The 239,632-nt window shown below is 48.0% G+C and overlaps 3 protein-coding genes across 3 annotated transcripts; 2 read left to right on the top strand and 1 right to left on the bottom strand.

The window, feature by feature from the left end:
* Positions 1–43,667: 43,667 nt before the first annotated feature.
* LOC142295896 (uncharacterized) lies at positions 43,668–96,577 on the bottom strand. The gene is given in 8 exon segments (XM_075339014.1): positions 43,668–48,183; positions 48,185–48,834; positions 69,960–70,043; positions 72,219–72,276; positions 87,680–87,786; positions 87,906–87,968; positions 89,986–90,156; positions 96,521–96,577. Coding segments are annotated over 6 exon segments (1,284 nt in total). The 5' UTR covers positions 87,940–87,968; positions 89,986–90,156; positions 96,521–96,577; the 3' UTR covers positions 43,668–47,832.
* Positions 96,578–96,696: 119 nt separating this feature from the next.
* Positions 96,697–185,269, top strand: LOC142297141 (uncharacterized). Its single transcript, XM_075341417.1, has 21 exons — positions 96,697–96,782; positions 97,056–97,187; positions 97,300–97,467; positions 97,554–97,677; positions 97,797–97,903; positions 98,308–98,359; positions 102,996–104,117; positions 133,570–134,770; positions 136,106–136,199; positions 155,001–155,111; positions 155,224–155,391; positions 155,478–155,601; positions 155,721–155,827; positions 156,234–156,285; positions 167,090–168,228; positions 177,821–177,931; positions 178,044–178,211; positions 178,298–178,421; positions 178,541–178,647; positions 179,049–179,100; positions 183,466–185,269. The coding sequence occupies exons 2-21, from the start codon at positions 97,110–97,112 to the stop codon at positions 184,692–184,694; spliced, it is 6,438 nt and encodes a 2,145-aa protein (XP_075197532.1). The 5' UTR covers positions 96,697–96,782; positions 97,056–97,109; the 3' UTR covers positions 184,695–185,269.
* LOC142295895 (uncharacterized) lies at positions 178,665–209,257 on the top strand. The gene is made up of 2 exons (XM_075339013.1): positions 178,665–179,100; positions 206,073–209,257. Exon 2 carries the CDS (start codon positions 206,081–206,083, stop codon positions 207,386–207,388), a length of 1,308 nt encoding a protein of 435 aa, XP_075195128.1. The 5' UTR covers positions 178,665–179,100; positions 206,073–206,080; the 3' UTR covers positions 207,389–209,257.
* Positions 209,258–239,632: the final 30,375 nt, after the last annotated feature.

Below are 239,632 nucleotides of genomic sequence, written 5' to 3'. Positions count from 1 at the left end.
CCCACATCACATCTTCCCCCCCCCTCCTCTTCCCCCCCCCTCCTCTTCCCCCCCCCTCCTCTGTCCCCCCCCCTCCTCTTCCCCCCCTCCTCTTCCCCCCCCTCTCTCTTCCCCCCCCCTCCTCTTCCCCCCCCCTCCTCTTCTCCCCCCCTCCTCCTCTTCCCCCCCCCCCCCCTCCTCTTCCCCCCCCCCCTCCTCTCCCCCCCCCCCCTCCTCTTCCCCCCCCCCCCCTCCTCTTCCCCCCCCCTCCTCTTCCCCCCCCCCCCTCCTCTTCGCCCCCCCCCCTCCTCTTCCCCCCCCCCCCCCCTCCTCTTCCACCCCCCCCCTCCTCTCCCCCCCTCTTCCCCTCCCCCCCCTCCTCTTCCCCCCCCCCCTCCTCTTCCCCCCCTCCCCTCCTCTTCCCCCCCCCCCTCCTCTTTCCCCCCCCCTCCCTCCCCCCCCCCCCCCCTCCTCTCTCCCCCCCCCCCCCTCCTCTTCCCCCCCCCCCCCTTCCTCTTCCCCCCCCACCCCCCCTCCTCTTCCCCCCCCCCCTCCTCCTCTTCCCACCCCCCCCCCCCTCCTCTTCCCCCCCCCCCCCTCCTCTTCCCCCCCCCCCCCCCTCCTCTTCCCCCCCCCTCCTCTTCCCCCCCCTCCTCTTCCCCCCCCCCCTCCTCTTCCCCCCCCCTCCTCTCTCCCCCCCCTCCTCCTCTTCCCCCCCCTCCTCCTCTTCCCCCCCCCTCCTCCTCTTCCCCCCTCCTCCTCTTCCCCCCCCCTCCTCTTCCCCCCCCCTCCTCCTTCCCCCCCCCCTCCTCTTCCCCCCCCCCCTCCTCTCCCCCCTCCTCTTCCCCCCCCCTCCTCCTCTTCCCCCCCCTCCTCTCCCCCCCCCTCCTCTTCCCCCCCCTCCTCTTCCCCCGCCTCCTCCCCCCTCCCTCTCCCTTCCCCCCCCCCTCCTCTTCCCCCCCCCTCCTCTTCCCCCCCCCCTCCTCTTTCCCCCCCCTCCTCTTCCTCCCCCCCCCCTCCCTCTTCCCCCCACTCCTCTTCCCCCCCTCCTCTCTCCCCCCCCTCCCTCCTCTTCCCCCCCCCCCTCCTCTTCCCCCCCCCTCCCCTCCTCTCCCCCCCTCCACTTCCCCCTCCCCCTCCTCTCTCCCCCCCCCCCTCCTCTTCCCCCCCCCCTCCTCTCCCCTCCCCCCCCTCTTCCCCCCCCCTCCTCTTCCCCCCCCTCCTCTTCCCCCCCCCCCTCCTCTTCCCCCCCCCCTCCTCTTCCCCCCCCCCCCCCCTCCTCTTCCCCCCCCCCACCTCCTCTTCCCCCCCCCCACCTCTCCCCCCCCCCACCTCTCTTCCCCCCCCCTCCACTACCCCCCCCCCTCCACTACCCCCCCCCTCCTCACCCCCCCCCCCTCCCTCTCCCCCCCCCCCCCTCACATCCCCCCCCCCCCCCCTCCACTTCCCCCCCCCCTCCTCTTCCCCCCCCCCTCCCTCTTCCCCCCCCACCCCCCTCCTCTTCCACCCCCCCCCCTCTCATACCCCCCCCCCCCCCCCACCTCTCTTCCCCCCCCCCTCCACTTCCCCCCCCCCTCCTCTTTCCCCCCCCCCTCCTCTTTCCCCCCCCCCTCCTCTTCCCCCCCCCTCCTCTTTCCCCCCCCCCCTCCTCTACCCCCCCCTCCTCTTCCCCCCCCCTCCTCCTCCCCCCCCCCTCCTCCCCCCCCTCCCATCCTCCCCCCCCCCCCTCCTCCCCCCACCCTCCCCCCCTCCTCACCCCCCCCCTCCTCTTCCCCCCCACCCTCCTTCCCCCCCCCCATCCCCCCCCCCTCCTCTTCCCCCCCCCCACACTCCCCCCCCCTCCATCTCCCCCCCCCCCTCCTCTCCCCCCCCCTCCTCTTCCCCCCCCCTCCTCACTCCCCCCCCCTCCTCTTCCCCCCCCCTCCTCTCCCCCCCCTCCTCTTCCCCCCCCCCCTCCTCCCCTCCCCACCCCCCCCCCTCCTCTTCCCCCCCCCTCCTCATCCCCCCCCCTCCTCTCCTCCCCCCTCTTCCCCCCCCCCAACACCCCCCCCCTCCTCTTCCCCCCCCCCTCCTCTTCCCCCCCCCTCCTCATCCCCCCCCTCCTCTCCCCCCCCCCCTCCTCTCCCCCCCCCCCTCCTCTCCCCCCCCCCTCCTCTTCCCCCCCCCCTCCTCTTCCCCCCCCCCTCCTCTCCCCCCCCCCCCTCCTCTTCCCCCCCCCCCCTCCTCATCCCCCCCCCCTCCTCTTCCCCCCCCCACCACTTCCCCCCCCCCCCTCCACTTCCCCCCCCCCCTCCTCTTCCCCCCCCCCCCCCTCCTCTTCCCCCCCCCCCCCTCCTCTTCCCCCCCCCCCCCTCCTCATCCCCCCCCCCTACCTCTTCCCCCCCCCTCCACTTCCCCCCCCACCACACTCCCCCCCCCCTCCTCTTCCCCCCCCCCTCCTCTTCCCCCCCCCCTCCTCATCCCCCCCGCCTCCACTTCCCCCCCCCCTCCTCTTCCCCCCCCCCCTCCTCCTTCCCCCCCCTCCCTCATCTTCCCCCCCCTCCACTCTTCCCCCTCCACACTTCCCCTCCTTCTCTTCCCCCTCCTTCTCTTCCCCCCTCCTCCTTCCCCCCCCCTCTCTTCCCCCTCCTTCTCTTCCCCCCCCCTTCTCTTCCCCCCCCCCCTCCACTTCCCCCCCCCTCCTCTTCCCCCCCCTCCTCTTCCCCCCCCCCCCCCCACCCCCTCCCTCTTCCCCCCCCCCCCCCTCCTCTTACCCCCCCCCCCCTCCTCTTCCCCCCCCCACCTCCTCTTCCCCCCCTCCCTCCTCTTCCCCCCTCCACCTCATTCCCCCCCCCCCTCCTCCTCTCTCCCCCCCCCCCTCCTCCTCTTCCCCCCCCCTCCTCCTCTTCCCCCCCCTCCTCCTCTTCACCCCCCCTCCTCCTCTTCCCCCCCCTCCTCCTCTTCCCCCCCCCTCCTCCTCTTCCCCCCCTCCTCCTCTTCCCCCCCTCCCTCCTCTTCCCCCCCTCCTCCTCTTCCCCCCCCCCTCCTCCTCTTCCCCCCCCCTCCTCCTCTTCCCCCCCCCCCCTCCTCTTCCCCCCCCCCCCCCCCTCCTCTTCCCCCCCCCCCTCCTCTTCCCCCCCCCCCTCCTCTTCCCCCCCCCCCCCTCCTCTTCCCCCCCCCCCCCCCCCCCTCCTCTCCTCCCCCCCCCCCCTCCTCTTCCTCTTCCCCCCCCCCCCTCCTCTTCCCCCCCCACCTCTTCCCCCCCCCCCCTCCTCTTCCCCCCCCCCCTCCTCCTTCCCCCCCCCCCCCTCCTCTTCCCCCCCCCCTCCTCTTCCCCCCCCCCTCCTCTTCCACCCCCCTCCTCTTCCCCCCCCCCCTCCTCTTCCCCCCCCCCCCCCCCTCCTCTTCCCCCCCTCCTCTTCCCCCCCCCCCCCCTCCTCTTCCCCCCCCCCCCCCCTCCTCTTCCCCCCCCCCCCCCCTCCTCTTCCCCCCCCCCCCCCCCTCCTCTTCCCCCCCCCCCTCCTCTTCCCCCCCCCCTCCTCTTCCCCCCCCCCCTCCTCTTCCCCCCCCTCCTCTCTTCCCCCCCCTCCTCTTCCCCCCCCCCCCCTCCTCTTCCCCCCCCCCCTCCCTCTTCCCCCCCCCTCCTCTTCCCCCCCCCCTCCCTCCTCCCCCCCCCCTCCTCTTCCCCCCCCCTCCCTCCTCTTCCCCCCCCCCCTCCCTCCTCTTCTCCCCCCCCCCCTCCCTCCTCTCCCCCCCCCCCCCCCCCTCCTTCTTCCCCCCCCCTCCTCTTCCCCCCCCCTCCTCTTCCCCCCCCTCCTCTTCCCCCCCTCCTCTTCCCCCCCCCCCCCTCCTCTTCCCCCCCCCCCCCCCCCCTCCTCTTCCCCCCCCCCCCTCCTCTTCCCCCCCCCCTCCTCTTCCCCCCCCCCCCCCTCCTCTTCCCCCCCCCCCCCCCTCCTCTTCCCCCCCCCCCCCCTCCTCTTCCCCCCCCCCCCCCCCTCCTCTTCCCCCCCCCCCCCCTCCTCTTCCCCCTCCTCTTCCCCCCCCCCCTCCTCTTCCCCCCCCCTCCTCTTCCCCCCCCCCTCCTCTTCCCCCCCCCCCCCTCCTCTTCCCCCCCCCCTCCCCTCCTTCCCCCCCCCCTCCTCTTCCCCCCCCACCTCCTCTTCCCCCCCCCTCCTCTTCCCCCCCCCCTCCTCTTCCCCCCCCTCCTCTTCCCCCCCCCTCCTCTTCCCCCCCCTCCTCTTCCCCCCTCTCCTCTTCCCCCCCCCTCCTCTTCCCCCCCCCTCCTCTTCCCCCCCCCTCCTCTTCCCCCCCCTCCTCTTCCCCCCCCCTCCTCTTCCCCCCCCCCTCCTCTTCCCCCCCCCTCCCTCCTCCCCCCCCCCCCTCCTCTTCCCCCCCCCCTCCTCTTCCCCCCCCCCTCCTCTTCCCCCCCCCCTCCTCTTCCCCCCCCCTCCTCTTCCCCCCCCTCCTCTTCCCCCCCCCTCCTCTTCCCCCCCCTCCTCTTCCCCCCCCTCCTCTTCCCCCCCCTCCTCTTCCCCCCCCCCCCCTCCTCTTCCCCCCCCCCCCCCTCCTCTTCCTCTTCCCCCCCCTCCTCTTCCTCTTCCCCCCCCCCCTCCTCTTCCTCTTCCCCCCCCCCTCCTCTTCCCCCCCCCCCCCCTCCTCTTCCCCCCCCCCCCCAACCAACAGGACATGACAGACAGATGAGGATGAGATGTAGGGTGGGGCAGCACTGGTAGATGATGTAGGGCGGTGCAGATCTGTGGAGAGGATGGGTGGGTGATGGACAGAGATGGGGAGGGGATGTAGGTGGTGCAGATCTGTGGATTGCTTTATGGTTGAGAGAGAACTTTAGATTGTACTCTGTAGTGGATGGGCAGCAGCTGGCACAGGGTAGAGGCATGGGTTTAGCGTTTTGAGTGAGCTATGTTGCTGACTGCTGCATTCAACAGATTTCAGAGGTTTATTGGGGGGTTAAATTAATTTTTTCTTTGTCGCTCTATTGGGAGACCCAGACAATTGGGTGTATAGCTACTGCCTCCGGAGGGCCACACAAAGTATTACACTCAAAAGTGTAAGGCCCCTCCCCTTCTGCCTATACACCCCACCGTGGGATCACGGGCTCCTCAGTTTTCATGCTTTGTGCGAAGGAGGTCAGACATCCACGCATAGCTCCACTGTTTAGTCAGCAGCAGCTGCTGACTATGTCGGATGGAAGAAAAGAGGACCCATACTAGGGTCCCCAGCATGCTCCCTTCTCACCCCACTTTTGTCGGCGGTGTTTGTTAAGGTTGAGGTACCCATTGCGGGTACGGAGGCTGGAGCCCACATGCTGCTTTCCTTCCCCATCCCCTTAGGGCTCTGGGTGAAGTGGGATCTTATCGGTCTCCAGGCACTGAGGCCGTGCTCCATCCACAGCCCCTGGGAATCTGCTGGACATGGAGCGGAGTATCCTCAGGGACATGGCCCTGCTACATTGAGGTACTCTGTGTCCCCCGTGGGGACCTGCGCACAGACACACGGCAGCATTGCTGGGTGTGTTAGTGTGCCAGGGATGGCGGCGCTGCCCGCACTGGTGCCATCGCACACTACAGCGTGCTGGGTGTGTTAGAGTATTGGGGGACTGCCGCGCTAACCCGCCGCTGCCATTTTTATCTCAGGCGCGGCTGGGACTTGTGGTGCGCCGGGGACTTCCGCGCCGACCAGGGCTTATATGCCGGGCCGCGCTTATCACTCTAGTCCCCCGGCTTTTGCGGCCTACTCTCACTTCGTTACCGCCCCACTTGGCTTGCCAGTCAGGGTAGGGGCGTAACGCTGCACAGCACGGCAGCGCTGAGAGATGGAGCATGCTTTGCATACTCCACCCCTCTCACTGTACACAGTGTGAAACCGGATTCCCGCACTTTCTGGGGCACGCCCACGGCCTCCTCCTCTACACAGGACGCCGGCAGCCATTCATGTCAGTTTTTTCTGTGACTGAGAAAAGAGACAAGTTTGGGAAGACCCTGGCAGGGATTCGGGTGGTCACACAACCGCTGTGTGCGGGCGGTAAGCAGCACCTGTGGTGCTGACCCCACTAGTGCCGAAATGCACAATATAGATATATGCTTGTACGCTATACATTGCACTGTTCGAGTTCGCACTTTGGCTATATACCCTCCTTGATTGTTCGGAGGGAGATAACAGCATATCGTCTGTGAAAAACAAGAGTGCAGAAGCACAGGTTTTCTATGCAGCCTGTACAGCATGTACGGCTATACTGCCCGCAGGTTCCCACGGACCCCAATTGTATGCAATGCACGGCCCTTGTGGAACTTACTCAGCCGGAGTCTCGGCTAATGGTCCAGGTGATGGGGACGGAGTTTGCAGTATCTACTTCAGACTTTCTGAGACTATGGCTAAGATACTAGAAGCCTTGCAGTCCAGACCGGTCCCTCAGACCATGGGCTCTGTTGATTCATTGCCCCTGGTCCCCCCCCCCCCCCCCCCCAGTTGGTACAACAAGGTGCTCCTGGAGTGTCTCAGGGATCCCAGGGTGAGGGGTCTGACTCGGACCGCAGTCCCAGACCCCCTAAGCGACCTCGCTGGGAGCATCCCCTCGACGTCACCAGCCATCATTCAGGGTCTCAGCATGGGGACTCTCTCTATGATAAGGCGGGAGGTATCTGATCAGGATTCTGATCCTGAGAACGTTCTCTACCTGGATACACCTGACTGTGACACCGTAGTGAACGATCTTACGGCGTCCATCAATCATATGTTGGTTATTTTCTCCCTCAGCTCCTACGCCTGAGGAGTCAGCTTCTCAGCAGGAGAAGTTCCGTTTCAGGTTCCCCAAGCGTACATTGAGTACGCTTTCTGGATCACTCTGACTTCAGGGAGGCAGTCCAGAACCACCAGGCTTCTCCAGATATCGTTTTTGCCTTAAGGATACACGTTATCTCTTCCCTTTTGACGTTGTCAAGGGCTGGGTTCAGTGTTCCAATGTGGTCCTCCTATCTCCAGCGGCTAAATCCTTAGTTGCAGTGGAAGATATGGCTTCACTCAAAGATGCCACTGACAGATGGAGCTCTGGTTGGAATCCATCTATGAAGCTATTGCCGTGTCCTTGCTCCAGCTTTCGCAGCCGTCTGGGCGCTCCAAGCGGTCTCAGCGGCTCAAGCGCAAATTGAGGCAGTCACACGTATGTCTGCGTCGCAGGGCTGCGTCTTTAACATCTCAAACGTCAGCGTTTGCGTCATACGCCATTAATGCTGTCCTGGACTCGGCGAGCCGGAAGGCGGTTGCGTCCAACAAGTCAGTGGTAATACGCAGAGCCTTGTGGTTGCGGGAATGGAAGGCAGATTCTGCTTCCAAAAAGTGCCTAACCAGTTTGCCATTCTCTGGCGACCGCTTGTTTGGTGAGCGACTGGATGAAATCATCAAACAATCCAAGGGAAAGGATACATCCTTTCCTCAGGCTAAACCGATCATACCCCAACAGAGGAGGGGACAGTCGAGGTTTCGGTCCTTGCGGGGCGCAGACAGGTCCAATTCTCCTCGTCCAAAAGGCCTCAGAAGGATCAGAGGAACTCCGACGCGTGGCGGTCTAAATCAACTAAAAAGACCGCCGGAGGCGCCGCTACCAAGGCGGCTTCCTCATGACTTACGGCCTCCTCACACCGCATCCTCGGTCGGTGGCAGGCTCTCCCGCTTTTGCGACACCTGGCCTGCCACAAGTAAAAGGACCGTTGGGTGAGAGACATTTTGTCTCACGGTTACAGGATAGAGTTCAGCTCTCGTCCTCCGACTCGATTCTTCAGAACATCTCCGCCTCCCCGAGCGAGCCAAGGCTCTGCTGCAGGCGGTGGGCATTCTGAAGGCAGAAGGAGTGGTGGTCCCGGTTCCTCTTCAGCAACAGGGTCACGGTTTCTACTCCAACCTGTTTGTGGTTCCAAAGAAGGACGGGTCCTTCTGTCCTGTTTTGGACCTAAAACTGTTCAACAAACACGTAAGGACCAGGCGGTTCCGGATGGAATCCCTCCGCTCCGTCATCGCCTCAATGTTCCAAGGAGATTTCCTAGCATCGATCGATATCAGGATGCTTATCTCCACGTACCAATTGCTCCAGAGCATCAGCGCTTCCTGCGCTTTCGCCATAGGAGACGAACACCTTCAGTTCGCGGCACTGCCGTTCGAGCCTGGCGACAGACCCAAGGGTTTTCACCAAGGTCATGGCTACAGTAGTTGCGGTCCTCCACTCTCAGGGTCACTCAGTGATACCCTACTTAGACGATCTGCTGGTCAAGGCACCCTCTCAAGAGGCATGCCAACACAGCCTCAACGTTACTCTGGAGATTCTCCAGAGTTTCGGGTGGATCATCAATTTTCCAAAGTCAAATCTGACACCGGTCCAATCGCTGACATATCTTGGCATGGAGTTTCTTACTCTTCCAGCGATAGTGAAGCTTCCGCTGGACAAACAGCGGTCACTACATACAGGGGTACAATCACTCCTTCAAGGTCGGTCACACCCCTTGAGGCGCCTCATGCACTTCCTGGGGAAGATGGTGGCAGCAATAGAAGCCGTCCCTTTCGCGCAGTTTCTCCTGCGTCCTCTTCAATGGGACATCCTACACAAGTGGGACAGGATGCCGACGTCCATAGACAGGAACGTCTCCCTCTCTCAAGCAACCAAAGCTTCCCTTCGGTGGTGGCTTCTTCCCACCTCATTATCGAAAGGGAAATCTTGCCTAACCCCATCCTGGGCGGTGGTCACGACGGACGCGAGTCTGTCAGGGTGGGGAGCGATCTTTCTCCACCACAGGGCTCAGGATACGTGGACTCAGTAAGAGTCCTCACTTCAGATCAATGTTCTGGAGATCAGGGCAGTGTATCTTGCCCTAAAAGCGTTCCAACAGTGGCTGGAAGGCAGGCAGATCCGAATTCAGTCGGACAACTCCACAGCGGTGGCTTACATCAACCACCAAGGTGGGTCACGCAGTCGGCAAGCCTTCCAGGAAGTCCGGCGGATTCTGCTGTGGGTGGAAGCCACAGCACCCACCATATCCGCAGTTCACATCCCGAGCGTAGAAAACTGGGAAGCAGACTTTCTCAGTCGCCAGGGCATGGATGCAGGGGAATGGTCCCTTCACCCGGACGTGTTTCAGGAGATCTGTTGCCGCTGGGGGATGCCGGACGTCGACCTAATGGCGTCTCAGCACAACAACAAGGTCCCGGCATTCATGGCGCGGTCTCACGATCACAGAGCTTTGGCGGCAGACGCCTTCGTTCAGGATTGGTCGCAGTTTCAACTCCCTTATGCGTTCCCACCTCTGGCACTGTTGCCCAGAGTGTTACGCAAGATCAGGTCCGACTGCCGCCGCGCCATCCTCGTCGCTCCAAAATGGCCAACGAGGTCGTGGTACCCGGATCTGTGGCATTTCACGGTAGGCCAACCGGGGGAACTATCAGACCGACCAGACTTGCTGTCTCAAGGGTCGTTTTTTCCTTCAGAATTCTGCGACCCTCAACCTGATGGAGTGGCCATTGAGTCCTGGATCCTAGCATCTGCAGGGTTATCTCAAGGGGTCATTACCACTATGAGACAGGCCAGAAAACACACATCTGCCAAGATCTACCACAGAACGTGGAAGATATTCTTATCTTGGTCCTCTGCTCAGGGAGTTTCTCCCTGGCCAATTGCCTTGCCTACTTTCTTTCCTTCCTGCAATTCGGTTGGAAAAAGGTTGTCGCTCGGTTCCCTTAACGGACAAATCTCAGCGCTCTCTGTATTTTTTTCAGAAGCGCCTAGCAAGACTACCTCAGGTACGCACGTTCCTGCAGGGGGTTTGCCGCTTAGTCCTTCCTTACAAACGACTGTTAGAACCCTGTGATTTGAACAGGGTGCTGATGGTTCTGCAGAAACCACCATTCGAGCCTATGAGGGATTTTTCTCTCTCACGCCTTTCGCAGAAAGTGGTTTTCCTAGGAGCAGTCACTTCACTTCGGAGAGTGTCTGTCGGGGCAGCATTGTCGTGCAAAGTCCCCTTCCCGGTGTCTCACCAGGTCAAGGGGTTCTGCGTCCGGTTCCGGAATTTCTCCCTAAGGTGGAATCCCCCCCCTTTCATCTCAATCAGGGTATCCGTACCCTCTGTTTGTCTTCATCCAGTTCACCAATGTGAAAAGGATTTGCACTTGATTAGATCTGGTGAGAGCACTCAGACTCTTCATCGATCGTACGGCGTCCCTGCGCCGCTCGGAAGCACTCTTGTCCTTGTCGCTAGCCAGCGTAAAGGGTTACAGGTTTCCAAATCAAGACTGGCTCGGTGGTTCAAGGAACCAATTCTCTAGCTTATCGTTCTGCTGGGCTTATGGTTCCCTCAGGGCTGCAGGTCCATTCTACCAGAGCGGTGGATGCGTCCTGGGCTTGAGGCACCAGGCTACGGCTCAGCTTGTGTGTCAGGCGGATACCTGGTCCAGCCTCCACACTTTCACGAAACACTGTCAGGTGCATACCTATGCTTCGGCGGATGCCAGCATAGGCAGACGAGTCCTTCAGGCGGCGGTTGCCCACCTGTAGAAAGGGGCCGTTTTACGGCTCTATTACGAGGTATTATTTTACCCACCCAGGGATTGCTTTTGGACATCCCAATTGTCTGGGTCTCCCAATGGAGCGACAAAGAAGAAGGGAATTTTGTTTACTTACCGTAAATTCCTTTTCTTCTAGCTCTAATTGGGAGACCCAGCACCCGCCCCTGTTTTTTTGTATACACATGTTGTTCATGTTGAATGGTTTCAGTTCTCCGATATTCCTTCGGATTGAATTTGCTTAAACCAGTTTATTGGCTTTCCTCCTTCTTGCTTTTGCACTAAAACTGAGGAGCCCGTGATCCCACGGGGGGTGTATAGGCAGAAGGGGAGGGGCCTTACACTTTTGAGTGTAATACTTTGTGTGGCCTCCGGAGGCAGTAGCTATACACCCAATTGTCTGGGTCTCCCAATTAGAGCTAGAAGAAAAGGAATTTACGGTAAGTAAACAAAATTCCCTTCTTTGGTTATAAGTTGCTTCATAATACAACTTTTTTTTTTTTTTTTTTTTTTTCCTTTCTGCACTTCTAATCATTTTAATTATTTTATTTTTTTTCAGGTTTTGACACAGACCTGCTGCAGAATTGATGATGGAATTGCCGTACTCCTTGCTTTGTGTGGATGACGTGTCCTACATGGGGGGGGGGCTGTACATATTTTTATCCTTTCAGTTGCCTTTATCCTGAGTTTGTTGCTCTATTGCTTTGTAATTAATGAATTTTGGAGGGGGGGGGGGGTTATAAAGTTTCACTCTTCAGGAAAAAAGTTTATTTTAAAAAGAGATTCTGTTTTTGTGTCATTAATATCTGAAGTTGAAGTAAGTTTTAAATGCATCAGAAATAAGAAACATAAAACAGTAAAGTCTACAGTTTACAATGTAAAAAAAATGTATTTTTGTACAAAAGTTTAATTTGTGATAAATATAATAAAATTGTATTTGTACAATATTTAGTTCTGTTTGTATTTAAATCTGTTTATTTTATTTAAATATTTCTGTGAAAATGTTTATGCCAAATTTATCTTTTAAAGTAAAATTACTACATTTCGATGAGTGATGGAAATGTTTGGGTTTTTTTTTCTTCCCCTTTAACACATTCAGTATGTAGCTATAAAATTGGTCAGTGTCAGTTTCCATATTGAAATTTACATTTTAGTTACATGCATATGCAGGAAAAGTTTGATGCATCTGTGTAAAGCCTAAGGTCCTTATAAGAACATGAAGTGGACAAGAAAAATACTTTTGTAACAATGATGTTCACTTGCAAAAACTGCGTGGAGGAAAATATCCTTAAGGCCGGTGTCACGTTTGCCTCTCGTGTATCTCGAGCGAGTCTCGCGGTGCATTACCTTTCACGGACTCACACTTTCCTCACAGGAGTGTCTGAGCTGCATAGAGATACATGCAACCGACCCGCTCCTGTGAGGAGAGTGCGAGTCCGTGACAGGTGATGCACCTCGAGATACACGCGAGGCAATCACAAGTGACACCGACGTAAGGACTGTTTCACACGTCAGTGAAAAACAGATGTTTTTCAGACGTGTAAAAAAAAAAACCGCACATGTCCCTCCGTGTGCTGTGATTCACGGCACACATGGGTTGTCCATTAGAAATCCGCCATGCGTGCTTTGTTATACATGATTGCACATGGACAAACTCACCTCTCCCGTTCCTGCTGTCCGTGGTGCTGAAGAGTCCTGCGATGCAGCATCCGGCCGCTCTCACCTCTACAGCCACTTTCACAGCATATTAAAAATGTTGTTCTTTAAATTTTTTAAAAGCAGATTAATTATATAGTACATTTTAAAATCTACATGGTCAAAATTGTTGGTACCCCTCATTTAAAGTAAAACCCACAATGGTCACAGAAATAACTTGAACCTAACAAAAATAATCTATGAAAATGAGCAAATGACAGTCAGACATTACTACTTTTCTGCTTCCACAGAATTATTTTAAAAAATGAAACTCTTGATAAACGCCTGGACAAATGATGATCCCGTAACTTAATATTTTGCTGCACAACCTTTCGAGGCATCAAACCATACCTGTAACTGTTAATGAGACTTCTGCGCCTCTCGACAGGTATTTTGGCCGCCCCTCAAGAGACCTCATAACAACCACCAGGTCACCAGCCTATGGAAATCCTCTCGGACCATGACAAGCATGGATTGAGGGGCTTGTCATTGAGGAACTCGGATATAATAATTTTCAAATCAGAAGCATTGCTATTAGGGATGATCGAATACCTCAAATATTCGGCTTCGCGTATATTTTCCGAATACCTCGCCACTATTCGATGCACAATGTAAGTCTATGGGAAGCCCGAATAGTAGTGAATAGTTATTCGGGTTTCCCATTGACTTACATTGTGCATCGAATACTCACAAATGGTCGACTAGCGGAGAGGTATTTGGAAAATATTTGCAAAGGCGAATAATCGAAGTATTCGATCATCCCTAATTGCTATACATTATATCAGAAATGAGCGTAATAAAAGTTAAAGTCCCACTTAGTTAAAAAAAAGTGAAATCTTTTTTATAAATATTGTCACTAAATAGGTACATTTATGTAAATAAAGTAGATATATTCAGCAAACATCAGAAACAAGCAGACAATAAAACTGAAAAAATATTTAACCCCTTCAGTGAACACAGCAAAAATTACATTATACTGTTTACTCAAAGCATCAAACAAAAATTGGACTACAACATGATCGAAAAAACGAGTGTAAATTAAAAGGTATCCTAGAAATGTAATTGTCCTGCAAAACTAAAGATGCCAAACAACTCTATCATGAGAAAAAAAACTAAATATACAGCTCATAAAAATAATTTTGTTATATTCTATATTAGTATGTTATTCAGTCACTAAAAACAATACAAATCCGGTATCCCTGTAATTATGAGAATAAACCCATCTTCTCACTTGTAACACACGCGGAACTGTGTGAAAAAGTCCTGAATTAATGTTTTTGTGGGTTTTTTTATATTTCTTTATTTGTTCATTCTGCCTACTAAAAATCTTAATATAAAGCAATTAAAAAATGGTATGTGCATGTAAATGTTAACAATAAAAATGTAAACTAGTGCTGCAGAAAACACAATCTTAGATGACTCTTTTAATAGACATAAAGAAAAAAGAAAGCTCTCAAAATAGTTTGATGCAAAAAGGGGTTTTTTTTTGTTTTTTTTTTTGAAAAGGAGTTCTCACCCAAATCTAAAGACACACAATATAAATCTGAAACTGGTGTAATTGCAACGTCTAATCATGTATACCGCACAGTGAACTGTGTAAAAACTAAAAGAAATTGACCACCTGTGGATTTGTTCATTGTTCCTCCCAAAGATCGCAAAAGGGCTCTGCACACATTTATCCTGAACTCAGAGCTGAGCTCTTAAACAGGAGAATCTGTGAAAATCTCTGAAACACGGGCTTCAGACAGAACCCCTGACTGAAAATTCACTATGAGGCAGATGGAGACTGAGCCGCCCCCACGTCAGCAGCCGGGCTGCTCGGATCCGCAGTGGCACGAGGGGCGTCCGGACCTGGGGGTCGCGCGGCCACTCGAATACAGGGGGTATTTACAGGGGATGGTGTATTTAAAGTTTGTGACACCACCCGTGGTGTGTGGTAAGGTGGAGTACCACCACTGCAGCTGGGAGTACTCGGTGGCGATGGAGTGGGCAGCCAGGTGTTTAACCCCCTCCACGGGTGGGAGAATGCCCCGGGACTCTGATGGTGGCGGGACGTGCCGTTGGGGAGGTAGGGGGTCGCTTGCGTACTCACTCAGGCCATAAAGCGTACACCGACAACTTTGTAAACCAAAGTTCTGGACGCTGCTGCCGCTGACTGGGAGCACGTTTGGGTCCTGTTTCTGCTGGTGTTGCCTGATGATCTGTGACCTTTCCCTTGGCACCATGTTCTCTTCTAGCTGGCCCCTATAGCTTGAAACTAATCGGGTCCGGCTCCCCAGTGTGACCGAGGGAGCTTGCTCTCGGGGTTCACGCTTGAGATTTCCTGGACCGGTTTAGTGGAAAGTCCTATCCCCCTCGTTGCGCTAGTACCCCAATTTTGGAGCGGGTGGAGAGCGGATCTTGAAGGTTCCGTTCTCGTCGGGTGAAATATCAGGTTGCCTGAAGCTACTCCCTAACCTAGGGTCCACGTACCCGTCTTGCCCTGGTCCCAGCACGGTAATGGTAAGAGACCGCCGACTGTCCTCCACGACAATACTGTGCCCCTTGTCATGCTGTCCACTGGTGGGTGTGGTGCAGAGTGTTCCTAGGATTTTGATTAGCTGGTTTTGGCAACACCATTGGTTAGGGACCCATAACCAAGGAGGAGGTGGATATTGCACCGAAGGGCAGATTGCACAATAACCTGTGATGACCTGATAGGCCAGGGCGTCACATTCCCCCTTCGTTAAATGTAGCACGTCCCCGAGCTACAGTACATCAGAGGTTATTTATTTATTTTTTTAAAACTGAAGTAGAAAAAAAAACATTTTTATTTACACAATACATCCTTCATTAGTGAGGCTGGTTACTTAAACGTTACGGGAAACTTTGTGAGTTAATCTCTCCAACGGTGGAACGCTACCGGTTTCAGTAGTAGAGGAGGCTCAACCTGCCCCGTTGCAGCCTCTTCCTGCAACAGTCCAGTCCCAATGTCCCGAATCCCATTAACTCGCCACCCAAACAACCTGACCCCCTGCAAACTTATTATGGGTCCGTGACCAGGTTACGGTCATGGGCGTTGTAATAGACAACTCTGGTGGGCACAGGAGGTGCAACTATTTACAAAAACACAAGTTCATATTGGTCACAACCAGTCCTTTGACCATGGTCCATTTTTACTATATATAATTAACAAAGTCCATGTACCGAGTGTACACATTATAGCCAATCTGCTCGCAAATCAGGTAACTTTCACTCTTTTCATTTAGACCCTGTTGATTAGACACTCATTTTCTAAAAATCTCTACATGAAAAATAACAAACTTAGTAAAATAACAAACGAAACACCGATACCTAGCAATTTCTGTTACAACAGTAAACATTACTGGTACCTCTAGCATTCTTCACGATAGCTCCGTGGGGGCTGACCAAAGTTAGCACGGATTGACCTCAACTCTAGACCCTCATCCCCCCCTGGTGGCATGACAATACTCCTCTACAGGTTCCTCACCCTCAGTGTTGGGTGTAGCTGGTAGGACCCTACGTGTGCGTGGTAAGGGTACAGGCGCTACTCTAGGTGCTGGAGTGGGTGCAGTGTCAGTAAGCCTTTCCTGTTCTAGTTCTTCCATGGGTTGTGGGAATGTTAACACAGGGACTATTACTGCTCCATTCTGCATAGGCCAATCTTCCGGAAAGTCACCTAGGATGGTATGGATCATCCTCTTCTTTCCTTCCACCACTTGAGGCTGAGGTTCATCTGCCACCCTTAAGGGTTCTGGGCACTTCTTCAGATGGTCTCGGGATACCGTAGATGTGGTCCTTCCTTGATCTTTGCTGATTAGGCAGGTCTTCTGGTTATCAAAGTTGGATGGCTCTACCACATATGGCTCCTTTTCCCACTGATCATCTAGTTTGTGCAGCTTTCTGTTCCTTTTTAATACAATCTCGCCGCGGGCGAAGGTGGTTGCTTTTGCTTGCTTGTTAAAGTTTCTTTCTTGTCGTTCCCGGGTTTGATTCAAACTCTCTTCAACGGACTTCTGAATCTGTTTGTACTGGATATGGCGACGCGAGTCCCAATCCGCTCCGGGCACGTGGGTTTCGGGCAATTCGACCTCCGTCTCCAAATCAACGGGAAGTCTTCCAGGTCTAGGTCTCATCAGATAAGCTGGGGTACACTTGGTGGATCCCACCGGGATGTTGTTATAGATGTCCACAAGGTCTGGTAGCTTTTTAGGCCACTGGTTCCGCTGCTCAAGAGGAAGGGTTTTCAACAGATTGATCACTAGGTGGTTCATCTTCTCACACATCCCATTCGTCTGCGCATGATAGGGTGTGGTGCGTATCTTTTTGCACTCATACAGACTGCAGATCTCATGGAAGATTTCAGCCTCGAATGCAAGGCCTTGATCCGTAAGGACTCGATCGGGGTACCCATGCGGCCTACAGAAGTGTGCCTGGAACGCGGTGCTGGCAGTCAAATCTTTAACGGGTACCACCACCAAGAACCATGTGCAATGGTCGACTATCGTGAGTGCATACATATATCCACTCCTGCTGGGGGTCAATTTGACATGGTCCAGAGCCACAATCCCCAGGGGCTGCTTGGTGACAATTGGCTAAAGTGGTGCTCGCTCCCAGTAGGGGGCATCAGCGTCCGGCCTTGGCTCCTTAGCTGGCTCTGGCTTCAGGTGCACTCTTGCGGCCCCAACAGCCGTAGAGATGTCGCGCGGCGGTGGAACCGGTAGCTCTCTAGGCTCCACTTCCGCCTTGTTAAACAGAAGAACCCACTGCTCTGCAGCCGAGGTTGCAGAGTCCGGGTGCTCCACCTCTGAGGACGGGCCCGGTAATGCGGCCGGGTCTGGTCTGGCCGGTGTCGGGGTGACCACTGTCGTGACTGGGTCAAGGGACAGAACCGGGGTTCCCGCAGCTGGAGTTTCGTATATAGAAGCTGATGGTACCACTGCCGGGGTGGAAGTAGGTAGCTCGGCGTCCACCGAGGACGGGGTTGGGGGTGGTCCGGATCCCACAGCTGCATTGGCCGGATTAGGGTAATCAACAGGGACTGGGTAACTACTTACCCTCTCTTCACGTAGGATCTCAATCGCACGGGCTCGCACCGCCATCGCCAGGCTCCTCATCTCTTCTCTCAAGTGGTCCAGTATAAACAGGAACTGCATCCGCATTCTCCTGCACAGCTGCTCCATCTCTTCTTCGATTCAGGTCACGGTCCCGGGAACAGCATGTTCCAGGAACGTTATGGCAGAGTACTGGAGTCCCTGCTTCTCTTCCGCTGCTGCTACATGCCGTCACGCCCCCTCGGTTTTCACTTAGCACTCTTCTCGATGATGTAGCCCTCTGGGAACTTCCGGTTCCGGCCTCACACTCAGGACGAAGGGCGGGGCTTCTGCTTTGCGCGCTTTTGCGGGGAAGATGGCATTTTGGCGCGGAAGATGGCGGAATTGGCAGGAAACTCGCGGTTTTCGGTCTTCAAGGCGCATGTCACCCAGGTAAGTGGGTCCTGCTCATATCCTGTTCGTGACGCCAGGAATTTTGAAGTCCCACTGTTAAAAAAAGACATATACTGAAGTGGGCTGTGGAATGGGTCACGGGTGCCTTCCGCACTCCCCGCGGTACCCTGGAATTCCCTTTCTTTCCTAAGAACCCAGGTTGAGCCTCTAGCTCCAGACCACGGGCCCCTGTCTGTTCGTGTCTTTGCTTCCTGGCTTGTCTGCTTCTGAGTGTGACCTCACACGGACAGTGTCTGGTGCTGACTGCCTATTGTGTGTTGGATGGCTCCTCGCTTCCCCTGTGGTTGCCTTGACTCCCGGGTCCCAGAACTAGTGGGCATGAGTTCCCATACCTCGCTATGGCTACCCCAGCACCTACCATAGTCCGGTCCCAGTGGCAGTACTCCCGTGTATATGTGTTGGTTGAATGTGATGGTGGTTGTTACTGGTGACGAACTCCTCCGTATCCATGATGAACACTGGACCTTAAGTGAAGTGCAGTACACTGTGGTGCCTGAAGCCGCAGGGGCGCCACATCAGAATTTGGTGACTATGCAACATAGATGTGAAGCAGTTCTAAAAAAATGGTCATGTAGCTAAATATTACGTTAGTGATTCACAGTAAATGCCCGGGTTAATAACTGCTGTTAACAAAATAGAATGTATTAACATTCCCGGGATAGAATGTATAAATAGAATATATTAACGCCTGGGATAGTAACTGTCTCTCTGTTTCTCACCCATTCTCTGTCTGTCTCAACCTCTGATATATCTCTCTGTCTCTCTCTCTCTATCTCTTTGTCTGTCTGTCTCTTTCCCTGTCTGTCTCGGTCTCTTTCTCAGTCTGTCTCAATCTCTGTCCCTGCCTGTCTGTCTATCTCTTTCCTTGTCTGTCTATCTATCTCTGTCACTTTTCCTGTCTGTCTCTTTCCCTCTCTTTCCCTGTCTGTCTGTTTCCCTGTGTCTGTCTGTCTCTTTGTCTGTGTCTGTCTCTTTACCTGTCTGTGTCTGTCTCTGAACCTGTCTTTCTCTTTCCCTCTCTTTCCCTGTCTGTCTCTTTCCCTGTCAGTCTGTCTCTTTGTCTGTGTCTGTCTCTTTGTGTCTGTCTCTTACCCTGTCTATGTCTGTTTCTTACCCTGTCTGTGTCTGCCTCTTTCCCTGTCTGTGTCTGTCTCTTTCCCTGGCTGCATTGTGACACGCCAACATTCCATATAAAGGCGTGGCTGCGCATTCTTCTGAAGTTATGGCTGCACTGTGGCTCCCAGCTCCATTTGCTTTAATGGAGGCAGGTTTTTTGGTGAATAACTGTAAAGAGCGGGGTTGAAATTTCCCCTCAAAACATAGCCTATGACGCTCTCGGGGTCCAGAAGTGTGAGTGAGGAAAATTTTGTGGCTGTAGCTGCGACGGTGCGGATGCCAATCCCGGACATACATACATACACACACATACACACATTCAGCTTTATATATTAGATATAGGCTCTTTGGAAGCTGCTAGTGAGTGACCTCATGCGCTCAGCAGAATAACCCTATATGGTTTGGACAGCTGCATATATAACATGACACATGGGAGGAGGGGGGGGGTCACTCTTGCACATGTCAAAGCTGAGCCAGAATCTATCCAGCCCATGCAAGATGAAGTAACACATGCTGTCAGGCCTACAGTATCTAAGGCTTTCCTAACCATTCAGGAACCAAGGAAAGATGAATGAAGATTTCTATTGATTTTGTAAGAATTGGACTATTATTGAACTCTTTACGTAAGCTAAGAAAGAATACTATTTTTTTTCCTTTCTGTAACTGAACTGTAACTTTATTTTTTTGGCTAACTTTTTACTAAATATAAAATACATCTATTTATTTTTACATTTTTTTATGTTCGTCTTTCATGCACCTTATCACGTATTTGAAGAAAAATATATTTAAGCGATATATTTTAACACACTGGTATTTTTTTTTAACTGCCAATGTTCATTTTTTTATATTTTCTGTAAAGTAGTTAAACAATCTATAAATTTCTCGGCATGTTTTCATTTAGAAAACAGTGTGCAACATTCCCAATGCATGGAAATAAAAACTATTATAACAATTTTGGCCTTAAATCATGTTTTTAAACACATTATTATTTTGAGCACAACTGTACCTGGAAGGAGCACATACATTCTAGTGTATTCAGTAGTGAATTAGCTGGAATGTACAGGCTGCAGTCAGGACCTGGAAGGAGCCCGTATATCTGAAATCCTCACTAATATACACCAGGAAGGAGTCCGTACATTCTAGTGTCTTCAATAGTGAATTAGCTAGAATGTACAGGCTGCAGTCAGGCCAAGGAAGGAGCCCGTACATTCTAGCTTCTTCAGTAGTGAGGCAGCTAGAATGTACAGGCTGCAGTCAGGACCTGGAAGGAGCCCGTATATCTGAAATCCTCAGTAATTAGACTGTGAATCCTCGCAGGCAGGGTGCTCTCTCCTCCTGTACCTGTCTGTGTCTGGTACTGTTCATGATTATTGTACTTGTTTTTTATGTATACCTCTTTCACATGTAAATCGCCATGGAATAAATGGTGCTATAATAATAAATAATAATAATATACACCTGGAAGGAGCCTGTACACTTTAGTTTTTTCAGTAAGGTATTAAATTTGATTAGGAGATGCATCAAGGTCGTTGAACATAGATGGCATGCCTCTTCCCATTTTTTAATAAATTCATCATCTTCGATAATAAAAGTAGGGGTCACTCGGACTCGGAGACCCCGTGGTATAATTTGCTTTGCAATATATCTCTCTAGCAATGCTTTGCTCCACCATAAGCGTGTGCGCTTGAGCAGATGAAATTGTATATCAGAGAATAAATCCTCAATTTCTTGATCACCGCTTTTACCAATACAATCTAGAGTGCCACCATACACTTGTTCCATCTGGTTGAGCCAGGCAGTTTCCTTGGCTCGGTAATCCATGATAGAAATCACACAACCTGTGCAGAACACAGTAACAAGAGACAATAATGAAAAGTGTGAAATATGCATATTAGTTAATACCTAATCAAGATATTCATGGATATATTATTTTATTAAGGACATTCGCTAAGACAAGAAGTTAGAGAAAGGAAAAAGAGGCGAACAACGTCCAATTACATCAAAAGATAATTTATTAGATAATATTTTATATGTCTGAAATGAATTACAAACGGAACAGTGAATGGATACACATAGTATAGAAAAGATAGCGGTGAATAATAAATATGTCCAGCTGAACACTGCACATAACACCTGGCACAAGATAAAGGTACATAAGTTTGCATATAAGAAAAGGCCAAAGCAGAATTACATCCTCAATGTATAGAGATACTGGCCCGGTGGTATCATAGTCTCAAAAATGTCATAAAGCTCACCTCCAGTATATCAATAGTGGCAAAAGAAGGGGAGGTTTTTTGGGTACATAGGAGGTTCCCGTGGCTACAAACAATGGGATATATACATATATCTCACAATTTTATGTAATCAAAATAGTTTAATAAATATAATAACCAACTATCCTTCTAAGTGTACTAGCCAATTATAACAGAACAATCTCCCAAGGCTAATCAATGGAAATCTACAGGAAATTTAATATGTCACTGCAGTTAGGTTGCATTGATAAATAATCCCCAATTGCAAATCATAGATGCTGTAAATCGCTGAATAGGATCACCACTATATAAAGGGGTATCATAATCAATGCAACAATACAAGCCACAGCGGTATAGCAATTTCAGAAAACCTCATATGTAACTCTCCTTCAATGTGCGAATGATGACATAAGGTCACATTAGTATAGGGAAAATCCCATAGCCACCAATATGGGGTATATATATCTCACAATTAATATAATTAAATAAATAAATCAGACATGATAGTCAACTACCCCTCTTGGTGTACTAGCCAAAAAAGGACAGCCACCCAAGATAAATCACAGCCACAGTAGCTAAGTTATATCAATAGGTAATCCCCAACTATAACCAATTTGTAAGCAAAGAAAAGCTATGTACTAAGGGACTTAAAGACTAAAGGGTATTAGATCACTCAATCCCATAGATCCTATTGCTATGTAAATTTAGACACGAAAAAATCACCATGTCAGATAACCAGCTAAATAAACACATATAAATAGACAAGTCACAGCAGTCAATCATACGGCAAAGGTAAACAGGTGATGATTACCATACCTGATCATTAGCTGAATAACGTGCAATAAGACAGCAGTAAACTGCTCAACATATAACTGTAACAACAATCGCTACGTCCCATTAGTACTAGTATTGTATTAGAACACCTAATTAGTATCCGCCATACCTGGTAGATGAAGTAAATGAAATAGGAGACACGTGCAGTAGCCAGCAGGAAGCGGCCCGACGGCCGTTTCGAGTACTTTCGTCACGGGGTGGTAATGACGTCAGGAAGTGCCGGGTATATAACCACAGCGGCGGCCTATCGGAGGCGAGATGCGTGGTGACGCTCGCGCTGACAGGCCATCACGGGACGCAGAGCGGCGGCCGCGTCAGAGTCACATGACCGGGAAACCCCAGTCAGGTGACCTGTGGTGACGCGACAGGCCAGTCAGCGGCCCGCAGGCATGAAGGCGCGAGCGTACAGCAATCGCCACAAGATAGGCGCCATTATCCTGCCATATATTGGTCAGGTAAATCAATTATAAGAGAATATAACGAAAATATATAAGAAACCACATGTGGAATGATTAGATTCCTAAGAGCAGTGGATATATATGTCATCAAAGCATAACATCATAGTACATAGCATATATTAATATACATGTCATCACAACATAACATACACACCAGTACAATTGCACAAATAGTATTTTTGAATGATATTCAATACAGAACAAATATAAAAGATATACACATAACTCTTCATTTTGGTACTGCAATAATCCATGACGAAAAAAGCTCCAAAGTTGAAAAGGAATCATAATCATAGATCCAGATGATGATTTCCACATATCAGGAGTAAACCACATGCAGGGAAAAACGTTGTGAAAAAATTCTAAGAAGAAAAAAATAAAAAGTTAAAACCATAACAAAACTCCCTAACTAAAAATGTACGGGCTGCAGTAAGGTTGTGAAGCCCCGCAAGTGCAGTGTCGGTGCATTACCTTCAGGGACTCCACTCGGCTGGATCTCCGTCACTGGTAGGAAATCTTCTTGTTTGATCGTGACGCCACTCTCAGTATTGCGGTCAGTGGGGACCGCCACTGCAGGTTAGGGGACGCCTGGGGCTGATGGTGGGTGTAGTCGGATGAAGTAGCCTCCTGAGAGTGAGGCAAGCCCCAGGGCCCGGTGTAGGTTTGTAGTACTACAAGTCGCAGAATGACCACACAGGCAGAGTGTCCTTCAGGGTTTTTACTCACATTTGATGGCAGGGTGAGTCACCCGGGCGTAGCTGGGACGAACCGGGTGGAACCAGGTATCCTTCAGGCTGACTTTATGAGGGTGACTACTGACTCGCCTTCCTTAGCCCTTGGTGGTTTGGGGTAACCCCGACTTTGAGTCCCTATGGGGGTCACCCAGGGAAGATGCTCCAAGCCTCTCTCCCCTTCTTGTTTCGCCGTGTGCTTGTTCCCCGGACCAGGCCACTCCAGCCTCTTGCCTCCTATGACCTATGGGCCCTAACTTGTGGTTACGTGGCTGCGGCTTTTGTAGTGTTGTGGTGTGGGCTTTAAGAGCCCCACACCGGCAGGTTTAGCAGAAGAAAGCTGGATCTATCTTCGCTTCGGGATCTGCCGCCCGGTTGGGCCTGGTGCTCTCTAGCAGTCTCCTTACTTCCCACTCCGTGCACTCTCTAGCTGAAGCTGGCTTTCAGGCAGCACTCCTAGTTGACCGTTCTCCCCCGTCTGTAGCCACTGCGCGGGCGCTGTTAGACAGCAACAGCCCCACAGGTCTGCTCCTCACTGAGCCCTATGGAGTTCTGCTCTAACCGACTCACTGCTCCTCCTCTCCTGTTCTTGCCTACGCCACCTAGCAACCAGACTCTCTTACCACACCCCTTGAGAGGAGATGGAGGCTCTACCCCCTCCACTATTCCAGTGAAGGTGAAGGCTTGCCCCCTCCTGGGATCCCCAGGGGTCCTCTCATGGGTACATGTGTGAGACCTGATCACTATGCGCCTGTGTTCCACACCCCAGTCAGCCTTCTGGATTACCTGTATTGTACTGTCCCCAGCATGGGTGCAGTACTCAGTGGTGCCTGACCAGGTCAGGGGCGCCACATTCCCCCTTAGTTATCACCAGCACGTCCTCGGGCTGCAAGACAACATTTTAAAATGCATAAAACATTAAAACATGTAAAACATTTAAAAGCACCAGGTATCAGACATCACCACCCTCCACCCACAAGTCCGTTAACCCACCCAAAACCCTCTCAGGAGGCAGGTCACCGGTCCTTTTGGTAACCAGATCTGGGCCATCTACTTCCAGAGACCTTTCCTCCAATCTTCCTCTCCCGTTGGCCGCGACTTCAGCCACTTCTGGCAGGATGTAGAGGCGGCTTTCATGGGCTGGTGGTTTCAGGGTATACCTGGCCTGGTGGATCCGCGCCGTCAACCTCTTCTGGCAGGATGCAGAGGCGGCCTCCACAGTTGGTGCTGACCAGGTACCCTCTTTGTGGTGGTGAGCCAAGGCCCCATAAACAGGCGTGCTCTCTGGTCGCAGGTGAGCCAAGGCCCTTTTCTACGACGGGCCCCCCCGGTTGCAGACGAGCCAAGCCCCTAAACAGGCTGGCCCTGGTAGTGGTGCCACTGGTGTAACTATTTACACTGCGAGAGTTTGTGGCTATAGCAAGTTCATAGCCTTAAAGTTTATTTCTCACAATAGTTTTTGTGGGCGCATTTCTTAAACGTTGCAAACAAAACTTGTCAAAACTTGTCAAAACAGTAACTTCTTACTTTCCTTTACTTTACTCCTCTTGTTCACCAGGGCGTGGGCATGTAGGGCACTGGCACCTGTGACTTTCTTGCTCTCCGTCGTCGTCCGTGGTTGTTTCATCTGTAGGATCTTTGTCTATGGTTGTTTCATCTGTAGGATCTTTATCTTTCCGTTCTTGGTCTTCGTCTGTTTCTTTTTCTGTATCTGTTTCTTTATCTGTCTTGTCTTTCTTGTCTTTCTTGTCTTTCTTGTCTTTCTTGTCTTTCTTGTCTTTCTTGTCTTGGACATGGTGCTACGTCTAAGGCATAATAGCCCCTTTCTCCTTGATGTAAGGTGAACTGTACCAAGTCCCCAACTTTCAGATTTCTGCCTGAATGTCCTCTGGGCAGGTGGGCTTGAACATCTCTCCGATTTACGAATATGCCCTCTTTTATTCCTTTCACGACAATGAAGCCGTATCCGCTTTTCAGGTTGAAGTCCTCTACTATCCCTCTGTAAAGGGGTCCTCTAGCCTGGGCTTCGGACCTTCTTAGGCACCTCTTCTCCTGCAGGTCTCTGGCTGTGACCTCCCTCTGCTCTGGAGACTGTGGTGTTGGAGGATGCTTTGCTCTGCTGCGCCTTGTCTTGCGGGCTGGGTTCATGCTTGCAGGCTTCCAGGTGAGGTCTTTAGGTTGATCTTCATCTGCTGACGGTGTCAAGTCTTCCTCCTCCCAGCGGGAATAGGGCAGCATCTCCGGCTCTGGGTAGGGGTCTGCTGCGGTTGGCGTCAGAGTCAGCCCTTCTGCTTCCTGGCCTCCTCTCCCCCTTAGTTCTTCGCTGCACTCCTTTGGTGGCAGTGCTGGGGATGGGCTCTCTTCAGCTGGTCTGGGCGGTGGACTCTCTGGCGCGGCTGCAGGGGTTGCTGGAATTCTCTTGGGGGTATGCGGAGGGAGCATGTACCGGTCCACTAACCATTGTGGAAACTTGGCCTCCATGTCAGCCTTCAGCCGCCAGTATTCGGGGTCCTCCCCCAGCGTGGGCTTTCCAGCAGGGACCTCTTCTGACTGGGGAGCGGTGTCTGCTCTGGCCTTGCAGGCCGGGGAAAATGATGAGGTAGTCTTCTCTTCTTGGCGGGCCGCGCCCTGTATGGCGGCGGCCTGGTCTTGGCGGGCCGCGCCCTGTATGGCGGCGGCCTGGTCTTGGCGGGCCGCGCCCTGTATGGCGGCGGCCTGGTCTTGGCGGGCCGCGCCTGGCATGGCGGCGGCCTGGATCAGTGTCGCTGTTGCAGGGGGCTCTGTGCAGGCTGGGCTGGACGTCGCTGCGGCGATCGGAGCTTGGCGGGCCGCACCTGGCGGGGCTGCGGCCTGGTTCAGCATCTCACTTGCGGCGCGGACGAGCGTCGCTGCTGCGGTGGGGTCTTGGCGGACCGGGTTCAGCAGGGTGGCAGCCTGGGTCAGCGTCACACCTGCAGCACGGATGAGCACTGCCGTGGTGGTCGGAGCCCTGCGGGACAGGCGGGGCATCGCTGCGGCGGCCTGGATTTGGCGGGCCGCTTCCAGCGTGGCTGCGGCCTGGTCCAGCGTCGCCGCGCCGGGCGCCTCTTCTGGGACCGCGGGCGTGGCAGCAGGGGCCGGGGCACTTGCGCTGGCCGGGGCATCACTCGACTCACCCATCTGTGGCAGCATCGGGGTCTGCGTCGTCGCCGCTCGGTCTGGCAGGCGTCGCGCGGCTCCCTCCTCGTAGGTCCGCACCGCCGCAGCCATCTCCAGGAGCTCCGTGCGTTCTTCCCTGAGCTGTCGCACAATCCTAGCCTCCAGCTGGTCACAGAAAATAGCAAGCTCCCGGCACCACCAGGCAGCGGAGCCTGGCTCTGGATCTCTGCTCTCAGACGCCATCTTCATTAGCAAGCTGCTGGCTTCTCTTCTGCTCCGCCGTTTCTGGACGCTTCCGCTTTCATAGCTGGCAAGGTCAGGACTCTGCAGGGGATCTCTGGGTAGCCACACCTCTTCGTGGGCGGTAACTTCTTCCAGCGCGGGCTGCTGTTGTTTTTCAGCGCGCTTTTCATGGTGGCAATATGGCGGCGCTTCCAATTTTTCAAGCGGACCGCCTAGGCACATGGTCACCTGTCTGAACAGGTCTAGTCCTTATCCTGTTCGTGACGCCAGATGTGAAGCCCCGCAAGTGCAGTGTCGGTGCATTACCTTCAGGGACTCCACTCGGCTGGATCTCCGTCACTGGTAGGAAATCTTCTTGTTTGATCGTGACGCCACTCTCAGTATTGCGGTCAGTGGGGACCGCCACTGCAGGTTAGGGGACGCCTGGGGCTGATGGTGGGTGCAGTCGGATGTAGTAGCCTCCTGAGAGTGAGGCAAGCCCCAGGGCCCGGTGTAGGTTTGTAGTACTACAAGTCGCAGAATGACCACACAGGCAGAGTGTCCTTCAGGGTTTTTACTCACATTTGATGGCAGGGTGAGTCACCCGGGCGTAGCTGGGACGAACCGGGTGGAACCAGGTATCCTTCAGGCTGACTTTATGAGGGTGACTACTGACTCGCCTTCCTTAGCCCTTGGTGGTTTGGGGTAACCCCGACTTTGAGTCCCTATGGGGGTCACCCAGGGAAGATGCTCCAAGCCTCTCTCCCCTTCTTGTTTCGCCGTGTGCTTGTTCCCCGGACCAGGCCACTCCAGCCTCTTGCCTCCTATGACCTATGGGCCCTAACTTGTGGTTACGTGGCTGCGGCTTTTGTAGTGTTGTGGTGTGGGCTTTAAGAGCCCCACACCGGCAGGTTTAGCAGAAGAAAGCTGGATCTATCTTCGCTTCGGGATCTGCCGCCCGGTTGGGCCTGGTGCTCTCTAGCAGTCTCCTTACTTCCCACTCCGTGCACTCTCTAGCTGAAGCTGGCTTTCAGGCAGCACTCCTAGTTGACCGTTCTCCCCCGTCTGTAGCCACTGCGCGGGCGCTGTTAGACAGCAACAGCCCCACAGGTCTGCTCCTCACTGAGCCCTATGGAGTTCTGCTCTAACCGACTCACTGCTCCTCCTCTCCTGTTCTTGCCTACGCCACCTAGCAACCAGACTCTCTTACCACACCCCTTGAGAGGAGATGGAGGCTCTACCCCCTCCACTATTCCAGTGAAGGTGAAGGCTTGCCCCCTCCTGGGATCCCCAGGGGTCCTCTCATGGGTACATGTGTGAGACCTGATCACTATGCGCCTGTGTTCCACACCCCAGTCAGCCTTCTGGATTACCTGTATTGTACTGTCCCCAGCATGGGTGCAGTACTCAGTGGTGCCTGACCAGGTCAGGGGCGCCACAAGGTCAGGGAAGGAGCCTGTATATCTGAAATCCTCAGTAATATACACCTGGAAGGAGCCTGTACATTCTAGCGTCTTCAGTAGTAAAACAGCTAGAATGTACAGGCTGCAGTCAGGACCTGGAAGGAGTCCGTACATTCTAGCTTCTTCAGTAGTGAGTCAGCTAGAATGTACAGGCTGCAGTCAGGACCTGGAAGGAGTCCGTACATTCTAGCTTCTTCAGTAGTGAGTCAGCTAGAATGTACGGGCTGCAGTCAGGACCTGGAAGGAGCCCATATATCTGAAATTCTCAGTAATTAGACTGTGAACCCTCGCAGGCAGGGTGCTCTCTCCTCCTGTACCAGTCTGTGTCTTGTAATGTTCATGATTATAGTGCTTGTTTTTATGTATACCCTTTCCACATGTAAATGGCCATGGAATAAATGGTACTATAATAATAAATAATAATAATATACACCTGGACGGAGCCTGTACATTTTAGTTTCTTCAGTAAAGAGCGTATTATAATGTACGGGCTGCAGTAAGGTCCGGGAAGGAGCCTGTATATCTGAGATCCTCAGTAATATACACCTGGAAGGAGCCTGTACATTCTAGCGTCTTCAGTAGTGAAACAGCAAGAATATACAGGCTGCAGTCAGGCCCTGGAAGGAGCCCGTATATCTGAAATCCTCAGTAATTAGACTGTGAGCCCTCGCAGGCAGGGTGCTCTCTCCTCCTGTACCAGTCTGTGTCTTGTAATGTTCATGATTATAGTGCTTGTTTTTATGTATACTCTTTCCACATGTAAATGGCCATGGAATAAATGGTGCTATAATAATAAATAATAATAATATACACCTGGAAGGAGCCTGTACATTTTAGTTTCTTCAGTAAAGAGTGTATTACAATGTACGGGCTGCAGTCAGGTCCGGGAAGGAGGCTGTATATCTGAAATCCTCAGTAATATACACCTGGAAGGAGCCCATATATTCTAGTTTCTTCAGTAAAGAGTGTATTACAATGTACGGGTTGCAGTCAGGTCCGGGAAGGAGCCTGTATATCTGAAATCCTCAGTAATATACACCTGGAAGGAGCCCGTACGTTCTAGTGTCTTCAGTAGTGAAACAGCTAGAATATACAGGCTACAGTCAGGCCCAGGAAGGAGCCCGTACATTCTAGCTTCTTCAGTAGTGAGTCAGCTAGAATGTACGGGCTCCTTCCAGATCATGACTGCAGCCTGTACATTCTAGCTGCTTCACTACTGAAGTAGCTAGAATGTACAGGCTCCTTCCTGGGCATGACTACAGCCTGTACATTCTAGGCTCAACCGTGGCTGATTCCCTGTGCGGCGCAGTCTCCCCCTTTCTTTCCCGCACGCACAGGTGTGATCCCGGGGCCTCCCCTGTATGTGATATATGAAGGGGGCGCTTCTGCCCCTCCATGCTACCTCCACACTTCCTTCCGCTCCGGGCAATCTCCCATCTTTCCGCTCCGTCATTTTTCCTCATGTTGCAGGGGCCATGATGACTTTCTCTCCCCCTCAGGTGTATGAGGATTGGTTTTGTGCTTTTTGTTGGATGATTATAGTTGTGAATGAGGAGATTCATTTTGTTAGCATCGGAATGTTGATATTTTATACAACCCTTCTGTTTTCCACGCGGTTATGACCTGGACATTGTTTAACCCCTTCAGCCCCCGGCCACTTTCCGTTTTTCCGGGGTCCCCCCCCCCCTTCTTCTGAGAGCCGTGACTTTTTCATTTTTCCGTCAATCTTGCCATATAAGAGCTTGTTTTTTTGCGGAACGAGCTGTACTTTTAAACGAAACCATAAGTTTTACCATACATTGTACTGGAAAGCAGCAACAAAATTCCAAGTGTGGAAAAACTGCAAAAAAAGTGCGATGGTACAATAGTTTTTGGGATATTTTATTCACCGTGTTCACTATAAGGTAAAACTGATGCATCGCTGTGATGCCTGAGGCTGGTGCGAGTTTGTAGACACCAAATATGTATCTAAGGGGTTAAAAAGATTCCCAAGTTTGTTAAAAAAAAAGTGGCGCACGTTTTGCGCCATTTTCTGAAACCCGTAGCGCTCTCATTTTTCAGGATCTATGGCTCAGTGATGGCTTATTTTTTTACGTCTCAGGCTGACATTTTTAATAGAACCATTTTTACGCAAATGCTACGTTTTGATCGTCTGATTTTGCATTTTGCGCAAAACTTGCGGCAACCAAAAAACATAATTTTGGCGTTTGGAATATTTTTGCCGTTACACAGTTTACCAATCAGATTAATTGATTTTATATTTTGATAGATCGGGCATTTCGGAACACAGCGATACCAAATATGTGTATATTTTTAATTTTTTTAACTCTTTAATTTTCAATGGGGCGAAGGGGGGGGGGTAGTTTGAACTTTTAGATTTTTTGTTTTGTTTTATTTTTCCTTTTTTTTTTTCCACTTTACTAGTTTCCCTAGGGGACTATATGGATCAACAATCCGATCGCTCTGCCATATCTGTACATCTCAGCTAGTGACTCATGTTAGCTACAGGCGTCATCACATGACCCTGTGCTACCATGGCAACCACCGGAAGTCACATGATCACACACGTCACTTCCGGTGGGGGCGGCAGTAAGTAAAAGTAATGGCCGCACGCATATACATCTCGCTGTGAGATTTTGGCAGCGAGATGTAAGGGGTTAAAAGTTGCAGGTGGAAAGCGATTCCACTCATAACTTGCGGGCGCACATGTCAGCTGTTGAAATCAGCTATGTGTGCGGATCGCCGCAGCAATGATAGCGACACGATCCATAAAGTACCCAGTACGTCATGAGTTGTACGAGAATACCTCAGGGTACACCCGTATATTTTGACTTTACAAATGGCAGGTACATATGAATGCTCCCCCATCCAGAGAGCAGGTGGGAAAGTTGTTTGGGATTTCATACACCCCTGACTAGACCAGAGTTTTCAACTATAAATTGATATCTTTTAAACCAGCTTCCTACTCATGAAGTCCTCTGTGACATCCGTTTTTAACACGAATGCCACACGTACCCATGTTTTTATATGCTGTTTACTCACACATCTGTGTTGTCACACGGACCGTGTAGCCCCGCATGCACACACGCAGACATGTCCATTTTTTCTCCGGCAGAACGGGTGTGACATGGACCGCACACTGATGTGATGTATGTGACATCAGTGTGACACGTACCGGAGAAAATACGGGTCTTTTCAATAAAAATATTTTCTATATTTACCTGTATCCATCTCTGCTGCCTCCCACTCCTGACCCCCGCCCATTATACTCACTGAATATTCAGTGCCCTGTGGAGCTGGAAGCAGGAGCAGTGCTGCAACTTCAGTGCCGAGGACCGCAACGCTGGGTGATTATACAGCAGAGAGAGTTTCTGTGTGTGTGTTCAGTGAATACATGCATGTGCGCTATGTGTCTGTATGTGCTCGGTGTATCCATGTGTGTCTGCTATGTGTGTATACATATGTGTATATGTGCTCAATGTATACGTGTCTGTGTGTGTGTGGTGAGAACCTGGAAGCCGGAACATCGCGGGTACAGCATCGGGGACTCATCACAGTTCCCAATGAACTCTGATGAACCCACGAAGCTGTAGTGCGGGGGTCATCAGGATGTCATCAAAGTTCATTGGGATCTCCAATGACCTCTTGGATGTCACTGTGCTGGAAGAACACTCACCTGTCCCCACAGTGCTGTCCTCGGCAGTGCTGTCCTCGGCGGTGCTGTCCTCGGCGGTGCTGTACCTAGCGCTGTTGCTCCGGCTTCCAGGTCCTAAGTGCGGTGAATAATCGATGAATATAATGAGCGGGGGTCAGGAGCGGGAGGCAGCAGAACTGGATACAGCAGGTAAATATGGAAAATCTTTTTATTTCACAGACCCGTGTTTTCTCCGGTACCTGTCACGTATGCTAACACGGATGTCACACGTGTGACACACGTATGACCATGACCATGCGTGTGACTGGTACCTGATTAAACATGGATGTCTGAAGCCGGTCTTAGTTGGTGAAAGTTTTCTCCAGAACTAATGGACTGTAATCTGTTCAGATGAACCGCACTGACATATACAAGTCCATCTCAATAAATTAGAATATCATAAAAAAGTTAATTTATTTCAGTAATTCATAATAAAAAGGGAAACACATATTATATAGAGTCATTACACACAGAGGGATCTATTCCTATATATTATATAGAGTCAGTACACACAGAGGGATCTATTCCTATATATTATATAGTCATTACACACAGAGGGATCTATTCCCATATATTATATAGAGTCATTACACACAGAGGGATCTATTCCTATACATTATATAGAGTCATTACACACAGAAGGATCTATTCCCATATATTATATAGAGTCATTACACACAGAGGGATCTATTCCTATATATTATTTAGAGTCATTACACACAGAGGGATCTATTCCTATATATTTATATAGAGTCATTACACACAGAGGGATCTATTCCCATATATTATATAGAGTCATTACACACAGAGGGATCTATTCCTATACATTATATAGTCATTACACACAGAAGGATCTATTCCCATATATTATATAGAGTCATTACACACAAAGGGATCTATTCCAATATATTATACAGAGTCATTAAACACAGAGGGATCTATTCCTATACATTATATATAGTCATTACACACAGAGGGATCTATTCGTATATATTATATAATCATTACACACAGAGGGATCTATTCCTATATATTATAGAGTCATTAGGCACAGAGGGATCTATTCCTATATATTATATAGAGTCATTAGACACAGAAGGATCTATTCCCATATATTATATAGAGTCATTACACACAGAGGGATCTATTCCAATATATTGTATAGAGTCATTACACACAGAGGGATCTATTCCTATATATTATATAGAGTCATTATACACAGAGTTATCTATTCCTATATATTATATAGAGTCATTACACACAGAGGGATCTATTCCTATATATTATATAGAGTCAGTACACACAGAGGGATCTATTCCTATATATTATATAGTCATTACACACAGAGGGATCTATTCCTATATATTATATAGAGTCATTAGACACAGAGGGATCTATTCCTATATATCATATAGTCATGTGTTGCCCATCTACTGTCTCTTATCTATCCCTCTATCTTATTCATCCATCCATCCATGTATAATGTCCCACCCCCCTGCATAATGTAATTTTGCACCCTTTGCCTTTCATGTGGCACTAAAGGGTGTTTAGCTTTGTCTTTAGCCCCAAATTCAATACATTTTATTAAAAATAATGATTTGGGGTCCCCCCTATTTTTGGTGGGCAGCTGAGGTGAAGCAGACGGCTGCAGCTTTCCCTTGACTGGAAATCCAAAACAGAGGTCGCCCCACGCTGTTGTTTTAAGTTATGTATTTAAAACTAAATAAATAATTAAAAAAAAAAAACAAAAACAAACAAACCATGGTGTATTCAAGGGTTTATTAATAGTGACATCTTTCAGGTCGGGGTCATTACAAAGAACATGGCAAGTTTTATTCAGAACATTTCTGACCTTCATATCTATTGCTCCAAAATAAAAACTGAAAATAGTAAACCCATGATCACCTGTCGTAGAGGTAACAATATTCCATACTAGAATTTCTCGTCTTTCTTCTTGGTTAGATTGCGCTTGCCCTTGGAGATCTTTCGTCAACCATAATGCATGAGACTCGTATAATCCCACCCTATATTTCTCATTATAACTATGGTATTAAAATGTTGGAGCAACGTCTGCATCCTCCCTTCCCCCTCCTCTTCTTTCTTCTCTTTTCTCTTCCGTCCTTTAATATTAGTTTGTTGATTTCCGGTAATTATAGTTTTTGTTCTCAAATACCTCTAGATATAAACACACTACAATTGAATTACTTAATATTTGTTAAACCAAGTTGATTAAAATGTGATTGGATGTGATTGTCTTCCCCTATCCCCGCCCTACCTTCGCTCACCATTTTACCTCTTTTGTTCCTTTTTTTACCCCCAATAAAATTATATTCTGACCCCCTATTAATCCTCTCTGACGTTTCCCACACCCATCCCTTCATAAATTGTTAATAATATAATTAGTTCTATTACCATAAACCTAAGTATATTCAAAAATTTAAGAAACAAACTAATACTACTTGATTTTTTATTAGCGATTAATAACTTTTGAAAACAAAACCTATACATGCGAGCTGACAACTAAAGGTATGTATATAATCAGCCTGATAGTGCCAGTATAGCACTGTATGTATAAAATCAGCCTGATAGTGTCAGTATAGCACTGTATGTATAGAATCAGCCTGATAGTGCCGGTATAGCACTGTATGTATAGAATCAGCCTGATAGTGCCGGTATAGCACTGTATGTATAGAATCAGCCTGATAGTGCCAGTATAGCACTGCATGTATAGAATCAGCCTGATAGTGCCAGTATAGCATTGTATGTATAGAATCAGCCTGATAGTGCCGGTATAGCACTGTATGTATAGAATCAGCCTGATAGTGCCGGTATAGCACTGTATGTATAGAATCAGCCTGATAGTGCCGGTATAGCACTGTATGTATAGAATCAGCCTGATAGTGCCGGTATAGCACTGTATGTATAGAATCAGCCTGATAGTGCCGGTATAGCACTGTATGTATAGAATCAGCCTGATAGTGCCAGTATAGCACTGTATGTATAGAATCAGCCTGATAGTGCCAGTATAGCACTGCATGTATAGAATCAGCCTGATAGTGCCAGTCTAGCACTGCATGTATAGAATCAGCCTGATAGTGCCAGTATAGCACTGTATGTATAGAATCAGCCTGATAGTGCCGGTATAGCACTGTATGTATAGAATCAGCCTGATAGTGCCGGTATAGCACTGTATGTATAGAATCAGCCTGATAGTGCCAGTATAGCACTGTATGTATAGAATCAGCCTGATAGTGCCAGTATAGCACTGCATGTATAGAATCAGCCTGATAGTGCCAGTATAGCACTGTATGTATAGAATCAGCCTGATAGTGCCAGTATAGCACTGTATGTATAGAATCAGCCTGATAGTGCCAGTATAGCACTGCATGTATAGAATCAGCCTGATAGTGCCAGTATAGCACTGTATGTATAGAATCAGCCTGATACTGCCAGTATAGCACTGTATGTATAGAATCAGCCTGATAGTGCCGGTATAGCACTGTATGTATAGAATCAGCCTGATAGTGCCGGTATAGCACTGTATGTATAGAATCAGCCTGATAGTGCCAGTATAGCACTGTATGTATAGAATCAGCCTGATAGTGCCAGTATAGCACTGCATGTATAGAATCAGCCTGATAGTGCCAGTATAGCACTGTATGTATAGAATCAGCCTGATACTGCCAGTATAGCACTGTATGTATAGAATCAGCCTGATAGTGCCAGTATAGCACTGTATGTATAGAATCAGCCTGATAGTGCCAGTATAGCACTGTATGTATAGAATCAGCCTGATAGTGCCAGTATAGCACTGTATGTATAGACTCGGCCTGATAGTGCCAGTGTAGCCCTGGCTTTAGGTTATATAGGAAAATCCTGGTGATTGGTGCGCTTTAATTGCAATGACGCAGACTGGATGCTTCTCTTAAAGAGGAGGTGGACTTACGTTACCTGTGTTCCCAGGACCCGTAGAAGCACGATAGCGTGAAATGGCAGTTGTCCTCCGGAGTGCCAGCATCTGGTCTCGGACCCGCTCACCTTTTATGTACCCACGATAAATTAAGGACCTTTTAGACTGGTTTCCCTTCAGTGAGCACCGCTGTACAGAAGCCTTAGTGGATTTCGGTTGATCCTCCTTCTACTCTGAGTACTGAACTATGTAACATGGCGGTGCAGTATCGCAACTGTTTGCTTCTGCATTTATTACTGTATCTAGTGGCTTTTATCACCCTTATCTAATTCATGTGACTATGTTTAATGAGAAGTTACCTGTACTATTTATTTTAGAGGCATTATTGGTGTTTGATCTTATCCCGTCCTCTGGAGGACATGTATTTTAATCGCTAATTTTTATTTTAATCTTGTAAAGTATTACTATTTTATTATACTCTTAGGTTCTATGCACCTTTAATATTCCTTTTGGATAATGAGTTGTTGGAACCTAAATCGAAGTCTTATACTCACCCTCCGCATCTTCCTCTGATTTCACCGCTGCTCCGGTCGGTCTCCGTTAGTTTGTAACCTGCTGTCTGCTCCAGTGTGTCATGGAGGCACCGCAGGTCACTTTTCAATGCAAGTCTATAAGAGCCTTGCTCTGGCTTTCAAAGACTTACACAGAGTGCTTGTGACATAACTTCCGGGCAGTCACAAGATGACGCGGCGGGACCGGAGCAGGGTGGGTAAAAAGTGAAGACGCTAGCAGGCAAGTATATTACTAGGGACCCTAGTTTAAAAGCACCAGTCCAGTGATTTAATGCTCCTGCTTCAGAAGACCTGAGAATAACCCCGGTTCATCCAACAATGCCGCGTTCTGCAGTGATTCGTGCTTCTAGTTAGGCCCCCTTCACAGATCAGTGATTTCGGTCCGTATGTTGCCGTTTTTATACATACCGGAATCACGGACATACACAGATGCATTAAAATCAACTGGGCGGCGCACACATCAAGGACCGTGCGCCCAAGGACCGTGTGTCTGTATGAAGCACATGCGTATCTGTGTGTTCCGCACGGAGACAATTCAGTTTTTCTCCTTCATCACTGATGTCACAGGGACCGCACAGTGATGTGATCCGTGTGACATTGTGATACATACCAGAGAAAACACGTGTCTTTGAAATAAAATGAATTTCTATACTCGGTCTCCAGCGCTGCTGTCTTTGGCGCTGCTGTCACTTGCTTCACGGCCCGCTCATTGCATATTCACTGTAGCACGGACCCGAAAGCAGCAGCACCTGAGACATTAGCACCACAGACAGCAGCGCCGCGGACAGGTGAATAAAAAGTTGCTGATCTCTGTATGTGAAAAAAGTGTGTTTCTTTGTCGCTCCATTGGGAGACCCAGACAATTGGGTGTATAGCTTCTGCCTCCGGAGGCCACACAAAGTACTACACTTTAAAAGTGTAACCCCTCCCCTCTGCCTATACACCCTCCCGTGCATCACGGGCTCCTCAGTTTTATGCTTTGTGTGGAAGGAGGCACACATCCACTCATGCATTCTCAGATTAGTTATATCGGTTGGAAGAAAAGAGGACCCCCACGGGGCCCCCGGCATGTTCCCTTCTCACCCCACTATGTCGGCGGTGCTGTTAAGGTTGAGGTACCCATTGCGGGTACAAAGGCCGGAGCCTCATGCCGTTTTCCTTCACCATCCCTTAGCGGCTCTGGGAGAAGTGGGATCCTGACCGGTCATCCATTCACTGGGACCGGGCTCCCTCCGCAGCCCCTGTGGGAATCTGCTGGACAGGAGTCTATTTATCCTCAGGGACCGGGCCCTGCATCTATAAGGTACTCTGTGTCCCCATGGGGACTGTGCATGGAGCACCTGCTTCCCGGACGCTGCAGCAGCTGCTGATTTGTGAAGACCGGGGGACTTCCGCGCCGACCGCGCCTGCTTGTCGGCCTCGGTTTTAAATTTAGTCCCCGGCTTCATCGCGGCCTAGTGGCAAAAATCCCGCCCCCGGACCTCCCTGTCAGGGGTAAGGGCGGGACGGCCGGCCTGATGTCGGCTGTGAGGGCAGGAGCATCCTGGGTGTGTCCTCCCCCCTCACTGATCACTGTGGGGACCCCAGATTCCCGCACTTTTCTAGCACCGCCCACGGCTCCACTCCTCCCCTGAGAGCTCCGGCAGCCATGTTTTTTGGCATTCTGCCGGTGGAGGATTATCTGAGAAGAGCTCTGCAGCTCTGGGAGACCGAGGGCAGGGAATCTGGAGGACACACACCCCGCTTTTTAGCGGTCGGTAAGCCACACCGGTCACCCGGTGCTGGTCCCCCCCCAGGGTGCCTGAATAGATACGTCTTTATATGCATATTTCTGTTTGGTCGGGCTGTATACCCCTTCCCATATACCCTCAGTGATCACTCTCCTAGGACACAACAGCATGTCGTCCACAAGGAGCAAAGGTGCTAAGGCACAGGGTTTTTTTTGCGACCTGTACCTCTTGTAGGGCTATGTTACCACCTACCCTCACTGTGAGCAATGCTCGACCCCTGTTTCGCTTGCTCAGCCGGAGCCTAGGTCACTAGTGAATGTAGACCCACCTGCTCCCCCTGTCCAGGCGGCAGGGACAGAGTTTGCTACGTTTGCTGAGAAACTCTCTGAGTCACTTTCACAATCCATGGCTCAGTCTATGGACAAATGGTCTGCCAAGCTGCTGGAAGCTTTGCAGTCCAGACCGGTCCTTACACAGGCCCCGGGCCCCGTTAGCTCGTCGCCTCCAGGCCCCTCTCGCTCCGCGCCGCAGCGCGCTCCCAGGTTGGGCCCTAGGTCCTACGCGGAGGAATCCTGCCCGGAACACAGTCTCAGACAGACTAAGCGGGCCCGCTGGGAATCTTCCCCGACCTCTTCACGCTGCTCGGGTTCCCAGCTCGAGGACTCTCTGGAGGACGAGGCGGACGTCGCAGCTCAGGGCTCTGAACCTGACGTTGCACTCAATCTTGATACACCTGAAGGGGACGCCTTAGTAAATGATCTTATCTCGTCCATCAACCAGGTGTTAGATCTGTCTCCCCCGCCTCCACCTGTAGAGGAGTCGGCTTCTCAGCAGGAGACACACCAGTTTCGGTTCCCCAAACGTACACGCAGTGCGTTTTTCGATCACTCTAACTTCAGAGATGCTGTCCAGAAGCCTAGAGCGGTTCCGGACAAGCGCTTTACTAAGCGCCTTACTGACACACGTTACCCCTTCCCCTCTGACGTAGTTAAGGGTTGGGCTCAGTGTCCCAAGGTGGATCCTCCAGTCTCTAGATTAGCGGCTAGATCTGTGGTATCGGTTGCAGATGGCTCATCGCTAAAGGATGCCACTGACAGGCAGATAGAGCTCCTGGTGAAATCCATCTATGAAGCCACGGGTGCGGCTTTTGCCCCGGCCTTTGCAGCTGTGTGGGCACTACAAGCTATCTCAGCTTGTCTGGCTGAGATTAATGCTGTCACACGTAATTCTGCTCCGCAGGTTGCGTCTCTGACTTCTCAAGCGTCAGCTTTTTCTTCCTACGCCATGAACGCAGTCCTAGACTCTGCTAGCCGTACAGTGGTGGCATCCGCTAATTCTGTGGCAGTCCACAGGGCCATGTGGCTGCGCGAATGGAAGGCCTCCAAGAGGTTCTTAACCGGTTTGCCGTTTTCTGGCGACCGATTGTTTGGCGAACGATTGGATGAGATTATTAAGGAATCCAAGGGAAAGGACTCTTCCTTACCCCAGTCCAAACCTAAGAGACCTCAGCAACGGAAAGTCCAATCGAGGTTTCGGTCCTTTCGTCTCTCCGCCAAGCCCCAATCCTCTTCATCCAGCAGGCCGGAGAAAGGCCAGAGGAACTCCTATGGGTGGCGGTCTAAGTCACGCCCCCAAAAGGCCGCCGGAGGCGCTGCCTTCAAGGCGGCCTCCTCATGACTCTCGGCATCCCCGAACCGCATCCTCGGTCGGTGGCAGGCTCTCCCGCTTTTGCGACGCCTGGTAGCCACACGTTCAAGACCGATGGGTGAGAGACATTCTGTCTCACGGTTACAGGATAGAGTTCAGCTCTCGTCCTCAGACTCGGTTCTTCAGAACCTCTCCGCCCCCCGCTCGGGCCGAAGCACTTTTTCAGGCAGTGGACACTCTGAAGACAGAGGGAGTTGTGATCCCTGTTCCCCCTCAGGAACAAGGTCGCGGCTTTTACTCCAACTTGTTCGTGGTGCCAAAGAAGGACGGATCTTTCCGCCCCGTCCTGGACCTCAAACTGCTCAACAGACATGTGAGCACCAGACGGTTTCGGATGGAATCTCTCCGCTCGGTCATCGCCTCGATGTCACAAGGAGACTTCCTAGCATCGATCGACATCAAGGATGCTTATCTCCATGTGCCGATCGCACCCGAACATCAACGCTTCTTGCGTTTCGCCATCGGGGACGAACACCTTCAGTTCGTGGCATTGCCATTCGGCCTGGCGACAGCCCCACGGGTGGTCACCAAAGTTATGGCATCCGTTGTGGCGGTCCTTCACTCTCAGGGCCACTCGGTGATTCCCTACTTAGACGATCTCCTAGTCAGGGCACCTTCTCGGGTGGCGTGTCAAGACAGCCTTACAGTCGCTCTGGCGACTCTCCAGCGGTTCGGGTGGATAATCAACTTCCCCAAATCCCAGTTGACACCGACCCAATCACTGACTTACCTCGGGATGGAGTTTCATACTCAGTCAGCGGTAGTCAAGCTACCGCGGGACAAACAGCTTTCTCTACAAACAGGGGTGCAATCTCTTCTTCGGAGTCACTCATACCCCTTGAGGCACCTCATGCACTTCCTGGGGAAGATGGTGGCAGCGATGGAGGCAGTGCCGTTCGCGCAATTCCATCTGCGGCCACTCCAATGGGACATTCTCCGCAAATGGGACAGGAGGTTGACTTCCCTAGACAGGAACGTCTCTCTGTCCCTTGCAACCAAGACGTCTCTTCAGTGGTGGCTCCTTCCCAATTCTCTATCGCAAGGAAAATCCTTCCTACCCCCAACCTGGGCTGTGGTCACCACGGACGCGAGCCTGTCACGGTGGGGAGCGGTTTTCCTCCACCACAGGGCTCAGGGAACCTGGACTCCGGTAGAGTCCTCCCTTCAGATCAATGTTCTGGAGATAAGGGCAGTGTATCTAGCCTTATTGGCCTTCCATCGGTGGCTGGAGGGCAGACAGACTGTCGTCGCGCCATTCTCGTCGCTCCAGATTGGCCGAGGCGATCGTGGTACCCGGATCTTTGGCATCTCACGGTGGGTCAACCGTGGGCGCTTCCAGACCGCCCAGACTTGCTGTCACAAGGGCCGTTTTTCCATCTGAATTCCGTGGCCCTCAACCTGTGTGGCCATTGAGTCCTGGCTCCTAGCGTCTTCAGGATTATCTCAGGATGTCATTGCCACTATGAGACAGGCCAGGAAACCAACGTCCGCCAAGATCTATTACAGATCTTGGCGGATCTTCTTATCCTGGTGCTCTGATAATGGTTTTTCTCCCTGGCCATTTGCCTTACCCACTTTTCTTTCCTTCCTCCAATCCGGAATGGACAAGGGTTTGTCACTCGGCTCTCTCAAGGGACAAGTATCGGCGCTCTCCGTATTTTTTCAAAAGCGCCTGGCCAAGCTTCCGCAGCTCCGCACGTTCCTGCAGGGAGTTTGCCACATAGTCCCACCTTACAAGCGTCCGCTGGAATCCTGGGACGTTAATAGGGTGCTAACGGCTCTTCAGAAACCACCTTTCGAACCGCTGCGGGATGTCTCTTTATCACGTCTTTCGCAGAAGGTGGCATTTCTAGTGGCAGTTACATCACTCCGAAGAGTGTCGGAGCTTGCAGCACTGTCATGCAAAGCCCCCTTCCTGGTTTTTCACCAGGATAAGGTGGTTCTGCGTCCTGTCCTGGAATTTCTCCCTAAGGTGGTATCCCCTTTTCATCTCAATCAGGATATCTCCTTACCTTCATTTTGCCCTAATCCAATTCACCAATGTGAAAAGGATTTGCACTTTTTGGATCTGGTGAGAGCACTCCATTTCTACATGTCTCGCACGGCGCCCCTGCGTCGTTCAGATGCGCTCTTTGTCCTTGTCGCTGGCCAGCGTAAGGGTTCCCAGGCTTCCAAGTCAACCTTGGCTCGGTGGATCAAGGAACCGATTCTTGAAGCCTACCGTTCTTCTGGGCTTCCGCTTCCTTCAGGGCTGAAAGCCCATTCTACCAGAGCCGTGGGTGCGTCCTGGGCATTGCGGCACCGGGCTACGGCTCAGCAGGTGTGTCAGGCTGCTACCTGGTCTAGTCTGCACACTTTCACGAAACACTATCAAGTGCATACCTATGCTTCGGCAGATGCCAGTCTAGGTAGGCGAGTCCTGCAGGCGGCGGTTGCCCACCTGTAAGAGGGGGCCATTTCGGCTCTTTTTATCGAGGTATTCTTTTACCCACCCAGGGACTGCTTTTGGACGTCCCAATTGTCTGGGTCTCCCAATGGAGCGAAAAGAAGAAGGGAATTTTGTTTACTTACCGTAAATTCCTTTTCTTCTAGCTCCTATTGGGAGACCCAGCACCCGCCCCTGTTCCCTTCGGGCTGTTGTTCTTTTGTGTACACAGGTTGTTCATGTTGAATTGTTCTTTTGGTTCATGTTTCAGTTCTCCGAACATCCTTCGGATTGCATTTACCCTAGACCAATTTATGTTTCCTCCTTCCTGCTTTTGCACCAAAACTGAGGAGCCCGTGATGCACGGGAGGGTGTATAGGCAGAGGGGAGGGGTTACACTTTTAAAGTGTAGTACTTTGTGTGGCCTCCGGAGGCAGAAGCTATACACCCCAATTGTCTGGGTCTCCCAATAGGAGCTAGAAGAAAAGGAATTTACGGTAAGTAAACAAAATTCCCTTCTTTATACATGGACATGTGAAAGAGGCATAATGCACATCAGCATATGTCACACACGTGCAATACAAATTGCAGAAAAATCTACAATTAATTGCAAACGCCAGAAAAAAAAATAGCACAGTTTTTTTTACAGACTGTCTGTGGACGATTGGCAACCCAGCTCTTCACAACCTTATCCAGACCAACCCCTGTCCTGTAATGGCTTGTTAGATTGTAAAATAAATGTGTCTGTAGCATTGATGGCTTATTTACAATATACTCGGTTTTTAAAAATCCACCACATGACCTGACTCCAGTTGTATGTCGCCAAGGTTCACAACTACGGCTGCTTTCACAATTGTGTTGTTTTGTATCAGTCACAATCCATCGCCTTAAGGAATTACGGTATCCGTCAAAATATTTTGCAGGAATCAGTTTGTTACTCATAGACTTCTATTAGCGACCGACTGTGACTGAAGGCCTTGTGCTGCAACCGTGTAATGGATCAGTCATTTACTGACTGTCAGGCAGGAGCAATGCTGAATGTAACGTTTTTTTGAGCGGCAAGAAAACGCACTCCGCAGGTGTCTGTCGCCATCCGTCAAAAGTTATAATGGCTACCTATGGTGCTGGATTCCACCGTAATCCGTCACATGACCGAATCCAGTGCTGGGTTCAGTCATGCTCTACTGAGCATGCCCAGCATGTTTGGCACACCCATTGGGCTGTCCCAAACACAAACGTATCACGACAAATCCGTAAAAAACAAACAAAAAACCGGTCGCTACGGATCAGTTTTTTCACAGGATTCCTGTGAACAAAATCCTGTGAAATTACACATCCGTTGCGTCAGTTGACATCTAAAAAAACGACAGATCTGTTGTTGCGTCGCAATGGCGGATATGACGGACAACGGAAGTGTGAATGTAACCTAATATATTGTCCTGAAACCAACGGCAGATGACTGCGATCCTGTGTCCGGGTCTATTGTAAGAGCCCGTCTGTCTCGCCTCAGTCTGTCTCGCCTCAGTCTGTCTTGCCTCCGTCTGTCTCGCCTCCGTCTGTCTCGCCTCCGTCTGTCTCGCCTCCGTCTGTCTGGCCTCCGTCTGTCTGGCCTCCGTCTGTCTGGCCTCCGTCTGTCTGGCCTCCGTCTGTCTCGCCTCCGTCTTTTGCAATCATGCTACAAGTTACCAGTTGTAAGGAAACTTCCTTTATTAATAATGTCTTGAAAGGATCTGACCACAAGATGTACATTACATATAAAATAAAAACATAATGAATAACACAGATTATAAGTTAATAGGTCATAAAATAATATCTTCATCCTACATGAACACAACAGGATGATCGCGGCCGAGGAACACGGAGTACATTGTTATAAACCTCTCAAAGCATAAAAACAGGAGCTTGCATCTGGAGAACCACAAACACTTTACTTAAAGGGGTGGTCCGGTCCCGAGAAATATCCTTTCCAAATATCTGTTTTTTTACATGCTAATCATTTAGCAGTTAACTGTCTAATAAAATACCCTCCATTTCTGAATATCCTGCTAATGTGTAAATGTGCTTGTGTTGACGTCACTTCCTGTGTCCGCCCCTCCAGGAATAGGACGTGATCAGTGATACAGTTACACACTACAGTTTCTTACATTTTTCGACCTCTGAAGATGTCCTGGATCCATGGTGACAGACTTTGTGGTAGAGGCGAGTGCAGCGCCCGCACTGTGCTTCTGTCCCTGCCGCCACAGCTTCTGTGAAACAGGATGTCATCGGAGGCGAAGACAGGAGCGGGGAATGACGTCAGCTGCAAGCTAAAGCTTATATCACTGGCCTCTTACAAATCATCATCGGCAGGCGGCGCTGGCATCAGACACAGCTTCTATAACTGCACCCGATGGTGATTCGCTTGAGGGTGGTGATAAAAGCTGTGAGGCGGCGCTGCTGTCACTCATTGCATCTATTACCGCAACCTAATGGTGACTCGCTTGAGGGCAGTACTAGAAGCTGTGGAGCGGCGCTGCTATCACTTACTGATTAAATTACCATGCCCTAATGGCAATTTGTTTGAGGACAGTGCGATAAGCTGTGGGGTGGTGCTGCTGTCACACATTCTGTCTGTAATGGAGGGGCAGCCCAGTCACCAGATCTCAACCCTATAGAGCTGTTGTGGGAGCAGCTTGACCGTATAGTGCATAAAGTGCCCACAAGCCTATCCAACGGAGTGGGGGGGAATATCTCCAGATTACCTCCGCAAATTAACCCCTAGAATGCCAAAGGTCTGCAAAGCTGGAATTGCTGCAAAGGAGCATTCTGTGCCGAAAGCAAAAGTGTGAAGAGAAAATTATTATTTCCAGTAATAATCATTATTTCTTACCTCATCAATGTATGGACGATATTATCTATTCATTATGCAGCTCATCATAGTTTTTAAGGTTGAAGGGAGACTCTAAGTCCATCTAGTTCAACCCGTAGCCTAACATATTGATCCAGAGGAAGGCAAAAAAAAAAACAATGTGTCAAATAAGCTCCAATGGGGAAAAACTTCCTTCCTGACTCCACATCCGGCAATCAGACTAGTTCCCTGGATCAGCACCCTGTCCTAAAATCTAATATACATAACTGGTAATATTACATTTTTCAAGAAAGGCGTCCAGGCTCTGCTTAAATGTTAGTAGTGAATCACTCATTACAACCTCATGCGGCAGAGAGTTCCATAGTCTCACTGCTCGTACAGTAAAGAATCCTCGTCTGTGGTTATGATTAAACCTTCTTTCCTCAAGACGTAGCGGATGCCCCCGTGTTCCAGTCGCAGGCCTAGGTGTAAAGAGATCTTTGGAAAGGTCTCTGTACTGTCCCCTCATATATTTATACATTGTGATTAGATCCCCCCCTAAGCCTTCATTTTTCCTGTCTTGGTATTGCAGCCCCCCCATTCCTCTAATAATCTTGGTGGTCTTCTCTGCACCCTCTCCAGTTCAGCTATGTCCTTCTTATATATCGGTGAGCAGAATTGTACACAGTATATAAGTGCGGTCGCACTAGTGACTTGTACAGAGGTAGAACTAGATTTTTTTCATGAACACTTCTACCTCTTTTAATACATCCCATTATTTTATTAGCCCTGGCAGCAGCTGCCTGACACTGTCCACTAAAGTGAAGTTTACCATCCACCCATACACCCAAGTCTTTTTCTGTGTCTGTTTTACCCAGTGTTCTACAATTAAGTACATAATCATAAATGTTATTTCTTCTACCCAAGTGCATGACCTTACATTTATCTACATTAAACTTCAATTGCCACTTCTCAGCCCAATCCTCCAATTTACATAAATCTCCCTGTAATATAAAATTATCCTCCTCTGTATTGATTACCCTGCAGAGTTTAGTATCATCTGCAAATATTGAAATTCTACTCCGCATGCCCCCAACAAGGTCATTAATAAATGTTGAAAAGAAGCGGGCCCAATACTGACCCCTGTGGTACCCCACTATGAACGGAGACCCAGTCCGAGTACGTACCATTAATAACCACCCTTTGTTTCCTATCACTGAGCCAGTTTTTAACCCAGTTACACATATTTTCCCCTATCCCCATTATTCTCATTTTATGTACCAACCTTTTGTGTGGCACCGTATCAAAAGCTTTTGAAAAGTCCATATACACAACATCCACTGCATTTCCCTGGTCCAGGCTTGAACTTACCTCTTCATAGAAGCTGATCAAATTAGTTTGATAGGATCGATCCCTCATAAACCCATGTTGATGCTCTGTCATAAGGTTATTTTTCTTGAGATACTCCAGTATAGCATCTCTCAAGAAACCCTCAAGGATTTTACCAACCGTAGAGGTTAAACTTACCGGCCTATAATTTCCCGGCTCAGTTTTTGTCCCCTTTTTGAATATTGGCACCACATTTGCTATGCGCCAGTCCTGCGGGTACCGACCCTGTTATTAAGGAATCTGTGAAGATTAAAAATAATGGTCTATCTATCACAGAACTCAATTCCTGTAGTACTCTGGGGTGTATGCCATCCGGGCCCGGAGATTTGTCAACCTTAGTGATTTCGAGGCGGCGGCGTACTTCCTGCTGGGTTAAGCAGGTAATATTCAAGGGTGAATTTATGGTATCACTGGTCATGTCATCTGCCATGGCATTTTCTTGTATAAAAACCGTAGCAAAAAATTCATTCAGCAGGTTGGCTTTACCCTCACCCCCCTCCACCATTTCACCAAGACTATTTTTTAGAGGGCCAACACTATCGCTTTTCAGTTTTTTACTGTTTATGTAGTTAAAGAATCTTATAGGATTATTTTTACTTTCTCTCGCAATGAGTCTCTCTGTCTCAAACTTAGCTAAGTTAATTTGCTTTTTACATATTTTATTTAATTTTCTATAATTATATAATGCCTCATCACTACCTACCCTCTTTAATTCTTTTAAGGCTTTCTGTTTTTCTTTTATTGCTTCCCTTACAGCTCTATTTAGCCATAGGGGTTTTCCTCCTATTTCTAGCATGTTTGTTCCCATAGGGTATATTTTCTGCACAAGCCCTATTCAGGATGCTCATAAAAGTCTCCCATTTGCTTTGTGTACTTTTATTATTTAGTACATCATCCCAGTTTCTTGCGCTAAGATCATCTCTCAACCGTTTAAAATTTGCTTTCCTGAAGTTTAGTGTCCTTGCAGCCCCTCTACTATACATCTTACTAAAGAATACATGAAAACTTATTATTTTGTGATCACTATTCCCTAAGTAACCCCCAACTTGTATATTTGATATGCATCTGATAAATAAAAGTAGGATTTTTCATGGAAAAAACAAAATTGTCTGGGTGACCCAAAATTTGTGAACTGTAGTGTATTTAGAAAGGCCATTTTAGGTATAGGACCACTCCTTTAAAAGGATACACACATTAAATTAAATACATGTATTTTGTGTTAAAAAAAATCTATTTTGTTCAGACAAAAATTTTACACCGTTTGACTTTTACAGTTTTTTTCTTTCAATAGACATTGCCGGCTTATTATCCTGACATCAATTTTGTAACCCTTTTTTATTTTTTTAGCTCCTTTTCACTGATTTATTTCAACACCGTGGAACATGAGAGACAGCTCATTTGTCTAAAGAGATGGCACTGCAGGAACTGTACATTGTGACTATACACTGCCGAGATATGCGAGCCGCCTGTTACCTCCCATCCAATTCCAAAGCCTCAAAGACAGGAAGATTGGACAGAGCAGACATTAAAAGGAAAAAAGGACAGAGGTTCATGCAACTTGACTGCGATGTGGGCACAGTAGCAGTGCAAGCAATCAAAGTATATATATAACTGCTAGTCCTTAGGTAGTGGACAACCCCTTTAAACTGATTTCTCCTCTTTGTGAGTTCTCTTATGTCTAACAAGATTGGATTTGTTGGCGAAACTCTTGTCACATTTATTACACGAGAATGGCTTCTCCCCTGTGTGAATTCTCTGATGTTTAATAAAACCTGATTTGAAGGGAAAACGTTTCCCACATTCTGAACATACAAATGGCTTGTCATTCGTGTGAATTCTTAGATGTTCTACAATATGTGATTTATGACTAAAACACTTCCCACATTCAGGACATGAAAATGGTTTCTCCCCTGTGTGAGCTCTCTGTTGGTGTTGAATAAGACCAGTTTTTTGGCTAAAACATTTCCCACACTCTGGACATGGATATGGTTTTCTCCCCTGTGTGAGTTCTTAGATGTTTCACAAGATATGATTTGTTACCAAAAAACTTTCCACATTCAGTACATGAATATGGTGTCTCCGCCCTGTGAGTTATGCGAAAATGTTTAACAAGACATGATTTGTCTCTAAAACTTTTTCCACAATCAGGACATGAAAATGGCTTCTCACCTGTATGAATTCTCTGATGTATAACAAACCCCGATCTGTGACCAAAACTTTTCCCACATTCTTCACAGTTGTACGGTTTTTCCCCTGTGTGACTTCTTAGATGCTCCACAAGGTTTGATTTGTGACTAAAATACTTCCCACATTCAGAACATAAAAACGGCTTCTCCCCTGTGTGAAGTCTTTCATGTTTCACAAGATGAGGTTTCTGACTAAAACATTTTCTACAAATAGGACAAGAATACGGCTTCTCCCCTGTGTGACTCCTCTGATGTTTAACAAGACTCGATTTGTGGCAAAAACATTTTTTACATTGTGAACATGAATATGGCCTTTCACTTGTAGGAGTCGCCTCATTTGAAGAAATATTAGACTTCTTTTTAAAATGTTTTCCACTTGGAAAAAATCCCCCTCGTTTATGTTTAGGTTTTTGTTTCAGATTAGATGAAGCCATCTTGGAGTCTACAATGTCGTCACCTGGAAAAGAAATTATAAAAATATCCTATTTTTACAAATATATTAGTTTTCTTTTTATTAACCAAAAACCCTTATTGACAAAATGAAAGCCATGTCTGACAGGATATCAGGACTTTTCAGACCTACAGATGACTACCCATTCCTGCTAATACATGTGTGGACAAATGACACAGCAAGAAAGGAGCTGGAAACCATATACAGCGACTTTAAAAGACTTAGGCAAGAAAGTGAAAAAAACGGGAGAGTAGGTGGTCTTCTCACCCATATTCCCAGAGGATGGCCATGGGACAAGAACGTGGAACAAGATTCTACAGGTGAACAACTGGCTACGTCAATGCTGTCGTCAGCAAGGATTTCAATTTCTGGATCACGGAGCAAATTACCTATACGATGGACTACTTGCTAGATATGGGCTGCACCTTACCAAAACTTGAAAACACAGTTTTGAAGTCACCTTGCTACATTCAACGGGGGAGCTTTGAACTAGAACAATGTGGGAAGGGAAGCAAAAGGCCAGGGAAAGCCATACAGCTGACAAGTAATATTGAGAACTCTGATATTTCCTTTCTGCCACACATGGAATTTAAATACCATATTTTTTGGATTATAAGATGCACTTTTTTTCTCCAAGACTTGGGGTATAATGGGGGTGCATCTTATAATCAGGATATGGCTTACAAAGCGGCTGTGGTGGGGTGGGGGTCACAAGAGGCAGGGTCGGCAATACCGAGAGCTCAGAGGAGGAAGTGTCACTGCAGTGGAGTGGCTCAGGAGGGTAACAGGATGGAGGGTCGGCGATACTGCAGGCAACATTAATCTGATAGCGGGCTCTGGGCTCTATTGTTGGTTGACGTGATGATTTTTAAGAAAATGTTCACGGAGGAGGTGCGTGCGCAGATTGAAGCGATGAACTTAAAGAAAATGGCCACAGAGTCCTATCTGAGCCTCGGCGGCCATTTTCTTGAAGTCAATCTCATCAAACGTGGATGATTCAATGCAGCCCGCAGTCCCTGGCAGAAGAATGGTGCCTGCCGCCGCGATACCCCCGAGCCCGAAGTATCCCCAACCCTCCTGAGCCGTGATACCCCCTCCTCCGAGCCTGCAGCAATCGCTGACTCTGCCTCCTGTGGCCCTCCTGAGCCGCTCCACCACTGCTGCTCCCCCTGGTGAGATATTATAAGACGCAGTAGAATTATAAGACGGACCCTCATTTTAACATTAAAAAGGTCAAACATGGTTGCATATCCAATTTGAAGAATATCTCAAGTGGGTACCACAGGGCTCTGTCTTGGCCTCAGTGTTGTTCATCATCGTTATAAGTGATCTAGATAAGGCTGTAGGTAAACTAATCAAATTTGGTCGAAGATGCAAAGTGTAGAGGGATAATTAACACTAGAGAATACAGAGAACTGATTCAGAAGGATCTAGATAAGCTGGATCAATCGGCAGCGACTGATAGAATGGTATTTAGCAGGGAGAAATACAAATTCTACATCTGGGCAAGAAAACCAAAAATAATATCTACAGAATAGTAGGATTAGAACTAAGCAATAGCACATGTGAAAAAGATTTCCGTATACTAATCGATCAGACTGCACAGGAGTTAACAGTGTGATGCAGCAGCAAAAAAAGACAAGTTTGTAAATTATTAACAGAAGCATAAACTCTAGAAATATTTATCCCCCTCTACTCCTATTTGGTCAGACCGTCTGGAATACGGTGGTCAGATCTGGGCACCACAGTTTAAGAAAAGACATCAACAAACTGCAGCAAGTTCAGAGAAAAGCGACCAGAATGGTGACCAGTCTGCAAACCATGGCCTACGAGGAACGGTTACAGGATCTGGGAATGTTTCGCTTGCAAAAAAAGAGTGAAAGGAGACTTAATAGCTGTCTACAAATATCTCAAGGGCCTTCACACTATAGAGGGATCAGCCATATTGTCATTTGCACAAGGAAAGATGAGAAAGAAACAGAAAGGGAGATTGAGATTGGATATTAGAAGAAATGTAACAGTGAGGGTGATCAACGAGTAGAAAAGGCGGTCACAAGAAGTGGCGAATTCCCTTTCTATGGAAGTCTTCAAAAAGAGACTGGACAGACATCTGTGTGGGATGATATAGTGAATCCTGCTGTGAGCCGGGGGGTTGGACACGATGACCTGGAGGTCTCTTCTAAAGGCCCCGTTACACGCAACGACTAACGATATATCGCCGGGGTCACGGATTCCGTGACGCACATCCGGCATCGTTAGCGACGTCGTTGCATGTGACACCAACGAACGGTCGTTAACGATCAAAAATACTTACCTTATCGTTGATACGTCGTTCATTTTCAAAAAATCGTTGATTGTTGCAGGACGGAGGTTGTTCGTCGTTCCCGAGGCAGCACACATCGCTACGTGTGACACCTCGGGAACGACGAACTACAGCTTACCTGCGGCCGCCGGCAATGCGGAAGGAAGGAGGTGGGCAGGATGTTATGGCCGCTTATCTCCGCCCCTCCGCTTCTATTGGGCAACCGCTTAGTGACGCCGCACAAACTGCCCCCTTAGAAAGGAGGCGGTTCGCAGGCAACAGCGACGTCGCTAGGCAGGTAAGTTCGTGTGACGGCTCCTAACGATTTTGTGCTCCATGGGCAGCGATTTGCCCGTGATGCATAAACGACGGGGGCGGGTGCTTTCACCAGCAACATCGCTAGCGATATTGCTGCGTGTAAAGCCCCCTTAACTCTAATCATTCTATTACTATGACTATCAAGAAATTAAGGAAGAAAAACTAGCAATGCTGTAGTCAAGATAGTGTATAGTTCCCATAAGTATATCACGAATAGAAGTAAGAAAGTAAAGATCGACATCTTCATGTTTAGAGATGAGCGAATTCAGATTCCCCTGTTCATGTGGATTTTCTCATAAAATTTAATTTGCAAAAATATTATACACCACAAATATAATGTCCCTCCAGAACCCAGAGGATAAAAAATGAAAAAAAAAAACAAACAAAAAAACAAAATCCTTCTACTCATATATGTCAGCGCTCTGGCCCTCCCACTCTTCAATGTGACCGGTCCGGTCTCCCCTACATCTTGAGATTTTCGCTGCTTGTGCTGAAGGTCAAGGCATCATGATGTGCGCCGTCACCTTGTGCGTGCATGCACAGAACCATCCCTGCACCCACACATTTGGCCAGAACCTTCGGATTTATCTGGGCCTATTGCAGCACAGGGAGTTCAGCATGGCCAGTGGTGATCTGTAGATGTAGCTAGGATTGGATAGGTGACAAGGAGGAGCGGAGGGTTCGGAGAAGTGAGCAGTACGGCGAGTATATGTAGAGATATATACAATATTTTTAACATTTTGGTAGCCTTTTATAGTTCAGAGAAATGGCACTCAGCAGCTGTCATTTTCCTGAATCTGTGCAGAAGCAAATTACAAAAACAACAAATCCATATTTTGGTAAATGCAGATTTTTGTACAATTTGAGTAGAATTCGATTCTGCTGGAATATTTTTGCTCATCTCTTTTCATGACTTGTTTGTATCCAAAGCTCCGATTCCTAAACTACAATCTTTTGTTGAAACCACAGCAGGTGATTATATACGGATCATATTATTGTTCCAAATGCCGAGGGTGAGAGTAGCAAGAACTAAACACGGAAAATTAATAATGTCTGGATTAGAGTTGAGCGAGTAGTTGACTATCCGTACTGGCTATGCTGTTAGCGAGTACTGTCCGCTAACTCGCATATTCGTTACGAGTAGTGGGCGCAATGTAAGTCAATGGGAAATACTCGCTAACTAGCAAGTAATCCGAAAGCCGCACTTTTCGTACAAGTAGCGAATAGTACGGCTTTAGGGTTAAGCGGGCTTTACATGCTACGACATTGCTAGCAATTGCTAGCGATATCGATCGTGTACGCACCCGCCCCCGTCGTGTGTTTGCTATATCGTGTGTTCGCTGCTGTAGCGAACATTATCGCTACGGCAGCGTGACACGCACTTACCTGGTCGTCGTCGTCGCTGTGACTGCCCAACAATCCCTCCCTCAAGGGGGAGGGACGTTCGGCGTCAAAGCGACGTCACTAAGCGGCCGGCCAATCAAAGCGGAGGGGCGGATATGAGCGGGATGTAACATCCCGCCCACCTCCTTCCTTCCGCATTGCGGCCGGCGGCAGGTAAGGAGACGTTCCTCACTCCTGCGGTGTCACACACAGCGATGTGTGCTGCCGCAGGAGCGACGAACAACATCGATAATCAACCATTACCGATTTTTGGTTTTGGGACGACCTCTCCGTGGTGAACGATTTTCACCATTTTTGAGGTCGCTGGTAAGGGTCACACACTGCGATATCGTTAATGACGCCGGATGTGCGTCACTAACAACGTGACCCTGACGATAAAACATTAACGATATTGTAGCGTGTAAAGCCCCCTTTACTCGCTACTTACCGAGTATTTCCCATTGACTTACATTGTGCCCGCTACTAGTAACGAATATGCGAGTAGTGGACTGTACTCGCTAACAGCATAACCAGTACGGATAGTCAACTACTCGCTCAACACTAGTCTGGATCTGTGCATCGATAGGTAATTGAAGTATCATAGTATCATAGTTTTAAGGTTGAAGGGAGACTCTAAGTCCATCTAGTTCAACCCGTAGCCTAACATGTTGATCCAGAGGAAGGCAAAAAAAAACCCAATGTGGCAAACAAGTTCCAATGGGGAAAAAATTTCCTTCCTGACTCCACATCCGGCAATCAGACTAGTTCCCTGGATCAATACCCTGTCATAAAATCTAATATACATAACTGGTAATATTAAATTTTTCAAGAAAGGCGTCCAGGCTCTGGTAAATGTTAGCAGTGAATCACTCATTACAACATCATGCGGCAGAGAATTCCACAGTCTCACTGCTCGTACAGTAAAGAATCCTCGTCTGTGATTATGATTAAACCTTCTTTCCTCGAGACGTAGCGGATGCCCCCGTGTTCCAGTCGCAGGCCTAGGTGTAAAGAGATCTTTGGAAAGGTCTCTGTACTGTCCCCTCATATATTTATACATTGTGATTAGATCCCCTCGTTTTTCCTGTCTTGGTGTTGCAGCCCACCCATTCCTCTAATAATCTTGGTCGCTCTTCTCTGCACCCTCTCCAGTTCAGCTATGTCCTTCTTATATAAGCACTTGAACCTTGCCTCTCCCCCCATCTCATTGTAGATTGTAAGCTCTCACGAGCAGGGTTGTATTTTTTTTTCCCCTCTAAATATTGTATTTCTATAACTGTTACTTGTTTGTATATGATCCTCCTGAATTGTAAAGCGCTACGGAATATGTTGGCGCTATAGAAATAAAGATTATTATTATTATTATTATATATCGGTGACCAGAATTGTACACAGTATATAAGTGCGGTCGCACTAGTGACTTGTACAGAGGTAGAACTATATTTTTTTCATGAACACTTATACCTCTTTTAATACATCCCATTATTTTATTAGCCCTGGCAGCAGCTGCCTGACACTGTCCACTAAAGTGAAGTTTACCATCCACCCATACACCCAAGTCTTTTTCTGTGTCTGTTTTACCCAGTGTTCTACAATTAAGTACATAATCATAAATGTTATTTCCTCTACCCAAGTGCATGACCTTACATTTATCTACATTAAACTTCAATTGCCACTTCTCAGCCCAATCCTCCAATTTACATAAATCTCCCTGTAATATAAAATTATCTTCCTCTGTATTGATTACCCTGCAGAGTTTAGTATCATCTGCAAATATTGAAATTCTACTCCGCATGCCCCCAACAAGGTCGTTTATAAATATGTTGAAAAGAAGCTGGCCCAATACTGACCCCTGTGGTACCCCACTATGAACTGAGACCCAGTCGGAGAACGTACCATTAATAACCACCCTTTGTTTCCTATCACTGAGCCAGTTTTTAACCCAGTTACACATATTTTCCCCTATCCCCATTATTCTCATTTTATGTACCAACCTTTTGTGTGGCACCGTATCAAAAGCTTTTGAAAAGTCCATATACACAACATCCACTGCATTTCCCTGGTCCAGGCTTGAACTTACCTCTTCATAGAAGCTGATCAAATTAGTTTGACAGGATCGATCCCTCATAAACCCATGTTGATACTCTGTCATAAAGGTATTTTTCTTGAGATACTCCAGTATAGCATCTCTCAAGAAACCCTCAAGGATTTTACCAACCGTAGAGGTTAAACTTACCGGCCTATAATTTCCCGGCTCAGTTTTTGTCCCCTTTTTGAATATTGGCACCACATTTGCTATGCGCCAGTCCTGCGGTACCGACCCTGTTATTAAGGAATCTGAGAAGATTAAAAATAATGGTCTATCTATCACAGAACTCAATTCCTGTAGTACTCTGGGGTGTATGCCATCCGGGCCCGGAGATTTGTCAACCTTAGTGATTTCGAGGCTGCTAGGTTAAGCAGGTAATATTCAAGGGTGAATTTATGGTATCACTGGTCATGTCATCTGCCATGGCATTTTCTTGTATAAAAACCGTAGAAAAAAAAGAATTTTGTTTACTTACCGTAAATTCTTTTTCTTATAGTTCCGACATGGGAGACCCAAACCATGGGTGTATAGCTTCTGCCTCCGGAGGACACACAAAGTACTACACTCAAATGTGTAGCTCCTCCCTCCGGGCTATATACACCCCCTGGATGACAATCTACCCAGTTCAGTGCAAAAGCTGAAGGAGGACATCCACCCATAAGTAGAGATAGAGTAAACTCGGAATAACCGTAACTCTGACTACTAACAACAGCCGGTGAAACACACGGAACAAAAAAACTGCCAACAGGCAACAGGGAGGGTGCTGGGTCTCCCATGTCGGAACTATAAGAAAAAGAATTTACGGTAAGTAAACAAAGAAGGGAATTTTGTTTACTTACCGTAAATTCCTTTTCTTCTAGCTCCAATTGGGAGACCCAGACAATTGGGTGTATAGCTATGCCTCCGGAGGCCACACAAAGTATTACACTTAAAAGTGTAATGCCCCTCCCCTTCTGCCTATACACCCCCCGTGCATCACGGGCTCCTCAGTTTTGGTGCAAAAGCAAGAAGGAGGAAAAGTTATAAATTGGTTTAAAGTAAATTCAATCCGAAGGAATTTTCGGAGAACTGAAACCATTCAACATGAACAACATGTGTACACAAAGAACAACAGCCCGAAGGGAACAGGGGCGGGTGCTGGGTCTCCCAATTGGAGCTAGAAGAAAAGGAATTTACGGTAAGTAAACAAAATTCCCTTCTTCTTTGTCGCTCCATTGGGAGACCCAGACAATTGGGACGTCCAAAAGCAGTCCCTGGGTGGGTAAAATAATACCTCGTAATACAGCCGTAAAACGGCCCGTTCCTACAGGTGGGCAACCGCCGCCTGAAGGACTTGCCTACCTAGGCTGGCATCCGCCGAAGCATAGGTATTCACCTGATAGTGTTTCGTGAAAGTGTGCAGGCTCGACCAGGTAGCCGCCTGACACACCTGCTGAGCCGTAGCCTGGTGCCGCAAAGCCCAGGACGCACCCACGGCTCTGGTAGAATGGGCTTTCAGCCCTGAGGGAACCGGAAGCCCAGAAGATCGGTAAGCTTCAAGAATAGGTTCCTTGATCCACCGAGCCAGGGTTGATTTGGAAGCCTGTGACCCTTTACGCTGGCCAGCGACAAGGACAAAGAGTGCATCCGAGCGGCGCAGGGGCGCCGTACGAGAAATGTAGAGTCTGAGTGCTCTCACCAGATCTAACGAGTGCAAATCCTTTTCACACTGATGAACTGGATGAGGACAAAAAGAGGGTAAGGAGATATCCTGATTGAGATGAAAGGGGGATACCACCTTAGGGAGAAATTCCGGTACCGGACGCAGAACCACCTTGTCCTGGTGAAACACCAGGAAAGGGGCTTTGCATGACAGCGCTGCTAGCTCAGACACTCTCCGAAGTGAAGTGACTGCCACTAGGAAGGTCACTTTCTGCGAAAGGCGTGAGAGAGAAATATCTCTCATTGGCTCGAAAGGTGGCTTCTGAAGAGCCATCAGCACCCTGTTCAGATCCCAGGGTTCTAACGGCCGCTTGTAAGGAGGGACTATGTGACAAACCCCCTGCAGGAACGTGCGTACCTGTGGAAGTCTGGCTAGGCGCTTCTGAAAAAACACAGAGAGCGCTGAGACTTGTCCCTTAAGAGAGCCGAGCGACAACCCTTTTTCCAATCCGGATTGAAGGAAGGAAAGAAAAGTGGGCAGGGCAAATGGCCAGGGAGAAACACCCTGATCAGAGCACCAAGATAGGAATATCCTCCACGTCCTGTGGTAGATCTTGGCGGACGTTGGTTTCCTAGCCTGTCTCATAGTGGCAATGACCTCTTGAGATAATCCTGAAGACGCTAGGATCCAGGACTCAATGGCCACACAGTCAGGTTGAGGGCCGCAGAATTCAGATGGAAAAACGGCCCTTGAGACAGCAAGTCTGGTCGGTCTGGTAGTGCCCACGGTTGGCCCACCGTGAGATGCCACAGATTCGGGTACCCCGACCTCCTCGGCCAGTCTGGCGCGACGAGGATGGCGCGGCGGCAGTCGGACCTGATCTTGCGTAACACTCTGGGCAACAGTGCCAGAGGAGGAAACACATAAGGAAGTTGAAACTGCGACCAATCCTGAACTAAGGCGTCTGCCGCCAAAGCTCTGTGATCTAGAGACCGTGCCATGAATGTTGGGACCTTGTTGTTGTGCCGGGATGCCATTAGGTCGACGTCCGGCATCCCCCAGCGGCAACAGATCTCCTGAAACACGTCCGGGTGAAGGGACCATTCCCCTGCGTCCATGCCCTGGCGACTGAGAAAGTCTGCTTCCCAGTTTTCTACGCCCGGGATGTGAACTGCGGATATGGTGGAGGCCGTGGCTTCCACCCACATCAGAATCCGCCGGACTTCCTGGAAGGCTTGCCGACTGCGTGTTCCCCCTTGGTGGTTGATGTATGCCACCGCTGTGGAGTTGTCCGACTGAATTCGGATCTGCTTGCCTTCCAGCCACGGCTGGAACGCCTTTAGGGCCAGATACACTGCCCTTATCTCCAGGACATTGATCTGAAGAGAGGACTCTGTCGGAGTCCAGGTCCCCTGAGCCCTGTGGTGGAGAAAGACCGCTCCCCACCCTGACAGGCTCGCGTCCGTCGTGACCACAGCCCATGATGGGGGAAGGAAGGATTTCCCCTTCGACAGAGAAGTGGGGAGAAGCCACCACTGAAGGGAAGCCTTGGCTGCCCGTGAAAGGGAGACGTTCCTGTCGAGGGACGTCGACTTCCTGTCCCATTTGCGGAGAATGTCCCATTGAAGTGGACGCAGGTGAAACTGCGCAAAAGGAACTGCCTCCATTGCTGCTACCATCTTCCCTAGGAAGTGCATGAGGCGCCTCAGGGGGTGTGACTGGCCTTGAAGGAGAGATTGCACCCCTGTTTGTAGTGAACGCTGCTTGTCCAGTGGAAGCTTCACTATCGCTGAGAGAGTATGAAACTCCATGCCAAGATATGTCAGTGATTGGGCCGGTGTCAGATTTGACTTTGAAAAATTGATGATCCACCCGAAACTCTGGAGAGTCTCCAGAGCGACGTCCAGGCTGCGTTGGCATGCCACTTGAGTGGGTGCCTTGACCAGCAGATCGTCTAAGTAAGGGATCACCGAGTGTCCCTGAGAGTGAAGGACTGCTACCACTGCTGCCATGACCTTGGTGAAGACCCGTGGTGCTGTCGCCAGGCCGAAAGGCAGTGCCACGAACTGAAGGTGTTCGTCCCCTATGGCGAAACGCAGGAAGCGCTGATGCTCTGGTGCAATCGGTACGTGGAGATAAGCATCTTTGATGTCGATTGATGCCAGAAAGTCTCCTTGGGACATTGAGGCGATGACGGAGCGGAGGGATTCCATCCGGAACCGCCTGGTTTTTACGTGTTTGTTGAGCAGTTTTAGGTCCAGAACAGGCCGGAAGGATCCGTCCTTTTTCGGTACCACAAACAGGTTGGAGTAAAAACCGTGACCCTGTTGCTGAAGAGGAACAGGGATCACCACTCCTTCCGCCTTCAGAGTGCACACCGCCTGAAGAAGAGCATCGGCTCTCTCGGGGGCGGAGATGTTCTGAAAAATCGAGTCGGAGGACGAGAGCTGAACTCTATCCTGTAACCGTGAGACAAAATGTCTCTCACCCAACGGTCTTTGACCTGTGGCAGCCAGGTGTCGCAAAAGCGGGAAAGCCTGCCACCGACCGAGGATGCGGTGTGAGGAGGCCGAAAGTCATGAGGAGGCCGCCTTGGGAGCGGTTCCTCCGGCGGTCTTTTTAGGACGTGACTTAGACCGCCATGAATCGGAATTCCTCTGATCCTTTTGAGGCCTTTTGGACGAGGAGAACTGAGACCTTCCCGTGGGCCGAAAGGACCGAAACCTCGATTGTGCCTTCCGTGGTTGAGGTCTGTTTGGTTTGGACTGGGGTAAGGAAGAGTCCTTTCCCTTGGATTGTTTAATGATTTCGTCCAATCGTTCACCAAACAGGCGGTCGCCAGAAAATGGCAAACCGGTTAAGAACTTTTTGGAAGCGGAGTCTGCCTTCCATTCACGTAACCACATGGCCCTGCGGACTGCCACCGAATTGGCGGATGCTACCGCCGTACGGCTCGCAGAGTCCAGGACAGCATTAATGGCGTAGGACGCAAACGCCGACGCCTGAGAGGTTAAGGACACCACTTGCGGAGCAGATGTACGTGTGACTGCATTAATCTGCGCATGACAAGCTGAGATAGCTTGGAGTGCCCATACGGCTGCGAATGCTGGAGCAAACGACGCGCCGATAGCTTCATAGATGGATTTCAACCAGAGCTCCATCTGTCTGTCAGTGGCATCCTTGAGTGAAGCCCCATCTTCCACTGCAACTATGGATCTAGCCGCCAGTCTGGAGACAGGAGGATCCACCTTAGGACACTGCGCCCAGCCCTTGACAACGTCAGGGGGGAAGGGATAACGTGTATCCTTAAGGCGCTTGGAAAAACGCTTATCAGGACAAGCATGGTGTTTCTGGACTGCCTCTCTGAAGTCAGAGTGATCCAGAAACATACTCAATGGACGCTTGGGAGACCTGAAACGGAATTTCTCCTGCTGAGAAGCTGACTCCTCAATTGTAGGAGCTGGTGGAGAAATATCCAACACCTGATTGATGGTTGCTATAAGGTCATTCACTATGGCGTCACCATCAGGTGTATCCAGGTTGAGCGCGGTCTCAGGGTCACAATCCTGATCTGCTACCTCCGCATCATCATCCAGAGAGTCCTCCTGCTGAGACCCTGAACAATGTGAAGAAGTCGAGGGAAATTCCCAGCGCTCCCGCTTAGGTGGCCTGGGACTGCGGTCCACGTCAGAGACCTCACCCTGGGACCCATGGTTCACCCCAGGAGCACTTTGCAGGTCCAAATGCGGGGGGCCTGGGGTCAATGATTGAACAGTGCCCTGGGCCTGAGTTACCGGTCTGGACTGTAAGGCTTCTAGTATCCTAGCAGACCATTTATCCATAGTCTCAGACAGTTTGTCAGCAAATACTGCAAACTCCGTCCCTGTCACCTGGACAGTGGAAGCAGGTGGTTCCACCTGGGCCACCAGTAGCAGAGGCTCCGGCTGAGTAAGTGCCACAGGGGCCGAGCATTGCACACAATGAGGGTCAGTGGAACCTGCCGGTAGTATAGCCGCACATGAGGTACAGGTTGCAAAGTAAGCCTGTGCCTTGGCACCCTTGCTATTTGCGAACGACATGCTGTTGTCTCCTCTGAGTACAATCCAGGAGGGTATATAGCCAAAAATCAACAGTGCGACCGTACAGTGTAGATGTATAGCATATAAGTATATATATATATCTATATGAACACTCCGGCACTCAGTGGGGCCAGCACCTCAGGTGCTGCTTACCGACCGCTCAAAGCGGTTGTGTGATCACCAGCTTCCCTGCCTGGGTCTCCCAGAGCTTTCTCTCCTCTCCAGCGTCAGAAGAGCTGACAGGAATGGCTGCCGGCGTTCTGTGGGGAGGAGGGGGCCGTGGGCGTGCCCTAGAAAGTGCGGGAAGCTGGAGTCCCACTGAGCTGAATGAGGGGGGAGGAGGATACAGAGTATGCTCCAGCCCTCAGCGCTGACGTTCTGTGGAGCGTCCCGCCCTTCCCCTGACTGACAGGCCTGGGGGCGGGAATCTGCGCTACTAGGCCGCAAAAGCCGGGGACTAAAGTTATAAGCGCGGCCGGCGTATAAGCGCGGCCGGCGCGGTCGTCCCCGTCGCACTAATACACCCAGCAGTGCTGCAGTGTAAATGGCACAAGCGCTCCATGCGCGGTCCCCCAGGGGGGCACAGAGTACCTTACAGTAGCAGGGCCTTGTCCCTGACGATACTCGGCTCCTGTCCAGCAGATTCCCCAGGGGCTGCGGAGGGAGCACGGCCTCAGTGCCTGGAGACCGAATAGGATCCCACTTCGCCCAGAGCCCATTAAGGGATGGGGAAGGAAAACAGCATGTGGCTCCTGCCTGTGTACCCGCAATGGGTACCTCAACCTTAACAGCACCGCCGACCAGAGTGGGGTGAGAAGGGAGCATGCTGGGGGCCCTATATGGGCCCTCTTTTCTTCCATCCGACATAGTCAGCAGCTGCTGCTGACTAAATTGTGGAGCTATGCGTGCATGTGTGCCTCCTTCGCACAAAGCATAAAAACTGAGGAGCCCGTGATGCACGGGGGGTGTATAGGCAGAAGGGGAGGGGCATTACACTTTTAAGTGTAATACTTTGTGTGGCCTCCGGAGGCAGAAGCTATACACCCAATTGTCTGGGTCTCCCAATGGAGCGACAAAGAAATTCTCTTTTTCTTTATCGTTCCTTATGGGAGACCCAAACCATGGGACGTTCCAAAGCAGTCCATGGGTGGGAATAAACCAACTGAGAAGTAGGCAAAACCTAACTTCACAAATGGGCGACAGCCGCCTGAAGAATGCGTCTGCCCAAGCTCGCATCTGCCGAAGCATGAGCATGCACTTGGTAGTGCTTCGAAAAAGTGTGCAGACTGGACCACGTGGCAGCCTGACAAACCTGCTGAGCCGTAGCCTGGTGCCTGAAAGCCCAGGAGGCACCGACAGCTCTGGTCGAGTGCGCCTTAATCCCTGGCGGGGGAGGCACCTGAGAACACTGGTAGGCATCGGTGATAGCCGACCTGATCCAACGAGCTAGGGTCGGTTTAGAAGCAGCGAGACCCTTGCGCTGACCAGTGGTTAGCACAAAAAGTGAGGTGCACCGCCTAAAAACGGCGGTGCGTGACACATAGATTCGGAGCGCTCGCACCAAATCCAAGGTATGCAACGCCTTTTCAAAGCGATGCACAGGGGCCGGACAAAGAGAAGGCAATGAAATGTCCTGGTTAAGGTGGAAAGGAGACACCACCTTAGGGAGAAAGTCCGGAGACGGACGAAGAACCACCTTGTCTTGGTGAAACACCAAAAAGGGGGATTCCGAAGAGAGCGCAGCCAAATCAGAGACTCTCCTGAGAGAAGTTATGGCTACTAGAAAAACAACTTTCTGTGAAAGTCGAAACAAGGGAACCTCCCTGAGGGGCTCAAAGGGGGGTTTCTGTAAGGCCGTGAGGACCAGATTAAGGTCCCAGGGATCCAAGGGCCGCCGGTAAGGAGGAAAGATGTGAGATGCGCCCTGCATGAAAGTGCGCACCTGAGCCAGTCGGGCGATACGCCGCTGGAACAATACCGACAGAGCCGACACCTGTCCCTTGAGGGAATTGAGGGACAGTCCTAGCTGTAGACCGGACTGTAGAAAAGACAGGATGGTCGGCAGGGAGAACGGCCAAGGAGCATGGTCGGAAGAGCGACACCAGGACAGGAAAATCCTCCAAGTCCTGTGGTAAATCTTGGCCGAGGAAGACTTCCGAGCCTGAGTCATGGTGGAGATGACCTCAGAGGGAATGCCTGAAGCCGCTAGGATCCAGGACTCAAGAGCCACGCCGTCAATCTGAGAGCCGCAGAATTCTGGCGGAAGAACGGACCTTGAGAGAGAAGGTCTGGGCGATCCGGGAGATGCCACGGCACCTCTACGGACAGACGGAGCAGGTCTGGGTACCAAGCTCGCCTGGGCCAGTCCGGAGCAATGAGTATGACTCGACGGCCCTCCATTCTGATCTTGCGCAGAACCCTGGGCAAGAGCGCTAGAGGGGGAAACACATAGGCCAGACGGAACTGAGACCAATCTTGAACCAGTGCGTCTGCTGCGAAGGCTTGAGGATCGTGGGAGCGAGCCACGTAAACCGGAACCTTGTTGTTGTGCCGTGATGCCATTAGGTCCACTTCCGGAGTGCCCCACTTGCGGCAGATTGATCTGAACACTGACGGGTGCAGGGTCCACTCCCTGCTGTCCACGGTTTGACGGCTGAGGTAATCGGCCTCCCAGTTTTCCACGCCTGGGTTGTGGACTGCAGACATGGTGGACTTGGAGTCCTCCGTCCACTGGAGGATTCGTTGAACCTCCAACATCGCCAGACGGCTGTGAGTCCCGCCCTGGTGATTGATGTAGGCAACCGCTGTCGCGTTGTCCGACTGAACTCGAATGTGCTTGCCCGCCAACAGGTGGTGAAAGGCTAGGAGAGCTAGAAACACAGCTCTGATCTCCAGCACATTGATCGAGAGGGCTGATTCGGACGGAGTCCAAGTGCCCTGTGCTCGGTGATGGAGAAATACTGCTCCCCAACCGGAGAGGCTGGCATCCGTGGTGAGGATCACCCAGGACGGAGTCAGGAAGGAGCGTCCCTGAGACAGAGAGAGGGGCCGAAGCCACCACTGAAGGGAGCTCCTGGTCTGTGACGACAGAGCCACCTGCTTGTGCAAGGAAGAGATCCGCTTGTCCCAATAGCGGAGAATGTCCAGCTGCAGGGGACGCAGATGGAACTGAGCAAAGGGAACCGCTTCCATGGACGCCACCATCTGACCCAGCACCTGCATGAGGTGTCTGATGGAATGACGGCGGTGCCTCAGCAGAGAGCGCACCGCCAGACGAAGGGACTGCTGTTTGACTAAGGGCAACTTGACAAGTGCCGGCAGAGTCTCGAATTGCATCCCTAGGTACAAAAGCACCTGGGTCGGGGTCAGAGTGGACTTGGGCAGGTTGACAAGCCACCCGAACTGAACTAGCGTGGCGAGAGTGAGAGAGACACTCCGCTGGCAGTCTGCACTGGATGAGGCCTTGACTAGAAGGTCGTCCAGGTAAGGAATCACTGCCAACCCCTGGAGGTGCAGGACCGCAACCACTGCTGCCATGACCTTGGTGAATACTCGAGGGGCCGTGGCTAAGCCGAAGGGGAGAGCCACGAATTGGAAATGTTCCTCTCCGATCGCAAAGCGTAGCCAACGCTGGTGTGAAACCGCAATAGGCACATGCAGATAGGCATCTCTGATGTCGATGGATGCCAGAAAATCTCCTTGGGTCATTGAGGCAATGACCGATCTCAGAGATTCCATGCGAAAGTGCCGCACCTGAACATGCTTGTTGAGAAGCTTGAGATCCAGGATGGGTCGGAAGGAACCGTCCTTTTTGGGGACTAGAAAGAGGTTTGAGTAGAAACCGCTGAACAGTTCCCGGGCGGGAACCGGAACAATTACACCGTTGGCCTGCAGGGATGCCACGGCCTGAGAGAAGGCGGCGGCTTTGGAGCAGGGGGGGTGGACAGAAAAAATCTGTTTGGCGGGCTGGAAGAAAATTCTATCCTGTAGCCGTGGGAGATGATATCCCGCACCCACTGATCGGAGACGTGTTGCAACCACACGTCGCCAAAGTGGGAGAGCCTGCCACCGACCAAGGACGTTGCTGGCGCGGCTAGATAGTCACGAGGAAGCTGCCTTAGTGGCAGCGGCTCCTCCGGTCTTTTGAGGACGCGGCTTTGCGCGCCAGTTGGGTTTACGATCCTTGGCTGCGGTAGTGGACGAGGCCGAGGGCTTAGAGGACGACCAGTTAGAGGAACGAAAGGAACAAAACCTCGATTGGTTCCTGCCCTGGACAGGTTTCTTGGGTTTAGCTTGTGGCAGGGAAGTACTCTTCCCGCCAGTAGCTTCCTTAATTATGTCATCCAGCTGTTCCCCAAACAGCCGGGACCCAGCAAAAGGGAGACTCGCAAGGTACTTCTTAGAGGAAGCGTCTGCTTTCCACTCTCGAAGCCACAAGATCCTGCGGATCGCGAGGGAGTTAGCGGAGGCCACCGCAGTGCGGTGAGAAGCCTCCAGGATGGCAGACATGGCGTAGGATGCAAAAGCCGAAGCTTGAGAAGTTAAGGCATCCGTCTCAGGAATAGAGTCCCTGGAGAGGGAATGAATCTCCGCCAGAGAGGCAGAGACTGCCTTAAGAGCCCACACTGCCGCAAAAGACGGGGAGAACGAGGCTCCTGCCGCCTCATATACAGACTTGGCCAGAAGGTCAACCTGGCGGTCAGTGGGATCCTTAAGAGAACTGCCATCAGCCACAGCTACGACTGTGCGGGCTGAGATTCTGGACACCGGAGGGTCTACCTTTGGGGACTGGGCCCAGTCCTTAACCACCTCCGGTGGAAAAGGAAAACGGTCATCTGAGCTACGCTTCGGAAAACGTTTGTCAGGACAGGCCCTGGGCTTGTTAACAGTGGTCTGAAAGCTGGAGTGGTTAAAAAACATACTCCTAGGTTTCTTAGCAGAGGTAAACTGGTGTACCTCTACCAGAGAGGGTTGTTCCTCTGACTCTTGTGGGTTGAGGTTCAGTACGGAGTTAATGGACGCAATCAAGTCACTAACATCCGCATCACCCTCAGACAAGTCAATGGGGTACATAGAGGCAGCGTCTGAGCCCACAGTAAACGAATCTTCCTCGCCCTGCACCTCGGCCAGTGAATCAGAGCCGTGGGACGAGGAAGGAGAAGGTTCCCTGCGTCTCCATTTAGGGGGACGGGGTCCTAGGACATGCTCTGAGTGCTCTGCAGAGCTCGGAGCCGCAGAGGCACCCTAAGAAGGGGGCTGATGCATGGACAGCAGTGTCCGGGACAGCTGCCCCATGGAGTCGGCAAAAGACTGGGAAATAGCTTGTGAAAAGGAAGCTACCCAAGCCGGGGGTTCAGCCACCTGGGCCGGAGCAGCCAGAGGGACCCCTGAGGCGGCTCCAGGCTGAGACACAAACATGTTAGCACAGGCATCACAATGTGGGTATGTGCTAGGCTCTGGCAGAATGAGCTTACACGCAGTGCATATAGCGTACATGTTTGCAGCCTTGCTCCTAGTGACAGACATGCTGCTGAGGTGGAAGCTCTGCAGCCAGAATACACTCCTGTAGAATGCCTGAGAGTGTAATAAAAGTGCACAACCAGAGGTTGTGGCTTACCAGCCCTGCTCTCTGTGTGCCCTCCGGATTCCACCGCTCTCCTATGAAGCGTCAGCCTTCCTAACAGCATGCAGCTGCAGCATCCAGCGCCCTCCAGTGAAAGAACGCTGAGAAAATGGCGCTGGGAGAAAGGGAGGGGGCGTGTATAAGCCCACGAGCGGGAAAAACGGAGGGCAGAGAGATACAGGAAGAAATACAGGGGAGGGAACATCTCCCCAGAGAGGAGTGCCCTCCCCTCTGCTGGTCGGGCGGTGGGCGGCGCTGTATGCAAAACATGCAGAGAAACCAAAACCGAAACTAGGCCCAAACTGAAGCCGGGGCCTAGATTTTAAAATGCGGCCGACGAGCAGGCACCCTCGGCGCGGTTCTCAGGGGAAACCCCCAGAACCGGCCGGAATTTACAGTAACGCTAAAGCACATACTGTCCCCCTAATAAAAGTACCCGGGACCCCTGAAAAACGTCTCAATACTTAGCTTTTTGAGACGCAGGGCCATGTCCCTGAGTGGGGGTTAACGCTCCTTCCAGCAGGGACCAGACAGGGCTGCGGATGGAGACCGGTCTTCTGCAAGCAGAGAGGACCGTGGAGGCTCCCACTTCAAACAGAGCCTCGACAGAGGATGTGAAGGAGCGCGGCATGTGAAGGCTCCAGCCTTATAAAGTCAACCTTAACAGCACCCGACAGAGTGGGGTGTGAAGGGACATGCCGGGAGTCCAGACTGGACCCGCTTTTCTTCCAAATCTTTAAAATTAAAATAAAAAAATATCAGAGAATGCAAGTGTGTGTACCTCCTGAAACACAAAGCATTGAACTGGGTAGATTGTCATCCAGGGGGTGTATATAGCCCGGAGGGAGGAGCTACACGTTTGAGTGTAGTACTTTGTGTGTCCTCCGGAGGCAGAAGCTATACACCCATGGTTTGGGTCTCCCATAAGGAACGATAAAGAAAAGTCATTCAGCAGGTTGGCTTTACCCTCATCTCCTTCCACCATTTCACCAAGACTATTTTTAAGGGGGCCAACACTATCGCTTTTCAGTTTTTTACTGTTTATGTAGTTAAAGAATATTTTAGGATTATTTTTACTTTCTCTCGCAATGAGTCTCTCTGTCTCAAACTTAGCTAACTTAATTTGCTTTTTACATATTTTATTTAATTTTCTATAATTATATAATGCCTCATCACTACCTACCCTCTTTAATTCTTTTAAGGCTTTCTGTTTTTCTTTTATTGCTTCCCTTACAGCTCTATTTAGCCATAGGGGTTTCCTCCTATTTCTAGCATGTTTGTTCCCATAGGGTATATTTTCTGCACAAGCCCTATTCAGGATGCTCATAAAAGTCTCCCATTTGCTTTGTGTACTTTTATTACTTAGTACATCATCCCAGTTTATTGCACTAAGATCATCTCTCAACCGTTTAAAATTTGCTTTCCTGAAGTTTAGTGTCCTTGTAGCCCCTCTACTAGACATCTTACTAAAGAATACATGAAAACTTATTATTTTGTGATCACTATTCCCCAAGTAACCCCCAACTTGTATATTTGATATGCGGTCTGGCCTATTGGTTAGTACAAGGTCTAGTAGTGCTCCCCCTCTTGTGGGGTCCTGTACCATTTGTGAAAGGTAATTATCTTTCATTGTAATCAAAAATCTATTTCCTTTGCTGGAACTGCAAGTTTCTGTTCCCCAATTTATATCAGGATAGTTAAAGTCCCCCATAATAATTACCTCTCCGAGACTCGCTGCTTTATGAGGAGATTCTCTACCTCTTCCATAATATTCGGCGTCTTATAACACACCCCTATCAGTATTTTATTATTCATTCTCCCCCCCCTTATCTCCACCCATAGGGACTCTACATTCTCAGTACCCTCACATATGTTGTCACGCAGGATGGGTTTTAAGGATGATTTTACATATAGACACACACCTCCCCCTCGCTTATTTGTACGGTCATTCCTGAATAGGCTATAACCCTGTAAATTAACAGCCCAGTCATAGCTCTCATCCAGCCATGTCTCTGATATCCCCACTATATCATAATTTTCTTCCAACAATATTAATTCTAATTCCTCCACCTTATTTGTGAGGCTTCGGGCATTAGTGTACATGCACGTTACGTATGACTCTGTACCTGTATTCCTGCTTACTGTATTAACTGTCCTAACCCTTCACCCCGTACCACCCCCAATTTCATTACTTGTGCCCTGGTCACTATCTGCATTACATTCCCCTTCTATAAAGTGAATACCCTCGCCCCCCATTCCTAGTTTAAACACTCCTCCAACCTTCTAGCCATTTTCTGCCCCAGCAGAAGTGGATCACAAGACTTAGAAACAGCAACTTCAATGGGGCCGATATATCCAGACAGTGTGCAAGTTTTGACCCAACCGATGGCTAACCCATATTGATCCTATAGGGCCTGAAGGATATAGGTATATGACTTGCTCTAGCATAGGGGGTTACACTGAAGTTCTTGATTACTGGCTTTTACCTATGGGTGCATATAATCTGACTGATTATCGTGTACGATTGTTTCTAGGAATGCTTGTTCCTTGCCACCAGTGTAAAAAGGCCGCCAGTCGAAACTGCAACCAATCACCTATCAAAACCCTCGTTCATCAAGCAAAATTATTTCTGAGCTTCTTTGAAAATCATCAGTGGCAATACCCTATCCTGTGCAAACAATGACAGCCTATGCGTACAGAACGATCAATGTGTGCACATAAAAGTGCTGACAGGCTATGAAATGATCATAGCCGAGGAGCATTAATTCATGGGCAGTAATCATATTGTCTAATAGCACAATAAGCCAAACTAAGAAAAAAAAAGGGACCATTGAGGAGGTGTCATGCAGTGTTCAGGTCCACCTCGGCGGCGGCGGACTGTGTTCACATTGCAGGCAACCTCAGGTCTCCTAGTTGCTCAGCCTGAGCCGGGTGTTGGCTGAGTCTTTTCTACCGCTTTCCAGTCCTGCAGGAGTTAATTCCTGTGTAGGGGTGTGTGGTTATTGGAGACTCAGGTTGCTAATTCCTATTCAGCCGTCTCCTCCCTATTTAAGGCTGGGGAGTCTGTTTGCTGCTGATAATAGCTTCAGCTTACGCTCCTGCGATTCCAGTCTTGGTGGTGAACATATTTGTGGTGACCTGTGGTTTGTGGGGTGTGGAAGTTTTCCCGTTGTGCGTTTACTTCCTGTCTTATACTTTATTTCCTCTCGTACACGTATTGTGTGTACGAGTTTTGTTTTTTGTCCCTGTCCGTGTTGTTTGTGGGGCTTGTTACGGTATGTCCAGCCCACCCCAAGGGTGTGGGAGAGGGGGTAGTAAGAACAGGGCTTGGACAGGAGTTAGGGTCATGCAGGGGGCTAAGACCTTGCTACTATCAAGCCTAACTCCGAGATAAGGGACAGCACAGGGACCCCAGTCTGAGGGCCAGTATAGGTGTCCCTAGTCATTTTGTACCCCGTGATACTAGGAATTTGTGAGTGAAGAGCCATAAGGGTTGCTGGGGAAATGATAGGTTTTAACAGTTAGGGTGAAACACAGGGATAGTAATGAGAAGAAGTGAGTAGAGATGGCTACAAGGAGTGAAGCTGGGGGCAGGGGGTGTATGAAACGAGAGTTGATGGGGGTGACAATAGGTGGGTTGAGGTGAATAGGAGGAGGGATGGTGAGGGGTTTCAGTCACTTTAAATTCAACTCACCTGAAATGATGAAAGTAGTCCACTCTTCTTCAGGTTCCTCCTTGATCTTGACATCTGCAGCCAACGTCAAGGCACCTTCTGTATCTGCAAGAGAAGAGGAGACAACACTGTGCCAGATAGAAGATGTATTCTGATGCAGAGAAGCCAAGGGGGAAAAGTCGTTGTGAGCTGGAGACACGGGGATTCTGCTGATCGTGGTAAAAATAATCTCTTTAATCTTAAAATCATGTTCTGAGGTCCCCAAACTTCCTATGGGTCTGCCTAATAACGCCCCTGCAAAATTCACCAGCGTGTCCACCAGACATAGGTGTCATCATAAAGGGTCTTTAGTAGTGATAGGCGGACCCGGACTGTAAAAGTCTAGATCCGCGCGGTTTCAAAAAGGTGCCCAGGTGCCGGACCCGGGCCCGTGATTCTGGGTGTATAATCTAGAGAAATTTAAAAAACAAAAAATAAAAGTAAATAAGAATGAAGCGAGTGCTTCATACATACCGAGGCTCCGTCACAGCTGTAAACTGGTCACACGCTGCTATACGCTGCTCCTGTGGCCTCCCTGGGCTGCTCATCACATATGCACTTCTTTCCCCACCCCCCCGCCAGCCTGGCCTCTGTAATTGGTTGCAGTCAGATGCGCCCCCAGCCTATGTGACAGCGAGCATCTGCCTGCAACCAGTCATCTCTCATCGTGGCTCATTCATTCTCTCCCTGGATCTCATAGCGGCAGTCATGCTCTATGGCGCTCACTGTGACTGAGATGTAGCAGAGCTGCAATTGCCGTGGGACCTTGTGTTGATTACGTCGGACCTGCAGGGGTGTTTAGGGGGTTAACAAAGTGGTGAAAGAGGGTGATTTTTGTATTTTACTCTAAAGGATTTTTCAGTGTCTGTGTTTATTTACTGTCACTTACAGTTTAGTGATGGGGGGGGGGGGCTCAGACACCTGCCATCATTAATCTTGGGCTTTGTAACAGCTGTGGGCTGTTATTAACCCCATAATACACCGATTGACACCACACCTGGGCAATGGGAAGAGTCGGGTAAAGCACCTGGCTTGTCACATCTAATGGTTGCGACAATCCTGGGCAGTTGCAGGTTGCTATTTTTAGGCTGGGTGGGCAGCTAATAACCATGGCCCTCCCCAGTCTGAGAATACCTGCCCCAGCTGTCGGGTTTTATCTTAGGTATCAAAATTGGGGGGGAAGCATACTGTTTTTCTTTTATTTAAATAATAAAAAAAAAAAAAAAAAAAAAGTGTATGTGTATGTGTATATATATATATATATATATATATATATAAAAATATATGTATGTATGTATGTATGTATGTATATATACACACACACATATACATATATTATATATATATATATATATATATATATATATATATATATAGATACACATACACTATACACACACACACACACACATATATATATTTATATAATGGTGCACGGTGCCGCACAAAAAAAGGGTCAGGTTAAGGACCCACTCAAGAGGTTTGCCGTGACGTGGCAGTGGGCTTAATACAATCTGATCAGAATGGTAACAAAAGAACCTCATGTTCTATTTAATTTTTTGCCTAGCGGCTTTAGATCATTGTATTTTTGGGATGTGCGATCCATGTCTTTTTCTTCATAGCTTGTTATATAATAAAAGCCGCATGCGGTTCCTCTTATTTTGATATACGGCCAAAATAAGCGCAGGAGTGGGGCTGCAGTCTGTGGCCGTGTGCTTTGTATGTGCTCGTATCATAATATGGGGTGACCCTACGCCAATGTTATTTATTTATTTTTATTGTACGGATAGTGTTACCCTTATGTATGACTTGCACGAGTGCAGTGCAAAAATCTCGCATTGCACTCGTCCTATGGAAGGCAATGCTGCAGCTTACATCTGTGAGATTTTCCTCAGCCCTGATTGGGCAGAAGAAAAAAATGGCATCATGCTGTGATTGCCTGTGAGAATCAGATCACTCGCACCCATACAAGTCTATGGGTGCGAGAGAAACATCAGACTGCACTCAGATGTCATCCAAGTGCAGTGCGATATACGCCCAGGCTGACAATTGAGGAGATTGGGGGGGGAGTAAACCCTTCCTCTCCTCTGCACCTGTGATCCGATCGCAGGATCGGGTCACAATCACATGACGCTCGGACCACGCTCACAGCAGAGCCTGAGCCAAGGATCATTAGCATATCGAATCCGATGCCATACGCCAGTGTGACTCCGGCCTAGAAGATGTATGAGCGTCTCTTACCGGCCGCTGACACGGACGTGGGTTTTTCTGGTTCACTCGCCGTTCCATCAGAACTTTCCTGCAATAATCCAATATTATAGATATGAGAAAAAGGAAAAAAAAATAAAAATAAAAAAAAAAAGGAAGACCTGGTTTTGCGTATATCCAGGCATGCACCAATCAGCCCTAAAAGAAGGATCACTCTACTTTATTCTGAAAAGCTGCCCAAAAAAATTCTTAGATTTATACAGTGCCTTAAAAAAATATTCATACCACAATAAATTTTCCACATTTTTTTACATAACACCCAAATGTATATTATTAAGATTTGATGTGACACCAAAACTTAAGGGTGCTTTACACGCTGCGACATCGCTAGCGATTGCTAGCGATGTTGAGCGCGATAGCACCCGCCCCCGTCGTTCGTGCGACATTTGGTGCTCGCTGCTGTAGCGAACATTATCGCTACGGCAGCGTCACACGCACATACCTTGTCAGCGACGTCGCTGTGACCGCCGAACAATCCGTCCCTCAAGGGGGAGGTGCGTTCGGCGTCATAGCGGCGTCACTAAGCGGCCGGCTAATAGAAGCGGAGGGGCGGAGATGAGCGGCCGGGACATCCCGCCAACCTCATTCCTTCCTAATTGCCGGTGGACGCAGGTAAGGAGATGTTCGTCGTTCCTGCGGTGTCACACATAGCGATGTGTGGTGCCACAGGAAAGAGGAACAACATCGTACCTTTGGCAGCAGCGATATTAAGGAAAGGAACGACGTGTCAACGATCACCGTTTTTGAACGATTTTTCGATCGTTGATCGTCGCTCCTTGGTGTCACACGCTGTGATGTCGCTACCAGCGCCGGATGTGCGTCACTAACGACGTGACCCCAACGATATATCTCATATCAGTAGCAATGTCGCAGCGTGTAAAGCACCCTTACGTACAAGTATTTCTGAATTGTAAAGGAAATCATTCCTGGTTTTCTAAATAAATATATATATATATATATATATATATATATATATATAAAAAAAGAAGGGAATTTTGTTTACTTACCGTAAATTCCTTTTCTTCTAGCTCCTATTGGGAGACCCAGACAATTGGGTGTATAGCTTCTGCCTCCGGAGGCCACACAAAGTATTACACCTTAAAAAGTGTAACCCCTCCCCTCTGCTATACACCCTCCCATGCATCACGGGCTCATCATTTTTGGTGCCAAAGCAGGAAGGAGGAAACTTATAAATTGGTCTAAGGTAAATTCAATCCGAAGGATGTTCGGAGAACTGAAACCATGAACCAAAAGAACAATTCAACATGAACAACATGTGTACACAAAAGAACAACAGCCCGAAGGGAACAGGGGCGGGTGCTGGGTCTCCCAATAGGAGCTAGAAGAAAAGGAATTTACGGTAAGTAAACAAAATTCCCTTCTTCTTTGTCGCTCCATTGGGAGACCCAGACAATTGGGATGTCCAAAAGCAATCCCTGGGTGGGTAAAAGAATACCTCGATAAAAAGAGCCGAAAAACGGCCCCCTCTTACAGGTGGGCAACTGCCGCCTGAAGGAGTCGCCTACCTAGGCTGGCATCTGCCGAATCATCGGCATGCGCCTGATAGTGTTTCGTGAGAGTGTGCAGACTCGACCAGGTAGCCGCCTGACACACCTGCCGAGCCGTAGCCTGGTGTCGCAATGCCCAGGACACCGACGGCTCTGGTAGAATGGGCCTTCAGCCCTGCAGGAATCGGAAGCCTAAAAGAACGGTAGGCTTCAAGAATCTGTTCCTTGATCCACCGAGCCAAGGTTGACTTGAAAACCTGAAATCCCTTACTCTGGCCCGCGATAAGGACAAGAGCGCATCAGACCGGCGCAGGGGCGTCGTGCGAGAAATGTAGAGCCGGAGTGCTCTCACCAGATCTAATAAATGCAAATCCTTTTCACATTGGTGAACTGGATGCGGACCCAAAGAGGGTAAGACGATATCCTGATTGAGATGAAACGGGGATACCTTAGGGAGAAAGTCCGGGACCGGACGTAGAACCACCCTATCCTGGTGAAACACCAGGAAGGGGGCTTTGCATGGCAGCGCTGCTAGCTGAGACACTCTTCTGAGTGATGTGACTGCCACTAGGAAGGCCACCCTTTGCGAAAGGCGAGATAGAGAGATCCCGCATCGGCTCGCAAAGTGGCTTCTGAAGAGTCGTCAGCACCCTGTTAAGATCCGAGGGTGTTAACAGACGCCTGTAAGGTGGGACCGGAGAGCGCCGATACTTGTCCCTTGAGAGAGCCGAGAGACAAGCCCTTGTCCATTCCGGATTGAAGGAAAGAAAGAAAAGTGGGCAAGGCAAACGGCCAGGGAGTAAAACCCTGATCAGAGCACCAGGATAAGAAGATCCTCCAAGTCCTGTGATAGATCTTGGCGGACGTTGGTTTCCTGGCCTGTCTCATGGTGGCAATGACCTCTGGAGATATCCCTGATGACGCTAGGAGCCAGGACTCAATGGCCACACAGTCAGGTTTAGAGCCGCAGAATTCCGAAGGAAATATGGCCCTTGAGGCAGCAAGTCTGGTCGGTCTGGGAGTGCCCACGGTTGACCCACCGTGAGGTGCCACAGATCCGGGTACCACGATCACCTCGGCCAGTCTGGAGCGACGAGGATGGCGCGGCAACAGTCTGACCTGATCTTGCGTAACACTCTGGGCAGTATTGCCAGAGGAGGAAAAACATAAGGCAGTCGAAACTGCGACCAGTCGTGAACTAGCGCGTCTGCCGCCAGAGTTCTGTGATCCTTGGACCGAGCCATGAATGCCGGGACTTTGTTGTTGTGCCGAGACGCCATTAGATCGACGTCCGGCGTTCCCCAACGGCAACAGATCTCTAGAACACGTCCGGGTGAAGAGACCATTCCCCTGCGTCCATGCCCTGGCGACTGAGAAAATCTGCTTCCCAGTTTTCTACGCCCGGGATGTGAACTGCGGAGATGGTGGAGGCTGTCCGCCCACAGCCGAATCCGCCGAACTGCTCGGAAGGCTTGACGACTGCGCGTGTGCCGCCCTGGTGGTTGATGTACGCAACCGCCGTGGCGTTGTCCGACTGAATTCGGATCTGCCTGCCCTCCAGCCACCGCTGGAACACCTTTAGGGCTAGATCCACTGCTCTTATCTCCAGAACATTGATCTGAAGGGAGGACTCTGTCGGAGTCCAGGTTCCCTGAGCCGAGTGGTGGAGGAAGACCGCTCCCCACCCTGACAGACACGCGTCCGTCGTGACCACAGCCTCAGCTGGGGGCCGGAAGGATTTTTCTTTCGCCCAGGAAGTGGAAAGAAGACACCACTGAAGAGAGGTTTTGCTGCAAGGGAAAGAGAGACATTCTTGTCTAGGGACGTCGACCTCCTGTCTCATTTGCGGTGTCCGATAGAATCGGACGCAGACGAAACTGCGCAAGGGAACTGCCTCCCTTGCTGCCACCATCATCCTTAGAAAGTGCATTAGGCGCCTCAAGGGGTGACTGGGCCCGAAGGAGAGATTGCACCCCTGTCTGTAGGGAACGCTGACTATGCAGCGGAAGCTTCACTATCGCTGAGAGAGTATGAAACTCCATCCCGAGGCAAGTCAGTGAATGGGTCGGTGTCAGTTTTGACCTTGGAAATTTGATGATCCACCCGAACCCCTGGAGAGTCTCCAGAGCAATGGTCAGGTTGTGTTGACATGCCACCCAGGAGGGTGTCTTGACTAGAAGATCGTCTAGGTAAGTGATCACCGAGTGGCCCTGAGAGTGTAGGACCACCACCACTGCTGCCATGACCTTGGTGAAGACCCGTGGGGCTGTCGCCAGGCCGAATGGCAGTGCCACGAACTGAAGTGTTCGTCCCCGATGGCGAAACGCAGAAAGCGTTGAAGCTCGGGTGCGATCGGCACATGGAGATAAGCATCCTTGATGTCAATTGATGCTAGGAAGTCTCCTTGTGACATCGAGGCTTCAGAGTGTTCACCGCCTGAAAAAGTGCATCGGCTCGCTCGGGGGGCGGAGATGTTTTGAAGAAAAGAGTCGGAGGACGAGAGCAGAGCTCTATCCTGTGACCGTGAGACAGAATGTCTCTCACCCATCGGTCTTGGACATGTGGCCACCAGGCGTCGCAAAAGCGGGAGAGCCTGCCACCGACCGAGGACGCGGTCTTGGTGAGGCCGAAGTCATGAGGAAGCCGCCTTGTGACTTAGACCGCCATGCAGAAGAGTTCCTCTAGCCCTCCTCTGACCTGTTGGACGTGGAGGAACGGAACTTTGCTGAGGACCGAAATGACCGAAACCTTTGGACTGGGGCAAGGACGATACCTTTCCCTTGGACTGTCTAGGAACTTCATCCAATTGCTCGCCAAACAAACGGTCGCCAGAAAATGGCAAACCGGTTAAGAACTTCTTGGAAGCAGAGCCTGCCTTCCATTCACGTAGCCACATGGCCCTGCAGACTGCCACCGAATTGGTGGATGCTACCGCTATACGGCTCGCAGAGTCCAGGAACGGCGTTCATGGCGTAGAACGAAAAAACCTACGCCTGAGAAGTGAAGGACACAACCTGCGGGGCAGAGGTATGTGCAACCGCAATAATCTCAGCCAGAGAAGCTGAGATAGCTTGGAGTGCCCTCACGGCTGCGAAGGCTGGAGCAAAAGATGCGACTATGGCTTCATAGATGGATTTCATCATAAGCTTTATTTGCCTGTCAGTGGCATTCGTGAGAGATGGCATCTGCCACTAATACTACGGATCTAGCCGCCAGCCTAGAGCTGGAGAATTCACCCTGTGACACTGAGCCCAACCCTTAACAACGTCAGGGGGGAAAAGGGTAACGCGTGTCAATAAGGCGCTTAGTAAGCGCTTGTCCGTAAAGTTCTGTGCTTCTGGACGGCCCCTCTGGAGTTAGAGTGATCGAAACACGCACTCCTGATGAAGTCGGGGAAGGTTCCCAGCGGGCCCGCTTAGCCTATCAGAGGCCGCGGTCCGTGACGGAGTTCTCACCATGGGATCTGGGTGTTACCCCAGGAGCCCCTTGTTGTACCGACCCAGAGGAACCCGGGAGCGACGAACTCACAGCTCCCTGGCCCTGTGTTATCGGTCTGGACTGCAAGGTTTCCAGTATCTTAGCAGACCCTCTGTCCATAGACTGAGTCCTGGAATGTGAAAGCTACTCAGAGATTTGCTGATTCCAACATGCAAACTCTGTCCCTGTCATCTGTGCAGTGGAAACCGGCGGTACCACCTGGCCGAGGGTCCCACCAGTGCCGGAGGCTGCGGCTGAGTGAGTGCCCTCGGGGCCAAGCATTGTACACAATGAGGGTATGTGGACCCTGCCTGTAATATAGCCGCACAAGAGGTACAGGTTGTAAAATAAGCCAGTGCCTTGGCACCCTTATTCTTTAAGAGCAGACAACAGCATGTCGTCCGCAGAGTAATCAGTGAGGGTATACAGCCAAAAGCAAATAATGCTGCCGAACAGTGAGATCATATACCATATAAATAAACATATATATATATACACTGCGGCACCAAGGGGGGTCAGCACCTGAAAACTGGTGCCCCACAGTGCTCAGTGAGGGGGAAGGAGGATACCAACGTATGCTCCAGCCCTCCCTGCCGACGTCCAGTCGGCCGTCCCGTCGTTACCCCTGACTGGCAGGCCCGAGAACGGGTATATGGTACTAGGCCGCAAGAGCCGGGGACTAAATTTAAAAACGCGGCCGACAAACATGGCGCGGTCGGCGCGGTAGTCCCAGTCTCACAAACCACTCAGCAACCGCTGCGGCATTTGTAACACAGATGCTGCATGCACCGTCCCTCAGGGGACACAGGGTACCTTATGATGCAGGGCTCTGTCCCTGATGATGTCCAGTCTCCTGTCCGTCAGATTCCCCAGGGGCTGCGGATGGAGCCCGGTCCCAGTGCATGGCGACCGGTTAGGATCCCCCTCTCCCAGAGCTGTGGAGCAGATTCTGAGATCCTCCACCGGCAGAATTATAACAATGGCTGCCGGCGTTCCGAGGGGAGGAGGGAGCCGTGGGCGGAACCGCAAAAGTGCGGGAACCTGGTGGCTCATAGTGATCAGTGAGGGGGGCGGAGGACAGCGAAGTGTGCTCCCGCCCTCACTGTCGGCATCATACCGACCGTCCCGCCTTTCTCCCTGACTGGCAGGCTCAGGGGCGGGAGTTTAACCCACTAGGCCGCAAAAGCCGGGGACTAAAGTAAAAAACCGCGGCCGACAAACAGGCACGGTCGGCGCGGTAGTCCCAGAGAAAAAATCCACACCGCAATCGCAGCTGCGTCTGAGGCCAAGGTGCTTCATGCACCGTCCCAACGGGGACACAGAGTACCTGTAGATGCAGGGCCATGTCCCTGACGATACTCCGTCTCCTGTCCGGCAGATTCCCCCAGGGGCTGCGGAGGGAGCCCGGTCCCAGTGGCTGGATGACCGGTTAGGATCCCACTTCCCCAGAGCCCCTAAGGGATGGGGAAGGAAAACGGCATGTGGCTCCTGCCTGTGTACCCGCAATGGGTACCTCAACCTTAACAACACCGCCGACCTGAGTGGGGTGAGAAGGGAGCATGCCGGGGGCCCTGTTAGGGGCCCTCTTTTCTTCCATCCGATATAATCAGCAGCTGCTGCTGACTAAAATGTGGAGCATTGTGTGCATGTGTGCCTCCTTCAACACAAAGCATAAAAACTGATGAGCCCGTGATGCACGGGAGGGTGTATAGCAGAGGGGAGGGGTTACACTTTTTAAAGTGTAATACTTTGTGTGGCCTCCGGAGGCAGAAGCTATACACCCAATTGTCTGGGTCTCCCAATGGAGCGACAAAGAAATATAAATCTGAAAATTGTGCCGTGCATTTGTATTCAACCCCCCAAATCAATACTTTGTAGGATCACCTTTCTCTGTCTTGCATTAGTATTCAGCCCCGGAGTCAGTACTTTGTAGGACCACCTGTCATACATTTGTATTCACCACCCCCCATAGTCAGCACATTGTAGGACCACCTTTCTCAGTCTTTTGGGGTCTGTCTCTCCAGCTCTGCACATCTAGAGGTGACAATTTCCTCTTCTTTGCACACTCGCTCTCGCTCAGTGAGATGGAGACGTCTGTGAACAGAAATTTTCCCGTCTTGTCACAGATTCTCGGTGGATTTGGTCTGGACTGTGACTTGGCCGCTCACACACAGGAATATGCTCTGATCTGAATCCTCCAATGTAGCACTGCGGGAAGTTGAGGGTTGTTGTCCTGCTGGAAAGTGAACCTACGCCCCAGTCTGAAGTCTTCTGCAGCCTTGAGCAGGTTTTCCTCCAGGATTGTCCTGTATTTACCTCCATCCATCTTCTCATCAACTCTGACCAGCTTCCCTGCCCCTGCTGAAGAAAAGCCTCTCCAAAGCAGGATGTTGCCTCCACCATGTGTTACAGTGGGGATGGGATTTTCTGGATGAAGTGCACAGTTTTCCACCACACAGTGTTTTGTATTTAGCCCAAAAGGTTTTCCTTTTGGTCTCATCTGACCAGAGCACCTTCTTCCACTGCTCGATGTGTCCCCTACATGGTCTACTTATGACTTCTTACTTTCAAAAATGGTTTTCTTCTGCCCCTCTACAATAAAGACCAGATTTGTGAAGTATTCGACTAATAGTCATCCGGTGGACAGATTCTCCCATCTAAGCTGTGATCTCTGTGGCTCCTCCCGGAGCCTCTTGGCCGATGAAAAACAGTGGGACCCCTTCCCAATTTTGATACCCTTCTCTCATTATTGCGGTTTCATATCCGAAAACCTAAAAAGATGGGGAAGATTGCTGATAGGACGTAGCTAAGGGGTCAAGCCACAGTTACCAGCAGTACTGCTCATTGATGCCGAGGAGTCAAGCCACAGTTACCAGCTGTACTGCTCATCTGATGCCGAGGAGACAAGCCACAGTTACCAGCTGTACTGCTCATCTGTTGCAGAGGAGTCAAGCCACAGTTACCAGCTGTACTGCTCATCTGTTGCAGAGGAGTCAAGCCACAGTTACCAGCAGTACTGCTCATCTGTTGCAGAGGAGTCAAGCCACAGTTACCAGCTGTACTGCTCATCTGTTGCAGAGGAGACAAGCCACAGTTACCAGCTGTACTAATCATCTGTTGCTGAGGAGTCAAGCCACAGTTACCAGCAGTACTGCTCATCTGTTGCTGAGGAGTCAAGCCACAGTTACCAGCAGTACTGCTCATCTGTTGCTGAGGAGTCAAGCCACAGTTACCAGCAGTACTGCTCATCTGTTGCTGAGGAGTCAAGCCACAGTTACCAGCAGTACTGCTCATCTGTTGCCAAGGAGACAAGCCACAGTTACTAGCTGTACTGCTCATCTGTTGCTGAGGAGTCAAGCCACAGTTACCAGCAGTACTGCTCATCTGTTGCTGAGGAGTCAAGCCACAGTTACCAGCAGTACTGCTCATCTGTTGCTGAGGAGTCAAGCCACAGTTACCAGCAGTACTGCTCATCTGTTGCTGAGGAGTCAAGCCACAGTTACCAGCAGTACTGCTCATCTGTTGCTGAGGAGTCAAGCCACAGTTACCAACAGTACTGCTCATCTGTTGCTGAGGAGTCAAGCCACAGTTACCAGCAGTACTGCTCATCTGTTGCTGAGGAGTCAAGCCACAGTTACCAGCAGTACTGCTCATCTGTTGCTGAGGAGACAAGCCACAGTTACCAGCTGTACTAATCATCTGTTGCTGAGGAAACAAGCCACAGTTACTAGCTGTACTGCTCATCTGTTGCTGAGGAGACAAGCCACAGTTACCAGCAGTACTGCTCATCTGTTGCTGAGGAGACAAGCCACAGTTACCAGCAGTACTGCTCATCTGTTGCTGAGGAGACAAGCCACAGTTACCAGCTGTACTGCTCATCTGTTGCTGAGGAGTCAAGCCACAGTTACCAGCAGTACTGCTCATCTGTTGCTGAGGAGTCAAGCCACAGTTACCAACAGTACTGCTCATCTGTTGCTGAGGAGTCAAGCCACAGTTACCAGCAGTACTGCTCATCTGTTGCTGAGGAGTCAAGCCACAGTTACCAGCAGTACTGCTCATCTGATGCAGAGGAGACAAGCCACAGTTACTAGCTGTACTGCTCATCTGTTGCCAAGGAGACAAGCCACAGTTACTAGCAGTACTGCTCATCTGTTGCTGAGGAGTCAAGCCACAGTTACCAGCAGTACTGCTCATCTGTTGCTGAGGAGACAAGCCACAGTTACCAGCTGTACTGCTCATCTGTTGCTGAGGAGTCAAGCCACAGTTACCAGCAGTACTGCTCATCTGTTGCTGAGGAGTCAAGCCACAGTTACCAGCAGTACTGCTCATCTGTTGCTGAGGAGTCAAGCCACAGTTACCAGCAGTACTGCTCATCTGTTGCTGAGGAGTCAAGCCACAGTTACCAGCAGTACTGCTCATCTGTTGCTGAGGAGTCAAGCCACAGTTACCAACAGTACTGCTCATCTGTTGCTGAGGAGTCAAGCCACAGTTACCAGCAGTACTGCTCATCTGTTGCTGAGGAGTCAAGCCACAGTTACCAGCAGTACTGCTCATCTGATGCAGAGGAGACAAGCCACAGTTACTAGCTGTACTGCTCATCTGTTGCTGAGGAGACAAGCCACAGTTACCAGCTGTACTAATCATCTGTTGCTGAGGAAACAAGCCACAGTTACTAGCTGTACTGCTCATCTGTTGCAGAGGAGACAAGCCACAGTTACCAGCTGTACTAATCATCTGTTGCTGAGGAGACAAGCCACAGTTACTAGCTGTACTGCTCATCTGTTGCTGAGGAGACAAGCCACAGTTACCAGCAGTACTGCTCATCTGTTGCAGAGGAGACAAGCCACAGTTACCAGCAGTACTGCTCATCTGATGCTGAGGAGACAAGCCACAGTTACTAGCTGTACTGCTCATCTGTTGCAGAGGAGACAAGCCACAGTTACCAGCAGTACTGCTCATCTGTTGCAGAGGAGACAAGCCACAGTTACTAGCTGTACTGCTCATCTGTTGCAGAGGAGACAAGCCACAGTTACTAGCTGTACTGCTCATCTGTTGCTGAGGAGACAAGCCACAGTTACTAGCTGTACTGCTCATCTGTTGCAGAGGAGACAAGCCACAGTTACCAGCAGTACTGCTCATCTGTTGCAGAGGAGACAAGCCACAGTTACTAGCTGTACTGCTCATCTGTTGCTGAGGAGTCAAGCCACAGTTACCAGCTGTACTGCTCATCTGTTGCTGAGGAGTCAAGCCACAGTTACCAGCAGTACTGCTCATCTGATGCTGAGGAGTCAAGCCACAGTTACCAGCAGTACTGCTCATCTGTTGCTGAGGAGACAAGCCACAGTTACCAGCTGTACTGCTCATCTGTTGCAGAGGAGACAAGCCACAGTTACTAGCTGTACTGCTCATCTGTTGCAGAGGAGACAAGCCACAGTTACCAGCTGTACTGCTCATCTGATGCTGAGGAGTCAAGCCACAGTTACCAGCTGTACTGCTCATCTGTTGCTGAGGAGACAAGCCACAGTTACTAGCTGTACTGCTCATCTGTTGCTGAGGAGACAAGCCACAGTTACCAGCTGTACTGCTCATCTGTTGCTGAGGAGTCAAGCCACAGTTACTAGCTGTACTGCTCATCTGTTGCTGAGGAGACAAGCCACAGTTACCAGCTGTACTGCTCATCTGTTGCTGAGGAGTCAAGCCACAGTTACCAGCAGTACTGCTCATCTGTTGCTGAGGAGTCAAGCCACAGTTACCAGCAGTACTGCTCATCTGTTGCTGAGGAGACAAGCCACAGTTACTAGCTGTACTGCTCATCTGTTGCAGAGGAAACAAGCCACAGTTACTAGCTGTACTGCTCATCTGTTGCAGAGGAGACAAGCCACAGTTACTAGCTGTACTGCTCATCTGTTGCAGAGGAAACAAGCCACAGTTACTAGCTGTACTGCTCATCTGTTGCAGAGGAGACAAGCCACAGTTACTAGCTGTACTGCTCATCTGTTGCAGAGGAGACAAGCCACAGTTACTAGCTCTACTGCTCATCTGTTGCAGAGGAGACAAGCCACAGTTACTAGCTGTACTGCTCATCTGTTGCAGAGGAGACAAGCCACAGTTACTAGCTCTACTGCTCATCTGTTGCAGAGGAGACAAGCCACAGTTACTAGCTGTACTGCTCATCTGTTGCAGAGGAGACAAGCCACAGTTACTAGCTGTACTGCTCATCTGTTGCAGAGGAGACAAGCCACAGTTACTAGCTCTACTGCTCATCTGTTGCAGAGGAGACAAGCCACAGTTACTAGCTGTACTGCTCATCTGTTGCAGAGGAGACAAGCCACAGTTACTAGCTGTACTGCTCATCTGTTGCAGAGGAGACAAGCCACAGTTACTAGCTGTACTGCTCATCTGTTGCAGAGGAGACAAGCCACAGTTACTAGCTGTACTGCTCATCTGTTGCAGAGGAGACAAGCCACAGTTACTAGCTGTACTGCTCATCTGTTGCAGAGGAAACAAGCCACAGTTACTAGCTGTACTGCTCATCTGTTGCAGAGGAGACAAGCCACAGTTACTAGCTGTACTGCTCATCTGTTGCAGAGGAGACAAGCCACAGTTACTAGCTCTACTGCTCATCTGTTGCAGAGGAGACAAGCCACAGTTACTAGCTGTACTGCTCATCTGTTGCAGAGGAGACAAGCCACAGTTACTAGCTCTACTGCTCATCTGTTGCAGAGGAGACAAGCCACAGTTACTAGCTGTACTGCTCATCTGTTGCAGAGGAGACAAGCCACAGTTACTAGCTGTACTGCTCATCTGTTGCAGAGGAGACAAGCCACAGTTACTAGCTCTACTGCTCATCTGTTGCAGAGGAGACAAGCCACAGTTACTAGCTGTACTGCTCATCTGTTGCAGAGGAGACAAGCCACAGTTACTAGCTGTACTGCTCATCTGTTGCAGAGGAGACAAGCCACAGTTACTAGCTGTACTGCTCATCTGATGCTGAGGAGACAAGCCACAGTTACTAGCTGTACTGCTCATCTGTTGCTGAGGAGACAAGCCACAGTTACCAGCTTTACTGCTCATCTGTTGCAGAGGAGACAAGCCACAGTTACCAGCTGTACTGCTCATCTGTTGGAGAGGAGACAAGCCACAGTTACTAGCTGTACTGCTCATCTGTTGCTGAAGAGACAAGCCACAGTTACCAGCAGTACTACTCATCTGTTGCAGAGGAGACAAGCCACAGTTACTAGCTGTACTGCTCATCTGTTGCAGAAGAAACAAGCCACAGTTACTAGCTGTACTGCTCATCTGTTGCAGAGGAGACAAGCCACAGTTACTAGCTGTAGTGCTCATCTGTTGCTGAGGAGACAAGCCACATTTACTAGCTGTACTGCTCATCTGTTGCTGAGGAGACAAGCCACAGTTACTAGCTGTACTGCTCATCTGTTGCAGAGGAGTCAAGCCACAGTTACCAGCAGTACTGCTCATCTGTTGCAGAGGAGACAAGCCACAGTTACCAGCTGTACTGCTCATCTGTTGCTGAGGAGACAAGCCACAGTTACCAGCAGTACTGCTCATCTGTTGCAGAGGAGTCAAGCTACAGTTACCAGCTGTACTGCTCATCTGTTGCTGAGGAGTCAAGCCACAGTTACCAGCAGTACTGCTCATCTGTTGCTGAGGAGTCAAGCCACAGTTACCAGCTGTACTGCTCATCTGTTGCTGAGGAGTCAAGCCACAGTTACCAGCAGTACTGCTCATCTGTTGCTGAGGAGTCAAGCCACAGTTACCAGCTGTACTGCTCATCTGATGCTGAGGAGTCAAGCCACAGTTACCAGCTGTACTGCTCATCTGTTGCAGAGGCCTCTCATCCATCTGTGTACTTCAGTTGTATTGTCCAGAACAGACCCGGGTCAGTAAGATAACTAAGGCCCTTGTAGTTATTTTGGGGCTAGGGAATATTTAGTTGAGATTTAGAGTGAATTTATTGTATGTTTGTAAGCTGTTGTGCTGTACCGCAGGCACCTGAATATAACACACCCATTTAATTCTGTCAGGTTATTAATATGTAGTTGGCGGTTGGATTATCCAGTCACGCCTGTAGGTAACGCATAGTGTACATATTGTAGTTGACACATATTGTAAGACGCCACGCTGTGCAGCACAAGGGTCTCAGCCTCTTCGCTGAGTGTCTGTGCATTTTCCCTGAGAGTTCTCCCCTGTTTTGATTACGTTCATATCCAAACTGTAGTAAAGTACTTTTGCTGGTTCATCTTAGTTTTAGAGCCGTTTATTTCCCGTTCGTGCCTTCGTTGGATCCTAAAAGAGCCCACCCCGATACACGACTTACATTATACTGAGCAGAATTACACTCAAGTGGAGTCAATTTACTAATTATTTGAATTGTGGAGGCAATGGTCACTCAGGATTTTATTTAAAGGTATAAGACTACAGGGGGCTGAATACAAATGCACGTCACAGTTTTCAGATTTAAATTTTTAAAAAAAACAGGTATCATTTTCTTACACTTTATCGATACCTGCTACTTGCTACTTAGTGTTGGTATCACATCAAATCCAAAATAAACTATATTTACATTTGTGGGTGTCACATGAAAAATACGTAATTACTTACCGGTAATGTGTTTTTTCCGAACCCATGACGGCACCACGAGAGAGGATCCGCCCATCCAGGACAGGAAACCTTCAGGTTAAAAAGGGGCGGTCCTCTCGCCGCTTCAGTTTGATTACAGAGCATGAGAGGACCACCGAAAAAAACAACAGGTTAGTATAAGGCCACCACCAGAAAAATGTGGAAGAAGGAAGGTGAACCAACCAACAATCCCCAGTGCAGGGTGGGAATATAAGGGTGCCGTCATGGGTTCGGAAAAAACACATTACCGGTAAGTAATTACGTATTTTTCCCTCACCCTATGACGGCACCACGAGAAAATTACAGCGAAAGAAAAATTAGAGAGGGACCACAGCCTGGAGAACACACCTCCCAAAGGTGAGGTCGGAGAAGGAAAGATCCAACCTATAATGCTTATAAAAGGTTGAGGGTGAGGAGCATGTGGCAGCTTTACAAATTTGAGCAATGGAAACATCTGCCCGCTCTGCCCAAGAAAGATGCTACAGCCCGCGTGGAATGTGCCTTCAGACCCACCGGAACAGAAGCACCCCTAGCCGTGTAAGCTAACTCAATGGCGTCCCTAATCCACCTGGCCAGCGTGGATTTGGAACACTTAACCCCCTTTTGAGATCCCTGGAAAGAGACAAACAGAGACTTGTCCCTCCTCCAGGAACTGGTGACAAGAAGATACTGGACGAGACAACGACGTACATCCAGACAATGCCAACGCCGTTCCTCCGCACGAGTCGGGTTAGTGCAAAAGGATGGTAATACAATATCCTGGGACGTATGAAACCGAAAAACAACCTTGGGGAGGTACGCAGGGTCAGGGCGCAAAACTACCCTATCGTCCAGTATTTGAGTGTAAGGAGGGTCAATAGAAAGGGCCTGAATGTCGCTAATCCTACGGGCCGAGGTCAGGGCTACCAGGAGGACCGTCTTAAGGGAAAGACATTTAACAGATATGGAGTCAAGGGGCTCGAACGGAGAATCAGTCAGGGCACCCAAAACCAGGTTAAGGTCCCAAGGGGGGAGAGAGACTACCCGTCTAGGACGGTGGCGCGAACTAGCCCTGATAAACTGAGCCACCCAAGGGTTCCCCGCGACATCATAATTGTAGAGTGCTGCTAACGCGGAGATCTGGACCTTGAGTGTGCTAACCGCCAACCCCTTGTCCAACCCACACTGCAGGAACTTCAGGATGGGACCGATGGGAACCTCCCCAGTTACACTAGCACCCGAGGAAGATAGGAACTTTTTCCAAGTCCTACAGTAGATCTTGGTTGTCACAGGCTTTCTACAACCTAACACCGTGGAAACTAAATTGGGGGAAAACCCCTTACTGATCAGTAACGCCCTCTCAAATTCCATGCCGTCAGATGCAACTTGACAGTCGGAGGATGGCACACAGGCCCCTGGGACAGGAGATTCGGAAGCTCTGGGAGGACCCAAGGGTCGGTCAGAGACATCCGAACCAGCCAACTGAAGGGGCGAGAGGACCGCCCCTTTTTAACCTGAAGGTTTCCTGTCCTGGATGGGCAGATCCTCTCTCGTGGTGCCGTTATAGGGTGAGGGAAAAAAATATGGAAACGTTAAATGGTTTACGAATACTTTTTGGGAACACTGTATATCTGTACAACTAGACCATGTCCTCTTATATAGGACTTGAAGGATCTGCTGCTATCATCTTGGTGTCAATTATAACAGTACACATTCACAGGACTTGTAGAGTCCAAGCCTTCATGGGACAGAGCAAAAGGTTTATACTTCACTTTTGTTTTAATTCAAGCTTCATTACATCAATCTATAGAGAATTTGTGGAAATTTCACCTCATCTCCCTGATGATCTTCGGGGACATTTTCCTCCTTTATTATCAGATCCTGGGAATATAGAGGACTGGGACATCTCTCCGGTGAATTCTTCTGACTGGATCCATCTGTAGGAAATAACGGCAGTGATGAATACATTGTCTGTGTGTGATGAGCTGATGATGGGGAATCTAGACGACTCTCAGCCCTGTCCTCTCCTCTACAGCCCAGGACGCTCTCCTCTTACCCGGGGATGTGATGGACGGGGGATCCTCCATCATGACGTCCTTATTCAGATCCTAGTGTCCTTCTGAATACAAAAGCAATAAAAAAAGGATTTTGAAGTTATGTCAAAAATAAAATAAAAGTCAAAGATGTTCTAGAAATTTTACAGGATGAAAATAGTGAAGTTGTAAAAACTGAAGTTGAGAAGGCTGAACTTTTAAATTCTTATTTTGCATCTGTTTTCTCTGAAAAAGTAAAAGTAAAATGAACTGATCTTCACCGTTCTATTGTAGGATTAGAAGAATCCAGGATATCAATAAACAAAGAGATAGTGAGGGAATACTTAGCTAACATTAATGAATTCAAGTCCCCAGGTCCAGATGAATTACACCCCAGAGTACTGAAGGAGTTAGCAGAGGAAATATTAGAACCACTCATCATAATTTTTGAAAATTCTTGGAGAACAGGAGAAGTTCCAGAAGAATGGAGAAGAGCAAATGTTGTCCCTATCTTCAAAAAGGGGAAGAAGCTGGACCCAGGGAACTACAGGCCTGTGAGCCTGACTTCCATACCAGGAAAGCTCTTTGAACAAATTATTAAACAACATTTATGCAAGTACCTGGATGAGAATGAAGTGATTAACCAGAGCTAGCATGGGTTTGTAACTAATAAGTCATGTCAGGCTAACTTAATTTCCTTATATGACAAAGTCACTGACTGGGTGGATCAGGGAAATGTGGTAGATATAGTATATCTTGACTTCAGTAAAGCATTTGACAAAGTATCTCATACAATCCTTATTGAAAAAATGACCAAGTGTGCAATGGACAAGGCAATTGTGAGATGGATTCGTAACTGGCTTAGTGATCAGAGTCAAAGAGTGGTCATAAATGGCTGCACATCCAGTTGGAAGACTCTCTCAAGTGGGGTCCCACAGGGCTCTGTCCTGGGCCCCGTGTTGTTCAACATCTTTATCAATGATTTAGATGAAGGTATTAAGGGTAATCTAATTAATTTTGCTGATGACACAAAGCTAGGAGGAATAGCTAATACTAGAGAAGAGAGAGAGAGGATTCAACAAGATGTAAACAAGCTGGAACAATGGGCTGTAACTAATAGGATGGTTTTTAACAGGGAGAAATGCAAAGTCATACATCTTGGCAAGAATAATGAAAAGAGCATATACAGCATGGGAGGAATAGAGCTATCCAACAGCATGTGTGACATATACAGCATGGGAGGAATAGCACTATCCAACAGCATGTGTGACGTATACAGCATGGGAGGAATAGAGCTATCCAAAAGCATGTATGAAAAAGACTTAGGTAAACTAATAGATCACAGACTGAACATGAGTCAACAGTGTGACGCAGCAGCAAAAAAGGCAAACATCATTCTAGGATGTATTAACAGAAGCATACAGTCTAGATCACGTGAAGTCATTATCCCCCTTTACTCCTCTTTGGTCAGACCTCATCTGGAATATTGTGTCCAGATCTGGGCACCACATTTTAAAAAAGACATCAACAAACTGGAGCAAGTTCAGAGAAGAGTGACCAGAATGGTGACTGGTCTGCAAACCATGTCCTATGAAGAACGGTTACAGGATTTTGGATTGTTTAGCTTGCAAAAGAGAAGACTGAGAGGAGACTTAATAGCTGTCTACAAATACCTTAAAGGCTGTCACACTGTAGAGAGATCAGTTTTATTCTCATTTTCACAAGGAAAGACTAGAAGCAATGGGATGAAACTGATGGGGAGGAGACACATTAGATTTTTGACAGTGAGGGTGATCAATGAGGGGAACAGGCTGCCACGAGAGGTTGTGAGTTATCCTTCAATTGAAGTCTTTAAAAAGAGGTTGGACGGACATTTGTCTGGGATGATTTAGTGTATACTGCTTTGAGCAGGAAGTTGGACTAGATGACCCAGGAGGTCCATTCCAACTCTAATATTCTATGATTCCCACTCCTCCATGGAGAAATAGACGGTGATGTCCTGACACCTTATAGGGACCTGACACACACAATGAGCCGTCATTAGCGGACCCCTCCCCCGGCAGCGGTATTTTATAATGTCCCAGCATTCCCGGCAGCGCTCACCTCTCCGCTCAGCAGCTCAGTGATCCTGTGGGTCAGTTCTAGGATCTTCTGCTCATGTATCAGTGAATGAGGTGGAGGCTCGGTGATGGCACTCGGGGTCCTGCTCCGCCCTCCTGACACACGGGGGGGGGTCACACACTCCCCAGACGACGTCTTCACTACTGTGTGATCCTGTGTATGGAGAGACACCAGTCACTACATATATATTTTAAAAGGCCTCATACACATTAGACTCTATGGGTGGAGTTGGTTGACACTATTGTATTTGTTGGTGCCAAGAAACTGATTGTTGAGGAATATATCGCTCAGGCATCTCATGATGGGTAAAACCAGTGAGCCGTCTCAAAACCTTCACAACCTTAATGTTGCAAAACATACTGATAGCATTGGTTACAGAAGAATTTTTAAACTGCTGAAGGGTCCATTGAGCTCTGTTGGGACCATAATCCAAGAGGACAGAATATAATTTTACCATAAACCAGCTGTGACCATTTGTTCCTCGCAATATTTCAGATAAAGGAGCGAAAATAATTATCAGAAGAGCCAAGAACCACATGTGGAGAGCTAAAGAAACACCTGGAATCAGCATATACAATTGTTTCAAAGAAAACAATAAGCAATGCACTCCCCATCCATGGCCTGTATGCATGCTCCTGTATGCACGCTCACCACACAAGACTCCATTGCTTAACAAAAAGCAGTTTCAAGAGTTTGTAATGTTTGCTCAACAACATCTAGCCTGTGAAATACTTGATGAATATAGTCTGGTCAGATGAGATCAAAATTGAACTCTTTGGAGGCCATAATACACACAATGTTTGGAGGTCAAAAGACAAAATGACCCCAAAAACACCAACAGCAGTAAAGTTTGGAGATGGGAAAATCATGGTGTGGGGCTGTTTTTCCACATACAGCACAAGTAAACAATATAATTGAAGGAAGGCTGAATAAACAAATGACTGATAATCTGTTGCTATCTACCAGGATTATGAAGCTGAAACGAGGGAGGACATTTCACAAGACAAAGAACCCAGGCACACAGCCAAGGAAACTCTCAACTGGTTTCAGAGAAAGAAAATAAATCTGCTAGAATGGCCGAGACGATCACCTAACCTGAATCCAATAGAAAATGTCTGGAAGGAACTAAAGCTCAGAGTTCATAGAAGCCGGAACCTGCAGGATATGAAGTGTTTGTGTAGAAGAATGGGCCAAAATTCACCTGAGCAATGCAGGCGACCAGTGTCTCCATACAGGAGGCGTCTACAAGCTTCATCACCAACAAAGCTTTTGTCCAAAGTATTAAATAAATTTCAGTAAGCGTATTCAATACTTTTCCCTTGTGTAATTTTTCATTTTTACTTATCACTTCAGTTACGGACAGCTATGGTTTGATTTCTTTGCCTGTGTGGATTGGATGGGTTGTTACCGACATCTGCTGCTGAGAAATTCATGTCAATAGCAGCTTTAGAATTATTTTTACTTAGAAAATTGGTGACGTTCAATACTTTTTTCACCTGCTGTGTATTTATATACAAAGGCATGCAAAAGTTTGGGCACCCCTGGTCAAAATTACTGTAATTGTGAACAGTTTAGCAAGTTGAAGATGAAATGATCTCTAAAAAGGCAGAAAGTTAAAGATGACAAATTTTCTTTCTATTTTACGCAAAAGAAATAAAAAAACATTTTCATCTTTACATTTTAAAAATTATAAAAAAAGGAAAATGGGACGAAGCAAAGGTTTAGGCACTTTTTGAGATTTGATAACTTTGACTAAGGTTTCAGATCTTAATTAGCCTGTTAGGGTTATGGCTTGTTCACTATCATTGTTAGGAAAGTCTGGGTGATGCAAATTTCACAGCTTTATAAAAACCTGGCCTCCTCTAACCTTCTGCCAAAAAGCAGCAGCCATGGGTTCATCTAAACAGCTGCCTAGCACTCTGATAATGAAATTGGTGGAGGCCCACAAAGCAGAAGCCTATAAAGAAGATAGCAAAGCGTTTTCAAGTTGCCCTTTGCTCAGTTTAAAACGTAATTAATTAGGAAATGGCAGCTATCAGGAACAGTGGAGGCCAAGATAAGGTCTGGAAAACCAAGCAAAATTTCTGTTAAGGCCCCTTTACACACTGCAACATCGCAAACGACATTGCTGTAACGTCACTGGTTTTGTGACGTTATAGCGACCTCCCCAGCGACATTGCAGTGTGTGAAACACATCAGCGACCTGGCCCCCGCTGTGAGGTTGCTGATCACTACACATCTCTCAGGACCATTCTTTGGTCCTTTGTTTCCCGCTGTGCAGCAAAGTCTCAGTGTGTAAAGGGGCCTTTACAGCGACTTCAAAAAGCTGCTTTACAACGTCCCCAATGACTAGCTAGGTCGTTCTGCAGGTCCGTATCGCTGTTGCGTCATTTTCCAGGTATGCCTGTTTGACAGCTCACCAGCGACTCACCAGAGACTTTGTAGCGATCCCGGCCAGGTTGGGATCGCTAGGAAGTCTCAGTGTGTAAAGGGGCCTTTAGAGCTGCTTATAGGATTACTAGAGAGGCAAATCACAACCCCTGCTAAACTGCAAAAGACCTTCAGGAAGATTTAGCAGACTCTGGAGTTGTGGTACATTGTTCTACTGTTCAGAGACACCTGCAAAAATATGACCTTCATGGAAGAGTCATCAGAAGAAAACCTCTCCTGTGTCCTCACCATAAAATTCAGCCTCAGAAGTCTGCAAAAGATTATCAAAACTAAACTAAGCAGACCAGTGTCCCTCCCAGTAATATAGGCTGGATGGGAGGTCTGTGTGTCTCTCCCAGTAATATAGGCTGGATGTGAGCTCTGTGTGTCTCTCCCAGTAATATAGGCTGGATGGGAGGTCTGTGTGTCTCTCCCAGTAATATAGGCTGGATGTGAGCTCTGTGCGTCTCTCCCAGTAATATAGGCTGGATGTGAGCTATGTGTGTCTCTCCCAGTAATATAGGCTGGATGTGAGCTATGTGTGTCTCTCCCAGTAATATAGGCTGGATGTGAGCTATGTGTGTCTCTCCCAGTAATATAGGCTGGATGTGAGCTATGTGTGTCTCTCCCAGTAATATAGGCTGGATGTGAGCTATGTGTGTCTCTCCCAGTAATATAGGCTGGATGTGAGCTATGTGTGTCTCTCCCAGTAATATAGGCTGGATGTGAGGTCTGTGTGTCTCTCCCAGTAATATAGGCTGGATGTGAGCTCTGTGTGTCTCTCCCAGTAATATAGGCTGGATGTGAGGTCTGTGCGTCTCTCCCAGTAATATAGGCTGGATGTGAGGTCTGTGCGTCACTCCCAGTAATATAGGCTGGATGTGAGCTATGTGTGTCTCTCCCAGTAATATAGGCTGGATGTGAGCTATGTGTGTCTCTCCCAGTAATATAGGCTGGATGTGAGCTATGTGTGTCTCTCCCAGTAATATAGGCTGGATGTGAGCTATGTGTGTCTCTCCCAGTAATATAGGCTGGATGTGAGCTATGTGTGTCTCTCCCAGTAATATAGGCTGGATGTGAGCTATGTGTGTCTCTCCCAGTAATATAGGCTGGATGTGAGCTATGTGTGTCTCTCCCAGTAATATAGGCTGGATGTGAGCTCTGTGTGTCTCTCCCAGTAATATAGGCTGGATGTGAGCTATGTGTGTCTCTCCCAGTAATATAGGCTGGATGTGAGCTATGTGTGTCTCTCCCAGTAATATAGGCTGGATGTGAGCTATGTGTGTCCCTCCCAGTAATATAGGCTGGATGTGAGCTCTGTGTGTCTCTCCCAGTAATATAGGCTGGATGTGAGATCTGTGTGTGTCTCCCAGTAATATAGGCTGGATGTGAGGTCTGTGTCTCTCCCAGTAATATAGGCTGGATGTGAGCTATGTGTGTCTCTCCCAGTAATATAGGCTGGATGTGAGCTCTGTGTGTCTCTCCCAGTAATATAGGCGGGATGTGAGCTTTGTGAGTCATTCCCAGTACACGTCTCCTTCTGAGCCCAGTGGTGGCAGCCTTGCGATGCTCCTTCTGGCGCGCGGCATTGTGCTTGGTGATGTACAGCCATGACGCTCCTGGCGGGTGCAGTGTTTGCACCATTCTTACCAGAGGCGGTCTGGTCAGTTATGAGGTCAGCAGAACGGTGGCACTTTTCTGTTTTCTGCTCCTCAGCACTCGGCCCCCTGCTCTATAGCGTTAGGTTAGGTAGACAGGCCAGAAAGTGAGTTCAGTTCTGCAGAATGGTTCCAGGAGCAAAGACAGGGGCTTGTGTCTTGGGCCTGTCCAGGAACTGGGAGGATCGGGCTAGGGAGAGGTAGGACGTCGGGGTAGAGAGATGCCGGCTTGATTCTTGAACTGGTGAGAGCCGTCCGGGCACATGTTTGGGACACGTTTGCCATAAATATAAGTAACAGGGAAAATGATAGAGTAGTTTCGGCTGGTGGAGGGCGAATACCCAGAGCGAGGGCTAGAAGTGAGATTACTCCCAGGAAACAGCGGCAGCAGAATGATAAAGGCCATGTCTGTCCTGATGAACTTGAACGAAGAATAAAGCTATTCCTGTTTATTGTTTTATAAGAAAGAATCCGTTTGGCCCTGCTACGTCTCTGACTGGGATCTGCAGCGGGGTAAGTGCTATATACCCCAGCCGGGGAAGACCACAGACATTTAGCTTTAAACAAGCAGGGGTGTGGAGGGGCTAGAGGTTATACACCGGGAGGGGGGGGGTGAGAGGCTGGAGGTTATACACTGGGGTGGGGGGGGGCGAGGGGCTGGAGGTTATACACTGGGTGGGCGAGGGGCTGGAGGTTATACACTGGGGGGGGCGAGGGGCTGGAGGTTATACACTGGGGGGGCGAGGGGCTGAAGGTTATACACTGGGGGGGGCGAGGGGCTGAAGGTTATACACTGGGGGGGGCGAGGGGCTGAAGGTTATACACTGGGGGGGGCGAGGGGCTGGAGGTTATACACTGGGGGGGTGCGCAGGGCTGGAGGTTATACACGGGGGGGGTGCGCGGGGCTGAAGGTTATACACGGGGGGGGTGCGCGGGGCTGAAGGTTATACACGGGGGGGGTGCGCGGGGCTGGAGGTTATACACTAGGGGGGCGAGGGGCTGAAGGTTATACACTGGGGGGGGGGGGCGAGTGGGCTGGAAGTTATACACTGGGGGCGAGGGACTGGAGGTTATACACTGGGGGGGTGCGAGGGGCTGGAGGTTATACACTGGCGGGGGGCGAGGGGCTGGAGGTTATACACTGGCGGGGGGCGAGGGGCTGGAGGTTATACACTGGCGGGGGGGGCGGGGGGCTGGAGGTTATACACTGGCGGGGGGGCGGGGGGCTGGAGGTTATACACTGGCGGGGGGGGCGGGGGGCTGGAGGTTATACACTGGGGAGGGGCGGGGGGCTGGAGGTTATACACTGGGGGGGCGGGGGGCTGGAGGTTATACACTGGGGGGCGCGGGGGGCTGGAGGTTATACACTGGGGGGCGCGGGGGGCTGGAGGTTATACACTGGGGGGGGGGCGGGGGGCTGGAGGTTATACACTGGGGGGGATGAGGGGCTGGAGGTTATACACTGGGGGGGATGAGGGGCTGGAGGTTATACACTGGGGGGGATGAGGGGCTGGAGGTTATACACTGGGGGGGCAAGGGGCTAGATTTTATATACTGGGGGGGCAAGGGGCTAGATTTTATATACTGGGGGGGCAAGGGGCTGGAGGTTATACACTGGGGAGGGTGAGGGGCTGGAGGTTATACACTGGGGAGGGTGAGGGGCTGGAGGTTATACACTGGGGTGGGGGGGGCGAGGGGCTGGAGGTTATACACTGAGGTAGGAGGGGGAAGCGAGGGGCTGGAGGTTATACACTGAGGTAGGGGGGGCGAGAGGCTAGAGGTTATACACTGGGGGGGGGGGGGGAAGCGAGGGGCTGGAGGTTATACACTGGGGGGGGGAAGCGAGGGGCTGGAGGTTATACACTGGGGGGGTGAGGGGCTGGAGGTTATACACTGGGGGGGTGAGGGGCTGGAGGTTATACACTGGGGAGGGTGAGGGGCTGGAGGTTATACACTGGGGAGGGTGAGGGGCTGGAGGTTATACACTGGGGTGGGGGGGGCGAGGGGCTGGAGGTTATACACTGAGGTAGGGGGGGCGAGAGGCTAGAGGTTATACACTGGTGGGGCGAGGGGCTGGAGGTTATACACTGGGGGGGGGAAGCGAGGGGCTGGAGGTAATACACTGGGGCTTAATGAGAAACACAGATTTAATGTGTATGTGCAGTGTGCTGTGTATACACACTCATACTGATAATACATAGATAATAGGCAGATGACGGCTGCACCGGCCCCTGCCCTCCCTCCACCTCTCTCCCATTATTCGGCTACGGTCCCCATTTGTCTCTATAGGTGACGCTGCCCCCTGCTGGCGGCTCCTGCTCTATTTCACCCATAGAACATCTGCCCTATTAGAAACCAACAAGAGAAAACCCTCCCAATAAGAAAAATAATGAAAACAACGCCCGTCACCGACAACAGGTCACACGTACCCGACCGTCCGGTGCCCCGCGCAGCTCCCGGGGATACAGGACCTGTGGTGACGTCACAGCCATGTGATCAGTTACGTACACGGACTAGAAGGCGAGGTTTGCGCTTACAGGACCTTTCACCAGATCACATGACAGGAAGTGCTGCACCTCCTCCTCCCCTGATCACATGACTGTGACCTCATCACAGGTCCTTTAGGCATTGGGTTACCATAGAGATCGTCTCCGTCCCCAGTTGAGCCTACACTATACGGGCTCCTTCCAGGTCAGTGCGCGCTATAATCATGCAGCGGCTGTGATGATTGTCCGGGTGTGTGCTGATCTCCCACTGACCCCAAACACCCGACTTTTGAGTTTCTATGATAAGTGACCTAAAGTTGTTTAACCCTTTAAAAACACCAGTTACCAACTGTATTATTGGAATCTTTGGGGTTTTTTTCTTCATTTTTAAACTTGTAAATAACAAAAAAAAACCTTTTGTGTATAAAGAATTGATTAACTTCAGCCTCGTGTGTATGTCCCTCCTACCTATGATCAGGAGGACTCTTTCCCTTTACTAGACGCTGGTCCTTTCCATCAGCGCCCCCCGAGGATGGAGCAGGACAGAGAGCACATGGCGGCTCGGATATTAGACCTCACCCTGGAGATAATCTACTGGATCACTGGAGAGGTGAGAGCTTCACATCACATCCCTCTGATCTCTAGGAATAAAGCAGGGAAGTGACGGGGAAGGTGGAGGATTCTCAGCCTCTGTGTAGTGACCGGCGTCTCCCCATACACAGGATCACACAGTAGTGAAGACGTCGTCTGGGGAGTGTGTGACCCCCCGTGTGTCAGGAGGGCGGAGCAGGACCCCGAGTGTCATCACCGAGCCTCCACCTCATTCACTGATACATGAGCAGAAGATCCTAGAACTGACCCACAGGATCACTGAGCTGCTGAGCGGAGAGGTGAGCGCTGCCGGGAATGCTGGGACATTATACAATACCGCTGCCGGGGGAGGGGTCCGCTAATGACGGCTCATTGTGTGTGTCAGGTCCCTATAAGGTGTCAGGACGTCACCGTCTATTTCTCCATGGAGGAGTGGGAGTATCTAGAAGGACACAAGGATCTGTACAAGGAGGTCATGATGGAGGATCCCCCGTCCATCACATCCCCGGGTAAGAGAAGAGCGTCCTGGGCTGTAGAGGAGAGGACAGGGCTGAGAGTCGTCTAGATTCCCCATCATCTGCTCATCACATACAGACAATGTATTCATCACTGCCGTTATTTCCTACAGATGGATCCAGTCAGAGAAATTCCCCGGAGAGATGTCCCCGTCCTCAATATTCCCAGGATCGGCCAATAAAGGAGGAAGATGTCCCCCGGGATCATCAGGTGGATGAGGTGAGATTTCTTCAGATCCTCTATAGATTGATGTAATGAAGCTTCCACTAATCCCCTCCGCCCGCCGTGTACTGGAGGATTTATGTGACTTCAGTTGCAGTCAGTAGTGACTACATAATAAAATTATAGAAACTTTAGCTGTAAGTTCACCACAAAGTAGAAGAACGCGAGCTCTGACTGCAGGAAAGAAGGTTCAATCTCATCAGTGATGATAAAAGGCTTCTCTACTGTAAAAGCAGTAGCAGTGGTGGTAATGTAAGGACTGGTGTTAATGAGCACAGCGCCCCCTTCACACTGCTGTGGACTGAGATGCTGTTGTGCAGAGGAATAATAGCAACTATGTGGAAATTACTTTAACTTTTGTTTCTTTTTTTTCTCATCTTTATAATTTGGGAATATTGTAGGAAAGTTTTAGTGGAACAAAGTGTGGACTCGAAAACCCCACATCAGTGACCGGTAAGGGTGACTCATAAAACTATTTACCGTAAATGTCTTTATTATATGTTTATATTATTCATGAAATTGCTGATAGGAAATTCAGGAACATGTCTTTCCTCATTATTATTATTATTATTATTATTACTATTAATTTAGTGCAATATTTTCCCTCATTCTGCCGGACACTGGTGCAGGGTGATATAGCATGGATACAAACCCAAACATGTTGAGAGTGAAGGTTACATGATACCATAAGTCTAATTTGTCAATATGGAAGCCGTGGGGATCACGTCATTTCTCTAGAAGGGGAACATGCCGTCTCCTTATGCTGTGAATTTGGTGGGAAAGGCAGGAAAGTTAGAATCCAGACTGTAGGTGCTTAGATACGCCGTCACTTCATGATTGGTGGGAGTCTAAACTCTGAGACCCTCACGTGTCCTGACAATAAAGTGGTTGCAGCCCCTTTACTGTCCTCCCTGCAGCAGTGTAACTACAGTTCATAGCAATGTGGCTGACTGCATATATATATATATATATATATATATATATATATATATATATATATATATATATATATATATATATATAAAAAAGAAAGGCAGATACGGAAACGCATATATAGTCTTATACAATATACAGTGGCATGCAAAAGTTTGTGCGCCCCTAGTCAGAATTACTGTTATTGTGAACTTTGTACTCTAGGCAAAAATTGAATAATTTATTTTCATCTTTTACATTTTAAAATTAGTTATTGGGCACCCTGAATGGTTAGTACCTAGTAGCACCCCCTTTGACAAGTATCACAGCTTGTAAACACTTTTTGTAGCAGCCAAGAGTCTTTCAGTTCTTGTTTGATGGATTTTCCTCCATTCTTCCTTGGAGATATCTTTCAGTTCTGTGAGATTCTTGGCTTGTGTTTGCATGCTCTGCTCTTTCTTGGAAACGTCTTCCAGTTCTGTGAGATTCCTGGCTCGTCTTGCATGCTCTGATCTTTTGAGGTCTAGCCAAGGATTTTCATTGATATACAGATTAGGGGACTGTGAGGCCATTGTAAAACCTTCAGCTTGCGCCTTTAGAGGTCATCTGTTATGATTTTGATGTATGTTTAGGATTATTTTCTGTTTATAGAAACCATCCTCTTTTCTCTTCTTCTGTTTTCTCCACTTTTCTCCTCTTTTCAACTTCAGCTTTTTTACAGATTGCATTATGTTTGCATCAAGAATTTGTTAAAATTTCCTTGAATCCATTCTTCTCTCTACCTATGAAATATTCCACGTGCCATTGGCTGCAACACAACCCCAAAGCATGATTGATCCACTCCCCCATGCTTAATGGTTGGCGAGATGTTCTTTTCCTGAAATTCTGTGTCATTTTCTCCACACATACTTTTGATCATTGTGGCCAAAGGGTTCTGTTGTAAACTCATCGATTCACAGGACTTGTTTCCAGAAGGCACCAGGCTTGTTTAGATATTCTTTTGCAGACTTTTGACACTGAATTTTATGGTGAGGACACAGTAGAGGTTTTCTTCTGATGATGAATGAAGGCCATATTTGTTCAGGTGTCTCTCAACAGTAGAACAATGTACCACAACTCCAGAGTCTGCTAAATCTTCCTGAAGGTCTGTTGCAGTCAGGCAGGGGCTCTGATTTGCCTCTAGCAATCCTACGAGCAGAAATTTTGCTTGGTCTTCCAGACCTTATCTTGACCTCCAAGGTTTTTGTAACTGTTTCTTAATTACATTTTGAACTGGGGAAAGGGAAACTTGAAAACACTTTGCTATCTTCTTATAGCCTTCTCCTGCTTTGTAGGCCTCCACCATTTTCATTTTCAGAGTGCTAGGCAGCTGCTTAGAAGAAACCATGACTGCTGTTTTTTGGCACAAGGTTAGAGGAGGCTGTGTTTTTATAAAGCTGTGAAATTTGCATCACCTGATAGAGAACAAGACATAACCCCAACAGGCTAATTAAGTTATGAAACCTCGGTCAAAGTTATTTGATCACACAAATCTCCAAGGGTGTCCAAACTTTAGTATCGGTCAATTTTCCTTTTTGTAATTTTTAAAATGTAAAAGATGAAAAAATATATATTTTGTTTGCCTATAATACAAAGGAAATGTGTCATATATAACTTTATGCATTTTAGAGATCTTTTCACCTTCAACTTGCTTAGAGCGCACCAATCACCAGGATTTTCCTATATAACCTAAAGACAGTGCTATACTGGCAGTATCATGCTGATTCTATAAATACCTGTAGTGGTCAGCTCAGATGTATAGGTTATTAAACACAAGCAGGTAAAGGGTGCTTTACACAAGACGACGGATTGTGCGATGCATCGTCGGAGGTCACGGTTTTCGTGACGCACATCCGGCATCGTACACGACGTCGTCTCATGTGAAACCTCTGAGCGACGCAGTATCGCTCACAAATCATGAGTTGTGTACTCATCGCTCAATTTCATAATATCGTTTATTTTTCCTGCAGCAGGTTGTTCATTGTTCCCGTGCCAGCACAAGGCGCTCCGTGTGACTGCACGGGAACGATGAACACAGCTTACCTGTGTCCCGTGGCTCCCGCCGGCAGTGCGGAAGGAAAGAGGTGGGCGGGATGTTTACATCACGCTCACCTCCGCCCCTCCGCTTCTATTGGCCGGCCGCTGTGTGACGTCGCTTTGACGCCGAACGTCCCTCCCCATTCAGGAAGTGGACGTTCGCCGCCCACAGCGAGGTCGCTCAGCAGGTAAGTATGTGTGACGGGGGTTTCACGACTTTGTGCGACACGGGCAGCGATTTGCCCGTGACGCACAAATGATGGGGGCGGGTACGATCGATTGTGAAATCGCACAATCGGTCGTCCCGTGTAAAGCAGGCTTTAAGCTTGTAAAATGAGCAACTTTTTGAGTGACAACAGCTGAGGATCAGATAATAGCTGGGGTGGGTCTTCAAAGTGATTCCCGCCCCCCTGCCTGTCCGTCCTCCCCCGATCTGTTATTTATGCTAATTCTAATATAGAATCGTTTTAATAAGTGACTAGAAGGACCTGTGCTGATGTCATACCCATGTGACCAGAAGGGGCGAGGCCTCAGCCAGACACCTGTGGAGGACTGGCAATCAGGTCTTTCAAATTGGGACTATATAACTGAGTAGTTTTCTCCTGTTACTTGCCGGTGCACAATGGATCTCCTGTGTGCTAAGGACATTCTAAAACCAGCCCTTTTCTGTACCAGAACTCCTCTCAGATAAGTGGTCTTTGTACCTCTGCTGTTTGTTTTTCACTTTCTTGGTGTTTTTTTCTGTTTTGATACTAATGCTTGATTCCTATTTTGCCTGTGTGGAGTTCTTGGTGGAATTGGATCATTCCCTGCTGAATGTGTCTGTATACTTAGCTCCATGATTCTGCTATGTAGTGTGTTTTCTCATGCTTGGTATTAAATTCAGTCCTTCATCTATATTAGTGTTGTTTTTGGATCCCAGTAACATCAAAGTACTGATATAGTGGGGGAAGAGCCTGTGAGGGCTCAGGGTCTTTTCATATCAGGCATGCTGAGATTTAATAGGGTTTTTTACGGCTGCAGACAGTTGCTCCTTCCTATCCTTTCCTATAAAGATAATTTGGGCCTCATCTTTGCTGAATCTGTTTTCTGGCTTTGTATTGTGTTTTCCTATATCCCCGTAGTGTTTACATGTGGGGGGGCTATCTATATCTTTGGGGATTGCTCCGAGGCAGATTAGCTTTTTTTATATTTCTATCTGTAATAATATTTAGTTCTCCAGCTGTGTCGAGACGACTAGGTCATCGTAGGCTCGCCCACGGCTACTTCTAGTTCTAGTTCTTCTAATCTGTCAGGATTAGGTCTGCAGTCTGTTAAGGTTCCAGCCACTCTGGTTACTCTGGTTACTTTTTTGGGTTCTGCATTTTTAATCCTCCTCGGTCAATGAATCATAACAGCTGCGGGTCAAACTGGAGGGGAATAATTAAGCAACTACTTTGTCTTCACTAGAGCCTCTGATGGTAATAGGCTTGTGCTGGAAAGTAGCCACCAGGTGCTATTTCTGGAGCTATCTCGGCACTATGGTAGCTGACCCCAGGGGTCAAGGATGATCACAAGTGCAGACAGGTCAGCCTGGTGCAGACTGGATGGCTGGTTCAGTGGTACAGCAGTTACGGCAGGTACTAGAACACAGGTAAGTGTTAGCAGATACAGGTAACGGACACAGGTTACAGGGAACTGGAAAGAGACCTAACAAATAGCAGCATGTCTCTATCAAAAAAACACGTTGCTCAGGCAACTCCCATAGGGAGAGAATGCCTTAAATACCTAGTGCCTCTCAGCCATAGGCTGACAGGCATTTACAGGTTAGGACATGCTTACCCTTGAAGAGCAGGAAGGCGTGCTCCCTAAGCGCACTCCCGGGAGACCTGAGTGGCGCAGGCAGGAGATACAGCAGCAGACGCCACTATTGAGCAGCTGGAAAGGTGAGTGCGCCACCATGTTTGTCGGGAGGGGAACTCAGGACACTGCAGGGACACTGTTGCTGGCATTACAGGGAGGAGATGTAGGGTGAGTTAGCTCCTTGGGGAGCTTTGTGGGAAGATTTATATGGATTAATTTTATTATGTAATGGATCACCAACCAATGTTTCTTTTTCCAGTTGATGATATGAGGATAAGAGGTTCTGATGGACATCATCTCTGTTCTCCACATCTCAAAGTAGAAGATAATAGCGCACAAACTAATTCCATAACTCCTAATATGTATATAGTACTTTACAACACAGATCTATCCACTGGTACTGCTGATCACAAGATACCGTCATCTAATGAGTCACTGATTGTCAAACAAACAACTGGACCTGAGCAGGAGAAATCATTTGCATCTGGGGAACAATTGAATAACAACTCTGATCATTCTGGGCAAGAAAGAATTCACAAAGATGAAAATCCATTTTCATGTTCAGAATGTGGCAGCTGTTTCCGCTATAAATCAGGTCTTGTAAAACATCTGAGATATCACACTGGGGAGATGCCATTTTCCTGTTCGGAATGTGGCAAATGTTTCCGCTCTAAATCATCTCTGGTTGTACATGAGCGAACTCACACAGGGGAGAAGCCATTCTCATGTTCAGAATGTGGAAAATATTTTAGTCAGAAATCACATCTTTTGGCACATCTAAGAACTCACACGGGGGAAAAGCCTTTCTCATGTTCGGAATGTGGCAAATGTTTTATCATGAAATCAGTTCTTGACGAACATCAAAGATCTCACACCGGAGAGAAGCCATTTCCATGTTCAGAATGTGGGAAATATTTTGGAAAGAAATCAATTCTTAGGGAACATCAAAAAACTCACACAGGGGAAAAGCCATATTCATGTTTGCAATGTGGGAAATGTTTTGGCAAGAAATCATTTCTTATAGAACATCGTCGAAGTCACACAGGGGAGAAACCATTTACGTGTTTTGAATGTGGGAAATGTTTTGGCCACAAATCAGGTCTTGTTAAACATCAAAGAACTCACACAGGGGAAAAGCCATTCTCATGTTCAGTATGTGGGAAATGTTATCCCCACAGGTCAAGTCTTGTTAAACATCATACAATTCACACAGGGGAGAAGCCATTCTCATGTTCAGTATGTGAGAAATGTTTTCCCCAAAGGTCAGGTCTTGTTAAACATCAGAGAACTCACACAGGGGAGAAGCCATATTCATGTTCAGTATGTGGGAAATGTTTTTCACACAGGTCAGCTTTTGTTAAACATCAGAAAACTCACAGGTGAAAAACCTTTAACGATAGTGTAAGGGTATGTGTACATGGCATTTTTTTATTTTTTTTTTAAACCGTCAAAACCAATGCACTTTACACTGCTACCCAGGAAACACTCCTTCTTTGGGGAGTTCTTGAGGAATTTTAATTTACTAAAAAAGGTTTTAGAAAGTTTTGGGTTTTTTATAAAAACATTTTCCTCTGACTATTTAATTGGACAGTAGTAGTTTGGAACATTTTCCATCAGGTTGCACGTAAAGAAAGTGAGATGCAGATATTTACCACGACTTATTTTTAAAAACCTGAAGTGGAACAAAATGCTCAAAAGAATGATCATATGAAAAGCAAAGTGGTATTAGAGTAGAAATGCATATGTATTTTCAATTACTTTGAGTGATGTTTCAGGTGTTTTTTCAGAGCAGACACACTCTAAAAGACTTAAATAAAAAAAAACTCAGTGTGCACATACCCTTACATTAACCGGATGAGGTAATACACTACACAGGTAGTCGCAAAAAGAGGGGGAACCAGCACTGCCTATGAATGTCATGCAGCAATAAAAAGTGTAAGGTTCACAAATTCATTCCTACTGTAACAATTCAATAAGATGATTAGCAAACGATTGATCCATGATTTGAGCCCCCCCGCCGCCACGTCATGGCAAATCTCTATAGGGGGGTCCCTACCCTATATTATAAATTACTATTGTACCATACGGTCTCATATAATGAGCAGGACCATATAAAAACAACACATACCTGAGACATGTCTGAACCGCTCCCATGCTGCAAGGAATGACACTGCAAATAAAGGCAGCCCAGGTGCCAGCGTATGTAGCGGAGCCAAACACAACCAGCACAATATCAGAACTGGCCCTCACAGTGTCAGACCAGCAAACATGGATGAGGGTGGAACAGGCTCAGGCAGATGGTGCTTAAATAATGATGCCTGTGGAACAGGGGGCGGTGGCTGTGTGTGAACAGGCACCAACATAAATTTTGATGGCAACAGAAGAAATTTGCAAACCACACTGGGCGTGCACGGCAAGGTGGGGGTCAACCACCGACCAGTTAAACGCAAAAAGGGGGGGGGAGCCAGCACTGCCTATGAATGGCATGCAACAATAAAAAGTGTAATATTCACAAATTCATTCCTACTGCAACAATTGAATGAGATTTTTAGCAAACGATTGATCAGTGATTTGAGCCCCCCTGCCCCGTCACGGCAAATCTCTATAGGGGGGTCCCTACTCTATTATTTAAGCCACCATCTGCCTGAGCCTGTTCCGCCCTCATCCATGGCTGCTGGTCTGACACTGTGAGGGCCAGTTCTGATATTGTGCTGGTGTGTGTGGCTCCGCTACATATGCTGGCACCTGGGCTGCCTTTATTTGCAGTGTCATTCCTGGCAGCATGGGCGCAGTTCAGACATGTCTTAGGTATGTGTTGTTTTTATATGGTCCTGCTCATTATATAAGACCGTATGGTACAATAATAATTTATAATATAGAGTAGGGATCCCCCTATAGAGATTTGCCGTGACATGGCAGGGGGGGCTCAAATCATTGATCAATTGTTTGCTAAAAATCTCATTGAATTGTTACAGTAGGAATGAATTTGTGAATATTACACTTTTTATTGTTGCATGCCATTCATAGGCAGTGCTGGCTCCCCCCTTTTTGCACTACACAGGTAGTGTAGCATATAATTATGCAATCAATGAATCATATATTCATGTTTTAGGACTAGCAATAAAAAAAATGTTTAGTTGCTTTAAATAAAAATGTTAAAAAACTCAATTTCAGTTTTACCAATACATTTTTTTTTTTTTACCGTAATTTGCGTATACAACTCTCTCGAGACGATAGACTTATGAGTGTATGGTAATCATATTTGGATCTTTGCTAATACCATTAAATATTGTTGGGACTCTGTATCTGTCATGCGCTGTCCAATTACTACTACGGCGTCGGACTCTGTTCACATTGCATTAGGCCCACAGGCAACCTGGTTGGGAAGAGCCAGGTAAAGCTCCAGAACTGTCACATCTAATGGATGTGACAATTTTGGTACGGCTGCAGGCTGCTATTTTTAGGCTGGGGGGACACCCAGTAATCATGGGTATCCCCAGCCTGAGCATACCAGCCCCCAGCTGTTGGGCTTTATCATGGCTGGGAATCAAAATTGTGGGAGACCGCATGCCGTTTTTATAAAATTATTTATTTAAATAATTAATAAAAACAAAAAAAGAGGACACCCATTGTTATTGGGAGATTCCCCCCCGCCCCGCCTAAAAATAGCGGCTTGCAGCCACTCTGGAATTGTCGCATCCGTTAGTTGCGACAATCCCCGCACTTTACCAGGCTCTTCCCGATTGCCCTTGTGCGGTCGCAATCAGGGTAATATCAGGGGTTAATAACAGCGCACAACTGTCATCAAGCCCAAAATTAGTGATGGGTACAGGCCTATGAGACCCACATCACTAATCCTGTAACCAAAAAAAATAAACACAAAGAGAAAAATCCTTTATTTGAAATAAAATACCGCATTCTCTTTCCCCTCTTTATTAACCCTAAAAAGACCCTTGAAGTTCCCCTGTAACCGACAGTCCTGGCTCTGCTGCTTTTGAGCCTGGAGAAACCGAAAACATATCCAATCTCTCCAGGCTCCAGGAAACACTGACTAGGGGGACCCGGCTGGCAGCAGTAACGTCATTCAGTTCACTGGAGGTCATACCCAGGTTCCCACGATATGACCTCTGGTGACCTGAAGCACTGTGGCTTATTGGCTTAAAGTGCGGGGCCATGCCCCACACCCCGCCATCCCTTTCATAGTGACAGTGCTGGCTGGGGGTCAGAGTGCGGGGCTGCCCTTCTCCCGGCCAGCGCTGTCACTGTTAAAGGGCTGGCGGGGTGTGGGGCACAGCCCTGTACTATTACAGTGACAGTGCCGCCCGGGGAAGAAGGTTTGGGTCTGCCCCGCACTCGACAATGCCAGCCGGCAGTGTCGGTGTGAAAGGGTTACTTTAACAGTCAAAATGCCTGCCGGGGGTAGGGGGATGCGTGTCTGCCCCGCACTTCTTGTCCCCTGGCTGACACTGTCACTTTTATGGGGCTGGCAGGTCCCCGCACTTTTAACAGTGACAGTTCTGGCCGGGAGGAGGGCCAGCACCTCTTTCCCATCATCCTGACAGGCTATGGGTATCACTTTCCCACCATCCTGACAGGCGGTGTGGAACACTTTCCCCTCCTCCTGGAGTACCTCAGAATTCGTGCTATTCATTAAGCAACTACCACCATCCATGTCGCAGTTTGTCATGACACTGACAAACTGCACGCAACCACCTTCCTCATGGTCACCATGCCTGTCTTCATCCACCTTAGCGCTGATGTTTACTCCTAATAATAAGGATAACGTTTGGAACACCATTCTAAGTCTGAACTGGGTGCAAAAACCTAAAAAAACATCACTATGGGGAGATAAGGTATGCACACCAGTGACTATGGAAGGGGAATACATGGAAAAGCAGAAACTGCTGTGTGAATACTGACTTGAAAAATCCAATAGCTATATGTAAAGTGAAAATGTGAAAAATGGAATCTGCATTACTGCCATGAACATATGAATCAAGAGAATTGATTCATGTGAAGAATCCATTTTTCACATTTTCACTTTACATATAGCTATTGGATTTTTCAAGTCAGTATTCACACAGCAGTTTCTGCTATTCCATGTATTCCCCTTCCATAGTCACTGGTGTGCATACCTTATCTCCCCATAGTGATTTTTTTTTAGGTTTTTGCACCCAGTTCAGACTTAGAATGGTGTTCCAAACGTTATCCTTATTGTTAGTATTTTTTCGTTTGGGAACCCTCCCCAACCACACCTATTGCCAATCCATATCATACGCATATATAGCCTGGGTCTCAGCTTCCCATACACGGTAAGTTTTTTAACTGCATGAGAGGACACACACAAGCTAGGGACCCCAACGTAGAGAAATACTTTGGCGTAGTGTTGGGGCTCTATTGCATTGATCAATTCAGTAGCTAAATTTCTCTTGATTCATATGTTCATGGCAGTAATGCAGATTCCATTTTTCACATTTTCACTTTACATATAGCTATTGGATTTTTCAAGTCAGTATTCACACAGCAGTTTCTGCTATTCCATGTATTCCCCTTACATAGTCACTGGTGTGCATACCTTATCTCCCCATAGTGATGTTTACTCCTTTGAGGGGATCTTCAGTTACCTCACCCCGCAGTTTGACATGGCTAACTTCTCCTGTACAATGAAACATCACTCATTGATACCCACGATTAGTGCTGATCATGGAGCAGCTACCACCAGCCCTGTCACAGTCCAACGTGACCTAACAAGCTGTATGCAACCACGTTCTAATGGTCCTCATGGCGGTCTCCATCACTCTTAAGCGGGCTTTACACGAGACGATAGATTGTGCGATATGTCGTTGGGGTCACGGTTTTCGTGACGCACATCCGGCATACCGCACAACGTGGTTTCGTGTGACACCTCCTAGCGACGCAGTATCGCTCACAAATCGTGAGTCGTGTACTCGTCGCTAGGTTTCATAAAATTGTTTAATTAAAATGGCGGCGGTTGGTCATCGTTTCCGTGGCATCACATGTTGCTCCGTGTGACACCACGGGAACGATGAACAGCAGCTTTACCTGCCTCCCGCGGCACCCGACGGCTTAATGGAAGGAAGGAGGTGGGCGGGATGTTTACATCCCGCTCATCTTCGCCCCTCCACTTCTATTGGCTGCCTGCCGTGTGACGTCGCTGTGACGCCGAACGTCCCGCCCACTCCAGGAAGTGGACGTTCGTCGCCCACAGCGAGGTCGTCCGGAAGGTAAGTACGTGTGACGGGGGTTAAACGAGTTTGTGTGCCACAGGCAACTAATTGCCCGTGACGCAAAAACGACGGGGGCGGGTACGATCGATTGTGCTATCGCACAATCTATCGTCTCGTGTAAAGCAGGCTTTAGTGCTGATTCTTACTTCTTGATCCTCAGGAACATCACTTTGTGGAGTGATATGGCTGAGTTCCCCGGTGCAATCAAACACTTTATTATCATGCAGGACATTGATATTCATATTTATAGCATCTGGACTTGGAATACATGTGTGCCGCCCCCGCGTCAGCAGCCGGGCTGCTCGGATCCGGATCCGCGGCGGCTCGAGGGAAGTCCGGACCCAGGGGTCGTGCGGCCACTCGAAGGGGGACTACAGTTAGGTCCAGAAATATCTGGACAGTGACACAATTTTCGCGAGTTGGGCTCTGCATGCCACCACATTGGATTTGAAATGGAACCTCTACAACAGAATTCAAGTGCAGATTGTAACGTTTAATTTGAAGGTTTGAACAAAAATATCTGATAGAAATTGTAGGAATTGTACACATTTCTTTACAAACACTCCACATTTTAGGAGGTCAAAAGTAATTGGACAAATAAACCAAACCCAAAAAAAAAAATGTATTTTCAATATTTTGTTGCGAATCCTTTGGAGGCAATCACTGCCTTAAGTCTGGAACCCATGGACATCACCAAACGCTGGGTTTCCTCCTTCTTAATGCTTTGCCAGGCCTTTACAGCCGCAGCCTTCAGGTCTTGCTTGTTTGTGGGTCTTTCCGTCTTAAGTCTGGATTTGAGCAAGTGAAATGCATGCTCAATTGGGTTAAGATCTGGTGATTGACTTGGCCATTGCAGAATGTTCCACTTTTTTGCACTCATGAACTCCTGGGTAGCTTTGGCTGTATGCTTGGGGTCATTGTCCATCTGTACTATGAAGCGCCGTCCGATCACCTTTGCGGCATTTGGCTGAATCTGGGCTGAAAGTATATCCCGGTACACTTCAGAATTCAACCGGCTACTCTTGTCTGCTGTTATGTCATCAATATGTAATGGGGTCAACAAGTCCGACTGTATCCCTTCTGTAGAAATGGCTTTGAATACTGTTCCAGCAATTGCCCACAAGGGGGCAGCGTCGTACTGTACAACGACAAACACAGAGCTGGGAAATTCCCCACAGGAGCTGGTGTGTGAAAAACCAGAAGAGAAGACGCGGGAAAGTGTTGTTCAGCTCCGGAGCTCAGTGAGGAGAGTCCTGCGTGTGGTCTCTCTGAAGAGAGGGCTCGTTTTGCCGCAAAAGTCAGGAAGAAATCACCCGGTGAAAGCAGTTTCTGTCACTCCCAGTCTGCAGAACTTTGTTTTCCTCAGGGAGTTAACCGGACTACCGAGCACCGCCATCTGAGTGTAATTGCAGGGACTGTGACCTGCCTTCTTCTGCCCGGCGTGCTCCGGGACCAAAAGACTACTTATAATCCGTCACCAGCTGGGGAAGATAAAAGAAAAGAAAAGACCGAGGAGCTTCATCTCTCCAGCGCTGCACCGGGACCCATCACCGCGAGACCCCAGGCCTGCGACGTGGGAGCGACATCTTCTTTCGGGATAGACTGGTACGTGTTTGTAGGGAAAGTTAGGGAAAGTTGCCGCCATTTTTTGTTGTTGTTTTTTTTCTTGCTGCATACCCGGAAGGAGTGAAAGTCCAGGGGCTTCCTATACCCATGTGTGCAGATAGCTCAGTTGATTGTATTATAAACATGTTTCCTAGTAAAGAAATGTTACTACCGGTAAAATCTGAGTATGGGGATTTTGTTGGAATAGAGCATACACACACACCCGCGGCCCTCCCATCGGTCGCTTCATGTGGCGTAGTCGGCAGGATGTGTGACCAATAAAATCATCCCCCGGTAGTAACTTATAACCAGACAGCTCCCCCGCCGTCTATTGTCAATCAGGTGAGGAAGTTTGACGGACGGAACTATCCTGTAACGGAATGGACTGAACAACTTAAGATAGTGGGGGAAATGTATAACACTGACCCTAAGACCTTAGCAGAAATGGCCATGCTAACACTAGAAGGGGAAGCGTGGACGACAGTCAGGCTGGAGACGGTTAGGGGCCAGCGTACGTTGGATGACTTAGTGCGGGTGCTGGAGAACACCTATGGACCGACCACATATGCGGGAACATTGCGCTATATGTTTTTCCGGCGAACGCAACTCGAGTCGGAGGACATCCCTCAATATGCCAATGCCCTTCAAGTGCTACTAGAACAAGCCTGTAGAAAAGAAGAACAGATAGCTAGTACGGGTACCCGTGACCTGGTGTTGAGAGATCAGTTTGTGACCGGATTGAGAGACCCGTACCTTAACCGCTCATTGCAAGATCTACTCCGGATAAATCCGGCCTTTACGTTCGCTGAGGCCAAACAAGAAGCTATAGAACGTTCAAGGGGGCCTGTCGTGGAGACACAGACATATACCGCGGCTTGCAGGTCCATATCTGATATCGGGACGCCGAACAGCAACACGGAGGAACTGAAACAGATGGTGGCAGAGTTGCAGAAACAGGTGTTACAGCTCACCTTAGATCAAGAGGCGGGCCGGCAAGCGAGACAACAACCCAGCCGGCCGATGGGAAGATGCTGGACATGCGGCGATCCCCGCCATACTAGGATCACCTTACCAGCTGGAAAAGAGACAGTTATCTCACTACCCCTTGGCACCATGAGACAGTTTGAAGGCGTGGAGGTGCTGATTGAGCCGCGCTCCCCGAGGGAGGGGAAGCTGAACCCACTAGTCGCTCGAACTCTAGCAGTAGTGAGAAAGGGAAGAATTCCTGTCAGGCTGGGCAACACGGCTAATGTGAGCGTTGACCTAGAAGCCGGGACACAGCTCGGCCGAGTCTACGCTCTAACCGAAGAGGTGAACCCTATGAGCCCCCTCCAGTTTGTACCGTCTACAGAGGGAGATTGGACAGTGACGGTCTCTACCATGGCCGCTGTCGCGGGTGACACCAACGTGGGGCGAGAACTCCGAGAGAAGTGTCAGTTGGACGTATCCCAATACTCCAAACGGGAGGTGTCTCAGGTGGAAGAGCTACTCCAAGAGCATCAGGCGTCCTTTGCCCGGCACGACACCGATTTTGGGTGCACCACCAGTATCAAACACGAGATCCCCACCGGTGACACTGCTCCTATCCGTGAAAGGTACCGCCAAATTCCTCCCCAGCAATACCAAGAAGTGAAAAATCTCCTGAATTCCATGCTACACGCGGGAGTGGTACGGGAAAGCCAGAGCCCCTGGGCGGCGCCGGTAGTGTTAGTCAAGAAGAAGGACGGATCCCTGAGATTCTGTGTGGACTACCGCCGTTTGAATGCTTGCACCATCCGGGACTCATACCCTCTGCCAAGGATCGAAGAATCCCTGACAGCCCTGAAGAAAGCCAAATACTTCTCCTCGTTGGATCTGGCCAGCGGATATTGGCAGGTACCTATGCATGAGAAAGATAGAGAGAAGACTGCTTTCATCTTACCCATGGGCCTGTACGAGTTTGACCGGATGCCCTTTGGTCTGAACAACGCGCCGGGGACTTTCCAGCGGCTGATGGAGCGCTACTTGGGAAACTTCAACTTCGACTTCACCCTCATCTATCTGGACGACATTGTAGTCTATTCGGCCACATTTGAAGAACACCTGCAGCAGCTGGGCCGTGTGTTCAGTAGGTTGAGGGAACATGGCCTGAAGTTGAAACCCAACAAGTGCCGTCTTCTGCAGCCCGAGATCAATTACCTGGGTCACCGGATCTCAGCCGAAGGCGTCCAGCCATCTTCAGAGAAGATAGCCGCCGTACGGGATTGGCCGCAGCCCACAAACGTCAAGGAGGTCAGGGCTTTCCTGGGGTTGGCCGGCTACTACCGCCGGTTCGTCAAAAACTTCGCCCGGCTTGCTGCACCCTTGCAGGATCTGCTTCGAGGGACCACCAACAGCCCCAGAGGACGACTCATCCGCTGGGGACCCAGCCAGGAAGACTCCTTCCAAGCCCTAAAGGGTGCCTTAACGTCTCCCCCCATCCTGGCATATGCGGACTACAACCTGCCCTTCCAACTACACACCGATGCCAGTTTACAGGGTCTAGGGGCAGTACTTTCACAGGTCCAAGACGGCAAGGAACGGGTCATAGCCTATGCCAGTCGGTCCCTACATGAGGGCGAGAAGAACCCCACCAATTATAGCTCGTTCCGGCTGGAGCTGTTGGCCCTAACGTGGGCTATGGCGGAGAAATTTGCAGGGTATCTCACGGGGACCGAAGTACTAGTCCTGACCGATAACAACCCGTTGGCCCATCTAGAAAATGCGAAGCTCGGAGTCATGGAGCAGCGTTGGATGGCTCGGCTCTCCAAGTTCAATTACAAGATCAAGTATCGGGCTGGCGCTGAGAACCAAAATGCGGACAGCCTGTCTAGAGTGTCATACCCCTTACTCAACCGAGACCGGGATGAAGAATTAGAAGGGGACGAGACACCTGACTTTGCAAAGCTCGCCCAACAGATGGTGGATCACCGCCAGCTCGTTGTGGGCGAAGCTGGAACTCCGGTGGGAGTCGCCTTGCCACCCCAGGAGTGGTGCAGGATTCAGGACCAGAACCCCGATTGGGCTCTACTCAAACAATGGGTGAAACGGCAGCAGAAGCCTCCCGCCGATATACGGGCGCGACTGTCTACCGGGACCTTGACCCTGCTCAGCCAGTGGGACCGGCTGATTCTGAGAGAAGGAGTGCTATACCGGAAGGTTCTCTTGTCACACATGCTGGAAGAATGCGCACAAGTTGTAGTGCCTGAACAATTGGCCCGTGAGATGGTGGTCCAGGCCCACAAAAGGAATGGACACTTCGGAATGGACAAGACTTTTCGGTGGGTTCAACAGTCCATCTATTGTCCGGGGCTCCGCAAGCTGGTTGAAGACGTCTGCCAGACCTGTCGCACCTGTGAACTACACAAGTCCTCTGAGCAGCGTGCACCTGTTCAGACAATTAAAACATCCAGACCCCTTGAGCTGTTGATGGTGGATTATCTGCTGGTTGGGACGGCGAGCAGTGGCTATCAGTATTGTTTAGTCATGGTGGATCACTTCACAAAATTCGCTGTCGCTGTCGCTACCAAAGACCAGACGGCTGAATCGGCTGCTCGGGCCATCTGTCGACAGTTCATCCATGTCTACGGGTGCCCGGAGAGGTTGCACTCCGACCAGGGGGCTTGTTTCGAGGGCCGAGTCATCGAAGAGCTGCACCAGATGTATGGGATCCAGAAGTCGAGGACCACTCCTTATCACCCACAAGGGAACGGTGCATGTGAACGCTTCAACCGGACCCTACTCCAGCTGATCCGCACCTTGGCCGATGATAAGAAAGACCAATGGCCTCAATTCCTTCCTGATTTAGTATGGGCCTATAACAACCAGGTCCACTCTGTGACTGGCTACACTCCACACACCCTTCTCTTTGGTCGCCCCGGAAAAGGGGTCCATGACCTGAACCTATTTCGCCCTGGAGTTGACGTCTGCCATAACTACCCCTCCTGGCTAAATGCTCACCGACAGAAGATGGAGACGGTACACCGACTGGTGAGCAAACAAATCCGGGGCCAGATACATGCTGATCCACTCCCCGTGCAAGAGCAACCCTTGAAGTTGGGACAGCCAGTCCTGCTCCGTATCAAGAAGCCCCAAGGGAAACTTCGAGCCAAGTGGGAGACTGAGGTTTACCGGGTAATCGAACGCCCCTACCCCAACGGGCATGTATACCGAGTGCGGGGTGAAGACAATCACAGCATCCGCACTGTGCACCGAAATATGTTGCGGCCCTGCCGATCCCAGCCTGACTCCCCTACCACAGTACCCGGAGGGGATGACACTACCAACACGACTGACGACACGGACGTTTCCCGGCACAGTGATCACCTTGACTCTGAGATCAGTGACCTCCCTACACAACCCAGTTCTTTCCCCGGGGTGCTGACTGGAGTGGGGCGTAGAGACAGTGACAGGGAGGGGAACAACCGACCCTTGAGGCGCACTGACCGCACCACTGCTGGGATCCCGCCCGGGCGGTCTTACAGGGACCAGTACGTATGGCCCACTTCTCAACCAACCCCTGTAACGTCTGCAGTCATCGCTGCCTGGGAACCGACGGTAGTTGACAGGGACTGCCAACCTTTAAGTGGGGGGGTATGTAATGGGGTCAACAAGTCCGACTGTATCCCTTCTGTAGAAATGGCTTTGAATACTGTTCCAGCAATTGCCCACAAGGGGGCAGCGTCGTACTGTACAACGACAAACACAGAGCTGGGAAATTCCCCACAGGAGCTGGTGTGTGAAAAACCAGAAGAGAAGACGCGGGAAAGTGTTGTTCAGCTCCGGAGCTCAGTGAGGAGAGTCCTGCGTGTGGTCTCTCTGAAGAGAGGGCTCGTTTTGCCGCAAAAGTCAGGAAGAAATCACCCGGTGAAAGCAGTTTCTGTCACTCCCAGTCTGCAGAACTTTGTTTTCCTCAGGGAGTTAACCGGACTACCGAGCACCGCCATCTGAGTGTAATTGCAGGGACTGTGACCTGCCTTCTTCTGCCCGGCGTGCTCCGGGACCAAAAGACTACTTATAATCCGTCACCAGCTGGGGAAGATAAAAGAAAAGAAAAGACCGAGGAGCTTCATCTCTCCAGCGCTGCACCGGGACCCATCACCGCGAGACCCCAGGCCTGCGACGTGGGAGCGACATCTTCTTTCGGGATAGACTGGTACGTGTTTGTAGGGAAAGTTAGGGAAAGTTGCCGCCATTTTTTGTTGTTGTTTTTTTTCTTGCTGCATACCCGGAAGGAGTGAAAGTCCAGGGGCTTCCTATACCCATGTGTGCAGATAGCTCAGTTGATTGTATTATAAACATGTTTCCTAGTAAAGAAATGTTACTACCGGTAAAATCTGAGTATGGGGATTTTGTTGGAATAGAGCATACACACACACCCGCGGCCCTCCCATCGGTCGCTTCAAATAAACACAAGTGACCCAGTGCCATTGAAAGCCATGCATGCCCATGCCATCACGTTGCCTCCACCATGTTTTACAGAGGATGTGGTGTGCCTTGGATCATGTGCCGTTCCCTTTCTTCTCCAAACTTTTTCTTCCCATCATTCTGGTACAGGTTGATCTTGGTCTCATCTGTCCATAGAATACTTTTCCAGAACTGAGCTGGCTTCATGAGGTGTTTTTCAGCAAATTTAACTCTGGCCTGTCTATTTTTGCAATTGATGAATGGTTTGCATCTAGATGTGAACCCTTTGTATTTACTTTCATGGAGTCTTCTCTTTACTGTTGACTTAGAGACAGATACACCTACTTCACTGAGAGTGTTCTGGACTTCAGTTGATGTTGTGAACGGGTTCTTCTTCACCAAAGAAAGTATGCGGCGATCATCCACCACTGTTGTCATCCGTGGACGCCCAGGCCTTTTTGAGTTCCCAAGCTCACCAGTCAATTCCTTTTTTCTCAGAATGTACCCGACTGTTGATTTTGCTACTCCAAGCATGTCTGCTATTTCTCTGATGGATTTTTTCTTTTTTTTCAGCCTCAGGATGTTCTGCTTCAACTAAAGTTAAGAGAGTTCCTTAGACCGCATGTTGTCTGGTCACAGCAACAGCTTCCAAATGCAAAACCACACACCTGTAATCAACCCCAGACCTTTTAACTACTTCATTGATTACAGGTTAACGAGGGAGATGCCTTCAGAGTTAATTGCAGCCCTTAGAGTCCCTTGTCCAATTACTTTTGGTCCCTTGAAAAAGAGGAGGCTATGCATTACAGAGCTATGATTCCTAAACCCTTTCTCCGATTTGGGAGTCCAAAATGGCCGCCGATGCAGGAGGACGTATCTGACAGAGCTCTGAGACATCCAGAGACATCTGAGCCCCTGCCCGACTTAGATCCATCTGAAGCCTCCATATACCGTCCCTAAGAGCCAGTGGACCCCAGGAGACGAGTATTGTGGGACAGGACCCTACCTGAATCCCAGCAGACATTCTCAAGGGAGGCCTGGGACCACGCTGCAGACGCTGAGACCAGGAGCGCGGTGAAAACCGCCCAGAGGAAGGAGAGCCGACGGGTGAAGAGGGAGCAGAGGCTTGAAAATCCGGGAAGAACACAAGGGAGGAAGGGATACCCAGAAGTCCCAAAGCGGAGGAGAAGCAGACACTTACCCGGCCTGGAGGAGGGAGAGACGCTGGAGCGGAGTGGAGCACGAGCCGGACACAGTGAGGGGGAGCCGCCTGGTGACTGTCGGGCCTGAGAGAGAGCCGGCTGGAGGCAGGCAGTGAAGTGACAGGCGAACGGCAAGAGAGAGGAGGCTGGTGAGTGGAAATCCCCCGTGCATAGGGGCGACAACCAGCCGGGTAACTGGCTGGTCCTAGGACGCATACACCCCCTGGCTCTAAAGCCAGTGCCACGCACTAGAGCACCATTACCCACTAGGGCTGTAAATTAACCCTCACCCCCGCAGCACGAGTCGCATTGCTCTGATAAGAAGCACAGGGGCTGCACACGGGTGTGGAGGAGTCTGAGGCTGGTTTCCCTGGAGGGGAGGGAGAAGAGGGAAAGCTAAGACCTTCAGAGAAGAAAGTAAGCCCTGAGATCTGATAACATCCAGTGCCCTTATAACATCTGAAGAGTTAACCCTTGACTCAAGTCTGATCCTGTGGCAGTACAGGGAGAGGGGTGCTACGGTTCCCTCTTCCATGATATAAGTAAAGAAGGGAGAAGGAAGAAAACTCGGGGCAGTGCTGCAGAATTGTCTTTTCAGAGCCTGCCTTTTCTCTATATAGAAAAATCCCTCACTTTCTGCACTGTACTCTGCTGCCATCTTGTGGACATTGGAATAATAGCTTGCTGCAAAGAGATTTTCATGGAACGGAGCCATGAAAGAGATGTACACCCCTGTATAATGTCTGAGTAGAGGGGGGCTTGTCTTACCGCCCAGATAGAGGACATAAGTGAACAACTATAACTTTAACGGTCTTACATCTATAAACAATATTGAAAGGCGACATAATATATTGTACAGACCAGGTGACGATCTGGCTGGGGTGAGGAGGAGAAGAGGTCCAAGCTGGTCATATAGATTGAAAGGGGGGCAGTCGTTTGTGACCCCTCTAGACAAGTTTCTTACTAAAAGAGACTGTGCTGTGAGTGACCCCATGCCACCAAAGTCACGACAACAATCAACCCATAAAAGCAATCAAGCGAAAAATAAAACTACGCGGTCGGGTTCCGTGGATATGGACCTAGACTCTACGCCTTCGCTGTCTGCTTTGGTGTCTCAACAGGAAGACGGAGGAGGGTCACGTGACTCCCCATCAGAATCTGAGCCGGGAGATATGGAACACCATCTTGACCACAGAAAATTAAAAAAGTATCTGGATCTCCTTCCTACCAAGGAAGACTTCAGATCCCTGATCTCGGAAGTAAAAGAAACCTGTAAGTCAGAGATTAACTCAATCCGCCAAGATGTTGGGCTACTAGCAGATAGAGTGGACTCGGTGGAAAGGGATCACGATACCGCTAGACAGTACATCATCAAATTACAAAAGAACGTGACCTCTTATGCTCGGGCTCTGAGTGAAACTAACAAACATCTGGAGGACCTAGACAACAGAGGGCGCCGTAATAATATCCGAGTGAGAGGCGTCCCTGAGGCTACAGGTAATGAAGACGTCCATGCCATACTTGAAACCATATTCAACACTGTACTGGAGCGCCCTACAACTCAAAGGATAAAATTGGACAGAGCACATAGAGCATTACGCCCCAGGGGGCCTCAAAATTACTCTCGTGACATTATTTGCTGTGTCCATGACTTCCAACTAAAAGAGTCTATCATGGCCAAAGCCCGCACTTCGGAGGGAATTGAATATAAAGGGACTCGGATCCAATTATTCCCTGATCTATCTTGGATCACCTTACAGAAAAGGAGACATCTGCAGCCACTACTTGCATCCCTAAAAGATAAGGGCATCCGATACCGCTGGGGGTTCCCGTTTGCCCTCATAGCCTCAAAAGATGGTCGTACGGCTGTGCTACGCTCTACTCAGGACCTCCCAGCCTTCTGCACTGACCTGGGAATCCCTTCGCCCTCCCTGGTAGACTGGGAATTAGAGATGCCATCCAATCCACCCCGTCCGATCTGGCAACAAGTGGACTCTAAAGGCTACTTTACACACTGCGATATCGGTCCCGATATCGCTAGTGTGCGTACCCGCCCCCATCTGTTGCGCGACATGGGCATATCGCTGCCCGTGCCGCACAACATCGCCCAGAGCCGTCACACATACTTACCTGTCCGGCGACGTCGCTGTGACCGGCGAACCGCCTCCTTTCTAAGGGGGCGGTCCGTGCGGCGTCACAGCGACGTCACTGAACCGCCGCCCAATCGCAGCGGAGGGGCGGAGATGAGCGGGACGTAACATCCCGCCCACCTCCTTCCTTCCGCATAGCGGCCGGGAGGCAGGTAGGGAGACGTTCCTCGCTCCTGCGGCGTCACACGCAGCGATGTGTGATGCCGCAGGAACGAGGAACAACCTCGTTACTGCTGAAGTAACGATTTTTGGGAATTAGGACCCGTGTAGCCGATTAGCGATAAATCACGCTTTTGCGACGATTTTACATCGCTGAACGCTGTTACACAAAGCTATATCGCTAACGATTGCGGAAGTGCGTCACCAAAACCGTGACCCCAACGACAAAATTCGGGCGATATCGCAGTGTGTAAAGCCCGCTTAAGGGGGGTTCTCCCTCATCACGGCCTAAGGCACGACCGGCTCCGACCTGAGACGACAATTTTATTTTTTCTTTCTTCTAGGAACAGGAGCCTTGAGTTTGAGTCTCTGGTTTCAGGCTGTAGTCCCCCCCTTGGGGGGTGGCTTCATGCCCTCCCCGATTTATTATAAGGACTTTGGTTGGTTTTTTCTTTCATAAGTAGTTGTTCACTTTCTTTTTTTCTTTTCTGATATTGATATATCTGGTTACGATTCCTCATATCATTTGCATTGGTTTGCTACTAGGGCGGTGAGAACCGAATGCTCCCCTCTCTTAGATGTTTAGAATCTAGCTTTAGACACTGACTGTGATAGCAGTGTGTCCATAGCCACAAACTCCCTTTAAGGGTTAGAGTTACCCTGGTTCCTCCTACGGAAGAGTTGGTATAGGAGGTTAGGGTTTAGATATTGGTAAAGTTTTAAATTATGCCAATTTTTTCTTCTTTGACCCTGACCGGGGAGGACGGAAGCGGAGGTGAAGGCTTTCGCCTGTGGCTTCACTCCTCTCTGGTAACATTTGTGACATGTAAATGTTATGCTTTATATGTTATGTGTTTTGTCATTGTCTTTTACCATTCCTTATGTGTTTACCCTGATTGTGGTGAGGGAATCTTTTGTACCCCATTGAGAGCCATCCATCATGGGCCGTCAAGCAAGTTTGAGATGGGCAATACCTGGTTAGCCTTTGTATGTAATGCTAATTTTGCTTTATACCACTATAACTTAAAATATGGTTAAAATTTTAACACTAAATGTTAAGGGTTTAAACTCAAACATTAAGAGGCGAATGGCATTAGGTGAGATGCGGACCCAGCGAGCTGATGTGGTTTTCTTGCAGGAAACGCACTTGAATCTCAACGGGAACTGCAATTTCGCCAAACACCTTTACCCTACGATTTTTTTAGCCTCTCAGGAAAGGAAAAAAGCCGGTGTGGCGATCTTGATATCAAGGACCTGTCCCATTCAAGTTACTACCTCCCTGGCAGACCCACAGGGTAGATACCTTATCCTACAAGGGACATATAAGGAAGTTCCAATCCTTTTGTGTAACATTTATGCCCCTAACACCTCCCAGATCCTTTTTTTGAACCGGGTAGTCCTCAAATTAACACGCCTTCCCCCCTCAGTGTGGATAGTGGGTGGAGATTTTAACACTATTTTCTCTGACTCTTTAGACAGGTTGACCATTAACAATCAATTGTCGAGCCCGTCTCAACGTAAATTGACAGCTGCCTTTCGAAGACTGATCCGCAGGTTTGCCTTATTTGATTTGTGGCGAGTTAAACATCCCTCAGAAAAAACCTTTACCTTCTACTCTCCCCCTCATGGTACACACACCAGGATCGATTTCTTCTTTGGCAACATTCAGGCCCTTAGATGGACGAGCAAAGTGGATATTGGTGCAATAACGTGGTCAGACCACGCGCCAATGACTCTCACCCTAGATCAGACAACCCAACGTACAAGAGTCTGCCACTGGAGGCTCAATGAGTCCCTCCTCAAGAGAACTTCCTACAGAGACAAACTGGAAGCAGGATTGATGGAATACTTTGAGAACAATGAGGGGTCAGTGCCCAATTTTTCTACTATCTGGGAAGCCCATAAGGCCGTCTTTAGAGGGCAATGCATAGCTTTAAGCTCCCGCATCAAAAAAGATAGACTATATCAGAGAGATCAGCTCCTTAAAAGTCTCAGAGACTTAGAAAATAGTATGACCCTTAACCCATCAATACGTACCCTTAGAGGTATAGTAAAGACCCAACTGAAGGACCTAGAGGTCAATATAACAGAAAAATTACTACTGTATAGCAGGCATAAATACTATGACAAAGGAAATAAATCTCACTCTCTTTTAGCCCGCCAACTTAGGGAGGAGAGGGGGAACTCATCCGTTTATGCCTTGAGAGATTCAGGAGGGAATACGTTATATGACCCCACTAAAGTTGCAAAGATTTTTCAGGATTATTTGTCAAGATTGTATTCTTTGCCCAGCACCCTTCCTACAGACCCAGGAAAACAGAGGGAGCTAATCCACTCCTTTCTTGAGCAGTGTAAGCTGCCTACCCTTACTAAGAATGCTGTAAACACACTGAATAAAGAAATCACGTGTGAAGAGGTAGGAGAGGTGCTTAAATTACTTCCTAATGGAAAATCACCGGGTCCAGACGGCCTGACATACTTCTACTACAAGGCATTTGCGGATCGACTTACGCCCTATTTAGTTAAATTATTTAATAGCTTCCTCACGGGCTCCCCTATACCCACAAGTATGTTACATTCATATATTACGCTTATACCCAAACCTGGGAAGGATGCTATGGAATGTGCCAACTATAGGCCCATAGCACTCCTTAATGCTGATTTGAAAATCTTCACTAAACTACTAGCTCTACGCCTTTCAGTTCTACTTCCTCACCTAATACATAAAGACCAGGTGGGTTTTGTCCCATGTAGACAGGGAGGGGACAATACCAGGAAGATCATTGACTTAATAGAGGTTGTTAATAAGACGGACAGTGAAGCACTCCTTCTTAGTTTGGATGCGGAGAAGGCGTTTGACCGTCTGGGGTGGCCATTCATGTTCGAAACATTGCATCAATTTGGAATTTCGGGTCCATTTATTACTGCCCTGAAAAGTCTATATTCATGCCCCTCAGCTTCGGTCAAGCTTCCTTATGCCACATCTCAACCCTTTCAAATACACAACGGCACTCGTCAGGGATGCCCTTTGTCCCCCCTTCTCTTTGGTATTGAACCATTGGCTGCTGCTATTCACAATGACCCTAATATACATGGAGTAATGGTACGAGATAAGGAGTTTAAGCTATCTCTATATGCGGATGATGTCCTATTGATCTTGTCCCAACCACATATCACCCTCCCGAATTTGCATTCCTTGTTACTACAATTTGGAAGGTTGTCAGGGTATAAGGTCAATCAGAACAAAACGGAAGCTCTGCCTCTTAATATTCCACAGGTGCGGGTCTCCTCCTTACAGGGAAACTACAACTATAAATGGAAAAACATATCCTTGACATACCTTGGGATACAATTAACATCTAAGTATAAGCTTTTGTATCAGCAGAACTATCCTAGTTTATTTACTGAGATAAAAAGGCTCCTGCTCAATTGGAACAAGCTCCCATTGTCTCTGTTTGGAAGAATCTCTGCAGTCAAAATGTCTGTTCTGCCAAAGCTCCTTTACCTGTTTGAGACCCTTCCGGTGTGTGTGCTATACAAAGAATTGCGCAACATTCAGTCTAGTATACTTCAATTTGTTTGGGCCCATAAGAGACATAGAATCAAGAAAACAACATTATTTGACAGTAAACTGAGAGGAGGCCTGGGGGTCCCTGATATTACTAAGTACTATTGGGCAGCACACTTACGTCACATCCCTGCATGGTCTAATCGCAGTGCCTTCTCTAGATGGATGGAAATAGAGAAGTTATGGCTAGCCCCAATACACCCTAACTCCTACCTTTGGGGCACCTCATCTAATAAGCCTGACCCAAATACTCTGGGCCCTATAGCCTTTACGAAGAGTATATGGGACTGTTGTGGCAAGAAGTTTCCACTTAAATCTGAACACTCTCCATTGACTTCTTTTCTTTTTAATCCCAGAATGCCGGACGGTATGCAGGGTACAGCGACTAAAACGTGGTTTGACAGGAAACTCTTTTGCTTTGCTGACATAGTAGATGCACACTCCAGAGTCCTTCTCCCATACGCCACCATAGCTGCTAAATTTAATCTCCCAGGCAATTCCCAATATCGGTAATTACAAGTTAGACACCTGATGCACTCCCTTTTTACCTCATTAGAAGTCTCTATCCCTACACTTTTTGAGAGATTGTGCAGAGCTGGGGCCTCTACTAAAGGCCTCATCTCCGATATATATCGTATTTTAATGGCTCCGTGCCCAGAACACAAGCCAAAGCATACATATATGAGGAAATGGGAAGATTTCCTTGGTGAGTCCATTCCCTTGTGTATGTGGAAGCGGATCTGGGATACGGCCTCTAAGACATCTTCATGCTATGTCTATAAGGAAAATCAGTATAAATTACTTATGTATTGGTATCACACCCCATCACTACTACATAAACTAAACCCAGCTATACCTGACAATTGTTGGAGGTGTGGAGCCACAGGAGGAGACATACCGCACATATTCTGGGTATGCCCCAATATCCAGTGTTTCTGGAGGTTGGTGCAATCTCTTATTTATAAAGTAACTAACCTTCGGATTCCCCTGGATCCTAAATTCTATTTATTAAATATACCACTTGCTCAGCTGGGGAAAAGAGTGAAGCGGTTACTGTTACACATGACCACAGCAGCTAGATGTCTAATTGCCCGTAACTGGAGGTTGGCCCATCCACCCTCACTTACAGATCTCCAATCTCGGATCCAAGATGTGAGAAGGATGGAGTATTTATCTGCCCTGTCAAATAACACAGTAGATCTTTTTGAGAGTGTTTGGTCACTTTGGGATACTTATTGGGCCAACAAAGAATAACAGTGAAGTACGGCCTTGATGGAAGCCTGATATGCCCACCCTCCCCAATCCATCCCCCCTCCCTTATGTTTCCCTGTCTAGTATTGTATTGTTCGTCTTGTCATATTCCCTGTTTTCAGTGTATTAGTGGATAATATGGATACTGATTTCTGGTTTACAGTTATTAACAAGCTTGTGAGACATATCCATGCATCCATGTATTTTTTTTTTGTATCTGTTCTAAAAACTTAATAAAACATTCAGTTATAAAAAAAAACCCTTTCTCCGATTTGGATGTGAAAACTCTCATATTGCAGCTCGGAGTGTGCACTTTCAGCCCATATTATATATATAATTGTATTTCTGAACATGTTTTTTGAAAACAGCTAAAATAACAAAACTTGTGTCACTGTCCAAATATTTCTGGACCTAACTGTATGTACAGGGGATGGTGTGGAAAGTTCATGACGCCACCCGTGGTGTGTGGTAAGGGTGAAGTACCACCTCTGCGGCTGGGAGTACACGTTGGCGATGGTGTGAGCTGTCAGGTGTTTAACCCCTCCATGGGTAGGGGGAATGCCCCGGGACTCGGTGATGGTGTTGGGGAGGTGCCGTCGGGCCGGTAAGGGATAATTGCGTATTCACTCAGTCCAATAACGCTGACAACTGTGGTAAACCAAAGTTCTTGATGCCACTGCAGCAGGGAGGGAGCATGCCTGGATCCCGTGCCCGTTGGTATTGCTTGTTAGCTTGTGACCTTGACCTTGGCACCTCTTTATACAGTGGGTCCCTTTTCAGCTTGAAACTAAAACGGGTCCCGCTCACCCGTATGGCTAACTGAGCTTGCTCTCAGGGTTCACGCTTGGGATTTTCTGGACTAGGCAGTGGGAAAGTCCTATCCTCCTCGTTGCGCTAGTACCCCGATTTTGGAGCGGGTGGAGAACAGATCTTGAAGGCTCTGTCCTCGTCGGGTGAATTACCAGGACGCCTAAAGCTACTTTCTGGCCTGGGGTCCACGTCACAAGGCCGCCGGCTGTCCTCGACAGTCCATGCCCCTTGTCACGATCTCCTGCGACCGGGGTGCAGCTCCTACCAGGCCCAGACCAACGTCTGCCACCTAGTAAACGAGGAGCCCAGCTCCTGACCTCTCCACTTGAGAGTCACTCCACAACTCACTGTCTCCTAACGCTCCTGACCTCCCCTTAACCAACCCCCCCCAAGTGGCCAGCCCTATTCCCTTCAGGCTGTCCACTGGTGGGTCTGGTGCAGAGTGTTCCTAGGGTTTTGATTAGCTTGTTCTTAGCAACACCAAAGGTCAGGGACCCGTAACCAAGGAGGAGGCGGATATCATGCAGAACGGCAGATTGCACAATACCCTGTGACGACCTGATAGGCCAGGGCGTAACATTCCCCCTTGGTTAAACGTAGCTTGTCCCCGAGCTACAGGACAACAGAGGTTTATTTATTTATTTTTTATCCAAACTGTAGGAAAGGTAGAAAAAGGGGATAACATTTTTATTAACATTTTCATCCCTTTCATTCCACGCAGGGGAGGCACTTTTCTTAAACGTTACTAAACCTTTTTAAGAGTTCATCTACTCAACGATGGTACGCTACCGGTTTCAATGGTAGCGGAGACTCAACCTGCTCCATTGCAGCCTCTACCCACGACAGTCCAGTCCCAATGTCCCGGATCCCGTTAACCCGCCACCCAAACAACCTGAACCCCTGCAAACCTATGGTGGGTTCATGACCAGGTTAAGGTCCCTGGTGTTGTTTTAGATGACTCTTGTTGGCACAGGAGGTGCAACTATGTACAATACACAAGTTCGTGCCGGTCACACCAGTCCTGTGACCATGGTCCATATTTACTTATGTATACCTATAAAATATAACGGAGTCCATGTACCGGTTTTACACACTGAAAAGGAATTTGGTTGTTAATCAGGTAACTTCTTCGTTCATTTTCAATTATTTACTCAAACTTTCATTTGCTGATATCTATATGAAAAACAACAAACTGTGAAAAACAATAAACGAAAACACCGATACCTAACATTTCTACAATTTTAAATGACCCAGCTCCACTGCCATCACTGCAACAGGCAGTCAGGGTCGACTTGTGCCAGCTGCCCCTCCAGGGTTCAGCGCTGCATCGGGCCGCAATTCTATGGGTCCCGGACCCAGGTAGCACTTTCACTCACAAGCTCCTGAGTGGCAATTCTTCTCCGGCGTCGCTCTTTGGTTATCGTTTTTGTACGAAATCGCAGCAGCCATCGCCCGTGCATCCCCCCATCTCGGGGGTCGGTGATAGGCTGCGCTTCAGTTTCTGGCACTGGTGGTAAGTAAACTCCTGCAGCCCCAACAGCCGTCGGGATGCCGTGCGGTAGCGGAACTGGTGGATTTCTTGGCTCTGCTTCCGTGACTGGAAACTGAAAAACCGACTGCTCCGCAGCTGGGGTTCCAGGGTCCGGGTGCTCCGCCTCTGAAGACGGGCCCGCTGAGGCGGCCAGGTCTAGTCTGGCCGGTGTCTGGATGACCGGTGTAGTGACTGGAATGAGGGTCGAGATCGGAATCTCCACAGATGGAGCTTCTTGTAAAGGCACCGAAGGTTCCGCTGCCGGGGTTGGTGTGGGCAGCTCGGCGTCCGCCGAGGACGGGGTAGGTGACGGTGGAGTGCTCACCGCGAGCGGGGGCGGTCCGGATACCTCAGCCGCTTTGGCCGGATTTGGGCAATCAGTAGGGACTGGGTAACCGCTTAACCTCTCTTCATGTGGGATTTCGATCTAATGGGCTCGCACCACCATCGCCAGGCTCCTCATCTCTTCCCTCCAGTGGTTCAGTATAAATAGGAACTGCGTCCGCATTCTCCTGCACTGCTGCTCCGTCTCTTCCTCTATCCATGTTGCGGTCCCAGGGACAACACATTCTGGGGACCAGTCTCGCTCTGCCATCTTGCCACTGCGTCGTCCAGGAACGTTATGGCAGAATCCTGGCATCCCTGCTCCACTTTCACTGTTGTTACATTACGGCACGCCCCCTAGGTCTTTTCTCAGCACTCTTTTGTGCGCTGTGGCCCTCTGGGAACTTCCGGTTCCGGCCTTACACGCAAGACGAAGGGCGGGGCTTAGGCTTCGCGCGCTTGCTCGGAGAAGACAGCGTCTTGGCGCAAAAAGATAGCAGACAATGGCGGAATTGGCGGGAAAAGGACTCTTGACTCGGCTTTCGGCTTTCAAGGCGCACGTCACCCAGGTAAGTGGGTTCTGCTCGTATCCTGTTCGTGATGCCAGGTTTTTCGAGGTGTACTGCCCTCACGTCAGCAGCCGGGCTGCTCGGATCTGGATCTGCGGTGGCTCGAGGGACGTCTGGACCCGGGGGTCGTGCGGCCACTCAAATTGAAGGGGGGGCTATGTACAGTGGATGGTGTGGAAAGTTTGTGATGCCACCCGTGGTGTGTGGTAAGGGTAAAGTACCACCGCTGCGGCTGGGAGTATCCGGTGGCGATGCGGTGGGCAGCCAGGTGTTTAACCCCTCCACGGGTAGGGGGAATGCCCCGGGACTCAGGCCGGTAAGGGTTAATTGCGTACTCAGTCCAATAACGCTGACGCTGACAACCGTGGTAAACCAAAGTTCTGGATGCCACTGCAGCAGGGAGGGAGCATGTCTGGATCCTATGCCCGTTGGTGTTGATTATTAGTTTGTGACCTTGACCTTGGCACCTCTTTCTACAGTGGGTCCCTTTCAGCTTGAAACTAAAACGGGTCCCGCTCACCCGTATGGCTAACGGAGTGAGCTTGCTCTCAGGGTTCACGCTTTGGATTTTCTGGACTAGGCAGTGGGAAAGTCCTATCCTCCTCGGTGCGCTAGTACCCCGATTTTGGAGCGGGTGGAGAACGGATCTTGAAGCCTCCGTCTTCGTCGGGTGAATTACCAGGACGCCTGAAGCTACTTCCTGGCCTGGGGTCTACGTACCCCGTCGTGCCCTGGCCCCTACCTGGTGATGGCACAAGGCCGCCGGCTGTCCTCCCCGACAGTCCGTGCCCCTTGTCACAATCCTCTGCGACCGGGGTACAGCTCCTACCAGGCCCAGACCAATGTCTGCCACCTAGTAAACGAGGAGTCCAGCTCCTGACCTCTCCACTTGAGAGTCACTCCACAACTCACTGTCTCCTAACACTCCTGACCTCCCCTTAACCAACCCCCCAAGTAGCCAGCCCTATTCCCTTCAGGCTGTCCACTGGTGTGTCTGGTGGGTGTGGTGCAGAGTGTTCCTAGGGTTTTGATTAGCTTGTTCTTAGCAACACCAAAGGTCAGTGACCCGTAACTAAGTTGGAGGCGGATATCATGCAGAAGGGCAGATTGCACAATACCCTGTGACGACCTGATAGGCCAGGTCGTCACACATGAACTGTCAGGTTAGGGAGGGTTGTCAGAAAGGTATTGAGCGACCAACTGTCCCAGATCAGTTCCCAATAAAACATTGGAGGGGAGGTTCTCGGCTGCGTTCTGCAGCTTCTCTCTGGCCCTGGCGTTCTGCAACCTCTCTCTGGGCCCGGAATTCTGCAGCCTCTCTCTGGGCCCAGTATTCTGCAGCCTCTCTCTGGGCCCGGCGTTCTGCAGCCTCTCTCTGGGCCCGGCGTTCAGCAACCTCTCTCTGGGCTTGACGTTCTGCAGCCTCTCTCTAGGCTTGGCATTCTGCAGCCTCTCTCTGGGCTTGGCGTTCTGCAACCTCTCTCTGGGCTTGACGTTCTGCAGCCTCTCTCTAGGCTTGGCATTCTGCAGCCTCTCTCTGGGCTTGGCGTTCTGCAGCCTCTCTCTGGGCCCGGCGTTCTGCAGCCTCTCTCTGGGCTTGGCATTCTGCAGCCTCTCTCTGGGCTTGGCATTCTGCAGCCTCTCTCTGGGCTTGGCATTCTGCAGCCTCTCTGGCCCTGGCGTTCTGCAACCTCTCTCTGGGCCCGGAATTCTGCAGCCTCTCTCTGGGCCCAGTATTCTGCAGCCTCTCTCTGGGCCTGGCGTTCTGCAGTCTCTCTCTGGGCCCGGCGTTCTGCAGCCTCTCACTGGGCCCAGTATTCTGCATCCTCTCTCTGGGCCCAGTATTCTGCAGCCTCTCTGGGCCCAGTATTCTGCAGCCTCTCTCTGGGCCCGGCATTCTGCAGCCTCTCTCTGGGCCCAGTATTCTGCAGCCTCTCTCTGGGCCCGGAACTCTGCAGCCTTTCTCACAGCCCAGAGAGCCTCTATCTCAGTCTGTTGGTACTATAGAATAAGCTGCAGGCGTATACTGGCATGATTTGCTCCCAGCTGTTGTGAGGCCAGTTGCAAAGAAAAGTCCATGCTCTCTTCAGAACTGGCAGTGTTCGTACCCCCAGAAGGTATTTTCTGGTCAAAGTCCATTTTTTTGCTTCCCTGAGTTGGGCTTCCTCTTTGTCCAGGTGCCACGGGACACTGCTCTGACTCCTGCTCCATCAAGGCCTCAATCAGCAGATCCATGGATTTGTCTGCCATCTCTATTCTTCTCTGCTCACAGAGGTTGATCAGAGCCTCCTTATTCTGCTTCTTATACAAGACTGCCATATCAGTGAACAGCCTTTTGCAAAATAAAAAGATAGAAAAGGGGAGGGGAAAGAATTTGCCACTATTTCTAAATAAGAACCTTGAAGAACTGGCTCATTCTTCGAAAAAATACCAGTCCTTTAGTACATGGGATAATTGCTTGAACCATCCACTAATGTTCTACTAAAAGTAAACTCTATCCCACCATTCTGCCACCAAGTTGTCACGTACACACTTCGCTATACGTGACCTAAGTTGTGCCTACAAGGGTTAATTTATCTCATCTCACTTAATCCAGCACTAAATTTTTGTTATAGACTATAAAGGAAGCATAACTCACACCCCGACTACACAACACGCTGCCACCACTCATCGAACACACGGGGTGATGAGTCCCCAAAATATACGACTGCCTGACTATCAAAAGGGTCATTGTAAAAAGTAAGTCCACATTTATTAAATAATTCACAATACGGCATATATATTTTTGCTGAAGAGTATATCCATGTGTAATTTTGGTTTAGCATTGCATCATGGAAGGCAAAACTTCATAAGATGGACAAAACCAGTTGTCACTAAAACATATAAATACCGCACCATGTGACACACAGGGGGGCTCACTTCCCTCGAGGGCCATCTCGGAAGCAACACGTGTGAAATCTAAAGCAAGATTCCCGATGGAGCACATATTCGAGGCTTACAGCATGTCAGAAGGCCTAACTAATTCAGAAACCAGAAAAAGATGAATGAAAGAACCAAACCTTTACTGATTTAGTAGAGAAATAGACTATTATCCACTAGAAACTCAAAAAATCTATAACGTAAGATAAAGGAAAATACTTTTTTTCTTTTCTGTAACTGATCAATACACAATGAACTTATCACGCTGTACAAAGGGCTAGTAAGACGTTGTACAGCGTATCACCCACTAGGTGGCAGCAGAGTAGTGAAGGAGAGAAAGTCACACTGTAACAGAAAGGCAGCTGAAGTACAGCAGAGTAACTTCAGCAGGCAGAAAACAGGCGAACCACCAGCGGGCAATAGAGTAGTCAAACAATCAGAGTCTAACCAGAAAAGTCAAGTCAAACTAACTTAAAGCCAGTGCTATACTGGCACTATCAGGCTGATTCTATACAGACCTTTAGTTGTCAGCTCGGATGTATAAGTTATGAAACAAAAGCAAGTAAAGCTTGTAAAATGAGCAACTTTTTGAGTGACAGCAGCTGAGGATCAGATAATAGCTGGGTTGGGTATTCATAGTGATTCCCGCCCCCCTGCCTGTTCGTCCTTCCCCTATCTGTTATTTATGCTAATTCTATTATAGAATCGTTTTAATAAGTGACTAGAAGGACCTGTGCTGATGTCATACCCATGTGACTAGAAGGGGCGGGGCCTCAGCCAACATAGCTGATACCAGAAAGCAACATTTTTCTGTTATACTCGGGTGGCCAGGTCGCAACCATCTGAGTGTCCAACTGCTCTAGTCTTAATGAGTACCGAGTACCCGAGCATGGTCGTGCTCGCTCATCACTACGGAGGAGTTAATGAGTGTGTGTATGCCTTACTGAGAGAATATGTTGGATTGCTTTCAGATGTGTTTGGCCAGGAATTGCCACACTTGTAATAATTGTGAATCCTCTTTTACCCCTGGATTACTTGTTAGGCTGCGTTCACATGCAGCATTTATTTTCAGCAGCTAAAACCTGCACTCTTGGCGGTATAAACGTTGCATTTAAAACCCAAGTTTTGCTATATTTTTGCTGCAGTTATTTTTTTTTCGAAGGGTGCACATTATATGTGTGATTTGCCTACAGTACATGTTTAATAAAGTTCTATTCACCAAAAATGTAGCAAAACCTGTTTGCTTTCTTTTTTTGCAACATTTTTGCACTTTCTCATTTCTTTCTATGGGTGAAAAAAGACGAGGCAAAACTGCTGAAAGAATTGACATGCTGCAGATATCAAAACTGCTGCAGTGCTCAAATTAAGGCCCATTTCACACGTCAGTGAAAAACACAGACGTTTTTCACTGGCGTGTAAAACACGCACGTGTCCCTGCGTGTGCCGTGAATCATGGCACACGTGGGTTGTCTAAGTGCAATCCGTTCTCCGTGGCCCGTGATTGCACTTAGAAATCAACTCACCTGCGCCCGCTCCCGCTCTCCATGGTGCTGATCGCTCCCGCGGTGCAGCATCCGGCCGGCGCTGACCCCTGCAGCAGCTGCTTCCGGGTCGGCTGTGTCGTGCATCATTAATATGCGCGACAGTAATCAGCCGGCTTAGAAGCAGCAGGCTGCACGGGCTGCATAGAGCGCGGCTGAAGCCGGGTGAGTAAAAATGTTCATTATTTTAAATGCACGTTTTTTTCTGGCACGTGTTTCACGGACCACACCACTGCGTGGTCCGTGGGACATCAGTGATGCCAGAAAAAAATGGACATGTCTCCGTGCGGCAATCACGCACACGCGGGTACGCCGCACGGAGACACGTGCAGTGATAAATCACTGACGTGTGAGCAGACCCATTCATTATAATGCGTCCGCGTATGTAAGTGATTCTGGTACGTATAAAAAAAAGCACAAACGTCCCAGAATCACTGATGTGTGAAAGGGGCCTTAGTCAGGAAAAAAAAAACTAGCATGTGCATGAAATGTCATCGCTTTTCCTGGTAATAGAAAATGTAGCTTGTAAAATACGTAGCAAAATTAAAATAAATAAAAAATAACAATCCTGCAACTATGCTGCATTCACCATAGCTTCATCCTTCACTGGAGGTTGACCAAGATGTTTTCTGGATGTATATTTATTCCATCTGTCCATTTATTCATTGGGAAGCTTGAGTTCTTATTTTTGCATTTATAATACAATAAGTAAAACCTTAAAAAAAAAAAAAAGCTTATAGAATATGTTGGTCTTAGATTCTTGCCAAAGAGCAAGTGTAGGGGTGTAGCTATAGCTGAGGGAGTGTTACGCTAGTCGGTGTGGACCCACTGTGCCACAGCCCTGGCTCAATCTGGAGGGGAGTAACTAAGCGACTACCTTGTCTTCACTAGAGGTGATAGGCTTGTGCTGGAAAGTAGCCGCCAGGTGCTATTTCTGGGGCTATCTCGGCACTGTGGTAGCTGACCCTAGGGGTCGAGGATGGGCACAGGTGCAGACAGGTCGGCCTGGTGCAGACCAGATGGCTGGTTCAGTGGGTACAGCAGTTACGGCAGGTACTAGAACACAGGTAAGTGTTAGCAGGTACAGGTAACGGACACAGGTTACAGAGAACTGGAAAGAGACCTAACAACTGGCAGCATGTTTCTATCAATATAAAAAAAAAAAGAAGTTGCTCAGGCACCTCTCATAGGGGGAGAATGCCTTAAATACCTAGTGCCTCTCAGCCATAGGCTGAGAGGCATTTCCAGGTTAGGACATGCTTACCCTTGAAGAGCAAGAAGGCTTGTGCCCTAAGCACACTCCCAGGAGACCTGAGTGGCGCAGGCAGGAGATACAGCAGCAGATGGCACTGTTGAGCAGCTGGAAAGGTGAGTGTGCCAGCATGTTTGCCGGGAGGGGAAGGCAGGACACTGCAGGGACGCCATTGCTGGCATTACAGGGAGGAGATGTAGGGTGAGTTAGCTTTGTGAGAAGAGTTATATGGTTTAATTTTATTATATAATGGATCACCAACCAATGTTTCTTTTTCCAGGTGAAGATCTGATGAGAGGTTCTGATGGACATCATCTCTGTTCTCCACATCTCAAAGTAGAAGATAATAGTGCACAAACTAATTCTATAACTCCTAATATGTATATAGTACTTTACAGCACAGATCTATCCACTGGTACTGCTGATCACAAGATACCATCATCTAATGAGTCACTGATTGTCAAACAAACAACTGGACCTAGGCAGGAGAAATCATTTGCATCTGGGGAACAATTGAATAACCACTATGATCAGTCTATGCAAGAAAGAATTCACAAAGATGAAAATCCATTTCCATGTTCAGAATGTGGCAGCTGTTTCCGCTATAAATCATGGCTTGAAAGACATCAGACATGTCACACAGGGGAGATGCCATTTTCCTGTTCGGAATGTGGCAAATGTTTCCGCTCTAAATCATCTCTGGTTGTACATGAGCGAACTCACACAGGGGAGATGCCATTTTCCTGTTCGGAATGTGGCAAATGTTTCCGCTCTAAATCATCTCTGGTTGTACATGAGCAAACTCACACAGGAGAGAAGCCATTTTCATGTTCAGAATGTGGGAAACATTTTAGCCAGAAATCAAATCTTTTGGTACATCTAAGAATTCACACAGGAGAAAAGCCTTTTTCATGTTCGGAATGTGGCAAATGTTTTATCATGAAATCCGTTCTTGAGGAACATCAAAGATCTCACACAGGAGAGAAGCCATTTCCATGTTCAGAATGTGGGAAATATTTTGGAAGGAAATCAATTCTTAGGGAACATCAAAAAACTCACACAGGGGAAAAGCCATATTCATGTTTGGAATGTGGGAAATGTTTTGGCAAGAAATCATATCTTATGGAACATCGTCGAAGTCACACAGGGGAGAAACCATTTACGTGTTTTGAATGTGGGAAATGTTTTGGCCACAAATCAGGTCTTATTAAACATCAAAGAACTCACACAGGGGAAAAGCCATTCTCATGTTCAGAATGTGGGAAATGTTTTACTCAGAGTTCAAGTCTTGTTAAACATCATACAATTCACACAGGGGAGAAGCCATTCTCATGTCCAGTATGTGAGAAATGTTTTCCCCAAAGGTCAGGTCTTGTTAAACATCAGAGAACTCACACAGGAGAGAAGCCATATTCATGTTCAGTATGTGGGAAATGTTTTTCACACAGGTCAGCTTTTGTTAAACATCAGAAAACTCACAGGTGAGAAGCCTTTACCGATAGTGTAAGGGTATATGTACATGGCGCTTTTTTTTTTTTTTACAGTTAAAACCAATTTTCTTGTGCTACCCAGGAAACACTCCTTCTTTGGGGAGTTATTGAGGAGTTTTAATTTACTGAAAAAGATTTAGAAAGGTTTTTATTTTTAGAAAAAAAAACATTTTCCTCTGAAAGTTTTTTGGGGGCAGTCTCTTTAATTGGACAGTTGTAGTTTGGAACATTTTCCATCAGGTTGCACTTAAATATAGTGAGATACATATATTTACCACAACTTATTTTTCTATACCTGAAGTGTAAGAAAATGCTCAAAAGAATGATCATATGAAAAGTAAAGTGGTTTTAGAGTAGAAATGAATGGGAAGTGTATTTTCAGTTACTTTCAGTGATGTTTCAGGTGTTTTTTCAGAGCAGACACCCGCTAAAAAACTTACAAAAAAAAAAAAACCTCAGTGTGCACATACCCTCTTTTTAGGAGACCACCATAACCACCATTGGTATTTCCCTTGTCATATCTTTAAACTTGTCAAAAAGTTGGATATTGACTAAAAGGGCCACTTAATATGGTGGTTATGGTGGTCTCCTAAAAAGAGTCACCCCTCGGCTGGGCCCTTCCCGGAGGGATATCTGGCTGGTTTCTGTGTTGAGACTCCTAACAGAGGCTCCATGAACCTTTTTGATTTGCATATTTCCCAGTGGGCAATGTACTTAGGATTTCACAGTCTTGAGCGCCCTCGATGGCTGCCGGCAGTGTTTTCTCTGGCTGGTCTCCCCGAGATCAGTGATTGTTTTACTTTTAGGGGGCTGGCAGGGCCCCGCATTTTAATGGTTACAGTGCTGGCTGGGGAGGAGGGCCAGCACCTCTTTCCTATCATCTTGACAGGCTATGGGTATTACTTTCCCACCATCCTGACAGGCGGGTGGAACACTTTCCCCTCCTCCTGGAGTACCTCAGAATTCGTGCTTTTCATTAAGCAGCTACCACCATCCATGTCGTAGTTTGTCATGACACTGACAAACTGCACGCAACCACCTTCCTCATGGTCACCATGCCTGTCTTCATCCACCTTAGCGCTGACGTTTACTCCTTTGAGGGGATCTTCAGTTACCTCACTCCGCAGTTTGACATGGCTAACTTCTCCTGTACAATGAAACACATCACTCTGTGATACCTCCCGATCAGTGCTGATCATGGAGCAGCTACCACCGGCCCTGTCACAGTCGAACATGACATAACAAGCTGTATGGAACCACGTTCTCATGGTCCTCATGGCGGTCTCCCATCACCCTTAGTGCTCATTCTTACTTCTTGATCCTCAGGAACATCACTTTGTGGAGTGAATGGCTGAGTTCCCCGGTGCAATCAAACACTTTATTGTCATGCAAGACATTGATATTCATATTTACAGCATCAGTACTTGGAATACATGAACTATCAGGTTAGGGAGGGTTGTCAGGAAGGTATTGAGTGACCAACTGTCCCAGATCAGTTCCCAATAAAACATTGGAGGGGAGGTTCTCTGCTGCATTCTGCAGCCTCTCTCTAGGCTCAGTGTTCTGCAGCCTCTCTCTTGGCCCGGCGTTCTGCAACCTCTTTCTGGGCCTGGCATTCTACAGCCTCTCTCTGGGCCCGGCGTTCTGCAGCCTCTCTCTTGACCCGGTGTTCTGCAACCTCTTTCTGGGCCTGGAATTCTACAGCCTCTCTCTGGGCCCGGCGTTCTGCAGCCTCTCTCTGGGCCCGGCGTTATGCAGCCTCTCTCTGGGCCCGCCGTTCTGCAGCCTCTCTCTGGGCCCGGCGTTCTGCAACCTTTCTCTGGGCCCGGCTTTCTGCAGCCTCTCTCTGGGCCCAGTATTCTGCAGCCTCTCTCTGGGCCCGGCGTTCTGCAGCCTTTCTCTGGGCCCGGCATTCTGCAGCCTCTCTCTGGGCCCAGTATTCTGCAGCCTCTCTCTGGGCCCAGTATTCTGCAGCCTCTCTCTGGGCCCAGTATTCTGCAGCCTCTCTCTGGGCCCGGCATTCTGCAGCCTCTCTCTGGGCCCGGCGTTCTGCACTCTCTCTCTGGGCCCGGCTTTCTGCAACCTCCCTCTGGGCCCGGCGTTCTGGAGCCTCTCTCTGGGCCCGGCGTTCTGCAACCTCTCTTTGGGCCCGGTGTTCTGTAGCCTCTCTCTGGGCCCGGCGTTCTACATCCTCTCTCTGGGCCCGGCGTTCTACATCCTCTCTCTGGGCCAGTATTCTGCAGCCTCTCTCTGGGCCCGGCATTCTGCAACCTCTCTCTAGGCCGGTGTTCTGCAGCCTCTCTCTGGGCGTGGCGTTCTACATCCTCTCTTTGGGCCCAGTATTCTGCAGCCTCTCTCTGGGCCTGGCGTTCTGCAGTCTCTCTCTGGGCCCGGCGTTCTGCAGCCTCTCACTGGGCCCAGTATTCTGCATCCTCTCTCTGGGCCCAGTATTCTGCAGCCTCTCTGGGCCCAGTATTCTGCAGCCTCTCTCTGGGCGCGGCGTTCTGCAGCCTCTCTCTGGGCCCGGCATTGTGCAGCCTCTCTCTGGGCCCGGGACTCTGCAGCCTTTCTCACAGCCCAGAGAGCCTCTATCTCAGTCTGTTGGTACTATAGAATAAGCTGCAGGCGTATACTGGCATGATTTGCTCCCAGCTTTTGTAAGGCCAGTTGCAAAGAACAGTCCATGCTCTCTTCAGAACTGGCAGTGTTCGTACCCCCAGAAGGTATTTTCTGGTCAAAGTCCATTTTTTTGCTTCCCTAAGTTGGGCTTCCTCTTTGTCCAGGTGCCACAGTACACTGCTCTAACTCCTGCTCCATCAAGGCCTCAATCGGCAGATCCATGGATTTATCTGCCGTCTCTATTCCTCTCTGCTCACAGAGGTTGATCAGAGCCTCCTTATTCTGCTTCTTCTACAAGACTGCCATATCAGTGAACAGCCTTTTGAAAAATAAAAAAGATAGAAAAGGGGAGGGGAAAGTATCTGCCACTCTTTCTAAGAACCTTGAAGAACTGGCTCATTCTTCGAAAGGTTACCAGTCCTTTAGTACATGGGATAATTGCTTGAACCATCCACTAATGTTCTACTAAAAGTAAACTCTATCCCACCATTCTGCCACCAAGTTGTCACGTACACACTTCTCTATACGTAACCTGAGTTGTGCCTACAAGGGTTAATTTATCTCACCTCACTCAATCCAGCACTCAACCTCTGTTAAAGGCTATAAAGTGAGCATAAATCACACCCCGACAATCAACACGCTGCCATCACTCATCGAACGCACGGGGTGATGAGTCCCCAAAATATACGACTGCGTGACTATCAAAATGGTCATTGTAAAAAGTAAGTCCACATTTATTAAATAATTCACAATACATAGGCATCTATATATTTTTGATGAAGAGTATATCTGTATGTAATTTTGGTTTAGCATTGCGTCATGCAAGGCAAAACTTCATAAGATGGACAAAACCAGTTGTCACTAAAACATATAAATACCGCACCATGTGACACACAGGGGGGTTCACTTCCCTCGAGGGCCATCTCGGAAGCAACACATGTGTGAGCTAAAGCAAGATTCCCGATGGAGCACATATTCGAGGCTTACAGCATGTCAGAAGGCCTAACCCATTCAGAAACCAGAAAAAGATGAATGAAAGAACCAAACCTTTACTGATTTAGTAGACTATTATCCACTAGAAACTCAAAAAATCTATCACGTAAGATAAAGGAAAATATTACTTTTTTCTTTTCTGTAACTGATCAATATACAATGAACTTATCACGCTGTACAAAGGGCTAGTAAGACGTTGTACAGCGTATCACCCACTAGGTGGCAGCAGAGTAGTCAAGGAGAGACAAAGTCACACTGTAAGGCTACTTTCACACCTCCGGTTTTTCTTCTGCGGCACAATCCGGCACTTTGCAGGAAAATCGCAACCGTTTTTTTTTTGCTGCCGGTTGCGATTTTCCTGCATAGACTTTAATTAGTGCCGCATTGTGCCGCATGGCCTTGCGTTCCATCCGGTTTTTGCCGCATGCGGCAGATTTAGCCGATGCGGCGGCCGGATGGAACGTTGCCTGGCACGTTTTTTCGTGCGGCAAAAAAAACCGCATCGCGCCGCATTCGGCCGATGCGGCGCATCTCTCAATGCATGCCTATGGCGGCCGGATGCGGCGCGATGCGGCAAATACCGCATCCGGCCGCCGCATGCGGTTTTTGCCACTGCGCATGCTCAGTAGCATGCCGCAAGCGGCAAAAACCGGGCGGGCCGCATGGGAAAAACTTATGCAAAGGATGCAGTGTTTTCACCGCATCTGTTGCATAGCTTGCACAGCCGGATTGAGCCGCAGGGCTCAAGCCGGATGTGTGAAAGTAGCCTAACAGAAAGGCAGCTGAAGAACAGCAGAGAAACTTCAGCAGGCAGAAAACAGGCGAACCACCAGCGGGCAATAGAGTAGTCAAACAATCATGGTCTAGCCAGAAAAGTCAAGTCACTGCAAAGGGAAGATCAAAATCAAGTCAGAAAACAGAACCGAGTCGGTAGCCAGGAGATCAGGTCTGCAGAGGGAAACGCAAACAACAGACAGGAGCAGGAAGTCAGGGATCAGGATAGGCAGGGAGGCAGGACAGATCGGGAACACTCATCAGAGCCAGTATACATGCTGCAAGGCAGAAATATCACTGGCACTGAACTATAGGTAGAGAGGCAATATATAGCGTCCTGGGATCCAGAACAAGGCACGGGAAGTTAAACCCTGACATGGCCAGGCCGGAGCTGGGTGTAACCAGCAGCAGAGAAAAGCCGTCCTGGATCATGACAGAACTTTTTTTATTTTTGTCAACCATATTTATTTTATTTAAAATACATTTATTTTTAAATCTTAAAGTCTATCTTTCTTGCACCTCATCGCATTCTTACTTAGAAAAATAAGTAAGTAATATATTTTTTAACAGTCCCACACTGTCTGTAAGGCTATGGATTCTTTAGAGCATACAAGGATCAAACATACTAAAGTTTTAAGCTGTATTATAAAAATACAGTACTTACAATAAAAATGTATAAAAGATAAAAAACAACCTACAAATATGCAATCAGTTCATAAAACCATAGATTGGTAACTTCAAGGGTCAACCAACTGTGAGTGCAGGTTTTCCTAAATCATCCCAGCTATATGCTTATCCAGTTTTTGCTTGAAGATTGCCTCCTGTGGTCGCCTGTTCCTCTCTATGACTGCCCTCAGTGTCAGAAAGTTTTTCCTAATGTCTAATCTGAATCTCCTTCCTTTTAGTTTCCTCCTGTTGCTTTTTGTACTTCCTTGTGCTAATGAGAATAGGGTGGTTCACTCAGCACTGTGACCACCTTTCAGATATTTGTAGACCGCTATTAAGTCTCCTCTCAGCTTTCTCTTTAGTTCTTGTACCCGGTCTTCATGACTAGGTTTGCAGATCTTCTACCTTCTTGGTGTCTCTTCTCTGGACTTGCTCCAATATATCAATGTCTTTCTTGAATTGGGGCACACAGAACTGTACACAGTATTCCAGGTGGGGTCTGACCAGGGCAGAGTATAGAGGAATAATCACCTCTCTGGATCTAGATTCAATGCTTGTCTTGAAACATCCCAGAATGTTGTTGGCCTTTTTAGCTGCAGCTCCGCATTGTTGGCTCATGTTGAATCTGGCATTTTCTATTATGTCACAGTCCTTTTCCCTGGAGTTGTCACCTAGTTTTATTCCTTCCATACTATATATGCTTTTTACATTTCTTTTACCCAGATGTAGGACTTTGCATTTGTGTCTGGTAAACACCATTCTGTTCTCCTCGGCCCATTGCTCGAGTGTCTAGATCCTTCTAAGTCCGCTCTCTTTCCTCTCTAGTATTGGCTATTCCTCTTATCTTAGTATCATCTGTGAATTTTATGAGTTCCCCAATAATTCTGTTGTCCAAATTATTTATAAAGATATTACACAGCACTGTGCCCAGGACAGAGCCTTGTGGACATTACACAGCACTGTGCCCAGGACAGAGCCTTGCGGACATTACACAGCAGTGGGCCCAAGACAGAGCCTTGCGGACATTACACAGCACTGGGCCCAAGACAGAGCCTTGCGGACATTACACAGCACTGTGCCCAGGACAGAGCCTTGCGGACATTACACAGCACTGGGCCCAGGACAGAGCCTTGCGGACATTACACAGCAGTGGGCCCAAGACAGAGCCTTGCGGACATTACACAGCACTGTGCCCAGGACAGAGCCTTGCGGACATTACACAGCACTGGGCCCAGGACAGAGCCTTGCGGACATTACACAGCAGTGGGCCCAAGACAGAGCCTTGCGGACATTACACAGCACTGGGCCCAAGACAGAGCCTTGCGGACATTACACAGCACTGTGCCCAGGACAGAGCCTTGCGGACATTACACAGCACTGGGCCCAGGACAGAGCCTTGCGGACATTACACAGCAGTGGGCCCAAGACAGAGCCTTGCGGACATTACACAGCACTGGGCCCAAGACAGAGCCTTGCGGACATTACACCTTGTGGCACCCCGCTTTTGACTTTTCTCCAGATTGATGTGCAGCCATTTAATATTACTCGTTGCGCCCGATCATTACGCCAGTTGTGAATCATCTAACTGATGTTTTGTCAATTCCATACTTGATCATTTTTTCAATGACGATGTCATGTGATACTTTATCAAATGCCTTACTGAAGCCAGATATATATTATATCCACAGCATTCCCCTGCTCTATATACTATATCCACAGCATTCCCCTGCTCTATATACTATATCCACAGCATTCCCCTGCTCTATATACTATATCCACAGCATTCCCCTGCTCTATATACTATATCCACAGCATCCCCCTGCTCTATATACTATATCCACAGCATTCCCCTGCTCTATATACTATATCCACAGCATTCCCCTGCTCTATATACTATATCCACAGCATTCCCCTGCTCTATATACTATATCCACAGCATTCCCCTGCTCTATATACTATATCCACAGCATTCCCTGCTCTATATACTATATCCACAGCATTCCCCTGCTCTATATACTATATCCACAGCATTCCCTGCTCTATATACTATATCCACAGCATTCCCCTGCTCTATATACTATATCCACAGCATTCCCCTGCTCTATATACTATATCCACAGCATTCCCTGCTCTATATACTATATCCACAGCATTCCCTGCTCTATATACTATATCCACAGCATTCCCCTGCTCTATATACTATATCCACAGCATTCCCTGCTCTATATACTATATCCACAGCATTCCCCTGCTCTATATACTATATCCACAGCATTCCCTGCTCTATATACTATATCCACAGCATTCCCTGCTCTATATACTATATCCACAGCATTCCCTGCTCTATATACTATATCCACAGCATTCCCCTGCTCTATATACTATATCCACAGCATTCCCTGCTCTATATACTATATCAACAGCATCCCCCTGCTCTATATACTATATCCACAGCATTCCCCTGCTCTATATACTATATCCACAGCATTCCCCTGCTCTATATACTATATCCACAGCATTCCCTGCTCTATATACTATATCCACAGCATTCCCCTGCTCTATATACTATATCCACAGCATTCCCTGCTCTATATACTATATCAACAGCATCCCCCTGCTCTATATACTATATCCACAGCATTCCCCTGCTCTATATACTATATCCACAGCATTCCCCTGCTCTATATACTATATCCACAGCATTCCCTGCTCTATATACTATATCCACAGCATTCCCTGCTCTATATACTATATCCACAGCATCCCCTGCTCTATATACTATATCCACAGAATTCCCCTGCTCTATATACTATATCCACAGCATCCCCTGCTCTATATACTATATCCATAGCATCCCCTGCTCTATATACTATATCCACAGCATTCCCTGCTCTATATACTATATCCACAGCATTCCCCTGCTCTATATACTATATCCACAGCATCCCCCTGCTCTATATACTATATCCACAGCATCCCCCTGCTCTATATACTATATCCACAGCATTCCCCTGCTCTATATACTATATCCACAGCATTCCCCTGCTCTATATACTATATCCACAGCATCCCCTGCTCTATATACTATATCCACAGCATTCCCCTGCTCTATATACTATATCCACAGCATTCCCTGCTCTATATACTATATCCACAGCATTCCCCTGCTCTATATACTATATCCACAGCATTCCCCTGCTCTATATACTATATCCACAGCATTCCCCTGCTCTATATACTATATCCACAGCATTCCCCTGCTCTATATACTATATCCACAGCATTCCCCTGCTCTATATACTATATCCACAGCATTCCCTGCTCTATATACTATATCCACAGCATCCCCTGCTCTATATACTATATCCACAGCATTCCCCTGCTCTATATACTATATCCACAGCATCCCCCTGCTCTATATACTATATCCACAGCATTCCCCTGCTCTATATACTATATCCACAGCATTCCCCTGCTCTATATACTATATCCACAGCATTCCCTGCTCTATATACTATATCCACAGCATCCCCTGCTCTATATACTATATCCACAGCATTCCCCTGCTCTATATACTATATCCACAGCATTCCCCTGCTCTATATACTATATCCACAGCATCCCCCTGCTCTATATACTATATCCACAGCATCCCCTGCTCTATATACTATATCCACAGCATTCCCCTGCTCTATATACTATATCCACAGCATCCCCCTGCTCTATATACTATATCCACAGCATTCCCCTGCTCTATATACTATATCCACAGCATCCCCCTGCTCTATATACTATATCCACAGCATCCCCCTGCTCTATATACTATATCCACAGCATCCCCTGCTCTATATACTATATCCACAGCATCCCCTGCTCTATATACTATATCCACAGCATCCCCCTGCTCTATATACTATATCCACAGCATCCCCTGCTCTATATACTATATCCACAGCATCCCCTGCTCTATATACTATATCCACAGCATCCCCTGCTCTATATACTATATCCACAGCATTCCTCTGCTCTATATACTATATCCACAGCATCCCCCTGCTCTATATACTATATCCACAGCATCCCCTGCTCTATATACTATATCCACAGCATTCCCTGCTCTATATACTATATCCACAGCATTCCCCTGCTCTATATACTATATCCACAGCATTCCCTGCTCTATATACTATATCCACAGCATTCCCTGCTCTATATACTATATCCACAGCATTCCCCTGCTCTATATACTATATCCACAGCATTCCCTGCTCTATATACTATATCCACAGCATTCCCTGCTCTATATACTATATCCACAGCATTCCCCTGCTCTATATACTATATCCACAGCATCCCCCTGCTCTATATACTATATCCACAGCATCCCCCTGCTCTATATACTATATCCACAGCATTCCCCTGCTCTATATACTATATCCACAGCATTCCCCTGCTCTATATACTATATCAACAGCATCCCCCTGCTCTATATACTATATCCACAGCATCCCCCTGCTCTATATACTATATCCACAGCATCCCCTGCTCTATATACTATATCCACAGCATTCCCCTGCTCTATATACTATATCCACAGCATTCCCTGCTCTATATACTATATCCACAGCATTCCCCTGCTCTATATACTATATCCACAGCATCCCCCTGCTCTATATACTATATCCACAGCATCCCCTGCTCTATATACTATATCCACAGCATTCCCTGCTCTATATACTATATCCACAGCATTCCCCTGCTCTATATACTATATGCACAGCATTCCCCTGCTCTATATACTATATCCACAGCATTCCCTGCTCTATATACTATATCCACAGCATCCCCCTGCTCTATATACTATATCCACAGCATTCCCTGCTCTATATACTATATCCACAGCACCCCCCTGCTCTATATACTATATCCACAGCATTCCCCTGCTCTATATACTATATCCACAGCATTCCCCTGCTCTATATACTATAGTCCACAGCATCCCCTGCTCTATATACTATATCCACAGCATCCCCCTGCTCTATATACTATATCCACAGCATCCCCCTGCTCTATATACTATATCCACAGCAACCCCCTGCTCTATATACTATAATCCACAGCAACCCCATGCTCTATATACTATATCCACAGCATTCCCTGCTCTATATACTATATCCACAGCATTCCCCTGCTCTATATACTATATCCACAGCATTCCCTGCTCTATATACTATATCCACAGCATCCCCTGCTCTATATACTATATCCACAGCATTCCCCTGCTCTATATACTATATCCACAGCATTCCCTGCTCTATATACTATATCCACAGCATTCCCCTGCTCTATATACTATATCCACAGCATTCCCCTGCTCTATATACTATATCCACAGCATTCCCTGCTCTATATACTATATCCACAGCATCTCCCTGCTCTATATACTATATCCACAGCATTCTCCTGCTCTATATACTATATCCACAGCATCTCCCTGCTCTATATACTATATCCACAGCATTCCCCTGCTCTATATACTATATCCACAGCATTCCCTGCTCTATATACTATATCCACAGCATCTCCCTGCTCTATATACTATATCCACAGCATTCTCCTGCTCTATATACTATATCCACAGCATCCCCCTGCTCTATATACTATATCCACAGCATCCCCCTGCTCTATATACTATATCCACAGCATCCCCTGCTCTATATACTATATCCACAGCATCCCCCTGCTCTATATACTATATCCACAGCATTCCCCTGCTCTATATACTATATCCACAGCATTCCCCTGCTCTATATACTATATCCACAGCATCTCCCTGCTCTATATACTATATCCACAGCATTCCCTGCTCTATATACTATATCCACAGCATTCTCCCTGCTCTATATACTATATCCACAGCATTCCCCTGCTCTATATACTATATCCACAGCATTCCCCCTGCTCTATATACTATATCCACAGCATCCCCTGCTCTATATACTATATCCACAGCATTCCCCTGCTCTATATACTATATCCACAGCATTCCCCTGCTCTATATACTATATCCACAGCATCCCCCTGCTCTATATACTATATCCACAGCATCCCCTGCTCTATATACTATATCCACAGCATTCCCTGCTCTATATACTATATCCACAGCATTCCCCTGCTCTATATACTATATGCACAGCATTCCCCTGCTCTATATACTATATCCACAGCATTCCCCTGCTCTATATACTATATCCACAGCATCCCCCTGCTCTATATACTATATCCACAGCATTCCCCTGCTCTATATACTATATCCACAGCACCCCCCTGCTCTATATACTATATCCACAGCATTCCCCTGCTCTATATACTATATCCACAGCATTCCCCTGCTCTATATACTATATCCACAGCATCCCCTGCTCTATATACTATATCCACAGCATTCCCCTGCTCTATATACTATATCCACAGCATCCCCCTGCTCTATATACTATATCCACAGCAACCCCCTGCTCTATATACTATATCCACAGCAACCCCATGCTCTATATACTATATCCACAGCATTCCCCTGCTCTATATACTATATCCACAGCATTCCCTGCTCTATATACTATATCCACAGCATTCCCCTGCTCTATATACTATATCCACAGCATTCCCCTGCTCTATATACTATATCCACAGCATTCCCCTGCTCTATATACTATATCCACAGCATCTCCCTGCTCTATATACTATATCCACAGCATTCTCCTGCTCTATATACTATATCCACAGCATCTCCCTGCTCTATATACTATATCCACAGCATTCCCCTGCTCTATATACTATATCCACAGCATTCCCCTGCTCTATATACTATATCCACAGCATCTCCCTGCTCTATATACTATATCCACAGCATTCTCCCTGCTCTATATACTATATCCACAGCATCTCCCTGCTCTATATACTATATCCACAGCATTCCCCTGCTCTATATACTATATCCACAGCATTCTCCCTGCTCTATATACTATATCCACAGCATTCCCCTGCTCTATATACTATATCCACAGCATTCCCCTGCTCTATATACTATATCCACAGCATCCCCTGCTCTATATACTATATCCACAGCATTCCCCTGCTCTATATACTATATCCACAGCATTCCCCTGCTCTATATACTATATCCACAGCATTCCCTGCTCTATATACTATATCCACAGCATCCCCCTGCTCTATATACTATATCCACAGCATTCCCCTGCTCTATATACTATATCCACAGCATCCCCTGCTCTATATACTATATCCACAGCATTCCCCTGCTCTATATACTATATCCACAGCATTCCCCTGCTCTATATACTATATCCACAGCATTCCCCTGCTCTATATACTATATCCACAGCATTCCCTGCTCTATATACTATATCCACAGCATTCCCCTGCTCTATATACTATATCCACAGCATTCCCCTGCTCTATATACTATATCCACAGCATTCCCCTGCTCTATATACTATATCCACAGCATTCCCCTGCTCTATATACTATATCCACAGCATTCCCCTGCTCTATATACTATATCCACAGCATTCCCCTGCTCTATATACTATATCCACAGCATTCCCCTGCTCTATATACTATATCCACAGCATTCCCCTGCTCTATATACTATATCCACAGCATTCCCTGCTCTATATACTATATCCACAGCATTCCCTGCTCTATATACTATATCCACAGCATTCCCCTGCTCTATATACTATATCCACAGCATTCCCCTGCTCTATATACTATATCCACAGCATTCCCCTGCTCTATATACTATATCCACAGCATTCCCCTGCTCTATATACTATATCCACAGCATTCCCCTGCTCTATATACTATATCCACAGCATTCCCCTGCTCTATATACTATATCCACAGCATTCCCCTGCTCTATATACTATATCCACAGCATTCCCCTGCTCTATATACTATATCCACAGCATTCCCTGCTCTATATACTATATCCACAGCATTCCCCTGCTCTATATACTATATCCACAGCATTCCCCTGCTCTATATACTATATCCACAGCATTCCCCTGCTCTATATACTATATCCACAGCATCCCCTGCTCTATATACTATATCCACAGCATCCCCTGCTCTATATACTATATCCACAGCATTCCCTGCTCTATATACTATATCCACAGCATTCCCCTGCTCTATATACTATATCCACAGCATCCCCTGCTCTATATACTATATCCACAGCATTCCCCTGCTCTATATACTATATCCACAGCATTCCCCTGCTCTATATACTATATCCACAGCATTCCCCTGCTCTATATACTATATCCACAGCATTCCCTGCTCTATATACTATATCCACAGCATTCCCCTGCTCTATATACTATATCCACAGCATTCCCCTGCTCTATATACTATATCCACAGCATTCCCCTGCTCTATATACTATATCCACAGCATCCCCCTGCTCTATATACTATATCCACAGCATTCCCCTGCTCTGTATACTATATCCACAGCATTCCCCTGCTCTATATACTATATCCATAGCATTCCCTGCTCTATATACTATATCCACAGCATTCCCTGCTCTATATACTATATCCACAGCATTCCCCTGCTCTATATACTATATCCACAGCATTCCCCTGCTCTATATACTATATCCACAGCATTCCCCTGCTCTATATACTATATCCACAGCATCCCCCTGCTCTATATACTATATCCACAGCATTCCCCTGCTCTATATACTATATCCACAGCATTCCCCTGCTCTATATACTATATCCACAGCATTCCCCTGCTCTATATACTATATCCACAGCATTCCCCTGCTCTATATACTATATCCACAGCATCCCCTGCTCTATATACTATATCCACAGCATCCCCTGCTCTATATACTATATCCACAGCATCCCCTGCTCTATATACTATATCCACAGCATTCCCTGCTCTATATACTATATCCACAGCATTCCCCTGCTCTATATACTATATCCACAGCATCCCCTGCTCTATATACTATATCCACAGCATTCCCTGCTCTATATACTATATCCACAGCATTCCCCTGCTCTATATACTATATCCACAGCATTCCCCTGCTCTATATACTATATCCACAGCATTCCCTGCTCTATATACTATATCCACAGCATCCCCTGCTCTATATACTATATCCACAGCATCCCCTGCTCTATATACTATATCCATAGCATCCCCTGCTCTATATACTATATCCACAGCATTCCCCTGCTCTATATACTATATCCACAGCATCCCCCTGCTCTATATACTATATCCACAGCATCCCCTGCTCTATATACTATATCCACAGCATTCCCCTGCTCTATATACTATATCCACAGCATCTCCCTGCTCTATATACTATATCCACAGCATTCCCCTGCTCTATATACTATATCCACAGCATTCCCCTGCTCTATATACTATATCCACAGCATTCCCCTGCTCTATATACTATATCCACAGCATTCCCCTGCTCTATATACTATATCCACAGCATTCCTCTGCTCTATATACTATATCCACAGCATTCCCCTGCTCTATATACTATATCCACAGCATTCCCCTGCTCTATATACTATATCCACAGCATTCCCCTGCTCTATATACTATATCCACAGCATTCCCCTGCTCTATATACTATATCCACAGCATTCCCCTGCTCTATATACTATATCCACAGCATTCCCCTGCTCTATATACTATATCCACAGCATTCCCTGCTCTATATACTATATCCACAGCATCCCCTGCTCTATATACTATATCCACAGCATTCCCCTGCTCTATATACTATATCCACAGAATTCCCCTGCTCTATATACTATATCCACAGCATTCCCCTGCTCTATATACTATATCCACAGAATTCCCCTGCTCTATATACTATATCCACAGCATTCCCCTGCTCTATATACTATATCCACAGCATTCCCCTGCTCTATATACTATATCCACAGCATTCCCCTGCTCTATATACTATATCCACAGCATTCCCCTGCTCTATATACTATATCCACAGAATTCCCCTGCTCTATATACTATATCCACAGCATCCCCTGCTCTATATACTATATCCACAGCATTCCCTGCTCTATATACTATATCCACAGCATTCCCCTGCTCTATATACTATATCCACAGCATCCCCCTGCTCTATATACTATATCCACAGCATCCCCCTGCTCTATATACTATATCCACAGCATCCCCCTGCTCTATATACTATATCCACAGCATTCCCCTGCTCTATATACTATATCCACAGCATTCCCCTGCTCTATATACTATATCCACAGCATTCCCCTGCTCTATATACTATATCCACAGCATTCCCCTGCTCTATATACTATATCCACAGCATTCCCCTGCTCTATATACTATATCCACAGCATTCCCCTGCTCTATATACTATATCCACAGCATTCCCTGCTCTATATACTATATCCACAGCATTCCCCTGCTCTATATACTATATCCACAGCATTCCCCTGCTCTATATACTATATCCACAGCATTCCCCTGCTCTATATACTATATCCACAGCATTCCCCTGCTCTATATACTATATCCACAGCATTCCCCTGCTCTATATACTATATCCACAGCATTCCCTGCTCTATATACTATATCCACAGCATTCCCCTGCTCTATATACTATATCCACAGCATTCCCCTGCTCTATATACTATATCCACAGCATCCCCCTGCTCTATATACTATATCCACAGCATTCCCCTGCTCTATATACTATATCCACAGCATTCCCCTGCTCTATATACTATATCCACAGCATTCCCCTGCTCTATATACTATATCCACAGCATTCCCTGCTCTATATACTATATCCACAGCATTCCCCTGCTCTATATACTATATCCACAGCATTCCCCTGCTCTATATACTATATCCACAGCATTCCCCTGCTCTATATACTATATCCACAGCATCCCCTGCTCTATATACTATATCAACAGCATTCCCCTGCTCTATATACTATATCCACAGCATTCCCTGCTCTATATACTATATCAACAGCATCCCCCTGCTCTATATACTATATCCACAGCATTCCCTGCTCTATATACTATATCCACAGCATCCCCTGCTCTATATACTATATCAACAGCATTCCCCTGCTCTATATACTATATCCACAGCATTCCCCTGCTCTATATACTATATCCACAGCATTCCCCTGCTCTATATACTATATCCACAGCATTCCCCTGCTCTGTATACTATATCCACAGCATTCCCCTGCTCTATATACTATATCCACAGCATTCCTCTGCTCTATATACTATATCCACAGCATTCCCTGCTCTATATACTATATCCACAGCATTCCCTGCTCTATATACTATATCCACAGCATCCCCCTGCTCTATATATACTATATCCACAGCATCCCCCTGCTCTATATACTATATCCACAGCATCCCCCTGCTCTATATACTATATCCACAGCATTCCCTGCTCTATATACTATATCCACAGCATTCCCCTGCTCTATATACTATATCCACAGCATTCCCCTGCTCTATATACTATATCCACAGCATCCCCCTGCTCTATATACTATATCCACAGCATTCCCTGCTCTATATACTATATCCACAGCATTCCCCTGCTCTATATACTATATCCACAGCATTCCCCTGCTCTATATACTATATCCACAGCATTCCCCTGCTCTATATACTATATCCACAGCATTCCCCTGCTCTATATACTATATCCACAGCATTCCCTGCTCTATATACTATATCCACAGCATTCCCCTGCTCTATATACTATATCCACAGCATCTCCCTGCTCTATATACTATATCCACAGCATCCCCCTGCTCTATATACTATATCCACAGCAACCCCCTGCTCTATATACTATATCCACAGCATCCCCCTGCTCTATATACTATATCCACAGCATCCCCCTGCTCTATATACTATATCCACAGCATCCCCCTGCTCTATATACTATATCCACAGCATTCCCCTGCTCTATATACTATATCCACAGCATCCCCCTGCTCTATATACTATATCCACAGCATTCCCCTGCTCTATATACTATATCCACAGCATTCCCCTGCTCTATATACTATATCCACAGCATTCCCCTGCTCTATATACTATATCCACAGCAACCCCCTGCTCTATATACTATATCCACAGCATTCCCCTGCTCTATATACTATATCCACAGCATCCCCCTGCTCTATATACTATATCCACAGCATCCCCCTGCTCTATATACTATATCCACAGCATCCCCTGCTCTATATACTATATCCACAGCATTCCCCTGCTCTATATACTATATCCACAGCATTCCCCTGCTCTATATACTATATCCACAGCATCCCCCTGCTCTATATACTATATCCACAGCATCCCCCTGCTCTATATACTATATCCACAGCATTCCCCTGCTCTATATACTATATCCACAGCAACCCCCTGCTCTATATACTATATCCACAGCATTCCCCTGCTCTATATACTATATCCACAGCATCCCCCTGCTCTATATACTATATCCACAGCATCCCCCTGCTCTATATACTATATCCACAGCATCCCCTGCTCTATATACTATATCCACAGCATTCCCCTGCTCTATATACTATATCCACAGCATCCCCCTGCTCTATATACTATATCCACAGCATCCCCTGCTCTATATACTATATCCACAGCATTCCCCTGCTCTATATACTATATCCACAGCATTCCCCTGCTCTATATACTATATCCACAGCATTCCCTGCTCTATATACTATATCCACAGCATTCCCCTGCTCTATATACTATATCCACAGCATTCCCCTGCTCTATATACTATATCCACAGCATTCCCCTGCTCTATATACTATATGCACAGCATTCCCCTGCTCTATATACTATATCCACAGCATTCCCTGCTCTATATACTATATCCACAGCATCCCCTGCTCTATATACTATATCCACAGCATCCCCCTGCTCTATATACTATATCCACAGCATTCCCCTGCTCTATATACTATATCCACAGCATCCCCCTGCTCTATATACTATATCCACAGCATCCCCCTGCTCTATATACTATATCCACAGCATTCCCCTGCTCTATATACTATATCCACAGCAACCCCCTGCTCTATATACTATATCCACAGCATTCCCCTGCTCTATATACTATATCCACAGCATCCCCTGCTCTATATACTATATCCACAGCATCCCCCTGCTCTATATACTATATCCACAGCATTCCCTGCTCTATATACTATATCCACAGCATCCCCCTGCTCTATATACTATATCCACAGCATCCCCTGCTCTATATACTATATCCACAGCATTCCCCTGCTCTATATACTATATCCACAGCATTCCCTGCTCTATATACTATATCCACAGCATTCCCCTGCTCTATATACTATATGCACAGCATTCCCCTGCTCTATATACTATATCCACAGCATCCCCCTGCTCTATATACTATATCCACAGCATCCCCCTGCTCTATATACTATATCCACAGCATTCCCCTGCTCTATATACTATATCCACAGCATTCCCCTGCTCTATATACTATATCCACAGCATCCCCTGCTCTATATACTATATCCACAGCATTCCCTGCTCTATATACTATATCCACAGCATTCCCCTGCTCTATATACTATATCCACAGCATTCCCCTGCTCTATATACTATATCCACAGCATTCCCCTGCTCTATATACTATATCCACAGCATTCCCCTGCGCTATATACTATATCCACAGCATTCCCTGCTCTATATACTATATCCACAGCATTCCCCTGCTCTATATACTATATCCACAGCATTCCCCTGCTCTATATACTATATCCACAGCATTCCCTGCTCTATATACTATATCCACAGCATTCCCTGCTCTATATACTATATCCACAGCATTCCCTGCTCTATATACTATATCCACAGCATTCCCTGCTCTATATACTATATCCACAGCATCCCCCTGCTCTATATACTATATCCACAGCATCTCCCTGGTCCAACCATTCAGTGACTTTGTTGTAGAAGGAAATCCGGTTGGTCTGACGACGTATTGGTCATAAAGCCGTGCGGCTCTGGTAATTAAGGCTGCTTTCACACATCCGGCTTGAGCTCTGCGGCTCAATCCGGCTGTGCAAGCTATGCAACGGATGCGGTGAAAACACCGCATCCTTTGCATAAGTTTTTCCCTTGTGGCCCGTCCGGTTTTTGCCGCTTGCGGCATGCTACTGAGCATGTGCAGTGGCAAAAACCGCATGTGGCGTCCGGATGCGGTTATTGCCGCATCGCGCCGCATCTGGCCGCCATAGGCATGCATTGAAAAATGCGCCGCATCGGCCGAATGCGGCGGGATGCGGTTTTTTTTTGCCGCACGAAAAAACGTGCCAGGCAACGTTCCATCCGGCCGCCGCATCGGCTAAATCTGCCGCATGCGTCAAAAACCGTATGGAACGCAAGGCCTTGCGGCACAATGCGGCACTAATTAAAGTCTATGCAGAAAAAACGCAACCGGCAGCAAAAAAAAACGGTTGCGATTTTCCTGCAAAGTGCCGGAGTGTGCCGCATTGCAGAAACCGGAGGTGTGAAATCAGCCTAATGCCGTCACATCCAGGAACCTAAATAAATGTTCTTTGACAATTTGCTCGCAGATTTTTCCTGCTATGGAGGTCAGGCAGGGCAGTTACTGGTATACACAGACCCTTACTCTGAGAACAGCCCCAGGACACAGTGTATAGGGGTCCGCACTCCTCCAGCCTCCGTCACATCGCTCTGCATTGTACACTGTATACACAGCTCTCCATTCTGGACACCGAGGTGATAGCACATCGGAGGAGGAGGGAGGACACAACTCTATGTGGGAGGAGACTGCACATGTATCCTAGCAACTGTAATGATTTTAAAGTCATGTGATCAGTGACATGACAGGGAGGAGTACACAGTGCATCACTTCCTGTCATGTGACCGTATACTGGCGTCCTAGATCCTCTAACAGATCACATGACTGTGACATCATCACAGGTCCTAGGAAGCTACATCTGATCAGGTCCCTTATGATCAGGAGGACTCTTTCCCTTTACTAGACGCTGATCCTTCCCATCAGCGGCCCCCCGAGGATGGAGCAGGACAGAGAGCACATGGCGGCTCGGATATTAGACCTCACCCTGGAGATAATCTACTGGATCACTGGAGAGGTGAGAGCTTCACATCACATCCCTCTGATCTCTAGGAATAAAGCAGGGAAATGACGGGGAAGGTGGAGGATTCTCAGCCTCTGTGTAGTGACCGGCGTCTCCCCATACACAGGATCACACAGTAGTGAAGACGTCGTCTGGGGAGTGTGTGACCCCCCGTGTGTCAGGAGGGCGGAGCAGGACCCCGAGTGCCATCACCGAGCCTCCACCTCATTCACTGATACATGAGCAGAAGATCCTAGAACTGACCCACAGGATCACTGAGCTGCTGAGCGGAGAGGTGAGCGCTGCCGGGAATGCTGGGACATTATACAATACCGCTGCCGGGGGAGGGGTCCGCTAATGACGGCTCATTGTGTGTGTCAGGTCCCTATAAGGTGTCAGGACGTCACCGTCTATTTCTCCATGGAGGAGTGGGAGTATCTAGAAGGACACAAGGATCTGTACAAGGAGGTCATGATGGAGGATCCCCCGTCCATCACATCCCCGGGTAAGAGGAGAGCGTCCTGGGCTGTAGAGGAGAGGACAGGTCTGAGAGTCGTCTAGATTCCCCATCATCTGCTCATCACATACAGACAATGTATTCATCACTGCCGTTATTTCCTACAGATGGATCCAGTCAGAGAAATCCCCCGGAGAGAAGTCCCCGTCCTCTATATTCCCAGGATCAGCCAATAAAGGAGGAAGATGTCTCCCGGGATCATCAGGTGGATGAGGTTAGATTTCTTCAGATCCTCTATAGATTGATGTAATGAAGCTTCCACTAATCCCCTCCGCCCGCCGTGTACTGGAGGATTTATGTGACTTCAGTTGCAGTCAATAGTGACTACATAATAAAATTATAGAAACTTTAGCTGTAAGTTCACCACAAAGTAGTAGAACGCGAGCTCTGACTCCAGGAAAGAAGGTTCAATATCCATCAGTGATGATAAAAGGCTTCTCTACTGTAAAAGCAGTGGCAGTGGTGGTAATGTAAGGACTGGTGTTAATGAGCACAGCGCCCCCTTCACACTGCTGTGGACTGAGATGATGTTATGCAGAGGAATAATAGCAACTATGTGTAAATTACTTAAACTTTGTTTCTTTTTTTTTTCTCATCTTTATAATTTGGGAATATTGTAGGAAAGTTCTAGTGGAACAAAGTGTGGACTCGAAAACCCCACATCAGTGACGGGTAAGGGCGACGCATAAAACTTTATACCGTAAATGTCTTTATTATATGTTTATATTATTAATGGAATTGCTGATAGGAAATTCAGGAAAAATGTCTTTCCTCATAGTTGTTACTACTATTAATTTAGTGCAATATTTTCCCTCATTCTGCCGGACACTGGTGCAGGGTGATATAACATGGACACAAACATGATTGGAGTGAAGGTTACATGATACCATAAGTCTAATTTGTCAATGTGGCCGCCATGGGGATCACGTCATACCTACAAGGGCAACATGCCGTCTCCTCATACTGAGAATTTGATGGGAAAGGCAGGAAAGTTAAGGGTGCTTTACACGCTGTGACATCGCTCACGATATATCGTTGGGGTCACGTCGTTAGCGACATCGCAGTATGTGACATCAAGGAGCGATGATCAACGAGTGCAAAAACGTGAAAAAACGTTGCTCGTTGACACGTCGCTCCTTTTCAAAATATCGTGGCTGCTGCAGATACGATGTTGTTCGTCGTTCCTGCGGCAGCACTAATCGCTACGTGTGACACCGCAGGAACGAAGAACATCTCCTTACCTGCCTCCACCGGCAATGGGGAAGGAAGGAGGTGGGCGGCATGTTCCGGCAGCTCATCTCGCCCCTCCTCTGCTGTTGGACGGTAGCCGTGTGATGTCGCTGTGACGCCGCCCCCCCTTAGAAAGGAGGCGGATCGCCGGCCAGAGCAACGTTGCAGGGAAGGTAAGTCCGTGTGACGGGTGTAAGCAATGTTTGCGCCACGGGCAGCGATTTGCCCGTGACGCACAACCGACGGGGGCGGGTACAATCGCTAGCGATATCGGTGTCAATATCGCAGCGTGTAAAGTACCCTTTAGAATCCAGACTGTAGGTGCTTAGATACACCGTCACTTCATGATAGGTGGGAGTCTAAACTCTGAGACCCTCACGTGTCCTGACAATAAAGTGGTTGCAGCCCCTTTACTGTCCTCCCTGCAGCAGTGTAACTACAGTTCAAAGCAATGGGGCTGACCGCACTTCACTTTACAGAGAAAACAGTATAGACTTTGCACACCACATTGGTAATCCCAGTGTTCCTGGAATAAGCTCTTCTACCTATAAATAAATGAGGACCGGTACTTCAATAGTGAGGCACTGCAGCATTACGTCTGAAAAAGAAGTATTCTACAAGAATTGCATTGAATTAAGCCAAAAACCATAAATAATTAACCAAAGAGAGAAAAATCTACTAAAAGACCGAAAATTACTTCTCTAAATTACAATTTTTATTACCAAAGTTATGTCCTGGGAAGAAGCTGAGATGGCGAAACACTAAGTTAGTTTGATGGCTGTGGCTTTATTCAATGGAAGACCAAAAATTACTTTTCTAAAACACATTTTTTATTACCAAAGTTAAAATACTCTAGTCAAGCCATATATCATGATATCATAAATGGCTATATCGGTCAGTGAACACACAGCAACAAGTCGTGCAGAGGTGAATGCACTTTGATAGGGTTATCTCTCTAGTGTGAGGGATAGCCCGGTGTAGGTTTGTTTATTGATTTTTCAAGATATTATTAGAGTAATAATGAATAGGGCTAGGCTACAATTCCCTGGTCTCTCTCCTTCCTAGCCGCGGAGGTTAATACACCATAATGTTTTGGATGCCCCCGCTCAGCGTCGGCTATCCCTATCAACCCTATACTTAGCAGTGTGCCAAATGAAGACCCATAGCCCAAAGGTGCAGGTTGTGCTGAAGTCAGAGTTGTTCAATCACACATTGTGCATGGTCAGTATTAGGGTTATTAATAAGCGTATTGTTGTTGGTCATATATACGGTTCCCAATTGGGACAACCTATACACAGACTCCCATTTGGGGATATCCAAAAAAGGTCTAGAATAGTTATCTGATAATCCTAGTTAGTCCAAATGACCAACAGATTTATTGTGGGACCGTAAGTAAATAAGTCCCAATAAGGGTAAACTTATCTTTCTGGAGAATAAACTCCCAGAAGACCCCGACGCGTTTCCCCCACTTTATCTGGGGTTCATCAGGGGATGTTACCACAACGTGAAAATTCACTAAATTCAGGCCACCTTATAGTTTCTAGTCTCCTGTCAAAAGATCTGTGCAGATATTGAAAAGATGATAAGAATGACCCCTTGTACTGTGCAGAGAGGACTTCAGCAACCCACCCTGTCTGTACGGGGCTGAAAAGGATCCACAGATCTTTTTCAGCCCCGTACTGACAGGGTGGGTTGCTGAAGTCCAATCTTTGCATTTTACAAGAGGACATTCTTATCATCTTTTCAATATCTGTGTGACGCCCTGGCAAAACCAGGTGGTCACAGATGACTGCACCCCCTCCTGGGTGCAGGAATCACCTTCTCCTTGGAATTCCACCAACACACCACACTTAGGTAACACCAGCCACAAAAGCCTACTCACCCCCCCGTGGCAATAGGAGCACACCAGTGGGCGGGACCAGGCGGATGGGAATGCCCACCTAGGGCTCCTGAGATGTCAGGGGAGGGAACAAGTCAGTCTTAGTCAAACACAGAGCAGTTGAGTCTGGAGAGAGGCTGTGAGAGGAGCAGAGTGGTGGTCGGGGGTTGGAGCCCCTGGACTACCGGACTACCTGAGCTGGCTAGTGTCATGTCCCCACCGTAGTCCGCTCCTGCGACTTCTGCTCCGAACGCCAGACGACGCCATGTTCCCACCATGGATAGTGCTGATGATGGGAGAGGAGTCGGTGCCCATGGCTCTGCAGAGCACAGGCTCCACTCATCCACTAGGCTGGGTTTCCCTGGAACCTGCAGTACCACTGGCTGACTGTAGGTGGCGTGTGTCTTCCAGCTGAAGTTGCCAACATTCACCTGCAGCCAATGGGAAGACACCACACCCTTCTTATTCCCCCTCCTGTCACATGACCACTGCCAGAGATAGTTCTGTTCTCCTGGCTCATGTGCTGTTTGTATTGTGATTCCTGTGCGCTGACCTTTGCTTGTTGTTTGACTACCCTCCTGCCTGTCGTTTTTTTGTACCTTGCTGCCAGTTCCAGATTTGACCCCTGCTTTGTCTCCACACTACGCCCTTGCCTGCCGATTCTGTTCCTGTTTAGCATCTCCTGGTTTTTGACCCTGCCTGACGACCACGGACTACAGCCTACCACAGGTAGTGATCTCTGGGGTTCTGTGTAATTCCAAATCCCTGTATAGGGGTTAAAGGGTTGCAGAGTTCTAGGGGTCCTGCTTTGTGAGTGGCTTTTATCTAGACTCCCCTTACAGCCAGTCTGAGTCTGTGGCTCCAATCAGGCTTTACAACTAGGTGGCAAATGGCAGAATAGGGCCACAGGCGACGGAGATCCGGTTGCGGGAGACCTAAAGTGGGTCGAGGCAGGGTTGTAGCCCGCCAGTGCCGACAGAGGGAATCTGGTCCGGAGGCCGTGCACAGTCGGGGTACCTGGACCCCAGGGCAAGGACCGCTTCAAGCGCCTTACCGATTAGCCAGCAGGGGACAAGGTTCCAGACTTTGTCCCACAAGAAGCCCAGAGAGCAAAATGGAAGCCCAACGCGGGGGATAGGGTGTCCGAACACCCACAGTGATCCCAAGAGTCAGATTTTGTGGGCAGCGGCTCCCACTGGATACAAAACACAGGGGAACTGATTTTTCCCGTTTTATGCGGGTTAAGTTAACACACAAGAAACTACAAGTACAGGAGGAAGGGCCCCTGCCCTGTCAACCCGCGTGCGGGACCCAGCACACCCCTCCAGAGGCTCCCGGCATCCGAACTTGGTTTACAATATGGACTGTGTGTTTTACTGACCGTCCAAATCAGCACCAGCTCATCCAGCACCACGACTACCAACTGTGAGTTACCTGCTCCCTGCAATCCCGCACCATCCTCTGCGCCCCGGGACTACATCTCCCCTACCCGTGGAGGGGATTCCACCTTGCTGCCCCGCTCCATCAGCCCCGGGCATCCCATACCAAGGCAGCGGCAGTGTCGCCAACCTTCACCGCAACCCACAGGTGGCGTCACTGACAAACTCTTCCCCTATAAATAACCCCTTTTCTTTGTTGTGGGCGACGGGCTGCTGCACGAGCCCCGGATGCGGCTGCCACTCGAGCCCCAGCCACTATCCTGGATCCGAGTGCCTTGGGCAGGCTTCCCTGACGTGGTCAGTCACCCCCCACTGCCCGCGACATCTGCGCAGATCTTTTGACAGGACACTAGAAACTATCAGGTGGCCTGAAGTTAGTGAACTTTCACGTTGTGGTAACATGCCCTGATGAACCCCACATAAAGTGGGGGAAATGCGTCGGGGTCTTATGGGAGTTCATTCTCCAGCAAGATAAGTTTACCCTTATTGGGACTTATTTACTTACGGGCCCACAATAAATCTGTTGGTCATTTGGACTAACTATGGGGTATTAACCTCCGCGGATAGGAAGGAGCGAGACCAGGGAATTGTAGCCTAGCCCTATTAATTAATACTCTAATAATATCTTGAAAAATCAATAAACAAACCTACACCGGGCTATCCCTCACACTAGATGGATAACCCTATCAAAGTGCATTCACCTCTGCACGACTTTTGCTGTGTGTTCACTGACCGATATAGTTATTTATGATATTATGATATATGGCTTGACTAGATTATTTTAACTTTGGTAATAAAAATTGTGTTTTAGAGAAGTAATTTTCGGTCTTCCATTGAATTAAGCCACATCCATCAAACTAACTTAGTGTTTCGCCATCTCAGCTTCTTCCCAGGACATAACTTCTCCTGTTGTTTAAATCCCCCTTATTTAACCCATTATATAAAAACCCAGTAATCTTGTGTCTAATAGAAGGGCCATAACTTAAATATTGAAAATATAAAACCTTCCCTCCATACACCATGTGCAGAATTATTAGGCAAGTTGTATTTTACAGGATTTTTTTTTATTATTGATCAACATCTATGTTCTCAATCAACCCAAAAGACTCATAAATATCAAAGCTTAATATTTTTGGCAGTTGGAGTGGGTTTTTTTAGATTTGGCTATCTTAGGAGGATATCTGTTTGTGCAGGTGACTATTACTGTGCAGAATTATTAGGCAATTTACGGTAATAAAAACCAAATCTATTCCCATCTCACTTGTTTATTGTCACCAGGTAAACCAATATAACTGCACAACATCTAGAAATAAACATTTCTGACATGCAAAAACAAAACTCAAAAAATGAGTGCCCAATATAGCCCCCTTTCTTTATGATGACACTCAGCAGCCGACCATCCATAGATTCTGTCATTGCTTGATCTGTTTACGATCAACATTGCGTGCAGCAGCCACCACAGCCTCCCAGACACTGCTCCCAGAGGTGGACTGTTTTCCCTCCCTGTAGATCTCACATTTTATGAGGGACCACAGGTTCTCTATGGGGTTCAGATCAGGGGAACAAGGGGGCCATGTCATTATTTTTTCATCTTTTAGACCTTTACTGGCCAGCCACGCTGTGGAGTAGTTGGATGCATGTGATGGAGCATTGTCCTGCATGAAAATCATGTTTTTTTTGAATGATACCGACTTCTTCCTGTACCACTGCTTGAAGAAGTTGTCTTCCAGAAACTGGTAGTAGGTCTGGGAGTTGAGCTTCACTCCATCCTCAACCCGAAAAGGTCCCACAAGTTCATCTTTGATGATCCCAGCCCATACCAGCACCCCACCTCCACCTTGCTGGCGTCTGAGTCGGAGTGGAGCTCTCTGCCCTTTACTGATCCAGCCTCTGGCCCATCCATCTGCCCATCAAGAGTCACTCTCATTTCATCAGTCCTTAAAACCTTTGAAAAAACAGTCTTAAGATATTTCTTAGCCCAGTCTTGAGGTTTTATCTCATGTTTCTTGTTCAGAGGTGGTGGTTTTTCAGCCTTCCTTACCTTGGCCATGTCCCTGAGTATGGCACACCTTGTGCTTTTGATACTCCAGTAACGTTGCAGCTCTGAAATATTGCCAAACTGGTGGCAAATTGCATCTTGGCAACTTCACGCTTGATTTTCCTCAATTCATGGGCAGTTATTTTGCGCCTTTTTTGCCCAACACGCTTCTTGCGACCCTGTTGGCTATTTGCCATGAAACGCTGGATTGTTCGGTGATCACACTTCAAAAGTTTGGCAACTTCAAGACTGCTGCATCCCTCTGCAAGACATCTCACAATTTTGGACTTTTCAGAGCCCGTCAAATCTCTCTTCTAACCCATTTTGCCAAAGGAAAGGAAGTTGCCTAATAATTAAGCACCCCTTATATAGGGTGTTGATGTCATTACACCGCACCCCTCCTCATTACAGAGATGCACATCACCTGATTTACTTCATTGGTAGTTGGCTCTCAGCCTATACAGCTTTGAGTAGGACGACGTGTATAAAAAGTATCATGTGACCAAAATACTCATTTGCCTAATAATTCTGCACACAGTGTATGAACATATTGCTCATCAGTTTTTGTTTATGCATAATTAACCCATAATGCTGAAAAGTACAATACAGAGAGATGAATCTGATAAAAGTGCTGTGCCAGATGCAATAAACCATCAATATGTCCCTCCCATAGATCTTCATGGTTCATTTACATATTAAGAAAAACTGGATTTCTTGGGAATAATACATTGTATCGGAGATAGCATGGTATCTTTTTGTGCATCTTTCTGTCTTGCGTGCCCATAGAAATGGCTTTAGAAGGGTTGGTCTTTCTGACAGATTCACTTTAAAATTATACATCTTCCCAAATTCCTTTTATTTCAGGCTCATTCTATTTTCCTCTCCTTGGAGTTTCTCTTTGGGCTAACTAGGATTTTGCACGTATTCTACTTCTATGGCAGATCCCCTAGGTTCAAGCTAATGACCTTGCAGGCTCTGAAGGAGTCCGAAGTTCTAGCCGCTCCTCATATGTGTATCTGATAGCATAAGTGGTATATGCAAACTGGTGGCTAGACTTCGATGTGAGTAAAGGTACCGTCACACTAAGCGACGCTCCAGCGATTCCCACCAGCAACCTGACCTGGCAGGGATCGCTGGAGCGTCGCTACACGGGTTGCTGGTGAGCTGTCACACAGGCAGATCTCACCAGCAACCAGTGACCAGCCCCCAGCCAGCAGCGACGCATGGAAGCGATGCTGTGCTTGGTAACTAAAGTAAATATCGGGTAACCAGCCTGATATTTACCTTGGTTACCAGCGCACACCGCTTAGCGCTGGCTCCCTGCACTCCTAGCCAGAGTACACATCGGGTTAATTACCCGATGTGTAGTCTGGCTATGTGTGCAGGGAGCAGGAGCCGGCACTGACAGCGTGAGAGCGGCGGACGCTGGTAACGAAGGTAAATATCGGGTAACAAAGGAAAGGGCTTCTTGGTTACCCGATATTTACATTGGTTACCAGCGCCCGCAGAAGCCGGCTCCTGCTCACTGCACATTCAGTTGTTGCTCTGTCACAAACAGCGATGTGTGCTTCACAGCGGGAGAGCAACAACTAAAAAATGGCCCAAGACATTCAGCAACAACCAGCGACCTCACAGCAGGGGCCAGGTCGTTGCTGGATGTCACACACCGTGACATCGCTAGCAAGTCGTGCCTCAGCAGCGATGTTGCTAGTGATGTTGCTTAGTGAGACGTGGCCTTAACACAGCCATGGCTCCTTTTGCTCTTACAAACGTTTATGTAATTTTGGTGGCTCCGGCATGGGTGCTGGCCAGAACCATGCTTTACTCTGACATTACTGATATATCTCCACTAATTCCCATGTGGAACAACATCTATCTGCCCCAACGGCTAGATCACCGCTCGGATGCATTCTTTGCAATGGTTGGTTTTCATTACTTGGACCAACTGTTTGTTGAATCACCCACCTATGATTCTCGGAAATCTCATTGTGACCTGACTATCTCTGCCTCTTTTCAGTATTTTCAACTCAGGCACATTATTACCAAACAGTTTGGCTCCTATCAAATACACTTAGGTTGCCCTCAGCTACAGTCATTGTTGAGGTTGACCGATCTGGCTAAACCCTATATATATAATTTATTATCTACATCTACTTTTAAATCCTTTTGATAGTGCCCTGGTTAAGTGGAGGGGGATATTCCGGAGCTTGAGCATGGTCATTGGGGAGAAGTGGAGGACTTACTATTGTTTTTGGTGGTGAACTCAAACTATTTTCTTATACAGTATAAATTCTTATACAGAGCTTGAGATTACTGAAATGTCGTAGCTTTTTCTGGTGTTGGGGTGAACACTAGCTGTTTCCCTAAGTTGCCTGCTCCTGGCCTAATGAATATGAATCAAGTGCATACGTGAAAGAATTGACACCAGACAAAGAGTCAGATGTGAATCTCTCCTTGATCAGAAAATGCCATGGCTTCAACTGCCTTTATTTTAACAGAGCTCCTCCTTATATAAACAAGGAAAAAGGGCGTGGTTAGCTCTAGAGTGGGCATGCTCAAATGTTTCCACTACCAGTGGGTTGGTCCATGAGGTCATGAGGGGGTTGGTCCATGAGGTCATGAGGGGGTTGGTCCATGAGGTCATGAGGGGGTTGGTCCATGAGGTCATGAGGGGGTTGGTCCATAAGGTCATCAGGGGGTTGGTCCATGAGGTCATGAGTGGGTTGGTCCATGAGGTCATGAGTGGGTTGGTCCATGAGGTCATGAGTGGGTTGGTCCATGAGGTCATGAGTGGGTTGGTCCATGAGGTCATGAGGGGGTTGGTCCATGAGGTCATGAGGGGGTTGGTCCATGAGGTCATGAGGGGGTTGGTCCATGAGGTCATGAGTGGGTTGGTCCATGTGGTCATGAGTGGGTTGGTCCATGAGGTCATGAGTGGGTTGGTCCATGAGGTCATGAGTGGGTTGGTCCATGAGGTCATGAGTGGGTTGGTCCATGAGGTCATGAGGGGGTTGGTCCATGAGGTCATGAGTGGGTTGGTCCATGAGGTCATGAGTGGGTTGGTCCATGAGGTCATGAGTGGGTTGGTCCATGAGGTCATGAGTGGGTTGGTCCATGAGGTCATGAGTGGGTTGGTCCATGAGGTCATGAGTGGGTTGGTCCATGAGGTCATGAGTGGGTTGGTCCATGAGGTCATGAGTGGGTTGGTCCATGAGGTCATGAGTGGGTTGGTCCATGAGGTCATGAGTGTGTTAGTCCATGAGGTCATGAGTGTGTTGGTCCATGAGGTCATGAGGGGGTTGGTCCATGAGGTCATGAGGGGGTTGGTCCATGAGGTCATGAGGGGGTTGGTCCATGAGGGGGTTGGTCCATGAGGTCATGAGGGGGTTGGTCCATGAGGTCATGAGGGGGTTGGTCCATGAGGTCATGAGTGGGTTGGTCCATGAGGTCATGAGTGGGTTGGTCCATGAGGTCATGAGTGGGTTGGTCCATGAGGTCATGAGGGGGTTGGTCCATGAGGTCATGAGGGGGTTGGTCCATGAGGTCATGAGGGGGTTGGTCCATGAGGTCATGAGGGGGTTGGTCCATGAGGTCATGAGGGGGTTGGTCCATGAGGGGGTTGGTCCATGAGGTCATGAGTGGGTTGGTCCATGAGGTCATGAGTGTGTTAGTCCATGAGGTCATGAGGGGGTTGGTCCATGAGGTCATGAGTGGGTTGGTCCATGAGGTCATGAGTGGGTTGGTCCATGAGGTCATGAGTGTGTTAGTCCATGAGGTCATGAGGGGGTTGGTCCATGAGGTCATGAGGGGGTTGGTCCATGAGGTCATGAGGGGGTTGGTCCATGAGGTCATGAAGGGGTTGGTCCATGAGGGGGTTGGTCCATGAGGTCATGAGGGGGTTGGTCCATGAGGTCATGAGTGTGTTAGTCCATGAGGTCATGAGGGGGTTGGTCCATGAGGTCATGAGGGGGTTGGTCCATGAGGTCATGAGGGGGTTGGTCCATGAGGTCATGAAGGGGTTGGTCCATGAGGGGGTTGGTCCATGAGGTCATGAGGGGGTTGGTCCATGAGGTCATGAGTGGGTTGGTCCATGAGGTCATGAGTGTGTTAGTCCATGAGGTCATGAGGGGGTTGGTCCATGAGGTCATGAGGGGGTTGGTCCATGAGGTCATGAGGGGGTTGGTCCATGAGGTCATGAGGGGGTTGGTCCATGAGGTCATGAGGGGGTTGGTCCATGAGGGGGTTGGTCCATGAGGTCATGAGTGGGTTGGTCCATGAGGTCATGAGTGGGTTGGTCCATGAGGTCATCTTTAGATCTGTGTCATGTGTATGATCTGAACAGGCTTATGTAAAGTGAAACAATACAATTCATCGGTCATTTCCCACAATCCCCTACGGCTCAAGGTTAATTAACAATTTGATCAGGACTATTTATAGATATTTCTCCTTAACACTGGTACTACAAAATGTAACTTATTTTATGCAGAAAAACAACACAGCAAAAAAAAAAAAATCCTGCAAATATGCTGCATTCATTATAGCCTCATCCTTCACTGGAGGGTGACCCAGATGTTTCCTGGATGTATATTTATGCCATATGTCCATTTATTTATTGGGAAGCATGGATTCTTATTACCATGCTGTTTTTTTTTAGATTGTTCTATGTTTTTTTGTTTTTTTTTTTTACTGTTACATTTATAATACAATAAGTAAAACCTTTAAAAAAAAATAAGCTTATGGAATATATTGGTCTTAGTTTTTTGGCAGAATAGAGAGCAATTGTAGGGGTGTAGCTATAGCTGAGGGTGGAGATGTAGGGTGAGTTAGCACTTTGGGGAGATGTATTTTTGCATTTTATAATGGATCACCAACCAAGGTTTCTTTTTCCAGGTGAAGATCTGATGAGAGGATCTCATGGACATCATCTCTGTTCTCTACATGATGAAGCTGTAAATGCTACCACACAAATTAATTCCATAACTCCTAATATGTATATAGTACTTTACAGCACAGATCTATCCACTGGCACTGCTGATCACAAGGTACCGTCATATAACGATTCACTGATCAGCAAACAAACAACTGGATATAGGCAGGATAAATCATTTCTATCTGGAGAACAATTTAACAAGAACTCTGATCATTCTGTGCAAGAAAAAATGAACAAAGATGCAAGACCATTTCCATGTTCAGAATGTGGCAGCTGTTTCCGCTATAAATCATGGCTTGAAAGACATCAGACATGTCACACAGGGGAGATGCCATTTTCCTGTTCGGAATGTGGCAGATGTTTCCGCTTTAAATCAACTCTTGTTGTACATGAGCGAACTCACACAGGGGAGAAGCCATTTTTATGTTCAGAATGTGGAAAATATTTTAGCCATAAATCCAATCTTTTGACACATCTAAAAATTCACACAGGGGAGAAGCCATTTTTATGTTTGGAATGTGGCAAATGTTTTATCATGAAATCAATTCTTGAGGAACATCAAAGATCTCACACAGGAGAGAAGCCATTTGCATGTTCAGAATGTGGGAAATGTTTTGGAACAAAATCAAATCTTAAGGAACATCAAAAAACTCATACAGGGGAAAAGCCGCATTCATGTTCGGAATGTGGGAAATGTTTTGTCAAGAAATCATTTCTTATGGAACATCGACGAAGTCACACAGGGGAGAAACCATTTACATGTTTTGAATGTGGGAAATGTCTTGCAAACAGATCAGGTCTTGTTAAACATCAAAGAACTCACACAGGTGAAAAGCCATTCTCATGTTCAGTATGTGGGAAATGTTTTGCCCTCAGGGCAGGTCTTGTTAAACATCGGAGAACTCACACAGGGGAGAAGCCGTTCTCATGTTCAGAATGTGGGAAATGTTTTACACAAATGTCAAATCTCACTAAACATGAAAGAATTCACACAGGGGAGAGGCCATTCTCATGTTCGCAATGTGGGAAGAGTTTTATGGAAAGGTCAAAACTTGTTAAACATCAGAGAACTCACACAAGGGAAAAGCCTTTCCCGATAGTGTAAAGATATGGGTACATGGCGTTTTTTTTTTTTTTAAGTAGTCAAAACCAACGCATTTTTGAGTGGTAACTAGTGATGGGCGAACCAGTGGATACCTAGTTTCCGTGCGCGGACCCCGACCATGTAGTTCTCAGGGAACTCCATGTAACTGATTCAGCCACCCAGATAATTAAAAATTAAATAAAGGAAAAAGAAAGAAAACAGGGAATAAAGCAGGAGTCCTTTCTACAATCATGCTTGGGTCCCCATAGACGTATATGGGGTTTGGCGTCCAAGCAGATGTTAAAGTCCAGTCCCAAACTGGATTTTAAATAAAAAAAAAAAATCCGTCTAGACCTGCTGAACCCTAATATCTTAAAGTTCGCCCATCTCTATTGTTAAAGGGGTGGTCCACCCATTTTTTTTTTTCCCCCAATGATTTTCACTTACCATTGTCTGCATCTTCTTCAATAGCCTCTATTTCCATTTCTGGCACTGAGCGGCGCTATCCTGCACGCTCAGTGCCAGTCACATGACCGCCTGGAGCTGTGGCCGCCGGCATCCTCTGACGTCCCGGCATTTCCGGGCTCTCAAACAAGACGGGTACGTCACAGGAGGCCGGCGCCACTCACAGTGACTGACAGGGCTGTGGGCGGTGACTACTGCACGTCACAGCACAGCATCGAGGGGAGGAGCCGGAGAACTTTACTGTGGAGCGGTGAAAGCAGACGCTTACCAGCATTCAGCTGTGGCAGGTACGGGCTCCAGTCTGGAGTACAGGGGGGGTTTCCTCCACTGAAATCCCCCCTGTCACGCAAGTATCTGATCACACTGTCCACCCGCCCGCTCTGCTCAGCTGTCAGGAGAACGGGCGGTGTCGGCAGTGTGATCATATACTCCCACCAGCAGCACAGCTGCATGGGACCAATCTGCTCCACTCTGTCACCTGCACTACAAGTTCCAGAGTGGAGACAGTGACATGCTCTGCTCTGACACATAGTTTGCTGCATGTCACTAATTGTCTCCACTATGGGACTTGTTGTGCAGGTGACCGGATGATACATGTCACTGTCTCCACTCTGTGATTTCTGCTGCATACTACCAACTGTATACACTCTCACCTGCACAACAAGTCCCACAGTGGAGACAGTGACATGCAGCACACTATGTGTCAGAGCAGAGCATGTCACTGTCTCCACTATGGGACTTGTAGTGCAGGTGAGAGTGTATACAGTTGGTACTATGCAGCAGAAATCACAGAGAGGGGCAGTTAGTGACATGTATCATCCGGTCACCTGCACTACAAGTCCCATAGTGGAGACAGATAGTGACATGCAGCACAGAAAGACCAAAGGATAAAAGCTCTATTACCATGATTAGGCAGTGCACACAGGAAGGAGGGGAGGGAACTGTTGTGGTGGAGATCTGAGGGGAGGGAACAGTCAGAATGGGTTGGGAGATAGATTGCTAGTTACTGCAAAGGATTATGGAAATTGTAGTAACTGAACACAGGAAGTTAAGAGAGAGATTAACTCCATCAGAGCTGGAGCCAGAAATGAAGATGTTATGCTAGACCATGATAAAAGATAATATTGGTAAAATAACTTGATAGATGTGTTTAGAGGCACATAATAGCAAGATTTATCAAAAAAAAAAAAAAAACAGTTTTGGTAACTGGACAACTTCTTTAAGTACTTTAGGAAACTCTCCTTCTTCGGGGAGTTTTTGAGGGGATTTTCATTTCCTGAAGAGCTTTTGAAGAGTTTTTCAAGCATATTTAAAGTTTCCTTTTCTCCTGAAATTTTTTTTGAGGCAGCTTTTTGATTGGACAGTGCCTAATTTGGACCATTTTCCCATCAGGTGGCACTTGAATGAAGTCAGATGCAAATATTTACACCAACTTATTTTTCAAAATCTGAAGTGTAAGTAAATACTCAAAAGAATGATCATATGAAAAGTAAAGTGGGTTTTAGTGTAGAAATGCATAGGAAGTGTATTTCCAGTTACTTTGAGTGATGTTTCAGGTGTTTTTCAGAGCAGACAACAGCTAAAAGACTTTAAAATAAAAACAACTCAGTGTGCACATACCCTTATATTAACCGGATAAGGTAATACACCACACTACATAGGTAGTGTAGCATAGAATCTATACAATCAATGAATAAATTCATGTCATAGGACTAGCAATAAAAAAAAAAAAAATGTTTATGTGCTTTAAATAAAAATGTAAAAAAACTCAAAATTTCAGTTTTCAAAATAAAAAATGTTTACTATAATTACGTATACAACCCCCCTCATGGATGATAGACATATGAGTGTATGGTAATCATATATGGACCTTGGCTAATACCATTAAATATTGTTGGGGCTCTATGTATCTGTCATGCGCTGTCCGGATCCGCACACACGGATTAATACTAAGTTGTCGGACTCTGTTCACATAGCAGAAATCAACAGGCAACCTGGTCTCTTAAGTGTTCAGCTTGGCTGGGCGTCGGCTGAGTTGTTTCACTGCTCCCAGACATGCAGTAGTTAATTCTTTATTGGAGCAGTGTGCAACTCTTCTGAGAGTCGGGTTGTTGATCACCATCCACAGCTGGTCTGTTCCTATTTCAGGCTCGGGAGTGTAGTAGGAGACCGCCGAAGATAGCTTCAGTGATCCCGGTCTTAGTGGTTGTCCACTGTATGGTGAAGTACAGTTGCTTTTCTGCATGGTGTGAACGGTCCTCTGTGAGTTTATTCCCTACCCTTTTCTTTATTCCCCTGTACACATATAGTCTCTCCTTTGTGTTTGAGTTCAGTGTGTACAAGGTTTCGTTCTCCGTTGTTCGTGTCTGTTCTGTGGGGTTTGGTTACTGGGTTCCCCTGTGTAATCAACACTTTATTATCATGCATAACATTGATATTTACATTTACAGCATCAGTACTTGGAATACATGAACTATCAGGTTGGGAGGGTTGTCAGGAACGTATTGAGCAACCAACTGTCCCAAATTAGTTCCCAATAAAACATTGGAGGGGAGGTTCTCGGACACCCCCTCTTCCTTCTACCCCCTCCTGGCGCCCAAACCAGGCCATCTGTAAAGACCGACGAACACCCCCAATCCCAGAGACAATCAGAGGCTTCCCAGGGATAAGTTTTTCAGGGAACACAAATTCAAGCTGCATGAGAGTTCATTCTGCACCAGTGTCCTTGAGACCCACAGTGAAGATGTCGCCCACAGTAACTGGTTGCAAGCTTTCATGTGCCCTCCCAACTGCCCCAATCACAAAAAGAACAGCTGCACTAGACCCTTGGGCCTTAGTTGTGGGGTTCCTCTTCTACCTCTCTCGGCAGGTAATGCTAATATGAAGGACGCATGTAGAGCACCGGTGGGTGGCTGGTATGAGATGCAGGCCGGCTGCTGACAGACGGGGTAAAACTCCCCAGTGATCGGCTGGCAGGGGCATTGGCAGGGGTTTTCAGCTTACCCCCTTTCCAGCTGGTGACGGCTGGCTTCTGCACCTCAGGCATCCTGTTGGCAGCATAAGAGTCAGCAATCTTTGCAGCCTGATCTGTAGTGTTGGGCTCCAGATCACGGACAAATTGTTGAACATACATGGGAAGATGTACAGGAATTGATCCTTCACCAGGAGATCCTCTGGTTTCTCAAAGCTGGTAAGAGAAAGTCCTTGGATCCGTTGATGGAACATGGTCCTCAAGGTGCTCACGACATCTGTATAACTGTCAGTTAATCCTGTAGATTCTTGAACCTTTCCGATACACTTCTGGGGAGAGGTTGTACTTCCTGACCAAGGTCTCTTTTATTGCATCAGAGTCCCCATCTAACTCAGGTGGATGGTCAGCAAAATCATACAAGGCTTTGTCTTTGAACAATGGAGTTAAATACTGTGCCCACTGATCACTGGGTGGATGGTATGGCCTGCAGGTTTTTTCGAACCACTGAAGAAAGGTATCTAAGTCTTCATCCTTATTCATCACAGGGAAGTTTTACAAGCATGTCCTCCTTGGGTTTATGTCCTGAGAATTTTGTAGCGGCGAATTGTTACCCCTTTGTACTTGGGTCATCTGAAGCTGGAAATCGATCTCAGCCTGGCGACTTGGCTGCAGCAGCCTCTCTCTGGACCCAGCATTTCTCAGCCCGAGAGCCTCTATCTCAGTCTGTTGGTACTATAGAATAAGCTGCAGGCGTATACTGGCATCATTTGCTCCCAGCAGTTGTAAGGCCATTTGCAAAGAAAAGTCCATGCTCTCTTCAGAACTGGCAGTGTTCGTACCCCCAGAAGGTATTTTCCGGTCAAGGTCCATTTCTTGGCTTCCCTGAGTTGGGCTTCCTCTTTGTCCAGGTGCCACTGCTCTGAGTCTTGCTCCATCAAGGCCCCAATCAGCAGATCTATGGATTTGTCTGCCGTCTCTATTCCTCTCTGCTCACAGAGGTTGAGCAGAGCCTCTTTATTCTGCTTCTTATACAAGGCTGCCATATCGGTGAACAGCCTTTTGCAAAATAAAAAGATAGAAAAACAAAAAGGGACGGGAAATTATTTGCAAGTATGTCTAAGTAAGAACCTTGAAGAACTGGTGCATTCTTCGAAAGGAAACCAGTCCTTTAGTACAGGGAATAATTGCTTGAACCATCCACTAATGTTCTACTAAAAGTAAACTCTATCCCATCATTCGGCCACCAAGTTGTCACGTACACACTGCTCTATACGTGTCATGAGGTGTGCCTGCAAGGGTTAATTCATCTCCTATCACTCAGACCAGCACTCAATCTTTGTTATAGGCTATAAAGTGAGCAAAAATCACACCCCAAGCACACAACACATTGCCACCGCTCATTAAATACATCAGAAAACTTACCAGCAGCTTCCACAAATGTGAACAGGCCCCAACCAAGAAAAACAGCATAACTACAAAAGCATATCCAGTGGCACTCAATAATATAAGGATATATTGGCATTGCATTCATGCTATAGAAATATTAGAGAAAGGAGAAAAATACATAGCTAATGTGAAAAATGAGTAAAACGACATAAGCATTCCATTACTGCTTTGGAAATATTGACAAAATGAGATTTTTAGCTTATGTGCTGGCCAATCCATGTGACTCCAATAAGCAACGGCAACGTGATCTCATCGGGAACCTAACTGTAAATACCTCTATGTGCAATTAAAAATTTGCGTGACTGCGCAGATAGTTGGAAGGGACCTCAAGGGTCATCGGGTCCAACCCCGTGCGAGTGCAGGTTTTCTTAAATCATCCCAGTGACATGTTTATCCAGCTTCTGCTTGAACATTTCCATTGAGCGCCGACCACCTCTTGTGGTAGCCTGTTCCACTCTGACTGCCCTCACTGTTAGAAGGTTTTTCCTAATGTCTAATCTGAATCTCCTTCCTTTTACTTTCCTCCCATTACTTCTTGTACTTCCTTGTGCTAATGAGAATAGGGTGGTTCCCTCTGGACTATGACGACCTTTCAGATATTTGTAGACCGCTATTAGGCCGGAATCACACCTGCTTGAGACTCACGTGAGTCTTGCATCGCATCACCCGGCATGGCCTCACACTCTCTGTACACGAACATTTAGGCTGCATAGAAATACATGAAGCCGATCCACTCCTGTAAGTAGAGTGAGCCATGCCGAATGTTGTGAGACTTGCGCGAGTCTCAAGCAAGTGTGACTCCAGCCTGAAGTCTCCTTTCAGCTTTCTCTTTAGTTCTTGTAGCCGGTCTTCATATGACATGATTTGCAGACCTTCTACCATCTTGGTTGCTCTTCTCTGGACTTGCTCCAATATATCGATGTCTTTCTTGAATTGGGGCACCCAGAACTGTACACAGTATTCCAGGTGGGGTCTGACCAGGGCAGAGTATAGGGGAATAATTACCTCTCTGGATCTACATTCAATGCTTGTCTTGAAACATCCCAGAATTTTGTTGGCCTTTTTAGCTGCAGCTCCACACTGTTGGCTCATGTTGAATCTGGGATCCACTATTATGTCACAGTCCTTTTCCCTGGAGCTGTCACATAGTCCTGTTCCTCCCATATTATATATGCTTTTTACATTTCTTTTACCCAGATGTAGGACTTTGCATTTGTGTCTGGTAAACACCATTCTGTTCTCCTCGGTCCATTGCTCGAGTGTCTAGATTCTTTTGAATCCTCCCTCTTTCCTCTCTAGTATTGGCTACTCCTCTTATCTTAGTATTATCTGTGAATTTTATGAGTTTCCCAATAATTCCGTTTTCCAGATCATTTATAAAGATATTAAACAGCACTGGCCCCAGGACAGAAGCTTGCGGATATTACACAGCACAGGGCCCAGGACAGATGGCGGATATTACACAGCACTGGGCCCAGGACAGATGGCGGATATTACACAGCACTGGGCCCAGGACAGAGCCTTGCGGAAGCCACTTTTGACGTTCCTCCAGGTTGATGTGTAGCCATTTAGTATTACTCATTGTGTCCAATCATTACGCCAGTTGTGAATCCATCTAACTGATTTTCTGTCGATTCTATACTTGATAAAGTATCACACGACATCCTCATTGATAAAATTATCCAATGCCTTACTGAAGTCCAGGTATACCGTGTTTCCCTGAAAATAAGACTTCCCCCGAAAATAAGACCTAGCAGGAGTTTTCAGGGATGCTTAATTATAAGACATTCCCTGAAAATAAAATCTAGCTGCGGTCAATAATGAAGTGTCATGCAGCGGTAAAAGAGTTAAAGACACTGAAGGACACTTCTTTATAGACAGCAGAGACCCTCTAAAGAAAGAAGAGAGAAGACCCCCCTATCATACTTACCAGACTCCGGAGCAGGTGAGCGCATCAAGGTCCTGCGGCGGAACGCACACGCACACACACATCAGATCACACACACACACACACACACATCAGATCACATACATACACACATCAGATCACATACATACACACTACAGATCGCATCCACACACTCACCACATCCAGCAATATCACTTGCTGCTCGGCGGCGATACTGTGCAGTGCAGTGACCTTCAAAATTCACTAGTAATAGCGTATTCAACAAATTAACATAAACCCCCTTAAAACTTAACATTTAATATTGATGTTTAAAAAATACAATACCACACTATGTGATCAAAGTGAAAGTGCACAGGAGAGAGAGGGAAAAATATCCCTACAATATCCGCTCCCTCCTGTGTTCTACCTAACCGTGGAGGTTGGCACCCTAAAGATACGTAGTGGCGCCCCCACTCCTCGACGGCTGTCCCTACTAATAACCCTATGAGCCCCTAGCCAAAGGATAAAGTGCAGTGCAAGCAATTAAAGTGCAGTGCCAACATATATATAAAGTGATACTTGTGCAAAAACTGGAGCTCATAAAAAGCCTCAATTGATAAGAGGCCACAATCCTATCTCAAATGAGACCCTCGATAATAGCAGGGACAACTAGACTTAGCTTAAACTGCCTCAACGCGTTTCACCATCTCATGGTTCATCAGGAGGCCGATGTCCATATGCTGTGGTATGATAGACCTGTGGCAGTAACCGTGCTGCCAGATTCACATGATGCAGTGCAGTGACCTTCCAGGACCTGACGGAGGATCACATAGCCGGAAGCATGTGGTATCTCCGGATGTTGTGATTGTGTGCGCGCGCATGTGCAATATCGTGATTGTGTGTGAGTGTATGCGATCGGATGTGTGCGTGTGTGCTGTCTGATGTGTGTGTGTGTGTGAATGTATGCAATCAGATGTGTGAGTGTCGGCAGGAAGCAGAGGAGGACGGCGTACAGTACAGCTGCGATGAGCGCCCACCGGAAAGCACAGGGAGGAATGATGTAAAAGCTGTGTTTGTGTGTGTATGCGATCGGATGTGTGAGTGTCGGCAGGAGGCAGAGGAGGACGGCGTGCAGAACAGCTGCTGGGAGCGCCCACTGGAATGCACAGGGAGGAATGATGTGAGAGGTGTGTGCATGTGTGTGTGTGTGTGTGTATGTATGTATGTATGCTGTCTGATGTGTGACTGTGTTCTGATGTGTGAGTGTCGGCCAGACACAGGGAAGCACAGCTGCTGGGAGATCACAGGGAGAAATTATGTGGAATGTGATGTGATGTGATTGTGTGTGTGTGTGTGTGTGAGATCTGATGCATGCGAGTGTCAGTCAGATGTAGGGGAGCACATCTGCTGGGAGATCACAGGGAGGAATGATGTGGAATCTGGTGTGTGTGTGTGTGAGATCTAATGTATGCAACTGTGAGTCAGATATAGGGGATCACAGAGAGGAATGATGTGGAATGTAATGTGTGTGTCTGTATGAGTATGAGTGAGTGTGATGTGATCTATGCGAGTGTCAGACGCAGGGGAGGCATTTCTCACACCTGCTGGGAGATCACAGGGAGATCTGGGAGCCATACAGACGCCCGGGGCTAGTAAGTATGACGATCCTGGGAAGGGGGGGGGCTGCTTTTTGTGGGAGGTAAACTTACCCCCAACCATGTCTCCTCGAGAATAAGACACCCCCTGAAAATAAGACCTACTGCTTTTTTCAGGGCATTAAAAAATATAAGACAGTGTCTTATTTTCGGGGAAACAGGGTATATCCACAGCATTCCCCTGGTCCAACCATTCAGTGACTTTGTTGTAGAAGGAAATCCGGTTGGTCTGACAAGATTTATGGGTCATAAAGCCGTGCGGCTCTGGGTAATTAATGCCGTCACATCCAGGGACCTAACTAAGGCTGTGTGCGCACTGCGTTTTTTTCCCCTTCAGGTTTTGCTGTAGAATTTGCAGCAAAAAGAATGTTCATGTCACTTCTTTTCCTGCAGAAAATTCGCGGCAATACCACGGTAAAACTGCATGCGGCTTTCGGGTGCGGTTTGCTGTGTTTTTTTATCGCAGGTGCGGTAACCTTTCAGAGGTTGTGGAATTTTCTTAAGAAAATTCCATTTTCTAGTGCGCACAGGGTCTTAAGACCAAAAACGCGCAAAAACACCTCGAAAAACGCACCGTGCGCACATAGCCTAAGTGTTCCTTGACAATTTGCTCGCAGATTTTTCCTGCTATGGAGGTCAGGACAGTTACTGGTATACACAGACCCTTACTCTGAGAACAGCCCCAGGACACACAGTGTATAGGGGTCCGCTCTCCTCCAGCCTCCGTCACATCGCTCTGCATTGTACACTGTATACACAGCTCTCCATTCTGGACACCGAGGTGCTAGGACGGTGCACACCTGAGGAGGAGGGAGGACACAACTCTATGTGGGAGGAGACTGCACTTGTATCCTAGCAACTGCAGGACCTGTGATGATGTCAAAGTCATGTGATCAGTCACATGTGGGAGGAGTACACAGTGCATCACTTCCTGTCATGTAACTGTATACTGGCGTCCTATATCCTCTAACATGTACAGAACAGATCACATGACTGTGACATCATCACAGGTCCTATCTGATCAGTGAGCGTTCAGCGTGTGCACGACTTATCTCAGCCCGGAAAAATTCCCAATCCCGAGTCCCTGCACTTTATATGTGTTCTGCCAAATATGAGGCTGCGCTCAGTCCTCCCTGTGTCCTCAGGCTCCTTATTATAAGGATGACTCTTTCCCTTTACTAGAGGCTGGTCCTTCCCATCAGCGGCCCCCCGAGGATGGAGCAGGACAGAGAGCACATGGCGGCTCGGATATTAGACCTCACCCTGGAGATAATCTACTGGATCACTGGAGAGGTGAGAGCTTCACATCACATCCCTCTGATCTCTAGGAATAAAGCAGGGAAATGACGGGGAAGGTGGAGGATTCTCGGCCTCTGTGTAGTGACCGGCGTCTCCCCATACACAGGATCACACAGTAGTGAAGACGTCGTCTGGGGGGTGTGTGACCCCCCATGTGTCAGGAGGACGGAGCAGGACCCCGAGTGCCATCACCGAGCCTCCACCTCATTCACTGATACATGAGCAGAAGATCCTAGAACTGACCCACAGGATCACTGAGCTGCTGAGCGGAGAGGTGAGCACTGCCGGGAATGCTGGGACATTATACAATACCGCTGCCGGGGGAGGGGTCTGCTAATGACGGCTCATTGTGTGTGTCAGGTCCCTATAAGATGTCAGGACGTCACCGTCTATTTCTCCATGGAGGAGTGGGAGTATCTAGAAGGACACAAGGATCTGTACAAGGAGGTCATGATGGAGGAGCCCCCGTCCATCACATCCCCGGGTAAGAGGAGACCGTCCTGGGCTGTAGAGGAGAGGACAGGTCTGAGAGTCGTCTAGATTCCCCATCATCTGCTCATCACATACAGACAATGTATTCATCACTGCTGTTATTTCCTACAGATGGATCCAGTCAGAGAAATCCACCGGAGAGATGTCCCCGTCCTCTATATTCCCAGGATCGGCCAGAAAAGGAGGAAGATGTCCCCCGGGATCATCAGGTGGATGAGGTGAGATTTCTTCAGATCCTCTATAGATTGATGTAATGAAGCTTCCACTAATCCCCTCCGCCCGCCGTGTACTGGAGGATTTATGTGACTTCAGTTGCAGTCTATAGTGACTACATAATAAAATTGCAGAAATTTTCACTAAGTTCACCACAAAGTAGAAGAACGCAAGCTCTGACTGCAGGAAAGAAGGTTCAATCTCATCAGTGATGATAAAAGGCTTCTCTACTGTAAAAGCAGTGGCAGTGGTGGTAATGTAAGGACTGGTGTTAATGAGCACAGCGCCCCCTTCACACTGCTGTGGACTGAGATGCTGTTGTGCAGAGGAATAATAGGAACTATGTGTAAATTACTTAAACTTTGTTTCTTTATTTTCTCATCTCTGTAATTTGGGAATATTGTAGGAAAGTTCTAGTGGAACAAAGTGTGGACTCGAAAACCCCACATCAGTGACCGGTAAGGGCGACTCATAAAACTATTTACCGTAAATGTCTTTTTATATATATATATATATATATATATATATATATATATATTATTCATGGAAACTCAGGAAACATGTCTTTCCTCATTATTATTACTATTTATTTTCCATCATTCTGCCGGACATTGGTGCAGGGTGATATAACATGGATACAAACACAAACATGATTGAAGTGAAGGTTACATGATACCATAAGTCTAATTTCTCAATGTGGAGGCCATGGGGATCATGTCATATCTCCAGAAGGGGAACATGCCGTCTCCTCATGCTGTGAATTTGGTGGGAAAGGCAGGAAAGTTAGAATCCAGACTGTAGGTTCTTGGATACGCCGTCACTTCATGATTGGTGGGAGTCTAAACTCTGAGACCCTCACATGTCCTGACAATAAAGTGGTTGCACTTCCCTGCAGAACAGCAGTGTAACTACATTTCAGTTCTGTTCAAAGCAATGGGGCTGACTGCGTACATATTTTTCTACACTATACAGTGGCATGCAAAAGTTTTGGCACCCCTGGTAAAAATTATTATTATTATTAAGGGCGTGACTCAACCGGTCACTTTTTCTAGATCTGACCACTGTTTCAAATCATAATGTCATGTGTGCACACGAGAATGAACGATAACAGACACTATATCGGTTATGGACCTTCTCCATGACAGACCCTGAGGCAACTGGTCTTTATTGTTTAAAACTTTTCACAGCTCTTCAGAAGTGAAGGGTGTGGACAAAATACAGTCCAATCAAGTATCGTAGGTCAGGGCTTCAAGACATATAGATCTGCATATCCTCTTCTTGATTGGTCAGTCCAGACTCCAGGAATTTCTTTTGTTTATCATCTTAGGCGTTGTCCAGAATGTAGCAGCCATCTTCAATTTACACTGATATATACTGTGTTTAAGGTAAATCACTAAATATGCAATATATATATATATATATATATATATATATATACACGTGTTAGTAAAAGAGAACAAAGACATGCATAAATATGTGTGTTAGTTTACATCTACTAAACTATAAACCTGAGTCTATGAAATGGCTGAATTAAGTATTTTTGGATACTCAATTCTTATCCTCAGCATTATTATGAAGAGATAAGCAAGTTGAATATGAAATAATAAAGTTAAGGATTACACATTTCCTTTGTATTTTAGGGGAAAATAAGAATAATTTATATTCATTTTTTCCATTTTAAAATTATTATTGGGCACCCTGCATGGATGGTACCTAGTGGCACCATTTTTGACAAGTATCACAGCTTGCAAACACTTTTTACAGCAGCCAAGAGTCTTTCAGTTCTTGTTTGGCAGATTTTCCTCCGTTCTTCTTTGGAGACGTCTTCCAATTCTGCGAGAATCCTGGCTCGTCTTACAGTTTTGTCAGATTCTTGGCTCATCTTGCATGCACTGCCCTTCCTTGGAGACGTTTTCCAGTTCTGTGAGATTCCTGGCTCGTCTTGCATGCTCTGTTCTTTTGAGGTCTAGCCGCAAATTTTCAATGATATACAGATCAGGGGACTATGAGGCCATTGTAAAACCTTCAGCTTGCACCTTTTGAGGTCGTCTGTTGTGATTTTGATGGCTGTTTAGGCTCATTATCCATTTGTAGAAGCTGTTCCTCTTTTCTCCTCTTTTCAACTTCAGCTTTTCTTTTACAGATGGTGTTCTGTTTGCATCAAGAATTTGTTGAAATATCATTGAATCCATTCTTCCCTCTATGAAATAGTCCTTGTGCCATTGGCCGCAACACAACCCGAAAGCATGAATAATCCACCCCCATGATTAATGGTTGGCGAGATATTCTTTTTTTTTTTTTTAAATTCTGTGCCTTTTTTTCTCCACACATACTTTTGATGATTATAGCCATTTGGGTTTTGTTGTAACCTCATCGGTCCACAGGACTTGTTTCTAAAATGCATCAGGCTTGTTTAGATGTTCTCTGAATTTTATGGTGAGGACACAGGAGAGGTTTCTTCTGATGACAATTCCAAGAAGGCCATATTTATGCAGGTGTCTCTGAACAGTAGAACAAGGTACCACAACTCCAGAGTCTGCTGAATCTTTCTGAAGGTCTCTTGCAGTCAGCCAGGGGCTCTGATTTGCCTCTCTAGCAATCCTACAAACAGCGCTCACAGACATTTTGCTCAGTCTTCCAGACTTTATCTTGACCTCCACTGTTCCTGGTAACAGCCATTTCCTAATTACATTTTGAACTGAAGAAAGGGAAACTTTAAAACACTTTGCTATCTTCTTACAGCCTTCTTCTGCTTTGCGGGCCTCCACCATTTTCATTTTCAGAGTGCTAGGCAGCTGCTTAGAAGAAACCATGGCTGCTGTTTTTTGGCACAAGGTTAGAGGAGGCTGGGTATTTATAAAGCTGTGAAATTTGCATCACCCAGACTTTCCTAACGATATAGTGAACAAGCCATAACCTTAACAGGCTAATTAAGGTCTGAAACCTCAGTCAAAGTTATCTGAGCACACAAATTTCCAAGGGTGCCCAAACTTTAGCATTGTCGCATTTTTGTTTTTGTAATTTATTAAAATGTGAAAGATTAAAATTATTTTAATTTTAACCTAAAATATAAAGGAAATGTGTCATCTATAACTTTATGCCTTCTAGAGATCATTTCACCTTCAACTTGCATAACTTCACAATTACAGTAATTTTGACCAGGGGCGCCGAAACTTTTCCATGTCACGTTAGATTCCTATATAGAGTCTACTGCAACCCCATTAAACTGCATAAAATTGACTACTCTGATATAAAATTTTACTTTTCATGTGGAGCAGCTCCAGAGACATTTACAAGTTTTGTCTAGTCCTGTCCCAAACTCCCATTACATTCATAGAAAATAACTTCTCAACTAATTTCCAAGGAAAATCCTCACTAACAGGCGAATTCGAATTTGCCTAATCTGCTCATCACTATTCAAGATGGCGTGAAAGTCGACGGATATTCCTCCATCATCTCATTGGCTTAATCTAGTAAACACATATGTTCACTACTACAAGTACTTTATATGTCCAGGAACTGTTCAAATAAATTTAGGAGGCTCTGTTTGCTCTGGTTCAAGTCTGAGGCTACAATTGAGGCATTAGCTCTTGGAGGCTACCTCAATTGGTATCTTACTTATTATACATCTTTTAGGAGGTAGAAGTGGAGGAGTAGTGATGAGCGGGCACTACCATGCTCAGGTGCTCGGTACTCGTAACTAGTGATGAGCGGGCACTACCATGCTCAGGTGCTCAATACTCGTAACTAGTGATGAGCGAGCACTACCATGCTCAGGTGCTCGGTACTCGTAACTACTGATGAGCGGGCACTACCATGCTCAGGTGCTCAATACTCGTAACTAGTGATGAGCGAGCAACACCGTGCTCAGGTGCTCGGTACTGGTAACTAGTGATGAGCGGGCACTACCATGCTCGGGTGCTCGGTACTTGTAACTAGTGATGAGCGGGCACTACCATGCTCGGGTGCTCTGTACTGGTAACTAGTGATGAGCGGGCACTACCATGCTCAGGTGCTCAGTACTCGTAACTAGTGATGAGCGGGCACTACCATGCTCAGGTGCTCAGTACTCGTAACTAGTGATGAGCGGGCACTACCATGCTCAGGTGCTCGGTACTCTTAACTAGTGATGAGCGGGCACTACCATGCTCAGGTGCTCGGTACTCATAACTAGTGATGAGTGAGCACTACCATGCTCGGATGCTCAGTACTCGTAACTAGTGATGAGCGGGCACTACCATGCTCATGTGTTCTGTACTTGTAACTAGTGATGAGTGAGCACTACCATGCTCAGGTGCTCAGTACTCGTAACTAGTGATGAGCGGGCACTATCATGCTCATGTGTTCTGTACTTGTACCATGCTCATGTGTTCTGTACTTGTAACTAGTGATGAGCGGGCACTACCTTGCTCGCGTGCTCAGTACTTGTAACTAGTGATGAGCGGGCACTACCTGCTTGAGTGCTGGGTACTCGTAACTAGTGATGAGGGAGCACTACCATGCTTGGTTGCTCGGTACTCGTAACTAGTGATGAGTGAGAACTAAGCCCTAAGCACACTCCCAAGAGACTTGTGTGGCACGCATAGGCCTGGGAGCAGGCAGGAGGTACTGAAGCAGAAGCCACCGCTGAGTAGCCGGAAGGATGACTGTTCCGGTGTCCCTGCCGGTAAGAGGAGGTTGAAAATTGTGGGGACACCGGCGATGGCATTATAGGGAGGAGATGTAGTGTTATATAGCACTTTGGGGGGCTTTGTGGGGAGATTTATATGTGCAGTATGAATTGTATTTTATAATGGATTACTAACCAATGTTTCTTTTTCCAGTTGATGATATGAGGATGAGAGGTGTTGATGGACATCATCTCTGTTCTCCACATCTCAAAGTAGAAGATGATACCACACAAACTAGTTCCATAACTCCTAATATGTTTATAGTACTGTACAGCACAGATCTATCCACTGGTACTGCTGATCACAAGATACTGTCATCTCATGATTCACTGATTGGCAAAAAAACAACTGGACCTAGGCAGCATAAATCATTTTCATCTGCAGAACAATTGAAGAACTCTGATCATTCTGGGCAAGAAAGAATTCTCAAAGATGAAAAACCATTTCCATGTTCAGAATGTGGCAGCTGTTTCCGCTATAAATCAGGTCTTGTAAAACATCAAAGATGTCACACAGGGGAGATGCCATTTTCCTGTTCGGAATGTGGCAGATGTTTTCGCTCTAAATCATCTCTTGTTGTACATGAGCGAACTCACACAGGAGAGAAGCCATTTTCATGTTCAGAATGTGGAAAATATTTTAGCCAGAAATCAAATCTTTCAGGACATCTAAGAATTCACACAGGGGAAAAGCCATTTTCATGCTCGGAATGTGGCAAATGTTTTATCATGAAATCAATTCTTGAGGAACATCAAAGATCTCACACAGGAGAGAAGCCATTTCCATGTTCAGAATGTGGGAAATATTTTGGAAAGAAATCAGTTCTTAGGGAACATCGAAAAACTCACACAGGAGAAAAGCCATATTCATGTTTGGAATGTGGGAAATGTTTTGGCAAGAAATCATTTCTTATGGAACATCGTCGAAGTCACACAGGGGAGAAACCATTTACATGTTTTGAATGTGGGAAATGTTTTGGCCACAGATCAGGTCTTGTTAAACATCAAAGAACTCACACGGGGGAAAAGCCATTCTCATGTTCAGTATGTGGGAAATGTTTTCCCCACAGGTCAGGTCTTGTCAAACATCAGAGAATTCACACAGGGGAGAAGCCATTCTCATGTTCACAATGTGGGAAATGTTTTACGCAAAGGTCAAGTCTTGTTAAACATTACAGAATTCACACAGGGGAGAAGCCATATTCATGTTCCGTATGTGAGAAATGTTTTCCCCAGAGGTCAGGTCTTGTTAAACATCAGAGAACTCACACAGGGGAGAAGCCATATTCATGTTCAGTATGTGGGAAATGTTTTTCACACAGATCAGGTTTCGTTAAGCATCAGAGAATGCACACAGAGATGAAGCCTTTCCCGATAGTGTAAGGGTATGTGTATATGACATTTTTTTTTTTTAAACAGTCAAAACAAATGCATTTTCTAGTGGTACTCCTTCTTTGGGGAGTTCTTGCAGGGATCTTCATTTCCTGAAAAGGTTTTAAACAGTTTTTCAAACGTATTTGAAATTTGTTTTTTTCCTCTGAAATTTTTTTGAGGGCGGCCTTTGGTACATTTTCCATCAGGTGGCACCAAAATGAAGTGAGATGCAGATATTTTCCACCACTTGTTTTTAAAAACTTGTAATAGAAGAAAAATGTTCAAAAGAATGATCATATGAAAAGTAAAGTGGTTTTAGAGTAGAAATAAAAGTGTATTTTAAGGTACTTTTAGTGATGTTTCAGGTGTTTTTTGGAGCAGACACACTCTAAAAAAAACTTTTAAAAAACTCAGCATGCACATACTCTTACAGTGACCGGGTGAGGTAACACAATGCACTACATAGGTAGTGCAGTATATAATCTATGCAATCAATGAATCAATTCATGTTGTTGGACTTGCAATAAAAAAATGTTCACGTGCTTGAAATAAACATGTAAAAAAAACCTCTAAATTTAATTTCTCCCAATAAAAAAAAATTGTTTACCATGGTTTCTGTATGCAATCACTTCTAGATGAAAAACATGTGAGTGGATGGTCATCATATTTTGTATCAGGGCTAATGCAATTATATATTACTAGCTGTACTACCCGGCTTCGCCCGGGTTAATAACTGCTGTTAACAAAATAGAATGTATTAACAAAAATGTATTCTGCACACAAAAACCACAAAACAAATAGATATAAATGTAATTATAATGTCTGTCTCCCCCTCTGTATATATCTCTCTGTCTCTGTCTCTCTCTTTTTCTGTCTGTCTCTTTCCCTGTCTGCCTCTGACTGTCTGTCTCTCTCAGTCTGTCTATTTATCTGTCACTTTCCCTGTCTGTCTTTTTCCCTGTCTGTCTCTTTCCCAAGCTGTACTACCTGGCTTCGCCCGGGTAAATAACTGCTGTTAAAAAAATAGAATGTATTAACATTCCCGGGATAGAATGTATAAATAGAATGTATTAACGCCCGGGATAGTAACTGTCTCTCTGTTTCTCTCCCATTCTCTGTCTGTCTCCCCCTCTGTATATATCTCTCTGTCTCTCTATCTCTTTGTCTGTCTCTTTCCCTGTCTGTCTCTGACTGTCTCTGTCTGTCTCAATCTCTTTCCCTGTCTATCTATCTGTCACTTTCCCTGTCTGTCTCTTTCCCTCTCTTTCCCTGTCTGTCTCTTTCCCTCTGTCTGTCTCTTTGTCTCTTTACCTGTCTTTGTCCGTCTCTTACCCTGTCTGTCTCTTTCTTTCCCTTTCTTTCCCTGTCTGTCTGTTTCCCTGTGTCTGTCTCTGTCTCTTTGTGTCTGTCTCTTTCCCTGTCAGTCTGTCTCTTTCCCTGTGTCTGTCTCTGTGTCTGTCTCTTACCCTGTCTCTGTCTGTTTCTTACCCTGTCTCTGTATGCTTCGCCCGGGTTAATAACTCTTGTTAACAAAATAGAATGTATTAACAAAAATGTATTCTGCACACAACAACCACAAACAAATAGATAGAAATGTAATTATAATGTCTTTCTCCCCCTCTGTATATATCTCTCTTTTGCTCTTTTTCTGTCTGTCTCTTTCCCTGTCTGTCTCAATCTCTTTCCCTGTCTGTCTATCTATCTCTTTCCCTGTCTATCTATCTCTGTCACTTTCCCTGTCTGTCTCTTTCCCTGTGTCTGTCTCTTTCCCCGTCTGTCTCTTTCCCTCTTTCCCGCTGTCTCTTTCCCTGTGTCTGTCTCTTTCCCTGTCTTTGTCTGTCTCTTACCTTGTCTATCTCTTTCCCTGTCTGTCTGTTTCCCTGTGTCTGTCTCTTTGTCTGTGTTTCTCTCTTTCCCTGTCTGTCTCTTTCCCTGACAGTCTGTCTCTTTGTCTGTCTCTTACCCTGTCTATGTCTGTTTTTTACCCTGTCTGTGTCTGCCTCTTACCCTGTCTGTGTCTGTCTCTTTCCCCAGCTGCACTGTGACACGCCAACATTCCATACAAGGGCGTGGCTGTGCATTCTTCTTACGTTCTGGCTGCACTGTGGCTCCCAGCTCCATTCGCTTTAATGGAGGCAGGTTTTTTGGCGAATAACTGTAAAGCGCGGTGTGAGTGTGCAAAATTTTGTAGCTGTAGCTGCGACGATGCAGATGCCAATTCCGGACACACACACACACACACACTCAGCTTTATATATTTTATATAATATACATACATATAATCTCGTATTTATATATATATATATACACACACATATATACACGCTGTGAGGTAGCACGCTCGGCTGCGCTGCAGAAGACACGGGATCCAGGCATTAAGGTTCACAGCACACGGTTTTAATGTCCAAACAAAAAAAAGTCCACAACAATATATACATGTGCCTCTCCAGCAGAGAGCTCAGGGAGTTCTGTTCACTCCCTCACACCCGGCACACCTGCCCTCGTTCCTGTTTCCATTTAACCCTTCCTTCAGTCTGTAGGGAAACAGGATTAACCCTAGAGTGGATTTACTTTCTATCATGGAGTGAGCACAACCGGGGCGAGACATACCGGCCGTCATAGATAACCCCGGTCACAGTCTCACATACCCCCCCCCCTCAGTTCAAGCGTGCGGGGTTGAACTCCCGCCATCAAACACGGGCCGCGGGACAAGGCATCGGCGTTGCCCTGCAACCTACCGGCCCGGTGTTCAACCGTAAACCGGAAGTTCTGCAGAGAAAGGAACCACCGGGTAACCCGGGCATTCCGTTCCTTGGCGGACCTCATCCAGACCAGTGGAGAGTGATCCGTCACCAAGCGAAACTGCCGTCCCAGCAGGTAATAGCGTAGGGACTCCAAGGCCCACTTGATCGCCAGGCACTCCTTCTCCACTACGCTATAATTCCGCTCGGGAGGGGTGAGCTTCCTACTTAAGAAGGTGACGGGGTGTTCCTCCCCCTGAACCACCTGAGACAGCACTGCCCCCAGGCCGACCTCTGAGGCGTCAGTCTGTACTATGAACTCCTTCCGGAAATCAGGGTGTACAAGAACGGGCTGTCCGCACAGGACCCCCTTCAGGGCCCGGAAGGAGTCCTCGGCCTGCGGAGTCCAGCGCACCATGGCGGACTTCTTGCCTTTGAGAAGGTCCGTCAAGGGGGCTGATAGTCCCGCAAAATCCTTTACAAACCTCCTGTAGTATCCCACGATACCCAGGAAGGCCCTAACCTGCTTCGTGGTCAGGGGTCTAGGCCACTTCTGGATCGCCTCAACCTTGTTAATTTGGGGCTTAATCACTCCTTGGCCTATCACGTAGCCCAAGTAGCGGGCTTCCGTGAGTCCCAACGCACATTTCTTGGGATTGGCTGTCAATCCGGCTGTTCGAAGCGCGTCCACCACCGCTTGTACCTGTTCCAAGTGGGTCTGCCAATCGGAGCTGTAAATAATGATGTCATCAAGGTACGCTGATGCATACGCCTGGTGGGGTTCCAGCACTAAGTCCATCAACCTCTGGAACGTGGCTGGAGCGCCATGTAACCCAAAAGGCAAGACAACATAGTGGAAGAGACCCTCCGGCGTAACAAAAGCGGTTTTCTCCTTGGCGGACTCCGTCAGTGGCACCTGCCAGTACCCCTTGGTCAGGTCGAGCGTGGTAAAATACCGCGCCTGTCCCAGCCTATCAATCAGCTCATCCACTCTGGGCATGGGGTAGAGATCGAACTTGGATATTTCGTTCAATCTCCTAGAGTCATTGCAGAACCTTAAGGAGCCATCGGGTTTTGGTATTAGGACGATCGGACTAGCCCATTCACTCCGGGATTTTTCGATGACCCCCAGACGTAACATTGTCTTTACTTCCTCCGATATGGCTTGTCGTCGAGCCTCCGGTACCCGGTATGACTTCAGGCGTACCTTCAGGTGGGGCTCGGTGACAATATCATGTCGTATCAGACTGGTCCTACCGGGCAGCTCTGAGAAGACATCGGGGTTCTGCTGAACCAACCGTCTGGCCTCTCGCCTCTGAGTCTTGGTGAGGGCTTCTCCAATCCTTACTTCCGGTTCGTCCTCTCCGGAGGTCGCTGGAGCCGGAGGTGAACGACCCGAAGAGGAGGGAGATGGGGAAAAAACAGCCATCAGGCTTTCCCGTTCCTGCCAGGGTTTTAACAGGTTGACATGGTATATTTGTTCAGGTTTCCGCCTACCGGGCTGCAATACTTTATGGTTAACCAGCCCGACTCTTTCCTTTATCTCGTAGGGGCCTTGCCACTGAGCCAGGAATTTACTCTCCGCCGTGGGGATTAATACCAACACCCGATCCCCGGGTTTAAAGGTCCGCACGGTGGCTTGTCTATTGTAGCGGCCGCTTTGCGCGGCCTGAGCCTCCTGTAAATGCTCCTTCACAATTGGCATGACCGCGCTTATGCGGTTCTGCATACCCAAAATGTGTTCAATCACACTTTTATGGGGGGTGGGCTCTTGCTCCCATGTTTCCTTTGCCAGGTCCAACAATCCCCGGGGATGTCGCCCGTATAACAACTCAAAAGGCGAAAACCCCGTGGATGCCTGTGGCACCTCACGGATGGCAAACATCAAATAGGGAAGCATCATATCCCAGTCTTTCCCGTCTTTTGAAATCACCCTTTTTAGCATGGTTTTCAGGGTTTTATTGAAACGCTCGACTAAACCGTCCGTTTGAGGATGATACACAGACGTACGCAACTGCTTGATCTGGAGTAGCCGGCATAGCTCTTTGGTCACTTTAGACATGAATGGGGTCCCCTGATCCGTAAGGATCTCCTTGGGCAACCCCACCCGGCAGAACACAGCAAACAACTCCCGAGCTATAAGCTTTGCTGCAGTATGTCTGAGAGGAATCACCTCGGGATACCGGGTGGCATAGTCAACGATCACTAGGATGTGTTGGTGCCCTCGAGCGGACTTTACGAGGGGCCCCACCAGATCCATCCCTATCCGTTCAAAAGGGACTTCTATAATGGGTAACGGTACCAACGGACTGCGAAAATGGGTCAGGGGTGCGGTAAGCTGACACTCCGGGCAGGTTTCGCAGAACCGTTTTACCTCCCCAAAGACTCCGGGCCAATAGAACCTTTGCAATATTCGCTCCTGCGTTTTCTTGACCCCTAGGTGGCCACTCATCAGGTGTTTATGAGCCAAGTCGAGGACCCGCCGACGATGCGGCTGGGGCACCACCAACTGCTCTACCCCCACGCCCCGTATTTCATCTACCCGGTAGAGTAAATCCTGCTTAAGAGCGAAATGGGGGTACCCTACCTGGGCACCGGGCAGCTGTGCCACCCCGTCAATTACTGTCACCCGACTCCGGGCATGTATTAATGTAGGGTCCTGGAGTTGGGCAGTCCCAAACGTATCCGGGGACGCCTCCAACTCCGGGATGGGTTCGACCGTCTCAGCCTCTCCTGCCAATACCTCTAGGGGCGACCTATCGGGTTCACATTCTGTCCCTATCATGGGGACCCCTACGGCAGGTGTCCCGGATTCAGGATTGTAGGGCTCAGGTCCCGGACTGACCAATATCTGAGGAGACTTAGGGGGTCCCTTCCATAAAGTCCAAAAATAGGGCAGATCCCTTCCTAGGATCACGTCATAAGGAAGAGTGTTAAGAAGTCCCACCTCATGTTGCACCTGACCGCAAGGTGCTGTGATGGTGACAATCCCCGTGGGATAGTCTCGGCGGTCCCCATGTATGCAAACCACCCCCACGGTACGTCCTGTGGCCTTTACTTTAGCCCTCAAGGTGGATCGCACAAGGGTCACTAAGCTTCCGGAATCCAACAATCCTGTAACCGGACATCCATTCACCTGTATTTGGCACAAGTGGGGCTCCGTCTCTGGGGAGACCAGGTCAGCGGTACACACCACCTGAGCATACATTGAACCCCGCCGGGTAACCCCACAATCCATGGGCTCCGTGGTGAGTGGACACTGGGCTTCCATATGTCCCACCCGCTGGCACCGCCAACATCTAATGGGGACGGAAACCCCCTTGACGGGTTGTCGTTTAGGGTACAGAACCTTCCGGACCTCAGGATTGGCGGCCACGGCCTCAGGCGGGACGGTAGGGGACTCCTGCACCGTTGTCGACGGTGGGTCCTTGGCCCTAGGCTTGGAGGGGCCGGACCGACGGGCGGTACGCAAAGTCTCAGTGTCCCGTATCAAGTCCTGCGTAGCCACATGCCGCTCTACCAGGGACACTAACTGGTCCAGGGTACTCGGGTCACCCTGTCCTACCCACCTTTGAACGGTGACGGGTAAAGTGCGCACAAAACGATCCACTACTACCCTTTCCACCATCTGCGCCGGGCTCAGAGTGTCAGGCTGCAACCATTTTTTTACAAGATGCAACAAGTCATAGGCCTGGGAGCGTACGGGTTTGGCTTCCTCATAGAACCACTGATTTACCCGCTGAGCCCGTACATAGGTATTCACCCCCAACCGTGCCAGTATTTCGGCTTTTAGGGTCACATAGTCAATGGCGTCCTCGGTACAGAGGTCCAGGTACGCTTTTTGGGGTTCCCCCGTCAGATAGGGCGACAATACCTCAGCCCACTGGGGGGTCGGCAGCTTTTCCCGCTCGGCCACCCGCTCAAACACCGCCAGGAACGCTTCCACATCGTCCCCCGGGGTCATCTTTTGCAACGCTTGTCTCACCGCTTTCCGGACGCTGCCGTCATCACCCGGTCCCGGGGTTGTTGCTGCCGGTCCGGCACGGATCGACTTGGCCAGGAGAACCATCTGTTCTTGGTGCCTTTTTTCCTGCGCTTGCAAGGATTGCTGCTGACGTTCCAACGCCCGGAGCAGGTGTGCATTGGTCTGTTGCTGCTGTGCATTAGCCTCTTGTAGCTGTGCATTAGTCTGTTGCTGCTGCCTTAGTATGTCCTCCATGGCGTCACCGGGTTTGGGCTGTAGTATAGCCGCTCGAATCCAGGACATGCGCAGCTGGGTCACCAGGGATGGATGCTACACCTCACCGGCTGTGATGCCCGCCGATTCTCCACCATATGTGAGGTAGCACGGTCGGCTGCGCTGCAGAAGACACGGGATCCAGGCATTAAGGTTCACAGCACACGGTTTTAATGTCCAAACAAAAAAAAGTCCACAACAATATATACATGTGCCTCTCCAGCAGAGAGCTCAGGGAGTTCTGTTCACTCCCTCACACCCGGCACACCTGCCCTCGTTCCTGTTTCCATTTAACCCTTCCTTCAGCCTGTAGGGAAACAGGATTAACCCTAGAGTGGATTTACTTTCTATCATGGAGTGAGCACAACCGGGGCGAGACATACCGGCCGTCATAGATAACCCCGGTCACAGTCTCACAACGCACATAAATATACACGCACACACATATATAAACATACATATACCAGCTTTATAATTGTAATGATTTCATGACTAATGTTTTAATGCTTTTTCATGAATTGCTCAAGTTTTTAATGGAGCAAACGTCCACACTGTTATATTTTTTATGTATTTCTATAGGTTAAAATTCAATTTTGAGTATTACTTTATGCCCTCCAGTCCCAGCCTCGTTAGCAACATTTTTGAAGAGTGGGTGCGGGAAATCTTCAGCATTTTCCGCAGCCGCACATACCGCAGCATTGATACAGCACTCCCCAAATCCCATAGGATAACATGGGGAGTGGCTGTACTTGCGTAAATCCTCGGATTTATCTGAAAAATCTAGAAAATCAGTGGGTTTCCGCCGAAAAATCCGCGGTTACTTTCTCCCTTGAGCACATAACCCAAGGCTGTGTGCACACAGTGCGTTTTTTGTTGCAGATTTGTTGCAGTTTGTAGCAAAAATCTGCATGTCTATCTTTATGCCAGCTATGGAAGCAAAGTTAATGTAAAGGCCGACGTGTTTTGCGCACATTATTACTTTTTGCAGATTTGGTGCAATCTACAGCATGTGAATATTATTGTATTTTTTACTGCACTTTTTAGCCCTTCAAGCAATTGACTACGTTAAGAAAAACGTATGGCCCCAAAATGTACAAAAAAGCATGTGTTTTTGGTGCATTTTTCTGTCAGAAGGTTCAGATTTCATGGAACATTTCTGCACCCAAACTGCAACATGCGAACAGAGCGCAGCCAACAGAGTCGTCATAATTTACAATATTGTACTGGAGATGATTTTTTGAGGACCTAATTTTCGCAACTACATTCTAGATGATTCACTAGTGAACCAGCTAGATTACAGTGGAGTTTTTTGAGGATTTCCCTATAGCCTCCACTCTGGACATGTCGGTGCTGAGGTGACTAAAATGGAGTTTTTTTAAGATTGGGCTGAGCCTCACAGGGAGAAGCGTAACAGAGCGCAGCAGAGTCGTCACAATCTACAATATTGGATTGGAGTGGATTTTTTGAGGACCTCATCGGAGCCTCCAATCTGGACAGGTCGGTGCTGAGGTGACTAGAATGGAGTTTTTTTGAAGATTGGGCGAAGCCTAAAGGGGGAAGCCTAAAGCGTAACAGAGTGTAGCAGAGTCGTAATAATTTACAATATTGGCTCGTAGTTGATTTTTTGAGGACCTCATTTTAGCCACTCCATTCTAGATGATTCACTAGTGAGCTGTCTAGATTGGGGTGGATTTTTTGAGGACCTCATCGTAGCCTCCAATCTGGACAGGTCGGTGCTGAGGTGACTAGAATGGATGTTTTTCTGAAGATTGGGCAGAGCCTCACAGGGAGAAGCGTAACAGAGCGCAGCAGAGTCGTAATAATCTACAAAATTGGAGTGTAGTTGCTTTTTGAGGACCTAATTTTAGCAACTCCATTCTACATGATTCACTAGTGAGCTGTCTAGATTGGAGTGGATTTTTTGATGATCTCCCTGTAGCCTCCATCAGTGGCATAACAGCAGTAGAGGCAGGCCACTTGACCGCTATAACCTCGTGAGTCACTGGGGCCCGATGACAGCGCTCGCATCAGCCCACCTCCCGTGGACCCCCTGCCGAGCATCGCACTTTAATTTATATCGGCATCACAGATGTCAATACAATTGAAAGGAATGATGAGAGAAGGAGCAGAGCACTCCCTTTCTCATCATTCTCCCGCTGTGTGTCTGTGACACTCTGATGTGTCAGCACAGAGGAGTGCGGTGGCTTCACTACTGCGTGCCACTGTGCTAAAATGTCAGAGTGGCAGAACAGTGGACATACACACACTGAGGAGACTGGGGCAGTGAGGGAATGAGGAGAAGTGAGTATATTTGTGTATTTAATCAGGATGGCCAGAGAACTATGGAGAAGCATACTACTATATGGGGGTTGCAAAATAGTATATGGGGGCTGCATATAACTATATATTGGCGCACAATATTATATTGGGGCACACAATATGGTGGTGCACTATATGGGGGCTGCATACTAGTATATGGCGGAATATAAGGGGTGAATACTATTTTATGGAGGACTATAAGGGGTGTATACTAGTATATGGAGGAATATAAGGTGTGCATAATACTATATGGAGGAATATAAGAGGTGCATAATACTATATGAAGGATCCCTTTTACATGGAATATAGGGGGGAAAATACATGGAGGACTATGGAGCTGCATAATCCAATATGAAGGACTATGGGGTGCATTATAATACATATAGGACTCTGGGGGTTGCATTATATGGAGAACTAATGGGGTTACCTTATACATGGACTATAGGGGTACAATATATATGGAGGATTATGGGGCTGCATAATACCATATGAAGGACACCTTATACATGGAATGCAGGGGTGCATTTTACATGGAGGACTATGGGGCTGCATAATACAATATGAATGACTATGGGGCTGCATTATATGAGGACTAATGGAGTTACCTTATACATGGGCCATAGGGCTGCATCAGAATACATGAAGGACTCTGGGGTGAATAATACAATATGAAGGACTATGGGGACTGCATTATAATACATATAGGACTATGAGGTTCATTAGAATATATGGAAAACTATGGGGTGCAGTATAATATACAGAGGACTATGGGGTGCAGTATAATATATAGAGGACTATGGGGTGAATTATAATACATGGAGGACTATGGGAGTTGTATTATAATAATTGGAGGGCTATGAGAGCTACCTTATACATGGAGGACTATGGGAAATGCATTATAATACAAGGAGGACTATGGGGCGCATTCTAATAAAATGAAGGGTTATGTGGGACCCAATATACTATATGGAAGAATATGTGGGGGCCATTATAGTATTTGGAGAACTATGTACGAGGGGGGACAAAGACATAAGCTTGGGATGGGAATGGTTTGTGCTGATGGAAAGAGGCTCTTTCCCGCAGCACCCAGCTTTCCGATCCTATGATATGGGAAAGCTGCGTGCTGAGGGAAAGATGTATAGCAGAGCATAGGTAAGCTGGGTGCTAAGGACAAGATGGATATCAGAACATAGGAAAGCTGGGTGATGATAGAAAGAGGGATTTCAGATCATGGGAAACATGGGTGCTGAGGGAAAGAGCCAAGTGTTAACGTCATTATCCCGTACCCCGAGTGTCAACGTCATTATCCCATACCCCGAGTGTCGGTGTCATTATCCCGTACCCCGTGTGTCTGTGTTGGGGGGGCTCAAGTCCAAACTTTGCACTGGGGCCCATCAAACCCTAGTTACACCACTGCTCAGTACAGAGATGACTAGATCGCAGTTGTTGCACTGAGGTTCGTGTACTGTCTATAAGGCCAGTCACACTGGCGTATGACTCGAGAAAATCTCGCATTGAACTCGACTTTATGTTAGACAATGATGCAGCTCAGATCTACGATTTTTTCTTCAGTCCCAATCGGACTGAGGAAAAAATGGCAGCATGCAGCGATTGCAAGGAGTCTCAACTCTCTTGCACTCATACATGTCTATGGGTGCGTGTGAAACATCGCACTGCACTCGGATGAAATCTGGATATATGCAAAGACAAGTAATGGAGAAGATGGAGAGATTAATTTGTCCCTCTCCTCTGCACCTGTGATCCGATCACTGGATCGGATCACTGTATAATGACACTCGACTCACACTCGCAGCAGAGCCTGATCCAAGTGCCATTAGCATATCTCATCTGATGCATTATGCTAGTGTGGCTCTGGCCTAAGGAAAGCCCTCTGTAGTTACTCCATTCTAGTTTTCTCAGTACAGATATGACTAGATCAGAGTTGCTGCACTGAGGCTCATGATTTCTGAGTTCAGAGTACTGTCTATAAGGGACGTCCTCTGTACAGAAACTCCATGCTATCTCACTAAAGAGGTAACTAGATCGGAGTTGCTGCACTGAGGTTCATGATTTCTGAGGTCACAACACTGTCTATAAGAACGGCCTCAGCCAGTCCATGTGTCGCGGGCGGAGGAGGGGACGCTGCGCTCTCCCACTGCTCGGGTCCGGCCGCTGCTGCGGCTGCTCGGTGGTGGCTCGAGCGGTGGGCCGGATCCCGGGGACTCGAGCGGCGTTCCTCGCCCGTGAGTGAAAAGGGGTTTTGATTGTGGGGATTTGATTATTGTCCGTGGTGATAATAGTGACACCACCGCTGCTCTGGACGGGGATCCCGGGAGCGGTGACAAGGAGCAGCTTTGTTGTTAATTCTCCCCTCCGTGGGTAGGGGGTTGGTTGTCCTGGGGCCCGGTGATGGGGTAGGGATGGATGGCAGGCGGGTTACGGGGCCTGGTGACGTGCAGGGTCGCGGGGGCAGCGCTGTGCCGCACGGCACGGTGGTACTCACTTAGCCCAATGATGAGGACACAGTTCTCGGTAAAACACACGGCTGGATGGACGGGTCCCACAGACGGCTGCGGTGTTGATTCTCCCAGCAGGTTGATGGTGACTGCCTTTCCCTGCACCTATGTACGGTAGATGGTTCCGATGGGTTCCCACCGGAAACCCGCTCCCCAGCTTGGGTATGAGCTGGAGGAGCCCCTTTTTGCCCGCAGGCTCTGGCCCTGGGAAACGGTTGCCTTGGCGGTGTCTCCCTCTCCTGGTTGGACTGTTGCCTTCTTTCGGGACTTGGCTGCTGGGGAACCCGGGAGGTTCCCTTCACTAACGGATTCGGCAAATTCACGGCGACTCCTAGCCTTGCCGGGGTCCGCAAGCCCCTGCCAGATGGTGCTGACTTCTCTTTGTGTACCGGTCCGGTACCGCCGGGCCACCGCCCGTCCACGGTCCTTACGGTAAACTCGGATAGGCCACAACTGCAGACGGTCACCACCGTCTGCCAACCTTGCTGGACGTGCCCGGGCTCCAACCCGGACACCTGCAGTAGCTCAGCACGCTTTTACTCTCTGCACTTAACTCTGCTCCGCACTCAAGCTCTGCCTGAGCTAAACTGACTAAAGTTTCCTGCCTCCAGGGCTGTGAACTCCTCAGTGGGCGGAGACCAACCACCTGGCCCACCCCCTGGAGTGATCATCAGCCCCTGGAGGAAGGTAACAAGGGTTTTGTGTCTGACTTCGGTGTGCCTGACCGGGAGTGTGGGGTGTGTAGGTGTTGTTCTCTGTGGCCCCTGGCTTGTCCAGGGCGCCACACATGCAGTGTTCCGAGATTGTACAGACGTGCATAGATGTTTGAATAAGCCCTTATACAGATTACATGAAGACTCCCATAAACATAGGGCTAAAGTCGCCAGGATCAGACATCAATCTGATGTGTATGGGGGCTTCCCGACTTACCTCGATAATGGATGTCAAAGAGAAGGAACTGGAGTGTTGGAATTCCACTTGTTGATCCTTTTGTTCTCTTGGAAGAAAATCCACCACCAGCGGAGGCGACATCTGCTCTCTGATAGAGAACACAAGAACATTTGGCCCAGTACTTCTGTATGTGATAGTCATGAGAGAGCTGTCAGCCAAATGATTGTAGGGATTGTTTACGGGACTTAAAGGGATTGTTTAGTGAAAGCAAGCTATCACCTATCCATGGGCCAGGTGATAACCTGCTGACCAGTGTCCAATCACTGGGACCTGCACTGATTGGGAAAACAGGGAATTATTATGCATGTCTCAGGTATGTGTGACATCCATTTTTAACACGGATGCCACACGTACTCATGTTATTCTATGGTGTTCCTCACACATGCGTGTTTTTACATGGACCGTGTGGCCCCACGTTTCCCTGCATGCAGACATATCTGTTTTTTCTCCGGCAGCACGGGTGTCACACGTGTCTCTGAAATAAAATTAATTTTTATACTCACTTGTCTCCAGGCCTGCTGTCACTTGCTTCCGATCCCCGCTCATTATACTCAATGAATATGCACTGCACGGAGGACCTGGAAGCACCAGAGACATCAGTGCTGGGGACAGCATTGCTGCGGACAGGTGAGTATCCAAGGAACTCTGATGATATCCTGACGACACCCACGATACCGCGGGTGTAGCGACAGTGACTTCACGGGTTCATCAAAGTTCATTGGGAACGCCGACGAACCCACAGTAGCGCAGACGTCACAGAGGTATCATCAGGATGTCATCTGAGTTCATTGTGAACGCTGATTAACCCGTGATATCACTGCCGCACCCGCAAACATACTGTTGAGGGCGTCCCTGCGGTGACCTGAGCTCACCTTATGAGATTCAGGGCACCGAATGGAAGCATACACAGCAATGTGTGTGTGTGCGCGCTCTCACAAACAATGAGGAACGATCGGTTCTCCATTGAACGTGACAGCAGTATGGGATCGACGTGGCCGCTCCCAATTGGATTTCGGCAGACCAGGATTAGGGCTTTGATAGAGAAATAAATTGGAATAGAGGGTGTCTCTTGTCTTTATTTATTGAATGATTTTCTATTTTCATGTCTTTCCAGGTTTGCTTTTGGGGAACGTCGTGGGACCTCACCATGGATTACGGCGTAACTTTTTTTTTTATTTATAAAAATCAAATAAATTGGTGAATGAGGGCTGAGTCAGAGGTTTTTTGTTCAAATAAACTTTGTTATTCTCCTTTCAACTACTGGATTAGTAGTAAGGGTGTATGCTGGAGCTGGCATCAACCCCACAAATATTACCGTTTGCCATTGCACCAAAGCAACGTAAAGAGCCAGGTCCAGCACCACAATTGGCGCATCTAATAGATGTGCCTCTGTGAGCTACTATTGTTAGGCTGGAAAGGGACAAATTACAATGGCCCTTTCCACCCTAATAATATCATCCACCAGTTGTCTGCTGTACCATGGCTGGTTTTTAGTAAAAATGGAGGGGACCCCACTTAATTTTTTTAAATCTAAAAATGTAATAAATAAGCATGGGATCCCCTCTATTTTTCATAACCAGCCAAGGTACAGCAGACAACTGAAAGTGTCGCTGACAGGCAAAATCGAGGAGGTTAAGTTCGATGTGGGTCTCCTCAGGCTGGATTTGCCTCATAAAACTATTTACCGTAAATGTCTTATATGTATATATTATTCATGGAAATTCAGGAAACATGTCTTTCCTCATAGTTATTATTACTACTGTGTTTTTCCAAAAATAAGACACTGTCTTATATTTTTTTCTGCCCCCCAAAAAAGCACTAGGGCTTATTTTTGGAGGAGGTCTTATTCTTGGAGAAACAAGGTTGGGGGGTAAGTTTACCCCCCAAAAAAAGCAGCCCCCCTGCCCAGGAGACTCATACTCACCAGACCCGGACGTGGCTCCCAGGTCTTCCTGTGATTTCCGGTTGGTGCTGCACGCCGCCCTCCCGTGCTGCTGCTGGCACACACACACACACACACACACACACACACACACACACACACACCTATCGCACGTGCGCACATCACATCCAGCGCAACCGGTCGCAGGGAATGATGGGAGGAAGTCACGTGTCCACCAGCAGTTTCTGTTCTGCAGGTCCTTGCGCTCCACCGCACTGCCTCTAAGGATTCTTCCAGGGAGAAGAGATCGGTGTCGCTGGATGTGGTGTGTATGTATGCGATCCGATGTGTGTGCGATCTGGTGTGTGTGTGAGATCTGATTGTGTGTGTGTGTGTGTGTGTGAGTGAGAGATCTGATGTGTGCGGGGGTGCGATCACTGCAGGTCTTCTGCTCGGCGTCTGGAGAGTATGATTGCAGGGTGCCCGCTGTGTGTCCTGCAGTATCTGTATCTTTTTTAGCTGCACAGACACTTCATTATTGATCTGCGACTAGGGCTTATTTTCGGGGGAGGGCTTCTATTTAAGCCTTGCTCCGAAAATGCTGAAAATCCCTGCTAGGGCTTATTTTTGTGGGAGGTCTTATTTTTGGAAAAACACTGTATTAATTTTGAGCAATATTTTCCATCATTCTGCCGGACACTAGTGCAGTGTGATACAACATCTACAAACACAAACATGATTGGAGTGAAGGTTACATGATACCTTAAAGAAGTTATCCAGTTACCAAAACTGATTTTTCTTTTCTCGTAAATCTTGCTAATATGTGCCTCTCCACACATCTATTATGTTTTTTCAGCAATATTACCTTTTATCGTGCTTATGTTAGCAGACGGTGCTTTATATATAATCTCAATTCATCTGATGCAATCATTGCCGAAACCAAATGCCCGCAGCACCTCCAGCAGGTATGGCCATTCTATAGAGTCAAACGCCTTGGCCGCATCCAATGAGACCAGAGCCCAATCCTCCTCTAACTTTGTACCCATCTGTAAGATCACCTGCGCCCTCCTCAGGTTATCCGAGGTACTCCTACCCGGAATGAATCCCGACTGGTTTCATGTATTATGGAGGAGATCACTTTGTTAAGTCTAGTTGCCAATATTTTGGTAAGAATTTTATAGTCAGAGTTCAACAAAGAGATCGGTCTGTACGAGCCACAATCCAATGGGTCCTTGTCTGGTTTTAGTAGCAGAACGATGGTTGCCTCATAGAAAGAGTCAGGCAACCGTCCCGTTCGGAACGAAGCCTCAACAGTTTCCAGGAGGGCTGGAGCAAGCCCCCCTGATATTTGCTAAATATTTCAATCGGGAGTCCGTCAGGACCAGACGCCCTACCTTTATTAAGTGCCCCCCCATCGCTTCCACCATCTCCTTCATACTAATGGGCTCATCCAAGGCCGATCTCTGGGCCGAAGTCAACCTAGGAAACTCCAGATCTTGCAGGTAATCAGCAATCTCCTCCCTCGACATGGTCAGTCTGGACTCATATAGGTTCCTATAAAATTCCAAGAACACTTCCAGAATGTCATTGATGGAAGTAACTGGTTCGCCACTAGGGGCTCTAATCTTAAGGACCGCAGGTGAGCTATTGGACTGGTGCACCAAGAACGGTAGTAGGCTACTAGATTGGTTCCCTTGCTCGAAATACCTCTGGTTCGTGAAGAAGACATGTCTCTTGGCCTTGTCCTGTAAATATAAAAGATATTTCCTCCCAGCTTGTAACCATTGAGTTCTATTTTCCTCAGACGGGTCCGAAGTAAATCTATGTTCTAGTGTTCTATTTTGAGTGGACAATTCCTCCTCCTCTCTGGCCGCATGTTTCTTAATATATGAGATGGAGGAGTGACCGCATCCCCTCAAATACGCTTTAAGTGCGTCCCAATAGGCCGAGTGATTTTCCTCTATGGAATTCGTCTCAGTATATGCCATAATTTGGTCAGGAATCCTAGCATTGGTTCCGAAAAGTGAAAGCCACCAAGGGTTAATTTTCCGTGACAATCTGTGTGATTTACAAACCCTCCCACTTAATGCCGACAAATACCGGGGAGTGGTCTGATACTGATCTGGGCAAGTGGCATACCGATTGTATATGAGCACAGACTCTCTCATTCCCACAGATGTAGTCAATCCTAAATAAAGAATATTTCCCCGGAGTATAACATGTGTACTCTCTGAATACTGAATTATAGAACCGCCACATGTCACGCCATCCCACCTCCTGTAAGAATGCACTCAATCTAGTTTGTATCGTAGGAGAGATAGAGGTCTGTCGGGCGCTGAATCTATCCAGTCCTGGGTTATTGATCAAGTTAAAGTCCCCCATGCAGAGCACCAAAGCTTGTGGGAATTGCGAGGCAAACTTAGCCGCCTCATACAGTATCGAAATTCCCATCGCAGGGGGGGGATGTATATGGCCAGGATCACTATCATTACCCCATCAATGTGAGCTTGGATAAATACATATCTCCCATCATTGTCCTTTATAATCCTACCCGGGTCCCAGCGCAATGTTTTGTGGATTTGCCCTGATACTCCCCTAGAATATGAGGAATGAACAGAGTGGGCCGACCATTGAAGCCAAGGCTTCTGGAGCACTCTAGTGGTCTCTAACAATAAATGGGTCTCTTGTAAACATACGATCTGAGCTTTGGATCTTTTGATATGTGCAAATACTGCCGCCCTTTTCCTGGATGTGCCCAGTCCCCGAACATTCCATGTCATTAAGTTTAAAGCCATTGAAAGATATCACCTGCTAGACTAAATGAAGTATGTCAAGAACTTAACCTCCAGTAGAACTTGGGTGAACGTACCCTTGAATGCGAACAATCGGCTGCACTTATGCAGCCGACAAGAACTGGTCCAGTAGTGCGACCAGGAGAGATTTTCCCTAGCAACGACTAGGGTGAACCAACGTGGCTAGATAATGTACTTGGTACGGGGGTGTCCTCAAACAAGGACTTGAGCGGCTCCTGCAGTCCAACAGCTTAAATTTTGTCAATTACCTTGCTACATAACCTATAACATGCATAAATAAAGGAAAGAATAGGGGGGTATGGAGATAGGAGGAAGAGGGGGGAGAGAGGGAGAGAGGGAAAAAAAAAAGGGGGGAGGAGGGGGGTGGAGAAGGGAGAGGTATGGAGGGGGGAGGAGGGGGGGTGGAGATGGGAGAGGTATGGAGGGGGGAGGAGGGGGGGCGGAGAAGGGAGAGGTATGGAGGGGGGAGGAGGGGTGGTGGAGAAGGGAGAGGTATGGAGGGGGGAGGAGGGGGGAAAAGTATGAAGAAGGAGAGGTATGGAGGGGGAGGGAGCAGGGGGGAAGCGGGGGGGGGGTTGAGGGAGGGGGGAATTGGGGGTTGAAAACAAGGGGAAAGGACTGTGGGGGAGAGAGATTGAGAGGACAGGAGGGGGGGGGGAGGGTTGGTGTGAGGGGAGGAGAAAGGGGGGGAGTAAGGGGGGGGCAGGGATAAGGGGGTTGAGCAGGAGAGGAAGGGGAAGAATGAGAGTGTGGAAGGAACCAAAGGGATAGTTGCAAGTAGCCTTAGGTTATGAGATACTATAATACGTGGTAGCCTAAGAAACTTCATAAAGCTCTACAATAGAAACCAACATTGTGAACCTAGATGTGTTGCAGAATAGTGCGATCCCAAAATGGAGTCCCATACCGGACTGAGAAATACAGGATAACATGAGTCCGCTTGAAGGTGCTTTTGGTGACGCAGCAACGATCCGGCCCAAGTCCCGTCGGACCTCACCTCAGTGTCCTCACAGTCCGGGCCCCACAAGCGACGCAACTGCGACCGAAGTGGCGGGACTCTGGGACTCAAACTGAACTCAGCAATGATCGCAGGCCATGTCATATTCGAGAACGCAGCCCCGGCCCGCCTCCAGTTATCCAGACGCGGGGGGGAGGTTAGACAACTGGCTCAGTGGAGGACCCATATTGGTCGCATCTGGGGGCCCACAAGCGTTCCGGAGGGTCGCAATCGCAACAGCGCATCTTCACATAATCACCAGCTTATCAGCAATCTGAAGCCAGGAGATCGGGGAGCGGGCGCAACAGCGATCCCGAACCCCTCTCCACTTACAAAACAGGAGAAAAGAAGGAAAAATTATTTTGCGCCTTCAATAACGAGGGACGCAGGATTCCAACAGTGGAAGATCAAAAATCGATCGCAACTGTGATTTCAAACACAACGCCCCAGAAACTGGAATCGCATTTTCGTCCTCACTCCGGAAGAGAAAAGGGGAGGTGGGTCGAAACCGCGATGTAGACACAACAACGATCACCAAGGTGTCGCCCGAATCAGCAGCACATCAGCGTTTCCTTTCAGCGAGTTGATCCAATCATCCGCTTCCGCAGGAGAGGTGAAGAAAAGGGAACGCTCTTGATGAACCACTCTAAGACGAGCTGGGAAGATCATGGAGTAGGCAATCTGGTGTTCTCAAAGGCGTCTTTTCACTTGGATGAAGGATGCCCTTGTTTTCTGGAGAGACGCAGAGAAGTCAGGGAAGATCAATATGGAGGCGTTATTATGTGAGATCGGGCCCTTGCGTCTCGCCGCACTTAGGATCGCATCTCTATCCCTGCTGCTCAATAGTCGGGCCAAGAGAGGTCTGGCCGGCACCCGATGGGCTCTTTCTATGGCGAAAGCCGCAGACAACGTCGTATCAGGGAAGGTTTCGGAGAGCCATGTTTCCATAAACTTACATGGGTCGCTCCCTTCTGTTCTCTCCGGCATCCCTAGGATTCTTAAATTATTGCGACGCAGACGATTCTCTAGGTCATCAGCCCTCTGTGCCCAGTTGTTTGCCGCACTTTCCAAGGAGGATAGTCTGCCCGGCGTCGCTCTTGCGTCGTCCTCTAGCGTGGAGATCCTCTGCTCCGTCTCCTTTACCCGCTCTCTTAGGTTTTGCAAATCCAGCCTGAGGAGACCCACATCGAACTTAACCTCCTCGATTTTGCCTGTCAGCGACACTTTCGAATCCTGGATCGCTGCAAGTAATTGCGTAGTGACTTGCTGCAAGGTCATCTCCTGCGATCCCTTAGATCCGGCCTCCATGTCCTCCTCCTCCTCCGCCTCGCTGGCTTCCCGCTCTGCCTGTTTGCCGGCGCCATCTTGCTGGGAGTCCCGGGCAAATTTCTTCAGCTTCTCGGCCGCCGCAGCGCTAGGACCTCTACTCATGTTACCGATCAGGATAATCACCGCACCACAGGTGATCCGGAGGTGTATTTAGGCACCAATTTCGGCAGGATTAATATAGTAAATCAGCGTTGGATAGCAGAGCTGCTCTCAAGTGCGACCGCTCATGCTGCCCGCTGGCCACGCCCCCACTGTGAATCCTTCTTTACTCCTGGATTATTGTTAGGCTGTGTTCAGATGCAGAATTTATTTCTCGGCAGCCAAAACCTGCACTCTTGGTGGTAAAAATGTTGCATTCAAAATACAGGTTTTGCTTTTTTTTAAGTTTTTTTTTTTTCTTTTCAAGGGGTGCAGATTATATGTGTGATTTATCTACAGTACATGTTTTATTAAAGTTTTATTCATCAAAACTGTAGCAAAACCTGTTTGCTTTCTTTTTTGTAGCATTTCATTGCTTTCCATGGGTCAAAAATGACGAGGTAAAACTGCTGAAAGAATTGACACACTGCAGATTTCAAACCTGCTGCTGCAGTGCTCAAATTTAGTCAGGAAAAAATAAAAACGAGGGTGTGCATGAAATTACTGAAATGTCATTGCTTTTGCTGGTACTACAAAATGTAGCTTCTTTGCTGCAGTAAAATACGTAGCAAAAATAAATCCTGCAAATATGCTGCATTCACCATAACCTCATCGTTCCCTGGAAGGTAACGGAGATGTTTTCTGGATTTATATTTATTCCATTTATTTATTGGGAAGGTTGAGTTCTTATTGATGCATTTACAATACAATAAGTAAAACCTTTAAGAATAAGTTTATGGAATATGTTGGTCTTAGATTCTTGAAAGAGAGAAAGTGTAGGGGTGTAGGTATAGATGAGTGTTGTGCTGATGGGTGTGCATAGGCTTCTGCTGGAAAAAAGACCCTAGGTGCTTCTCCGGAGGCTATCTCGTCACTGTGGCAGCTGACCCCAAGGGTTGAGGATACAGGGATAGGCTCAGATGTAGACATTACAACTGGTGCAGACTTGGACGGCTGGTTCAGGCTGGTGCAGTGGATACAGCAGGTACTAGAACACAGGGAAGGGTTCGCAGATACAGGTAACAGGGAACTGGAACGAGAGCTGACAACTAGCAGTGTGTCCATACCAAAAGACCAAAAGTTGCTCAGGCACCTCCCGTAAGGGGAGGATGCCTTTTAATATCTAGTGCCTCTCAGCCTTTCCAGGTTAGGGCATGCTGGACCTTTTAAGAGCAGGGAGACTTGCGCCCTAAACGCACTCCCGGGAGACTTGTGTGGCACGCATAGGCCTGGGAGCAGGCAGGAGGTACGGAAGCAGACACCACCGCTGAGCAGCTGGAAGGGTAAGTGATCCGGCGTCCCTGCCGGTAAGAGAAGGTTGAAAATTGTGGGGACACCGGCGACAGCATTATAGGGAGGAGATGTAGGGTGATATAGCACTTTGGGGGACTTTGTGGGGAGATTTATATGTACAGTATGAATTGTATTTTAGAATGGATCACTAACCAATATTTCTTCTTCCAGTTGATGATATGAGTATGAGAGGTGCTGATGGACATCATCTCTGTTCTCCACATCTCAAAGTAGAAGATAATAGCGCACAAACTGATTCCATAACTCCTAATATGTATATAGTACTTAACAGCACAGATCTATCCACTGGTACTGCTAATCATAAGATACTGTCATCGAATGAGTCAATGATTGGCAAACAAACAACTGGACATAGGCAGGATAAATCATGTCCATCTGCGGAACAATTGAACAAGAACTCTGATCATTCTGGGCAAGAAGGAATTCACAAAGATGAAAAACAATTTTCATGTTCAGAATGTGGCAGCTGTTTCCGTTATAAATCAGGTCTTCAAATACATCAAAGATGTCACACAGGGGAGATGCTATTTTCCTGTTCGGAATGTGGCAGATGTTTTCGCTTTAAATCAGCTCTTGTTGTACATGAGCGAACTCACACAGGGGAGAAGCCATTTTCATGTTCAGAATGTGGAAAATATTTTAGCCAGAAATCAAATCTTTTGGGACATCTAAGAAGTCACACGGGGGAAAAGCCATTTTCATGTTCGGATTGTGGCAAATGTTTTACAATGAAATCAGTTCTTGAGGAACATCAAAGATCTCACACAGGGGAGATGCTATTTTCCTGTTCGGAATGTGGCAGAGGTTTTCGCTTTAAATCATCTCTTCTTGTACATGAGCGAACTCACACAGGGGAGAAGCCATTTTCATGTTCAGAATGTGGAAAATATTTTAGCCAGAAATCAAATCTTTTGGGACATCTAAGAAGTCACACGGGGGAAAAGCCATTTTCATGTTCGGAATGTGGCAAATGTTTTACAATGAAATCAGTTCTTGAGGAACATCAAAGATCTCACACAGGAGAGAAGCCATTTCCATGTTCAGAATGTGGTAAGTATTTTGGAAAGAAATCAATTCTTAAGGAACATCGAAAAACTCACACAGGAGAAAAGCCGTATTCATGTTTGGAATGTGGGAAATGTTTTGGCAAGAAATCATTGCTTATGGTGCATTGTCGAAGTCACACAGGGGAGAAACCATATACATGTTTTGAATGTGGGAAATGTTTTGGTCACAGATTAGGTCTTGTTAATCATCAAAGAACCCACACAGGGGAAAAGCCATTTTCATGTTCCGAATGTGAGAAATGTTTTCCAGAGAGGTCAGGTCTTGTTAGACATCAGAGAACTCACACAGGGGAGAAGCCATATTCATGTTCAGTATGTGGGAAATGTTTTTCACACAGATCAGGTTTTGTTAAGCATCAGAGAACACACACCGAGGAGAAGCCTTTCCCGATAGTGTAAGGGTATGTGTACATGGTATTTTTTTTTTTTTCAGTCAAAACCAATGCGTTTTCTAGTGGTATTCCTTCTTTGGGGACTTCTTGCAGGGATCTTCATTTCCTGAAAAGGTTTTCAACAGTTTTTCAAGCGTATTTGAAATGTTTTTTGGGGGCAGCCTTTTTTAATTGGAAAGTAGTAGTTTGGTACGTTTTCCATCAGGTGGCACTTAAATGCAAATATTTTCCACCACTTGTTTTTCAAAACCTGAAGTAGAAGAAAAAATCTTCAAAAGAATGATGATATGAAAAGTAAAGTGGTTTTAGAGTAGAAATAAATGTGTATTTTAAGGTACTTTTAGTGATGTTTCAGGTGTTTTTTTGGAGCAGACATACTCTAAAAAAACCTTTTTAACCCTTTCAGCCCCCGGGCACTTTCCGTTTTTGCGTTTTTTGTTTTTTGCTTCCCTTCTTCCGAGAGCTGTAACTTTTTTATTTTTCCATCAATCTTGCCATATAAGGGCTTGTTTTTTGCGGGAGGAGTTGTACTTTTAAATGAAACCATAAGTTTTACCATATAGTGTACTGGAAAACGGCAAAAAAATTCCAAGTGCGGAAAAATTGCAAAAAAAGGGATTGTACAATAGTTTTTGGGATATTTTATTCACTGTGTTCACTATATGGTAAAACTGATATATCTATGTGATGCCTGAGGTCGGTGCGAGTTTGTAGACACCAAACATGTATAGGTTTACTTGTATCTATGGGGTTAAAAAAAAATTCACAAGCTTGTCCAAAAAAAGTGGCGCACGTTTTGCGCCATTTTCCAAAACCCGTAGCGTTCTCATTTTTCGGGATCTGAGACTCAGTGACGGCTTATTTTTTTGAGTCTCGACCTGTCGACCTGATGTTTTTAACGGTACCATTTTTGCGCAGATGCTACGTTTTGATCGCCTGTTATTGCATTTTGCGCAAAATTTGCGGCGACCAAAAAACGTAATTTTGGCATTTGGAATTTTTTGCCGCTACGCCATTTACTGAACAGATTAATTGATTTTATATTTTGATAGATCGGGCATTTCTGAACGCGGCGATATCAAATATGTGTATATTTTTTATTTTTTTTAACCCTTTAATTTTCAATGGGGTGAAAGGGGAATGATTTGAACTTTTAGGTTTGTTTTTTTTTTTTTTTATTTTTTAAAACTTTTTTTTTACTTTTTTGTTTATTTTACTAGTTCCCCTAGGGGGCTATAGCGATCAGCAATCTGATCGCTCTTATCTATCTGCTGATCACAGCTATACAGCTGTAAACAGCAGATTCAGTCACTTCCTGTTTGACCCTGCTCCGAGCCGGGTGAAAACGAAAGTGAAACTTCGTAGCGGCAGGCGTCATCAGAAGACCCTGTGCTACGATGGCAACCACCGAAAGTCACGTGATCATGTCACGCGACTTCCGGTGGGGACGGGGTAAATAACTGTCATGGCGGCGCCCATATACATATCGCTGCCAGATTTTGGCAGCGAAATGTAAGGGGTTAATGGCCGCGGGTGGAAGCGATTCCACCCGCGGCTAGCAGGCACACATGTCAGCTGTTGAAAACAGCTGATATGTGTGCGGATCGCCACCGCCTGCCCACGGCAGGGGGCGGGGATTAACGGCACATGATCCATGACGTACCCAGTACGTCATGGGTCGTTAAGGGGTTAAAAACTCAGCGTGCACATACCCTTACAGTGACCAGGTGAGGTAATACAATGCACTACATAGGTACTGTAGTATATAATCTATGCAATCAATGAATCAATGAATCAGTTCATGTTGTTGGACTTGAAATAAAAAAAAATGTTCACGTGCTTTAAATAAAAATGTAAAAAACCCTCTAAATTTAATTTCTCCCAATAAAAAAAATGTTTACCTTGGTTTAAGTTCAATTCAATTGCCCTCATGGATGAAAAACATGTGAGTGGATGGTAATCATATTTTGTATTTGGACTAATACAATTCTATATTATTGGGGCTCTTGCAGAAAATTTAGTATTTCACCAATGTATTTGGAGATAAGGCCTTGTGCATAAATATGTGATACATTTACACAGCGACAAATAGTGATCAGAAACTTGATTCTGCACTGGTTGAGCTTAACGTTTCCGAATACCAATACTCAAATTGATTTGGACGATTTTCCTAAAGTGGCTGCTGCTGTGATACAGATAGAATGAGACAGACAAGAAGGATTGTGAGACCCTGGACACAGTCCGGCAGTTGTCCTCATTGTGCCTGTAAGTTACCCCACGCAATAGTAAAGCCAATCATTAGGGACTAAAAGTCATTGACGACTCATAGCCACTATAAAAGTCCAAGCAGGAAATGATGCTACTAGCTTGTGTGGAATGTTGGAAGGAGAGAGAACCTCAGAGAAATATAGTATAGAGAATGCAGTGTGTGAGGAGAGGAGTCACAGTGACAATGCGCTAGGCAGGGAGCTGCTGCATTTCACTCTGCTTGCTCCTGTATGACACTCATCATTTGCATCTGTACACTTCTTCTTTACCCACACCTAATATTGCATTATTTTGTGTGTCAAATTAGCATTTATACACCACACCAGTAGTGTAACGACCGCGGTCGCAGAGGTCACCACCGCGACCGGGCCGGGCCCAGCAGGTTTTGGGGGCCCTGCGCCCGCTCTGTAGAGAAACAGCTGGCTCCTTTCAGTGAGAGAGGAGCTGCGCTGTTTCTTTAGGTTCAATCAGTAGCGTAGCTACCGGGGGGCAGAGGATGCGACCTCCTCGGGCCCCGTGCTCAGAGGTGGCCCACCCAGAGCTGCTCTACTGTTAACTATATCGGTGTGTGCAGCGTGCCGATATAGTGAACCTCTTCGCTAGTGCTTGGAGACCAGATCTCCCTCCACCTCTGCTGAGGACCGCGCATCACAAAGCGCCGGGACTCTGAGGTCTTGTGCAAGCGATGACAGTGCTGTGAACCACCGGCGCTGGAGCCATCAAGACCCTGGAGCAGGTGAGTATGATGTTTTCTTTGTTTTTCTTTAATGCAACAGACTACATATATGTGTGTGTGTGTGTGTGTATGTATGTATGTATGTATGTATGTATGTATGTGTATGTATGTATATATTATATTATATATATATATATATATATATATATATATATATATATATATATATATATATATATATATATATATATACACATACTCACGCACACACACACACTAGGGTAGGGCCCAGGCTTGGGGACATTACAGTAAACCTTGGATTATGAGCATAATTGGTTCCGGCAGTGTGCTCTTAAACCAAGTTACTCTTATATCAAAGCAAATTTTCCCATAGGAAATAATTGAAAAACAGACAATTCGTTCCACAACCTAAACATATTTACTGCATTTATACAAACCTATTACAGTAATAAGATGATACAAGATAATGTTCTGTATTCATATAAAATTATTATAGTACATTGATACAAAATACTTTACAGTAAAAAACATAAAGCAAATTAAACTGCACTTTAGCGAGAGGTACAGTATAAGCAATGTGCTGTACTTGGTAGCAGAAAGAGAGGACAACACTATATCCACAAATGCAAATTGATAGACATGCTATATAGTATATACTCTACTATACTCCAGAGCGGGTCAGAGCGCGGTGAAAGGACAGAACCGGAAATGTACACGGGGAGTATTTGCTCTTCTTGCAAATCATTGCTCTTAAACCAAGTTACAAATTTGTAAAAAGCTTTGCTTGTCTTGCAAAACGCTCTCAGACCAAGTTACTCTTAATCCAAGGTTCCACTGTATATATACCAGCATGGGAGCCAGGCTGGGTGACATTATATATACCAGCATGGGAGCCAGGCTGGGTGACATTATATATACCAGCATGGGAGCCAGGCTGGATGATATTATATATACCAGCATGGGAGCCAGGCTGGGTGACATTATATATACCAGCATGGGAGCCAGGCTGGGTGACATTATATATACCAGCATGGGAGCCAGACTGAAGGACATTATATATACCAGCATGGGAGCCAGGCTGGGTGACATTATATATACCAGCATGGGAGCCAGACTGGGCGACATTATATATACCAGCATGGGAGCCAGACTGGGGGACATTATATATACCAGCATGAGAGCCAGACTGGGCGACATTATATATACCAGCATGGGTGCCAGACTGGGGGACATTATATATACCAGCATGAGAGCCAGACTGGGGGACATTATATATACCAGCATGGGAGCCAGACTGGGGGACATTATATATACCAGCATGGGAGCCAGACTGGGGGACATTATATATACCAGCATGGGAGCCAGACTGAAGGACATTATATATACCAGCATGGGAGCCAGACTGGGGGACATTATATATACCAGCATGGGAGCCAGACTGAAGGACATTATATATACCAGCATGGGAGCCAGACTGAAGGACATTATATATACCAGCATGGGAGCCAGGCTGGGTGACATTATATATACCAGCATGGGAGCCAGACTGAAGGACATTATATATACCAGCATGGGAGCCAGACTGGAGGATATTATATATACCAGCATGGGAGCCAGACTGGGGGACATTATATATACATTATATATGCCTGCATGGGAGCCAGGCTGGATGATATTATAAATATACTGGCTCCCATGCTGGTATATATAATGTTCCCTAGCCTTGGCCCTATCCTGGTATATATAATGTTTCCCAGCCTGGCTCCCAAGCTGGTATATATAATGTCCCCCAGTCTGGCTCCCATGCTGGTATATATAATGTCCCCCAGTCTGGCTCCCATGCTGGTATATATAATGTCCCCCAGTCTGGCTCCCAAGCTGGTATATATAATGTCCCCCAGTCTGGCTCCCATGCTGGTATATATAATGTCCCCCAGTCTGGCTCCCATGATGTTATATATAATGTCCCCCAGTCTGGCTCCTATGCTGGTATATATAATGTCCCCCAGCCTGGCTCCCATGCTGGTATATATAATGTCCCCCAGCCTGGGCCCTATCCTGGTATATATAATGTTTCCCAGCCTTGGCCCTATCCAGGTATATATAATGTTCCCTAGTCTTGGCCCTATCCTGGTATATATAATGTTCCCTAGCCTTGGCCCTATCCTGGTATATATAATGTCCCTCAGTCTGGGCCTTATCCTGGTATATATAATGTCCCCCAGCCTGGCTCCCATGCTGGTATATATAATGTCCCCCAGCCTGGCTCTCATGCTGGTATATATAATGTCCCCCAGCCTGGCTCTCATGCTGGTATATATACTGTCCCCCAGCCTGGCTCTCATGATGGTATATATAATGTCCTCCAGTCTGGGCCCTATCCTGGTATATATAATGTCCCCCAGCCTGGGCCCTATCCTGGTATATATAATGTCCCCGAGCCTGGCTCCCATGATGGTATACAGTTAGGTCCAGAAATATTTGGACAGTGACACAAGTTTTGTTATTTTAGCTGTTTACAAAAACATGTTCAGAAATACAATTATATATATAATATGGGCTGAAAGTGCACACTCCCAGCTGCAATATGAGAGTTTTCACATCCAAATCGGAGAAAGGGTTTAGGAATCATAGCTCTGTAATGCATAGCCTCCTCTTTTTCAAGGGACCAAAAGTAATTGGACAAGGGACTCTAAGGGCTGCAATTAACTCTGAAGGCGTCTCCCTCGTTAACCTGTAATCAATGAAGTAGTTAAAAGGTCTGGGGTTGATTACAGGTGTGTGGTTTTGCATTTGGAAGCTGTTGCTGTGACCAGACAACATGCGGTCTAAGGAACTCTCAATTGAGGTGAAGCAGAACATCCTGAGGCTGAAAAAAAAGAAAAAATCCATCAGAGAGATAGCAGACATGCTTGGAGTAGCAAAATCAACAGTCGGGTACATTCTGAGAAAAAAGGAATTGACTGGTGAGCTTGGGAACTCAAAAAGGCCTGGGCGTCCACGGATGACAACAGTGGTGGATGATCGCCGCATACTTTCTTTGGTGAAGAAGAACCCGTTCACAACATCAACTGAAGTCCAGAACACTCTCAGTGAAGTAGGTGTATCTGTCTCTAAGTCAACAGTAAAGAGAAGACTCCATGAAAGTAAATACAAAGGGTTCACATCTAGATGCAAACCATTCATCAATTCCAAAAATAGACAGGCCAGAGTTACATTTGCTGAAAAACACCTCATGAAGCCAGCTCAGTTCTGGAAAAGTATTCTATGGACAGATGAGACAAAGATCAACCTGTACCAGAATGATGGGAAGAAAAAAGTTTGGAGAAGAAAGGGAACGGCACATGATCCAAGGCACACCACATCCTCTGTAAAACATGGTGGAGGCAACGTGATGGCATGGGCATGCATGGCTTTCAATGGCACTGGGTCACTTGTGTTTATTGATGACATAACAGCAGACAAGAGTAGCCGGATGAATTCTGAAGTGTACCGGGATATACTTTCAGCCCAGATTCAGCCAAATGCCGCAAAGTTGATCGGACGGCGCTTCATAGTACAGATGGACAATGACCCGAAGCATACAGCCAAAGCTACCCAGGAGTTCATGAGTGCAAAAAAGTGGAACATTCTGCAATGGCCAAGTCAATCACCAGATCTTAACCCAATTGAGCATGCATTTCACTTGCTCAAATCCAAACTTAGGCTCTGTGCGCACTGGGAAATGAAATTTCCTTGAGAGAATTCCGCATGCTCTCAAAGATTACCGCACCCGCGGTAAAAAACCGCGGGAAACCGCACCCGAAAACCGCATGCGGTTTGCCGCGGTTTTACCGCGGTATTATTCGCGGTATTGCCGCGGTTTTGCCGCGTGCGGGTTGGGATGTGCTTTATTTCATTCAATGCAATAAAGCACATTGAAGAAAAAAAAAAAAAAAATACATTTAATTCTGATAGTAGATAGACAGAAGAATAGATAGAGGGATAGATAGATAGACAGACAGATAGATAGAGTGATAGATAGATGACAGATCGCTGCATTTCCCACGGTCGGCAGTGAGTTCACATTACCGGCCGTGGGAAATGACCGGTAATTACCTCTGCTGTCTGCTGCATTCAGCCTGTGTCTGTGACAGTCGCGGCTGGATGTCAGCAGTGCAGGACGCAGGAGCCGGAGCTGTGTGGATTACGCCGGAGCTTTGTTTGGGGGGGTTAATAAAATGGTGAACGAGGCTTGTTGGTTTTATTTAAAATAAAGGATTTTTCGGTGTCTGTGTTTTTTCACTTTACTTACGGGTTGATCATGGCAGCTGTCACATAGACGCTGCCATGATCAAGCCTGGGGTTAATGGCGGTGCAAGTGATATCTATGCCCCCCCAGTGGTGTCTGCGTCCCAGCCCCTCTTGTGTGGTGCTTGCGCCCCAGCACCTCTTGTGTGGTGCCTTGCGCCCCAGCCCCTCTTGTGTGGTACCTTGCGCCCCAGCCCCTCTTGTGATGTGCATGTCCTCAGCGTCTCTTGTGACTTATACATCACAGGAGGGGTGGGGGGCATATACATCACAAGAGTGGCTGGGGGCATATATGTGACGCCCTGGGCAAGCCAGGGGTCACAGGTAATGACACCACCACACTCTACACCCCGGATAGGTAAACCAAAGCTACACCAGAAATCCTTGTTGCCTTCCTCCAGGGGCTGATATCCACACCAGGGGGTGGGCCAGGTGGTTGGCTCCGCCCACCGAGGAGTTCACAGTCCTGGAGGCGGGAAAACCAGGCAGTTGGTGAGAAGGTAGGGAGAGTTGAGTGAGAGAGGGAAGTTGTAGAGGAGCAAGTGAGAGGAGTTGAAGTGACAGTTTGGAAAGCCTGAAGTTGGCCCGGGTGTGTGCCCCGGACTGAGACAGCAAGGTTAGCAGACGGCGGTGACCGTCTGCAGTGGAGGCTGATCGGAGTTGCCGTAAGGACCGCGGACGGGTGGTGACCCGGCGGTACCGGACCGGTACACAAGGAGAAGCCAGCACCATTGGCAGGGGCCTTTCGGACCCCGGCAAGGCTAGGAGTCGCCGTGAATTTGCCAAATCCGTCAGTCAAGGGGACCTCCTGGGTCTCCAAACAACTAAGTCCCGATTGAAGGCAACAGTCCAACCCTATGCGAGAGACACCGCCACCGCCAAGGCACCAGTTTCTCAGGGCCAGCGCCTGCGGGCAAAGAGGGGCTCCTCCGGCCCATATCCAAGTCGGGGAGCGGGTTACCGGTGGGAATCCATCGCTACCAACAGTGAACTTAGGTGCAGGAAAAGTGACAGTCACCGTTAACTACCGGGGAAAAGCAACAGCAGCCGTCCGTGGGAACCGTCTTTCCAGCCGTGTGTTTTACCGAGAACTGTGTCATCGTCTCAGGCTGAGTGAGTACCACCGTGCCGTGAGGCACAGCGCTGCCCCCGCGTCCCTGCACCTGACCAAGCCCTGCACCAGCCCTGCCATCCCTCATCCTACACCTCATCGCTGGGCCCCGGGACAACCACCCCCTACCCACGGAGGGGAGAACTAACAACTTTGCTGCTCCCTGTCACCGCTCCCGGGATCCCCATACAGAGCAGCGATGGTGTCCACACAATCACCACAACCGTGGGTGGCGTCACGGACAATAAATCCCCAAAACCAATCCCCTTTTCACTCACGGGCGAGGAGCGCCGCTCGAGTCCCCGGGATCCGGCCCATCGCTCGAGCCACCGAGCAGCAGAGGCCGCAGCAGCAGCGGCAGCCGGACCCGAGCAGTGGGAGAGCGCAGCGTCGCCTCCTCCGCCCGCGACAACTTGGCGTCACGATAGGATCTTACCGATCTGCCGTTGGGTAGAGGTGCGCCTTGTTACCGCCGGAGGTGTCCAGCCGAAAAATTTCAGAAGCCGCCATCTTTGGCGTGAAAAGTTCCCGCTCGAGCGTCTTCTCGAGTAGTGGAGGCGCGAAGGCCAAAACCCCGCCCCGATAGAGGAGGGGCCGGAAAGAGGCTAAGGGGGACGAAATGGCGACTGAGTGCATGTAGCCGCGGCTTTAAAAGCAGAGACGCCAGGACTCTGCAGCGATACTGGGTTCCTGGAAGGCTCGATTGTCAAGATGCACAGCCCGACCGCCAACGAGGACGCTCCCGCACCCGGCACGGCGATGTGGCTGAGAGACCGGACTGCCCCGTTGAATAACCGTCTGCAAGCCCATATGCAGCTCCTCTTAGAGGAGTGGGAGACCGACATGGTGGACGTAGTGGCTGCTATGCGGAGACGTGAGGTGGAGGAGGATTTGGAGGAGCGGGTAAGAGACCCACGCCCCTGTATTCCCGAGGGATCGGCCGCTGAGGCTGAGGAGCCCGGCCTGCATCCGCTCACCCTGCCTCTCTCCCCGCTACCCGTGTTAGCTGCTGCCGCCCCGCCACTAGGCCCGCTACCTGCCCAACCGGTAGCGATACCCTGCCAATCCGCCCCGGCGGACCAACCGGCTGCAGACGCTCAGGACGTCCCTGAAACACTCCTGGGGGAACCGCTAGGACCACGGCCCCTTAATAAAAATGTGCCAGAATTCCCGGCAGTGGTTGCGCCAGACCCCGAGCCCGGGACCGTGGCATGGATGAAGGCCCGGGTGATTGTGTTTCACCAACGTCAACAGGATCAGATCTTCCGGATGATGGAGCAGTGGACCAACGAGGTGGAGATGCTGATTGCAATTGCCCCGATGTACGGGAGGGGAACAGATGTAACAGAGCCGACTGGTGACCCACGTCCCTATGTCCTACCAGGACCGGCCGCTGCGGCTGAGGGGCCCGGCCTAGTCTCGACCTATGAATCATCCTTGCCGTTACTTATGGGGCGCCTCAGTGTAAACTCGCCTGACCTGCTGCCCCGTGCTACTGCAGAAGGATTTGATGTACTGGTTGCTGGAGGCCAGGAGGCTGCGGCAGCTGGCGGCAACCCGCCTGACGCAGGACTAATTGATGATGACTCCGGCCCCGGGCCCACTGCTGAGTTAGAGGGGGCAAGTGAGCGTCCCCGCTATGAAGGAGACCCAGTGGTTTTCTACACCCCGTGCACCGGTGGAAATGGATACCGGGCACCCCTGTCACAGCAGGCATGTCAGTGCATGTTTGATATGCTGGTGGCGGAAGATGGATCCGCCTCAGCTGAAGAATCAGAGTAAGGGCAGCGGAGTACCGTTGCGCAGTCCCCGTTGGGACCACCTGTATGTGTTTAAAAGTTCTGAGAGTTATGAGAAAATGAAAATGATCAACGAAGTCTCACCTGATTGTCAGCAACCGTGATTTGGAACCGGCCGTTGCCGGCATTGTTGTCCCCGTGGGGACCGTCTACAGTTTTGTATAGAAACTTCTATGAACAGGCCCGAGAACTTGCAGGGCAACCACAAACGTTAAGTGGCATGTAAATAAAAATGTTTTGTTGAAGCTAACCGTTACCGCCTCCTGAGAGGCAGGTTGGAGGGAGGGCCCGCAGTGGAGCAGGCTGGGGCCCAGCCACCACCGGAACCGGTGGCTAACCTCTGGAGGGGAAGGACAGATCCCGCTCGGGTGACTTGGTTCAGGACTGGGGTCAAGGGGTGCTGCCTGTTTCTTAGGGGCAGCATCAGAGCCAGGTTACTTGGGTGGGAGAGAGCGGCAGCAGCAACCGTTTGAAATGTTACCGTAACGTTTAAGCAAAGTGCCTCCTGTTGTGGGATGATGTTACCGTTTTTTATCTTTTTCAGAAAAATAAAACCGGTGTTGGACGGGCAGCCCGCGGACAGTCTGCATTTTGCTAAGGGGGAATGTGACGCCCTGGGCAAGCCAGGGGTCACAAGTAATGACACCACCACACCCTACACCCCGGATAGGTACACCAAAGCTACACCAGAAATCCTTGTTGCCTTCCTCCAGGGGCTGATGTCCACACCAGGGGGTGGGCCAGGTGGTTGGCTCCGCCCACCGAGGAGTTCACAGTCCTGGAGGCGGGAAAACCAGGCAGTTGGTGAGAAGGTAGTGAGAGTTGAGTGAGAGAGGGAAGTGGTAGAGGAGCAAGTGAGAGGAGTTGAAGTGAAGGTGGAAGTGACAGTTTGGAAAGCCTGAAGTTGGCCCGGGTGTGTGCCCCGGACTGAGACAGCAAGGTTAGCAGACGGCGGTGACCGTCTGCAGTGGAGGCTGATCGGAGTTGCCGTAAGGACCGCGGACGGGTGGTGGCCCGGCGGTACCGGGCCTGTACACAAGGAGAAGCCAGCACCATTGGCAGGGGCCTTTCGGACCCCGGCAAGGCTAGGAGTCGCCGTGAATTTGCCAAATCCATCAGTGAAGGGGACCTCCTGGGTCTCCAAACAACTAAGTCCTGATTGAAGGCAACAGTCCAACCCTATGCGAGAGACACCGCCACCGCCAAGGCACCAGTTTCTCAGGGCCAGCGCCTGCGGGCAAAGAGGGGCTCCTCCGGCCCATATCCAAGTCAGGGAGCGGGTTACCGGTGGGAATCCATCGCTACCAACAGTGAACTTAGGTGCAGGAAAAGTGACAGTCACCGTTAACTACCGGGGAAAAGCAACAGCAGCCGTCCGTGGGAATCGTCTTTCCAGCCGTGTGTTTTACCGAGAACTCTGTCATCGTCTCAGGCTGAGTGAGTACCACCGTGCCGTGAGGCACAGCGCTGCCCCCGCGTCCCTGCACCTTTCCAAGCCCTGCACCGGCCCTGCCATCCCTCATCCTACACCTCATCGCTGGGCCCCGGGACAACCACCCCCTACCCATGGAGGGGAGAACTAACAACTTTGCTGTTCCCTGTCACCGCTCCCGGGATCCCCATACAGAGCAGCGGTGGTGTCCACACAATCACCACAACCGTGGGTGGCGTCACGGACAATAAATCCCCAAAACCAATCCCCTTTTCACTCACGGGTGAGGAGCGCCGCTCGAGTCCCCGGGATCCGGCCCATCGCTCGAGCCACCGAGCAGCAGAGGCCGCAGCAGCAGCGGCAGCCGGACCCGAGCAGTGGGAGAGCGCAGCGTCCCCTCCTCCGCCCGCGACATATACATCACAAGAGGGGCTGAGGGCATATACATCACAAGAGGGGCTGAGGGCATACACATCACAAGAGGGGGTGAGGGCATACACATCACAAGAGGGGCTGAGGGCATACACATCACAAGAGGGGCTGGGGGCATATATATCACAAGAGGGGCTGGGGGCACATACATCACAGGAAGGCTGGACGCATATACATCACAGGAGGGACTGGGGACATATACATGTCCCCAGCCCCTTGTGTGATGTATGTGCCCCCAGTGTCTCCTGTGATGTATATACAGCGTCTGTTATGTGATGTATATGATTTACCAATCTTATCACAAAGAGTTGACTGCGCTCCAGACCCAGACAAAAATGAAAAATCAGCTGTAAGAAGCAACATGATTAGTATCACCAAACATCACAGCTGCACCAAAGAGAAGCCGCTCCGGCCGCCACAGTAGTGGGTAAGTTAATTAATTGTTTGACCAAATATAGCAGGGTCATTTTCACATTGATAATTTTGTGCGGCCCTCGAAGGTTGGTAGAAATTTCCAAATGGCCCCCGGCTGAAAAAAGGTTCCCCACCCCTGCTCTACACCATACTATATGGAGGACTATGTGAAGTGTATTATAATACATGGAGGACTATGGGGATGCATTCTAATATAGGAAGGTTTATTTGGGACACATTATACTACAGTGCCTACAAGTAGTCTTCAACCCCCTGCAGATTTAGCAGGTTTGATAAGATGCAAATAAGTTCGAGCCTGCAAACTTCAAACAAGAGCAGGATTTATTAACAGATGCATAAATCTTACAAACCAACAAGTTATGTTGCTCAGTTAAATTTTAATAAATTTTCTACATAAAAGTGTGGGTCAATTATTATTCAACCCCTAGGTTTAATATTTTGTGGAATAACCCTTGTTTGCAATAACAGCTAATAATCGTCTTTTATAAGACCTGATCAGGCCGGCACAGGTCTCTGGAGTTATCTTGGCCCACTCCTCCATGCAGATCTTCTCCAAGTTATCTAGGTTCTTTGGGTGTCTCATGTGGACTTTAATCTTGAGCTCCTTCCACAAATTTTCAATTGGGTTAAGGTCAGGAGACTGACTAGGCCACTGCAACACCTTGATTTTTTCCCTCTTGAACCAGGCCTTGGTTTTCTTGGCTGTGTGCTTTGGGTCGTTGTCTTGTTGGAAGATGAAATGATGACTCATCTTAAGATCCTTGATAGACGAGTGGAGGTTCTTGGCCAAAATCTCCAGGTAGGCCGTACTATCTATCTTCCCATGGATGCGGACCAGATGGCCAGGCCCCTTGGCTGAGAAACAGCCCCACAGCATGATGCTGCCACTACCATGCTTGACTGTAGGGATGGTATTCTTGGGGTCGTATGCAGTGCCATCCAGTCTCCAAACGTCACGTGTGTGGTTGGCACCAAAGATCTCGATCTTGGTCTCATCAGACCAGAGAACCTTGAACCAGTCTGTCTCAGAGTCCTCCAAGTGATCATGAGCAAACTGTAGACGAGCCTTGACATGACGCTTTGAAAGTAAAGGTACCTTACGGGCTCGTCTGGAACGGAGACCATTGCGGTGGAGTACGTTACTTATGGTATTGACTGAAACCAATGTCCCCACTGCCATGAGATCTTCCCGGAGCTCCTTCCTTGTTGTCCTTGGGTTAGCCTTGACTCTTCGGACAAGCCTGGCCTCGGAACGGGAGGAAACTTTCAAAGGCTGTCCAGGCCGTGGAAGTCTAACAGTAGTTCCATAAGCCTTCCACTTCCGGATGATGCTCCCAACAGTGGAGACAGGTAGGCCCAACTCCTTGGAAAGGGTTTTGTACCCCTTGCCAGCCTTGTGACCCTCCACGATCTTGTCTCTGATGGCCTTGGAATGCTCCTTTGTCTTTCCCATGTTGACCATGTATGAGTGCTGTTCACAAGTTTGGGGAGTGTCTTAATTAGTCAGAAAAGGCTGGAAAAAGAGATAATTAATCCAAACATGTGAAGCTCATTGTTCTTTGTGCCTGAAATACTTCTTAATACTTTAGGGGAACCAAACAGAATTCTGGTGGTTTGAGGGGTTGAATAATAAATGACCTTCTGAATAAACTTTTCACAATTTAAAAAAAAAAAAAAAAGAAACAACATTCTTTTTTGCTGCATTTCACACTTCCAGGCTGATCTACAGTCCAAATGTCACAATGTCAAGTTAATTCCGAATGTGTAAACCTTCTAAATCTGCAGGGGGTTGAATACTACTTGTAGGCACTGTATATGGAAGTCTAGGTGAGGACCTTTGTAGTATATGGAGAGCTATACAGTATACGAGAGGGGACAAAGATAAAGCATGGGATGAAAAAGTTTTATGCTGAGGGAAATAGGCTCTTTCTCTCAGCACCCAGGTTTCCCATGATCTGCTATACAGCTTTCCCTCAGCACCCAGCTTTTCCATGCTCTGATATCATGAGAAAGCTGGGTGCTGAGGGAAAGATGTATATCGGAGCATGGGAAAGCTGCGTGCTAAGGGAAAGATGTATAACAGAGCATGGGGAAGGTGCATGCTGAGGACAAGATGGATATCAAAACATAGGAAAGCTGGGTTGCTGATAGAAGGATTTCAGATCATGGGAAACATGAGAGCTGAGGGAAAGAGCCAAGTGTCAGCATCACTATCCCGTACTCCAAGTGTCAGCATCACTATCCCGTACTCCAAGTGTCGATGTACGGTTGGAGGGGCCCAGGTTCCAACTTTGCACCGGGGCCTATCAAACTCCAGTTACGCCACTGCACCACACTGCCGTCTATACTAATTCAGTCAGACAAATTAGTGACGTAGCAAATGGTGGAAATGGATGGGGCAAAATAAATACATGTGACACTTTCTGTGCCAGTAAGGCTATGTGCGCACTAGAAAAATGATTTTTCTTAAGAAATTTCTTGAGTAAAGGATTAGCGCACCTGCATTAAAATAACGCACCAATAACGCAGGTAATAACGCATGCGTTATTACTGCTTTTTGGTGTGTTTTTTTGCAGGTTCGTCCCTGCGTTTTTTAATACTTTTAACAGCTACTTTAACAGATAATATATAGATAGAGAGAGAGATAGAGATACATAGATAGATAGAGGGATAGATAGATAGAGGGATAGATAGATAGATAGATAGAGGGATAGATAGATAGATAGATAGATAGATAGAGGGATAGATAGATAGATAGAGGGATAGATAGAGGGATAGATAGATAGAGGGATAGATAGATAGATAGAGGGATAGATAGATAGATAGATAGATAGAGGGATAGATAGATAGATAGATAGATAGAGGGATAGATAGAGGGATAGATAGATAGATAGATAGAGGGAACATCATGGTGTTCCAGAAGAGAAAAAGAAGATTTGACCAGCATCCTTCATTTGTCCTAAACGGCTGCACTCTAACAGGAACAGACAAATACACCTACTTGGGCCTGGAAATTCACCAGTCAGGGAGCTTCAAACAAGCCATAGAGACCCTGAAAAACAAGGCCTGCAAAACCTTTTATGCCATCCGAAGGAAATTGTATCATCTGAAGCCACCAGTGAGGGTCTGGCTAAAAATCTTCGATTCCATCATTGCCCCAATCCTCCTGTACGGCAGCGAAGTCTGGGGCCCTCACACTTACCCAGATTGGTCAAGGTGGGATTCCAGCCCAACAGAAATATTCCACCTGGAATTCTGTAAGCACCTTCTCCAGGTCCATCGAAGCACCTCCAACAGCGCCTGTCGAGCTGAGCTGGGCAGATTCCCTCTACACCTAGCAGCTCTGAAGAGGTCACTATCATTTCAGGCTCACCTACAGAGGAGCAATCCAAGCTCCCATCACCACAAAGCTCTGATATATATATATACGTGGGCCAGATGAACCAGGACCCCTGGCACAGCTCTCCCAAACCCAACTGGACAAAATAACCAATCACAGCAGCCTGACAAGAACCAGAATCAGGAAGATGGTAGACGAGGGCCAGGAGAGGTATGTCAGTGACTGGAGGACCGACATCAACACCTCACAGAAACTAACCACGTACCAGAGTCTACAGAGAGACTACAGACTGGCCCCATATCTGGAGAAACTCCCGGACCCCAGAGACCGCAGGACCCTGAGCCGATATAGACTCAGTGCCCACAGTCTAGCCATCGAATCCGGCCGACACAAGCAGAGCTACAAGCCAAGGGAGGACAGACTGTGCCAACACTGTGACCTGGAGGCCCTGGAGGATGAAACCCACTTCCTGCTACACTGCACCAAGTACTCAGCAGTGAGGGACACTCACTTCAGGAGACTCTCCCATCTCTTCACGGATTTCAGCTCCATGAAGGAGGAAGAGAAAATATATATCCTGCTGGGGGAAGAAGAGAGCGCAGTGGAGATAGCAGCGCAGTATGTGAGCGAATGCCATAGACTTCGAGAAAGAGAACTATGATAAGCCATGGACTTCCATAGCCCCCCATCCCAGATGTGGCCCCCCAATCCCCACCCTGGATATGTCCCATCCACCGTTACCACAGTCCCCACCGTGGATATGCCCCATCATAAGCCATGGACTTCCATAGCCCCCATCCTAGAAGTGCCCCCACAGTCCCCACCCTGGATGTGCCCCATCCATCCTTCCTACAGTCCCCACCCACCATCCCCACAGCCCCAGTCCCTAATGTACACTTGCTTTGGCAAAACTAATTTGTATTTGGTCCTGCCAATAAAGCTTATTTGATTTGATTTGATTTGATTTGAGGGATAGATAGATAGATAGAGGGATAGATAGATAGATAGATAGATAGCGGGATAGATAGATAGATAGATAGAGGGATAGATAGATAGATAGATAGATAGAGGGATAGATAGAGGGATAGATAGAGGGATAGATAGATAGATAGATAGAGGGATAGATAGAGGGATAGATAGAGGGATAGATAGATAGAGGGATAGATAGATAGAGGGATAGATAGATAGAGGGATAGATAGAGGGATAGATAGAGGGATAGAGAGATAGATAGAGGGATAGATAGATAGATAGAGGGAGGGATAGATAGAGGGATAGATAGATAGATAGATAGAGGGATAGATAGATAGAGGGATAGATAGATAGAGGGATAGATAGATAGAGGGATAGATAGATAGATAGATAGAGGGATAAATAGATAGATAGATAGATAGAGGGATAGATAGAGGGATAGATAGATAGAGGGATAGATAGATAGATAGATAGAGGGATAGATAGATAGATAGATAGAGGGATAGATAGATAGATAGATAGAGGGATAGATAGATAGATAGATAGAGGGATAGATAGAGGGATAGATAGATAGAGGGATAGATAGAGGGATAGATAGAGGGATATGACTCGCCCACCCCAGGGCTATGGGACACCCGGTGCCGGGCCGGACTAGTCCGGTGGTAGTCAGTGGTGGCTGGGCCCGGCTCCGTGGCCCTGGTGGGTGTCAGTATAATATGTGGCTGATGACTTTAAGTTTGTGTTCGTGACGCCACCTGTGGTATGCGGCTATTAAGCCGCCGCTGCTGTGTAAGGCCTCCGGGGTGATGAAGTGGCAGCAATGGTGGTACTGCTCCCCACAGGTGGAGCGGTGCCCCGGGACACAGTTGGTGCTTGTGGAAGTCTATGGTGTTGTGTGACTAGCACGGTGCAGGGCCGACAAGCAATGAAAGAAACAGGCACAAACAGTAGTCTCTTTACCTTCTCCTCTTTTACTCGGCAGAAGTTTAGTCCAGGGAGACCGTCACAGATGGTAAAGATGGTCCGGCCGGCCTGGAAGTGCCTAGGGTGATCTTTGGCCAGTTGAGTATGAGGCCTACTCCTTAATCTTTCTTTGCTGTTTTAGGACACTGCACTTTGGGTTAGCAATTGCCCTCTTGCTGCTGGGACTGGTGGTTCATCCCCTTTTCTGTGGGGTAGACTGCGCAGGCCCTCTCTGGTGCTTCTCTGCTGGAGTCCACACCAGGCCCTTGGGATGCAGCTGTACCTTCAGATTTCTTCTGGGCCAGGGGGCTTGCAGCTCTCCTGCCCTCCGGATTCAGCCACCAGGGATGGATTTTATGCCCTGGCAACTACAGACTCCGATGTCCGAGTCTCTGCTGTGCCTCTCTGCTCCCCTTGCTTCACTGGGCCAAGCTATCCCAGCTCTAGGCCCCAGTTTCACAAGGCAGCACTACTCTGCGTCTGCACTCTTTCACTCCTGTCTCCAGACTAACCACCACTTCCTCCCTTCAGCCAGACTTAAGGAATGCTCCCTGAAGTTCCAGGTTCAGAGCTCCCTCTGCTGGCCGGAGGGAGAACTGTGTTGGGTGTTAACTTACTGGCCAATAGATCTCCCAATTACCTCCAGGCTCAGCATTAACCCTTTGGGAGGGCAATGCTGTTGTGGCGACCAGGTCCTGGGGCGCCACACTCCCCCTTAGTTAAAGTCAGTACTCCCGGACTGTAGAAACAAACATGACATGTTAGAACATTTCATCCCATTATGGGAGGCGCAAATACTTTAACGTTACAAACTTAAACATTACTATAAGAGTCCAGTGTGGCTCCCTGCCGGGTGTCCATTACACTGCTCCATGGGGGACCCGCCGCGATCAAACCCCCAACGTAGGCTCTGGGCGTGCGTCAGAGCATTGATGACCCCACTCTATGCACGCCGGACGGGTTTTTCTTCAGGGGTGTTGAGCACACTGGTGCTAACTATGAACAATTTAGGTGTTGGCCACCCATAGTTCAGTGGCCCAATTGTCCATTTTCGCAATCAAAGAAAAAGAAAAACATTTTGTACTCAACATTACAGACATTTTGCATAACTATGTACATTCTAATAAGTACTCCTTCTTTTTCCCTTATACAGTTGACTCTCTATACCTTGGAGGGGGTTGTCCCCGAGTGCTGCGTTGGGACCTGCGTAGCTCTGGTGTTTGCCCCTGACTACTTGGTGTGTCTTCTACCTCAGCACTACAGGTGGGCCTAACCCCGATAGGTAAGTGTGATGGTTGCCTATGTGGTCTAAGAGTCGCCAAGGGTATGACAGGTTCACCACTGACAGGGGGTTGATCCTCCTGTTCCACTGCTGGCGTGTCATCTCGTGTTGGAGCGGACGGTTCTTTAGGTGGATCCGGAATCTTTTCTGTTTCTGGCTCGACCAACTGCGGAAACGTCAAAACTGGTACCACTATGGCATTGTTTATTCGGGTCCAAGTTTTGGGGAATTTTCCAAGGATGGTTTGGATCATCTCCCCCTCTTTCTCTTGACTTTGGGGACTTCCTTGTACTTCTTCCATTTCTCTTTGGATTCTGCACCGTTCAGGGCACGCTTTCAGGCGGTCTCGAGAAATTGCTTGATAGGTCTTGCCTTCATCCTTGCTTATGAGGCATACCTTACTATTGTCAAAGTTGGAGGGGATAATGGTGTAGGGCTCGTTTTCCCACTGATCATCCAATTTATGCGTCCTCCGCTTCTTCTTGAGGACTTGTTCTCCAGGTGCTAAGGGAGTTGCTGGGGCTGTTTGATTGTAATGCTGCTCTTGTCTCGTTCTTGCTTGAGACAGGCTCCTCTCTACGCATTCCTGGACCTTACGGTACCGCTGCTGCCGTTCTGTATCCCAATCCTCTATTTCTTGAACCGCCTCAGGCGACACAGTCCCCATCTCAAAGTCTACAGGCAACTTGCCAGGTCTGGCTCGCATCAGGTAAGCGGGGCTGCAGTTGGTCGAATTTACTGGGATATGGTTGTACAGGTCTACCAGATCTGGCAACTTCTCTGGCCATTGGTTCCTTTCTTCCAGAGGTAGGGTCTTCAGCATATCAAAAACCACATGGTTCATTTTCTCGCACAGTCCATTGGTTTGGGGGTGGTACGGTGTGGTTCGGATTTTCTTACAGCCGTACATGTTACAGAACTCTTGGAACACTTCGGCCTCGAATGCAGGACCTTGATCAGTCAGTACCCTTTCCGGATAACCATGAGGTCGACAAAAGGATGCCTGGAACGCTCTAGCTGCTGTTCTGGCTGTCTGGTCCTTCACAGGCACTACTACCAGGAAACGAGAGTAATGGTCCACAATGGTGAGGGCGTACACATAGCCTGACCGGCTTGGTGTTAACTTCACGTGGTCCAGGGCCACCAACTCCAGGGGCTGCTTCGTGACAATTGGCTGTAGGGGAGACCTTTGGCTGGCATCATCCTTCCGCCTCAGGTTACACGGGCCACAGTCTCGGCACCACTTCTCGATCATCTTTCTCATGTGCACCCAATAGAACCGATCACGGAGTAGGGCCTCCAACTTCTTCCACCCGAAGTGTCCTGCGTTATCATGATACGCTGCTAGGACCATTGGAGCATCCCTCTGCGGAACCACTATCTGCCAGACAAGTTCATTTGTTCGCCAGTTGACATATCTCTTGCAGAGCTTGCCTTGGTAGGTGAACAGTTGTCCCCTCTCTTTCCACAACTGCTGGGCTTCTTCTGGAGCATCTGGGCCAAGATGAGTCTCAGCTTGTGCTAACTTTTCTTTGACCAATCGCACAGCCGGGTCACCGTTCTGTGTCTCTTCCCAATTATGGTGGAGTAATGGGTTAACCGAGACCTCGTGTTGGCTCGAGCGCTTCACTCCCACAGCATGCTCACACTGGGAAACACCCTGGTGATGGAAAGCCGGTAACTCTATCTCTTCGAGTTCATCCAGGTCTTCTCCAGACTCGGGTAAGTGAGGCATTCTGGACAGCGCATCAGCATTGTTATTCTTCTTGCCAGCCCGATACTTGATGGTAAAGTCAAAGTTAGACAGCCGGGCCATCCATCGCTGTTCCAACGCACCTAACTTGGCTGTTGCCAGGTGTGTCAACGGATTGTTGTCCGTGAAGATGGTGAACTTGGCCGACGCCAGATAGTGCTTGAAGCGTTCAGTCACTGCCCAAACAATAGCGAGGAACTCCAGCTTGAAGGAACTGTAGTTTTCTGGATTCCTTTCTGTGGGCCGAAGCTTCCTACTGGCGTACGCTATCACCCTCTCTCTGCCTCCCTGCACCTGGGACAGAACTGCTCCCAGTCCCACGTTGCTGGCATCTGTGTACAGTACAAACGGCTGGCTGTAGTCAGTGTAGGCCAGAATCTCTTCTCCCGTGAGAGCCCCTTTCAGCCGGACAAAGGATGTTTCTAGTTGGCTGCTCCATTCAAATGGAGGGCTCTGCTTCTTAGCCTGCTTTGGCTGGCCCACCAGGAGATCTTGAAGGGGCGCTGCTACCTTGGTGAAACCATCAATGAACCTTCGGTAGTAGCCCACCAGCCCAAGGAACTGCCGCACCTCCTTTACCGTGGTGGGTCTGGGCCAGTCCTTGATTACGGTGACTTTCTCCGGATCAGGTGCCACACCTTCTGCGCTGACCACATGACCCAGGTACTGTACCTTTGGCTTCAAGAGGTGACACTTGGACGGCTTTATCTTCAGGCCATATTTCGACAAGGACTCAAACACTTCTGCTAAGTGCCTCAGGTGGTCTTCATAAGTCTTGGAGTAGACTATGACGTCATCCAGGTACAATAGCACGGTTTCAAAGTTGTGGTGGCCCAAGCAGCACTCCATCAACCTTTGGAACGTCCCTGGGGCGTTGCAGAGCCCGAATGGCATACAGTTGAACTCACAGAGGCCCATTGGTGTCGTGAATGCAGTCTTCTCCTTGTCCGCCTCTGCCACGGGAACCTGCCAATACCCACTGGTGAGATCCAAGGTGGAGAAATAGTTAGCTGACTTTAAGGCTGTTAGTGACTCCTCTATTCTGGGCAGTGGATAAGCATCTTTATGTGTAATGCGGTTAATTTGCCTGTAATCTACGCACATTCTCATTGAACCATCTTTTTTCTTTACGAGCACTAGGGGAGCTGCCCAGGGGCTACAACTATCTCTGATAACCCCAGCCTCCTTCATTTCCCGCAACATTTCTTTGGCACGCTGATACTGTGCGGGGGGCACAGGGCGGTATCTCTCTTTAATGGGATGATGATCACCCGTGGGGATTTGATGTTTAACCCCTTTCACTTGCCCAAAATCTAGGGGGTGTTTGCTGAAGACCCGCTCGTACTCCTGTACCACCCGGTAAACCCCATGCTTTTGGTGTGAGGGGGTGGAGTCGGTGCCCACATGTAATTTTTGACACCAGTCTTCCAGCTGCCCCTTGGAGCCATTGTCTTCCGCCTGGTCGGACGGGATCAAGGGTTCCACTGCTTTGATGGTATTGTTGCTGACAGTGTACAGTTTTGCTACAGTGGCGTACCGGGGCAATTTGGCCTCCTCCTCCCCACAATTCAGGACACGGACGGGCACTCTCCCCTTGCGGACGTCTGCTACCCCTCTGGCTACCAGGACTCCCGGCCTACTGTCTGAATACACCGGTTCTACCAAGGCATGGTAATCCTGACCCTTGAGGCCTATTGCTGCCCGACACCATATCAACATTTCACTTCTTGGGGGTATTGCAATGGGGAGGGGGTCACTTACCCTCACACTGCCAATTTCTCCTCCGGCCAGCTCTACCTGCTGCCTCCTCATCAGGGCTCTGATCTCCCTCTGTAAGGCACGCTGCTGCCCGGAGCTGGCGGTTTCAGACGCCTGTTGCAACAAAATTATCACTTCGGCAATACAATTTTCTATCACATTGGTACCAATGGTTAGCAGTGGTTCAGATTCTTTGCGATCAATATCTACAATTATCATCCCCTGACATGGCAATTCTACCCGCCCCACTTTAATGGTTACTTCTTTGTACCCAATTTGGGGTAAGGGCTGACCATTACTGGCCACAATTGTTAAATCATCATCTGGGCCATGGTCAATGTCTGAATCAGCCCAATATCTTTTGTACAGTTTGTAGGGGATAGTTGTTACCTGGGACCCCGTATCCAGGAGGGCATTCAAAGGGATCCCATCCAGCACAATAGGAAGGACCGGGCGTCCTCCCACATACTTGCTGCGGCTGGGGGTCGAGCCGGGCTTCCTCACACCTGGGGGTTGGCTACTGGCCCCAGGCTTGGCCCATTTAAAGGACAGCGTCGTGCAATGTGGCCCGCCTGGCTGCAGCGGCGGCAGATCGGTTGTCCCGTTGAATCATACCGGTCTGTGTCTCTGCCTCGGGTCGGCGGAATCCTCCTCTGTCGCATCCAGGGGACGTCATCTGGGCTGGAGGCCAACTCGAGTCTTGCAGGCAATGGGGTCACTTGTAGAGACTGCACGGTCTTGGCCAGGGCAGCTACAGTCTTGGTCAGCTCCTGGACCTGCTGTCTGAGCTCTGCAGTGGGGTCCTTATCCAGGGACTGCGCCTCAGCCCCTGCAGCGGCTCGTGTTGCAGGCACCACCCCGGGGTACGTGATAGCAAGAGGCCGGAGGGATACTGGGTCATTCGGTGTAGATTCTCTCAGTACCCGGATGGCCTGGTCCTTAAACTTTGCAAAGTCCAGAGCAGGGTTCTGCAGGACCATGATACGCAGCTGGGTCCTGTGGGCATCTGACAGGAGCCCCTCTATGAACTGCTCAGTTAGGAGTTTGTGTTCCTCACGTACACTCTCTGGGTCCACCTGTTTAACTGCTTTCAGGGCCTCCTGCAAGTTTAAGGCATAGTCCCTTATGCTGTCTGTGGCCCGTTGATTGCACCCAAAGAATCTCATCTTTATCTCTGCTGCGGTGCGGGTGTCAAAAGTACTCTTTAGCTTGGCCAATATCTGGGTTACTGTCCCTTTATCTGTATCAGGCCAGGACTTCACTTTACGCTGGGCTGCGCCAGCTAGCTGTCCCATTAATATGCCCACCTTCTGGCTCTCAGTCAGAGGATACACCCGGAACAAGCTGTGCAGGCTTTCTCTGAAGTCGCTCAAGGTATGGGACTCCCCGGAGTACTGCGGCAGCCATTCTGCTCCCGGGATGTACGGCATTGTGATCGGCATTACCGGCGCTACAGCGGGGGCTGGGGCGACGGCGACTGGGATTGCTTCGGCTGGTACTGCGGCGTCTCGGGCTATGGCAGCCACCTGCTCTCCCTCTGAGTCGGACATCTTCTTCCCCCTTAGTGAACCTTACCAGGCTCCGTTCACTTTTCAAATTTCCTTCTGGGTCGCGCGGGGTTAACAGCGCTCTGCTCTGATGGCGCGCTCCCTTCGCGCTCTTTGTCAGGCACGCCCCCCTTCTTCCTGCGCTCGGCGAGGCTAATGGCGGCGGCAGTTTGCAGACAGTACACAGTCTTTTAAGCACAATTCCTGCAGGCGCACAGTACCCGGTGGGACCGGGCACGAAATCCTGTTCGTAGCGCCAAAAGTTGACTCGCCCACCCCAGGGCTATGGGACACCCGGTGCCGGGCCGGACTAGTCCGGTGGTAGTCAGTGGTGGCTGGGCCCGGCTCCGTGGCCCTGGTGGGTGTCAGTATAATATGTGGCTGATGACTTTAAGTTTGTGTTCGTGACGCCACCTGTGGTATGCGGCTATTAAGCCGCCGCTGCTGTGTAAAGCCTCCGGGGTGATGAAGTGGCAGCAATGGTGGTACTGCTCCCCACAGGTGGAGCGGTGCCCCGGGACACAGTTGGTGCTTGTGGAAGTCTATGGTGTTGTGTGACTAGCACGGTGCAGGGCCGACAAGCAATGAAAGAAACAGGCACAAACAGTAGTCTCTTTACCTTCTCCTCTTTTACTCGGCAGAAGTTTAGTCCAGGGAGACCGTCACAGATGGTAAAGATGGTCCGGCCGGCCTGGAAGTGCCTGGGGTGATCTTTGGCCAGTTGAGTATGAGGCCTACTCCTTAATCTTTCTTTGCTGTTTTAGGACACTGCACTTTGGGTTAGCAATTGCCCTCTTGCTGCTGGGACTGGTGGTTCATCCCCTTTTCTGTGGGGTAGACTGCGCAGGCCTCTCTGGTGCTTCTCTGCTGAAGTCCACACCAGGCCCTTGGGATGCAGCTGTACCCTCAGATTGCTTCTGGGCCAGGGGGCTTGCAGCTCTCCTGCCCTCCGGATTCAGCTACCAGGGATGGATTTTATGCCCTGGCAACTACAGACTCCGATGTCCGAGTCTCTGCTGTGCCTCTCTGCTCCCCTTGCTTCACTGGGCCAAGCTATCCCAGCTCTAGGCCCCAGTTTCACAAGGCAGCACTACTCTGCGTCTGCACTCTTTCACTCCTGTCTCCAGACTAACCACCACTTCCTCCCTTCAGCCAGACTTAAGGAATGCTCCCTGAAGTTCCAGGTTCAGAGCTCCCTCTGCTGGCCGGAGGGAGAACTGTGTTGGGTGTTAACTTACTGGCCAATAGATCTCCCAATTACCTCCAGGCTCAGCATTAACCCTTTGGGAGGGCAATGCTGTTGTGGCGACCAGGTCCTGGGGCGCCACAGATAGATAGAGGATAGATAGATAGAGGGATAGATAGATAGATAGATAGATAGATAGAGGGATAGATAGATAGATAGAGGGATAGATGGATAGATAGATAGATAGAGGGATAGATGGATAGATAGATAGATAGATAGAGGGATAGATAGATAGAGGGATAGATAGATAGATAGATAGAGGGATAGATAGATAGATAGAGGGATAGATAGATAGAGGGATAGATAGATAGATAGATAGATAGAGGGATAGGTAGATAGATAGATAGATAGATAGAGGGATAGATAGATAGATAGATAGAGGGATAGATAGATAGAGGGATAGATAGATAGAGGGATTTCTTGAGTGAAGGATTAGCGCACCTGCATTAAAATAACGCACCAATAACGCAGGTAATAACGCATGCGTTATTACTGCTTTTTGGTGTGTTTTTTTGCAGGTTCGTCCCTGCGTTTTTTAATACTTTTAACAGCTACTTTAACAGATAATATATAGATAGAGAGAGAGATAGAGATACATAGATAGATAGAGGGATATATAGATAGATAGATAGATAGAGGGATAGATAGATAGATAGATAGAGGGATAGATAGATAGATAGAGGGATAGATAGATAGAGGGATAGATAGATAGATAGATAGATAGATAGAGGGATAGATAGATAGATAGATAGAGGGATAGATAGATAGAGGGATAGATAGATAGATGGATAGATAGAGGGATAGATAGATAGATAGATAGAGGGATAGATAGATAGATAGATAGATAGAGGGATAGATAGATAGATAGAGGGATAGATAGATAGATAGAGGGATAGATAGATAGATAGAGGGATAGATAGATAGATAGATAGATAGAGGGATAGATAGATAGATAGAGGGATAGATAGATAGATAGAGGGATAGATAGATAGATAGATAGAGGGATAGATAGATAGATAGAGGGATAGATAGATAGATAGATAGATAGATAGAGGGATAGATAGATAGATAGATAGAGGGATAGATAGATAGATAGATAGATAGATGATAGATAGATAGATAGATAGAGGGATAGATAGATAGATAGATAGAGGGATAGATAGATAGAGGGATAGATAGATAGAGGGATAGATAGATAGAGGGATAGATAGATAGATAGATAGAGGGATAGATAGATAGATAGATAGAGGGATAGATAGATAGATAGAGGGATAGATAGATAGATAGATAGATAGATAGATAGATAGATAGATAGATAGAGGGATAGATAGATAGATAGAGGGATAGATAGATAGAGGGATAGATAGATAGATAGATAGATAGAGGGATAGATAGATAGATAGAGGGATAAATAGATAGATAGATAGAGCGATAGATAGAGGGATAGATAGAGGGATAGAGAGATAGATAGAGGGATAGATAGATAGATAGAGGGATAGATAGAGGGATAGATAGATAGATAGAGGGATAGATAGATAGATAGAAGGATAGATAGAGGGATAGATATTCCAGCTTTATTTATGATGTTTGTGTTCCCCCCCACAGTATTTATCAATCAGCTGTGTTCACGTCACCGACCGTGAGACATGACATGGAGTTACCTCTGCAACCTCGCTCAGGGAGCTGCATTCAGCACTCGCTCACTGAACGTGGAGAACTGTCAGTCGTGGCTGGAGCAGAGCTGGAAGCGCCGTGGGACATTGGTGTGGATTACATCGGAGCTGTGTTCGGGGGGTTAAAGAGGGGGAAAGAGGGGGCTTTTTGTCTTTTAATCCAAATAAAGGAATTTTTCTGTGTGTGTGTTTTTACTGATTAGTAATGGCGTGTCATAGACACTGCCATTATTAATCTTGGACTTAGCGGTAGCTATTGGTTGCCGTTAACTCATTATTACCCTGATTGCCACTGCATCATGGCAACAGGAAGAGCCGGAGACACGCCGGGACTGTCGCATAATGGATGCAACATTCTTGGGGCAGCGGCGGGCTGATATTCTGGGCTGCGAGGGGGGCATTAACCCTGGCTCTCGCCCTCCTCAGCCTGAGAATACCGGGCCGCCGCTGTGTGCTAACCCGGCTGGACGGTAAAAATACGGCGGAGCACACGTTTTTATTTTTAACATGTACATTAGATTTCTATGTGTCTGTGCATTATATATGTATACTTCCTACACCACTGAAAATGGAGGAACTTTCTCTTCCTCTCCTAGTCACATCACTTCCTTGCAAAACGCAGGGCAGTGATGTACACTATGTCCCGAAAAATGCAAAATAATGCGGGAATAACGCAGGAAAACGCAATGAAACGCATATAATTTGCTACCTGCGTTATTCCCTGCATGATTTCATGATTACATTACAGTCAATGGAGTGAATAACGCAGTTAGCTGCAGAAAAGAAGTGACTGCTCATTTTTTTTCTTCAGAAAATCTACCGAAAGAATTTTCTTAAGAAAAAAATGCAGTGTGCACACAGCTAATTTTTTTTGCCATAGGTTTTGCTGGGGAATGTCTGCAGAAAGATACAACCATTTTCTCAAGAAATTTCTGCAGCAAAAACACAGGTAAAAATGCAGTGTGTGAACATAGCCTAAGGCTGCTTTCACACATCCGGTTTTTGCTGTCCGGCCCAATCCGGCGCTTTGCGGGAAAAATGCATCCATTTTTTTAAGCCACCGGATGCGTTTTTCCCTCATAGACTTTTTTTAGCGACGGATTGTGCCGCATGTACTCTCGTTTGATCCGGTTTTTGCCGGATGCGGCAAAAATCGTCACTCTGTCGGCCGCACAGGATGCAGAGAGGAACATTTTTTGCCAGCGGAAAAATACTGCATAGCGCCGGATGCAGCGCTATGCGGCATGGTGCATAATGATAAGGGCGCCGGATCCGGTGGCATGCGTCAAACGCCGGAGGCATGTACCAGATCCGGTTTTTACTTCTGAGCATGCCCAGAAGTTATATACATTAATTTCTGGTCAGAAAATCACTCACTCACTCTCTCACACACCCACTGATCACTGGCGCTGCGCTGCACAATGCTCTGGCGCTTCTCCTGATTTGAAAATGCCAGCCGCTCATTATTCCATCTCGTATTCCCTGCTTCCCACGCCCACTGGCGCCTATGATTAGTTGCAGGCAGACCCGCCCCCATGGTGAGTGACAGCTGTCTCACTGCAAACAATCACAGCCGCCGGTGGGCGGGTCTATATCTTGCAGTAAAAGAAATAATTTAAAAAAAATGGCGTGCGGTCCCCCTCAATTCTGATACCAGCCAAGGTAAAGCCACATGGCTGAAGGCTGGTATTCTCAGGATGGTAAGCCCCACGTTATGGGGAGACCCCCAGCCTACAATTATCAGCCAGCAGCTGACCGGAATTGCTGCATCCATTAGATGCGACAGTCCCAGGACTCTACCCGGCTCTTCCCAAATTGCCCTGGTGCAGTGGCAATCGGGGTAATAAGGAGTTAATGGCAGCCCATAGCTGCCACTAAGTCCTAGGTTAATCATGACAGGCGTCTATGAGACAGACCCCATGATTAATCTGTAAGTCAAAGTAAATAAACACAGACAACGAAAAAAATCCTTTATTTGGATTAAAAGACAAAAAAACCCACCCTCTTTCACCACCTTATTAATCCCTAAACACCCCTCCAGGTCCGACGTAATCCACACGAGGTCCCACGACGCTTTCAGCTCCGCTACATCGGAAGCTGACAGGAGCGGCCGTAGAACACCGCCGCTCCTGTGAGCTCACAGAGAACACAGGAGAGTGGTGTTTTAATGCCGCGCCAATAGATCACTTCAGATGGTGTTCAGACCAGTGTTACTTTATTGTTTTCCAGGTCAACGCGTTTCTGGGGCTTCTGCCCCCTTCATCAGGACCACCAAAGAAACAGATAACATCCAATCTGTCTAGTACAGACAATGTATACAATATATAGACACATTGACGTCATAGGCACATCCCCTAACGAAAAAAACGAGCGGGAAAGACTGCCACGTTGCATGGAATGACGTCCAAACAATACTTAACATAAAAATAAATATTCATCCATATTTAACATATATTAACATATATTTCATTATACGGGGATACACATTATTTTTCGTATTTGTGGAAAAAGAAATAAATATATATATATATATGTGTGTAATAAAAGACCAAAAAGTGTGTAAGAACCATTTGTCTGCAATAGTGAGTGAAGTCAATACATGTACACCCATGGATATCAAACTTGTCTTATATGTCGGACAAGTCAGCGATTTTACAAGGGAGGGATAAGAACCCTCGATTTAATATGTGTATTCCACTTTAAACCTCTCAAAGACACAGCATTATAACCTGTCGCCACCTGTGCTTTTACAACTTTCACCCGCCACCATGCTACAACAAGTGCAGTGTGCCTAACAAACAAACTGGAAAAATTCAGAAGAACCGCTTCTGATCTATGAACTCAGACCGTAGTTCAAGCCAGGACAAGACCGTGGGAAAAAAAACCAAAGGGCATGCGCCGAAGCCCAGTACAGATAATGAGCCGGCACAAGTTCACGGGAGTGCAGGAGCGTGGGAACCAAAACCATTACGCATGCTCAACCAATCTCACTATTAGTCGTCCTGCAACCACCTATAGAACCCGTACACCCTCAGACTTTGAGCCGACCATGAGATTACTCATGATCGCGCTAAGAACATACTAGGGTCAACGAAACCACCACACTAACATTAGTGATTTAAAAGTACATCGCCTGCGAGCCGGCGAGTATCAAAAAACACCCCGTATGGGATGAATAGATAGAATATGGTCCAACCTTAAAAAATCAGGGCATTTAACCAAACATATAAATATAAAACATTTTTCATAAATATACACATATACAAACGGTAAAACTGGTGGTCCACTAAAACCGATACACAGAATTTCATAAGTCATAACAAATAAAAACAGCATAAAATCGCCTAAGAAAGCATAAAACATACACCAAACAAATATTAAAATACATCAGTGAAACAGGTCAGTAACCTCATTGAGGCCGTGGGGTTTTAAAGTATTAAGTTTATAAATCCAGTACGTTTCTTTTTTACTTAAAGTCTCCATCCTATTAGCAACTGACACCGGTACATGCTCAATAGGGGTCACTTTCAAGGCAATTTTTTTGTCATGGCAAATGGTGGTGTGACGGGACAAACCATGTAACATATATCCTATTTTAATATTATGTCTATGAGAATTGATACGGTTATGGAGGGCTTGGATCGTCCTCCCCACGTACCGTTTGTCACAGTCACATTCAATCAGATATATGACATAGTCCGATTGACACGTGAGGTGTCCTCGTATACCAAACTCAAAACCTCCAGGTTCACATCCAAAACTAACCCGCCCATGTCGGATGGACCTGCAGCAAAGGCAGTTTCTGGTCATACATTTATATGATCCCATGGGTTTGTTTGTCCCTACGCAACTAGGGGGACCCCTTAATCTACTAGGAGCCAACTGGTTTTTAATCGTCATGGCCCTACGAAAGGTCACCCCGGGACGGGATGGCAGAACGCCCTTAAGGTAAGGGTCATTACATATTACTGGCCAGTGTTTTCTTAAAATCCCCTTAATGACCTCTCCATCACAGCTAAAAGTAGTTAAAAAATTGGATGAAAAACTCCCATTAGTGGGGGTGGGTACCACTCTCCCAGATTCATTGTCAGCATCAATGCTCAGAATACGCCCCTGGTCTCTAGCGTCTTGATATGCCCTCTTAACTATCGTTAGCGGATACTTCTTCTCCAAAAATCTCTCTCTAAGAATCCTCGCCTGATCATTAAAATCACTGTCTAGCGTACAATTTCTTCGTATCCTTTGGTATTGATTTTTGGGGACATTACGTAACCATTTGTCATAGTGGTTACTCTTGTAATTGATGTACCCGTTGCTATCAACTTTTTTAAAAAAGGTTTTTGTGAGGAGAGATCCTTCTGCGTGTGAGATTGTGAGATCCAAAAAATTAATAGAGGTTTTCTCCACCGTGGGGGCAAATTTTAAGCCCCAACCATTATTTACAATCCCTTCCAGGAAATTTAAATAATTATTTCCAACGTTGTCCCAAATAATGAATAAATCATCTATGTACCTTTTATAGATAACAACATGTTTATATAGATTCGAGGAGTAGATATGCTGTGTCTCAAAAAGTCCCATTACCAAATTTGCAAAGGTTGGTGCTGCCTTAGAACCCATAGCAACACCACAACGCTGATGGTACATCTTGTCCTGGAACATGAAGTAGTTGTTTTTAGATATGAATTCCATACTGTCCAGGACAAAGCTTTTTTGTGTAGCAGGTAAGCGCTCATCCCTCTTTAAATATTGTTTAACACATTCCAATCCTAAATTATGCGAAATATTAGTGTACAGGGACGCAATATCTAGGGTTATAAACAAGAATGACTCCTTCCACACAACCTCCTTAAGAATACTAATGAGGTGCGGGGAGTCTCTCAGAAAACTCTTCAGATTTGTCACATGTACTCTTAAAATGGAGTCAACGTATGCCGCCAAGTTTTCGGTCAGGGCCCCAATTCCTGATATAATGGGTCTCCCAGGAGGGTCAATTAAGCTCTTATGGATCTTTGGTAGATGGTAATAAAAAGCTGTACCAGGGTTTTTAATATCCAAAAATTTATACTCATTCTGATTAAGAATCCCCTTATCGAAGGCATTCTTTATTAAAATTCGATATACCCCAATAGAATCCTGGTATGCAGAACCTATCTGTACTGGGCTTCGGCGCATGCCCTTTGGTTTTTTTTCCCACGGTCTTGTCCTGGCTTGAACTACGGTCTGAGTTCATAGATCAGAAGCGGTTCTTCTGA

The sequence above is a fragment of the Anomaloglossus baeobatrachus genome, chromosome 3 (genome assembly GCF_048569485.1).
Source record: "Anomaloglossus baeobatrachus isolate aAnoBae1 chromosome 3, aAnoBae1.hap1, whole genome shotgun sequence".
Classification (NCBI taxonomy): Eukaryota; Metazoa; Chordata; class Amphibia; order Anura; family Aromobatidae; genus Anomaloglossus; species Anomaloglossus baeobatrachus.
Note: the sequence above shows the minus strand (reverse complement) of the source record. Positions and strands in the feature narration are given on the sequence as shown.

Bases quoted from the DNA above. Each gene is read 5' to 3' on its own strand.
- LOC142297141 (XM_075341417.1), top strand. From the start codon at position 97,110: ATGGAGCAGGACAGAGAGCACATGGCGGCTCGGATATTAGACCTCACC. The intron at 155,112-155,223 runs GTGAGAGCTTCA...CCCCATACACAG, and splicing joins TCTACTGGATCACTGGAGAG to GATCACACAGTAGTGAAGAC. The intron at 179,101-183,465 runs GTAAGGGCGACT...TTCTTTTTCCAG, and splicing joins AAACCCCACATCAGTGACCG to TTGATGATATGAGGATGAGA.
- LOC142295895 (XM_075339013.1), top strand. From the start codon at position 206,081: ATGAGTATGAGAGGTGCTGATGGACATCATCTCTGTTCTCCACATCTC.